Source organism: Bombus vancouverensis, chromosome 7 (genome assembly GCF_051014615.1).
Source record: "Bombus vancouverensis nearcticus chromosome 7, iyBomVanc1_principal, whole genome shotgun sequence".
NCBI lineage: Eukaryota > Metazoa > Arthropoda > Insecta > Hymenoptera > Apidae > Bombus > Bombus vancouverensis.
The window spans coordinates 13,099-301,456 of record NC_134917.1 but is presented as its reverse complement, the minus strand read 5'-3'; the positions used below and the strand labels follow the sequence as shown (position 1 = coordinate 301,456).

The 288,358-nt window shown below is 36.5% G+C and overlaps 13 protein-coding genes, 5 long non-coding RNA genes and 8 pseudogenes across 38 annotated transcripts; 13 read left to right on the top strand and 13 right to left on the bottom strand.

Annotated features, from left to right (window-relative positions):
* Window positions 1-64,877: 64,877 nt before the first annotated feature.
* Window positions 64,878-69,771, bottom strand: LOC117161896 (rRNA biogenesis protein RRP5-like; annotated as a pseudogene).
* A 7,998-nt stretch (window positions 69,772-77,769) lies between these two features.
* On the top strand, window positions 77,770-96,864 carry LOC117164579 (uncharacterized). Its single transcript, XM_076619707.1, has 6 exons — window positions 77,770-77,917; window positions 89,660-89,844; window positions 90,246-90,414; window positions 90,689-90,922; window positions 92,613-93,171; window positions 93,258-96,864. The coding sequence occupies exon 6, from the start codon at window positions 93,833-93,835 to the stop codon at window positions 96,332-96,334; it is 2,502 nt and encodes an 833-aa protein (XP_076475822.1). The 5' UTR covers window positions 77,770-77,917; window positions 89,660-89,844; window positions 90,246-90,414; window positions 90,689-90,922; window positions 92,613-93,171; window positions 93,258-93,832; the 3' UTR covers window positions 96,335-96,864.
* On the bottom strand, window positions 78,139-79,400 carry LOC143302888 (venom serine protease Bi-VSP-like). Its single transcript, XM_076619710.1, has 3 exons — window positions 79,222-79,400; window positions 78,996-79,150; window positions 78,139-78,667 (listed from the first exon to the last, which is right to left on the bottom strand). The coding sequence occupies exons 2-3, from the start codon at window positions 79,125-79,127 to the stop codon at window positions 78,512-78,514; spliced, it is 288 nt and encodes a 95-aa protein (XP_076475825.1). The 5' UTR covers window positions 79,128-79,150; window positions 79,222-79,400; the 3' UTR covers window positions 78,139-78,511.
* Window positions 96,865-96,920: 56 nt separating the features above from the next.
* Window positions 96,921-110,999, bottom strand: LOC117164577 (uncharacterized). 6 transcript variants are annotated; one of them, XR_013058746.1, is made up of 6 exons: window positions 110,916-110,999; window positions 110,069-110,164; window positions 105,896-106,102; window positions 104,655-104,803; window positions 98,746-98,996; window positions 96,921-97,561 (listed from the first exon to the last, which is right to left on the bottom strand). XR_013058746.1 is itself a non-coding variant. In XM_076619709.1 (5 exons), exons 3-5 carry the CDS (start codon window positions 105,999-106,001, stop codon window positions 97,535-97,537), a joined length of 282 nt encoding a protein of 93 aa, XP_076475824.1. In that variant the 5' UTR covers window positions 106,002-106,102; window positions 110,069-110,164; window positions 110,916-110,999; the 3' UTR covers window positions 96,921-97,534. The 6 variants fall into 6 exon arrangements, 2 of the variants coding, with proteins under 2 accessions (XP_076475824.1, XP_076475823.1); XR_013058747.1 differs by having other exon boundaries at window positions 110,069-110,161; XR_013058748.1 differs by lacking the exon at window positions 110,916-110,999 and adding an exon at window positions 110,306-110,662.
* A 12-nt stretch (window positions 111,000-111,011) lies between these two features.
* LOC143302422 (katanin p60 ATPase-containing subunit A-like 2) lies at window positions 111,012-114,788 on the top strand (annotated as a pseudogene).
* Window positions 114,789-114,851: 63 nt separating this feature from the next.
* Window positions 114,852-117,606, bottom strand: LOC117164304 (uncharacterized). Its single transcript, XR_004465643.2, has 3 exons — window positions 117,491-117,606; window positions 116,432-116,517; window positions 114,852-115,962 (listed from the first exon to the last, which is right to left on the bottom strand). It is a non-coding gene; the product is annotated as an uncharacterized LOC117164304 (long non-coding RNA).
* LOC143302962 (5S ribosomal RNA) lies at window positions 117,517-117,635 on the top strand (annotated as a pseudogene).
* Window positions 117,636-118,440: 805 nt separating this feature from the next.
* On the top strand, window positions 118,441-120,179 carry LOC143302935 (uncharacterized). Its single transcript, XR_013058802.1, has 3 exons — window positions 118,441-118,584; window positions 118,729-118,786; window positions 119,826-120,179. It is a non-coding gene; the product is annotated as an uncharacterized LOC143302935 (long non-coding RNA).
* A 14,760-nt stretch (window positions 120,180-134,939) lies between these two features.
* Window positions 134,940-139,737, bottom strand: LOC117164575 (rRNA biogenesis protein RRP5-like; annotated as a pseudogene).
* Window positions 139,738-142,752: 3,015 nt separating this feature from the next.
* LOC143302953 (venom serine protease Bi-VSP-like) lies at window positions 142,753-147,662 on the bottom strand. The gene is made up of 8 exons (XM_076620214.1): window positions 147,484-147,662; window positions 147,258-147,412; window positions 145,497-146,929; window positions 145,189-145,284; window positions 144,834-145,112; window positions 144,490-144,758; window positions 144,310-144,406; window positions 142,753-144,147 (listed from the first exon to the last, which is right to left on the bottom strand). Exons 2-3 carry the CDS (start codon window positions 147,387-147,389, stop codon window positions 146,774-146,776), a joined length of 288 nt encoding a protein of 95 aa, XP_076476329.1. The 5' UTR covers window positions 147,390-147,412; window positions 147,484-147,662; the 3' UTR covers window positions 142,753-144,147; window positions 144,310-144,406; window positions 144,490-144,758; window positions 144,834-145,112; window positions 145,189-145,284; window positions 145,497-146,773.
* LOC143302951 (venom serine protease Bi-VSP-like) lies at window positions 146,108-218,209 on the top strand. The gene is made up of 11 exons (XM_076620208.1): window positions 146,108-146,179; window positions 205,439-205,636; window positions 213,383-213,478; window positions 213,550-213,704; window positions 214,033-215,465; window positions 215,678-215,773; window positions 215,850-216,128; window positions 216,204-216,472; window positions 216,556-216,652; window positions 216,815-217,424; window positions 217,569-218,209. Exons 2-5 carry the CDS (start codon window positions 205,564-205,566, stop codon window positions 214,186-214,188), a joined length of 480 nt encoding a protein of 159 aa, XP_076476323.1. The 5' UTR covers window positions 146,108-146,179; window positions 205,439-205,563; the 3' UTR covers window positions 214,189-215,465; window positions 215,678-215,773; window positions 215,850-216,128; window positions 216,204-216,472; window positions 216,556-216,652; window positions 216,815-217,424; window positions 217,569-218,209.
* LOC143302933 (uncharacterized) lies at window positions 152,504-153,304 on the top strand. Its single transcript, XR_013058800.1, has 2 exons — window positions 152,504-153,188; window positions 153,262-153,304. It is a non-coding gene; the product is annotated as an uncharacterized LOC143302933 (long non-coding RNA).
* On the bottom strand, window positions 167,024-167,608 carry LOC143302919 (uncharacterized). Its single transcript, XM_076619988.1, has one exon. The coding sequence runs from the start codon at window positions 167,606-167,608 to the stop codon at window positions 167,024-167,026; it is 585 nt and encodes a 194-aa protein (XP_076476103.1).
* On the bottom strand, window positions 183,966-190,205 carry LOC117163792 (adrenodoxin-like protein 2, mitochondrial). Of its 5 annotated transcripts, none has more exons than XM_076620202.1 (5): window positions 190,057-190,205; window positions 189,529-189,641; window positions 189,232-189,364; window positions 188,814-188,865; window positions 183,966-184,157 (listed from the first exon to the last, which is right to left on the bottom strand). In XM_076620202.1, exons 1-5 carry the CDS (start codon window positions 190,203-190,205, stop codon window positions 183,966-183,968), a joined length of 639 nt encoding a protein of 212 aa, XP_076476317.1. The 5 variants fall into 5 exon arrangements, with proteins under 5 accessions (XP_076476317.1, XP_076476321.1, XP_076476319.1 ...); XM_076620204.1 differs by lacking the exon at window positions 183,966-184,157 and adding an exon at window positions 188,154-188,529; XM_076620205.1 differs by lacking the exon at window positions 183,966-184,157 and having other exon boundaries at window positions 188,535-188,865; window positions 189,129-189,364.
* Window positions 184,014-186,298, top strand: LOC117164295 (uncharacterized). 2 transcript variants are annotated; one of them, XM_033347249.2, is made up of 2 exons: window positions 184,014-184,143; window positions 185,207-186,298. In XM_033347249.2, exons 1-2 carry the CDS (start codon window positions 184,114-184,116, stop codon window positions 185,741-185,743), a joined length of 567 nt encoding a protein of 188 aa, XP_033203140.2. In that variant the 5' UTR covers window positions 184,014-184,113; the 3' UTR covers window positions 185,744-186,298. The 2 variants fall into 2 exon arrangements, with proteins under 2 accessions (XP_033203140.2, XP_076476322.1); XM_076620207.1 differs by lacking the exon at window positions 184,014-184,143 and adding an exon at window positions 184,503-185,065.
* LOC117163573 (survival motor neuron protein-like) lies at window positions 186,531-192,250 on the top strand. Of its 5 annotated transcripts, XM_076620210.1 has the most exons (4): window positions 186,531-187,723; window positions 189,916-189,996; window positions 191,595-191,777; window positions 191,903-192,250. In XM_076620210.1, exons 2-4 carry the CDS (start codon window positions 189,916-189,918, stop codon window positions 192,002-192,004), a joined length of 366 nt encoding a protein of 121 aa, XP_076476325.1. In that variant the 5' UTR covers window positions 186,531-187,723; the 3' UTR covers window positions 192,005-192,250. The 5 variants fall into 5 exon arrangements, with proteins under 5 accessions (XP_076476325.1, XP_076476327.1, XP_076476326.1 ...); XM_076620212.1 differs by lacking the exons at window positions 186,531-187,723; window positions 189,916-189,996 and adding an exon at window positions 190,341-190,457; XM_076620211.1 differs by lacking the exons at window positions 186,531-187,723; window positions 189,916-189,996 and adding an exon at window positions 190,915-191,385.
* LOC143302952 (omega-amidase NIT2-A-like) lies at window positions 198,562-214,910 on the bottom strand. Its single transcript, XM_076620209.1, has 5 exons — window positions 214,783-214,910; window positions 202,708-202,892; window positions 202,138-202,306; window positions 201,630-201,863; window positions 198,562-201,478 (listed from the first exon to the last, which is right to left on the bottom strand). The coding sequence occupies exons 2-4, from the start codon at window positions 202,789-202,791 to the stop codon at window positions 201,730-201,732; spliced, it is 387 nt and encodes a 128-aa protein (XP_076476324.1). The 5' UTR covers window positions 202,792-202,892; window positions 214,783-214,910; the 3' UTR covers window positions 198,562-201,478; window positions 201,630-201,729.
* Window positions 218,210-220,743: 2,534 nt separating the features above from the next.
* Window positions 220,744-226,012, top strand: LOC143302905 (rRNA biogenesis protein RRP5-like; annotated as a pseudogene).
* A 14,760-nt stretch (window positions 226,013-240,772) lies between these two features.
* On the bottom strand, window positions 240,773-242,511 carry LOC143302936 (uncharacterized). Its single transcript, XR_013058803.1, has 3 exons — window positions 242,368-242,511; window positions 242,166-242,223; window positions 240,773-241,126 (listed from the first exon to the last, which is right to left on the bottom strand). It is a non-coding gene; the product is annotated as an uncharacterized LOC143302936 (long non-coding RNA).
* Window positions 242,512-243,316: 805 nt separating this feature from the next.
* On the bottom strand, window positions 243,317-243,435 carry LOC117164308 (5S ribosomal RNA; annotated as a pseudogene).
* Window positions 243,346-246,100, top strand: LOC143302892 (uncharacterized). Its single transcript, XR_013058751.1, has 3 exons — window positions 243,346-243,461; window positions 244,435-244,520; window positions 244,990-246,100. It is a non-coding gene; the product is annotated as an uncharacterized LOC143302892 (long non-coding RNA).
* Window positions 246,101-246,163: 63 nt separating this feature from the next.
* LOC143302890 (katanin p60 ATPase-containing subunit A-like 2) lies at window positions 246,164-249,938 on the bottom strand (annotated as a pseudogene).
* A 14-nt stretch (window positions 249,939-249,952) lies between these two features.
* On the top strand, window positions 249,953-264,039 carry LOC143302382 (uncharacterized). 5 transcript variants are annotated; one of them, XM_076619715.1, is made up of 6 exons: window positions 249,953-250,036; window positions 250,791-250,883; window positions 254,857-255,063; window positions 256,156-256,304; window positions 261,962-262,212; window positions 263,399-264,039. In XM_076619715.1, exons 3-5 carry the CDS (start codon window positions 254,958-254,960, stop codon window positions 262,100-262,102), a joined length of 396 nt encoding a protein of 131 aa, XP_076475830.1. In that variant the 5' UTR covers window positions 249,953-250,036; window positions 250,791-250,883; window positions 254,857-254,957; the 3' UTR covers window positions 262,103-262,212; window positions 263,399-264,039. The 5 variants fall into 5 exon arrangements, with proteins under 5 accessions (XP_076475830.1, XP_076475829.1, XP_076475831.1 ...); XM_076619714.1 differs by having other exon boundaries at window positions 250,788-250,883; XM_033347258.2 differs by lacking the exon at window positions 249,953-250,036 and adding an exon at window positions 250,293-250,646.
* Window positions 264,040-264,095: 56 nt separating this feature from the next.
* LOC143302889 (uncharacterized) lies at window positions 264,096-270,814 on the bottom strand. 3 transcript variants are annotated; one of them, XM_076619713.1, is made up of 4 exons: window positions 270,546-270,814; window positions 270,038-270,271; window positions 267,789-268,347; window positions 264,096-267,702 (listed from the first exon to the last, which is right to left on the bottom strand). In XM_076619713.1, exon 4 carries the CDS (start codon window positions 267,125-267,127, stop codon window positions 264,626-264,628), a length of 2,502 nt encoding a protein of 833 aa, XP_076475828.1. In that variant the 5' UTR covers window positions 267,128-267,702; window positions 267,789-268,347; window positions 270,038-270,271; window positions 270,546-270,814; the 3' UTR covers window positions 264,096-264,625. The 3 variants fall into 3 exon arrangements, 2 of the variants coding, with proteins under 2 accessions (XP_076475828.1, XP_076475827.1); XM_076619712.1 differs by having other exon boundaries at window positions 264,096-268,347; XR_013058750.1 differs by lacking the exons at window positions 264,096-267,702; window positions 267,789-268,347 and adding an exon at window positions 269,530-269,886 and having other exon boundaries at window positions 270,546-270,764.
* Window positions 270,815-275,137: 4,323 nt separating this feature from the next.
* On the top strand, window positions 275,138-276,399 carry LOC143302891 (venom serine protease Bi-VSP-like). Its single transcript, XM_076619717.1, has 3 exons — window positions 275,138-275,316; window positions 275,388-275,542; window positions 275,871-276,399. The coding sequence occupies exons 2-3, from the start codon at window positions 275,411-275,413 to the stop codon at window positions 276,024-276,026; spliced, it is 288 nt and encodes a 95-aa protein (XP_076475832.1). The 5' UTR covers window positions 275,138-275,316; window positions 275,388-275,410; the 3' UTR covers window positions 276,027-276,399.
* Window positions 276,400-283,560: 7,161 nt separating this feature from the next.
* On the top strand, window positions 283,561-287,899 carry LOC117164299 (rRNA biogenesis protein RRP5-like; annotated as a pseudogene).
* The last annotated feature ends 459 nt before the right edge of the window (window positions 287,900-288,358 follow it).

The following is a 288,358-nucleotide window of genomic DNA, read 5'->3' as shown; positions in this document are numbered from 1 at the left end:
GTTATATGGGATGACGTTATAACGTAGTAGGTTATATGGTATGACGTTATAACGTATTACGTTATACGGGATGACGTTATAACGTAATAGGTTATATGGTATGACGTTATAACGTAGTATTTTAATGGTATGGCGTTATAACGTTATATGGTATGACGTTATAACGTATTACGTTATATGGTATGACGTTATAACGCATTAAGTTATATGGGACGATATTATAACCTATTACGTTATATGGGATGACGTTATTACGTATTACGTTATATGGGACGACGTTATAACGTATTACGTTATATGGGACGACGTTATAAAGTATTCCGTTATATGGGATGACGTTATAACGTAATAGATTATATGGTATGACGTTATAACGTAGTATTTTAATGGTATGGCGTTATAACTTTACATGGTATGATGTTATAACGTATTACGTTATATGGTATGACGTTATAACGTATTACGTTATATGGGACGACATTATATCGTATTACGTTATATGGGATGACGTTATTACGTATTACGTTATATGGGACGACGTTATAACGTATTACGTTATATGGAAAGACGTTATAACATATTACGTTATTCGGGATGACGTTATAACGTAATAGGTTATATGGTGAGACGTTATAACGTAGTATTTTAATGGTGTGGCGTTATAACGTTACATGGTATGACGTTATAACGTATTACGTTATATGGTATGACGTTATAACGTATTACGTTATATGGGACGACATTATACCGTATTACGATGGATGGGATGACGTTATAACGTATTACGTTACATGGGATGACGTTATTACGTATTACGTTATATGGGACGACGTTATAGCGTATTACGTTATATGGGACGACGTTATAACGTATTACGTTATACGGGATGACGTTATAACGTAATAGGTTATATGGTTTGACGTTATAACGTAGTATTTTAATGGTATGGGGTTATAAAGTTATATGGTATGACGTTATAACGTATCACGTTATATGGTATGACGTTATAACGTATTACGTTATATGGGACGACATTATACCGTATTACGATAGATGGGATGACGTTATAACGTATTACGTTACATGGGATGACGTTATAACGTATTACGTTACATGGGATGACGTTATTACGTATTACGTTATATGAGACGACGTTATAACGTATTACGTTATATGGGACGCCGTTATAACGTATTACGTTATACGGGATGTCGTTATAACGTAATAGGTTATATGGTATGACGTCATAACGTATTATTTTATATGGTATGGCGTTATAACGTTATATGGTATGACGTTATAACTTAACAGGTTATATGGGTTGATGTTATACCGTATTACGTTATATGGGATGACGTTATAACGTATTACGTTATATGGGATAACGTTATGACGTAATAGGTTATATGGTATGAGGTTATAACGTAGTATTTTAATGGGATGGGGTTATAACGTCATATGGTATGACGTTATAACTTAACAGGTTATATGGTATGAGTTTATACCGTATTACGTTATATGGGACGACGTTATAAAGTATTACGTTATATGGGATGACGTTATGACGTAATAGGTTATATGGTATGTCGTTATAACGTAATAGGTTATATGGTATGACGTCATAACGTATTATTTTATATGGTATGGCGTTATAACGTTATATGGTATGACGTTATAACGTATTACGTTATATGGGACGACATTATACCGTATTACGGTAGATGGGATGACGTTATAACGTATTACGTTACATGGGATGACGTTATTACGTATTACGTTATATGGGACGACGTTATAACGTATTACGTTATATGGGACGACGTTATAACGTATTACGTTATATGGGATGACGTTATAACGTAATAGGTTATATGTTATGACGTTATAACGTAGTATTTTAATGGCATGGGGTTATAACGTCATATGGTATGACGTTATAACTTAACAGGTTATATGGTATGAGTTTATACCGTATTACGTTATATGGGACGACGTTATAAAGTATTACGTTATATGGGATGACGTTATGACGTAATAGGTTATATGGTATGAGGTTATACCGTATTACGTTAGATGGGATGACGTTATAACGTATTACGTTATATGGGATAACGTTATAACGTACTACGTTATATGGGACGACATTATAACGTATTACGTTATATGGGATGACGTTATAACGTAATAGGTTATATGGTATGACGTTATAACGTATTACGTTATATGGGATGACGTTATAACGTAATAGGTTATATGTTATGACGTTATAACGTAGTATTTTAATGGGATGGGGTTATAACGTCATATGGTATGACGTTATAACTTAACAGGTTATATGGTATGAGGTTATACCGTATTACGTTAGATGGGATGACGTTATAACGTATTACGTTATATGGGATAACGTTATAACGTACTACGTTATATGGGACGACATTATAACGTATTACGTTATATGGGATGACGTTATAACGTAATAGGTTATATGGTATGACGTTATAACGTATTACGTTATATGGTATGACGTTATAACGCATTAAGTTATATGGGACGACATTATAACCTATTACGTTATATGGGATGACGTTATTACGTATTACGTTATATGGGACGACGTTATAACGTATTACGTTATATGGGACGACGTTATAAAGTATTACGTTATATGGGATGACGTTATAACGTAATAGATTATATGGTATGACGTTATAACGTAGTATTTTAATGGTATGGCGTTATAACTTTACATGGTATGATGTTATAACGTATTACGTTATATGGTATGACGTTATAACGTATTACGTTATATGGGACGACATTATATCGTATTACGTTATATGGGATGACGTTATTACGTATTACGTTATATGGGACGACGTTATAACGTATTACGTTATATGGAAAGACGTTATAACGTATTACGTTATACGGGATGACGTTATAACGTAATAGGTTATATGGTGTGACGTTATAACGTAGTATTTTAATGGTATGGCGTTATAACGTTATATGGTGTGACGTTATAACTTAACAGGTTATATGGTATGAGGTTATAACGTATTACGTTATATGGGATGACGTTATAACGTATTACGTTATATGGGATAACGTTATAACGTACCACGTTATATGGGACGACATTATAACGTATTACGTTATATGGGATGACGTTATAACGTAATAGGTTATATGGTATGACGTTATAACGTATTACGTTATACGGGATGACGTTATAACGTAATAGGTTATATGGTATGACGTTATAACGTAGTATTTTAATGGTATGGCGTTATAACGTTATATGGTATGACGTTATAACGTATTACGTTATATGGTATGACGTTATAACGCATTAAGTTATATGGGACGATATTATAACCTATTACGTTATATGGGATGACGTTATTACGTATTACGTTATATGGGACGACGTTATAACGTATTACGTTATATGGGACGACGTTATAAAGTATTCCGTTATATGGGATGACGTTATAACGTAATAGATTATATGGTATGACGTTATAACGTAGTATTTTAATGGTATGGCGTTATAACTTTACATGGTATGATGTTATAACGTATTACGTTATATGGTATGACGTTATAACGTATTACGTTATATGGGACGACATTATATCGTATTACGTTATATGGGATGACGTTATTACGTATTACGTTATATGGGACGACGTTATAACGTATTACGTTATATGGAAAGACGTTATAACGTATTACGTTATTCGGGATGACGTTATAACGTAATAGGTTATATGGTGAGACGTTATAACGTAGTATTTTAATGGTGTGGCGTTATAACGTTACATGGTATGACGTTATAACGTATTACGTTATATGGTATGACGTTATAACGTACTACGTTATATGGGACGACATTATAACGTATTACGTTATATGGGATGACGTTATAACGTAGTAGGTTATATGGTATGACGTTATAACGTATTACGTTATACGGGATGACGTTATAACGTAATAGGTTATATGGTATGACGTTATAACGTAGTATTTTAATGGTATGGCGTTATAACGTTATATGGTATGACGTTATAACGTATTACGTTATATGGTATGACGTTATAACGCATTAAGTTATATGGGACGATATTATAACCTATTACGTTATATGGGATGACGTTATTACGTATTACGTTATATGGGACGACGTTATAACGTATTACGTTATATGGGACGACGTTATAAAGTATTCCGTTATATGGGATGACGTTATAACGTAATAGATTATATGGTATGACGTTATAACGTAGTATTTTAATGGTATGGCGTTATAACTTTACATGGTATGATGTTATAACGTATTACGTTATATGGTATGACGTTATAACGTATTACGTTATATGGGACGACATTATATCGTATTACGTTATATGGGATGACGTTATTACGTATTACGTTATATGGGACGACGTTATAACGTATTACGTTATATGGAAAGACGTTATAACGTATTACGTTATTCGGGATGACGTTATAACGTAATAGGTTATATGGTGAGACGTTATAACGTAGTATTTTAATGGTGTGGCGTTATAACGTTACATGGTATGACGTTATAACGTATTACGTTATATGGTATGACGTTATAACGTATTACGTTATATGGGACGACATTATACCGTATTACGATGGATGGGATGACGTTATAACGTATTACGTTACATGGGATGACGTTATTACGTATTACGTTATATGGGACGACGTTATAGCGTATTACGTTATATGGGACGACGTTATAACGTATTACGTTATACGGGATGACGTTATAACGTAATAGGTTATATGGTTTGACGTTATAACGTAGTATTTTAATGGTATGGGGTTATAAAGTTATATGGTATGACGTTATAACGTATCACGTTATATGGTATGACGTTATAACGTATTACGTTATATGGGACGACATTATACCGTATTACGATAGATGGGATGACGTTATAACGTATTACGTTACATGGGATGACGTTATAACGTATTACGTTACATGGGATGACGTTATTACGTATTACGTTATATGAGACGACGTTATAACGTATTACGTTATATGGGACGCCGTTATAACGTATTACGTTATACGGGATGTCGTTATAACGTAATAGGTTATATGGTATGACGTCATAACGTATTATTTTATATGGTATGGCGTTATAACGTTATATGGTATGACGTTATAACTTAACAGGTTATATGGGTTGATGTTATACCGTATTACGTTATATGGTATGACGTTATAACGAATTACGTTATATGGTATGACGTTATAACGTATTACGTTATATGGGACGACATTATAACGTATTACGTTATACGGGATGACGTTATAACGTAACAGGTTATATGGTGTGGCGTTATAACGTAGTATTTTAATGGTATGGCGTTATAACGTTACATGGTATGACGTTATAACGTATTACGTTATATGGTATGACGTTATAACGCATTACGTTATATGGGACGACATTATACCGTATTACGTTAGATGGGATGACGTTATAACGTATTACGTTACATGGGATGACGTTATAACGTATTACGTTACATGGGATGACGTTATTACGTATTACGTTATATGGGACGACGTTATAACGTATTACGTTATATGGGACGACGCTTTAACGTATTACGTTATATGGGACACGTTATAACGTATTACGTTATATGAGATGACGTTATAACGTAATAGGTTATATGGTATGACGTTATAACGTATTACGTATTATGATATGACGTTATAACGCATTACGTTATATGGGACGACATTACAACGTATTACGTTATATGGGATGACGTTATAACGTATTACGTTATATGGGACGACATTATACCGGATTACGTTAGATGGGATGACGTTATAACGTATTACGTTACATGGGATGACGTTATTACGTATTACGTTATATGGGACGACGTTATAACGTATCACGTTATATGGGACGACGTTATAACGTATTACGTTATACGGGATGACGTTATAACGTAATAGGTTATATGGTGTGACGTTATAACGTAGTATTTTAATGGTATGGCGTTATAACGTTATATGGTATGACGTTATAACGTATTACGTTATATGGTATGACGTTATAACGCATTTCGTTATATGGGACGACATTATAACGTAGTACGTTATATGGGATTACGTTATTACGTATTACGTTATATGGGACGACGTTACAACGTATTACGTTATATGGGACGACGTTATAAAGTATTACGTTATATGGGATGACGTTATAACGTATTACGTTATATGGGACGACATTATACCGTATTACGTTAGATGGGATGACGTTATAACGTATTACGTTACATGGGATGACGTTATTACGTATTACGTTATATGGGACGACGTTATAACGTATTACGTTATATGGGACGACGTTATAACGTATTACGTTATATGGGACGACGTTATAACGTATTACGTTATACGGGATTACGTTATAACGTAATAGGTTATATGGTATGACGTTATAACGTAGTATTTTAATGGTATGGCGTTATAACGTTACATGGTATGACGTTATAACGTATTACGATATATGGTATGAAGTTATAACGTATTACGTTATATGGGACAACATTATACCGTATTACGATAGATGGGATGACGTTATAACGTATTACGTTACATGGGATGACGTTATTACGTATTACGTTATATGGGACGACGTTATAACGTATTACGTTATATGGGACGACGTTATAACGTATTACGTTATACGGGATGACGTTATAACGTAATAGGTTATATGGTATGACGTTATAACGTAGTATTTTAATGGTATGGGGTTATAACGTTATATGGTATGACGTTATAACGTATTACGTTATATGGTATGACGTTATAACGCATTACGTTATATGGGACGACATTATAACGTATTACGTTATATGGGATGACGTTATTACGTATTACGTTATATGGGACGACGTTATAACGTATTACGTTATATGGGACGACGTTATAAAGTATTACGTTATATGGGATGACGTTATTACGTACTACGTTATATGGGACGACGTGATAACGTATTACGTTATATGGGACGACGTTATAACGTATTACGTTATATGGGACGACGTTATAACGTATTACGTTATACGGGATGACGTTATAACGTAATAGGTTATATGGTATGACGTTATAACGTAGTATTTTAATGGTATGGCGTTATAACGTTACATGGTATGACGTTATAACGTATTACGTTATATGGTATGACGTTATAACGCATTACGTTATATGGGACGACATTATAACGTATTACGTTATATGGGATGACGTTATTACGTATTACGTTATATGGGACGACATTATACCGTATTACGTTAGATGGGATGACGTTATAACGTATTACGTTACATGGGATGACGTTATTACGTATTACGTTATATGGTATGACGTTATAACGTATTACGTTATATGGTACGACATTATACCGTATTACGATAGATGGGATGACGTTGTAACGTATTACGTTACATGGGATGACGTTATTACGTATTACGTTATATGGGACGACGTTATAACGTATTACGTTATATGGGACGACGTTATAACGTATTACGTTATGCGGGATGACGTTATAACGTAATAGGTTATATGGTATGACGTTATAACATAGTATTTTAATGGTATGGGGTTATAACGTTATATGGTATGACGTTATAACGTATTACGTTATATGGTATGACGTTATAACGTATTACGTTATATGGGACGACATTATACCGTATTACGGTAGATGGGATGACGTTATAACGTATTACGTTACATGGGATGACGTTATTACGTATTACGTTATATGGGACGACGTTATAACGTATTACGTTATATGGGACGACGTTATAACGTATTACGTTATATGGGATGACGTTATAACGTAATAGGTTATATGTTATGACGTTATAACGTAGTATTTTAATGGTATGGGGTTATAACGTCATATGGTATGACGTTATAACTTAACAGGTTATATGGTATGAGGTTATACCGTATTACGTTATATGGGACGACGTTATAAAGTATTACGTTATATGGGATGACGTTATGACGTAATAGGTTATATGGTATGAGGTTATACCGTATTACGTTAGATGGGATGACGTTATAACGTATTACGTTATATGGGATAACGTTATAACGTACTACGTTATATGGGACGACATTATAACGTATTACGTTATATGGGATGACGTTATAACGTAATAGGTTATATGGTATGACGTCATAACGTATTACGTTATACGGGATGACGTTATAACGTAATAGGTTATATGGGACGACGTTATAAAGTATTACGTTATATGGGATGACGTTATGACGTAATAGGTTATATGGTATGACGTTATAACGTAGTATTTTAATGGTATGGCGTTATAACGTTATATGGTATGACGTTATAACGTATTACGTTATATGGTATGACGTTATAACGCATTAACTTATATGGGACGACATTATAACCTATTACGTTATATGGGATGACGTTATTACGTATTAGGTTATATGGGACGACGTTATAACGTATTACGTTATATGGGACGACGTTATAACGTATTACGTTATATGGGACGACGTTATAACGTATTACGTTATATGGGATGACGTTATAACGTAATAGGTTATATGTTATGACGTTATAACGTAGTATTTTAATGGTATGGGGTTATAACGTCATATGGTATGACGTTATAACTTAACAGGTTATATGGTATGAGGTTATACCGTATTACGTTATATGGGACGACGTTATAAAGTATTACGTTATATGGGATGACGTTATTACGTATTACGTTATATGGGACGACGTTATAACGTATTACGTTATATGGGACGACGTTATAACGTATTACGTTATGCGGCATGACGTTATAACGTAATAGGTTATATGGTATGACGTTATAACATAGTATTTTAATGGTATGGGGTTATAACGTTATATGGTATGACGTTATAACGTATTACGTTACATGGTATGACGTTATAACGTATTACGTTATATGGGACGACATTATACCGTATTACGGTAGATGGGATGACGTTATAACGTATTACGTTACATGGGATGACGTTATTACGTATTACGTTATATGGGACGACGTTATAACGTATTACGTTATATGGGACGACGTTATAACGTATTACGTTATATGGGATGACGTTATAACGTAATAGGTTATATGTTATGACGTTATAACGTAGTATTTTAATGGTATGGGGTTATAACGTCACATGGTATGACGTTATAACTTAACAGGTTATATGGTATGAGGTTATACCGTATTACGTTATATGGGACGACGTTATAAAGTATTACGTTATATGGGATGACGTTATGACGTAATAGGTTATATGGTATGAGGTTATACCGTATTACGTTAGATGGGATGACGTTATAACGTATTACGTTATATGGGATAACGTTATAACGTACTACGTTATATGGGACGACATTATAACGTATTACGTTATATGGGATGACGTTATAACGTAATAGGTTATATGGTATGACGTCATAACGTATTACGTTATACGGGATGACGTTATAACGTAATAGGTTATATGGGACGACGTTATAAAGTATTACGTTATATGGGATGACGTTATGACGTAATAGGTTATATGGTATGACGTTATAACGTAATAGGTTATATGGTGTGACGTTATAACGTAGTATTTTAATGGTATGGCGTTATAACGTTACATGGTATGACGTTATAACGTATTACGTTATATGGTATGACGTTATAACGCATTACGTTATATGGGACGACATTATACCGTATTACGTTAGATGGGATGACGTTATAACGTATTACGTGACATGGGATGACGTTATAACGTATTACGATACATGGGATGACGTTATTACGTATTACGTTATATGGGACGACGTTATAACGTATTACGTTATATGGGATAACGTTATAACGTACTACGTTATATGGGACGACATTATAACGTATTACGTTATATGGGATGACGTTATAACGTAATAGGTTATATGGTATGACGTTATAACGTATTACGTTATACGGGATGACGTTATAACGTAATAGGATATATGGTATGACGTTATAACGTAGTATTTTAATGGTATGGCGTTATAACGTTATATGGTATGACGTTATAACGTATTACGTTATATGGTATGACGTTATAACGCATTAAGTTATATGGGACGACATTATAACCTATTACGTTATATGGGATGACGTTATTACGTATTACATTGTATGGGACGACGTTATAACGTATTACGTTATATGGGACGACGTTATAAAGTATTCCGTTATATGGGATGACGTTATAACGTAATAGATTATATGGTATGACGTTATAACGTAGTATTTTAATGGTATGGCGTTATAACTTTACATGGTATGATGTTATAACGTATTACGTTATATGGTATGACGTTATAACGTATTGCGTTGTATGGGACGACATTATATCGTATTACGATATATGGGATGACGTTATTACGTATTACGTTATATGGGACGACGTTATAACGTATTACGTTATATGAGACGACGTTATAACGTATTACGTTATATGGGACGCCGTTATAACGTATTACGTTATACGGGATGTCGTTATAACGTAATAGGTTATATGGTATGACGTCATAACGTATTATTTTATATGGTATGGCGTTATAACGTTATATGGTATGACGTTATAACTTAACAGGTTATATGGGTTGATGTTATACCGTATTACGTTATATGGTATGACGTTATAACGAATTACGTTATATGGTATGACGTTATAACGTATTACGTTATATGGGACGACATTATAACGTATTACGTTATACGGGATGACGTTATAACGTAACAGGTTATATGGTGTGGCGTTATAACGTAGTATTTTAATGGTATGGCGTTATAACGTTACATGGTATGACGTTATAACGTATTACGTTATATGGTATGACGTTATAACGCATTACGTTATATGGGACGACATTATACCGTATTACGTTAGATGGGATGACGTTATAACGTATTACGTTACATGGGATGACGTTATAACGTATTACGTTACATGGGATGACGTTATTACGTATTACGTTATATGGGACGACGTTATAACGTATTACGTTATATGGGACGACGCTTTAACGTATTACGTTATATGGGACACGTTATAACGTATTACGTTATATGAGATGACGTTATAACGTAATAGGTTATATGGTATGACGTTATAACGTATTACGTATTATGATATGACGTTATAACGCATTACGTTATATGGGACGACATTACAACGTATTACGTTATATGGGATGACGTTATAACGTATTACGTTATATGGGACGACATTATACCGGATTACGTTAGATGGGATGACGTTATAACGTATTACGTTACATGGGATGACGTTATTACGTATTACGTTATATGGGACGACGTTATAACGTATCACGTTATATGGGACGACGTTATAACGTATTACGTTATACGGGATGACGTTATAACGTAATAGGTTATATGGTGTGACGTTATAACGTAGTATTTTAATGGTATGGCGTTATAACGTTATATGGTATGACGTTATAACGTATTACGTTATATGGTATGACGTTATAACGCATTTCGTTATATGGGACGACATTATAACGTAGTACGTTATATGGGATTACGTTATTACGTATTACGTTATATGGGACGACGTTACAACGTATTACGTTATATGGGACGACGTTATAAAGTATTACGTTATATGGGATGACGTTATAACGTATTACGTTATATGGGACGACATTATACCGTATTACGTTAGATGGGATGACGTTATAACGTATTACGTTACATGGGATGACGTTATTACGTATTACGTTATATGGGACGACGTTATAACGTATTACGTTATATGGGACGACGTTATAACGTATTACGTTATATGGGACGACGTTATAACGTATTACGTAATACGGGATTACGTTATAACGTAATAGGTTATATGGTATGACGTTATAACGTAGTATTTTAATGGTATGGCGTTATAACGTTACATGGTATGACGTTATAACGTATTACGATATATGGTATGAAGTTATAACGTATTACGTTATATGGGACAACATTATACCGTATTACGATAGATGGGATGACGTTATAACGTATTACGTTACATGGGATGACGTTATTACGTATTACGTTATATGGGACGACGTTATAACGTATTACGTTATATGGGACGACGTTATAACGTATTACGTTATACGGGATGACGTTATAACGTAATAGGTTATATGGTATGACGTTATAACGTAGTATTTTAATGGTATGGGGTTATAACGTTATATGGTATGACGTTATAACGTATTACGTTATATGGTATGACGTTATAACGCATTACGTTATATGGGACGACATTATAACGTATTACGTTATATGGGATGACGTTATTACGTATTACGTTATATGGGACGACGTTATAACGTATTACGTTATATGGGACGACGTTATAAAGTATTACGTTATATGGGATGACGTTATTACGTACTACGTTATATGGGACGACGTGATAACGTATTACGTTATATGGGACGACGTTATAACGTATTACGTTATATGGGACGACGTTATAACGTATTACGTTATACGGGATGACGTTATAACGTAATAGGTTATATGGTATGACGTTATAACGTAGTATTTTAATGGTATGGCGTTATAACGTTACATGGTATGACGTTATAACGTATTACGTTATATGGTATGACGTTATAACGCATTACGTTATATGGGACGACATTATAACGTATTACGTTATATGGGATGACGTTATTACGTATTACGTTATATGGGACGACATTATACCGTATTACGTTAGATGGGATGACGTTATAACGTATTACGTTACATGGGATGACGTTATTACGTATTACGTTATATGGTATGACGTTATAACGTATTACGTTATATGGTACGACATTATACCGTATTACGATAGATGGGATGACGTTGTAACGTATTACGTTACATGGGATGACGTTATTACGTATTACGTTATATGGGACGACGTTATAACGTATTACGTTATATGGGACGACGTTATAACGTATTACGTTATGCGGGATGACGTTATAACGTAATAGGTTATATGGTATGACGTTATAACATAGTATTTTAATGGTATGGGGTTATAACGTTATATGGTATGACGTTATAACGTATTACGTTATATGGTATGACGTTATAACGTATTACGTTATATGGGACGACATTATACCGTATTACGGTAGATGGGATGACGTTATAACGTATTACGTTACATGGGATGACGTTATTACGTATTACGTTATATGGGACGACGTTATAACGTATTACGTTATATGGGACGACGTTATAACGTATTACGTTATATGGGATGACGTTATAACGTAATAGGTTATATGTTATGACGTTATAACGTAGTATTTTAATGGTATGGGGTTATAACGTCATATGGTATGACGTTATAACTTAACAGGTTATATGGTATGAGGTTATACCGTATTACGTTATATGGGACGACGTTATAAAATATTACGTTATATGGGATGACGTTATTACGTATTACGTTATATGGGACGACGTTATAACGTATTACGTTATATGGGACGACGTTATAACGTATTACGTTATGCGGGATGACGTTATAACGTAATAGGTTATATGGTATGACGTTATAACATAGTATTTTAATGGTATGGGGTTATAACGTTATATGGTATGACGTTATAACGTATTACGTTACATGGTATGACGTTATAACGTATTACGTTATATGGGACGACATTATACCGTATTACGGTAGATGGGATGACGTTATAACGTATTACGTTACATGGGATGACGTTATTACGTAATACGTTATATGGGACGACGTTATAACGTATTACGTTATATGGGACGACGTTATAACGTATTACGTTATATGGGATGACGTTATAACGTAATAGGTTATATGTTATGACGTTATAACGTAGTATTTTAATGGTATGGGGTTATAACGTCACATGGTATGACGTTATAACTTAACAGGTTATATGGTATGAGGTTATACCGTATTACGTTATATGGGACGACGTTATAAAGTATTACGTTATATGGGATGACGTTATGACGTAATAGGTTATATGGTATGAGGTTATACCGTATTACGTTAGATGGGATGACGTTATAACGTATTACGTTATATGGGATAACGTTATAACGTACTACGTTATATGGGACGACATTATAAAGTATTACGTTATATGGGATGACGTTATGACGTAATAGGTTATATGGTATGACGTTATAACGTAATAGGTTATATGGTGTGACGTTATAACGTAGTATTTTAATGGTATGGCGTTATAACGTTACATGGTATGACGTTATAACGTATTACGTTATATGGTATGACGTTATAACGCATTACGTTATATGGGACGACATTATACCGTATTACGTTAGATGGGATGACGTTATAACGTATTACGTGACATGGGATGACGTTATAACGTATTACGATACATGGGATGACGTTATTACGTATTACGTTATATGGGACGACGTTATAACGTATTACGTTATATGGGATAACGTTATAACGTACTACGTTATATGGGACGACATTATAACGTATTACGTTATATGGGATGACGTTATAACGTAATAGGTTATATGGTATGACGTTATAACGTATTACGTTATACGGGATGACGTTATAACGTAATAGGATATATGGTATGACGTTATAACGTAGTATTTTAATGGTATGGCGTTATAACGTTATATGGTATGACGTTATAACGTATTACGTTATATGGTATGACGTTATAACGCATTAAGTTATATGGGACGACATTATAACCTATTACGTTATATGGGATGACGTTATTACGTATTACATTGTATGGGACGACGTTATAACGTATTACGTTATATGGGACGACGTTATAAAGTATTCCGTTATATGGGATGACGTTATAACGTAATAGATTATATGGTATGACGTTATAACGTAGTATTTTAATGGTATGGCGTTATAACTTTACATGGTATGATGTTATAACGTATTACGTTATATGGTATGACGTTATAACGTATTGCGTTGTATGGGACGACATTATATCGTATTACGATATATGGGATGACGTTATTACGTATTACGTTATATGGGACGACGTTATAACGTATTACGTTATATGAGACGACGTTATAACGTATTACGTTATATGGGACGCCGTTATAACGTATTACGTTATACGGGATGTCGTTATAACGTAATAGGTTATATGGTATGACGTCATAACGTATTATTTTATATGGTATGGCGTTATAACGTTATATGGTATGACGTTATAACTTAACAGGTTATATGGGTTGATGTTATACCGTATTACGTTATATGGTATGACGTTATAACGAATTACGTTATATGGTATGACGTTATAACGTATTACGTTATATGGGACGACATTATAACGTATTACGTTATACGGGATGACGTTATAACGTAACAGGTTATATGGTGTGGCGTTATAACGTAGTATTTTAATGGTATGGCGTTATAACGTTACATGGTATGACGTTATAACGTATTACGTTATATGGTATGACGTTATAACGCATTACGTTATATGGGACGACATTATACCGTATTACGTTAGATGGGATGACGTTATAACGTATTACGTTACATGGGATGACGTTATAACGTATTACGTTACATGGGATGACGTTATTACGTATTACGTTATATGGGACGACGTTATAACGTATTACGTTATATGGGACGACGCTTTAACGTATTACGTTATATGGGACACGTTATAACGTATTACGTTATATGAGATGACGTTATAACGTAATAGGTTATATGGTATGACGTTATAACGTATTACGTATTATGATATGACGTTATAACGCATTACGTTATATGGGACGACATTACAACGTATTACGTTATATGGGATGACGTTATAACGTATTACGTTATATGGGACGACATTATACCGGATTACGTTAGATGGGATGACGTTATAACGTATTACGTTACATGGGATGACGTTATTACGTATTACGTTATATGGGACGACGTTATAACGTATCACGTTATATGGGACGACGTTATAACGTATTACGTTATACGGGATGACGTTATAACGTAATAGGTTATATGGTGTGACGTTATAACGTAGTATTTTAATGGTATGGCGTTATAACGTTATATGGTATGACGTTATAACGTATTACGTTATATGGTATGACGTTATAACGCATTTCGTTATATGGGACGACATTATAACGTAGTACGTTATATGGGATTACGTTATTACGTATTACGTTATATGGGACGACGTTACAACGTATTACGTTATATGGGACGACGTTATAAAGTATTACGTTATATGGGATGACGTTATAACGTATTACGTTATATGGGACGACATTATACCGTATTACGTTAGATGGGATGACGTTATAACGTATTACGTTACATGGGATGACGTTATTACGTATTACGTTATATGGGACGACGTTATAACGTATTACGTTATATGGGACGACGTTATAACGTATTACGTTATATGGGACGACGTTATAACGTATTACGTTATACGGGATTACGTTATAACGTAATAGGTTATATGGTATGACGTTATAACGTAGTATTTTAATGGTATGGCGTTATAACGTTACATGGTATGACGTTATAACGTATTACGATATATGGTATGAAGTTATAACGTATTACGTTATATGGGACAACATTATACCGTATTACGATAGATGGGATGACGTTATAACGTATTACGTTACATGGGATGACGTTATTACGTATTACGTTATATGGGACGACGTTATAACGTATTACGTTATATGGGACGACGTTATAACGTATTACGTTATACGGGATGACGTTATAACGTAATAGGTTATATGGTATGACGTTATAACGTAGTATTTTAATGGTATGGGGTTATAACGTTATATGGTATGACGTTATAACGTATTACGTTATATGGTATGACGTTATAACGCATTACGTTATATGGGACGACATTATAACGTATTACGTTATATGGGATGACGTTATTACGTATTACGTTATATGGGACGACGTTATAACGTATTACGTTATATGGGACGACGTTATAAAGTATTACGTTATATGGGATGACGTTATTACGTACTACGTTATATGGGACGACGTGATAACGTATTACGTTATATGGGACGACGTTATAACGTATTACGTTATATGGGACGACGTTATAACGTATTACGTTATACGGGATGACGTTATAACGTAATAGGTTATATGGTATGACGTTATAACGTAGTATTTTAATGGTATGGCGTTATAACGTTACATGGTATGACGTTATAACGTATTACGTTATATGGTATGACGTTATAACGCATTACGTTATATGGGACGACATTATAACGTATTACGTTATATGGGATGACGTTATTACGTATTACGTTATATGGGACGACATTATACCGTATTACGTTAGATGGGATGACGTTATAACGTATTACGTTACATGGGATGACGTTATTACGTATTACGTTATATGGTATGACGTTATAACGTATTACGTTATATGGTACGACATTATACCGTATTACGATAGATGGGATGACGTTGTAACGTATTACGTTACATGGGATGACGTTATTACGTATTACGTTATATGGGACGACGTTATAACGTATTACGTTATATGGGACGACGTTATAACGTATTACGTTATGCGGGATGACGTTATAACGTAATAGGTTATATGGTATGACGTTATAACATAGTATTTTAATGGTATGGGGTTATAACGTTATATGGTATGACGTTATAACGTATTACGTTATATGGTATGACGTTATAACGTATTACGTTATATGGGACGACATTATACCGTATTACGGTAGATGGGATGACGTTATAACGTATTACGTTACATGGGATGACGTTATTACGTATTACGTTATATGGGACGACGTTATAACGTATTACGTTATATGGGACGACGTTATAACGTATTACGTTATATGGGATGACGTTATAACGTAATAGGTTATATGTTATGACGTTATAACGTAGTATTTTAATGGTATGGGGTTATAACGTCATATGGTATGACGTTATAACTTAACAGGTTATATGGTATGAGGTTATACCGTATTACGTTATATTTGACGACGTTATAAAATATTACGTTATATGGGATGACGTTATTACGTATTACGTTATATGGGACGACGTTATAACGTATTACGTTATATGGGACGACGTTATAACGTATTACGTTATGCGGGATGACGTTATAACGTAATAGGTTATATGGTATGACGTTATAACATAGTATTTTAATGGTATGGGGTTATAACGTTATATGGTATGACGTTATAACGTATTACGTTACATGGTATGACGTTATAACGTATTACGTTATATGGGACGACATTATACCGTATTACGGTAGATGGGATGACGTTATAACGTATTACGTTACATGGGATGACGTTATTACGTAATACGTTATATGGGACGACGTTATAACGTATTACGTTATATGGGACGACGTTATAACGTATTACGTTATATGGGATGACGTTATAACGTAATAGGTTATATGTTATGACGTTATAACGTAGTATTTTAATGGTATGGGGTTATAACGTCACATGGTATGACGTTATAACTTAACAGGTTATATGGTATGAGGTTATACCGTATTACGTTATATGGGACGACGTTATAAAGTATTACGTTATATGGGATGACGTTATGACGTAATAGGTTATATGGTATGAGGTTATACCGTATTACGTTAGATGGGATGACGTTATAACGTATTACGTTATATGGGATAACGTTATAACGTACTACGTTATATGGGACGACATTATAACGTATTACGTTATATGGGATGACGTTATAACGTAATAGGTTATATGGTATGACGTCATAACGTATTACGTTATACGGGATGACGTTATAACGTAATAGGTTATATGGGACGACGTTATAAAGTATTACGTTATATGGGATGACGTTATGACGTAATAGGTTATATGGTATGACGTTATAACGTAATAGGTTATATGGTGTGACGTTATAACGTAGTATTTTAATGGTATGGCGTTATAACGTTACATGGTATGACGTTATAACGTATTACGTTATATGGTATGACGTTATAACGCATTACGTTATATGGGACGACATTATACCGTATTACGTTAGATGGGATGACGTTATAACGTATTACGTGACATGGGATGACGTTATAACGTATTACGATACATGGGATGACGTTATTACGTATTACGTTATATGGGACGACGTTATAACGTATTACGTTATATGGGATAACGTTATAACGTACTACGTTATATGGGACGACATTATAACGTATTACGTTATATGGGATGACGTTATAACGTAATAGGTTATATGGTATGACGTTATAACGTATTACGTTATACGGGATGACGTTATAACGTAATAGGATATATGGTATGACGTTATAACGTAGTATTTTAATGGTATGGCGTTATAACGTTATATGGTATGACGTTATAACGTATTACGTTATATGGTATGACGTTATAACGCATTAAGTTATATGGGACGACATTATAACCTATTACGTTATATGGGATGACGTTATTACGTATTACATTGTATGGGACGACGTTATAACGTATTACGTTATATGGGACGACGTTATAAAGTATTCCGTTATATGGGATGACGTTATAACGTAATAGATTATATGGTATGACGTTATAACGTAGTATTTTAATGGTATGGCGTTATAACTTTACATGGTATGATGTTATAACGTATTACGTTATATGGTATGACGTTATAACGTATTGCGTTGTATGGGACGACATTATATCGTATTACGATATATGGGATGACGTTATTACGTATTACGTTATATGGGACGACGTTATAACGTATTACGTTATATGGAAAGACGTTATAACGTATTACGTTATTCGGGATGACGTTATAACGTAATAGGTTATATGGTGAGACGTTATAACGTAGTATTTTAATGGTGTGGCGTTATAACGTTACATGGTATGACGTTATAACGTATTACGTTATATGGTATGACGTTATAACGTATTACGTTATATGGGACGACATTATACCGTATTACGATAGATGGGATGACGTTATAACGTATTACGTTACATGGGATGACGTTATTACGTATTACGTTATATGGGACGACGTTATAGCGTATTACGTTATATGGGACGACGTTATAACGTATTACGTTATACGGGATGACGTTATAACGTAATAGGTTATATGGTATGACGTTATAACGTAGTATTTTAATGGTATGGGGTTATAAAGTTATATGGTATGACGTTATAACGTTATAACGTAATACGTTATATGGTATGACGTTATATCGTTTTACGATATATCGGACGACGTTATAACGTATTACGTTATATGGGACGACGTTATAACCTATTACGTTATACGGGATGACGTTATAACGTAATAGGTTATATGGTATGACGTTATAACGTAGTATTTTAATGGTATGGCGTTGTAACGTTACATGGTATGACGTTATAACGCATTACGTTATATGGGACGACATTATAACGTAGTACGTTATATGGGATTACGTTATTACGTATTACGTTATGTGGGACGACGTTACAACGTATTACGTTATATGGGACGACGTTATAAAGTATTACGTTATATGGGATGACGTTATAACGTATTACGTTATATGGGACGACATTATACCGTATTACGTTAGATGGGATGACGTTATAACGTATTACGTTACATGGGATGACGTTATTACGTATTACGTTATATGGGACGACGTTATAAATATTACGTTATATGGGACGACGTTATAACCTATTACGTTATACGGAATGACGTTATAACGTAATAGGTTATATGGGACGACATTATAACGTATTACGTTATACGGGATGACGTTATAACGTAATAGGTTATATGGTGTGGCGTTATAACGTAGTATTTTAATGGTATGGCGTTATAACGTTACATGGTATGACGTTATAACGTATTACGTTATATGGTATGACGTTATAACGCATTACGATATATGGGACGACATTATACCGTATTACGTTAGATGGGATGACGTTATAACGTATTACGTGACATGGGATGACGTTATAACGTATTACGATACATGGGATGACGTTATTACGTATTACGTTATATGGGACGACGTTATAACGTATTACGTTATATGGGACGACGCTTTAACGTATTACGTTATATGGGACGACGTTATAACGTATTACGTTATATGAGATGACGTTATAACGTAATAGGTTAGATGGTATGACGTTATAACGTATTACGTATTATGGTATGACGTTATAACGCATTACGTTATATGGGACGACATTACAACGTATTACGTTATATGGGATGACGTTATAACGTATTACGTTATATGGGACGACATTATACCGGATTACGTTAGATGGGATGACGTTATAACGTATTACGTTACATGGGATGACGTTATTACGTATTACGTTATATGGGACGACGTTATAACGTATCACGTTATATGGGACGACGTTATAACGTATTACGTTATACGGGATGACGTTATAACGTAATAGGTTATATGGTGTGACGTTATAACGTAGTATTTTAATGGTATGGCGTTATAACGTTATATGGTATGACGTTATAACGTATTACGTTACATGGTATGACGTTATAACGCATTTCGTTATATGGGACGACATTATAACGTAGTACGTTATATGGGATTACGTTATTACGTATTACGTTATATGGGACGACGTTACAACGTATTACGTTATATGGGACGACGTTATAAAGTATTACGTTATATGGGATGACGTTATAACGTATTACGTTATATGGGACGACATTATACCGTATTACGTTAGATGGGATGACGTTATAACGTATTACGTTACATGGGATGACGTTATTACGTATTACGTTATATGGGACGACGTTATAACGTATTACGTTATATGGGACGACGTTATAACGTATTACGTTATATGGGACGACGTTATAACGTATTACGTTATACGGGATTACGTTATAACGTAATAGGATATATGGTATGACGTTATAACGTAGTATTTTAATGGTATGGCGTTATAACGTTATATGGTATGACGTTATAACGTATTACGTTATATGGTATGACGTTATAACGCATTAAGTTATATGGGACGACATTATAACCTATTACGTTATATGGGATGACGTTATTACGTATTACATTGTATGGGACGACGTTATAACGTATTACGTTATATGGGACGACGTTATAAAGTATTCCGTTATATGGGATGACGTTATAACGTAATAGATTATATGCTATGACGTTATAACGTAGTATTTTAATGGTATGGCGTTATAACTTTACATGGTATGATGTTATAACGTATTACGTTATATGGTATGACGTTATAACGTATTGCGTTGTATGGGACGACATTATATCGTATTACGATATATGGGATGACGTTATTACGTATTACGTTATATGGGACGACGTTATAACGTATTACGTTATATGGAAAGACGTTATAACGTATTACGTTATTCGGGATGACGTTATAACGTAATAGGTTATATGGTGAGACGTTATAACGTAGTATTTTAATGGTGTGGCGTTATAACGTTACATGGTATGACGTTATAACGTATTACGTTATATGGTATGACGTTATAACGTATTACGTTATATGGGACGACATTATACCGTATTACGATAGATGGGATGACGTTATAACGTATTACGTTACATGGGATGACGTTATTACGTATTACGTTATATGGGACGACGTTATAGCGTATTACGTTATATGGGACGACGTTATAACGTATTACGTTATACGGGATGACGTTATAACGTAATAGGTTATATGGTATGACGTTATAACGTAGTATTTTAATGGTATGGGGTTATAAAGTTATATGGTATGACGTTATAACGTTATAACGTAATACGTTATATGGTATGACGTTATATCGTTTTACGATATATCGGACGACGTTATAACGTATTACGTTATATGGGACGACGTTATAACCTATTACGTTATACGGGATGACGTTATAACGTAATAGGTTATATGGTATGACGTTATAACGTAGTATTTTAATGGTATGGCGTTGTAACGTTACATGGTATGACGTTATAACGCATTACGTTATATGGGACGACATTATAACGTAGTACGTTATATGGGATTACGTTATTACGTATTACGTTATGTGGGACGACGTTACAACGTATTACGTTATATGGGACGACGTTATAAAGTATTACGTTATATGGGATGACGTTATAACGTATTACGTTATATGGGACGACATTATACCGTATTACGTTAGATGGGATGACGTTATAACGTATTACGTTACATGGGATGACGTTATTACGTATTACGTTATATGGGACGACGTTATAAATATTACGTTATATGGGACGACGTTATAACCTATTACGTTATACGGAATGACGTTATAACGTAATAGGTTATATGGGACGACATTATAACGTATTACGTTATACGGGATGACGTTATAACGTAATAGGTTATATGGTGTGGCGTTATAACGTAGTATTTTAATGGTATGGCGTTATAACGTTACATGGTATGACGTTATAACGTATTACGTTATATGGTATGACGTTATAACGCATTACGATATATGGGACGACATTATACCGTATTACGTTAGATGGGATGACGTTATAACGTATTACGTGACATGGGATGACGTTATAACGTATTACGATACATGGGATGACGTTATTACGTATTACGTTATATGGGACGACGTTATAACGTATTACGTTATATGGGACGACGCTTTAACGTATTACGTTATATGGGACGACGTTATAACGTATTACGTTATATGAGATGACGTTATAACGTAATAGGTTAGATGGTATGACGTTATAACGTATTACGTATTATGGTATGACGTTATAACGCATTTCGTTATATGGGACGACATTACAACGTATTACGTTATATGGGATGACGTTATAACGTATTACGTTATATGGGACGACATTATACCGGATTACGTTAGATGGGATGACGTTATAACGTATTACGTTACATGGGATGACGTTATTACGTATTACGTTATATGGGACGACGTTATAACGTATCACGTTATATGGGACGACGTTATAACGTATTACGTTATACGGGATGACGTTATAACGTAATAGGTTATATGGTGTGACGTTATAACGTAGTATTTTAATGGTATGGCGTTATAACGTTATATGGTATGACGTTATAACGTATTACGTTACATGGTATGACGTTATAACGTATTTCGTTATATGGGACGACATTATAACGTAGTACGTTATATGGGATTACGTTATTACGTATTACGTTATATGGGACGACGTTACAACGTATTACGTTATATGGGACGACGTTATAAAGTATTACGTTATATGGGATGACGTTATAACGTATTACGTTATATGGGACGACATTATACCGTATTACGTTAGATGGGATGACGTTATAACGTATTACGTTACATGGGATGACGTTATTACGTATTACGTTATATGGGACGACGTTATAACGTATTACGTTATATGGGACGACGTTATAACGTATTACGTTATATGGGACGACGTTATAACGTATTACGTTATACGGGATTACGTTATAACGTAATAGGTTATATGGTATGACGTTATAACGTAGTATTTTAATGGTATGGCGTTATAACGCTACATGGTATGACGTTATAACGTATTACGATATATGGTATGACGTTATAACGTATTACGTTATATGGGACAACATTATACCGTATTACGATAGATGGGATGACGTTATAACGTATTACGTTACATGGGATGACGTTATTACGTATTACGTTATATGGTACGACGTTATAACGTATTACGTTATATGGGACGACGTTATGACGTATTACGTTATACGGGATGACGTTATAACGTAATAGGTTATATGGTATGACGTTATAACGTAGTATTTTAATGGTATGGGGTTATAACGTTATATGGTATGACGTTATAACGTATTACGTTATATGGTATGACGTTATAACGCATTACGTTATATGGGACGACATTATAACGTATTACGTTATATGGGATGACGTTATTACGTATTACGTTATATGGGACGACGTTATAACGTATTACGTTATATGGGACGACGTTATAAAGTATTACGTTATATGGGATGACGTTATTACGTACTACGTTATATGGGACGACGTGATAACGTATTACGTTATATGGGACGACGTTATAACGTATTACGTTATATGGGACGACGTTATAACGTATTACGTTATACGGGATGACGTTATAACGTAATAGGTTATATGGTATGACGTTATAACGTAGTATTTTAATGGTATGGCGTTATAACGTTACATGGTATGACGTTATAACGTATTACGTTATATGGTATGACGTTATAACGCATTACGTTATATGGGACGACATTATAACGTATTACGTTATATGGGATGACGTTATTACGTATTACGTTATATGGGACGACATTATACCGTATTACGTTAGATGGGATGACGTTATAACGTATTACGTTACATGGGATGACGTTATTACGTATTACGTTATATGGTATGACGTTATAACGTATTACGTTATATGGTACGACATTATACCGTATTACGATAGATGGGATGACGTTGTAACGTATTACGTTACATGGGATGACGTTATTACGTATTACGTTATATGGGACGACGTTATAACGTATTACGTTATATGGGACGACGTTATAACGTATTACGTTATATGGGATGACGTTATAACGTAATAGGTTATATGTTATGACGTTATAACGTAGTATTTTAATGGGATGGGGTTATAACGTCATATGGTATGACGTTATAACTTAACAGGTTATATGGTATGAGTTTATACCGTATTACGTTATATGGGACGACGTTATAAAGTATTACGTTATATGGGATGACGTTATGACGTAATAGGTTATATGGTATGAGGTTATACCGTATTACGTTAGATGGGATGACGTTATAACGTATTACGTTATATGGGATAACGTTATAACGTACTACGTTATATGGGACGACATTATAACGTATTACGTTATATGGGATGACGTTATAACGTAATAGGTTATATGGTATGACGTTATAACGTATTACGTTATACGGGATGACGTTATAACGTAATAGGTTATATGGTATGACGTTATAACGTAGTATTTTAATGGTATGGCGTTATAACGTTATATGGTATGACGTTATAACGTATTACGTTATATGGTATGACGTTATAACGCATTAAGTTATATGGGACGACATTATAACCTATTACGTTATATGGGATGACGTTATTACGTATTACGTTATATGGGACGACGTTATAACGTATTACGTTATATGGGACGACGTTATAAAGTATTACGTTATATGGGATGACGTTATAACGTAATAGATTATATGGTATGACGTTATAACGTAGTATTTTAATGGTATGGCGTTATAACTTTACATGGTATGATGTTATAACGTATTACGTTATATGGTATGACGTTATAACGTATTACGTTATATGGGACGACATTATATCGTATTACGTTATATGGGATGACGTTATTACGTATTACGTTATATGGGACGACGTTATAACGTATTACGTTATATGGAAAGACGTTATAACGTATTACGTTATACGGGATGACGTTATAACGTAATAGGTTATATGGTGTGACGTTATAACGTAGTATTTTAATGGTATGGCGTTATAACGTTATATGGTGTGACGTTATAACTTAACAGGTTATATGGTATGAGGTTATAACGTATTACGTTATATGGGATGACGTTATAACGTATTACGTTATATGGGATAACGTTATAACGTACCACGTTATATGGGACGACATTATAACGTATTACGTTATATGGGATGACGTTATAACGTAATAGGTTATATGGTATGACGTTATAACGTATTACGTTATACGGGATGACGTTATAACGTAATAGGTTATATGGTATGACGTTATAACGTAGTATTTTAATGGTATGGCGTTATAACGTTATATGGTATGACGTTATAACGTATTACGTTATATGGTATGACGTTATAACGCATTAAGTTATATGGGACGATATTATAACCTATTACGTTATATGGGATGACGTTATTACGTATTACGTTATATGGGACGACGTTATAACGTATTACGTTATATGGGACGACGTTATAAAGTATTCCGTTATATGGGATGACGTTATAACGTAATAGATTATATGGTATGACGTTATAACGTAGTATTTTAATGGTATGGCGTTATAACTTTACATGGTATGATGTTATAACGTATTACGTTATATGGTATGACGTTATAACGTATTACGTTATATGGGACGACATTATATCGTATTACGTTATATGGGATGACGTTATTACGTATTACGTTATATGGGACGACGTTATAACGTATTACGTTATATGGAAAGACGTTATAACGTATTACGTTATTCGGGATGACGTTATAACGTAATAGGTTATATGGTGAGACGTTATAACGTAGTATTTTAATGGTGTGGCGTTATAACGTTACATGGTATGACGTTATAACGTATTACGTTATATGGTATGACGTTATAACGTACTACGTTATATGGGACGACATTATAACGTATTACGTTATATGGGATGACGTTATAACGTAGTAGGTTATATGGTATGACGTTATAACGTATTACGTTATACGGGATGACGTTATAACGTAATAGGTTATATGGTATGACGTTATAACGTAGTATTTTAATGGTATGGCGTTATAACGTTATATGGTATGACGTTATAACGTATTACGTTATATGGTATGACGTTATAACGCATTAAGTTATATGGGACGATATTATAACCTATTACGTTATATGGGATGACGTTATTACGTATTACGTTATATGGGACGACGTTATAACGTATTACGTTATATGGGACGACGTTATAAAGTATTCCGTTATATGGGATGACGTTATAACGTAATAGATTATATGGTATGACGTTATAACCTAGTATTTTAATGGTATGGCGTTATAACTTTACATGGTATGATGTTATAACGTATTACGTTATATGGTATGACGTTATAACGTATTACGTTATATGGGACGACATTATATCGTATTACGTTATATGGGATGACGTTATTACGTATTACGTTATATGGGACGACGTTATAACGTATTACGTTATATGGAAAGACGTTATAACGTATTACGTTATTCGGGATGACGTTATAACGTAATAGGTTATATGGTGAGACGTTATAACGTAGTATTTTAATGGTGTGGCGTTATAACGTTACATGGTATGACGTTATAACGTATTACGTTATATGGTATGACGTTATAACGTATTACGTTATATGGGACGACATTATACCGTATTACGATGGATGGGATGACGTTATAACGTATTACGTTACATGGGATGACGTTATTACGTATTACGTTATATGGGACGACGTTATAGCGTATTACGTTATATGGGACGACGTTATAACGTATTACGTTATACGGGATGACGTTATAACGTAATAGGTTATATGGTTTGACGTTATAACGTAGTATTTTAATGGTATGGGGTTATAAAGTTATATGGTATGACGTTATAACGTATCACGTTATATGGTATGACGTTATAACGTATTACGTTATATGGGACGACATTATACCGTATTACGATAGATGGGATGACGTTATAACGTATTACGTTACATGGGATGACGTTATAACGTATTACGTTACATGGGATGACGTTATTACGTATTACGTTATATGAGACGACGTTATAACGTATTACGTTATATGGGACGCCGTTATAACGTATTACGTTATACGGGATGTCGTTATAACGTAACAGGTTATATGGTATGACGTCATAACGTATTATTTTATATGGTATGGCGTTATAACGTTATATGGTATGACGTTATAACTTAACAGGTTATATGGGTTGATGTTATACCGTATTACGTTATATGGGATGACGTTATAACGTATTACGTTATATGGGATAACGTTATGACGTAATAGGTTATATGGTATGAGGTTATAACGTAGTATTTTAATGGGATGGGGTTATAACGTCATATGGTATGACGTTATAACTTAACAGGTTATATGGTATGAGTTTATACCGTATTACGTTATATGGGACGACGTTATAAAGTATTACGTTATATGGGATGACGTTATGACGTAATAGGTTATATGGTATGAGGTTATACCGTATTACGTTAGATGGGATGACGTTATAACGTATTACGTTATATGGGATAACGTTATAACGTACTACGTTATATGGGACGACATTATAACGTATTACGTTATATGGGATGACGTTATAACGTAATAGGTTATATGGTATGTCGTTATAACGTAATAGGTTATATGGTATGACGTCATAACGTATTATTTTATATGGTATGGCGTTATAACGTTATATGGTATGACGTTATAACTTAACAGGTTATATGGGTTGATGTTATACCGTATTACGTTATATGGGATGACGTTATAACGTATTACGTTATATGGGATAACGTTATGACGTAATAGGTTATATGGTATGAGGTTATAACGTAGTATTTTAATGGTATGGGGTTATAACGTTATATGGTATGACGTTATAACGTATTACGTTATATGGTATGACGTTATAACGTATTACGTTATATGGGACGACATTATACCGTATTACGGTAGATGGGATGACGTTATAACGTATTACGTTACATGGGATGACGTTATTACGTATTACGTTATATGGGACGACGTTATAACGTATTACGTTATATGGGACGACGTTATAACGTATTACGTTATATGGGATGACGTTATAACGTAATAGGTTATATGTTATGACGTTATAACGTAGTATTTTAATGGGATGGGGTTATAACGTCATATGGTATGACGTTATAACTTAACAGGTTATATGGTATGAGTTTATACCGTATTACGTTATATGGGACGACGTTATAAAGTGTTACGTTATATGGGATGACGTTATGACGTAATAGGTTATATGGTATGAGGTTATACCGTATTACGTTAGATGGGATGACGTTATAACGTATTACGTTATATGGGATAACGTTATAACGTACTACGTTATATGGGACGACATTATAACGTATTACGTTATATGGGATGACGTTATAACGTAATAGGTTATATGGTGTGACGTTATAACGTAGTATTTTAATGGTATGGCGTTATAACGTTATATGGTGTGACGTTATAACTTAACAGGTTATATGGTATGAGTTTATACCGTATTACGTTATATGGGACGACGTTATAAAGTATTACGTTATATGGGATGACGTTATGACGTAATAGGTTATATGGTATGACGTTATAACGTATTACGTTATACGGGATGACGTTATAACGTAATAGGTTATATGGTATGACGTTATAACGTAGTATTTTAATGGTATGGCGTTATAACGTTATATGGTATGACGTTATAACGTATTACGTTATATGGTATGACGTTATAACGCATTAAGTTATATGGGACGACATTATAACCTATTACGTTATATGGGATGACGTTATTACGTATTACGTTATATGGGACGACGTTATAACGTATTACGTTATATGGGACGACGTTATAAAGTATTACGTTATATGGGATGACGTTATAACGTAATAGATTATATGGTATGACGTTATAACGTAGTATTTTAATGGTATGGCGTTATAACTTTACATGGTATGATGTTATAACGTATTACGTTATATGGTATGACGTTATAACGTATTACGTTATATGGGACGACATTATATCGTATTACGTTATATGGGATGACGTTATTACGTATTACGTTATATGGGACGACGTTATAACGTATTACGTTATATGGAAAGACGTTATAACGTATTACGTTATACGGGATGACGTTATAACGTAATAGGTTATATGGTGTGACGTTATAACGTAGTATTTTAATGGTATGGCGTTATAACGTTATATGGTGTGACGTTATAACTTAACAGGTTATATGGTATGAGGTTATAACGTATTACGTTATATGGGATGACGTTATAACGTATTACGTTATATGGGATAACGTTATAACGTACCACGTTATATGGGACGACATTATAACGTATTACGTTATATGGGATGACGTTATAACGTAATAGGTTATATGGTATGACGTTATAACGTATTACGTTATACGGGATGACGTTATAACGTAATAGGTTATATGGTATGACGTTATAACGTAGTATTTTAATGGTATGGCGTTATAACGTTATATGGTATGACGTTATAACGTATTACGTTATATGGTATGACGTTATAACGCATTAAGTTATATGGGACGATATTATAACCTATTACGTTATATGGGATGACGTTATTACGTATTACGTTATATGGGACGACGTTATAACGTATTACGTTATATGGGACGACGTTATAAAGTATTCCGTTATATGGGATGACGTTATAACGTAATAGATTATATGGTATGACGTTATAACGTAGTATTTTAATGGTATGGCGTTATAACTTTACATGGTATGATGTTATAACGTATTACGTTATATGGTATGACGTTATAACGTATTACGTTATATGGGACGACATTATATCGTATTACGTTATATGGGATGACGTTATTACGTATTACGTTATATGGGACGACGTTATAACGTATTACGTTATATGGAAAGACGTTATAACGTATTACGTTATTCGGGATGACGTTATAACGTAATAGGTTATATGGTGAGACGTTATAACGTAGTATTTTAATGGTGTGGCGTTATAACGTTACATGGTATGACGTTATAACGTATTACGTTATATGGTATGACGTTATAACGTACTACGTTATATGGGACGACATTATAACGTATTACGTTATATGGGATGACGTTATAACGTAGTAGGTTATATGGTATGACGTTATAACGTATTACGTTATACGGGATGACGTTATAACGTAATAGGTTATATGGTATGACGTTATAACGTAGTATTTTAATGGTATGGCGTTATAACGTTATATGGTATGACGTTATAACGTATTACGTTATATGGTATGACGTTATAACGCATTAAGTTATATGGGACGATATTATAACCTATTACGTTATATGGGATGACGTTATTACGTATTACGTTATATGGGACGACGTTATAACGTATTACGTTATATGGGACGACGTTATAAAGTATTCCGTTATATGGGATGACGTTATAACGTAATAGATTATATGGTATGACGTTATAACGTAGTATTTTAATGGTATGGCGTTATAACTTTACATGGTATGATGTTATAACGTATTACGTTATATGGTATGACGTTATAACGTATTACGTTATATGGGACGACATTATATCGTATTACGTTATATGGGATGACGTTATTACGTATTACGTTATATGGGACGACGTTATAACGTATTACGTTATATGGAAAGACGTTATAACGTATTACGTTATTCGGGATGACGTTATAACGTAATAGGTTATATGGTGAGACGTTATAACGTAGTATTTTAATGGTGTGGCGTTATAACGTTACATGGTATGACGTTATAACGTATTACGTTATATGGTATGACGTTATAACGTATTACGTTATATGGGACGACATTATACCGTATTACGATGGATGGGATGACGTTATAACGTATTACGTTACATGGGATGACGTTATTACGTATTACGTTATATGGGACGACGTTATAGCGTATTACGTTATATGGGACGACGTTATAACGTATTACGTTATACGGGATGACGTTATAACGTAATAGGTTATATGGTTTGACGTTATAACGTAGTATTTTAATGGTATGGGGTTATAAAGTTATATGGTATGACGTTATAACGTATCACGTTATATGGTATGACGTTATAACGTATTACGTTATATGGGACGACATTATACCGTATTACGATAGATGGGATGACGTTATAACGTATTACGTTACATGGGATGACGTTATAACGTATTACGTTACATGGGATGACGTTATTACGTATTACGTTATATGAGACGACGTTATAACGTATTACGTTATATGGGACGCCGTTATAACGTATTACGTTATACGGGATGTCGTTATAACGTAACAGGTTATATGGTATGACGTCATAACGTATTATTTTATATGGTATGGCGTTATAACGTTATATGGTATGACGTTATAACTTAACAGGTTATATGGGTTGATGTTATACCGTATTACGTTATATGGGATGACGTTATAACGTATTACGTTATATGGGATAACGTTATGACGTAATAGGTTATATGGTATGAGGTTATAACGTAGTATTTTAATGGGATGGGGTTATAACGTCATATGGTATGACGTTATAACTTAACAGGTTATATGGTATGAGTTTATACCGTATTACGTTATATGGGACGACGTTATAAAGTATTACGTTATATGGGATGACGTTATGACGTAATAGGTTATATGGTATGAGGTTATACCGTATTACGTTAGATGGGATGACGTTATAACGTATTACGTTATATGGGATAACGTTATAACGTACTACGTTATATGGGACGACATTATAACGTATTACGTTATATGGGATGACGTTATAACGTAATAGGTTATATGGTATGTCGTTATAACGTAATAGGTTATATGGTATGACGTCATAACGTATTATTTTATATGGTATGGCGTTATAACGTTATATGGTATGACGTTATAACTTAACAGGTTATATGGGTTGATGTTATACCGTATTACGTTATATGGGATGACGTTATAACGTATTACGTTATATGGGATAACGTTATGACGTAATAGGTTATATGGTATGAGGTTATAACGTAGTATTTTAATGGTATGGGGTTATAACGTTATATGGTATGACGTTATAACGTATTACGTTATATGGTATGACGTTATAACGTATTACGTTATATGGGACGACATTATACCGTATTACGGTAGATGGGATGACGTTATAACGTATTACGTTACATGGGATGACGTTATTACGTATTACGTTATATGGGACGACGTTATAACGTATTACGTTATATGGGACGACGTTATAACGTATTACGTTATATGGGATGACGTTATAACGTAATAGGTTATATGTTATGACGTTATAACGTAGTATTTTAATGGGATGGGGTTATAACGTCATATGGTATGACGTTATAACTTAACAGGTTATATGGTATGAGTTTATACCGTATTACGTTATATGGGACGACGTTATAAAGTATTACGTTATATGGGATGACGTTATGACGTAATAGGTTATATGGTATGAGGTTATACCGTATTACGTTAGATGGGATGACGTTATAACGTATTACGTTATATGGGATAACGTTATAACGTACTACGTTATATGGGACGACATTATAACGTATTACGTTATATGGGATGACGTTATAACGTAATAGGTTATATGGTGTGACGTTATAACGTAGTATTTTAATGGTATGGCGTTATAACGTTATATGGTGTGACGTTATAACTTAACAGGTTATATGGTATGAGTTTATACCGTATTACGTTATATGGGACGACGTTATAAAGTATTACGTTATATGGGATGACGTTATGACGTAATAGGTTATATGGTATGACGTTATAACGTATTACGTTATACGGGATGACGTTATAACGTAATAGGTTATATGGTATGACGTTATAACGTAGTATTTTAATGGTATGGCGTTATAACGTTATATGGTATGACGTTATAACGTATTACGTTATATGGTATGACGTTATAACGCATTAAGTTATATGGGACGACATTATAACCTATTACGTTATATGGGATGACGTTATTACGTATTACGTTATATGGGACGACGTTATAACGTATTACGTTATATGGGACGACGTTATAAAGTATTACGTTATATGGGATGACGTTATAACGTAATAGATTATATGGTATGACGTTATAACGTAGTATTTTAATGGTATGGCGTTATAACTTTACATGGTATGATGTTATAACGTATTACGTTATATGGTATGACGTTATAACGTATTACGTTATATGGGACGACATTATATCGTATTACGTTATATGGGATGACGTTATTACGTATTACGTTATATGGGACGACGTTATAACGTATTACGTTATATGGAAAGACGTTATAACGTATTACGTTATACGGGATGACGTTATAACGTAATAGGTTATATGGTGTGACGTTATAACGTAGTATTTTAATGGTATGGCGTTATAACGTTATATGGTGTGACGTTATAACTTAACAGGTTATATGGTATGAGGTTATAACGTATTACGTTATATGGGATGACGTTATAACGTATTACGTTATATGGGATAACGTTATAACGTACCACGTTATATGGGACGACATTATAACGTATTACGTTATATGGGATGACGTTATAACGTAATAGGTTATATGGTATGACGTTATAACGTATTACGTTATACGGGATGACGTTATAACGTAATAGGTTATATGGTATGACGTTATAACGTAGTATTTTAATGGTATGGCGTTATAACGTTATATGGTATGACGTTATAACGTATTACGTTATATGGTATGACGTTATAACGCATTAAGTTATATGGGACGATATTATAACCTATTACGTTATATGGGATGACGTTATTACGTATTACGTTATATGGGACGACGTTATAACGTATTACGTTATATGGGACGACGTTATAAAGTATTCCGTTATATGGGATGACGTTATAACGTAATAGATTATATGGTATGACGTTATAACGTAGTATTTTAATGGTATGGCGTTATAACTTTACATGGTATGATGTTATAACGTATTACGTTATATGGTATGACGTTATAACGTATTACGTTATATGGGACGACATTATATCGTATTACGTTATATGGGATGACGTTATTACGTATTACGTTATATGGGACGACGTTATAACGTATTACGTTATATGGAAAGACGTTATAACGTATTACGTTATTCGGGATGACGTTATAACGTAATAGGTTATATGGTGAGACGTTATAACGTAGTATTTTAATGGTGTGGCGTTATAACGTTACATGGTATGACGTTATAACGTATTACGTTATATGGTATGACGTTATAACGTACTACGTTATATGGGACGACATTATAACGTATTACGTTATATGGGATGACGTTATAACGTAGTAGGTTATATGGTATGACGTTATAACGTATTACGTTATACGGGATGACGTTATAACGTAATAGGTTATATGGTATGACGTTATAACGTAGTATTTTAATGGTATGGCGTTATAACGTTATATGGTATGACGTTATAACGTATTACGTTATATGGTATGACGTTATAACGCATTAAGTTATATGGGACGATATTATAACCTATTACGTTATATGGGATGACGTTATTACGTATTACGTTATATGGGACGACGTTATAACGTATTACGTTATATGGGACGACGTTATAAAGTATTCCGTTATATGGGATGACGTTATAACGTAATAGATTATATGGTATGACGTTATAACGTAGTATTTTAATGGTATGGCGTTATAACTTTACATGGTATGATGTTATAACGTATTACGTTATATGGTATGACGTTATAACGTATTACGTTATATGGGACGACATTATATCGTATTACGTTATATGGGATGACGTTATTACGTATTACGTTATATGGGACGACGTTATAACGTATTACGTTATATGGAAAGACGTTATAACGTATTACGTTATTCGGGATGACGTTATAACGTAATAGGTTATATGGTGAGACGTTATAACGTAGTATTTTAATGGTGTGGCGTTATAACGTTACATGGTATGACGTTATAACGTATTACGTTATATGGTATGACGTTATAACGTATTACGTTATATGGGACGACATTATACCGTATTACGATGGATGGGATGACGTTATAACGTATTACGTTACATGGGATGACGTTATTACGTATTACGTTATATGGGACGACGTTATAGCGTATTACGTTATATGGGACGACGTTATAACGTATTACGTTATACGGGATGACGTTATAACGTAATAGGTTATATGGTTTGACGTTATAACGTAGTATTTTAATGGTATGGGGTTATAAAGTTATATGGTATGACGTTATAACGTATCACGTTATATGGTATGACGTTATAACGTATTACGTTATATGGGACGACATTATACCGTATTACGATAGATGGGATGACGTTATAACGTATTACGTTACATGGGATGACGTTATAACGTATTACGTTACATGGGATGACGTTATTACGTATTACGTTATATGAGACGACGTTATAACGTATTACGTTATATGGGACGCCGTTATAACGTATTACGTTATACGGGATGTCGTTATAACGTAATAGGTTATATGGTATGACGTCATAACGTATTATTTTATATGGTATGGCGTTATAACGTTATATGGTATGACGTTATAACTTAACAGGTTATATGGGTTGATGTTATACCGTATTACGTTATATGGGATGACGTTATAACGTATTACGTTATATGGGATAACGTTATAACGTACTACGTTATATGGGACGACATTATAACGTATTATGTTATATGGGATGACGTTATAATGTAATAGGTTATGTGGTATGACGTTATAACGTATTACGTTATATGGTATATCGTTATGCCGTATTAGGTTATATGGTATGACGTTATAACGTATTACGTTATATGGGACGTCGTTATAAAGTATTACGTTATATGGGATGACGTTATGACGTAATAGGTTATATGGTATGAGGTTATACCGTATTACGTTATAGGGGACGACGTTATAAAGTATTACGTTATATGGGATGACGTTATGACGTAATAGGTTATATGGTATGAGGTTATACCGTATTACGTTATATGGGACGACGTTATAAAGTATTACGTTATATGGGATGACGTTATGACGTAATAGGTTATATGGTATGAGGTTATACCGTATTACGTTAGATGGGATGACGTTATAATGTATTACGTTATATGGGACGACGTTATAACGTATTACGTTATACGGGATGACGTTATAATGTAATAGGTTATGTGGTATGACGTTATAACGTATTACGTTATATGGGACGACGTTATAAAGTATTACGTTATATGGGATGACGTTATGACGTAATAGGTTATATGGTATGAGGTTATACCGTATTACGTTATATGGGACGACGTTATAAAGTATTACGTTATATGGGATGACGTTATGACGTAATAGGTTATATGGTATGAGGTTATACCGTATTACGTTATATGGGACGACGTTATAACGTATTACGTTATATGGGATGACGATATGACGTAATAGGTTATATGGTATGAGGTTATACCGTATTACGTTAGATGGGATGACGTTATAATGTATTACGTTATATGGGACGACGTTATAACGTATTACGTTATACGGGATGACGTTATAACGTAATAGGTTATATGGTACGACGTTATAACGTAGTATTTTATATGGTATGGTGTTATAACGTTATATGGTATGTCGTTATAACGTATTACGTTATATGGTATGACGTTATAACGCATTACGTTATATGGGACTGCATTATAACGTATTACGTTATATGGGATGACGTTATTACGTATTACGTTATATGGGACGACGTTATAACGTATTACATTATATGGGTCGACGTTATAACGTATTACGTTATACTGGATGACGTTATAACGTAATAGGTTATATGGTATGACGTTATAAAGTAGTATTTTAATGGTATGGCGTTATAACGTTATATGGTATGACGTTATAACGTATTACGTTATATGGTATGACGCTATAACGTATTACGTTATGTGGGACGACATTATAACATATTACGTTATATGGGATGACGTTACTACGTATTACGTTATATGGGACGACGTTATAACGTATTACGTTATATGGGACGACGTTATAAAGTATTACGTTATATGGGATGACGTTATGACGTAATAGGTTATATGGTATGAGGTTATACCGTATTACGTTAGATGGTATGACGTTATAACGTATTACGTTATATGGTATGACGCTATAACGTATTACGTTATATGGGACGACATTATAACATATTACGTTATATGGGATGACGTTACTACGTATTACGTTATATGGGACGACGTTATAACGTATTACGTAATATGGGACGACGTTATAACGTATTACGTTATACGGGATGACGTTATAACGTAATAGGTTATATGGTACGACGTTATAACGTAGTATTTTATATGGTATGGCGTTATAACGTCATATGGTATGACGTTATAACTTAACAGGTTATATGGTATGAGGTTATACCGTATTACGTTATATGGGACGACGTTAGAAAGTATTACGTTATATGGGATGACGTTATGACGTAATAGGTTATATGGTATGAGGTTATACCGTATTACGTTAGATGGGATGACGTTATAACGTATTACGTTATATGGGACGACGTTATAACGTATTACGTTATATGGGACGACGTTATAACGTATTACGTTATACGGGATGACGTTATAACGTAATAGGTTATATGGGACGACGTTATAAAGTATTACGTTATATGGGATAACGTTATAACGTATTACGATAGATGGGACGACGTTATAAAGTATTACGTTATATGGGATGACGTTATGACGTAATAGGTTATATGGTATGAGGTTATACCGTATTACGTTAGATGGGATGACGTTATAACGTATTACGTTATATGGGACGACGTTATAACGTATTACGTTATATGGGATGACGTTATGACGTAATAGGTTATATGGTATGACGTTATAACGTAGTATTTTAATGGTATGGCGTTATAACGTTATATGGTATGACGTATAACGTATTACGTTATATGGTATGACGTTATAACGCATTCCGTTATATGGGACGACATTATAACGTATTACGTTATATGGGATGACGTTATTACGTATTACGTTATATGGGACGACGTTATAACGTATTACGTTATATGGGACGACGTTATAACGTATTACGTTATACGGGATTACGTTATAACGTAATAGGTTATATGGTATGACGTTATATCGTAGTATTTTAATGGTATGGCGTTATAACGTTATATGGTATGACGTTATAACGTATTACGTTATATGGGACGACGTTATAACCTATTACGTTATATGGGACGACGTTATAAAGCATTACGTTATATGGGATAACGTTATAACGTATTACGATAGATGGGACGACGTTATAAAGTATTACGTTATATGTGATGACGTTATGACGTAATAGGTTATATGGTATGAGGTTATACCGTATTACGTTAGATGGGATGACGTTATAACGTATTACGTTACATGGGATGACGTTATTACGTATTACGTTATATGGGACGACGTTATAACGTATTACGTTATATGGGACGACGTTGTAACGTATTACGTTATACGGGATTACGTAATAACGTAATAGGTTATATGGTATGACGTTATAACGTAGTATTTTAATGGTATGGCGTTATAACGTTATATGGTAATCGTTATAACTTAACAGGTTATATGGGTTGATGTTATACCGTATTACGTTATATGGGATGACGTTATAACGTATTACGTTACATGGGATGACGTTATTACGTATTACGTTATATGGGACGACATTATACCATATTACGTTAGATGGGATGACGTTATAACGTATTACGTTATATGCTAAAACGTTATAACGTATTACGTTATATGTTATGACGTTATAACATATTACGTTATATGGGATGACGTTATTACGTATTACGTTATATGGGACGACGTTATAACGTATTACGTTATATGGGACGCCGTTATAACGTATTACGTTATACGGGATGACGTTATAACGTAATAGGTTATATGGTATGACGTTATAACGTATTATTTTATATGGTATGGCGTTATAACGTTATATGGTATGACGTTATAACTTAACAGGTTATATGGGTTGATGTTATACCGTATTACGTTATATGGGATAACGTTATAACGTACTACGTTATATGGGACGACATTATAACGTATTATGTTATATGGGATGACGTTATAATGTAATAGGTTATATGGTATGACGTTATAACGTATTACGTTATATGGTATATCGTTATGCCGTATTAGGTTATATGGTATGACGTTATAACGTATTACGTTATATGGGACGACGTTATAAAGTATTACGTTATATGGGATGACGTTATGACGTAATAGGTTATATGGTATGAGGTTATACCGTATTACGTTATATGGGACGACGTTATAAAGTATTACGTTATATGGGATGACGTTATGACGTAATAGGTTATATGGTATGAGGTTATACCGTATTACGTTATATGGGACGACGTTATAAAGTATTACGTTATATGGGATGACGATATGACGTAATAGGTTATATGGTATGAGGTTATACCGTATTACGTTAGATGGGATGACGTTATAATATATTACGTTATATGGGACGACGTTATAACGTATTACGTTATACGGGATGACGTTATAACGTAATAGGTTATATGGTATGACGTTATAAAGTAGTATTTTAATGGTATGGCGTTATAACGTTATATGGTATGACGTTATAACGTATTACGTTATATGGTATGACGCTATAACGTATTACGTTATATGGGACGACATTATAACATATTACGTTATATGGGATGACGTTACTACGTATTACGTTATATGGGACGACGTTATAACGTATTACGTTATATGGGACGACGTTATAAAGTATTACGTTATATGGGATGACGTTATGACGTAATAGGTTATATGGTATGAGGTTATACCGTATTACGTTAGATGGTATGACGTTATAACGTATTACGTTATATGGTATGACGCTATAACGTATTACGTTATATGGGACGACATTATAACATATTACGTTATATGGGATGACGTTACTACGTATTACGTTATATGGGACGACGTTATAACGTATTACGTTATATGGGACGACGTTATAAAGTATTACGTTATACGGGATGACGTTATAACGTAATAGGTTATATGGTACGACGTTATAACGTAGTATTTTATATGGTATGGCGTTATAACGTCATATGGTATGACGTTATAACTTAACAGGTTATATGGTATGAGGTTATACCGTATTACGTTATATGGGACGACGTTAGAAAGTATTACGTTATATGGGATGACGTTATGACGTAATAGGTTATATGGTATGAGGTTATACCGTATTACGTTAGATGGGATGACGTTATAACGTATTACGTTATATGGGACGACGTTATAACGTATTACGTTATATGGGACGACGTTATAACGTATTACGTTATACGGGATGACGTTATAACGTATTACGTTACATGGGATGACGTTATTACGTATTACGTTATATGGGACGACGTTATAACCTATTACGTTATATGGGACGACGTTATAAAGCATTACGTTATATGGGATAACGTTATAACGTATTACGATAGATGGTACGACGTTATAAAGTATTACGTTATATGTGATGACGTTATGACGTAATAGGTTATATGGTATGAGGTTATACCGTATTACGTTAGATGGGATGACGTTATAACGTATTACGTTACATGGGATGACGTTATTACGTATTACTTTATATGGGACGACGTTATAACGTATTACGTTATATGGGACGACGTTATAACGTATTACGTTATACGGGATGACGTTATGACGTAATAGGTTATATGGTATGACGTTGTAACGTAGTATTTTAATGGTATGGCGCTATAACGTTATATGGTATGACGTTATAACGTATTACGTTATATGGGACGACATTATACCATATTACGTTAGATGGGATGACGTTATAACGTATTACGTTATATACTAAAACGTTATAACGTATTACGTTATATGTTATGACGTTATAACATATTACGTTATATGGGTTGACGTTATTACGTATTACGTTATATGGGACGACGTTATAACGTATTACGTTATATGGGACGACGTTATAAAGTATTACGTTATATGGGATAACGTTATAACGTATTACGATAGATGGGACGACGTTATAACGTGTTACGTTATACGGGATGACGTTATAACGTATTACGTTATAAGGGATGACGTTATAACGTATTACGTTATATGGTATGACGTTATATCGTTTTACGATATATCGGACGACGCTTTAACGTATTATGTTATATGGGATGTCGTTATAAAGCATTACGTTATACGGGATGACGTTATAACGTAATTGGTTATATGGTATGACGTTATAACGTAGTATTTTATATGGTATGGCGTTATAACGTCATATGGTATGACGTTATAACTTAACAGGTTATATGGTATGAGGTTATACCGTATTACGTTATATGGGACGACGTTAGAAAGTATTACGTTATATGGGATGACGTTATGACGTAATAGGTTATATGGTATGAGGTTATACCGTATTACGTCAGATGGGATGACGTTATAACGTATTACGTTACATGGGATGACGTTATAACGCATTCCGTTATATGGGACGACGTTATAACGTATTACGTTATATGGGACGACGTTATAACGTATTACGTTATACGGGACGACGTTATAACGTAATAGGTTATATGGGACGATGTTATAACGTATTACGTTATACGGGATTACGTTATAACGTAATAGGTTATATGGTATGACGTTATAACGTAGTATTTTAATGGTATGGCGTTATAACGTTATATGGTAATCGTTATAACGTATTACGTTATATGGGACGACATTATACCATATTACGTTAGATGGGATGACGTTATAACGTATTACGTTATATGCTAAAACGTTATAACGTATTACGTTATATGTTATGACGTTATAACATATTACGTTATATGGGATGACGTTATTACGTATTACGTTATATGGGACGACGTTATAATGTATTACGTTATATGGGACGACGTTATAAAGTATTACGTTATATGGGATAACGTTATAACGTATTACGTTATATGGGACGACGTTATAACGTATTACGTTACATGGGATGACGTTATTACGTATTACGTTATATGGGACGACGTTATAACCTATTACGTTATATGGGACGACGTTATAAAGCATTACGTTATATGGGATAACGTTATAACGTATTACGATAGATGGTACGACGTTATAAAGTATTACGTTATATGTGATGACGTTATGACGTAATAGGTTATATGGTATGAGGTTATACCGTATTACGTTAGATGGGATGACGTTATAACGTATTACGTTACATGGGATGACGTTATTACGTATTACTTTATATGGGACGACGTTATAACGTATTACGTTATATGGGACGACGTTATAACGTATTACGTTATACGGGATGACGTTATGACGTAATAGGTTATATGGTATGACGTTATAACGTAGTATTTTAATGGTATGGCGCTATAACGTTATATGGTATGACGTTATAACGTATTACGTTATATGGGACGACATTATACCATATTACGTTAGATGGGATGACGTTATAACGTATTACGTTATATACTAAAACGTTATAACGTATTACGTTATATGTTATGACGTTATAACATATTACGTTATATGGGATGACGTTATTACGTATTACGTTATATGGGACGACGTTATAACGTATTACGTTATATGGGACGACGTTAGAAAGTATTACGTTATATGGGATGACGTTATGACGTAATAGGTTATATGGTATGAGGTTATACCGTATTACGTCAGATGGGATAACGTTATAACGTATTACGTTACATGGGATGACGTTATAACGCATTCCGTTATATGGGACGACGTTATAACGTATTACGTTATACGGGACGACGTTATAACGTAATAGGTTATATGGGACGATGTTATAACGTATTACGTTATACGGGATTACGTTATAACGTAATAGGTTATATGGTATGACGTTATAACGTAGTATTTTAATGGTATGGCGTTATAACGTTATATGGTAATCGTTATAACGTATTACGTTATATGGGACGACATTATACCATATTACGTTAGATGGGATGACGTTATAACGTATTACGTTATATGCTAAAACGTTATAACGTATTACGTTATATGTTATGACGTTATAACATATTACGTTATATGGGATGACGTTATTACGTATTACGTTATATGGGACGACGTTATAACGTATTACGTTATATGGGACGACGTTATAAAGTATTACGTTATATGGGATAACGTTATAACGTATTACGATAGATGGGACGACGTTATAACGTGTTACGTTATACGGGGTGACGTTATAACGTAATAGGTTATATGGTATGACGTTATAACGTAGTATTTTATATGGTATGGCGTTAAAACGTTATATGGTATGACGTTATAACGTAATAGGTGATATGGTATGAGGTTGTACCGTATTACGTTATATGGGATGACGTTATAACGTATTACGTTATATGGGATAACGTTATAACGTATTGCGTTATATGGGACGACATTATAACGTATTACGTTATATGGGATGACGTTATAACGTAATAGGTTATATGGTATGACGTTATAACGTATTACGTTATATGGTATATCGTTATGCCGTTTTAGGTTATATGGTATGACGTTATAACGTATTACGTTATATGGTATGACGTTATAAAGTAATATTTTATATGGTATGGCGTTATAACGTTACATGGGATGACGTTATAACGTAATAGGTTATGTGGTATGACGTTATGCCGTATTACGTTATATGGTATGACGTTATAACGTTATAACGTAATACGTTATATGGTATGACGTTATATCGTTTTACGATATATCGGACGACGTTATAACGTATTATGTTATATGGGATGTCGTTATAACGTATTACGTTATAAGGGATGACGTTAAAACGTATTACGTTATATGGTATGACGTTATAACGTTTTAAGATATATGGGACGACGTTATAACGTATTAGGTTATATGGTATAACGTTATATGTTATAACGTAATAACGCAATACGTTATATGGAATGACGTTATAACGTATTACGCTATATCGTATGACGTTATAACGTATTACGTTATATGGGATGAAGTTATAACGTTCTAGGTTATATGGTATGAGGTTATACCGTATTACGTTAGATGGGATGACGTTATAACGTATTACGTTATATGGGATGACGTTATAACGTAATAGGTTATATGGTATGACGTTATAACGTATTACGTAATATGGTATATCGTTATGCCGTATTAGGTTATATGGTATGACGTTATAACGTATTACGTTATATGGTATGACGTTATAACGTAATATTTTATACGGTATGGCGTTGTAACGTTACATGGTATGACATTATAACGTAATAGGTTATATGGTATGACGTTATACCCTATTAAGTTATATGGGATGACGTTATAACGTAATAGGTTATATGGTATAAGGTTATACCGTGTTACGTTATATGGGATGACGTTATAACGTAATAGGTTATATGGTATGACGACATAACGTAATACTTTATATGGTATGGCGTTATGACGTTATATGGTATGACGTTATAACGTAATAGGTTATATGGTATGAGGTTATACCGTATTACGTTAGATGGGATGACGTTATTACGTATTACGTTATATGGGACGACGTTATAACGTATTACGTTATATGGAACGACGTTATAACGTATTACGTTATACGGGATGACGTTATAACGTAATATTTTATATGGTATGGCGTTGTAACGTTACATGGTATGACGTTATAACGTAATAGGTTATATGGTATGACGTTATACCCTATTAAGTTATATGGGATGACGTTATAACGTAATAGGTTATATGGTATAACGTTATAACGTATTGCGTCATATGGTATGACGTTATAATGTATTACGTTATATGGGATCACGTTATAACGTAATAGGTTATATGGTATGACGATATAACGTAATACTTTATATGGTATGGCGTTATGACGTTATATGGTATGACGTTATAACGTAATACGTGATATGGTATGAGGTTATACCGTATTACGCTATATGGTATGACGTTATAACGTAGTATTTTATATGGTGTGGCGTAATAACGTTATATGGTATGACGTTATAACGTAATAGGTGATATGGTATGAGGTTATACCGTATTACGTTAGATGGGATGACGTTATAACGTATTACGTTATACGGGATGACGTTATAACGTAATAGGTGATATGGTATAAGGTTATACCGTATTACGTTATATGGTATGGCGTTATAACGTAATGGGTTATATGGTATGAGGTTATACCGTATTACGTTATATGGGATGACGTTATAACGTATTACGTTATATGGGATGACGTTATAAAGTATTACGTTATATGGGATGACGTTATGACGTAATAGGTTATATGGTATGAGGTTATACCGTATTACGTTAGATGGGATGACGTTATAACGTAATAGGTTATATGGTATGAGGTTATACCGCATTACGTTAAATGGGATGACGTTATTACGTATTACGTTATATGGGCGACGTTATAACGTATTACGTTATATGGGACGACGTTATAACGTATTACGTTATACGGGATGACGTTATAACGTAATAGGTTATATGGTATGACGTTATAACGTATTACGTTATATGGTATGACGTTATAACGTAATATTTTATATGGTATGGCGTTGTAACGTTACATGGTATGACGTTATAACGTAATAGGTTATATGGTATGACGTTATACCCTATTAAGTTATATGGGATGACGTTATAACGTAATAGGTTATATGGTATGAGGTTATACTGTATTACGTTATATGGGATGACGTTATAACGTATTACGTTATATGGGACGACGTTATAACGTATTACGTTATATCGGACGACGTTATAAAGTAGTACGTTACATGGGATGACGTTATGACGTAATAGGTTATATGGTATGAGGTTATACCGTATTACGTTATATGGGATAACGTTATAACGTATTACGATAGATGGGACGACGTTATAACGTGTTACGTTATACGGGATGACGTTATAACGTAATAGGTTATACGGTATGACGTTATAACGTAGTATTTTATATGGTATGGCGTTATAACGTTATATGGTATGACGTTATAACGTAATAGGTGATATGGTATGAGGTTATACCGTATTACGTTATATGGTATGACGTTAAAACGTAGTATTTTATATGGTGTGGCGTTATAACGTTATATGGTATGACGTTATAACGTAATAGGTGATATGGTATGAGGTTATACCGTATTACGTTATATGGGATGACGTTATAACGTATTACGTTATACGGGATGACGTTATAACGTAATAGGTTATATGGTATGACGTTATAACGTAGTATTTCATATGGTATGGCGTTATTACGTTATATGGTATGGCGTTATAACGTAATGGGTTATATGGTATGAGGTTATACCGTATTACGTTAGATGGGATGACGTTATAACGTAATAGGTTATATGGTATGAGGTTATACCGTATTACGTTAAATGGGATGACGTTATTACGTATTACGTTATATGGGCGACGTTATAACGTATTACGTTATATGGGACGACGTTATAACGTATTACGTTATACGGGATGACGTTATAACGTAATAGGTTATATGGTATGACGTTATAACGTATTACGTTATATGGTATGACGTTATAACGTAATATTTTATATGGTATGGCGTTGTAACGTTACATGGTATGACGTTATAACGTAATAGGTTATATCGTATGACGTTATACCCTATTAAGTTATATGGGATGACGTTATAACGTAATAGGTTATATGGTATAACGTTATAACGTATTGCGTCATATGGTATGACGTTATAATGTATTACGTTATATGGGATCACGTTATAACGTAATAGGTTATATGGTATGACGATATAACGTAATACTTTATATGGTATGGCGTTATGACGTTATATGGTATGACGTTATAACGTAATAGGTGATATGGTATGTGGTTATACCGTATTACGTTATATGGTATGACGTTATAACGTAGTATTTTATATGGTGTGGCGTTATAACGTTATATGGTATGACGTTATAACGTAATAGGTGATATGGTATGAGGTTATACCGTATTACGTTATATGGGATGACGTTATAACGTATTACGTTATACGGGATGACGTTATAACGTAATAGGTTATATGGTATGGCGTTATAACGTAATGGGTTATATGGTATGAGGTTATACCGTATTACGTTATATGGGATGACGTTATAACGTATTACGTTATATGGGATGACGTTATAAAGTATTACGTTATATGGGATGACGTTATGACGTAATAGGTTATATGGTATGAGGTTATACCGTATTACGTTAGATGGGATGACGTTATAACGTAATAGGTTATATGGTATGAGGTTATACCGTATTACGTTAAATGGGATGACGTTATTACGTATTACGTTATATGGGCGACGTTATAACGTATTACGTTATATGGGACGACGTTATAACGTATTACGTTATACGGGATGACGTTATAACGTAATAGGTTATATGGTATGACGTTATAACGTATTACGTTATATGGTATGACGTTATAACGTAATATTTTATATGGTATGGCGTTGTAACGTTACATGGTATGACGTTATAACGTAATAGGTTATATCGTATGACGTTATACCCTATTAAGTTATATGGGATGACGTTATAACGTAATAGGTTATATGGTATAACGTTATAACGTATTGCGTCATATGGTATGACGTTATAATGTATTACGTTATATGGGATCACGTTATAACGTAATAGGTTATATGGTATGACGATATAACGTAATACTTTATATGGTATGGCGTTATGACGTTATATGGTATGACGTTATAACGTAATAGGTGATATGGTATGAGGTTATACCGTATTACGTTATATGGTATGACGTTATAACGTAGTATTTTATATGGTGTGGCGTTATAACGTTATATGGTATGACGTTATAACGTAATAGGTGATATGGTATGAGGTTATACCGTATTACGTTATATGGGATGACGTTATAACGTATTACGTTATACGGGATGACGTTATAACGTAATAGGTTATATGGTATGACGTTATAACGTAGTATTTCATATGGTATGGCGTTATTACGTTATATGGTATGGCGTTATAACGTAATGGGTTATATGGTATGAGGTTATACCGTATTACGTTATATGGGATGACGTTATAACGTATTACGTTATATGGGATGACGTTATAAAGTATTACGTTATATGGGATGACGTTATGACGTAATAGGTTATATGGTATGAGGTTATACCGTATTACGTTAGATGGGATGACGTTATAACGTAATAGGTTATATGGTATGAGGTTATACCGTATTACGTTAAATGGGATGACGTTATTACGTATTACGTTATATGGGCGACGTTATAACGTATTACGTTATATGGGACGACGTTATAACGTATTACGTTATACGGGATGACGTTATAACGTAATAGGTTATATGGTATGACGTTATAACGTATTACGTTATATGGTATGACGTTATAACGTAATATTTTATATGGTATGGCGTTGTAACGTTACATGGTATGACGTTATAACGTAATAGGTTATATGGTATGACGTTATACCCTATTAAGTTATATGGGATGACGTTATAACGTAATAGGTTATATGGTATGAGGTTATACTGTATTACGTTATATGGGATGACGTTATAACGTATTACGTTATATGGTATACCGTTATAACGTATTAGGTTATATGGTATAACGTTATAACGTATTGCGTCATATGGTACGACGTTATAATGTATTACGTTATATGGGACCACGTTATAACGTAATAGGTTATATGGTATGACGATATAACGTAATACTTTATATGGTATGGCGTTATGACGTTATATGGTATGACGTTATAACGTAATAGGTTATATGGGATGAGGTTATACCGTATTATGTTATATGGTATGACGTTATAAAGTAATATTTTATATGGTATGGCGATATGACGTTACATGGTATGACGTTATAACGTAATAGGTTATATGGTATGACGTTATAACGTATTAGGTTATATGTTATGAGGTTATACCGTATTACGTTTGATGGGATGACGTTATAACGTATTACGTTATATGGGATGACGTTATAAAGTATTACGTTGCATGGGATGACGTTATGACGTAATAGGTTATATGGTATGAGGTTATACCGTATTACGTTAGATGGGATGACGTTATAACGTATTACGTTATACGGGATGACGTTATAACGTAATAGGTTATATGGTATGACGTTATAACGTAGTATTTCATATGGTATGGCGTTATTACGTTATATGGTATGGCGTTATAACGTAATGGGTTATATGGTATGAGGTTATACCGTATTACGTTATATGGGATGACGTTATAACGTATTACGTTACATGGGATGACGTTATTACGTATTACGTTATATGGGACGACGTTATAACGTATTACGTTATATGGGACGACGTTATAACGTATTACGTTATACGGGATGACGTTATAACGTAATAGGTTATATGGGACGACGTTATAAAGTATTACGTTATATGGGATGACGTTGTGACGTAATAGGTTATATGGTATGACGTTGTAACGTAGTATTTTAATGGTATGGCGTTATAACGTTATATGGTATGACGTATAACGTATTACGTTATATGGTATGACGTTATAACGCATTCCGTTATATGGGACGACATTATAACGTATTACGGTATATGGGATTACGTTATTACGTATTACGTTATATGGGACGACGTTATAACGTATTACGTTATATGGGACGACGTTATAACGTATTACGTTATACGGGATTACGTTATAACGTATTACGTTATATGGGACGACGTTATAACGTATTACGTTATACGGGATTACGTTATAACGTAATAGGTTATATGGTATGACGTTATAACGTAGTATTTTAATGGTATGGCGTTATAACGTTATATGGTATGACGTTATAACGTATTACGTTATATGGGACGACATTATACCATATTACGTTAGATGGGATGACGTTATAACGTATTACGTTATATGCTAAAACGTTATAACGTATCACGTTATATGTTATGACGTTATAACATATTACGTTATATGGGATGACGTTATTACGTATTACGTTATATGGGACGACGTTATAACGTATTACGTTATATGGGACGACGTTATAAAGTATTACGTTATATGGGATAACGTTATAACGTATTACGATAGATGGGACGACGTTATAACCTGTTACGTTATACGGGATGACGTTATAACGTAATAGGTTATATGGTATGACGTTATAACGTAGTATTTTATATGGTATGGCGTTAAAACGTTATATGGTATGACGTTATAACGTAATAGGTGATATGGTATGAGGTTATACCGTATTACGTTATATGGGACGACGTTATAACGTATTACGTTATATGGGACGACGTTATAAAGTATTACGTTATATGGGATAACGTTATAACGTATTACGATAGATGGGACGACGTTATAACGTATTACGTTATATGGGACGACATTATAACGTATTACGTTATATGGGATGACGTTATGACGTAATAGGTTATATGGTATGACGTTATAACGTATTACGTTATATGGTATATCGTTACGCCGTTTTAGGTTATATGGTATGACGTTATAACGTATTACGTTATATGGTATGACGTTATAAAGTAATATTTTATATGGTATGGCGTTATAACGTTACATGGGATGACGTTATAACGTAATAGGTTATGTGGTATGACGTTATGCCGTATTACGTTATATGGTATGACGTTATAACGTTATAACGTAATACGTTATATGGTATGACGTTATATCGTTCTACGATATATCGGACGACGTTATAACGTATTATGTTATATGGGATGTCGTTATAACGTATTACGTTATAAGGGATGACGTTATAACGTATTACGTTATATGGGACGACGTTATAACGTATTACGTTATATGGGATGACGTTGTTATGTATTACGTTATATGGGACGACGTTATAACGTATTACGTTATATGGGACGACGTTATAACGTATTACGTTATACGGGATGACGTTATAACGTAATAAGTTATATGGTATGACGTTATAACGTAGTATTTTATATGGTATGGCGTTGTAACGTTACATGGTATGACGTTATAACGTAATAGGTTATATGGTATGACGTTATACCCTATTAAGTTATATGGGATGACGTTATAACGTAATAGGTTATATGGTATAACGTTATAACGTATTGCGTCATATGGTATGACGTTATAATGTATTACGTTATATGGGATCACGTTATAACGTAATAGGTTATATGTTATGACGATATAACGTAATACTTTATATGGTATGGCGTTATGACGTTATATGGTATGACGTTATAACGTAATACGTGATATGGTATGAGGTTATACCGTATTACGTTATATGGTATGACGTTATAACGTAGTATTTTATATGGTGTGGCGTAATAACGTTATATGGTATGACGTTATAACGTAATAGGTGATATGGTATGAGGTTATACCGTATTACGTTAGATGGGATGACGTTATAACGTATTACGTTATACGGGATGACGTTATAACGTAATAGGTGATATGGTATAAGGTTATACCGTATTACGTTATATGGTATGGCGTTATAACGTAATGGGTTATATGGTATGAGGTTATACCGTATTACGTTATATGGGATGACGTTATAACGTATTACGTTATATGGGATGACGTTATAAAGTATTACGTTATATGGGATGACGTTATGACGTAATAGGTTATATGGTATGAGGTTATACCGTATTACGTTAGATGGGATGACGTTATAACGTAATAGGTTATATGGTATGAGGTTATACCGCATTACGTTAAATGGGATGACGTTATTACGTATTACGTTATATGGGCGACGTTATAACGTATTACGTTATATGGGACGACGTTATAACGTATTACGTTATACGGGATGACGTTATAACGTAATAGGTTATATGGTATGACGTTATAACGTATTACGTTATATGGTATGACGTTATAACGTAATATTTTATATGGTATGGCGTTGTAACGTTACATGGTATGACGTTATAACGTAATAGGTTATATGGTATGACGTTATACCCTATTAAGTTATATGGGATGACGTTATAACGTAATAGGTTATATGGTATGAGGTTATACTGTATTACGTTATATGGGATGACGTTATAACGTATTACGTTATATGGGACGACGTTATAACGTATTACGTTATATCGGACGACGTTATAAAGTAGTACGTTACATGGGATGACGTTATGACGTAATAGGTTATATGGTATGAGGTTATACCGTATTACGTTATATGGGATAACGTTATAACGTATTACGATAGATGGGACGACGTTATAACGTGTTACGTTATACGGGATGACATTATAACGTAATAGGTTATACGGTATGACGTTATAACGTAGTATTTTATATGGTATGGCGTTATAACGTTATATGGTATGACGTTATAACGTAATAGGTGATATGGTATGAGGTTATACCGTATTACGTTATATGGTATGACGTTAAAACGTAGTATTTTATATGGTGTGGCGTTATAACGTTATATGGTATGACGTTATAACGTAATAGGTGATATGGTATGAGGTTATACCGTATTACGTTATATGGGATGACGTTATAACGTATTACGTTATACGGGATGACGTTATAACGTAATAGGTTATATGGTATGACGTTATAACGTAGTATTTCATATGGTATGGCGTTATTACGTTATATGGTATGGCGTTATAACGTAATGGGTTATATGGTATGAGGTTATACCGTATTACGTTATATGGGATGACGTTATAACGTATTACGTTATATGGGATGACGTTATAAAGTATTACGTTATATGGGATGACGTTATGACGTAATAGGTTATATGGTATGAGGTTATACCGTATTACGTTACATGGGATGACGTTATAACGTAATAGGTTATATGGTATGAGGTTATACCGTATTACGTTAAATGGGATGACATTATTACGTATTACGTTATATGGGCGACGTTATAACGTATTACGTTATATGGGACGACGTTATAACGTATTACGTTATACGGGATGACGTTATAACGTAATAGGTTATATGGTATGACGTTATAACGTATTACGTTATATGGTATGACGTTATAACGTAATATTTTATATGGTATGGCGTTGTAACGTTACATGGTATGACGTTATAACGTAATAGGTTATATCGTATGACGTTATACCCTATTAAGTTATATGGGATGACGTTATAACGTAATAGGTTATATGGTATAACGTTATAACGTATTGCGTCATATGGTATGACGTTATAATGTATTACGTTATATGGGATCACGTTATAACGTAATAGGTTATATGGTATGACGATATAACGTAATACTTTACATGGTATGGCGTTATGACGTTATATGGTATGACGTTATAACGTAATAGGTGATATGGTATGTGGTTATACCGTATTACGTTATATGGTATGACGTTATAACGTAGTATTTTATATGGTGTGGCGTTATAACGTTATATGGTATGACGTTATAACGTAATAGGTGATATGGTATGAGGTTATACCGTATTACGTTATATGGGATGACGTTATAACGTATTACGTTATACGGGATGACGTTATAACGTAATAGGTTATATGGTATGGCGTTATAACGTAATGGGTTATATGGTATGAGGTTATACCGTATTACGTTATATGGGATGACGTTATAACGTATTACGTTATATGGGATGACGTTATAAAGTATTACGTTATATGGGATGACGTTATGACGTAATAGGTTATATGGTATGAGGTTATACCGTATTACGTTAGATGGGATGACGTTATAACGTAATAGGTTATATGGTATGAGGTTATACCGTATTACGTTAAATGGGATGACGTTATTACGTATTACGTTATATGGGCGACGTTATAACGTATTACGTTATATGGGACGACGTTATAACGTATTACGTTATACGGGATGACGTTATAACGTAATAGGTTATATGGTATGACGTTATAACGTATTACGTTATATGGTATGACGTTATAACGCATTAAGTTATATGGGACGATATTATAACCTATTACGTTATATGGGATGACGTTATTACGTATTACGTTATATGGGACGACGTTATAACGTATTACGTTATATGGGACGACGTTATAAAGTATTCCGTTATATGGGATGACGTTATAACGTAGTATTTTATATGGTGTGGCGTTATAACGTTATATGGTATGACGTTATAACGTAATAGGTGATATGGTATGAGGTTATACCGTATTACGTTATATGGGATGACGTTATAACGTATTACGTTATACGGGATGACGTTATAACGTAATAGGTTATATGGTATGGCGTTATAACGTAATGGGTTATATAGTATGAGGTTATACCGTATTACGTTATATGGGATGACGTTATAACGTATTACGTTATATGGGATGACGTTATAAAGTATTACGTTATATGGGATGACGTTATGACGTAATAGGTTATATGGTATGAGGTTATACCGTATTACGTTAGATGGGATGACGTTATAACGTAATAGGTTATATGGTATGAGGTTATACCGTATTACGTTAAATGGGATGACGTTATTACGTATTACGTTATATGGGCGACGTTATAACGTATTACGTTATATGGGACGACGTTATAACGTATTACGTTATACGGGATGACGTTATAACGTAATAGGTTATATGGTATGACGTTATAACGTATTACGTTATATGGTATGACGTTATAACGTAATATTTTATATGGTATGGCGTTGTAACGTTACATGGTATGACGTTATAACGTAATAGGTTATATCGTATGACGTTATACCCTATTAAGCTATATGGGATGACGTTATAACGTAATAGGTTATATGGTATAACGTTATAACGTATTGCGTCATATGGTATGACGTTATAATGTATTACGTTATATGGGATCACGTTATAACGTAATAGGTTATATGGTATGACGATATAACGTAATACTTTATATGGTATGGCGTTATGACGTTATATGGTATGACGTTATAACGTAATAGGTGATATGGTATGAGGTTATACCGTATTACGTTATATGGTATGACGTTATAACGTAGTATTTTATATGGTGTGGCGTTATAACGTTATATGGTATGACGTTATAACGTAATAGGTGATATGGTATGAGGTTATACCGTATTACGTTATATGGGGTGACGTTATAACGTATTACGTTATACGGGATGACGTTATAACGTAATAGGTTATATGGTATGACGTTATAACGTAGTATTTCATATGGTATGGCGTTATTACGTTATATGGTATGGCGTTATAACGTAATGGGTTATATGGTATGAGGTTATACCGTATTACGTTATATGGGATGACGTTATAACGTATTACGTTATATGGGATGACGTTATAAAGTATTACGTTATATGGGATGACGTTATGACGTAATAGGTTATATGGTATGAGGTTATACCGTATTACGTTAGATGGGATGACGTTATAACGTAATAGGTTATATGGTATGAGGTTATACCGTATTACGTTAAATGGGATGACGTTATTACGTATTACGTTATATGGGCGACGTTATAACGTATTACGTTATATGGGACGACGTTATAACGTATTACGTTATACGGGATGACGTTATAACGTAATAGGTTATATGGTATGACGTTATAACGTATTACGTTATATGGTATGACGTTATAACGTAATATTTTATATGGTATGGCGTTGTAACGTTACATGGTATGACGTTATAACGTAATAGGTTATATGGTATGACGTTATACCCTATTAAGTTATATGGGATGACGTTATAACGTAATAGGTTATATGGTATGAGGTTATACTGTATTACGTTATATGGGATGACGTTATAACGTATTACGTTATATGGTATACCGTTATAACGTATTAGGTTATATGGTATAACGTTATAACGTATTGCGTCATATGGTACGACGTTATAATGTATTACGTTATATGGGATCACGTTATAACGTAATAGGTTATATGGTATGACGATATAACGTAATACTTTATATGGTATGGCGTTATGACGTTATATGGTATGACGTTATAACGTAATAGGTTATATGGGATGAGGTTATACCGTATTATGTTATATGGTATGACGTTATAAAGTAATATTTTATATGGTATGGCGATATGACGTTACATGGTATGACGTTATAACGTAATAGGTTATATGGTATGACGTTATAACGTATTAGGTTATATGTTATGAGGTTATACCGTATTACGTTTGATGGGATGACGTTATAACGTATTACGTTATATGGGATGGCGTTATAACGTATTACGTTATATGGGACGACGTTATAACGTATTACGTTATATGGGACGACGTTATAAAGTAGTACGTTACATGGGATGACGTTATGACGTAATAGGTTATATGGTATGAGGTTATACCGTATTACGTTAGATGGGATGACGTTATAACGTATTACGTTATACGGGATGACGTTATAACGTAATAGGTTATATGGTATGACGTTATAACGTAGTATTTCATATGGTATGGCGTTATTACGTTATATGGTATGGCGTTATAACGTAATGGGTTATATGGTATGAGGTTATACCGTATTACGTTATATGGGATGACGTTATAACGTATTACGTTACATGGGATGACGTTATTACGTATTACGTTATATGGGACGACGTTATAACGTATTACGTTATATGGGACGACGTTATAACGTATTACGTTATACGGGATGACGTTATAACGTAATAGGTTATATGGGACGATGTTATAAAGTATTACGTTATATGGGATGACGTTATGACGTAATAGGTTATATGGTATGACGTTGTAACGTAGTATTTTAATGGTATGGCGTTATAACGTTATATGGTATGACGTATAACGTATTACGTTATGTGGTATGACGTTATAACGCATTCCGTTATATGGGACGACATTATAACGTATTACGGTATATGGGATTACGTTATTACGTATTACGTTATATGGGACGACGTTATAACGTATTACGTTATATGGGACGACGTTATAACGTATTACGTTATACGGGATTACGTTATAACGTATTACGTTATATGGGACGACGTTATAACGTATTACGTTATACGGGATTACGTTATAACGTAATAGGTTATATGGTATGACGTTATAACGTAGTATTTTAATGGTATGGCGTTATAACGTTATATGGTATGACGTTATAACGTATTACGTTATATGGGACGACATTATACCATATTACGTTAGATGGGATGACGTTATAACGTATTACGTTATATGCTAAAACGTTATAACGTATTACGTTATATGTTATGACGTTATAACATATTACGTTATATGGGATGACGTTATTACGTATTACGTTATATGGGACGACGTTATAACGTATTACGTTATATGGGACGACGTTATAAAGTATTACGTTATATGGGATAACGTTATAACGTATTACGATAGATGGGACGACGTTATAACCTGTTACGTTATACGGGATGACGTTATAACGTAATAGGTTATATGGTATGACGTTATAACGTAGTATTTTATATGGTATGGCGTTAAAACGTTATATGGTATGACGTTATAACGTAATAGGTGATATGGTATGAGGTTATACCGTATTACGTTATATGGGACGACGTTATAACGTATTACGTTATATGGGACGACGTTATAAAGTATTACGTTATATGGGATAACGTTATAACGTATTACGATAGATGGGACGACGTTATAACGTATTACGTTATATGGGACGACATTATAACGTATTACGTCATATGGGATGACGTTATAACGTAATAGGTTATATGGTATGACGTTATAACGTATTACGTTATATGGTATATCGTTATGCCGTTTTAGGTTATATGGTATGACGTTATAACGTATTACGTTATATGGTATGACGTTATAAAGTAATATTTTATATGGTATGGCGTTATAACGTTACATGGGATGACGTTATAACGTAATAGGTTATGTGGTATGACGTTATGCCGTATTACGTTATATGGTATGACGTTATAACGTTATAACGTAATACGTTATATGGTATGACGTTATATCGTTCTACGATATATCGGACGACGTTATAACGTATTATGTTATATGGGATGTCGTTATAACGTATTACGTTATAAGGGATGACGTTATAACGTATTACGTTATATGGGACGACGTTATAACGTATTACGTTATATGGGATGACGTTGTTATGTATTACGTTATATGGGACGACGTTATAACGTATTACGTTATATGGGACGACGTTATAACGTATTACGTTATACGGGATGACGTTATAACGTAATAAGTTATATGGTATGACGTTATAACGTAGTATTTTACATGGTATGGCGTTATTACATTATATGGTATGACGTTATAACGTAATAGGTGATATGGTATGAGGTTATACCGTATTACGTTATATGGGACGACGTTATAACGTATTACGTTATATGGGACGACGTTATAAAGTATTACGTTATATGGGATAACGTTATAACGTATTACGATAGATGGGACGACGTTATAACGTATTACGTTATATGGGACGACATTATAACGTATTACGTTATATGGGATGACGTTATAACGTAATAGGTTATATGGTATGACGTTATAACGTATTACGTTATATGGTATATCGTTATGCCGTTTTAGGTTATATGGTATGACGTTATAACGTATTACGTTATATGGTATGACGTTATAAAGTAATATTATATATGGTATGGCGTTATAACGTTACATGGGATGACGTTATAACGTAATAGGTTATGTGGTATGACGTTATGCCGTATTACGTTGTATGGTATGACGTTATAGCGTTATAACGTAATACGTTATATGGTATGACGTTATATCGTTCTACGATATATCGGACGACGTTATAACGTATTATGTTATATGGGATGTCGTTATAACGTATTACGTTATAAGGGATGACGTTATAACGTATTACGTTATATGGGACGACGTTATAACGTATTACGTTATATGGGACGACGTTATAACGTATTACGTTATACGGGATGACGTTATAACGTTTTACGTTATATGCGATGACGTTATAACGTAATAGGTTATATGGTATGACGTTATAACGAATTACGTAATATGGTATATCGTTATGCCGTATTAGGTTATATGGTATGACGTTATAACGTATTACGTTATATGGTATGACGTTATAACGTAATAGGTTATATGGTATGACGTTATAACGAATTACGTAATATGGTATATCGTTATGCCGTATTAGGTTATATGGTATGACGTTATAACGTATTACGTTATATGGTATGACGTTATAACGTAATATTTTATATGGTATGGCGTTGTAACGTTACATGGTATGACGTTATAACGTAATAGGTTATATGGTATGACGTTATACCCTATTAAGTTATATGGTATGACGTTATAACGTAATAGGTTATATGGTATGAGGTTATACCGTATTACGTTATATGGGATGACTTTATAATGTATTACGTTATATGGGATAGCGTTATAACGTATTACGTTATATGGGACGACATTATAACGTTTTACGTTATATGCGATGACGTTATAACGTAATAGGTTATATGGTATGACGTTATAACGAATTACGTAATATGGTATATCGTTATGCCGTATTAGGTTATATGGTATGACGTTATAACGTATTACGTTATATGGTATGACGTTATAACGTAATATTTTATATGGTATGGCGTTGTAACGTTACATGGTATGACGTTATAACGTAATAGGTTATATGGTATGACGTTATACCCTATTAAGTTATATGGGATGACGTTATAACGTAATAGGTTATATGGTATGAGGTTATACTGTGTTACGTTATACGGGATGACGTTATAACGTATTACGTTATATGGTATACCGTTATAACGTATTAGGTTATATGGTATAACGTTATAACGTATTGCGTCATATGGTATGACGTTATAATGTATTACGTTATATGGGATCACGTTATAACGTAATAGGTTATATGGTATGACGACATAACGTAATACTTTATATGGTATGGCGTTATGACGTTATATGGTATGACGTTATAACGTAATAGGTTATATGGCATGAGGTTATACCGTATTACGTTATATGGTTTGACGTTATAAAGTAATATTTTATATGGTATGGCGATATGACGTTACATGGTATGACGTTATAACGTAATAGGTTACATGGTATGACGTTATAACGTATTAGGTTATATGGTATGAGGTTATACCGTATTACGTTATATGGGATGACGTTATAACGTATTACGTTATATGGGATGACGTTATAACGTATTACGTTATATGGGACGACGTTATAACGTATTACGTTATATGGGACGACGTTATAAAGTAGTACGTTACATGGGATGACGTTATGACGTAATAGGTTATAAGGTATGAGGTTATACCGTATTACGTTAGATGGGATGACGTTATAACGTATTACGTTATATGGTATGACGTTATTACGTATTACGTTATATGGGACGACGTTATAACGTATTACGTTATATGGAACGACGTTATAACGTATTACGTTATACGGGATGACGTTATAACGTAATAGGTTATATGGTATGACGTTATAACGTAGTATTTTATTGGTATGGCGTTATAACGTTATATGGTATGACGTTATAACGTATTACGTTATATGGTATGACGTTATAACGTATTACGTTATATGAGACGACATTATACCATATTACGTTAGATGGGATGACGTTATAACGTATTACGTTATATGCTAAAACGTTATAACGTATTACGTTATATGTTATGACGTTATAACGTATTACGTTATATGGGATGACGTTATTACGTATTACGTTATATGGGACGACGTTATAACGTATTACGTTATATGGGACGACGTTATAAAGTATTACGTTATATGGGATAACGTTATAACGTATTACGATAGATGGGACGACGTTATAACGTGTTACGTTATACGGGATGACGTTATAACGTAATAGGTTATACGGTATGACTTTATAACGTAGTATTTTATATGGTATGGCGTTATAACGTTATATGGTATGACGTTATAACGTAATAGGTGATATGGTATGAGGTTATACCGTATTACGTTATATGGTATGACGTTATAACGTAGTATTTTATATGGTATGGCGTTATAACGTTATATGGTATGACGTTATAACGTAATAGGTGATATGGTATGAGGTTATACCGTATTACGTTATATGGGATGACGTTATAACGTATTACGTTATATGGGACGACGTTATAAAGTAGTACGTTACATGGGATGACGTTATGACGTAATAGGTTATATGGTATGAGGTTATACCGTATTACGTTAGATGGTATGACGTTATAACGTAATATTTTATATGGTATGGCGTTGTAACGTTACATGGTATGACGTTATAACGTAATAGGTTATATGGTATGACGTTATACCCTATTAAGTTATATGGGATGACGTTATAACGTAATAGGTTATATGGTATGAGGTTATACTGTATTACGTTATATGGGATGACGTTATAACGTATTACGTTATATGGTATACCGTTATAACGTATTAGGTTATATGGTATAACGTTATAACGTATTGCGTCATATGGTATGACGTTATAATGTATTACGTTATATGGGATCACGTTATAACGTAATAGGTTATATGGTATGACGATATAACGTAATACTTTATATGGTATGGCGTTATGACGTTATATGGTATGACGTTATAACGTAATAGGTTATATGGGATGAGGTTATACCGTATTATGTTATATGGTATGACGTTATAAAGTAATATTTTATATGGTACGGCGATATGACGTTACATGGTATGACGTTATAACGTAATAGGTTATATGGTATGACGTTATAACGTATTAGGTTATATGTTATGAGGTTATACCGTATTACGTTATATGGGATGACGTTATAACGTATTACGTTATATGGGATGACGTTATAACGTATTACGTTATATGGGACGACGTTATAACGTATTACGTTATATGGGACGACGTTATAAAGTAGTACGTTACATGGGATGACGTTATGACGTAATAGGTTATATGGTATGAGGTTATACCTTATTACGTTAGATGGGATGACGTTATAACGTATTACGTTATACGGGATGACGTTATAACGTAATAGGTTATATGGTATGACGTTATAACGTAGTATTTCATATGGTATGGCGTTATTACGTTATATGGTATGGCGTTATAACGTAATGGGTTATATGGTATGAGGTTATACCGTATTACGTTATATGGGATGACGTTATAACGTATTACGTTATATGGGATGACGTTATAACGTATTACGTTATATAGGATGACGTTATAACGTATTACGTTATATGGGATGAGGTTTTATTGCATAGCTTCTCTGTGCTGCTGTAAAGTATTGGTTTGTTTCTGTATTCAATTATTATGGGCGTATGGTCGGAGGTAAGCTCGAGGCTGGGTGCTATGTTTAGTTTATTTGCGTTTAGTCCCTTTGTAACTGCAAAGTCTAGCAGGTCAGGTATTTTGCTCAGGTCTGTCGGCCAGTATGTCGGTCTTCCTGTGGATAATATATTGAGGTTATTGTTTCTAATGTATTTTTCTAAGGTTCTACCTCGAGGTGTAGTGATTCTTCATCCCCATAGTGTGTGCTTTGAATTGTAGTCTCCCGCTGCAATATACTTGTCACCTAAGTGTCGAAAGTACTCTTCCCACATTTGCGTTGTAGTTTTGTGTCGCGGCGGTACGTATACTGCTGACAACTGCAGTTGGTTGCTGTTAGTCTGTACGGTAACGGTGGTTGCTTGTATATGTTCCTTACTGACCTGACTGTGTAGGTGATGTTTAATGTTTTTTATTACTACTGCCATCCCTCCGTGTGCTTTCCCTGGAGGATGCTTGGTGTCGCATATGGTGTAGTGCGGTATTTTTATATAGCTTTTCATTGTGAGGTGTGTTTCTGAAACGAGTAGTATATCGATGTTGTTGCTATACAGGAATGTTTTAGTTTCTAGGGCCCTTTGTTGTAGGCCGTTAGAGTTCCAGGTTGCTATTTTAAGCGTGTCTATTTTTATTTTTTGCTCATCACGTTAGTAAGTAATTGTAACATGTCTGTTATCTGCTGTGTTTGCTGTCTGAGGAGTTCGTTTTGTTCGCTTATCATTTTTGTGAGTATTTCGGTGTCTTTTATGGAATGTTTTATTAACTCTTTGATTTCTGTAGCGTCGTTGCTGTGGTTGTTCTATTCTTGATTATCTAGGGGTGACGACCGGTTGACTATTTGCGCGTAGCTTCGGTTTTTGACGGTATTGGTGTTAGTGTGGTTATTGTTCATTACATGCTGTGTATTTGGTGCTGACATAGATTCTGTGTTGTCTTGTTGCGTGTGGAAATTGTTGTGTGTCCTGTTTCGAATCGGCGGGAAGAGTTTGCTTTGTAGTTGTTTTCTGACTACGCAGCCTTTGTAGCTGGCTTGTGTTCGCCGGGCTTCTGTTGCAGTAGTTTTTTGTGTGTCCGTATTGTTGACACCGCATGCGTTGTGGTATATCTTTTCTATGTCTGGGTGGCTCGACTGTGATTATTGTGTTTGAGATTTTTTTAATTTCAAATTTTTCTTTGTTGTTGCTTTTCGGTTCTAACTCTATTAGGAATAGCGATAGTGGTTGCTTAGTGTCAAATCTGGCTAAATTGTTGATCGTTCTTACCTGGTGTCCGATCTTGGCCAATTCCTCGCATATTTTGTTTGTATTTGTTTCGGACTGTAGACCTCTGATTACTGCTTTGCAGCTCTTGTCGGATTTGGGTTGGTAAGTGTGATACCCAGCGTTTTCTTCCTTTAGCGCTTTAGTTACTTTTCTGTAGGTTTCTGGGGTATTAGTTTGTACTTTTACCTGGTCCAGTTTGAGCTGTTTGATAGTGCAGTTTTCTTTTCCTGCCGTGCTGTTTAGCAGATCAATGAGGAGGTCTATTATTTTTGCGTCTATGTAGATTGGTGGTGGCTTGGGAGTGTGTGTTCTTGGTTTTTCTGTAGGGTCTGTGTCCATCTCTTCTGTCAGTGAGCTGAAGGAGTTTTGTGTAGGAATTTCTTGTAGCCATTGTTGACTTTCTGTTTCTGTGGTCCTCCTATCGTTTGTGTTTGTGTTTATTTTTCTTTTTTTGCTGGGAGTTACAGTTCTCCAACTTTCGTTATGTTGTGGTAGGTCCTTGTTAGTATTGCTCTTTACGTCGTCTTCTTGTATTATTTCCATTTCTATTTCTTTTGTATTTGCGCAGTCCTGTACTTCTCTTGTTTTAATTGGGCTCTGTTGGTCTACTGCCCTGCTTATAGTGTATGTTTCTCCTTTGTTTAGTATTCTTATTGATGGTACTTTTTCCATCCTCGATTGGTTCTGTTGCTCTACTCTTGTCGCACAATGTCTGAGGCACTATGTTTCACGTACGCATAGCTCGACTGCTCGGGCAGAACTCGTTCTTCAAAATTGATGAACTTTTTAAAGAGGATCTTTACCTTTCTAGGCGGTAATGCCTGAACAACTGCTCTCTCTAGAACTTTCCTGTAAATACAAATTATTAGAAGATAAATTCTGTATGAAATTAAAAAGACAAAATATAGTTGAAAAAATATTTTTACCTTGCTATATCAGTATCATTAGATTTAACTAGAGAATCAACATAACAAGACCATATATCCACCTGTTTCGGATAAGAACTTAGAATTTGCTCAAACAGAGTTACTGCTCTCTCTTTATTTCTGTAGTGTACATACGTTCAGATGCTGGCAAAGATTGGAATGCTCTCTGCATAATATGCCTCGATTTGTCCCTCAAACCCATTTTTAGCAACCCTTCTCCACAATTAAATCACATCTCGGGAATACAGTTAAATTTTCCAATCATGGTATTAATTGTTTTCTCTAGTTCCATCTGCCTGCTAGCCTCGACATGAACAGTCAACATGTGACTGTATACTTTCAGTGAATCGTTAGACTTCACTGCCTCTTGAAAAACATCATTCAGTGCTTTAGGAAATCCGAATTTAGACTCCAAATTCAACCAAGCCTTCCAAACGTTTAATTTTTCCTTCTGTTCCCTGAAATTAATCGTTTTCACCGCTCTTCTTGCAACTGCTCTTGCTTTCTCGATTTCTGTTGTTTGTAAATGATATTCCATATACTGTAACCATACTATTGAACTGTCTAGACTAGCTAAAACTAATCTGTCGAACTGATGTACAGAATTTGGTAACTGGTTATTGGCGAGTGCTTCTTCTCTTTGACGTATTTCACGTTTCTCCTGTCTTTTTTGTTCTCGACGTTCAGCGGCACATAATTTCTTATTTCTCAGATTTGGTTTTTCTTCTACTTCATCTTCACTATCGCAAGATGACTCTTTATCCTGAAGGAGAGTTGAGTCAGCATATTTCAAATCTTCTTCGGAAGCTTTGGTATCTTCCAGTTTAATCTTTTCTTCTCCTGTTTGTTCAACACACATTCTCTTTGAATATTCCTTTTCTAAATCTTTCTCTGGTTTTTCTCTGTTTCGTTTCCCTTTGTTTTTCATGTTTCGTCTTCCCGTAACTTTTCAATTTTTATTTTTTTGGCGAGTGCCACGTACTCTTGATTTTGCTTCTTTCTTTTTAAGTTATTATTATCATCCGATTTCTCTCTCACACAACACTTCTTTTCAAATGCAGATTTTATGACGCTGAGAGGCATAATATCGGATTTTTTGAAATTTAATGAGGTGTAACATTTAATTTTAGAATGAATAGTATAAGGTGTTAGATCTGGCAGTAAACTATTTATGTGACGACGTACAGGTATCGCAGCTAAAGTTCCGTTGCCAATACCTTGAAGGAGCATCAGGATAAACCAATTTGTCACCATTAAGATTCTACCACGTAGCAATTTACCGTCAGGAAATTGTATTTGCTTATTTTGTTTGGCACTTATTTTGGCACTTATGCATTATTAACGATAACGTGGTCGATTGGACAAGCTCGTGTACGTAATTTTTCCATATAATCGTCCCAGAAATTTTGTCCCCTATTTTTTTATTCTCAGAGTAATGATTCTTAGACACTATACCTAGCAAGTTATTCTGCAATTGAACAACCAACCAATCAGGCGTAATTTTTTCAATCTCTCCAGTAACTCTCTGCCCTAATTTGACAGATGCAATGGGTCTGTTTTTGTAATATGAATTCCTTGAAAGTTCTACTAATTTATTAAAATACAGGATTAATGGATTCAATGCTGCCACTATTCTACTTTTAGGATTAGATGGACCATCGTATATTTTCTTTAGCGGTAATGTTAGTCTTAATTGTTGTTCTTTCCTGTTAATAGAAAATATTTTTGCCAATAAAATTTGGTTTGTGTGCAGTAGATTAAAATTACTAACGTTACTATGGGACACATATCCAAATGGCGTATATTCTGCAACTGGAAAAATAAGTCTTATACCAGTCTTATACCCATATCCTTGATCGTACAAGGTATACAGTCTCCTATTTTCAGTTTTTCAAAATTCCTGTACCTTCCTTGAGTTGCAAAAGTCCTAGTTAAAATTAAATTAGGTACTGTAGCAAATAGAAGAGCTGAAAGTGTATGACCAGGAACATATTTTGATGCTAGTAGAGCTGCAATCTCCATACAAGGTGACATGTGACCATCTAGTAAAAATCCTGTACTAACAGTTTGTCCTTTATATCTACTGACTCTTAAATATAATCCCTGAGCGGATGATTCTATTATTGTGCCCTCTACTTCTTCACCAATATCGAATGTTGCTTCTTCAACTTTTATGTCTTGATTAGCCACATTTAGAACTACTTTTCCCGAATCTGTGTTCACTGTTTGAATTTTTACCAAAATTGTTTGTCCAGCTGAATAGTTTCAATTTACGTTAGATGTTTCCAGCTCGAGGGCAGTATGTGGAATCCAACCTTTGACATCCCCGAAAAACTTTACCAATATTCCACGCTTATGTATTTGAACGATAGTTGCGTGGTGTTTCGAGTCAATTTTCGCGTCTTGTATGTTTCCTAAAATGGGCAAGTCACTCGTTATTAAAGACCTTTTCAAAGTGAGATATACTTTTTTCGGCCTATATAAAGGAACAAGACTCTTGCTTCTACTTCTTTGTCGACTTTCAGCTTTTGTAAGGGACTTAGATCTTCGTCAGATATATGATCTGGTGGAATTTGAACATTAAATTTACCAAGTTGTACATTAACGAAATCATTCAGTTTATCAATATTTGTAATCTTTACATTTACCACGTCGCCAGGTTTAAATGTTATATAGTAAATGACAACGTACATATTTTATAAACTGGCACATACAATCGTTTAGTGTAATGGTCGGGGTATCTACGTGTACTCTCTAAGTCACAAGTTAAGTAATTGCGAAGGCATATTAAGTTGAGTTATAAGTTTCAATTCCAACGAAGTAAGAACCTAATCCTTCTCATTCGCGCAAGCGAGAGAGCGGGAATCAAAGACTAATGTAAAATAATGCCTAGCATAATGCTAATGCCTAGCATAATGCTAATACCACGTACCATATAGTTGCTGAAACTTTTATGCTTCATACATAGACATAAACATAAATTGTTTCAATATAAATATTAATAATAAATATTAATTGAATGAATATAGATAACAATGACCACTATAGGTTTCATATATGAAGTATTAGACCGAACGAGGTATGAAATATACAAGATATAGTACTCCTTATAACATTTATAATAAAACAATCGTCTGCTCAGATTTAATTTTTTCAATTTATAAAAATATGAATTTACACAAACACTCGCACTTTACTTATCATTACTTCCACAACAACGTTCTCTTTCTAAAGTTCAGATTTTCGTAACTGCAGATAAACGTGACACCCACATAGGCACGCATCATTTTTTTGTATTCTGCTACAATAGCACTTGCTACAGTTCTGCTCGTAAAGAAATCTGACAGGCGTGTAATAGACAAAAAATCATTTATCAATAAGAGGAAGCAGTCGCGAGCGAGTCAGTTATAATTCGAGTTTCACGAGTTATTAACGGTAATTAACGGAGTTATACGAGTTATCGAGTCATATGCGAGCAATCATACACTGTTTTTACGAATACGTTTGTACGAGCGTCTCTCGACAGTACTTATATTTGTCGGAGATGAAAGAACACCGGAGCTTTTGGAATTTTGGATAATCCCGCAACATTATAACCTAGAGTCTACTATAGCTGTAATTAAACAATTGTAGTTGTTCAATCCGATTGTAATTGTTCGAGATTAGTGATAGTGAGCTTTGGCTCGAGGCGACAGTCCGTCGCCTAACGTAGTCGCGGCCAAGGGATGAACGCTTTGTCTAACAAAGGTATGGAGTAATTCTATAGCCCTCCTTAAAAGAAATATTTGTGACGGCACGCGACGGTAAACATTCCAACGGTCTCTGTCCTGTAGCTCATCACACGCAGAGCCTATTCTCCGAGTAAGATTATTGCCAGATGTCGATGCGTCTCCGCAGTACATGTTCGGCTAGCCTGAAGGCCCGTTATAAATCTTAAGATTTAGTCAACTAAAGTCCTTCAAACAGACAAACAGTCTTTGTCCCACCTACGGGAAAATAGGGGAGACCTATTTTTCAACGAGCGGCGTCTCCCACTAGCAACTTTCCCTCGAGGGCGGCTAGCATCTTTTTCTAACCACCGATATGGAGATTGACCAATTAGCAGCAACGCCAATTTCCCTTACTTTCTGAACGAAGGCTTTTCTCGACGAACCCGATGATCTCGTGTCCTTAGACACACCCCATTATAGTTTTCCTCTGTGGCATCATCAGGACGGGAAAGTCATTCTCGCTCGCGATTTCATCGATGAAAAGAGTAACCCTTTACGACCAGTGAATATTACGCGTCCAACTTAGATTTTGTGAGCACGTTCATCTATCATCCCGTCGACCGCGGTGTCACGTAAAGTCGGTACTTGTGTGGTAGTAAGAAGGCTGAGTCGTAACCCAACTACTTATTTTCCTTTATAAAACTTTATTATAAATGTTCACACTTACAAAATAATACCGACCTGGAGAAAAGGGGTTATATGAGTACAGCAACTAGAAGAAGAACAAGAACTGCCCGAGCTGGGTGAAGTCTCGGTTTATATACGTTTTGGTTTTAGGATGTTGAGGGGCTAGGTGTAGGTTATGATGTAGAAAGTGTCCGAAGGTCAGGAGTCCATGTCCTATCTCTGATGTGGACTGAGGTGCATCACAGTCTTGGTGTATGTTATGATGATAAGGTGGTGATGTATCCAAAAGTGTCCAAAGGTCGGGGGTCCATATCCTATCTCTGATGTGGACTAAGGTGCGTCACAGTCTTGGTGTATGCTATGATGATAAGGTGGTGATGTGTCCAAAAGTGTTCGAGAGTCGGCCGTCGATGTATTATCACTGATGTAGGTTGAGATGTGATTGATGTCACAGCGGAATCGTTATTGAACCTAGGATCATTGTCATTAGTTTCTCGAGTACCTAACTACCACGGTTACTTGTCCGGTTCTATAATAATCGTATTTGCACTTGTCAATGTCTTCTCTATTGCATAACGACAACGTGTAACCCAAACGAAGATTCGTTTCACGCCCCTAACCCTAATTCTAATGTAAACCCGACATATATATATATATATATATAATTAATTAAAAAGGGGGAAATATAATTCTGTAATATCGTAGAATAGCTTTGATTGAAGATCGGCTGAAATTAGAAAACACCGTGTACGTCGTCTTTTTGTAGTTTGTTTACATCCAAGAGCGCCTAGTAACAGTGACGCGAGAAAAGATAAACAGCGTCAAAACAGAAGTACGGTTTCATATTTCAAGGAGTGGCAATCGAGAGGCCAGAGCATGTGAGCCAGAAAGTGTGTGCGTGTGCGTGTGCGTGTGCGTGTGTGTGTGTGTGTGTGTGTGTGAGAGGACGAGAGCAAGAGCGAGCACGACCGAGCAGGAATGCATTGGCGAGGGTCAGAGTTGATCGAGACGTCGAAGCATAGAGTCGTTAGAATTGTCGAGTGTTAGAGTTGCTAGTGAGAGAGAGAGAGAGAGAGAGAGAGAGAGAGAGAGAGAGAGAGAGTTACCAAATATAAAAAATACGAGCGTTGCATTTAGTTTTCCTGTTAATCAAACATCGTTTCTCTGTCTAACTAATATCTGTATTTTCAATCCATTATTAATAAATTATAATTAATCGGACAAAATTACACCTTTAATATATTCCGATATTACATTACCGTGATGTAATATTTATCATGCTTATTTTGTACGTAAAACGAATCGTTGGAATATTCCCGAAGCTAACGAAGCAATTCCCAAAAGTTAAACCGAAGAAATTAACGCGAATAGTTAAGTGAAATGTTTCCATTAACTTGCTGACCAACCGGCAAATAAAAAATCATAAAAATTGTTTCAATGTGTTGAGGTCACGCATAACTTCTTTTTTCATTGACGATTACCAAACAGGTAAAATTTCGAAATTGTACGAAGGCCACGTGACCAGATCGTATTGGAATTTGAAGTGCATGGAAAAAGACAACTCGAAGTACAAACCTTGAGCTGTACTACTCGAAGTACAAACGTGAACTAATGGATGCAGAAAAGCAATTAACGCCAAACATCCGAACAGCATCTTGGAGCCCGTCATTGTTCTGAAATAAAAGAAGTGACGAATTAAAAAGACGCAGGACTAATAATAATAAAGGAAACTTAGTTCGTATTATAAATTGAATTTACATCAGAAAAGAAGCACGATCAAGCGAAACAGATCGTAGAAATGACAAATATCATCGATATACGTTTCAGTGTAATTTCACTTTTGAAAATTATTTAGTTTAATACGATCGTATTCATCGCTCTGAAACTTTCATTGTGCTGCAATTTGTGCTGCGTCTTTTTAATTTCCCTATCTTTCTGTGTTTTCGGAAAAATTACTTGAAACATTAAGAATTGCTTGCCTTATTTTATTTTCGATTAGTTAGGATTTGATTATTCCAGGTAAGCTTTATTATTTATAACAGGTTTTATCACTTGTTTATTATTTAGGAGTTTGTTATTTTAGGATTAGTACCTTTTAGGATTTCTTATCCTTCGAGTTTCTGTTTCAGATATCTAGGTCTATTTCAAGATGTTTTATTACATTAGGATTATTTATTCGATTAAGATAATTTAAGAGTTTCACAATGTACAAAGAAATAATCGCGTGAAATTTAGATTTATGCTTTAAACGTATTAAACACGCGGTAATTTCAATGTCTATAGCCTCGAACGTGTTCTGATTAGTTGTGTCATTGTCTGTGACATTGAAATCACAAAAATCCATTGCAAGTGTGCTGTCATGCAATGTGGATGTAATTGGGTTTTTTGGGTATTTCCTGTATCATCTGATTTGTACAGTACTATTTTAACGCAAGGACAGGAAAGTTATTATATATTTCCCGTCCATTATTTGAATCGTTGTGAAGTGTAACGAATTATATTCGATTCGAGGAGATGTTAATGAATTACCCATTTCATATGTAATTACATGGAAATAAAAATCATTGCAAAAATAATTGATCTAATGACAACGGAATTTCCAATATTTTTTTGTTTCGTCACGTCTTTTTCATAATATATCTTTTATAGGTACGTGATTTATTAATCGTTCGAATGGAAATAATTATTCGTGTAATATTCAAATGATTCTAGCCATAAAATAAATTAAAACGATACCTGTCAATGATATGCAATCTGCGTATGACGTCAACCTCGATCTATGCTTATACAAGAAATTTTATCAATCAATGACTAGATATACAATAATCAAATATTATAAAATTTCCTGAAAACCTTTAGGTGTTAATATTAAGGTGTTAATATCTTTAATATTTGCAAGTTATTGTTTAGCGCTAATTAGTTAGAATGTAACAAGTGGTGTACCAGAATTGAGATAATTAAGCCACACGAACAATCTTATTTAGATCTTTTTAATTTTTTAATTCTCTTTTGCTCCAATACTTTGTAAAATTAATCTTCATTAGCTACTACACATCATAGAATAACAAGAGATAATTTTTCTTATATAACGTTTCATTCATAAAATCTATCATTAAGGTATATCTTCATAAAAATATCATTCCATACTAACGGTATATTTGGTGTCATACGAGATAACAGTTACCAGTGATGACATATGTAACTTTATAAAGATATCTCGTTTTATTATATATTAAAAGAATGTACTCATTGCTGCTATATTTCAGATGAAAAAAAGGAGGCAACGATTTTACAGTAAAATCGTTCGTTTACAACTGATTCATTTACATTTCATGATAATACTGTGCATTCTGAATATGCTATGATTTGGTTTAAAATAATAAATAGTCCATTCTTGCATACTATTGTTCCAGCTTTACTTGTATTTTCGATATTGATATAAATAGAAAGACAATTAATGTCGTTCGAGTCTATTTTCGGATCATTTATATTACGTTTAATCCATATAGTTATTATATGAGACATAGTATCGTAAAATTTGGAAGAATAAAACGTTCGTACAGGATGTACATTTTATAAGAACTCCAACAAATCTGCGTGTGCACCTAAAATACAAACCGATAGTGATTGTTCATAAGTTTATATACATTATCTAATGTCAATCGAAGGTATCAATTCTTTTTCTCCATAAGAGTACTTTTTCACTTATATGTGTTCAAAAATACTTGTGTTCAACCGTGAAGCATATGTCACCTACAACGAAAAAGAGTTTTCCTATACTTAATATTTCCTTTATATACCCATGAAAGTCTATTCTTCGCGTAGTATGAAATTATGAATAAATCTGGAATATTGTTCAATCTGAAAAGAAAAATAACTTATTGACATCATTCATTGATACGAGATTCAGAATGTTTGTTTTGTCTTGCAGAAAAAGAAGGCAGCCCTTTCTTTTAATGTGAAATAGAAAGCGAAAATTTGAAAACAGATTTTTTGGAAATTTACTTGCAAATATCGTTTTCAATATCGTGATTTTCTTCCCAATGGTACTGTACTTTCAAATTTTCCAGTATCCCTCTAAAAACAAAAAGTCGAACCTCGTTATTATTAACATAGGCATTACAAGGAAGAGAAGTATTAGAAAGCAGCTCCTTTTTATTATGGATTTCTTTATAATCATGTAAATAAGAAATTCCGGAAATTTTTTCCTCAAGAATTTAATTCTTGTGTTTTGATTGATAATTATTACACTGCATACTAACTTTTCGCATACTGTTCGCGTCTAACAATTTCCTAATAATAACTACTTCAAAATTACATATGTTCTTGCACGAATTCAAAAGTACGTATGATACAATTACAATTGATTCTAAAATAATAATTATTTAAAGATATTAAGATACTAATTAAACGTTTCACTATATTTCAAAATCTGGAACAACAAATTTTTATTTATAAAAAATGAAACTGTGTTTATATATTCTTTGTCATGATGCTACTTCTTATTACCATGTCGACATTTTTTAAAATTCATTTTGTTATCTCTACGCAATATGAAAATTCATATACTGCTTAATATTTTTTACATATTATCCATCCACCGCATGATATCTCCTGAAAAATCAAAATATTAATGTTATATTATTACAATGCTTCTTAAATTTCAATTTTTGACAAATTTGAAATCCAATATATTTTGCACAATTGTTATTTATCAAAAAATTCTAAGTTAGTAACTTTCTTTTCAAATGGCAAATAACATATACTTTGACTTACCTGTAAGTTTTTGTTCCTAATCATCATTTCCTCTTATAGAACATCATTATTGATCTTATAATTACTACCGGTGTCATAGATATTGTAGTGGCTACAACTGAATTAATAGAAAATGATAAATAACTGTGTATAACACTAACACATAACTGTGTATAACAATGACACATAACTTTTACTTACATATCAGTCGATAAGGGATTACTGTGATATCCTGTTGATGTTTCTTAAGGCACTTGATTAGGTGTGATACGGTATCATTCCTTATGGTATACTGTAGATAAGTATTTTAGAAAATAACAAGAATAAATCTAAATTATTCAGAGGTTCCAGTTTCGGCTTAGACATAAATACAGGACCATTTGCAAAGAAGAAAGGGTGCGTTTCTACAGCCTCGTTATAGTAACCATGAATACCAATCTCTGAATTACTGGTTACTAAACATAAATATCCTATAAAATTTAATATATTTCTTTAATTTTTAATACATACATGAGTTAGTAGTTCTAAATTATGAATCATCCTACCTGTGATATTACACTTTTCCTTATAATATCATCACTCAAGTGAACAACATTAAGATCATGTAAACCATGTCATCCTATCTTACTGTGAAGATACTTAGTTATGTTATCTAACATTATAAAAATATCATCAAATTCAAGTCCTTTTATTCACATCACATGGCCACGACGATCTGGTTCTTCGTTATATAATGTTCTAAAATTTGTCGTATATATAGGATGTACAAACCCTGATATCAAGGTATCAGTTCTTCCTTCCCAAGGGACAGTTTCATTAAAATTCTGATAGAATTAAAAATTAATTATTAATATTCTAACAATCATATATGTTAAATACATTATAGTCAACGATATATACCTGAGCGAATGTAGGGGTGATTCCTTGATAATTATAAATGTCATCAGCCCACATCATTGTGCCACTTCTTTGTACTCCAGCCTCTCGATTAACAGCCTAAACAAACATACAAAATTTTATAGAAGCTGCACAAAATATAGTATATATGCGCAATATTGAAGCGTTCAAGGGGATATAAAGGTAATGTACATCACATACACGTGTACTCTCATGCAACAAAATACAATTAGATTTAATAGTATAAACTCTTTTAATCATCATAATAGATTGGAAATTTAAGTGTCTTACGAGGGTGAGTAAAAAGTTACCCGCTCTGTCGGTGTAGAATTTATTTTAAGCAATTGTCAAAAAAGACATACATCATTTTTTGACATAATCACTCAATTTCTGTATACACTTTGTCCATTTGCTGAAGGACCTTCGTATTTTCTCGTTAAAAAATGTTTTGGGCTGAGCTGCAAACCACGAATGCATCGTCGTCTTCACCTTTTCATCAGCTTTTTCGGCATCCATCTCGCACAAACTTTTTAAAACCCAAATCTGTCGTGCACTATTGCATAAGCAAAGCCGTGGCTGATTTGCAAATGATTTGCCACATTATCCAGTGTCACTCGTCTATTCCATAGATAGCACGTTCAATGTTGTCATCGTGGATGTGGACGGGCGTCCAGCTGTTTTTTCATAACACTTGTGCGATCTTCTTTGAACTTTTGTGCCCATTCAAACACACTTCCTGACAAAACACTTTCTCCATAATGTGCATTAAATCTTTGATAAATATAGGCATCAAACATAACCTCCGACCACAAGAAACGAATCACAGCATCCTGCACAAACGAATTGACGTAACACAATGAAACCTACGCAGCAGCACTGAACAGATATAGACGTCATACGAAGAGTGCAGATGGATCAATATGGTCGACAGAAGTTTTAACTATCTGGAGTGCGGATAAATTTTTACCGAGAGTCGTATAGGAATCTATAATCTGTAAGTACACCTTTGGCTGAATGGAAATTTCTCTTACATATAGTCAAAAATGCAGAAACAGTGTATTGAATTGGAAAGTGATAAAAAATAAGTGAAGTTTCGAGGTTGCATGTGATTGCATGAATATACAGGACGTTTTTAGCGAATAAAAAATAATTTTGAAAGACACGAGACTTATCTTGTATTTTATGTACTCTCTGTGTCCGAATTTCCAGAAGCTCTCTATCTTATGAAGTGTTTTAGATTAGCCGGAAAATTTTGTATGTACATACAAGAAGTATACGATCTAAGTGGAATATTCCATTATTCTCTTGATACAACAGAAACGAAATTTACAGAACTTCTCAGAAAGTTGGTTTATTATTACCAAATTAATAGAATTAATATACGTTTATCATCTTTACATACCTAAGTCGTGGAGGTTTATCGTGCGTAAAAAATTAGTGTCGTTTCAAAGTTACATTTCGTACATTTTAAGCCTATAATTTGTAACGTACAAAACAATGTAAATTTGAGCTGTTTCTTATCTCCACAATAAGAAAATCCAACTTTACGTTTTTTACACAATGATATTTATGGAACAGTAATATCATATTATTCCATCGCTTGGAGAATGAAGTCAAGGTACGATGTGACCCTAGTGTAAACGCTGGGATAGCCAGCTGTGCCGCACTTATAAGCGTAAGACACAATACCTATTAAATACGAGGTTAATTCATGTTGTATCAGCAGTGGTCCGCCGCGGTCAGCCTGAAAGGATCGTTAAATTTTTAATCAAAGATACTGAAATATATCGATCGAATTGTATTGAAATTATACTTATATACAGTAATAATCTTCTATTGATTTGTGTATAGAAATACTCCAATTTATAATGTACATGTTATATGTATTTTGAACAAAACTAAGATTAGAAGGAAATTAGACTAAATACCATAATGAGGTGTGAGAAGTGGGCAAAACTATTAAATTGTGTTTATCTATTATTTCTAATGTTTAAGACGTCGATTTGATGTTAATTCAAATTGACGTGTCTTCAGATACCGTATAGTTTGTAGTAACTCTGTAACTTAATTACCGTACAAGAATCCTCTCCACCTTGAGCATGTTCGGCGCATATTATACCATCAGTGATATCAGGTGCATTAGGAAATTTGGAATAAGCTATTTTGCATTCGGCGTTCTTAATCACTGGCATTTGTACTTCCATTAATGCATTACGTCGTGGTCGTCCTACGAAGAAAATAAGAAAGATATTTAAGACTGGAACTGTTTAATTTTATTATAAAATTGATATCACTTACTATATCTTAATGCTCCCCATCCAGCAACAAGGGGGTTATAGCCGACGAAGTTGCTCTTTCGTAGGGGCTCTTTCGTACAAATGGGATATACGTACCCTGAAAAATAAAAGAATAAATGAAAATGCAGGAAACGAATGACCAAAAGTATGAGAAAGAATTGTACACGCTTTATGACACAATATATGTGTACAGTAAGAAATTTCAGGATATGATACTTCAGTAATACTCAATAGCATATATATATATATATATATATATATATATGTCGGGTTTACACTAGAACTAGGGCTAGGGGCGCGAAACGAATCCTCGCCTGGGCCACACGCCGCCGCCATGCAACGGAGAAGACATTGACTAGTGCAAATACGACTATCACAGAACCGGACAAGCAACCGCGGTAGTTAGGTGCTCGAGAAACCAATGACAATGATCCTAGGTTCAACAACGAATCCGCGGTCGACGGGATGACAGATGAACGCACTCACAAAATCCAAGTCGGACGCGCAACATTCACTGGTCGCAAAGAGTCACCCCCTTCACCAATGAGATCGCGAGAAAGAATGTCTTTCCCGTCCCGATCATGCCACAGAGGAAAACTATAATGGGGTGTGTCTAAGGACACGAGATCATCGGATTCGTCGAGAAAAGCCTTCGTTCAGAAAGTAAGGGAAATTGGCGTTGCTAATTGGTCAATCTCCATATCGGTGGTTAGAAAAAGATGCTAGCCGCCCTCGAGGGAAAGTTGCTAGTGGAAGACGCCGCTCGTTGAAAAATATGTCACCCCTATCTTCCCGTAGTTGGGACAAAGACTGTTTGTCTGTTTGAAGGACTTTAGTTAACTAAACCTTAAGATTTATAACGGGCCCTCGAGCTAGCCGAACATGTACTGCGGAGACGTATCGACATCTGGCAATCATCTTACTCGAAGAATAGGGTCTGCGTGTGGCGAGCCACAGGACAGAAACCGTTGGAATGTTTACTGTCGCGTGTCGCCACGAATATTTCTTTTAAGGAGAGCTATAGAATTACTCCATGCCTTTGTTAGACAAAGCGTTCATCCCGTGACCGCGGCTACGTTCGGCGACTGACTGTCGCCTCGAGCCCAAGCTCATTATCACGACTCTCGACCAATTACAATCGGGTTGAATAACTACAATTGTTCAATTACAGCTATAGTAGACTCTAGGTTACAATGTTGCGGGATTATCCAAAATTCCAAAGGCTCCGGTGTTCTTTCATCTCCGACACGGCCTTCCTGACTATCACACGTCCTCGTGTGTAACTAAAATATCGTGTTTTCTTACATTAGATTCAACTGACATTATTTACGATTTAACTAAATGTCCAAGCAAGTCAAGGATCCAGTGCAATAACAAAGTTTCGTTCGGAGGTTTGACAACAGAAAAATAAAAGAGAATAGGAATTTGTAATGTTATAATTTGTATTCAAAGTGTTAGGTGCGTTCTGTGAGTCGCCAGTCAGACCGTAATGACACAACAGATCATTTTCGATTTCGTACACTGGTGAACCTCAGTTTGTTGGATCATATTGCCACGTTGGGTGCATTACACCCAGAAAGCACATAAACCCACTCAACGGGTTACAACCAAAAGCACATCAACCCACTCAACGGGTTACAACCAAAAGCACATCAACCCACTCAACGGGTTACAACAAAAAGCACATCAACCCACTCAACGGGTTACAACAAAAAGCACATCAACCCACTCAACGGGTTACAACAGAAAGCACATCAACCCACTCAACGGGTTACAACAAAAAGCACGTAAACCCACTCAACGGTTTACAACAAAAAGCACGTAAACCCACTCAACGGTTTACAACAAAAAGCACATAATCCCACTCAACGGTTTACAACAAAAAGCACGTAAACCCACTCAACGGTTGACAACAAAAAGCATATAAAACCACTCGGTGTATTACTATGACCACAACGCAGTGTTAATGATCCTCTGAGGTCAGTGTACTTGCATCGTTATTATCACCGCCGTTGTCATCACCGCAGACGTCTAACTCAGCAGGGACGCAACCTTCTGGCATTTTTCTCAGTCTGTCGTGTCTGTCCTTATATGATCGTTTGCCGTCTAAGGTTTTTAGGGTATATCTATCTCCTTCCAAAGTCTCTGCTATTACGAATGGACCCCTGAATTTCGGATCTAACTTCGTCTGGTTTCTTTCCTCGTTTTTGCGTAATACGAAATCGCCAAGGTTGAACCTAACTATTTTAGCTTTGTTTTCGTGGAACCTATCCTTATCGTATTTGGCGCTTGCTTCTATATTCTTTATCGCCTGCTGTCTTATATGGGAGATATTTACTTCTCTTTCTTCGATATTGTCGGGTAGGGATAAGCCGTAGGGTCTCGCTGTTTTACCGATTAGTAGTTCCAACGGGCTTGACTTAGTCACGCGGTTGGTGGTACAATTTAAGGCCAGTTGTATTTCCCCGATCGCGTCTTGCCAGGACCGCCAGTTGGTTTCTATTGTTGTGAACATGTTTTTTTTTTAGCGTACTCATAATACGCCCTACCTGTCCGTTGGCCCTACTAGCTCCGGTCGCAATTAAATGGAGTTTAATGTATTTATCTTGACAAAAGTCTCGAAATTCTTTGCCCGTAAAACATCTTCCCTGATCCGCTATTATCCGGCAGGGACTGCCGAATAAAAATATAGTACTTAAGTGCTTTAACGGTACTAAGGAAATCTACTTTACGAGTATGATGCAGATATGCGAATTTAGTGAAGACGTCGACCAAAACAATGACATACTCTTTCGAACCACTTTTACCGCTTAGTTTGCCCGTTATGTCCACGTGAACTGTATGCCAAGGTATGCTGGTCTTAGGTATAGGATGTAATTCAGCTTGTATTTTACCTGAACTGGCCTTCGAAACTTGACAAGCGTGACAGTTCTCTACGAATTGGCGAACATACTCCGCCATTCCTTCGAACCAGTAACACTCGCACAGTTTCTCAAGCGTTTTATCCCAACCTAAGTGCATAATTGACTGTTGCACATGGTTAATAACAGATCATCTAAAACCTCTGGGGACAATGGACAAGCAGAGAGTTCTGCCTTTTCTCTGTATTTTACGATGAAGGGTACCGGACCGTAACTCATACGTATTCGCGACGTCTTCCGCGAGCTCTTCATTCTGTAATTTATTGACGATCCCAGAAATTTGGGAGTCGCGACGTTATTCCACTAATAGCTAGTCTTCGGAGATTTCGGTCAGATTGATTTCCTTCTCTATGACTTCGTTGATCGTAAGGTGATCCAAGTCTACGGGATTTCGCGAGACAAAATTTACGTGGGCCATTCGTTTACCTTCCCGGTACAGAATGTCAAAAGTAAAAGTTTGTAAGTAAGCCCACCACCTGTAAACCCTGTCATTTAAATTTACCTTACTACTGGATGCCTTCAAAGGATTACAATCGGAGACGACAAGAAATTCTCGTCCGTGGAGATAATGACGGAAATGCTTGACGGCGTTCACAACTCCTAACGTTTCTAGTTCGTAAGAATGATACCTAGATTCCGCAGGGCTACTTCTTATACTGTAATATTCTATTACTCTATTTTTACCTTCACTCTTGTGCATTAAAATAACCTCATATCCATCCGAACTAGCGTCGATACGAAGTTCTATGGGGTAGTTCGGGTCAAATACCATTAACACCGGCGCGTCGGTCAGGGCGGAAATTACCTTTTGCCTTATTTTTCCATGCCTATCTGTCCAAGTCATGTTTTTATTATCGGAAGTAAGCGCATACAAGGGTTTCATTACCCGTGAAAATTTAGGGACGAATTTTCGGAAATAAAGGGCTAAACCTATGAACTGCCTGAGCTGTGTGACGGTCGTTGACGCAGGTAAAGAACTCAAGGCGTGCATTTTACCCGGATTGGGACGAACTTCTCCGTCGTAAATTACATATTCCAAATAGAGTACCGATGCCTTTAGAAAAGAACATTTTGAAAAGTTAAAGGAGAATCCGGCTTTTACAAGGGTATCTAGTACGGTGTGCAATACTTTTAGAGCTTGATCTATCGAGTCGGCAATAATTAGGACATCATCCAAATAGACGACAACGTACGAATGGCACGTTGGCTGTTATACGTGTTTTCAAAGGAATCTCAAGAACGATCTCTCGTTTCGTTTGTTCGCAACATCGAAATCAGCAGCCGCTGCTGAATACAATGAAGGAAAGTGTAGTACAGATCACTCCGACCAAATGATTTCTTATGTCACCACAATTAAAAAGGGTCAAATGCTACAGAAGACTTGGCACGCGACTACTCCTGAGGGTTTCCGTAGTAAACGCTTTGATGGTTTACAAAATTGTAGCAAGGAAGAACATAAATATTAGAATATTTAGACAAGTATGAGTTGCAAAATTATTAGGGTTGTCCGAAGATATAAGAATCCCCATTTTCGACGGAGTCAGCATAGTATCGCCGTCCCGAAAATGACTTCCGGAAGAAACATTAAACGCGCACGCACTTATGTTATGCAAATAAAGGACATCGAATGGATCGAACAAAGGCACAAAAGAATTCGAAGAAAACAACAACTTATTATCCAAATTGTTCATCGAGGGTAATCAATGCTGTATACTTCCTAGAATTAGGATGAATAGGGGTTTGGAGAAACCCACCGGCCATGTCCAGAATAATAAAATCTCGCTTTTGCAATCTCGCGACTCGATCCGCAATGAGGGGTAAAGGATACCGATTCGCGACCGTATATTTATTTAGTTCTCGAAAATCTGTCTATCATCTATCTGAACCATTGTTCGTCTTCACGAGTAACACGGGGCTCGCGAACGGTGAATTACTAGGCTTTATGATTTTTGGCTGTAATTAAGTCGCTTGTTCTATCACGTACTACTCTGCGCTCGCGAAGTCTATTAGGACTCCTTGTACGGCGATGTTAGGATCAATTAATTGTACTTCTAACTGTCCTGTATTTTTTGTACGAGTACGTAGGGAACCCGTAACGGATGAATCTCTGAATTTTCGAAAAGAAAGATTAATCGACTTTTATCACTACCACGTACCTCATTGTCAACTTCATTGACATCGATCTCGTTTTCAGCGGTTTTATTACGGGCATGAATTATTTTTGTTTTACACATAGCGAGGCTAGTTTGTGTAATATTACGTCAAGATCTTGGCTTAAAATTTGACGAGCAATCGCGATATCGTATTTTTAAATAACTATCAGCCAGGACATGAAAAATTTATCTCTAACCACTAACACCTGCAACGGGCAAGATTTGAGCGATACGTTTAGTACCAATATCTCTTATTCCTCGCATTACTACTATATCAATCGTTCTTTTGCCAGAAATTCTCAAGACTACGGATTCTTTAATTAGCGAACACTCGGCTCCGAAATCGGGGTAAAATGGAAACGACTCACCCGGATGGCTTGATGTACCAGTTAGCGCCTCCACTACGTAGAAGTCAATTCGACACTCGGCATTGAAATTATATTCAGGGCACTGCTTTGTAAAGGATCTTTCTCCATAATCAGATTGGTAGCTGCGCACCAGGCAGCGGAGTCGAAAAATTGTTAGGTTCCACACTCGATTTTTGCACTAGCGACGGAATTGACTCGCGCACGATGGTCGTAAGCTCTTGCACTGTTATAACCGGCACTGATCCCACTTCTGATGTCGGGTTTACACTAGAACTAGGGCTAGGGGCGCGAAACGAATCCTCGCCTGGGCCACACGCCGCCGCCATGCAACGGAGAAGACATTGACTAGTGCAAATACGACTATCACAGAACCGGACAAGCAACCGCGGTAGTTAGGTGCTCGAGAAACCAATGACAATGATCCTAGGTTCAACAACGAATCCGCGGTCGACGGGATGACAGATGAACGCACTCACAAAATCCAAGTCGGACGCGCAACATTCACTGGTCGCAAAGAGTCACCCCCTTCACCAATGAGATCGCGAGAAAGAATGTCTTTCCCGTCCCGATCATGCCACAGAGGAAAACTATAATGGGGTGTGTCTAAGGACACGAGATCATCGGATTCGTCGAGAAAAGCCTTCGTTCAGAAAGTAAGGGAAATTGGCGTTGCTAATTGGTCAATCTCCATATCGGTGGTTAGAAAAAGATGCTAGCCGCCCTCGAGGGAAAGTTGCTAGTGGAAGACGCCGCTCGTTGAAAAATATGTCACCCCTATCTTCCCGTAGTTGGGACAAAGACTGTTTGTCTGTTTGAAGGACTTTAGTTAACTAAACCTTAAGATTTATAACGGGCCCTCGAGCTAGCCGAACATGTACTGCGGAGACGTATCGACATCTGGCAATCATCTTACTCGAAGAATAGGGTCTGCGTGTGGCGAGCCACAGGACAGAAACCGTTGGAATGTTTACTGTCGCGTGTCGCCACGAATATTTCTTTTAAGGAGAGCTATAGAATTACTCCATGCCTTTGTTAGACAAAGCGTTCATCCCGTGACCGCGGCTACGTTCGGCGACTGACTGTCGCCTCGAGCCCAAGCTCATTATCACGACTCTCGACCAATTACAATCGGGTTGAATAACTACAATTGTTCAATTACAGCTATAGTAGACTCTAGGTTACAATGTTGCGGGATTATCCAAAATTCCAAAGGCTCCGGTGTTCTTTCATCTCCGACATATATACATATATATATGTCGGATCATCACTGGGAATGGGGTTGTGGGCGTCAAATGAATCTTCTCGAGGATTAGCCATTGATACAGTACACACAGGCGTAGTTTATTGCAATGATAGAATTATTACAGTCTTAACAGTTGATCACAGCGGTTCGGCACTCGCGACGCTAGTGACGATGTTCTCGGGCTCAATAACGAATCTGCGGCCAACGGGATGACGACAGAACGTTCACACAAAGTCTAAGTCTGAAAATAATCACTGATCGCGAAGGCGTTACTCCTTGATCGATGAGATCGCGAGCGAGAATGCCTTTCCTGTCCCGATGATGCCACAGAGGAAAACTATAATGGGGTGTGTCTAAGGACACGAGATCATCGGATTCGTCGAGAAAAGCCTTCGTTCAGAAAGTAAGGGAAATTGGCGTTGCTGCTAATTGGTCAATCTCTATATCGGTGGTTAGATAAGGATGTTAGCCGCCCTCGAGGGAAAGTTGCTAGTGGGAGACGCCGTTCGTTAAAAAATATGTCTCCCCTATCTTCCCGTAGCTGGGGCAAAGACTGTTTGTCTGTTTGAAGGACTTTAGTTAACTAAACCTTAAGATTTATTACGGGCCCTTGGGCTAGCCGAACATGTACTGCGGAGACGCATCGACATCTGGCAATCATCTTACTCGAAGAATAGGGTCTGCGTGTGGCGAGCCACGGGACAGAAACCGTTGGAATGTTTACTGTCGCGTGTCGCCACGAATATTTCTTTTAAGGAGAGCTATAGAATTACTCCATACCTTGTTAGGCAAGACGTTCATCCCGTGACCGCGGCTACGTTCGGCGACTGACTGTCGCCTCGAGCCCAAGCTCATTATCACAATTCTCGAATAATTACAATCGGGTTGAATAACTACAATTGTTTGATTACAGCTATAGTAGACTCTAGGTTACAATGTTGCGGGGTTATCCAAAATTCCAAAGGCTCCTGTGCTCTTTTCATCTCCGACATATATATTTGAGGACTTACTCGAAAATGGCACCTCCTCCACCAATCTAAGAATGGCAATATTATGATTGTGTATGTTTTCTATTCCATCCATATGTGCACAATGTGCTGCGGTCAAAACATGCCTAGCCGTTATCAGGGAACCTCCGTACTTCCATAGTGGTTTGTCTGGGTTTCGGGGATTACGAAAACTTAATGCAGCGATCCATGGCCAAGCGCCTAAAATGCAATAGTCATAGTTGTGAATATACATAATTTTTTCTCACATAACGAGTAACAACGATTATTAGCTATTTGATATTCGATCATACAGCAGACGATAAGTACATACGTACAAATACTCTGAAATAGAGATTTGATAAAGACAGAAATTAAATTTTTATTCCAGTGGAATACAAATTATTAAATAATTCTATATAATTTCTATTTGAACTATACTGAACTATAAAGTTCAAACGTGTAATTTCTGCCCTAACAGTTTTTGATCTCTATCCATATTATTACTCCTATATCAATTTTTTATTTCAAGCAAAAAGATACTCTTCCTAACATGAAGTAAAAGAAAGAAATAATTCAAGTTAATAAGTAAAGTTACTACCGATAAAATCATAGCATTATTATTTAGTCTAATTGAAATGTACATTGATGTGCTGTTTAATGCCTTTAAAGTTCATTCTTTGCAGTAAATGGCTTATTATTAATCGGAAAGAAAGACATAAAACGTGCCTTCTTGATTGTCCGGTGTGGTACGTACATTCTGGATCAAACAATTTTAAAACATTTATACAGTTCAAAGATGCGTAAGAAAGCGACACCGATTACTCAACTTTCGAAGTAAAAAGCCGATCAAGTCCACCGGATTGCCCTACAGACACGTATTAATCCGTAAGAGTTAGTCAACATGTTGATAATAATTATCTAAAGAAACTTTTCACGTGAAAATATAAAATTTTAATTGATTAGATATTGTGTTAGCCATACTTAAGAAAGAAAATGAAAATGAATGAAATGAAAGAAAAGGACTACCTTCAACCTCATTTTTTAAATAAACACTTTGTCAGTTTTGCGGTAAATAAATTCTTAGGAATTCAGGACAGTTTTTAGTGAATCATTTTGTTTCGACCGTTCGCGGAGAGACGCGATCGCGGGATAGCACGTCAACGAGAGTTGTAAGTTCCCGTTACGATTAAATAATCGACGCCACGAACTGATCGATCCCCTTATTTCGATTATGATAATAAGGGTAGTTCAATGAAATTCCACAGAATTAACACAAATAAATTAATGTTTATTTCAACAACTTATTAACTAGAAAGATATAAATGGAACAAAAAAAATGTAACTGCGTTTTGGTTGATAAGTAATGCGCGACATACCACATGTGTTGACGGTTCGACTTCTCGAAAAGTTCTGAACGCCTTTCGATTTTTTTCGTTTTTTCTGGAAGGCGACCCCCACTACGTTCGGATCACGCCACATTCTTTTACTGCGAGGTAAAATACGGGCCACGAGTCGACGTTTCTGGAAGTCGCCCTGCTTAATGAACCACGCGCTTGCCACTACAATGTTTGTTTGCCGGGCAGACGCGACGATCCGTCTGCGACATTATAGTGGCGCTATCGATAGTTAAGAATATGACCTATGGTAAGCCGCATGGCGTAACATTCTCCCCCCGTTGAGAGGGTACCGATCAAACTAGCGAGGTGTGGTTGAAGTTCCCATCTTATTTCGTCTCGGTGGCTATTTGTTCGGGTTTCTCGAGATCGGGTTGAATTGGCAGTGGGACAAGCCTTTTGACGCCCCGATCCAAAATGCTCTTTGCCGTCTGAACTGTAGCTGTCCGGATGACACCATCGGCGCCTGGATGAACCTTGATAACTCGGCCCAGAGGCCAATGCATGGAGGGAACGTTGTCCTCTCTGAGGATGACGATTGTGCCCTTTTGGATGCTGTGTCCACCCTTGCTCCATTTATTGCGGTTGGTTAGCTCGTTCAAATACTCCTTATGCCAGCGGTTCCAAAAATGTTGTTTAAGCTGTTGGATATGCTGCCATTTGGAGAGTCGGTTCGATGGAATGTCTCTGAAATCTCGATCACGTAAGCACATTAATGAATCGCCAATGAGGAAATGTCCGGGAGTGAGGGCTAGGAGATCATTTGGATCGGTGGAGATAGGAGTTAGCGGGCGGGAATTGAGGACTGCTTCTATTTCTATGATAAGAGTATTACGGTGTTAAGCTCATATGTTTCTGTTTCTCCACTCGCGCTGCGCCATAATATCCTTTGATATTTCCGATCCTCTGGTCGTACGAGGAATTGCCGATACATTTTCTCGATGTCGCCAGTGAGTACGTACTGATGAGCGCGGAATCTAATTAATATACAAAATAAATTGTGAATTGATTCGAGAATATAGGATTTCCCCATTTTCATGATTATCGTGATTTTTGTATAAATATATTTTTTAAGATACTAATAATTGGGTACTTATACTAGCAAAGTCGTTGAGTAACAAGCCACTGATGCTAACACAAATAGCATTGTCGTAATTAAATATTTCTAAATATTCATTTTTCATTTTGAACCTGTAGAAACAATTTATTATATATACTATTAGCTAAGAAATTGCATATTTAATTAAGTCGAAATATAAAACTTGGTTATTTTGATAATTTAGAAAATAAAAAACTGACAAACATTTCAATTTAATTTATGGTTGGAACAAAAGACAGTTATTTTTCATTAATTGAAATATTGCAATGCAGAGTACTTTCCTAAATACGGCGAGAGTATTCCTGATGGTGAAACGAGCGTTGCTTCATCGAACGCAGCTAAAGAAAACAACATCTATGTAGTTGGTGGTACGATGCCTGAAATAGAGGGCGATAAATTGTACAATACCTGTACTATTTGGGGTCCCGATGGAACTTTGATAGCAAGACACCGAAAGGTAAGTAATATATTCCTTTATGGCTTTGAATTTGAAAATATCGGGGTGAAGAAAGTGACTCTATCTAGGAATAATTTAGGAATATACATATGTACATACGTATACTATAACCAATTCTATAATTTACGGTTTATAAAATACGTTATGATACGGGAAACGCCCATTTTTGTTGTAATGTGTTTGTTGTTGTATAAATTTTTCACATACTTAAAATATTATTATACTTATTTTTTCTCCTTTTTAAACATTATTAAATGATAAGATTTTTTAATAAAAGAAAGTGATAAAAACGCTGTCAGTTATTAAATAAAAAATAATTAAAGTTTAGGAGTTGGTAACTTTGATATTAAATTACAAAAGTTGCAGCAATATAATTAGCGACCACATTTTTATGTTATTAGGTACATCTATTCGACATCGACATTCCTAATAAGATTACTTTTCGAGAGAGTGATTCACTCAGTCCTGGTAACTCCCTAACGACGTTCGATGTGAAGGGCTGCAAAATAGGTATTGGCATTTGCTATGATATTAGATTCGAGGAAATGGCACGCATTTATCGGAACAAAGGTACAGTAACTTAATCGATCAATACTTAACTAGCAAAAAATTAAATATCTTTCTTAAATATATTCTATATAAAATTAATATAATCTGTAACTCTGTATAAAAAGAAGCTTAATTTAAAAAACCAGTATATTTGCTGAAAATGAAACAAATAAAAGAATTAAAAGCACAATAAGAGGACTGTCCTCGCATATTCAGAAATGATGGAATGTGAACCGTGCAACTACGAAGTTAATTGGTATTCGGTGGCTTCATATTTCCTGCTTCTCTGGGTTAGGTTGCCAAATGCTGATATATCCAGCGGCATTCAATATGACCACTGGACCACTGCACTGGTCATTACTTCAGCGTTTCAGAGCGAATGATAATCAATTATACGTTGCCTGCATATCACCGGCTCGTGTTCCTTAAGCAAGTTACGTCGCATGGGGACATACACAGTTGACCAATCCCTGAGGAAAGATTCTTTACGATTTGGAAACTCAAGAGAATATGGCAGTCACCGATATCGGTAATTTACAGCTTAAAATTAAAAGCGAGAGATCCATGATGTAATTAATTTTTAGTCTCGTTAATTTATCGATTTAGCCATCTTCCTTTGTATTTGTTGAATTTATTAGTAAGCATTACTTATTATTTCGTATGTTTCCTTTTTCTATCAGATCTAAAAGTTGTTGAGGAAGTAAGGGCTCGGATACCTACATTTTCTCAGAGACGTACAGATTTGTACGACACTGTCTGTAAGAAGGAGTAACTCTACACTAAAACAGAAAATGTTTTTTTATAATATTTCTACTACGATATCCTTTTTTTTGTGAATTATTACTAATTTCTTATCATTTGTACTAAATGAATGACTCAATTAAGAAAACTAAAACGTTATAAATAATAATCTGTATATCTTGTGTATCAACATGTAATTGGATATTATAATAATATAGGAATGCTATAATAATATAGGATAATAATATAGGAGAATAATAATATAGAAAAAAATACATGCTTTTAAACACCTTTAATATCGATCACATAAATTGTTATAATTCACAATGATTACGCATACATAAAAGACCCCTTGATAGTAAAATTTACGATCAAAAGGAAATTGCGTATCGTTTAACAACACTTCTTATATATAAACATCAATTCGAAGTTATCAGCTTGGAGAAATTGGTCGATTAATACCTGTAGATTGTCTGTCTCGATGAAAGAATTAAAGAGAGCAAAAACATGATAATGCCGCTAATATAATATTCCTTCTTTCTTGTATCTGTCTGCCTCTCAGGTCGTTTTACTAATTACAATAAGTAATTTCGACTTCTTTGCGCTCTCTTTTAACGCATTCGAGACCGAAAGAAATTCATATCAGTCAGTAGGCAAGGGTATAATATACATATTTTATATATAACTTATGTAGTAATGTATATATCATGTTAATTTCATATTTTTTTCAATATAGAATTATTATATATATATATCTGTACATAATACATTATAGAATAACATAGTATATAATTTTATATTTTAAAAATATGAGGCATACTATTTAAGATTGTCATCGATTTAAAATCAAAGTATGAAAAGGATACCCTGGAGAGAGTAAAACACAGAATCATTCCAACTAAACATTCAGATCGTACCGACACCTAGGTATCGTTTTACAATTAAATCTCCGTCTCGAATGGATTAAAATGAAATACATACTTGCAGCTTCAACATCTTCAATATCGAGGAGATTCAAACTTTACAAATAAAAGCGGCCTGTTCCCCTTTCCACGACAGACTCTCATACCATATCCGCTCTTATCCAGGCTTTTACTTGAAACCAGCAATGCGTTCATTTACAATTTAAATTTACCCGGACCATCTACTGAATCGTCAGCCTTTTATAAATATATAATGAACCCAGAACATGTGCCTGTGCCCCTGGTATCGATGTTCGGCTTGTGATGTTCGTACCGGAACCTTCGCACAATTTCAATTTGTCACGCGTGAACATCGATTCTTCCAAGGGTCACAGCTTTATGCGGCTAAATCCTTTAGAACGATTAAAATGATACTAATGATATGGTATTTTTTACAAAGATTTAACATATCCATAAAATAGGAAGTTTCGTGCTCTCCTATTTTATATTAATTATAAATTAATAAGTTTTATATGTGTTATTTATAGATCTAATAAATTTTGTATTGGTTTACAGCAGGTGCTCCGGGTATAAACAGACGACAAACGAACAAATAGAAATTCAAACTATTGTCGTTGTTTAACTCGCATGGGACTATAAGCTCGAATTGGACTTAAACGTTACGATCGTCGAGAATAATTACTATGTGTACCCTGTACGACGGGCAGAGAATCTTAAGTTATTAACGGCAATTCCTTTGTGCATAATTCAGGTTTATTAACAACCTGTAATGGATAATCATCGATGAACTCTTTTTGAATAAAGTTCACATTTATAAAGCAAACACTATAAAATACGACAGGACAATTGTAATCGATAAATGACATTTTATTAGGATATTATAAGAAGCTAAGATATCGAGGTACATTAAAATTGAGTCCGCTGCAACCCTCATGACATTTAAAATCCTACGCGTATATTGAGTAAAGTTGTTATATTAAATATAATCATATTAAATACAAGCTCGTCCGCTGGATTCCCAAATTATTTGGTTAAATACTTTGAATACGAGAATACCGAGTGTTAACAGTAGTAAATCCTCTATATGGTATGTCTACTTTGCTATCTTGAATAGGTAAATAACATTTCACTTTAACGCATTTAACCAATATTAACATTTAACATTTAACCAATATTATACGCATATGCACATAATTGTAGTATCGTGGACGAAAGGCCTGGGAAATATCGGACGAACTATGAACAGTGTCGCGAGAGCCGGGGCGCCGTCGGGCCCATCAATGTGTCATCGGTCTTTTCAAGTGCATAGTTTCGTGGAAAAGACCTACGTGACCCTGGCCACGAGCGTCTGCAGAACACGTGTGCGGTGGGCCTAGGAAAAGGGCAATGGAATGCGACAACAGTCAGTCGAGAAACAGAGCGCGAGTCGAAAAGCACAGAGTGCGAGTCGAGGAGCCGAGTGCGAGTTGAGCGGAGACGGAGGTTGCGAGTGGCGTTGCCGAGAGAGTGTGGATTGCGCTGTGTTCTGTACGTTTGGTATGAATAGTTCAAGTTAAGCCACAATCGTCTCTTCTGTCTGATTAACATCTCTATTGTCCACGTTTTGTAAACATATTACATCACGATATTACATATTTTTGGGGGCTCAGCCGGGATTGGACAAGACAGAAAACGAAACGGTTTAACAGAGCTATTCGAGCTAGTTGTGAATTTACCGGTACGCGGTGCGGTAAAAGACGATATCGTTGACTGTTTAAGTTTGTGCAGTGTGAAAAATGGCAAACGTCGAGGACGAACGATTGTCGGGTGAAGAGGGTTCGACGCTGGAGGAGCTGAGGAATAAGCTCGCGCGAATGAACCTCCCTATATCGGGTGCGAGGTCAGTGCTGATTGCAAGGCTGAATCGGGCGTGTAGGGCTGGACAATCGTATCGTAAGGGATCGACGGGCGGTGAAGAGCTAACCGGTCAACGAGATTTAGAAAGTGTACAGAGAGCTGAGCGTGATTGCAACGAAGATGAGGATGTTGAGAAAATGAATACGAAGGAGTTGAAGGAGCGCCTCGCTAGTTTGGGTTTAAAAACGACGGGAAGAAAAGTAGAATTACGCGCACGGCTACGAGCGGCCATGGATGGTAACGACATATCGTCGGAAGAGGAAAGCGACGACGAAAGTGAGGATGAAGATGACAAGAAAAACGCAAGAGAATACAAGAGAGATACGCGAAGGGTGTATCAGGACCGTGACGAATGTTGTCGAAGGGCATGTGTTGGTTCGACACTGAGTTTTAGAGACGTCGAAGATGCATTAGAGTCGTTTAGTGGCAACAGAGGTGAAAATGTCGAACGATGGTTCGAGTCGTTCGAGGAAGTCGCTGATACGTGCATGTGGTCGGATGGGCAGAAGGCAGTCTATGCAAGGAAGCTGCTGAAGGGATCAGCGAAAATATTTGCGAGCTTCGAGTGTCATGCCAGGACTTGGCATGAGTTGAAGAGGGGGCTAGTGAAAGAATTTTCGAGGAAAGTCAACAGTAGGCAAGTTCATCAGAAACTTGAAGAAACAAAAAAGGAGAGTGATGAAGCATGTCTGGCTTACATGTACCGTATGCTCGAAATAGCCAGCCATGTGGACATGGAGGAGGAAGCAAAGGTGGAATACATAGTGGATGGAATAATAGACGACGAGAACAATAAGGCTGTATTGTACGGCGCTACGTCAATCAAAGAGTTGAGGAAGAGGTTAGTAATGTACGAAGAGCAGAAGAGTCGCAGAGCAAAGTCGATTGTGAAGTCGGCTAAAACCCAGAAGAACGGGAAGCCCAGTCAATCTGTGGATGCAATGAAGAAAAGAAGATGCTTCATTTGCGGTAGTGAGGATCATCTAAGTGTTAAGTGTCCGGAGAGGGGAGAAGGTGTTAGGTGTTTCAAGTGCAGCGGATTTGGACATATTGCAGCGAGGTGTACGGCACAACCGAAAGAGACTTGCGTAGTGTCAAGATCCGAAAAGGGGAAGTATGTGAAGGAAGTGGCGATAGATGATTGTAGGTTTGTGGCATTAGTGGATACAGGTAGTAACCTTACGTTCCTACGAGCGGATGAGTATGTGAGGTTAGGATCACCACCTCTGGGAAACTGCAAACTTAAGTTTGATGGTTTTGGTTCCGCTGGCAATAGTACCTGGGGCGAGTTTACAAGGGTAATGACGGTCGACGGGTACGACTTTACTGTCACCCTGCATGTTGTCTCGAATAAGGTAATGACAAGACACAGTCTACTCTTAGGTACCGACTTTTTAGACCAGGTAGAGTTGCGAGTCAAACGGGGCGAGGTGACATTTTTACGACTCGACGATCAGACCGACGGTCACGAGGACGCGCCGGATGTACTGAGGGTAAACGCGGTAGAACAGACCGACGAAACAGACCTGACACACGTACGGGAACCGCATTATCGTGAAGCGATTCGCGATATCGTTAGGGGGTATAGGCCGGAGAAGAAGCGAGACGTCGGAATAACCGAAAAAGTAGTTTTGAAAAGCGACAAGCCGATAGCGCGAAGACCGCGAAGACTGGCGCCGTCGGAAAGAAAGGAAGAAGATGATTTGATGGAAGCGTGGACAAACGAGGGTGTCATCAAATCGTCAGACTCGGAGTATGCGAGTCCGATAGGTGTAGTTAGAAAGAAAGATTTGTGTGTGCGTGTGGCTGGATGGGCCTTGTTACTAGGCGAGATTAAGTATCAGGTGTGTCATCGGCCGGGGAAAAGTATGCAGCATGTAGATGCTCCGAGTAGGAACCCCCTGCCGAGCACTATGTATGTAACGGAGAGTGAAGACGGGCTGATTGCACGGTTGAGAAGGGCACAGAACAAGGACACTGAAGTCCGTAGGATTTTGGACGCCGCAACGTGCAGTCAGGCCGATGGGCAGGTAGTAAGAAACAATATTTTGTATAAGGAGTGTGAGGACGATGTGCTAATAGTAGTATCGAAGGCGATGCGGGCTCAGGTAGTCAGGCAAGCGCACGAGCGTGGGCATTTCGAGGTTACCAAAACAGAAGCTATGGTCAAGAAGGACTTCTGGTTCAAGGGGTTACGCGAAAAGGTCGAACACGTGGTGTCCAACTGCCTTGACTGTAGCCTAACCCAACGAAACATAGGTAAGCTAGAAGGGAGCCTGCGAAATTACAAGAAAAGAAGAAAGCGTGCGAAGCAGTACCGAAGGAAGGACCCGCACACACCTCGATTTTATGAAACCTTGGGTCCTAAATGCCGAAAGTGACGCATCTGATGACAGCGAGATAGAAGGCAACATCTGAGGGCAGATGTTATTGCAGGATGGCCGAATGTAGTATCGTGGACGAAAGGCCTGGGAAATATCGGACGAACTATGAACAGTGTCGCGAGAGCCGGGGCGCCGTCGGGCCCATCAATGTGTCATCGGTCTTTTCAAGTGCATAGTTTCGTGGAAAAGACCTACGTGACCCTGGCCACGAGCGTCTGCAGAACACGTGTGCGGTGGGCCTAGGAAAAGGGCAATGGAATGCGACAACAGTCAGTCGAGAAACAGAGCGCGAGTCGAAAAGCACAGAGTGCGAGTCGAGGAGCCGAGTGCGAGTTGAGCGGAGACGGAGGTTGCGAGTGGCGTTGTCGAGAGAGTGTGGATTGCGCTGTGTTCTGTACGTTTGGTATGAATAGTTCAAGTTAAGCCACAATCGTCTCTTCTGTCTGATTAACATCTCTATTGTCCACGTTTTGTAAACATATTACATCACGATATTACATAATGTTACTGTTACATATAATGATATATACGTAGATATACACGTTAATTAAATCCTCTATATGGTATTTTTATATCAGTATCGTAAACATTGTAAACCGGAAATCTTTTATTACACACGTACATATACAGTCAATATTATTGTTACATATAGTGATACATACGTTGATCCACACATTAATTAAATCCTCTATATAGTATTTTTACTTTGCTATCTTGAATAGATAAATAATCTCGAATATAGACATACAGGTACAGTTACGTTGATATACACCTTTGTACAATGTGTCAAAAAATTTGAACCGCGGTGTCGATTGGTCATGACCTGCACTACTGCTCGAAGGGATGAGTAGGAAGTCTCCTACCATCGTGGTGGATAGATGACTGTGTGCGTGAGGAAAACATAGCTTGTTTTATTAGAGGGCTATTCGGATTTTCCTAATGGGTGCATACCCGCTTTCTCCGTGTTTTAAGTGCGACTAATAAACCCAAGGACCTCTCTAAAAACCGACTGTGTTTCGAGAATATTTTTAAGCTTTAGAAATTCTTCAAGACAAACGGATTGAAGACACATGGCGAAACAATACAGGGAAGTGAAAGTTATGGTGGGTCCTTAGGTTTATTGAGGGTCGAAGTGACGTTACGCAGGCTGGTTGTTGTCCGGTGGCGCGAGCTGGCGCGGGCTGGCGTGCAGATGTTTTAGGCGGCGTAACAACAAGGAAGATCCTAGAAAATGAGAAGGGTGGATTAGAAGAACGAAGAAAACTCGAAGAAGATACAAAAGAAGAAACTACAGAGACAGAAGTCAATTCAAAAGGTATATTAAATAATAAGTGCGATTTACTTGATACCGAAAGAGCTATTGAAATTAATGATACGGTTCAAGATATTAAATTTACTGAAGGTAGAAGCCGCACTCAAAATGATATGGAAGATGTAGTAGAAGATTCACAAGAATTATCTAGTAAAAGTAAGTTATCAGAAATAAGGATTGCACTTAACAAAATTGAATATACAAAAACTATTTTACGGAATAAAAAGAATTCATTAGAAAGAGAAAGAGGAGTAAGGGAAAAGAAGAAAATGTACAGACAGAAATTATTTCAAAAAATATATCAGATGATAAATGTGATTTGCTTTAGAAAAAAAAAAAAAAAATATTATCCACAAACTACATTAGGAATTTATCTATTTTAGTGAGGAGAAAGAGAAAGGATAGAGGAGTTGATCAATAGACTGTGGATTTTGAAGCGTTTATGAAAAACTTACAATTTTAATAAAATATTCAATGTAAAGTCTTTGTTATAATATTCAGATAGATAGATGAAAAAAATACTGAATTTGCATAATTACTCATGGCTTATTGATCAATCATGCGACTCGTTCAGAGGTAACTCGAGTTGTAAAGGCGACAATTTATTAAAAATGGTATATCTGACGTACGATGCATTTGCTCATGTTAAACTATTTAAATATGTATAAAAATCACGCGAAAAAAAAATCTACTGAAAATAATGTTGAACTAGTTAATAATAATAAATCATATAGTGAAACACAAACCTTAAATCAAGATTTTAAGTTCAAAAAAAAAAAAAGAAAGAAGAAGAAAGAAGTTGATAAAATGACAGCAATAAAATGACCAAAAATTGAATTACGATCCCGAGCATCAACTCGCTGATCTTCAAGTAGAATGTTCCGACAAAGACAGGACGACACAAGAGTTCGAGAAGCACATAGAGGACATGAAGGAGGAAGTGCAAAAATTAGAATTGCAACTCGACGAGTTACAAAAAAAAGAAAAACACACACGCACGTAAAAAGAGTTCAATCTTTTGGAATACAAATGGAAGAACTAACAATAAAATTAGAAGAAATAACACAGAAGAAATAAGTCACCAATATGAAATTACCTGATGGCTGATGTTGATCGTTGACGTTTATAATGATTGAATTTCGTCCACGGCGCCATCTGGATCCTTGTTGAAAAATTAATATAGCCGCAACAGCACCATTGAGCTCATCACGTTTGTTGGTGAGTCGAGGAGCTGGAGGATTTCTCATCCTCAAGGACATAAATTTCACCGGTTCCGGTAATGTTTTTTACATGGTCCAAGCATTCGAAATCACAGCATCGCTTTCCAAGACGAAATTTCCTGCATGGCTGTAATAAACAGAAATCGATCAATTGTACAGATCAATCGTCACTCGACTGCTCGAGAATTCAGGTCATCCAGAGAATAGAATAGAGACGTGGAAAAATGTAGTGCGATCATCGCAGTGGGAGGAAATAGGGGGATAGGGACCAAATGAATGAACGAGATGTTAAGGACAACTGACGACAAGTTCTTCTTTTGTCGAGAATTGCATGTTTGTGAATGGTTTGTGGGTGGTTAGGTGGAGAGAATTGAAGAGTTTGGAGGTGACTGGAAGAGTGTTTTGGGCAAGGTAGATTGCAGAATGGTTGCGGTAGCATTGTGTTAATTATGGGTTTGTACATGTAATCTTTGTATGTATCACTACATAGAACCTAACGTATATTTTTAATAATACATCAGAGTTTTAGTTATTTCATAGCTATGAATTTTATACTCTATAATCTTGACGTTTTATTTCACAGAAGCGTTTGAATATCCATAAAAATTAAATGAACCAATGTATTCATTATCTTATAGAGAAGATATATTATTTTTAATTATGTTCCAATTATTTATCATGATCCTGATTTCCTTATTCTGAAAATTTGAAAGGAAGTTTTGTAGTTTGATACTTTCAGCGACAAAGGGTCAATATTGCTTTAGTATATTTCGTCACATATACATGTATATCTATATATCCACCGAAAATGCGCTCTTGTAGACAAACGCTCGATTCGCGTCATAGCTTTTAAAGCTTGTCGCATCTCAATCAGTTGGAAAAAGTTTTTCCTGTAGCATATTTTATTTTTACGAACCAACAAGGTCTTTGTTTATTTCCTTCTTTTTTTTGCTCTAATTCCCCCATTGTTTTTTCAAGGATAGTATTTCAGAGCCATTAGTCAAGTTCATTGTAACAATAAACGTACGTTTCGGAAATATTTTGTGCTGTGAAACAGAATACACTAAAGTTTGAAGGTCACATCGATTTTCGAAAGTTTATAAATGGAGGTGTATGACAGTATCACCAGCTGTTGCTGTCCCCAAGCGCCAAAATACGTTCTGACTACTATTTTATGTATCTCACAGAAGTATGTCTTCATTCATCATCTCCCATGCCATCCACCAACGTGTTCTTAACATGTTATCTCCTAGTAAAATATTGATGTTGAGTCAGATATCCAACTGAATAATCTTTTCGGTGTCTACTATAAGACATTTAAAACCAAGGCTCGTACACACGTGTGCTTATGCGTCAGATGTAATACTTAACAGGAAACCTGCTTATATTAATATTAAATTTATGTATAGTAGGATGTTCGACCTTTGTAAAAATGAAATTATAATACATACAGTTTCACCGTGGAAAAGTGAATCTTTCTAGCATGTCCACGCAAATGCAGGGTAGGGGAGGACTGTGCATGCACCAAACAACTTTACGTTCGTAATTTTTCACACAAATGTACAACTGTAGGGAAAAAAATTATCTCTGATTTTTCGGATGTTAGGAATCGACAATATCGCATAACGGAATGCTGTGTTCTACGTATTCTATTTTTGTTACGAAAGTGGTACAAACGAAGTCCACATAAGAATAGTACAACAAAATCGGTTGAGGTTAGGTTATCGTGCAGATATCGCGGCTTTTGCATTGCAAATCACGCAACTGCCAGTCTCGTCGTTCCTTGTAAACGAAAGAAAGGTATTGTAATCGGTCGGAATTAACATAAAACTCGTCGCATGCGACCATATGGCCTGAATGGTGAATAAACGAGAGTAGAGCGCGAGCTATGTGATTCTAACCGTTTAGGCGGAAACTAATGATTGTAACCAGAGCCGAGATATATGCCAATATTACTTTGCTCGACAAAGCGTATAAGATGAGGAGAGAATCGCGATAAGGTAGAACAAGAGACAGATATTCTCTACGTAAAGCAAGTCTGTCAACTAGATTGAAATCCTATAGCTATAACTACAGTGAATCCATATTCTGGCGAATTGTCTTTTCACAAATGAAGCTTCTGAAGAACGGAATTGATACAATAACTACTGTTCATTCATAACTACTGTTGTAAGAGTCTATATATTTGTCTATCTATATCTATATATATATCGATCTATATATATTTGTCAGAATGTCATTTTATCAAAAAACCCATCCTCTGTAATCATAGTTTATTGATTATTATAATCATTATTAATTTAACATTTTTGTGTACATACAAAATTTAAATTATACCTCGCTTGAGAACAAAAATTCTATTTATTTTCCTAACATGTACTAATAATTATTGATCAAACTAGAAAAAGCTGGAGGAGATTACATAGGAAGATTACTTAGCATCTTATATTCCTATATTTATGTATAGTAAAATGGCTTGTATCCATTTTCATGAATTATAACTGACATTTCAAAGCATTCATGTAGATATGTAACTCTCGTTAATTAATAATTTAACAATGCGTCATGAAACGTATCATTTTCGTTTCTTCCTTTGTTTCGTTATACACAGGAACGAATTTGTAAATAAAGATGTATAATCAACGATAACATATGACAGCGAGTATAATAACTGTCAGCAAAGGAAGAGGTCGGTAAAATGATTGTGGTTCAGTGTATCGGTAAATAAGCTTTGTCAGACGTTGCCGGGGGACTCGGTGTCGGTGAAACCGCGTCGATGAAATGATTGTCAGTAATTTAAAGATAACCCAATTTATTGATCTGTCTCCCTTTCATGGCGTTGTACGTCTCTCTATAAAACATATTCTACCTCGGAGGGCTGAAAAATTTAACTTGGTCTCACTGGACTGGACTGTAAGTAAGAAAATTGAAATGCAAAATCCACGTGTGAGCGCAACGGTTTAGATGGAAAGTTCGATAGGACAATTATATATATTAGCCTGAAAGAAAGCTCGTGGCTTCGCACGCAACACGTAATTTCCCTCGCTGAAATAATCCTATTACAACGATACGATTTAAAATTTTCCTTAACAGACCTCGCAATGTAATTCTTCATCTACAATTTTTTATTCGGCCTGAAACAAGAGACTTTCGAAGCCTTATAGAGTCTCGCGAATCTAAAAGTCAGGTTTCAACGTATTTTCGCGTCTTATTCTATAATACTGAAGACATTAAAGGTGTTAACGATTATTGTCTCACGATGTACGTACATCAAACGAGTACTTACGTAAGAGACGAATGGAAATGGAAACAGCCGAGAATAATTGAAGATAATTTGAATACGTTCCAGGCTATAATACAATTTCTCGTGAACCGTAATTGATTCGCAGAAGGGAATTGCTGCTTCTCACGACTAGCAAAGTGTTTCGCAAAAAAAAAAAAAAAAAAAAAAGTAAAGAAAAATGGTATCGGAAGGATAGAAAAAAAGCGGTGGCCTACATCAAGCAATCTTCATGCCGATAATGCATTTATTATTCAGTTCGTTCATTTTCTATCGCGTAACAGACACTGGGATAACTGACAGAACGAGCGTATAAATCTTGCATCTCTCGACCTGACTTCTCCCGATGGAAAAATATTTACTGGTCTGGAATCGTGCATCGCTAATTGGTAAAAAAGTAATAAGCAAGAAAGCAATTATACTACCGGATTGGTATTTCTATTTTATTGGAGATTAATTAACCTGAGTAAACCAACAAAAACTTATCGAAAATCAATCGAAATTAAATCACCTTTTCAAACAGGCTATAAATAGCCAACTAATATTTGCAGTAATAAACTTCACTTTCGAATAAAGTATACGCTCTATAAATTGTAAATTGATAATTTCGTTATTATATCATTTTTCTTAATCTAAACTGAATTCAGTGAAAAGAGCTTTCAATTGAATTACACACTTCATTAGTTTATGAATTATATTCGTTACCATACGTACAAAAGAAGGTTGACTGGTTTAAAAATTCAAAGGGTAGAACCTCCAAGCTCACGATTGGAAACAGATTCAGTTCAATGGTTTAATTTGCCATTTAATTGAATTCTCTGGCAATTTCAGCGAACTGTGGGCTTTAGAAGTGTCCAGCATTCAAAGGTAAGACCTCCTCCATCTTTCTCTTTCTTTCAGTTCCAACCTCAAGTAATTGACCTGTTAATTCGACGCTATATTTACATGCTCGCAAGGGATTCAGACGACTTCATTGCGTTAAATTCGCAATTTAGCAAACACGAATGTCTCAATCAATTTGTAGTTCGAAACAAATAAAAGATAATCAATTTGTCGATGCATTTGATCGTTATGTTCATTTAGCATTTTTATAATAAAAGCGTAGAACACATGTACATACACATAATATTCCATGAAATGATTTATACAGACTATGAGTCTCGTTTTATCATATTATAAAAGAATGAATTTTTCCCAATAAATGTAACTTCATACAAAATCTCGTTTAAAAAATTCAGTTTTTATTCTCATCAAATTAATTTAATATCGGAATATGTCATTTTAGTCGTTATAAAAATTTTATGTCAAAAAGCGTTCGCAGATACATATATAAATAAATGTCCAATCCTATGCATTTATTTAAGCTGAAATCTGAACTTAAATATTTATTAACAATATTCTGACGAATATGTAATGAAAGATAAAAGCAGCTTTATTTTTTTTATAGGATGGCTCATGTTTTTTATTCATTTTATGTTTTTCGTTGTCAGCGCGTAACTACCTATCAGCCGCATGAATGCCAGGTTTTACTACTCAGAAGCGAAGAAGCGAAGAAGCGAAGAAGCAAATATACGTTACCTTGCATGGAAAAACGTTAGATACATATAAAAGTCATAACGTAGCTATTTACACATGGGGAATATTTATTTTTGTATGAAATATTTTTGCTTCTGAATTCTCATTATAAATGTACGTCCATTTCCTACGTTAAAGTACGTCTCTGCTTTGAAAACCTTCATTTAAATATAACGGTTAACAAAATATTATTAGAGAAATATTAAAACGAGACGCTAAAAGAACATTTTAATAAAGTACAAATGATTATTTGTTCTTTGTTAAATTACACTGCTGTAACTCTAATTTTATTAAATTCAAAATGAATCATTTATAAACTGAACCGGAATATAAAATTTTATTCCGCAAAAATCATAAAGTTGAAAGTTAGGAACGAATAACAAATGAATAACCTAGTTTCATTGAAAGGCACGTGTACGCCAATCCGCGTAATAACTTTGACACTCCAATTATTATAAAATATGTATCCTTAAGGGATTTTTTTGCGCGAATGCAAAATACTTTTCATACGTGCAACTGAATAAATGGGGCGTGATTTTCAATATTTCCTTTTGTAGAATTTATAACAAAGTAACTTTTTCACAAATGTTTTCGCTAACATTTTTACAACGTAAATGTCTTCTTTTGTAATTAATAATTTCAACATTTCTCTGAACAGTTTCGTTGCGATAAAAAAAATATACAAAGCTTATGACGTGCTTGTTTAAAAATATTTATACGGAACAAGACTTTGAATTTGTCAGACCAATCGTTCTAACGAACGAATAAATTAAACGACTCGTAACAAAGAATTATTCCTGTCCATGTTTCTCTTTGTAAAAGTAATTCAAGGCAAGTTAGATGAATCGCTGTGTACCCTATTCGCATTAACGGTGTGCTTTAGTTTCTCTCTGGTTGTGTTAAGTGTTTAAGTAATGAGCATATACTCACTACGGGCGGGTTGCATACGATCGATATGCACCACTTCAGCCTCGAATTGTAGCAGACGCAGAAACTGCAAACCGAAGGCCCCGGCTCAAACGTAAGATCATGTCGAATGGTTTCTCCTTCAAAGTCAGCACAGCGGTTGTTTGTAGCATCTGAAAACGATTCTCAGCTTGAATATCTTTGCCATTCGACGGTCGTACGCGCAGTTACGTTAACCGTTTCAACGCCACTCAGCGTGATCATGCTGTACGCATAGTGTGGTGAACTGTGTCGCGATGTTTGGTTACGATTGTCAATTCACAGCGCGCTCGGTTCCGAACGTAGCTTGTCGCTAGTCTATCAGAGTTTCCTCTCGTAATTACTTTTCTTTCAAATAATCGTAAACCAAATAAAGAAAAAACTAATGTATAAATTACCTCTTGAATTGGAAAACCAATTACAGAACGTCACACAAACAAAAGGTAAAGCACGAATATTTGGCAACCTTTTGACTCTTTAGTGTAACGTTTCTGATATAGCTGATGAAGTGAAGCGTGAACGCGTTGAAAGGTATGTTTCGACAAAAAAAAAGAGCAGTGCAATCGAGTTGATCGGCACTTCTCGTAAATAAATAAACGAAGCGCTATTGCGCTTCATGGTACAATCCGATACGGATTTTTAAAACATCCCTGATACTGAAACGGCTAATAGCGTTACGAAAACGATCGTGCCAGGAAATTTTTGATCAACGGATCCGCATTGCGGCTGCCACGATGCTTCTACGTAGCATTGATGCTTTATCGATGAAGCACGATTGAAATTGGATATTCGATTTCTTACTGGGGAGAGAGTTTTCATATCGTGTTTACTGTTTCACTTCGCAAGTGTGCTTTACAGTATACGTTAGAACTTGAAATCGAGCTATTTGAGTTAAAGTCGCTTGTAGCTTGAAATGACGTTTAAAGGATATAAGAATAATAGAAGGCTAAAATTCAAAAGTGTATATATACATTACTAATATATAATGGCTATAATATATAATATAATAAATAATAATGCCTATATATCGACTAATTTATCAATTAATTAAATCCGTGTATATCAAGTTTTCTATAATTTAGTACTTTCGTGTAACTACAGAAATTTGATGCAATATAAAACTTGATTAAAACAGCGATTCATTAGGAAACGAGAATAATGATGCAAATATTTTTTGTAGCCATTATATAGGATTTCGATCGCATAATTAATCAGTATCAACTTACCAGTCTTTAACGGAAGAACGAAAAGAAGGGCAGGCGGTACGCAGACCGCAATCATGATCATTTTCAAGTAGAATCTCAAACTGCCGTACATTTTTGAAAACTTCATTAGTCGTAAGGGATCAAAGGATGATGTCCGCGCTGCGGAAAATAGATGAGAAGCGGCTATTTCAACAACCACCGTGTAGGTACTGCACTAGCCAGAAGTATCTGCGACAGAAATCAGAATACACTCGTTTTCGCATGGTTGGATCAATTTCGCGTGGGACTAACCTGATTGAACCTAACGCGGGATAATTGCTCAACTCACGACCTTAACCAGCCCGCTTGATTCTCTGTAAATGCTTGAAATTGACGCTTGGATTCTTTCCAGATTAACTAGCTTTGCCCTCCCCCCCCCCTCCCGTTATCTATTTTCTTAGATCGACTTAAACTGCCGCAACATATTATCTTTCTTCTTTTCTTTTCTTTTCTTTTCTTTTCTTTTCTTTTCTTTTGATCTTTTAAAGCCCTAAATCGCTGGCTATTATATTTTGTACACTCAATTACTCTGTAAGTCATAAGTACATATGTTTTACAACGTTATTTGTCATATTTCAGTTAAACCCCAGAAAAGCCAGAAATATATTTGCAGCGTGTTTTAACGCGTCCCTGGCAAAGATCTCAAAAACGAGTTGCGACACAATTTAAAGCGACAAATAGCACCGCGTATCTCGTTGTGGTAACACACGGTTCGCCAGCTTTTTAAAAGCGCTCTCCGTTTGCTTTTTCCTCTCTTCCCTGTCTCTTCGTTTTTTCTTAACGAGCAAAACCATTTTCGCGAGGACGAGAGTACGGAAATGACGTACTGGCAATTTTGTTTTGCGATAATACAAGCAGCTCGGTTTCAGTGAATTAAACTTGGCCCCAAGCTTCTACTTATCCCTACCTTCCTTTCCTTTATTTTCCCTTCTATATCGGTTTTGCGGTTTTCCACATTTCCATCACAATAAACCATGTTTTTTCTCGATTTTACATGTTAGTCAATGATTCGCGGCAAAAGCGTCGACTGTAAAGATATTTGTAGTTGCAATAGCAACAAGTATGTTTTCTCAAATAGAAAATATTGGGAGCGTACACGCTGGCAAAACAATTCATGAATAGCTCGTCCTCTGCTTGTTATTTGTTTCGATACTGTTAGCAAACAAATTCATGAAACATACTGGTATAGCGTAAAATGAACATAAAAGTTTTGCGTACACTTGAGAGCTGAACTTTGGCTGTTATACGTATATTATATATATACGCACACAGTTATGTATATGTATATATATATATATATATATATATATATATAGAAAATTCCTTAGAACTTTGAGCTTAATAACATATTAAAATCATTAACATTAAGGAGGTGAACTTTACTTACCAATTACCAAAGTTTCTTCCGCCAAATAATACATAAAAATTGAAAAAGATAATGTAACTAGTTTTAACTTTTTTTTGTGTTATAATTTGAATCACTCGATTTATCCGACTGAGGATGGTCGATCGCAATCTCAATTTATACATATTCTCATCGCATGAAATAGATCACATGAGGGATTTTCAAAAGTCGATGGAATATTAATGGCGATTAATTATTTACAGGTGTATTCTGTGCGGCTAAAGCAGACACCTAATGAATTATTGAGTACCAGGAATGTTAGCGGTAAACAGGATTGCGGCTATGAATGATTCTCTAATGTGTATATTAGAGATGAATTTGATAATTTATCCTCATAATATGCAATCCGCTTTTAAGTGTAAATCATAATTAACAATTTCTGTTTGATCAAATATGAAGAGTGGATAAATCGATACGCTTAAATCAATATTAGAATTTCTTAACATTTTTATCAAATATTTTAGCACTGTAGAAGCATCGTAGTAGAGAAATATTAGGTTGTTCCAAAAGTTTCTTTCGTTTTATAAGAAAGTAATAGATGTACAACATTTTTCGTTTTATATTATTTTATTGAATTACGTGTGATCCACCTTTTTCCAATTTAATATAAAATAATATAGAATAACATAACTGTCATTTCTTTATAAAACGAAAGAAACTTGGGACAACCTAATAGGAATTTACTTTTATTATCCATTATAAAAATGGATTGTTAATCCTCTAGGAGATACGAACAATATAATTGCAATTAATAAGGAACAAGCTAGCATAACTTAAACCAGCTTTTGCAGAAAGCTATTAGCTGAAGATGTTTATTAAACAATGACAACATGAATTTTCTTAAGTACCCCATTTGGTACTTAATCTACTTCGTAAGTACTGTGTGTCCTAGCCTTCAAAGGATGCAATTTTAACCAGAATGTTTCACATTACCTACCCGTATTGTTTCCTTGTAATATAATTTATATTTACATTATCTACGTTACGTTACATTCTACGCGTTAATGTAATGTGATTTTTATTTCTAATCGAAGTTATTTAAAATTTGTAGTATCTCAATAAAAAATTAACAGCCTGCAAAAACTTCACAGAAGCATTAGTATCTTCGAAACTATTGAATTCAAATGGCTAATATTCTTTAACAATATGCACTCGACGACCTTTATCGAGAGAAGTATGTGACGTAATAGTTAAACTTTCAATTCATATACATATATCGTTTATGAAAAAGTAGTCATTCTGCTTTTGTGATCTGTGACACACTATAAATTCTCATAAGCTAACTAACGCGTAATCTTCTGTAACGTATTAATATAATATAGGTATGTATATCTCGACTTTGAGCAACCAATTGGTGATAAATAAGCTTTAGTACATACTCCTTACACGTAACAAGAGACCAGTTAACATCTCTGCTCTTAAAAGAAAAACGAAAGAAACTCTGAAAAGCTGCAGGGTTCAGGTCGAATAACACCAGCTCAGATAAATGACCCTCTAACTTACCTTTGTCCTCATCGACGTCAGTGATTTTAAAGCTAGTTATAAAGTGCACTTCTCAGCCAGCGTCCACGGCAGTCAATATTATTTAACGGGTCCTAACGCGATGTAAAAAGGGAAAAAGGAGGAAAGAAGGAACAGGGAAGCAAAGAGAAGAAACGAATTTTTCATTTTCTCGAAACTGGATCAAGTTTCAGGCTGCTCGCCAAAGGGTCTGTAGCTAACGAGACAAGATTAGACAAACCACGCTTTAAAATTTCCACAGAACTATAATAATCCTCGAAATCAATACGATTCGTCGATCCATCGCCTGGTTAAAAAATGAGACAGGATGAAGCTCACTAGTCGGTCTTTGAACTTTCAATAGTGCTTACGGCTCGTATACTCTAGTTTGAATGCTACAATGTAAGCCAAGTCAGCTGTAACTAGCGTTCGCGTGATTGTCGCTATCTATTATTCACGCGTTACACGTTCACCAGACAAACGCGTCTACCGGTTGACATTGTTTTCTGTCCTGAGTTTCAAAGCAATTATGTTGCTTCGTGTAATCAGATCTCGCCAAACTAACGATAAGTTCTTGTTTGATCTTACACAGTTACTAAAACTATACAAGTTAAACCAATCTAGCCTAAACAAGTAATGTCGTTATATATTCTTTTTTAAATCTATATATTGTTTAATAAACCGTGGTTAGGATATAGTAGCTGACAAAAATATTCGGACAAATATATTTGTAGAAACATTTTAGGAGTGTATTATGCATAGTGGCACCATTTAATACTGTACTGTGACTATCATGGTCGTGTTGGTATTATTCGAAACTAATCTGAAAATCTGTGTGGAATTTGTAAGATATTTAGTACGAGTACTGTGCATTACTGATATGTACACAACCGAGACGAGATAACGAAGGTACTGCTCTCCATCGTTCATCGCTACGCGTTGCTAGTAGCAACGTATAATGCATATATATCTCGCAAAGACCATAAAAGTACCCAATGGAACCACGTTTAATATTTGATAATAATGTCCCATTACAGTTTCGTCATTTTCAATTGATTAAACACGACCCTCTCTTTAAAAATTAGAAGATAAAATACGTAATACAAATCTACTCGAAATCTTTTAAACCTTACGGACGACTACTTATGGTCTTTAAAAGCAGCAGGGATTAGCAGAATATTAACTGCGGATTTTTCTCGAGAGGCTCGTAAGGATGAACAGCGACGAGTATCTAGAAGCTATGTACTCACCTGGTCAAGGAGACTCCAACACCAAGGACGTTGGAAGTTTCGAGAAGCGATGATGGAAACTGAAGTAGCACGTCAGGTCAACTCCGGCGAAAACTGCTAAAGAAAGAAAAATCCAACTAATTTGTTTCCAACAATAAAATGAAATTAATTTGTTTCACAAATTATTAACTGGATATTATTCAAAAATTATTCAAAATTCGCTTGATTGATTCACGGCCCGGGACATTTGGGTCATACCATTTTGGTAATGGACGAAAATGGCAGAAGGAAGAACGACCGTTTTTTTCATATTTCTCTTTCCCCGGGAAACGATGGAATGCCCGAGCACCTTGTTTCATTTCTTCTCGACATCAATTTCAATCTTTTTAAACGAAATATAATCTGAACGATGAAAAGTTCATTCAAATAATGCTCCGCGCCAGACACTCACGAAAATTAAGAAGAAACACGGAAAATTCGCGAATAAAACGGATTTCTTTGTCCCAGTGAGATAATAAATCTCGTACACGTATTGGTTTTTAAAATCAATATATCCACCAATGTGCACTCGTTTAACAAGGGTGATGGAACGTGCCAAAAATCTGTCAAGAGGGTCTTGGCAACGGAAGTGTCGAAAATGTCACAATTATGAATGAAAAATTCGAATAGTTGCTGATTTTACAGTCGAAACCGATAAAGAACTCCAGATATTCCCCCAATTAATTTACAATAAATTCGCGAAAATGATCGATTGCTGGCGTCATTGTATTCTAGAAAGATCGTAAAACGATAAGAATTTATTGAAAAAACTTATATTCGATGATAACACTTCTAATAAGAGTACTAAGAGGAGCGATTCTGTACTCACCTTTCTGCCTCGAAGTACCGAACGCAATTAACCGTCCGCCCAGGATGGAACCGTTCGGAGCTTTTGTAAGTCACTGCACGGCCGCTGCCTAGGGTGGAAATGTAATAGATATAAGTACAGAGCGCGTGAGCGAACTAAAAACGCGATAGAGAAGTAGAGAGAGGATGTTCCGTCCTTGTCTAATGACGCGCACTTGTACAGGAAATATGTAACAGCGGTATACGAGCAGCGTCAGTGTCCACTAGTGTGCATGCCTGATTAAACATGGACAGGAAGTATCTATACATGGTGTTCTCTTTCTATTTCCATGTTGCATCCATCTTTCTATATCCATGTTGCATTAGGAGGAGAGTCGTATTTCGGAACGTCATCGGAACATATTATACCTTGTATGTGATTATTTGGAACACAATGGGTGAGTATATTATAATTAAAATATATTCCTAGTTCCAATTCTTTTGAATAGTGTCAGTGACCAATCGAAATAGAAATCAGTGGACATCATGGAAAGAGAAGGCGAAACCAAATTTGAAAATTCGACATCGGTAATTCAGTAGTTAAGAATAACTCAATCGATTATGTAGATTAACTAGTTATAAACAAATATATGAAGTATAAATTCAAATTATTCTTATCCATCTAAAAATTGGAAATTAAAAAGCAGAAGACAAGAAATTATCTTCGAGGATTTATATAGTAAATACATTCTTTTGCCTGTCTTACCTAGAGATAAAACAGTTGTTTGATGGTTATCTTATAGTGTTCAGTCATTGCGAAAAATATTTTTAATTAGTTAAAAACTATAATTAATTAAAAACTACATTTTTTTATGTATATAGACGTTAGCGATGTATTATTCCGGGAAGCTCGTCTATCTCCCGAACATCGGGTTTGCGACAACATCGATTTGGAAATTATCGTTGCAGAGTATGAAAATTATTACAAGATGAAATTTCAAAAATATCCCATATTGTGTAAGAAAATAACTGGAAGGGAAATGACGAGGGAAGTGACAAATGCAAGCAAAACGTAAGAATTTAAATTATTTAACGATATTAAACGGTATTCAACGTATTCAACGTATCGTATTCAACGTATCGTATTACAATATGATCCAGTGTTTGTAGAAGTATTGAGACAAAAGCCAAATCTGTTAGTAAACAAGCGAGAAGTGAGCCTGTGAAAGAGACGAATCTACAGCAGAAGATAACTGATGATAATGCGAATCATATTAATCTCGCAATGACAGTGACGTCAATATTCCCCAATGAGAGTGATGGACGTTCATCAGAAGAGCTATTTAACGTCCCAATGGAACAATCCATGCAATCGAAGATATTGAAATGCATTGCAAAGCTTTATTCAGATAATCCGGAATTACGAAAAATTGCTGAGGACATCTCATGCGTAAGTTATTTTCGATTAATATACGTATCGTAAAGCTTTTAAACGATAAAATTCCCGTCGATGAACCGTCCAACGTATATCGACAATGACGTGATTTCAGTAACGCTTCAAATATCAAATTACGTAACACTTACTTAATATAGAGAAGACGCCATTTTATCTTTGTATCGTCACAGGAGATCATAGTAAACAAATTAAATGTACATTGGGATGACGTTATAGGCCTAGAGGAATGTAAAACCGCTGTTAAGGAGGCCGTTGTGTATCCCCTTAAGTATCATATCTTTTTTGATGGCCCGTTTTCCCCCTGGAAAGGTATTTTGCTGTACGGCCCACCTGGTACAGGTAAGATACTCGTATTCTTTTCATTTCTGTACGTGTTTACAAGAAATATACAAAACAGGGAAAACGAAGTTAGCGAAGGCAGTCGCGACACAATGCCATTGCACCTTTTTTTAACATAACTGCCAGCTCATTAACATAACTGTCAGCAAATGGAGAGGCGATTCCGAGAAGTATATACGTGTAAGTTGCTTTGTCTATGTAAGTTTCTTTGTTCCTTTGTCTATGAAGGAGAGATTCTAGGTATAAAAAGATTTGATTTTATTTTTCGTCATTTATATATAAATAGAATAGTTGTTTGGAAAACGAAATGATATCATATTCGTGATGAGGCAATGAATTTAAGGAATTTCGAATATAATATTTAATGAATAATACATTTGTTAAACTGAACAGGTTTTATTTGAACTTGCCTATAGTCATTCGCCTACAATTATTTTTATCGACGAGATTGACTGGATCGCCACAAATAAAGGAGACTGTATATTGTCTGAACCTGCAAAGAGATTCAGGTCAGAACTTCTTTCTAGATTGGATGGATTAGTGTCTAATGAGAATTCTAATGTAGTTCTTCTGGCTACAACTAATTCCCCTTGGTACGTATATCACGTTATTTCAATGTTTTCTAAGTAGAAAATATCGTAATATTTCTCCAAATTCCAAATATGTTATTGTGTTGTTTGAAGTATTCCTTCATTATTATTAGTATAATAGAACGATAATATTTATTGTAAATATGTTATTAGGGGCATTGATGCAGCTTTACTCAGGCGTCTCGAAAAGCAAATATACGTATCATTACCCAATGAAGTTGCTCGACTTGGTATATTCAAATTATACCTTAGCAACCACTTATTAGAAAATACAGATATTGTAAACCACATAGTAAAATGTACTGAAAGATATTCTTGTGCAGATATAAAATTGCTTTGTAAGCAAGCGTGGCTACTAGAAATAAGCCCGATATGGAGGAGACTTGAAAAGAAAGAAACACCTGTTACCACTTTGAAATATGAATTAAAAAGTTATGAAATATTAGCAAAATTGTTTAAAAAAATGTCACCTACAGTTATGCAAATGGATAAATATGATACGTGGAACAAATAAATACGCAATCGTAAGGACAGATATTGAAAAATATAAATAAATGGATTATCGTTCGAGAAATTTTTATTACCATCATATGATATTGCTCCATATCATGAAATATATACATGCCGTAATAGGAATACTATCATCAAATCTCTTCAAATGAGGGAGTGGCAAATGACGATGCGTATTGACAAGATTGCTCGATGAAGATCAATTACGTACTGTGTCCGCGGATTCCAAAAAATGAGTCCCTAAGTAGATGGAAAAAGGAGAGGAAACAGATAGATCACAAAGAGCTACTTATTGTAAGGGAAGAAATCTAAAACTCCAAATAAAGAACAAAAAGGAACAAGCTGCTTATGACGCTATCGTTCCTGGTCTTCCGTGTTCGGTCTCAATTACTCTTGCAGTATATTGTAGCAGATTGTGTAGTATATTTGAGCATATTGTATTATATTTTGATGCGTACTATCTCTTCGATCACTTGTTTTCACCATTAAGACAAAAGAATAAAATGCTGATTGAAGATGCTTATCGTGACCTCAACTTAAGAAAGGAAATACTTCTTTTGATGTATATTCGAAACTGGAACATGTATCAACCTCGATGATGACCTTCATTGTTAGATTGAACTTTAGGTTTAAAAATTTGTATTTCAAAATGTGGTAGGAAGAGGATAAAACAAATTGTTAGTAATACTGAAAATTACATTTATTTTTACTGAAATCACTGAAATTAATACTAAGATCAGTGAAATTATTATTTTTCTAAAAATATTCAAGCCTTGAACTTTTTTTTCGTGGGGAGATCCTCATGGACACTGTCGGGGTAGTGTCGGACTTACCGACTAAAACCCCACGATAGTGTCACACAGTATAGAAAGCACGATATAAAAACCCCCCAAAATAAGCGCTCGAATCAATCTGTTAAAATATTTTGACGCAGTCTCTTTTAATACTTTGAATCATTCTGTAACATTTTGTACCGTTACTCTGTTAGATCTGCATAATAAACTCTATTATCATATATAAAGGTAAATTTCTTCACCTTGGCCTACTTGACGCTTAATAAAGGTGCACCGGGACCTCTTTCGAAATTCAAGCCTTGAACTGCTCCGAATATTCATCGGATCTGAGTATTGGATACAGAAAATATCTGGGTAAATTTAGTCAAAAAATGTTTTCGCAGAAGGGAGTCAGTTTCAAACAGTAAGTTAACTTGAGAGAATTAAATTACAAAGTTCTGGCAGAATAACATAATTTTGCATAAAAATAATAAAAAAATGAATACGTCGAAACATTTTACAAAAAAGCAAAGCACGAAGTGTTATAAAAAGTGAACGAAAAGTGAAGTGAAGTGAGTTTATTCGTTTTACAACATATTTTATATAACATGCTCTATCAGTTTGTTACCTCAAATTTGCCTTTTATTTAAATTTTCTTACATAATTTTCATAATATATTCATAAAGTAATATTGAATATATAGTACAATTCTATAGACCTACTACGAGAAACAGATCTTAAAAACAACAACACTAGTAAAGTAGAAGCGTTCTTCAAGCCTAAATCCAAATATGATACAGTGCTGAAAAAGTAGGATTACTATATCATAACAAGCAAAATGTATCTTCATAATCTATGTGCTACTAGCGATTTTCCACATGTTCAACGAGATATGCAGTACAGAGGACGTATAAATGTGTTTCTTTATTTTTGTTGAGTCACAAATCAGAATATTGAGTATGTTATTTTCCCGCGGATTGTAAAATCATAAATTGTTAAAGTGTCACGGCTCATTTTATTATCGTAACATCTGTTCAAAATTTGTCAATGCGACCTGGAGATTACGGTAGTGAATATGCAACAATCGAATGCCCCAGCGAGAAGGGCTCGGTCATTATATTTATTCTTATCGTGAGTTCGATAACAAAATATCGAGTTTAACAGTCGTATACAGAGCTCGATCATTCTGGATTATAGCCTCTACGTCTACGATTCCTTTTTGCTTTTGGCATTTCATCTACATTGTAATAACAGTTTTGACAAATGATACGGTCGAAGATATTTTAATAAGCGTGTTGGAGTAATTGGTAACAGTAAGTGAGTAATTATCCATACACCTCCGGGTGATAGGCTGGAAGTTCTCCATCCCAAGGACCGTAGAGTTCCTCTCCTTGTTCTTGTTCATAAAAAACGATGCCCGTACTGTATATAATAGGAAAAGTTTTCATTATTAACGTGTTGCTTTTGTTTGTTGTGTTTGGTCCGCCTGTTTGAATGCTCGTCACTATCTATTGCGAGCGCGTTAATTTTAATTTATTTATATGTATTGACCATGGCATTCCTTTTACTTCGATTTCAATATTATGGTACTTGAAAATATTGGGAACTTTATGAGGTTCTGTATATCCGTTTGAGATTTCCCTCTACTAAGTTCTTTCATTAAATGTAACAAATCTACCATTTTGAAATTTTGTTTATTGATCCGTCTGTTGTAATATTCCTTAGATTTTATTTTCGATTTTATCAGTGAGGTGGTAGGACGTGTACGGTGCCAAAGAAATACTCCGCGGATTGATTTAACAATGAGTTTATTAATTATACGTGGAAGACCTGATAGTTTTACCAGCACGCGTTACCTGGGCCGTACTGGTATTGTTCTTCGCATACTCACCGTTTACTCGACTTCACTGATCAGTTGTATCTCTCTGCGTCTCTCTAGCCTTTCCTCGTTGCCATTCATATAGGATACCGAGGTGCCTGAAACAGAATGTTTTCTTCTGGGGTAGGGAATCAGTTTCCTTTATCGAAAGCACTTGCGCTTTATTGTAAATCATAGGGTCTATTCTTTGACGACGTCCTGACCTCGGACGTCACATTTCACAGGCCAGCACGTGCGCTTCAGCCCTGGAACTTTCTTTATGGCCATGAACCGCTACAGTAGGAATTTTAAGGGAGCACTTGGTCAATAGATCCTGTATGGTCAGGACATATTTGTTTCCTTTTTGTGTTCTCGATGATGTAACCTAGACGTCCAGTAATAATTTTCTTCCCTTTGTCATCTTTCAATATCCCCGCTACGCACGTGTTCGTAACCGTCTGCTATTTTGGTTATATACGCCTTCTTCCGATTATTTTACGGAAGGACCAAAGGGATATCGGTGGGCCATTAGGCCTATTGAAGTTTCCCGACACTTTCGGCCCGTCGGCACCTACGCTTTATCGCGACACTGTATGTGTTTCGTCGGCCTTTCGTAAACAGTGTTCCGGCGATGCTATAATATGTATCAAAGAAACCGTTGGAGAGAGAATTGTTCTTTGCGCTACAGATCTTCGAAAAAGCGTACATCGAAAAAGCGTAATCTCATACATTTTTATTAGAAATTAAAAATTTCTCGTCTCGTAACTTGATAGATTGATCGTGGGAAAATTAACGGATCGACTCAAAATGTGTGTTACTTATCACGTAGTCTCGATATTCTACGACAATTAATGGACGAATGTAACATTTAAACACAATAACGATTTCGTCAAATTCCATCGGCATCAGTTCTACCCCATCAACACCTTTGGTAGCCGAAGTTATGCACAAGTAACTAACTAAACACCACCCTAAAACAACCAAAATCAAAACAACAACAATAACGACGCTGCAGTCAACAAAAATATGTGAGCAAAATGCAGTACTCAGACAACAAACACAACAAATTACAGTCATGCTACAACTACTTACAAACATGTTAAGTAAAAAATAGAAATGCCAACGCCCTGGCCGCGCTGAGTGCACTCGTTCCCGTCAGGTCACGAAAGTTAAGTAGCGCCGGACACGGAGAGTACTTGGATGGGTGATCGCCTGGGAACTCCGTGTGGCGTTGGCGAAGCGCGCTAGGCCCGCCGCGCCCCTCGGTGAGGTTCAGGCTTGGTGCGCTCACGTCCACCAGCAATTCACCACTTAATAAACATATCAATCACCGCTAAAAGCACTAACGATCGCAAACTAGTTCATCACTACCGGCATCAAGACCTCCTTCGCATGACGTTAGACCATCCTCGAATTAACCCTATCTCTTGAAGTAAGTACCTCCTTATATATCAATAGTTAACCATTAAATAAATTAAATCAGTAAGTAAGCAACCCACTTAATATCACAACCTCTTAAAGTAAGTACATCCCTTATAATACTATAGACAAAAACCAAACTCCATACTTTTATATCACTAGTCAATTATTAAAACATAATAACTATACCTAATACATAGTCACCTATTATAGTAAAATAGCCTAATATATAATAAATCTCATAGTACCATATTAATAGTACATTAATAAATAAAATATATATTATATGATAATGAGGTCCACTTACTAAATGATCATTCAAATCTACTTTCAGATATCGAAAAATCTCGCTCACCTAGCACTACGCCAGCCAAGGCTTACCTCTCAAGTAAGAATAAGTACGTAAAGCAACTAAGTACATCCTGCATACATGCTTACAACGAAGTAATAATTAATAATACACACAAACATTGATAGATATATGGAAAGTTAAAGCCTTATTCTCTAGTCAATTATTAATAACACAATTTAATCGTACAACTCTAAAATCAAAAGTCGATTATAATAACAGTATCCTAATAAATAAGTAAAAATACTCTACACTCCATAATACCTACTCAATGTCAATTAATATAATAATATAATTAAAATAAACTCCTCTTCGCAGGATAATTCTTCATTCTACTTTCTAAGATCAGCTCCTTCTTTGCTCCTCAACACATTCATCACCCAATTCTCTGCCTCGTAGGAGCACGCACTTATTAGAAGTAAGTACATCATTCCTAGTACATCTATTTGAGTAGACAAAATAAATATAAAGCATAAAGCGTAACATAACAATCACATAGTCAAAATCAAACAAGAGAATATAATAATCCTCTTAACAAAACTAACTCGAGGCCTGCTTACAGGCATCAAAACCTCCTTCGCTAGACACATGCCATCATCAATTTATCACTATCACTCAAAGTAAGTACCTCATATACATAAATACATAAAATATAAATTTATTGTCATTATATAGTAAGTAGAATCAAACATATATGTCGGAGATGAAAGGACACCGGAGCCTTCCCTCTGGAACTTCGGGAAAATCCGTAAAATTGTAATTAAAGTTTACAGTCGTAATTAAACAATCTGCTGTCATCCTGCCCAATTGTACTTGTTTGCGATTTGTGATAATAAACTTGGGCTCAAGGCGACCACCAGTCGCCGAACGTAGCCGCGGTCAACGGGACGGGCGCTTCGCCTAACAAAGGTGTGGAGTTATAGTATGACCCTCGTTAAAAGAAATACCAATAGAGGTACGTAGAGTGACAGTAAAACATTCCAACGGTTCCTTCGGACAATGAATACCTGATGTTGAGGCACGTACACAGCACAAATCCAGTTAGCCCGAGGACCCGCTACAAAACCTGGGTTTTTCCGGCAATTAAGATTTTCCAAACGGACAGACAGTCTTTGTCCCAAACTGACCAATTGACAGCGACGTCAATTTCCCTTACTTTCGGAACGAGGGCTATCCTCGACAAATCCGATGGTCTCGTGTCCTTAGACACACCCCATCATAGTTTTCCTCTGTGGCATCATTGAAACGAAAATTCATTCTTTCCTGAGATCCCACCGACGAAGGGAGCAGCGCCTGACGATCAGTGAGTTTGAGTTAGAGCAAGTATATCTTTCATCCCGTTGACCGTGGATTCGTCATCGGACCTAAGACCAACGTCACTAACATCACAAGTGCCCAACCACCGCTGTTGATTGTCGAATCGGTAATGTCCATACTCGTAGCATCAGGCCGTATCTTCGTTATCACACAACGATGGCCAACTCCAAGGGAGGTCTATCAAACGCCCACAACCCTGTTCCTGACTGTTCTCCGACATATAAAAACTAAATATAAACTAACTCTCTCTACAAATCAAGTAACAATGGTCCATTATTAAAATGAGCATAGATATCCTAGCGAGATCCACTTCATGAATAATAATTCAAAGTCAATTTTTAGATATCAAAAACCTCGTTCCCTAAACACTACGCAAGCCAAGACTTACCTCTCAAGTAAGTACATTAGTAAAAGCAAGTAAGTAACTCCTTCATATATGCTTACAACCAAGTAATAATTAATAAAACACATAAACATTGATAGATATATGGAGAGTTAAAAACCTCCTTCTGTAGTCGATATTAGTAAACAATTAATCGTATAAACTCTATAGTCAATTACAATAAACTATCTGCTGTTAAATAGGTAAAAAATGCTAAACTTCATCGTACCTGCACAATGTTTATTGCCATAATAATAATATTACTATTATAAAATTAATATAACTTTAATATAATTTAATATAAAACTCCACTTCTCAGGATATCCTGTTCTACCTCCTAAAATCGAAACCTTCTTCACACATCACCGCACTTCGCCCAAGTCTTACCTCGTAGGGGTACACACCTATTAAGAGTAAGTACATCCTTTCCTATTGACATGTCGAGTCACGATTCGAGTCCGGGCTCGAGTCGCTATCACGGTGAGGACTTGGGGTAGGTAATGATTCTTCACTGAAGCTATCCATCTTCTTAGACCACGGAAGTGACTTTTATTGACACAAACAAAAAGGTTACAGAGTTGACGCAAACTGACGATGATCACACACTTGCAACACTAGTGACAATGGTCTTAGGTTCACTAACAAATACGCAGCCAACGGGATGGTAGGTGTACGTACTCTATGTCAGATTCTTTGGTGATATTCACTGACCGTAAGGTGTCAACCTTTTCGTCGATGAGATCGCAAGCGAGAGAGTGAGTTTCCGTCCCGATGATGCCACAAAGAAGAACTATAACGGGGTGTGTCTAAGGACACGAGATCATCGGATTCGTCGAGAAAAGCCTTCGTTCAGAAAGTAAGGAAAATTGGCATTGCTGCTAATTGGTCAATCTCCCTATCGGTGGTTAGAAAAAGATGCTAGCCGCCCTCGAGGGAAAGTTGCTAGTGGGAGACGCCGCTCGTTGAAAAATAGGTCTCCTCTATTTTCCCGTAGTTGGGACAAAGACTGTTTGTCTGTTTGAAGGACTTTAGTTAGCTAAATCTTAAGATTTGTAACGGGCCCTCAGGCTAGCTGAACATGTACTGCGGAGACGCATCGACATCTGGCAATCATCTTACTCGAAGAATAGGGTCTGCGTGTGGCGAGTTACGGGACAGAGACCGTTGGAATGTTTATTGCCGTGTGTTATAACTATTTCACTTTTAAAGAGAGCTATACAATTACTCCATGTCTTTGTTAGACAAAGCGTTCATCCCGTGACCGCGGCTACGTTCGGCGACTAGCTGTCGCCTCGAGCACAAGCTCACTATCATAACTCTCAAACAATTACAATCGGATTGAATAACTACAATTGTTTAATTCCAGCTATAGTAGACTCTAGGTTACAATGTTGCGAGATTATCCAAAATTCCAAAGGCTCCGGTGTTCTTTCATCTCCGACATATATTACACTCCGAAGACCTCGATAACCCTCTTGTACGCACGCTTGTTGTCAACCGACCCCACCAGATTCTTCTAACAGCTTCGAATCGTCTTTGTCTCAACTGATACCTGGACGCCCTCTGACGCTTACACACACATTCACATGTACAGTGTAAATGTATCATCTACCTAACAGTAGTAAAATTTATTGTACGAATCCAAAATAGTGAGGGTTCAGAGTGCTATAATAAAAAAGATATCGAGCGCTAATTTGGAAAGGTTTTTATGCTGAGGTTTTAGTCCCCCTGTAGGGATTATCCCCGAGTGTATATCAGAGACGGCTATTCCGTTACTATCTGGTTATTGTATCGATAGCTGTGGCATGCAGTATGTTTTGTCCACCCTATTACTGCTTCTCAACATGTGACATTACTGAGCGTGTGACACTAGCGCATCCGATACCAGGCGGGCCCGTCAGCCTCGCGGTAGACGCATCCGATTACGCCATAGGAGCAGTACTACAACAACGCGTAAACGACAAATGGCAGTCGTTAAGATTTGTTACAAAATCCTTGACCTCCGCGCAGCGAAAAAATATAGAGCATATGACCGCAAACTTCTTGCTCTGTACACCGCAGTTAAACGTTTTAGAAACCCCTCATGTGCGCGTTCAATCAATATCTACACAAATGTTCACCGCGACAATTTCGCCATCTTGACTACATTGGACAGTTCACGACCGACATCTGATACATTAAAGGTTTGGACAATAATGTAGCCGACGCTCTATCTCGCATCGAAGCGATAGGGAAATCTGTGGACCATAAAACTCTCGCCGCAGCGCAAGAAAACGACACCGAGCTGCGCAACATCATCAAGTCCGATACATCCGCATTACAATTAAGGAAGATACGTTTTCCTGATTACGACGTATCAGGCGATATTGTACGACCGTTTGTATTGAAACCCTTGCGGCACAGCGTATATAATTCGCTCCAGGGACTTTCCCATCCTGGGATACGCGCCACGCAAAACCTGGAGACGACGCATTTCGTCCGACCGTCAATAAACAAAATGGTCGAAACTGGTCACGACAATGCCTGGCAGCCTATGGTCCACGTACCGTCATTCCGGTCCTCAATAAACCTAAGGACCCACCATAAACCTTAACTTTTTAATTTAACTGTTAGCACATGTTTTCAAGTTAATGTGCTTATCCGGAAGGATTTTCTAATCCTATAAGTGTTTCGGTTTATGGCTGGTCCTTAGACAAGTCGTCAGGTTTATTAGACGCTATTAAAAATTACGGAGAGAGCGGGTAGTCACCTAATGGGAAAAACGAATGTTTGTCTAACGACAAAGCTGGTTTTTCCCATGAACAAGGTCACCCATGAGCCACGTTGGTAGGAGGCTTCTTCCTCATACCTTTATGCATTAACGTGGGTTATAATCAAGCCGCATCGCGGACCGTTACCCTCACTTTTCATAACGAAAAGTGTGAACAACGAATCCCCTTCCTTCGTTCAAAAAATACCTACAAACCGAGCTTTCCTCCGTAATTACATGAGAGCGGAAGTTCAGTTAACTCTCCATTCTAACATACCCAACATCTCAAGACTTCGTCGACGACAACATATCTACCAGGACGCGAGCTCTGTCTTTAGATCAATCATCGTCTCTACACTGATTCTCTCATCTAAGAGCAATCCATTTATTCTTCACTTACCTCTTACGCATCGGCGTTATTATCTTGTGTAAAGTTGTTGGAAATACATACTTTATAACCCTGTTAATCGCAGCGTTATACAACCTCAACCACCCCTATTATCTCAATGGAAATCAGGGGATCGATCTGTTCGCGGCATCGATTATTACAATCGTAACGGGAATTTACGACTTCCATTGACGCATTTCCTAGCAAAAGCGTCTCCCCACGACTGGTCGAAAATACAGTATGCTTGTGCGAATTTCAACAAAATTGCAATGGGTTACAGTGGATTACAAAGAGGGAGGGAAGTGCAATGAATTATTACGATAAATTGTAAGGGGTGTGAAGTGGGATGAGGTGATAGGAGAATTGGTGTGAGTGGAATAGTATTAAGTGAATATCAGGGTGTATGATACATGGCTCCATCAAGCGGCGGTATTAGGCGGGGGGGGGGGCGGTGTATCGCTCACACCAATTCCCGGGCCCCTTTCAATCGCAGCCGGGGCGGTCATCGTGGAGGTTTTAGTCGGCTGGAGTCCGGCACTACCACGCCGCTTTTCCCCAGAAGCGACCTGGTGTCAGTGCGGATTTCCTCCACGTTAATAAAAAAAAAAGGGTGTATATTACAAGGGAGTCGACGTGGATTATGATCGAGTGAGTGAGTTGCAATATGTTTGGGTATAATTAAATGGTAATATCTTCGCTGAACAAAAATAAATGGAATAATTGGAGGATCTAATGTTAAATGTGAGAGAAACAAGAAGTATAATGCTCGATAATCGTGGCGTGATGAGTCATAGATGAACAATATCAAAGAATATAAGGCAATAAATTATTGAATTATTGAATTAAAATATGAAGAGGAGTTGGTAAAGTCGAGTATCTATAAAAAAATGCAATTACGAATCTCAATTTAAATGATAAAACTTTAAAAGGAAATAAAATTAGAATTGAATTAGGAGAAGCCAGAGTTCAATAAAATATAATAAAGAGTGGTAATATAATGAAGGAGTATTACGTAGAATACTACATAATATAATTGAAGAACTATATAAATATAAAGTTTTAAGAAGAAATTTATTTTCAACCTTAAGTAATTTAAATACAATAGCTTAGGATAAATATGTTTGGAACTATAATGACTCATCAGATAAAGTCAGTTCATAATGGAAAACAGTGAAAGAATTAGAGAGTGGAATTAGAAAGAAAGGAATTAATAGGAAACAGTAGATAATTTAAAAAGTAATAAATTAATGTATATAACGTATTAGTAAATGTTTAATATGCGTGAGTACGTTGTTGTAGATAATTCGAAAGGACGTTGGTTGTTCGCATTTATTGATGAGTTATTATAGCTTCATAACTACAAATTAATTAATTAATTAATTACAAACTATTAAATTAATGGTTAAGAATGGAAAGATTAAAAACGCCTTTAATAACAATAACTCATCACGCTAAGTCTGTTTATCGTGTTTTGTTTTTGTTTTAGTCGTTATTTATTTTACTTTTAATTGAATAACGAGAATGGTTTTGTATTAATTTTCAACGCAACAGTATTTAATATTGGCTTCGAGATGATAATTAATATAATAGATTTAAATGGTGTAAGATTATGAAGTATGATAGAGAATGCAATTGCACACGATGGAACACAATAATACACTAACACTGCCCTTTGGGTGGCTTCGACACGATTAATACCTGCTGGATTGGCACATGAATATTAGTAGATCGATGAATTGAAGAAGATACATGTGGGTGGTAGCATTGGGGCAAGGTGAGGTTTTCTTGTCACTAGGGTCAACTGTGAGTTGATGGGATAGGGGAAATGCAAATGCAAATGCTTATATGCAATGGAGTGTAGGAAGTAGGGCTCACATAATAATTTGAACGACGTGATGAGACGCGCACGTGTCATACGGTTGCCAATAGGTAAGCGGGCCCCTTCTTTAGGGGCTTTATGATACATTAAGGAGTGGTGCCATCTACATGTATGAAGTGAAGTATTATTCAATATGAAATGGTATGTGTCAATCTGGCTAAGTGGGCCACCTGGTGGCAATGGTTAATTAGGAAAGCTTAGTAACATGTACCGAGGGACATCTATGCAGGAGGGCTCGATGTATGCTGTTACAGTGGAAACCTCATGTACCTCCGAATTAAAAAGGGTTTATCCTCCGATGAGCAAGAAAAATCATAATTATTGGCGGAGTGAACAGTCGATGAAGTTAAGAAAGGAGGTGATGACGACGAGAAGAAGAGCTAGAGAGCAATGGCGAGAGGAACTGGAGACGCGGCACAGTGGATTTAGGAGTTGCGGAAAAAGAAGAGGCAGATGAGGAAACTGATTCGAACCAACAAGGAGAAGGGTTGAAAGGAGTTCTGTGCCTCGTTGGGCAGGGATCCATAGCGAAGGGCGTACAGGGCTATCATGACGTAGCTTTTCTTAACGAGACCGAGGGGAAATATAAGTAGAACCCACGGGAGTATTAGTGTCAGCGAGGGCTTGATCACGAAGGAAGCGCTACTGGATGCCGGAGCTGAGATGAACCGGAATAAAGCGGTTGGTGTAGATGGCATACCAGGAACGGTGGTAAAAGAAATTGAAGGTTGCAAAATTACGTGTTGAACAGTGTTATCAACTGAGCACGAAGAAATTCGTTTTTCTTGAAAATGAAGCTTTATATGGAAAGATCTTATTCCACATTTTTCTCTTATTTTTGCACGTCGAATAACTTCCCTCTGCTTAATCGGTAACTAACCAAATTTACATGTTTCAAACAGATTTCCAAGATCAATTTTCTCGAAAACAAAGCCTGTTATTCTTTATATCTTTCTTGTTTTTCTTCGTACAAAACTGTTTTTCGTTTGTTCCTATTACTTGACCGGATCTTATGTTTCACATATTCTAACATACTCTATTCATATAAAAATTCGTAGTATAATAATCGTTACTTTCGATATTAAAATCATTATTAAATATTCGTTTAATTAATCTTAAAATTGTGATACAATCATAAAAAGCTACCAAAAGAATGATGTCTAGATTTTACAAGCATGCCACAAAATATATATGTCGGAGATGAAAGGACACCGGGGCCTTCCTTTGGAATTCATCGGAAAACCCTCAATATTTTAGCCTCTATAACTTAACTCGATTACAATTGTTCGAGATTTGTGATAATGAGCTTGGGCTCGTGGCGACAACCAGTCGCCGAACGTAGCAGCGGTCAAGGGATGAACGCTTTGCTTGACAAAAGTATGAGGTAATAGTATAGTTCTCCTTAAAAAGAAATAGTTGTAGCGGTACTCGACAGTAAATATTCCAACGGTTTCTGTCCCGTGGCTCGCCACACGCAGACCCTATTCTCCGGGTGCGACGATTACCAGACGTCGATGCATCTACACAGTACATGTTCAGCTAGCTTGAGGACCTGTTATAAATCTTAAGATTTAGTTAACTAGTTAAGTTCTTCAAACAGACAACCAGTCTTTATCCTAACAGTCCCTAAATCTCTAACACCTACTGCGGGAAGATACGGGAAATCTGTTTTCCTCAAGGACGACGCTTCCCGCTAGCAACTTTCTCTCGAGGGCGGTTAGCATCCTTCTTCAACCATCAACATAGAAATTAACCAATTAACAGCGACGTTCATTTCCCTCACTTTCCTAAGGAAAACTTTCCTTAACGAATCCGATTATCTCGTACCCTTAGTCACACCTCCGCAGCGTCATCGTCACAGAAGGACAGTTCCTCTACGTTCCTTGAGTAGTCATCATCTTAATTTATATCGCGCACTTTGCTCAATCGCCACCTTAACTCATCGTCTATCAGTTGTAACCGAGAATTGCGAATCGTCAAGTGTAATCGCGAGTTCTACGCAAAGTGTCGAAAGAGAGAATTGTTAATAAATATACTGTTTAAATATCTCCGAGTGTTTTTTTTTTTTTTGGCATCTATTACGTCCTACACACTTCAAATTCACAAGACATGATCCGTTAATTTCGTGATTTCCTGTGTCTTCTACGTGACACTATCTTCCATTATTGTGTGGAAGAGAAATCGGATGATATTAATAACTTAAAAAGAAAGAAACAAAATCAAGAGAACATGGTAGTCGCCAAAAGAATAACAATTGAAAAGTTACAAGAAGTACCAAAGATAAAAAACGAAACAGAGAAAAACGAACGTGTGTTGAACGAACAGGAGAAGAAAAGATTAAACTGAAATATACCAAACCTTCCAAACAAGATTTGAGATATGCGCTTAACAATGTTAATAATGGTGACGATAACGAGCGGAAGCCAAGGATATTTGCGTATGGATTTTACTGGGATAACAACCCTGATTTAACTCTCCTCCAGCCTAAAGAGTCATCTAGCGATTGTGAAGAAAAGCCAAAACTGAGAAATAAGAAATTAAGTGCCGCTGAACGTTGAGAACAGAAAACACAGAAGGAACGTGAAGTTCGTCAAAGAGAAGAAGCGCTCGTCAATAACCAGTTATCAAATTCTGTAGATCAGTTCGACAGATTAGTTTTAGCTGATCCAGACAGTTCAATAGTATGGCTACAGTATACGGCATACCGTTTACAAGCAACAGAAATAGAGAAAGTAAGAACAGTCGCGACAAGAGCGGTGTAAACGACTAATTTCAGGGAACAGAAGGAAAAATTAAACGTTTGGAAGGCTTAGTTGAATTTAGAATCGAAATTTGGAATTCCTGACTCATTAAATGATGTTTCTCAAGAGGCAGTGAGGTCTAACGGTTCACTGAAAATATACAGTCACATGTTGGCTGTTCGTGTCGTGGCTGGCAGGCAGATGGAATTAGAAAAAACAATTAATACCATGATTGGGAAGTTTAAACATATTCCCGAGACATGATTTAATAGTGGAGAAGGATTATTAAAAATCGAGGCACATTATGCAGAGAGCATTGCAATCTTTGCCAGTATCCGAACGTAACAAGTACTTTCTCCAGGACACCCCCAAAATTTCATTTATGAAGTAAGCACACTATGAAATTAGAAATATCAACCCTTTTTGGTTATTATTATCGCACAACTTGTCTTTTACATAGTATTTCTTTTCGAAAGCAAATCTTACCATGCAAATAGGCGCAATAATCTATTCTGTGGAACTTAATGAAATATATCGTTTTATTTTAGAATGAACAGTATAAGACAGATCTATCTTCAAAATTCTTCAACAGTCTCTGATTTTTTTGCTTCACAAGCTGCAGGCAACTGATCCTAAACCAGATGGAGGAATCAGCTACACCGGGGCAATAAGCAACGAGGCAACCCACGCGCGACTACATCACGAATCAAGAACATTATATCCAGAGATGAATAAACCATAGACCTATGGTACGATCCATATTTTTATGTCCATAGTCTATGACTACATTTATGAAGAAGTAGACGGTGACCGCGCGGATTTTGATTTAGCTTCTCAATTTTGGCTACTAACTATTAAAAATTTGTAGTTCGTCCAAAAATTCAAATCGTGTCTCTCTTCAAATTGATCGATGATACACTTCATACAGAGCATCACATAAATGAATCGGTAGAGATCTCGAGTCGAAACAATATAAATCTACATTATTTAATGTCTTCGTGATGCAGCATGGATTACCTCAAAAAATATGTTTAAGAAGATAGACGCAAAACATAATAACCACGAACGGGAAGTACAAAAACGAAGACTTCTTGGACAAGGGTATTTACCTGGGTACCTACAAAACCAAATTGTACAATTTCAGGCACAATTCAAATGTCGCCGAGACCTCTGAAGAAGTCAATAGCGCGGACGTGGTTGTAACGATCGATTAGCTAAAACTACTGCTGCACAATGGAGCAGTTGCGTCCCAAACGTACTAAAAGATTTTTGATTAGACATATTCCTGTTTTTGTCATTACAGAATAATCAATAAAAAGGACGCACTTGAGATCAGAGAAATTGTAAATATGTCAATTTATTATTACTTTTTTCATTTTTATCTGTATCAATATTAATAGTATTTTGTATATGTGGTAGAAAACTTTACATAACTGGACTGTTTTAGGTATTGTGTAATTAAGGTTGTATTTTCAATCAATCGCGGGGAGACGTAATCGCGCGGAAACACATCAGCGGGAGTCGTAAATTCCCGTTACGATTATAATAATCGACGTCGCGAATAGATCGATCTCCTGATTTCCGTTAAGATAATAGAGGTGGTTGAGGTGATATAGCGCTGCGATTAACAGGATTATAAACTATATATTTTCAACAAATTGATACAACGAACTTACGCCGTTGCGTATGATATATGTCGTAGACGACGATTTGGCGTATGAAGATGCGATACACATGCACAGTATTCTTTGGTAATACAGCAAGGCCCTTACAGTTGAGTTTCTTGTTGTAGTTGACGTAGCAATAGAGGAGACTGATGTTCCGATCTCATGCAATTACGGAGGAAAGCTCGGTGTGGGTGTGTTTTCTTGAACGAAGAAAGCGGATTCGTTTCTCACACTTTTCGTTAATAAGGTGAGAGTAACGATATGTGATGCCTATTGGTTTCAGTCATGTTAATGAGTGGTGAGAGGAGAAGGAAACCTCCTACCAACCTTGCTAGGGGGTGTCATTGTTTACAAAAAATCCGGAAAAAGCCGGATTTTCCGTTAGATAAATATCCACTTTTTCCGTTAGGTCACTGCCCGCAGTCTCCGTAATTTTTAAGAGCGCCTAATAAGCCTAAGGACCTTTCCAATAACCCTCTATAAACCGAAAACCTTTCTAGGCTTAAAAAGTCCTCCAGGACAAAAGGATTAACTTAAAACATGTGTTAAAATAATGACGTTAAAAAGTTAAAGTTTTATGGTGGGGCCTTAGATTTATTGAGGGCCTGTTTAATGGTGCTTGGGTTTTGACGGTCCGACAATGAAGGACGTCGCACGGATCATCTTGCGCCACGTAACATAGGTTTTGCTCACGTGATGTAATGAAATATGTGTCAAAATGTTTTATTATTTTTAATCATTTTGTACACTGCTTCTCTACATATTCTACAGCCAATTTTTACAATTTGTCCAGTAGGACATTTGGTAAAATATTATAGCGGTATACTAATATAACATGTGGGTGGCTACCCCCAGCGGGGTACCATTATCGTGTTTGTTAGGTTATGTCCTTGTGAGATCTGTTAGGTCTTCTGTTAGGTCTAGGTGAGATCTTCTTTTTATGCTTGATGTGTCGACCGTTTCCGCTGCCAGCCGGTTTGGGTGCGTTGTATTTGTTTGGGTATTCTTTCTCTGTACCTTCTTGCACTTCTGTTAATCTCCTCCTTGACCATTGGTATTCCCAGGTCTTTCCGAATGTTCTCGTTTCTAACGTACCATGGCGCGTTTACTATTGTTCTGAGTATTTTAGATTGCGTTGCCTCTATTTTGGTTATATGGCTCATTGCTGCTGTTCCCCATAGTGCTATTCCGTACGTCCAGATTGATTTTATGATCATTTTATATATTTTTAGTTTGTTTTCTATGCTTAGTTTGGATTTTCGACTTGTTAGCCAGTACATTTGTCTCCTTGCCATCTGTATTTTGTCTGTTGTTGCTTTAATATGCTGTTTCCATGTGAGTCGTGTATCTAAGTGGAGTCTTAAGTATTTGACTTGCCTTGTTTGTATTATGTGTGTGCCATTTAGTACAATGTTTGGTGGTTTCTGTTTTCGCAGTGTGAATGTAATATGGTTGCATTTATCGGGGTTTGCTTTAATTTGTTTTGCTTGAAGCCACTTTTCTATTTTTGCGATATGTTCTTGTAGTAATTTGACTGCTGTTTCTGGGTTAGTGTGCCTGACTAGTACAGCTGTGTCGTCCGTGAGTGTCAGTATTTTGCTATTGGTAGTTGTTGGTATGTTTTGTGTATAGTATTGATCCTAAGACGCTTCCTCGCGGAACCCCTGCCTTTATGTCTTTAACTTCAGAGTATGTGTCCTTGATTTTTATTACGAAGGTTCTGCTGCTTAAGTAAGATTTTATCAATTGGTATATTTGCTCCGGAAATTGTTTCCTGATTGTTTGTAGTAGGCTTTCGTGGTTTATTTTGTCAAATGCTTTATCTATGTCCATAGAGAGGGCTGTACAGTATTGTTTGTTTTCTAATGCTAGTATTATTTCTTTAATGAGCCTGTGCATTTGCTCTATAGTGGAGTGTATGTTTCTGAATCGAAATTGGTGATCTGGTATTAATTTTTCCTTCTATATTATTGGTTTTATGCGGTTGCATATTATTTCCTCTGGTATTTTGGAAAACACAGGAAGTAATGATATTGGTCTGTAAGATGCAGTTTGGTGTGGTTCTTTGCCTGGTTTAGGTAACATTATGTCCTGTGCTAGTTTCCACAGTTTAGGAAAGTATTGGATTCTTAGTATTTGACTTGCCTTGTTTGTATTATGTGTGTGCCATTTAGTACAATGTTTGGTGGTTTCTGTTTTCGCAGTGTGAATGTAATATGGTTGCATTTATCGGGGTTTGCTTTAATTTGTTTTGCTTGAAGCCACTTTTCTATTTTTGCGATATGTTCTTGTAGTAGTGTAACTGCTGTTGCAGGGTTAGTGTGCCTGACTAGTACAGCTGTGTCATCCGCGAATGTCAGTATTTTGCTATTGTTAGTTGTTGGTATGTTGGCCGTGTATGATGTGTATAAAATTGGTCCTAGGACGCTTCCTTGCCGAACTCCTGCCTTGATTTCTTTAACTTCAGAGTATGTGTCTTTGATTTTTACTATGAAGCTTCTTAAGTATGATTTGATTAATTGGTATCTCTGCTCCGGGAACTGTTTCCTGATTGATTGAAGTAGGCTAGTGTGGTTTATTTTATCGAATGCTTTTTCGATATCCATAAAGAGTGCCGTGCAGCATTGTTTCGTTTCCAGCGCCTGTAAGATTTCATTGACGAGTCTGTGCGCTGGTTCTATTGTGGAGTGTTTGTTTCTGAATCCGAATTGGTGATCCGGTATTAGTTGATTCTTCTCTATTATGGGGTTTATCCCCAAATAGTAAACTATTTTCTCTAGTATCTTAGAGAACATCGGAAGTAGTGAGATTGGTCGGTAGGGTTTGATTTCGTGTGGGTCCTTGCCTGGTTTGGGTATCATTATGATTTGTGCCAGTTTCCAAGTTTTTGAAAAGTATTGTATTCTTAGTATTGCGTTAACTATTATTGTGATTTGTCTTATTGCTTTTGGCGGAAGGTTTTTTAAGATTTTGCCGTTAATTAGGTCGATTCCTGGTGCTTAATTATTTTTTGTTTTCTCAATTATGTTTCTGATTTCTTGTGCTGTTGCTTTGGGTATGGTGTAGTGATTGTCAGTTGGTGTACTAGTAGTTAGCGCGTCCTCGTCCGTATGGCTATTGTGGTTGCTGTTGTTGATGTTGTGTGGGGTGAATGTGTTGCATAGGTGGTTGGAAAATTCTTCAGCTTGCTCTTCGTTGCTTCTTGCCCATTCTTCTGGTTGCTGGTACCAGTTTTATTGTCTTCTTTATTTTTTTTGTGGCTTTCCATAGGGAGTAGTTGTAGTTCTCGTGAGCAGATAGTGACTCGATGAACTTTGTGAACTCGTTGTTATTGTGCTCTTTTATTTTGTCTTTTATTTCTTTTGTGAGTTTGTTTAGGTGTTTTTTGTTTTCTTTTGTTCTTTGTTTTTGCCATTTTGCTTTCGCTTTTCTTTTTTCTCTAATTTTTTCGAGGATGTCTAGTGGAACTGTTTTTGTTTGTCTGTTGGTTGTTTCAGGTATAGTGGTTGCCCTTGCTGCTTCTTGGATAGTTTCTGTGAATGTTGTTACTGCTTGATCGATGTGTTCAGGTGTTTTCAGTGGGATGTTGCAGCTGATTTTGCTCTCTATTATTTCTTTGAATATTTGCCATTTGGTGGTTTTATTGCATAGCTTCTCTGTGCTGCTGTAAAGTATTGCTTTGTTTCTGTATTCAATTATTATGGGCGTATGGTCGGAGGTAAGCTCGAGGCTGGGTGCTATGTTTAGTTTATTTGCGTTTAGTCCCTTTGTAACTGCAAAGTCTAGCAGGTCAGGTATTTTGCTCAGGTCTGTCGGCCAGTATGTCGGTCTTCCTGTGGATAATATATTGAGGTTATTGTTTCTAATGTATTTTTCCAAGGTTCTACCTCGAGGTGTAGTGATTCTTGATCCCCATAGTGTGTGCTTTGAATTGTAGTCTCCCGCTGCAATATACTTGTCACCTAAGTGTCGAAAGTACTCTTCCCACATTTGCGTTGTAGTTTTGTGTCGCGGCGGTACGTATACTGCTGACAACTGCAGTTGGTTGCTGTTAGTCTGTACGGTAACGGTGGTTGCTTGTATATGTTCCTTACTGACCTGACTGTGTAGGTGATGTTTAATGTTTTTTATTACTACTGCCATCCCTCCGTGTGCTTTCCCTGGAGGATGCTTGGTGTCGCATATGGTGTAGTGCGGTATTTTTATATAGCTTTTCATTGTGAGGTGTGTTTCTGAAACGAGTAGTATATCGATGTTGTTGCTATACAGGAATGTTTTAGTTTCTAGGGCCCTTTGTTGTAGGCCGTTAGAGTTCCAGGTTGCTATTTTAAGCGTGTCTATTTTTATTTTTTGCTCATCACGTTAGTAAGTAATTGTAACATGTCTGTTATCTGCTGTGTTTGCTGTCTGAGGAGTTCGTTTTGTTCGCTTATCATTTTTGTGAGTATTTCGGTGTTTTTTATGGAATGTTTTATTAACTCTTTGATTTCTGTAGCGTCGTTGCTGTGGTTGTTCTATTCTTGATTATCTAGGGGTGACGACCGGTTGACTATTTGCGCGTAGCTTCGGTTTTTGACGGTATTGGTGTTAGTGTGGTTATTGTTCATTACATGCTGTGTATTTGGTGCTGACATAGATTCTGTGTTGTCTTGTTGCGTGTGGAAATTGTTGTGTGTCCTGTTTCGAATCGGCGGGAAGAGTTTGCTTTGTAGTTGTTTTCTGACTACGCAGCCTTTGTAGCTGGCTTGTGTTCGCCGGGCTTCTGTTGCAGTAGTTTTTTGTGTGTCCGTATTGTTGACACCGCATGCATTGTGGTATATCTTTTCTATGTCTGGGTGGCTCGACTGTGATTATTGTGTTTGAGATTTTTTTAATTTCAAATTTTTCTTTGTTGTTGCTTTTCGGTTCTAACTCTATTAGGAATAGCGGTAGTGGTTGCTTAGTGTCAAATCTGGCTAAATTGTTGATCGTTCTTACCTGGTGTCCGATCTTGGCCAATTCCTCGCATATTTTGTTTGTATTTGTTTTGGAGTGTAGACCTCTGATTACTGCTTTGCAGCTCTTGTCGGATTTGGGTTGGCAAGTGTGATACCCAGCGTTTTCTTCCTTTAGCGCTTTAGTTACTTTTCTGTAGGTTTCTGGGGTATTAGTCTGTACTTTTACCTGGTCCAGTTTGAGCTGTTTGATAGTGCAGTTTTCTTTTCCTGCCGTGCTGTTTAGCAGATCAATGAGGGGGTCTATTATTTTTGCGTCTATGTAGATTGGTGGTGGCTTGGGAGTGAGTGTTCTTGGTTTTTCTGTAGGGTCTGTGTCCATCTCTTCTGTCAGTGAGCTGAAGGAGTTTTGTGTAGGAATTTCTTGTAGCCATTGTTGACTTTCTGTTTCTGTGGTCCTCCTATCGTTTGTGTTTGTGTTTATTTTTCTTTTTTTGCTGGGAGTTACAGTTCTCCAACTTTCGTTATGTTGTGGTAGATCCTTGTTAGTATTGCTCTTTACGTCGTCTTCTTGTATTATTTCCATTTCTATTTCTTTTGTATTTGCGCAGTCCTGTACTTCTCTTGTTGTTTTAATTGGGCTCTGTTGGTCTACTGCCCTGCTTATAGTGTATGTTTCTCCTTTGTTTAGTATTCTTATTGATGGTACTTTTTCCATCCTCGATTGGTTCTGTTGCTCTACTCTTGTCGCACAATGTCGGAGGCACTATGTTTTACGTACGCATAGCTCGACTGCTCGGGCAGAACTCGTTCTTCAAAATTGATGAACTTTTTAAAGAGGATCTTTACCTTTCTAGGCGGTAATGCCTGAACAACTGCTCTCTCTAGAACTTTCCTGTAAATACAAATTATTAGAAGATAAATTCTGTATGAAATTAAAAAGACAAAATATAGTTGAAAAAATATTTTTACCTTGCTATATCAGTATCATTAGATTTAACTAGAGAATCAACATAACAAGACCATATATCCACCTGTTTCGGATAAGAACTTAGAATTTGCTCAAACAGAGTTACTGCTCTCTCTTTATTTCTGTAGTGTACATACGTTCAGATGCTGGCAAAGATTGGAATGCTCTCTGCATAATATGCCTCGATTTGTCCCTCAAACCCATTTTTAGCAACCCTTCTCCACAATTAAATCACATCTCGGGAATACAGTTAAATTTTCCAATCATGGTATTAATTGTTTTCTCTAGTTCCATCTGCCTGCTAGCCTCGACATGAACAGTCAACATGTGACTGTATACTTTCAGTGAATCGTTAGACTTCACTGCCTCTTGAAAAACATCATTCAGTGCTTTAGGAAATCCGAATTTAGACTCCAAATTCAACCAAGCCTTCCAAACGTTTAATTTTTCCTTCTGTTCCCTGAAATTAATCGTTTTCACCGCTCTTCTTGCAACTGCTCTTGCTTTCTCGATTTCTGTTGTTTGTAAATGATATTCCATATACTGTAACCATACTATTGAACTGTCTAGACTAGCTAAAACTAATCTGTCGAACTGATGTACAGAATTTGGTAACTGGTTATTGGCGAGTGCTTCTTCTCTTTGACGTATTTCACGTTTCTCCTGTCTTTTTTGTTCTCGACGTTCAGCGGCACATAATTTCTTATTTCTCAGATTTGGTTTTTCTTCTACTTCATCTTCACTATCGCAAGATGACTCTTTATCCTGAAGGAGAGTTGAGTCAGCATATTTCAAATCTTCTTCGGAAGCTTTGGTATCTTCCAGTTTAATCTTTTCTTCTCCTGTTTGTTCAACACACATTCTCTTTGAATATTCCTTTTCTAAATCTTTCTCTGGTTTTTCTCTGTTTCGTTTCCCTTTGTTTTTCATGTTTCGTCTTCCCGTAACTTTTCAATTTTTATTTTTTTGGCGAGTGCCACGTACTCTTGATTTTGCTTCTTTCTTTTTAAGTTATTATTATCATCCGATTTCTCTCTCACACAACACTTCTTTTCAAATGCAGATTTTATGACGCTGAGAGGCATAATATCGGATTTTTTGAAATTTAATGAGGTGTAACATTTAATTTTAGAATGAATAGTATAAGGTGTTAGATCTGGCAGTAAACTATTTATGTGACGACGTACAGGTATCGCAGCTAAAGTTCCGTTGCCAATACCTTGAAGGAGCATCAGGATAAACCAATTTGTCACCATTAAGATTCTACCACGTAGCAATTTACCGTCAGGAAATTGTATTTGCTTATTTTGTTTGGCACTTATTTTGGCACTTATGCATTATTAACGATAACGTGGTCGATTGGACAAGCTCGTGTACGTAATTTTTCCATATAATCGTCCCAGAAATTTTGTCCCCTATTTTTTTATTCTCAGAGTAATGATTCTTAGACACTATACCTAGCAAGTTATTCTGCAATTGAACAACCAACCAATCAGGCGTAATTTTTTCAATCTCTCCAGTAACTCTCTGCCCTAATTTGACAGATGCAATGGGTCTGTTTTTGTAATATGAATTCCTTGAAAGTTCTACTAATTTATTAAAATACAGGATCAATGGATTCAATGTATATTTTCTTTAGCGGTAATGTTAGTCTTAATTGTTGTTCTTTCCTGTTAATAGAAAATATTTTTGCCAATAAAATTTGGTTTGTGTGCAGTAGATTAAAATTACTAACGTTACTATGGGACACATATCCAAATGGCGTATATTCTGCAACTGGAAAAATAAGTCTTATACCAGTCTTATACCCATATCCTTGATCGTACAAGGTATACAGTCTCCTATTTTCAGTTTTTCAACATTCCTGTACCTTCCTTGAGTTGCAAAAGTCCTAGTTAAAATTAAATTAGGTACTGTAGCAAATAGAAGAGCTGAAAGTGTATGACCAGGAACATATTTTGATGCTAGTAGAGCTGCAATCTCCATACAAGGTGACATGTGACCATCTAGTAAAAATCCTGTACTAACAGTTTGTCCTTTATATCTACTGACTCTTAAATATAATCCCTGAGCGGATGATTCTATTATTGTGCCCTCTACTTCTTCACCAATATCGAATGTTGCTTCTTCAACTTTTATGTCTTGATTAGCCACATTTAGAACTACTTTTCCCGAATCTGTGTTCACTGTTTGAATTTTTACCAAAATTGTTTGTCCAGCTGAATAGTTTCAATTTACGTTAGATGTTTCCAGCTCGAGGGCAGTATGTGGAATCCAACCTTTGACATCCCCGAAAAACTTTACCAATATTCCACGCTTATGTATTTGAACGATAGTTGCGTGGTGTTTCGAGTCAATTTTCGCGTCTTGTATGTTTCCTAAAATGGGCAAGTCACTCGTTATTAAAGACCTTTTCAAAGTGAGATGTACTTTTTTCGGCCTATATAAAGGAACAAGACTCTTGCTTCTACTTCTTTGTCGACTTTCAGCTTTTGTAAGGGACTTAGATCTTCGTCAGATATATGATCTGGTGGAATTTGAACATTAAATTTACCAAGTTGTACATTAACGAAATCATTCAGTTTATCAATATTTGTAATCTTTACATTTACCACGTCGCCAGGTTTAAATGTTATATAGTAAATGACAACGTACATATTTTATAAACTGGCACATACAATCGTTTAGTGTAATGGTCGGGGTATCTATGTGTACTCTCTAAGTCACAAGTTAAGTAATTGCGAAGGCATATTAAGTTGAGTTATAAGTTTCAATTCCAACGAAGTAAGAACCTAATCCTTCTCATTCGCGCAAGCGAGAGAGCGGGAATCAAAGACTAATGTAAAATAATGCCTAGCATAATGCTAATACCACGTACCATATAGTTGCTGAAACTTTTATGCTTCATACATAGACATAAACATAAATTGTTTCAATATAAATATTAATAATAAATATTAATTGAATGAATATAGATAACAATGACCACTATAGGTTTCATATATGAAGTATTAGACCGAACGAGGTATGAAATATACAAGATATAGTACTCCTTATAACATTTATAATAAAACAATCGTCTGCTCAGATTTAATTTTTTCAATTTATAAAAATATGAATTTACACAAACACTCGCACTTTACTTATCATTACTTCCACAACAACGTTCTCTTTCTAAAGTTCAGATTTTCGTAACTGCAGATAAACGTGACACCCACATAGGCACGCATCATTTTTTTGTATTCCGCTACAATAGCACTTGCTACAGTTCTGCTCGTAAAGAAATCTGACAGGCGTGTAATAGACAAAAAATCATTTATCAATAAGAGGAAGCAGTCGCGAGCGAGTCAGTTATAATTCGAGTTTCACGAGTTATTAACGGTAATTAACGGAGTTATACGAGTTATCGAGTCATATGCGAGCAATCATACACTGTTTTTACGAATACGTTTGTACGAGCGTCTCTCGACAGTACTTATATTTGTCGGAGATGAAAGAACACCGGAGCTTTTGGAATTTTGGATAATCCCGCAACATTATAACCTAGAGTCTACTATAGCTGTAATTAAACAATTGTAGTTGTTCAATCCGATTGTAATTGTTCGAGATTAGTGATAGTGAGCTTTGGCTCGAGGCGACAGTCCGTCGCCTAACGTAGTCGCGGCCAAGGGATGAACGCTTTGTCTAACAAAGGTATGGAGTAATTCTATAGCCCTCCTTAAAAGAAATATTTGTGACGGCACGCGACGGTAAACATTCCAACGGTCTCTGTCCTGTAGCTCATCACACGCAGAGCCTATTCTCCGAGTAAGATTATTGCCAGATGTCGATGCGTCTCCGCAGTACATGTTCGGCTAGCCTGAAGGCCCGTTATAAATCTTAAGATTTAGTCAACTAAAGTCCTTCAAACAGACAAACAGTCTTTGTCCCACCTACGGGAAAATAGGGGAGACCTATTTTTCAACGAGCGGCGTCTCCCACTAGCAACTTTCCCTCGAGGGCGGCTAGCATCTTTTTCTAACCACCGATATGGAGATTGACCAATTAGCAGCAACGCCAATTTCCCTTACTTTCTGAACGAAGGCTTTTCTCGACGAATCCGATGATCTCGTGTCCTTAGACACACCCCATTATAGTTTTCCTCTGTGGCATCATCAGGACGGGAAAGGCATTCTCGCTCGCGATTTCATCGATGAAAAGAGTAACCCTTTACGACCAGTGAATATTACGCGTCCAACTTAGATTTTGTGAGCACGTTCATCTATCATCCCGTCGACCGCGGTGTCACGTAAAGTCGGTACTTGTGTGGTAGTAAGAAGGCTGAGTCGTAACCCAACTACTTATTTTCCTTTATAAAACTTTATTATAAATGTTCACACTTACAAAATAATACCGACCTGGAGAAAAGGGGTTATATGAGTACAGCAACTAGAAGAAGAACAAGAACTGCCCGAGCTGGGTGAAGTCTCGGTTTATATACGTTTTGGTTTTAGGATGTTGAGGGGCTAGGTGTAGGTTATGATGTAGAAAGTGTCCGAAGGTCAGGAGTCCATGTCCTATCTCTGATGTGGACTGAGGTGCATCACAGTCTTGGTGTATGTTATGATGATAAGGTGGTGATGTATCCAAAAGTGTCCAAAGGTCGGGGGTCCATATCCTATCTCTGATGTGGACTAAGGTGCGTCACAGTCTTGGTGTATGCTATGATGATAAGGTGGTGATGTGTCCAAAAGTGTTCGAGAGTCGGCCGTCGATGTATTATCACTGATGTAGGTTGAGATGTGATTGATGTCACAGCGGAATCGTTATTGAACCTAGGATCATTGTCATTAGTTTCTCGAGTACCTAACTACCACGGTTACTTGTCCGGTTCTATAATAATCGTATTTGCACTTGTCAATGTCTTCTCTATTGCATAACGACAACGTGTAACCCAAACGAAGATTCGTTTCACGCCCCTAACCCTAATTCTAATGTAAACCCGACATATATATATATATATATATAATTAATTAAAAAGGGGGAAATATAATTCTGTAATATCGTAGAATAGCTTTGATTGAAGATCGGCTGAAATTAGAAAACACCGTGTACGTCGTCTTTTTGTAGTTTGTTTACATCCAAGAGCGCCTAGTAACAGTGACGCGAGAAAAGATAAACAGCGTCAAAACAGAAGTACGGTTTCATATTTCAAGGAGTGGCAATCGAGAGGCCAGAGCATGTGAGCCAGAAAGTGTGTGTGCGTGTGCGTGTGCGTGTGCGTGTGTGTGTGTGTGTGTGTGTGAGAGGACGAGAGCAAGAGCGAGCACGACCGAGCAGGAATGCATTGGCGAGGGTCAGAGTTGATCGAGACGTCGAAGCATAGAGTCGTTAGAATTGTCGAGTGTTAGAGTTGCTAGTGAGAGAGAGAGAGAGAGAGAGAGAGAGAGAGAGAGAGAGAGTTACCAAATATAAAAAATACGAGCGTTGCATTTAGTTTTCCTGTTAATCAAACATCGTTTCTCTGTCTAACTAATATCTGTATTTTCAATCCATTATTAATAAATTATAATTAATCGGACAAAATTACACCTTTAATATATTCCGATATTACATTACCGTGATGTAATATTTATCATGCTTATTTTGTACGTAAAACGAATCGTTGGAATATTCCCGAAGCTAACGAAGCAATTCCCAAAAGTTAAACCGAAGAAATTAACGCGAATAGTTAAGTGAAATGTTTCCATTAACTTGCTGACCAACCGGCAAATAAAAAATCATAAAAATTGTTTCAATGTGTTGAGGTCACGCATAACTTCTTTTTTCATTGACGATTACCAAACAGGTAAAATTTCGAAATTGTACGAAGGCCACGTGACCAGATCGTATTGGAATTTGAAGTGCATGGAAAAAGACAACTCGAAGTACAAACCTTGAGCTGTACTACTCGAAGTACAAACGTGAACTAATGGATGCAGAAAAGCAATTAACGCCAAACATCCGAACAGCATCTTGGAGCCCGTCATTGTTCTGAAATAAAAGAAGTGACGAATTAAAAAGACGCAGGACTAATAATAATAAAGGAAACTTAGTTCGTATTATAAATTGAATTTACATCAGAAAAGAAGCACGATCAAGCGAAACAGATCGTAGAAATGACAAATATCATCGATATACGTTTCAGTGTAATTTCACTTTTGAAAATTATTTAGTTTAATACGATCGTATTCATCGCTCTGAAACTTTCATTGTGCTGCAATTTGTGCTGCGTCTTTTTAATTTCTCTATCTTTCTGTGTTTTCGGAAAAATTACTTGAAACATTAAGAATTGCTTGCCTTATTTTATTTTCGATTAGTTAGGATTTGATTATTCCAGGTAAGCTTTATTATTTATAACAGGTTTTATCACTTGTTTATTATTTAGGAGTTTGTTATTTTAGGATTAGTACCTTTTAGGATTTCTTATCCTTCGAGTTTCTGTTTCAGATATCTAGGTCTATTTCAAGATGTTTTATTACATTAGGATTATTTATTCGATTAAGATAATTTAAGAGTTTCACAATGTACAAAGAAATAATCGCGTGAAATTTAGATTTATGCTTTAAACGTATTAAACACGCGGTAATTTCAATGTCTATAGCCTCGAACGTGTTCTGATTAGTTGTGTCATTGTCTGTGACATTGAAATCACAAAAATCCATTGCAAGTGTGCTGTCATGCAATGTGGATGTAATTGGGTTTTTTGGGTATTTCCTGTATCATCTGATTTGTACAATACTATTTTAACGCAAGGACAGGAAAGTTATTATATATTTCCCGTCCATTATTTGAATCGTTGTGAAGTGTAACGAATTATATTCGATTCGAGGAGATGTTAATGAATTACCCATTTCATATGTAATTACATGGAAATAAAAATCATTGCAAAAATAATTGATCTAATGACAACGGAATTTCCAATATTTTTTTGTTTCGTCACGTCTTTTTCATAATATATCTTTTATAGGTACGTGATTTATTAATCGTTCGAATGGAAATAATTATTCGTATAATATTCAAATGATTCTAGCCATAAAATAAATTAAAACGATACCTGTCAATGATATGCAATCTGCGTATGACGTCAACCTCGATCTATGCTTATACAAGAAATTTTATCAATCAATGACTAGATATACAATAATCAAATATTATAAAATTTCCTGAAAACCTTTAGGTGTTAATATTAAGGTGTTAATATCTTTAATATTTGCAAGTTATTGTTTAGCGCTAATTAGTTAGAATGTAACAAGTGGTGTACCAGAATTGAGATAATTAAGCCACACGAACAATCTTATTTAGATCTTTTTAATTTTTTAATTCTCTTTTGCTCTAATACTTCGTAAAATTAATCTTCATTAGCTACTACACTTCATAGAATAACAAGAGATAATTTTTCTTATATAACGTTTCATTCATAAAATCTATCATTAAAGTATATCTTCATAAAAATATCATTCCATACTAACGGTATATTTGGTGTCATACGAGATAACAGTTACCAGTGATGACATATGTAACTTTATAAAGATATCTCGTTTTATTATATATTAAAAGAATGTACTCATTGCTGCTATATTTCAGATGAAAAAAAGGAGGCAACGATTTTACAGTAAAATCGTTCGTTTACAACTGATTCATTTACATTTCATGATAATACTGTGCATTCTGAATATGCTATGATTTGGTTTAAAATAATAAATAGTCCATTCTTGCATACTATTGTTCCAGCTTTACTTGTATTTTCGATATTGATATAAATAGAAAGACAATTAATGTCGTTCGAGTCTATTTTCGGATCATTTATATTACGTTTAATCCATATAGTTATTATATGAGACATAGTATCGTAAAATTTGGAAGAATAAAACGTTCGTACAGGATGTACATTTTATAAGAACTCCAACAAATCTGCGTGTGCACCTAAAATACAAACCGATAGTGATTGTTCATAAGTTTATATACATTATCTAATGTCAATCGAAGGTATCAATTCTTTTTCTCCATAAGAGTACTTTTTCACTTATATGTGTTCAAAAATACTTGTGTTCAACCGTGAAGCATATGTCACCTACAACGAAAAAGAGTTTTCCTATACTTAATATTTCCTTTATATACCCATGAAAGTCTATTCTTCGCGTAGTATGAAATTATGAATAAATCTGGAATATTGTTCAATCTGAAAAGAAAAATAACTTATTGACATCATTCATTGATACGAGATTCAGAATGTTTGTTTTGTCTTGCAGAGAAAGAAGGCAGCCCTTTCTTTTAATGTGAAATAGAAAGCGAAAATTTGAAAACAGATTTTTTGGAAATTTACTTGCAAATATCGTTTTCAATATCGTGATTTTCTTCCCAATGGTACTGTACTTTCAAATTTTCCAGTATCCCTCTAAAAACAAAAAGTCGAACCTCGTTATTATTAACGTAGGCATTACAAGGAAGAGAAGTATTAGAAAGCAGCTCCTTTTTATTATGGATTTCTTTATAATCATCTAAATAAGAAATTCCGGAAATTTTTTCCTCAAGAATTTAATTCTTGTGTTTTGATTGATAATTATTACACTGCATACTAACTTTTCGCATACTGTTCGCGTCTAACAATTTCCTAATAATAACTACTTCAAAATTACATATGTTCTTGCACGAATTCAAAAGTACGTATGATACAATTACAATTGATTCTAAAATAATAATTATTTAAAGATATTAAGATACTAATTGAACGTTTCACTATATTTCAAAATCTGGAACAACAAATTTTTATTTATAAAAAATGAAACTGTCTTTATATATTCTTTGTCATGATGCTATATCTTATTTCTTATGTCGACATTTTTTAAAATTCATTTTGTTATCTCTACGCAATATGAAAATTCATATACTGCTTAATATTTTTTACATATTATCCATCCACCGCATGATATCTCCTGAAAAATCAAAATATTAATGTTATATTATTACAATGCTTCTTAAATTTCAATTTTTGACAAATTTGAAATCCAATATATTTTGCACAATTGTTATTTATCAAAAAATTCTAAGTTAGTAACTTTCTTTTCAAATGGCAAATAACATATACTTTGACTTACCTGTAAGTTTTTGTTCCTAATCATCATTTCCTCTTATAGAACATCATTATTGATCTTATAATTACTACCGGTGTCATAGATATTGTAGTGGCTACAACTGAATTAATAGAAAATGATAAATAACTGTGTATAACACTAACACATAACTGTGTATAACAATGACACATAACTTTTACTTACATATCAGTCGATAAGGGATTACTGTGATATCCTGTTGATGTTTCTTAAGGCACTTGATTAGGTGTGATACGGTATCATTCCTTATGGTATACTGTAGATAAGTATTTTAGAAAATAACAAGAATAAATCTAAATTATTCAGAGGTTCCAGTTTCGGCTTAGACATAAATACAGGACCATTTGCAAAGAAGAAAGGGTGCGTTTCTACAGCCTCGTTATAGTAACCATGAATACCAATCTCTGAATTACTGGTTACTAAACATAAATATCCTATAAAATTTAATATATTTCTTTAATTTTTAATACATACATGAGTTAGTAGTTCTAAATTATGAATCATCCTACCTGTGATATTACACTTTTCCTTATAATATCATCACTCAAGTGAACAACATTAAGATCATGTAAACCATGTCATCCTATCTTACTGTGAAGATACTTAGTTATGTTATCTAACATTATAAAAATATCATCAAATTCAAGTCCTTTTATTCACATCACATGGCCACGACGATCTGGTTCTTCGTTATATAATGTTCTAAAATTTGTCGTATATATAGGATGTACAAACCCTGATATCAAGGTATCAGTTCTTCCTTCCCAAGGGACAGTTTCATTAAAATTCTGATAGAATTAAAAATTAATTATTAATATTCTAACAATCATATATGTTAAATACATTATAGTCAACGATATATACCTGAGCGAATGTAGGGGTGATTCCTTGATAATTATAAATGTCATCAGCCCACATCATTGTGCCACTTCTTTGTACTCCAGCCTCTCGATTAACAGCCTAAACAAACATACAAAATTTTATAGAAGCTGCACAAAATATAGTATATATGCGCAATATTGAAGCGTTCAAGGGGATATAAAGGTAATGTACATCACATACACGTGTACTCTCATGCAACAAAATACAATTAGATTTAATAGTATAAACTCTTTTATTCATCATAATAGATTGGAAATTTAAGTGTCTTACGAGGGTGAGTAAAAAGTTACCCTCTCTGTCGGTGTAGAATTTATTTTAAGCAATTGTCAAAAAAGACATACATCATTTTTTGACATAATCACTCAATTTCTGTATACACTTTGTCCATTTGCTGAAGGACCTTCATATTTTCTCGTTAAAAAATGTTTTGGGCTGAGCTGCAAACCACGAATGCATCGTCGTCTTCACCTTTTCATCAGCTTTTTCGGCATCCATCTCGCACAAACTTTTTAAAACCCAAATCTGTCGTGCACTATTGCATAAGCAGAGCCGTGGCTGATTTGCAAATGATTTGCCACATTATCCAGTGTCACTCGTCTATTCCATAGATAGCACGTTCAATGTTGTCATCGTGGATGTGGACGGGCGTCCAGCTGTTTTTTCATAACACTTGTGCGATATTCTTTGAACTTTTGTGCCCATTCAAACACACTTCATGACAAAACACTTTCTCCATAATGTGCATTAAATCTTTGATAAATATAGGCATTAAACATAACCTCAGACCACAAGAAACGAATCACAGCATCCTGCACAAACGAATTGACGTAACACAATGAAACCTACGCAGCAGCACTGAACAGATATAGACGTCATACGAAGAGTGCAGATGGATCAATATGGTCGACAGAAGTTTTAACTATCTGGAGTGCGGATAAATTTTTACCGAGAGTCGTATAGGAATCTATAATCTGTAAGTACACCTTTGGCTGAATGGAAATTTCTCTTACATATAGTCAAAAATGCAGAAACAGTGTATTGAATTGGAAAGTGATAAAAAATAAGTGAAGTTTCGAGGTTGCATGTGATTGCATGAATATACAGGACGTTTTTAGCGAATAAAAAATAATTTTGAAAGACACGAGACTTATCTTGTATTTTATGTACTCTCTGTGTCCGAATTTCCAGAAGCTCTCTATCTTATGAAGTGTTTTAGATTAGCCGGAAAATTTTGTATGTACATACAAGAAGTATACGATCTAAGTGGAATATTCCATTATTCTCTTGATACAACAGAAACGAAATTTACAGAACTTCTCAGAAAGTTGGTTTATTATTACCAAATTAATAGAATTAATATACGTTTATCATCTTTACATACCTAAGTCGTGGAGGTTTATCGTGCGTAAAAAATTAGTGTCGTTTCAAAGTTACATTTCGTACATTTTAAGCCTATAATTTGTAACGTACAAAACAATGTAAATTTGAGCTGTTTCTTATCTCCACAATAAGAAAATCCAACTTTACGTTTTTTACACAATGATATTTATGGAACAGTAATATCATATTATTCCATCGCTTGGAGAATGAAGTCAAGGTACGATGTGACCCTAGTGTAAACGCTGGGATAGCCAGCTGTGCCGCACTTATAAGCGTAAGACACAATACCTATTAAATACGAGGTTAATTCATGTTGTATCAGCAGTGGTCCGCCGCGGTCAGCCTGAAAGGATCGTTAAATTTTTAATCAAAGATACTGAAATATATCGATCGAATTGTATTGAAATTATACTTATATACAGTAATAATCTTCTATTGATTTGTGTATAGAAATACTCCAATTTATAATGTACATGTTATATGTATTTTGAACAAAACTAAGATTAGAAGGAAATTAGACTAAATACCATAATGAGGTGTGAGAAGTGGGCAAAACTATTAAATTGTGTTTATCTATTATTTCTAATGTTTAAGACGTCGATTTGATGTTAATTCAAATTGACGTGTCTTCAGATACCGTATAGTTTGTAGTAACTCTGTAACTTAATTACCGTACAAGAATCCTCTCCACCTTGAGCATGTTCGGCGCATATTATACCATCAGTGATATCAGGTGCATTAGGAAATTTGGAATAAGCTATTTTGCATTCGGCGTTCTTAATCACTGGCATTTGTACTTCCATTAATGCATTACGTCGTGGTCGTCCTACGAAGAAAATAAGAAAGATATTTAAGACTGGAACTGTTTAATTTTATTATAAAATTGATATCACTTACTATATCTTAATGCTCCCCATCCAGCAACAAGGGGGTTATAGCCGACGAAGTTGCTCTTTCGTAGGGGCTCTTTCGTACAAATGGGATATACGTACCCTGAAAAATAAAAGAATAAATGAAAATGCAGGAAACGAATGACCAAAAGTATGAGAAAGAATTGTACACGCTTTATGACACAATATATGTGTACAGTAAGAAATTTCAGGATATGATACTTCAGTAATACTCAATAGCATATATATATATATATATATATATTTGAGGACTTACTCGAAAATGGCACCTCCTCCACCAATCTAAGAATGGCAATATTATGATTGTGTATGTTTTCTATTCCATCCATATGTGCACAATGTGCTGCGGTCAAAACATGCCTAGCCGTTATCAGGGAACCTCCGTACTTCCATAGTGGTTTGTCTGGGTTTCGGGGATTACGAAAACTTAATGCAGCGATCCATGGCCAAGCGCCTAAAATGCAATAGTCATAGTTGTGAATATACATAATTTTTTCTCACATAACGAGTAACAACGATTATTAGCTATTCGATATTCGATCATACAGCAGACGATAAGTACATACGTACAAATACTCTGAAATAGAGATTTGATAAAGACAGAAATTAAATTTTTATTCCAGTGGAATACAAATTATTAAATAATTCTATATAATTTCTATTTGAACTATACTGAACTATAAAGTTCAAACGTGTAATTTCTGCCCTAACAGTTTTTGATCTCTATCCATATTATTACTCCTATATCAATTTTTTATTTCAAGCAAAAAGATACTCTTCCTAACATGAAGTAAAAGAAAGAAATAATTCAAGTTAATAAGTAAAGTTACTACCGATAAAATCATAGCATTATTATTTAGTCTAATTGAAATGTACATTGATGTGCTGTTTAATGCCTTTAAAGTTCATTCTTTGCAGTAAATGGCTTATTATTAATCGGAAAGAAAGACATAAAACGTGCCTTCTTGATTGTCCGGTGTGGTACGTACATTCTGGATCAAACAATTTTAAAACATTTATACAGTTCAAAGATGCGTAAGAAAGCGACACCGATTACTCAACTTTCGAAGTAAAAAGCCGATCAAGTCCACCGGATTGCCCTACAGACACGTATTAATCCGTAAGAGTTAGTCAACATGTTGATAATAATTATCTAAAGAAACTTTTCACGTGAAAATATAAAATTTTAATTGATTAGATATTGTGTTAGCCATACTTAAGAAAGAAAATGAAAATGAATGAAATGAAAGAAAAGGACTACCTTCAACCTCATTTTTTAAATAAACACTTTGTCAGTTTTGCGGTAAATAAATTCTTAGGAATTCAGGACAGTTTTTAGTGAATCATTTTGTTTCGACCGTTCGCGGAGAGACGCGATCGCGGGATAGCACGTCAACGAGAGTTGTAAGTTCCCGTTACGATTAAATAATCGACGCCACGAACTGATCGATCCCCTTATTTCGATTATGATAATAAGGGTAGTTCAATGAAATTCCACAGAATTAACACAAATAAATTAATGTTTATTTCAACAACTTATTAACTAGAAAGATATAAATGGAACAAAAAAAATGTAACTGCGTTTTGGTTGATAAGTAATGCGCGACATACCACATGTGTTGACGGTTCGACTTCTCGAAAAGTTCTGAACGCCTTTCGATTTTTTTCGTTTTTTCTGGAAGGCGACCCCCACTACGTTCGGATCACGCCACATTCTTTTACTGCGAGGTAAAATACGGGCCACGAGTCGACGTTTCTGGAAGTCGCCCTGCTTAATGAACCACGCGCTTGCCACTACAATGTTTGTTTGCCGGGCAGACGCGACGATCCGTCTGCGACATTATAGTGGCGCTATCGATAGTTAAGAATATGACCTATGGTAAGCCGCATGGCGTAACATTCTCCCCCCGTTGAGAGGGTACCGATCAAACTAGCGAGGTGTGGTTGAAGTTCCCATCTTATTTCGTCTCGGTGGCTAGTTGTTCGGGTTTCTCGAGATCGGGTTGAATTGGCAGTGGGACAAGCCTTTTGACGCCCCGATCCAAAATGCTCTTTGCCGTCTGAACTGTAGCTGTCCGGATGACACCATCGGCGCCTGGATGAACCTTGATAACTCGGCCCAGAGGCCAATGCATGGAGGGAACGTTGTCCTCTCTGAGGATGACGATTGTGCCCTTTTGGATGCTGTGTCCACCCTTGCTCCATTTATTGCGGTTGGTTAGCTCGTTCAAATACTCCTTATGCCAGCGGTTCCAAAAATGTTGTTTAAGCTGTTGGATATGCTGCCATTTGGAGAGTCGGTTCGATGGAATGTCTCTGAAATCTCGATCACGCAAGCACATTAATGAATCGCCAATGAGGAAATGTCCGGGAGTGAGGGCTAGGAGATCATTTGGATCGGTGGAGATAGGAGTTAGCGGGCGGGAATTGAGGACTGCTTCTATTTCTATGATAAGAGTATTACGGTGTTAAGCTCATATGTTTCTGTTTCTCCACTCGCGCTGCGCCATAATATCCTTTGATATTTCCGATCCTCTGGTCGTACGAGGAATTGCCGATACATTTTCTCGATGTCGCCAGTGAGTACGTACTGATGAGCGCGGAATCTAATTAATATACAAAATAAATCTTCCTGTAACTTGGGTCCTGTGTAAAGTGTATCGTTTCCGGTTCCGGCAGTGCTTGGTGCCGATCCGTCGAAAACTACACGGAGTTTGGTGGTTTGACTCGATGCTTTGGTCACGCCATGATGGGGTAAATAGTATCCGTTGTCGTCGGAGTGGTTGACATTGACCTTCGTCATGTGTCCCAATGCCAGGTATTCCTGTATTACCGTTCGATATTCTGATTCGAAGCGTTTGTCGTGCTGGAATCGGCGATTGAGTGAGGCGAGTCGTTTAATTGCCAGCGTTTTAGAGGATCCGAGTGACTGAAGCTGATCATTGAAAGGTAGAGCGACGATGTATCGTCCTTCGCTGGTGCGTCGGGTGTGGGCTTGGAAGTGTTCTTCGCATCGTCGATCTGCCCTCTGAGATATGTTTAATTGAGGGTCCTTCATCGATTTCCCAAAACCGCGAGGGGTCTGCTTGTAAAGTCGTCGTGGATGTGTGAAATATGTTTGTCGCGGTTTGGGAAGTTGGACTCCCCAACTATAATTATTTTACTACAGAATCCTCAAAAACATGATGTATGTATATATATATCCTGAAATATTATCAGTCTATTGTCAAGTTATAGAACATTATGGAAATTGCCAATTAAAGTCATAAAAAACAAAAAATAAGGAAGATCGTTAAAATATGTGATTTTCCAATCAAGATATAGAATTTATTCGAGTAATACAGATTACGGTAGAGATGGTGACGGTAACAATGAGTGGACTGATTCTTCGTGCGAAAACAAATTGGAAGCGCAGAGCGATGTATTGTTTCAGCGAATATCGATTTTAAAGCACGGTTTTAAAGTACGTGTGCGTTTGACTAGGTGTGTTAATTAATATTGCTGTCTGATTTTCGATATGTAAATACAATATCTACATATCTTTAAACTTATGATAATTGAACTAACAATTTTTTTAAATTTAAATTAAACATGATAATTGAACTAACAATTTTTTTAAATTTAAATTAATATTTATCCTTTTAAATGCAACAATTTTTTTTAATAATAACTTCACGCGTAAGTCAGCTGCGCACATATTTGATCGTTCTTTAAAGCTTGAATCTCTGCGAAGAGAAAAAATCTTTCAACCAACAAGAACTGGTTCTATCCATTTCCTTCCAGATAAATCTCTCTATCTAAAATCCTTATTTCCGTATTTCCTTGAAAAGGTTAAAGTCGTTTTGTATAAAATCCAATGTAGAGAAGAAGGAAGATCCGCAAAAGATTCTTTCAGCTTTCCCTATGTTTGAGCTCGAATCAAAGCAATCCTATTCCCAATAGGGTGACTATGCGTTTAACTTCTCATAGAATCTCTCTGATTCCGTGTGATACCTTCGGTGTTTTTGAAGTATGTAATTGATGTCGTAACGTCGACGCTTTGCAGTGCGAATTCAATTTTGAGTTGCAATTTCCCTGTTTGCGTGGCAAAAGCATAAAATCGATAGCGCACGTTTCGATAAACACGTTTTCTTTGCTGATGGCGCACTGTAAATATAAATATTTGAATAAATATCGCGAATTTCATGTTGCTAAAAGATTTATACTATTTATTCGTAGATAACTGTTGGATATGTTTAAGTTGAAACCACTGCATTAGGTCTTTTTTCTTGTTTAAAATTATTTGTATTGGTAAATTGATTGAAAGTTCTAACATGTAATTTGTTCCTCTTTTATAAATAGTTTACAGAGGATAAAGCGTGGGTAACTCACGACTGTCGCGATCATGACACTATACATACCTATGTATAGCACGTATACTAAGCTAACTCAAATAGCAAGTCAGAGAAATGGAAACTTAGGAAAATCTAAAAGAAGATAAAACGTTCGAGCCTTGACAGGAATATAAGAAGCTAAGTAATCTTCCTAAGTAATCTCCTCCAGCTTTTTCTATTTTGATCAATAATTATTAGTACATGTTAGGAAAACAAATAGAATTTTTGTTCTCAAGCGAGGTATAATTTAAATTTTGTATGTACACAAAAGTGTTAAATATCTGTAATAAACATGGTACAATCAATTTTTTTACATAAAATTATATTGTATAGGCTATTGTTATTTAAACATTTTAAATTGGATGAAGGAAAAAAATGACGCAAATAAAACGTAGAACATTTTAATTAAAGAGACTAATATAGAGATTTATCTACTTAACTGTGATTAAATCATCTCCACTTAACGCTCTACCTCTCCTATTAATTATGCTTCGTTAAACTATGATTACAGAGGATGGGTTTTTTGATAAAATGACATTCTGACAAATATATATAGATCGATATATATAGATATAGATAGACAAATATATAGATTCTTACAACAGTAGTTATGAATGAACAGTAGTTATGGTATCAATTCCGTTCTTCAGAAGCTTCATTTGTGAAAAGACAATTCGCCAGAATATGGATTCACTGTAGTTATAGCTATAGGATTTCAATCTAGTTGACAGACTTGCTTTACGTAGAGAATATCTGTCTCTTGTTCTACCTTATCGCGATTCTCTCCTCATCTTATACGCTTTGTCGAGCAAAGTAATATTGGCATATATCTCGGCTCTGGTTACAATCATTAGTTTCCGCCTAAACGGTTAGAATCACATAGCTCGCGCTCTACTCTCGTTTATTCACCATTCAGGCCATATGGTCGCATGCGACGAGTTTTATGTTAATTCCGACCGATTACAATACCTTTCTTTCGTTTACAAGGAACGACGAGACTGGCAGTTGCGTGATTTGCAATGCAAAAGCCGCGATATCTGCACGATAACCTAACCTCAACCGATTTTGTTGTACTATTCTTATGTGGACTTCGTTTGTACCACTTTCGTAACAAAAATAGAATACGTAGAACACAGCATTCCGTTATGCGATATTGTCGATTCCTAACATCCGAAAAATCAGAGATAATTTTTTTCCCTACAGTTGTACATTTGTGTGAAAAATTACGAACGTAAAGTTGTTTGGTGCATGCACAGTCCTCCCCTACCCTGCATTTGCGTGGACATGCTAGAAAGATTCACTTTTCCACGGTGAAACTGTATGTATTATAATTTCATTTTTACAAAGGTCGAACATCCTACTATACATAAATTTAATATTAATATAAGCAGGTTTCCTGTTAAGTATTACATCTGACGTATAAGCACACGTGTGTACGAGCCTTGGTTTTAAATGTCTTATAGTAGACACCGAAAAGATTATTCAGTTGGATATCTGACTCAACATCAATATTTTACTAGGAGATAACATGTTAAGAACACGTTGGTGGATGGCATGGGAGATGATGAATGAAGACATACTTCTGTGAGATACATAAAATAGTAGTCAGAACGTATTTTGGCGCTTGGGGACAGCAACAGCTGGTGATACTGTCATACACCTCCATTTATAAACTTTCGAAAATCGATGTGACCTTCAAACTTTAGTGTATTGTGTTTCACAGCACAAAATGTTTCCGAAACGTACGTTTATTGTTACAATGAACTTGACTAATGGCTCTGAAATACTATCCTTGAAAAAACAATGGGGGAATTGGAGCAAAAAAAGGAAGGAAATAAACAAAGACCTTGTTGGTTCCTAAAAATAAAATATGCTACAGGAAAAACTTTTTCCAACTGATTGAGATGCGACCAGCTTTAAAAGCTATGACGCGAATCGAGCGTTTGTCTACAAGAGCGCATTTTCAGTGGATATATATGTCGGAATGACATTGGGGATAGGCTTGTCGGTGTTTGAGGAGTCTTCATTGAAGGTAGCCATCGTTGCGGTGTAACGAAGATACGATTTATTGACACAGGTATGAATAACACAGGTTTGACAATCTACCACGGCGGTGAGACGTCCGCGGCACTAGTGACAGTGGTCTCCGGTTCAGTAACGAATCCGCGGCCAACGGGATGACAGATGGGCGTTCTCGCTGAATCTAAGTCTGACTCGTAAAAATAATTGCTGAGCGTAAAGACGTTACTCTTTGGTCGACGGGAGCGCGTAAAAGAATGCCCGTCCCGCCCCGATGATGCCACAGATGATAACTATAATGGGGTGTGTCTAAGGACACGAGATCATCGGATTCGTCGAGGAAAGCCTTCGTTTAGGAAGTAAGGGAAATTGACGTTGCTGCTAATTGGTCAATCTCCATATCGGTGGTTAGAAAAAGATGCTAGCCGCCCTCGAGGGAAAGTTGCTAGTGGGAGACGCCGCTCGTTGAAAAATATGTCTCCCCTATCTTCCCGTAGTTGGGACAAAGACTGTTTGTCTGTTTGAAGGACTTTAGTTAACTAAACCTTAAGATTTATAACGGGCCCTCGGGCTAGCCGAACATGTACTGTGGAGACGCATCGACATCTGGCAATCATCTTACTCGAAGAATAGGCTCTGCGTGTGGCGAGCCACGGGACAGAAACCGTTGGAATGTTTACTGTCGCGTGTCGCCACGAATATTTCTTTTAAGGAGAGCTATAGAATTACTCCATACCTTTGTTAGGCAAAGCGTTCATCCCTTGACCGCGGCTACGTTGGGCGACAGACTGTCACCTCGAGCCAAAGCTCACCGTCACTAATCTCGAACAATTACAATCGGATTGAATAACTACAATAGTTTAGTTACAGTTATAGTAGACTTTAGATTGCAATGTTGCGGGGCTATCCCAAGGTTCCGGTGTCCTTTCATCTCCGACAAATATTTAACTATATATATTAACTATATATTTTCCCTAGGAACAGTAAGATTTTAACGATACAACTTTATCAAGAGATCTTAATGTCATAAACGGTATCGAAACTTCGTAATTAATATTGTTAAGGAAGAAAATATTGGTAATCTCCTCGAACGACGAGCGCTTGATATTCACAATTAGAACTCGATAACTTAGCTTCTTATAATATCCCAATAAAATGTTATTTATCGATTACAATTGTCCTGTCGTATTTTATTGTGTTTGCTTTATAAATGTGAACTTTATTCAAAAAGAGTTCATCGATATAACGGTATTGAAGAGAACTACTCGAGAAACTATATCTAGCCCTTGGATGGAGGGATTGCTTGCTTCTTACAATCGAATAATTGGAGTGTAACTAGAAACACGAACGGTAGTTTAGCAATGGAGAAGAACTTTAGAACGACAGCAATTTTCTTCTTGTTTCTTTGAGAAAGGCACCGTTCATTTTATGTTTGCGAGAATGGGGTTGTTGGACGAATTTGATTAAAAAGGAAAGATCTTTAACAAATATTCTTCCCATTGATACATTCCTATATTTTTGATTTAATTATTTGAAAATGCAATTTTGCATATACCTATGTGCTATTATATACTATAATCGCAGGCGTTGTTTAAAATGATGTACTATTGAAACAAGGCAAAGTATCGTCGAATTCTTCTAGATTCAATTTCTCAAAAGAATGGCTCTATTGATTAACCAAACATAGTTCCCATAAGCATATACGTACTTCTCAGAAAAGATAGTTATATCTAGATCAATATTACTCCCCACAGTGACCTATATGTCAAAGAAAAAAAAGACACATCAAGTATTAAATCATACTACTATTACGTCCACTATCTCTACAAATCCTCCACTCTTGGAAAAGTTTATCTTATTCAAACGTAACGTAACTCAAATTAAATCTTTTCCATCATCATAAATACGAAACATTTATAAAATTATCATCTTCGATTATTTACTCAACATCTAGCTAACAAAATCTTCTCCATCGCCGTACCCCTTAATCCTGACCGCGTACAATTAACGTATGAATAGTTAATTTATTGAAATTTAAACGACCATTTTACGCTACTTGTACTCGAATGATTTTAGGATCTTGCTGTATCTCTTGCACAGTGTTATATTGACAGGCGAGAAACATAGAAACGTAACTTCCGATCCACTGATTTACCCTAAACAGACGATGATAGGTTATACGGTGGACGCAATACAGAAGCGTTTCCGATGCAATTCGAAGGTGCGTTGTTACAATGGAGTTCATCGATCCATAATGACTATTTTCCCGCCAACTACAGCCTGTAATAACGGAATAGCCAATAAAGTATATCCTGTCGATTTAATCGTTACCCTCACGGTGCACCGCGCGCACGGAGATCGGATCGGTGATTTTCACGTGATGTTTCGCAAATCGTGAGGCGCTCGCGTGATTCGCGCGTTTTAAGCGTTCCCGCTCTTCCCGTCCGATAGAAAGAGAAAGGGAACAGGGGTGGAAGGAAGAGGGAAGATACGTGATGCGGGTTCAACCTGCCGCGGGAACCTTTAAAGAAGGTCGGTGCAACGGGAGAGATGTAATTTTAATAAGTTGGAGAACAAGTCATTGTAAAAGATGGATATTCAGATGTTGGAGCGTCAGAAAGACAAAATTCGCTACGGAGAAAAGTAAACAAAAATATATATATAGGGAAGAAGCGACAAAGATTAAAGATCGTTAAGAATTACAGGTAATTTAATGATAAAAGGGAGAAAGAATTGTGTAAAAATTCTACTGGGAAAGAAAAGAAAGATTAAGCCTCCAACGAGAAAGACGTGCTCAGAAGCGAGTCCCGCGTAGCGCCATGTAGAGGAGCAGGAAGAAGCGCAGTCTTCCTCAGGCATTCCAGCGTCGAGTAATTCTGAAGCATATCCTGACGGGGCAACCGTCGTCAGCGGGCTTCAGGCACCAGCACAATGACTACTAGGCGAGCTCGGGCTCGTTGCACGGCGGCCACCACCACCACCATCATTCTGGTCACCAACAGGATCAACAGCAACACCATCATTACAACCAAAACAGCAACGTTCGTGGAACGACAGGGGGCAGCCAAGGACGGGGAGTCGACGTTTACGACTCGGTGGTCCATCAAAGAGCCAACGTGCATCAGGCTGCCACCACGCCATCTTCCACTCACAGACACCCTTTGAATCATTCTCAGTTGAGCGTGAACAATCTTTCTCAACGATTGAATCACTCGCACGCTCTTAATCTGTCCACGTTGTCCACGTCGAAGCATTCTGTGAACAGCGTCAGTCCTGTTGCCGGTGGGAATGACAATAACAATAATAATAATCTGTCGACTACATTGGGAGTGATATCCCAGGCGCCGCTGCACCAGGACAGCAGACCTAAAGCGAATGGAGGCTTTGATATCTCGAGACTGTCCAGATTACCCAGTCAGGCGACACCTTCGCCTGCACCTGCTCTTCAGGGTACGACTACCGGGGGACAGTTAACCGGTCCCGGTTCCACGGCGTACCCCTTGAACGCTTCCTGGTCGTCGTCCCTGTCAAGGAATCACAAGGACCACGAGGTTGGCGCGAAAGAGACGTTGACCAGTTTGGGTTTATTGTGTCTAGTGTCGTTGTTACTGGCGCTACTCTCGTTGATCTTCTTGCTGAAGATCTCACCGTTAACGGTGACGCCGAGTAGCCTGATCAGCCCGGAAGAGTATACGATTGTCTACGAGGTGACGTTAGCGCTGTGCGCACTCGCCCTCTCCCTAAACCTCTGCTGTCTCCTCATGTGCGCTATACAGTTCCTCTTCACTGTGAAACTCGTCAAGACTTCGTATCAAGGACATTGGTGAGTTGAGTTTTCGTTTTATGCCACGCTGGGTAAATCTGTGATTTATAACGCTTTAAATACCTTTGTACATAATCCGTACTTTACTTAACCCGAAGGTCGAACAAGGTGTGAAAAATATATACGTTTAAAGTTTGTATCCTTAAGATACTGTTATCTTTGAAAATCCGGAAGTCAAACAAAATACACAAAGAGAAACTTCTAAAAGTGCAAATAAACGTTGAGATACAAATATCCTTTAATCCGAACTATACATATGATGGAAAGAGGACTCTCATAGTCATCGACATTTTCCCTCCTAAATGTCAACAGCATCCATATTTACATTGTTGCTGTTGTACATGTAACTTTTCAAACTTACTTAGGTATTGATAAAGAAAAGAAAAATAAGCATTTTCCTGGTAGCTGGGAATTCGCGGGATTCGCGGTCGAACGATGATTACCATTAATTTCTATAATCTGGCGACGCTATCCTCAATCATTATCCTTGTGCCGGAATATAAGTTCTCATTCGTCCATGCGTGGCCTATCTGTGTGCGTCTGGAACAAACGCAGTGTCCCGTATCCCGTGCGATATATCAGAGGCCTGTCTAGTGTTTCTTCTCACGCGGCCTGGAGGACGAAACGCAAAAATTCACATCCTGTACTTGACGTGCAAGCGTTCACCGACCACGTGTCCCGTTTTTACTGATCAAACACGTGTCTGCAATCACAATACGATACTGTGTGGTGAGATGTATCCGTAAATGCGTATGTTTCGTGACGCGAACCTTGAAAATGAAAATTACACTTTCGTTTATTCCTCGAGCGTCGTGCACGCAGGAAATCGTATAATAATTTTATTAGTAAGATTTTTTTTATATAGACTACGCTATATTAATTTGTGACCAAGCTGAAAGATCGTGACACACCCTTTGTGTAGAAATTGCAATATTCTCCGTTTTACCTAGTAATTCTCCCAGCAAATTCAGCACGCACGTTCGCGAAAAATATTATCGAATAGACACAGTGCAGTGCAGATCAAGTTACAAAGGGAATATAGATATGCTCGCCTCCCGTGACACGCAACTCGAAAGCGAAAATAAGGCTCGTTAAAGACGATACATACTCCTCGAGATGGGATCTGTGGTTTCTGCTCGGAAGTTCCCTTATCGTTGGTCAATCGGATTTCTTTTTTATCTTTTTCGTTGCCGACCGAGACAAAGTAAGCATCGCCGACTCTAATTACTAGCGAATGGAAACGCGCGTTAAGTTATGCAGATTGGCCGAAATCGTCGGCCAAATCACTGTGTGTTACGTCGCGTAACACTCTACCTAGCCGAGGCCACACACCGCGGGCAAGATGGCAACCAGATGTCTTCGGATACTCACTGCGTACCCTCAACAGTCTCAAGTACCTTCCATAAATCTCATAGATTTCCTAGTAAAGGTCCTTCAAACCAAACAAACGTCTGTTTCCGAAGAATTTCCAAAGACTATTGTCTACCACGGCGTGACAAGGGAAAATTAGTTTTTCTCACGTACGCTGCAACTTTCCTCCCACTAACCACTTTCTCTCGAGGGCGGTTAAGACCCTTCGTGTGACCAATTAACAACGAAGCCTATTCCCTCACTCTCCTAACTAAAATCGTCACCAACAAATCCGATGGTCCCGTGCGCTAGACACACCCATCCTTAGCTTTCCTCCGAGACAGCATCGTCTCCCAAGACAGTACTGATTTTACATCCTTCGAACGGTCAACATCCTGCAACCGGGTATACACACCCATAGATCAGTCACTCACTCATCTCGTACATACGCACCACCGTACATACGTACATACGTACATACTGTCTTCGTTGTAAGTTGTTGGAATAAACGGTGAAATATAACTTACTCTGCTGTGTCATATTCATTTAACCACCTCTGTTATCTTAACCGAAACAGGGGAACGACTACTTCGCGGCGTCGATTCACCGAATCGTAGCGAGAATTTACGCCTCTCGCGACCGCGTCTCTCCGTGAACGGTCGTAACACTGTGATTACCCTCAACGGACACGCCGTTTTAAGTTTTCTCTTCGGTTCTTTAATTCCGTCCTTTTTCTTTCGCTCAGTTTTTTGGCCAGTGGCGGGTCTTTTATCGCGTGGCGAGTTTGATTCGCGTGGGAAAATGTCGTGTGCTCTTCGGCAGATAGAAAGATCATTGTTTCTTAAAGCATCCAGACGTTGTGCGTGATTGGCATATTAAAGTTTCTTGCGAATGTTACCGTGTGACCATGTCTCCCTTGTGACCGTAATTGTGCGACGATGTTTTCCTGCAAATATTACCATCTAACAAGTTTTTCCAACGAATATTACTGTTCGATCAGGTTTTACTCGAATCTTGTTCTTCCCTTGATAGGGTCCTTTCCTTATATAGAGTGTCCCAGGATTTCGCAGTCAAATCTATGCCACTATATTCCACTGACTATTTTAATGTACCAAACTACGAAGATGCGGCTGATATTGTGCGTGTTGCGTTATTCCACAACTAGGCTTGATTGGCAGGCCGTTGGAACGAGATTTGTTCAAGCTGTTCGAAATGTTGGAGAACGAGCCGTTAACATTGTAATGTATGCAACTACAGAGACGTATCGTAACTTTTGTTTCGAGAACAAATAACAGAGAAGAAGAGAATAATGAAGGTTGGACACGGACGAAATTAGCTGTCGATCTTGAAACTCGTGCACTGCGATTTCAGATAATCAAATTAGCATAGAATGAGATTTGGGAACGGGCAGAGTATATTCCGGAGTTTGGATATATATATATTTAGATCAAAGATTGGTTCTTTGCGAGAAACGTTTTTAAGCAACATATGAAATTCTTCGTCTATTTATAGTATATTTCATTTTACTATAGTGGGAGCAGTATTCTATAAATCGGTTTATAAGAGTGCGAATTTATTATCTTAAGGCTAGCCTTGCTAAACCCGGTCAAATGACCGGTTTCAAAATTTAATTTGAAATTGTGCGTTCGTCGTTGTTTCTTTTCTTCCTCCAACTTTATGTAAATTCTTATATTATCCGACTAATCAATTTCTCAATTTTTGTTAACGTAAGAATCTACATAAAGTTAGAAGAAGAGAAGAAACAACAATGACTGTACAATTCTAAATTAAATGTTGAAACACGGCCTTTTGACCAGGCCTGGTAGAGTTAGTGTTAAATCATGCTTTGTAATTATTTATTTTGGCTGGTGGTAAGCAACGGTAACGCAAACACTGATCGAAGTAGACAGGTGTTCGTTAGATAGGTATTCAGGCCCCAGAATTTCCAGGTCACCGATTGGGGCCCCTGTTGTAAATTTCTGGTGATTCGCCCAACTATTGGTTAACTAAGAGTAAAGAGAAGAGGACAGTTTACATCTGAGCTACTGCTTCGATTAACCACATCTGGCAGAATGGCCTTTAGGGAAGAAAGTGTACCGTTTTCTGTGGTCGACCATCCTTTGTTTTCTTTTCTGAACAATAGATCTAGCTTGGACATTGATAACTAGCGGTTTATCGATCGTTCGATGACACAGGACACAGCCATTCTTTATGCTACGTTATCACCACGACTAACTTTTACAGCTGTCTGCCAAGTTAATATTACCGGTTGTGTCACACTATCGCAGTGTGCCCAGAAGAGATAACCGGAGGACGATTAAAATTGCAACGTCACCGGACGCTTCTCGTTTGCCTTCTTTCTCTCTTTTCCTCGTCCTTTCGTTCAACGGTTGTTTCCCCTGCTTTGCTTCCGGGGCTTCCAGACAATTCAAGATTCTGCTGAATTGGAATGCTCGATTTTCTCCTAGAGAGCTGTTTAGCTAGAAGGAATAGTCCGAGTGTCGACGGGTATGCGAAGAACTATCTTCTTGTGCTCTTAACCACTTAACTACGTTCGACGTGTTTATTCGTTATTGCTTGATTTTACCTGCTCACCCCATAGAGGCATTTTTGAAATTAAACTTTAAAAAGTTAAAAATTAATTGTTTCCAAAATGTTTTCAAATACTCCGAAGATCGTTGGATATTTTCGTGTTAAAATTATTAACAAAGTAAAATGTACACAGCTGTATCCGTATTATTAATAATTAATTATCCTACGATATTTTCCGGGTTACTCGCGCTCCTGAAAAATTTCTACCATAGACCTCCCCCATATGTAAGGAAATAAACTTCGCAGTTAACAAATTAATTGTTTCCAAAATGTTTTCAAATACCCCGAAGATCACTGGATATTTTCGTGTTAAAATTACAAAGTAAAATATGCACAGCTGTATCCGTATTATTAATAATGGAGGCTGACTCCTACGATATTTTTCTACCATAAAAATGTCTACCATAGACCTCCCCCAAATGTAAGGAACTGCGGCATAAGTTCCCTAATAAACAATAGGAATTTCTGTTGTAAACTACAAATTACAAATTACGAAACCTTCCGCTCTAAATTAACTAAAGATCACCAACAATTCTCCTTCGTTCTGAAACTAATTCTCCGACAATGGTGTTCCCTATGAATGAGTCAACTGGCAACGAAAGACCAAAAGCAAAAGGGTTCTCGGTCAGTGTCTCTGGTGCACGCCAGCTAGGAAGCCTCAGCCGAAGGTCGTCCGGCTGAAGATAACTGCGAAGTCTGCAAAGTGGCATTGTTAGCGAAGGAGAAGGAGCCCTGGGGTGTGCAGACGTGCTCCGAAAGAAGCACGAACTTTAATGGTGGGTCCCAGTAGTAGACGGCCGTTCCTCTTCGCTTGCTCATTGTCACTCGAAGCTCGGTGCCCGTCCCTCCTTCCGTACCACGCTACCGAGTCTGAGACGCGAGGATGAAAGAAAAAAAAGCCGAAGTATGACACAGGTCCAACGACGACACCAACGACGACACCAACGACGGCGACGACGATCACAGAGACACGAGAAGAATGAAAGACAAGCGGCGCTGCTAAGTGCCGGCTCATTACTTAAATGGTCCGTGATAAGGGATCTCTGGTGCTGCTGGCGCGAACACGCTGAACAACAAACTTTTCGAATAAAGCCACTTTTGGACAAAGTAGTTGCTGGCTCACGAAGTTTTCTTCTTTCGTTGTTAGATGGCGCGATCCTAAAGTAGGCGCGCATTTTTCTTCGCGATCTCACGTTTCGATCGCGGATTTCGACTTATTGGGGAAACAGGTTAATTGGATTATTACTGGAGAGACGTGGAAGGATGAACGTTTTCATCGTTTCGTTCAATGACGGGTGAAACGCGTGAAAAGAGTTCGTAAGGTTTAAGCTAGGTGAGAAAATACAGCTTTGAATTTCCTATAAATGAGAGTTTAACAACGACGTGTCAAACACGACGCATGGAGCATTTGTACTAAATTTCTTATTAAATCTTGTTAATTCACTAGCTAAAAAACCAACTATTACATCGAACATGATACGACCAATAAAAATAAAGAAATCGATACGAAGAATACGAAACGTAGATTCTTATGAATATGTGCGTTTCTTTAGGTGTATCGCTCCTCCAAACGACAATTCGCCGAAACACACATTAACTTTAACCAATGTATGAGAAATCGTCTCTAGCGCGTTTTTATGCCAAGATGAACGCTACTGTGACCCCGAACGAACCGTGAAACTGAACGATTCGATCTGTCATTGAAAACGCCCATCGGTCGCGAAAGTCTTGTTCGTTTTTCATCGACAGCCCGGTTTAACGTTACACGCGTGTCTGGTTTCTGTTCACGGGCGGTTCTTCGTGCGTCAGAGCGTCCGAGCATACGCGTGCACCCGTTCGTCTTTCCACCAGAAAGAGAGAAGAGGGCTTCTCTGTCGTGGCTGTTGGCATTCCACGCCTTCGAATCCGGCATTTCAAATTTTTTCACCGACACAGGGCACTACGGAACGGGAATAAATTTGGCGGGCCGTGACTGCGCCTTAATATTCCAACAAGCAGACAGAAAAATAGAGAAAGAAACGGGCACTCTCGTGTCTCAATGCTTGTAATTTATTTTTCGATTAATTCCCAATCACCAGCCGATAATTTTGATGTTTCCAGCTGATGATAAATCGAAAAAGTGAATAGAGGACTTCCAGTAGAATTTGCGTGATTCATTCTTGGCGTTGATTGGCGTGAATTGTTCGTCAAGACGTTATTTTTCCAAGGGTATAAAAATCTGTCAGTTAGGTGGAAACTATCAATTTGTATACAAAAGATACGATCGTATTTGAAGATTGTATCGTAGTCATCTGATTTATCGTGCAAATTTTGCACGTGACACTCTATATTAAGTTTGTTGTAGCATTAATTAATCACAGAATGTTACAAGAAAACAAATTTGGTTTGGCAAATATAATAGCCGATGTTATGTAGATATGTGTGGCGGATCGGTATCAATAGGACGCCGACAGGTCGAGCCGCGGGTACCAACCGCCAACACTAGAGGGCTACGACGACAACGAGTCTGTCTGTCTAACTCGCTAGCGGTCGAATATACGAGCGATGATATAAATACCGCATCTAGCGAAACTCACTCTACGTCTAAGGCAGGGACTACCGGGCATAGCCTTACTGACGAGTCCACCGGTAGTCCCGGGACGAAACGCTCTCTCTCTCTCTTTTCTTCCGTCACATATGTAATGTTCGAATTTGTAAACTATTAACTTTTTCGACAAGGAGGTATAAGGAACAAGTTAAAGTAGACGTCATGTTATGAATCATCTGCGAGATATGAAAGACTTCTTTTATGAGGGATCAACACCTCGTGAAGTCAGATTTTATTTATAACATACTTTACAATTTTGATTTATTTGTTTGAGGTGGTATGTCGTGATAGGGTCGGAAGGAAAACTCAGATTTCTTGAACGATAAATGTTTATTCACTCTAATGTCAATAAGTACACTTGATACAGGATTCGCGATTGTATTCGGTTCGCGAATGCGCGGTTATAAGATAGAGCTTGGAGCGTCATGGCGTATAAATACGTATGGTGATGTTTCGAGCTCGCGGAACACGAAGGTTTTCTTCTCGCCCTGTCGCGTAATCGGGTGAGGACTGATTTTCTCTATTCGCTCCTTTAAACGGTTCGCGAATTCCGAGTTGGCCTGTTGCTTCGTTGGTACGAAGAATTCTGTCGGCAATCGTATGCCAGTACCGTAAACCATTTCGACTACCGTTGCGTTCAGGTCCTCCTTGATAGCGGTTTTTATGCCTAATAAAACAATTGGTAGGACTTATACCCAGTTGCTCGTATTGTGACATTTTATTGCTGCTTTTAATTGTCGATGTAGACGCTCTACCATTCCGTTGGATGCGGGGTGATAGGCTGTTGTGCGTAAATGCTTAATGCCGAGCAACCGGCATAGTTCATTGAATAGGTTTGATTCGGACTGGCGTCCTTGATCAGTCGTTATTTTTGAAGGTACGCCGAAACGAGCTATCTATGTAGAGAGGAGGGCCGAGGCAACGGTTGTCGCTATATTGTGAAGTTTCTGCCTTCTAAGGCGTGTCGAAAATGTTTGACTGCGGTGTATATCGCGAGTAGTTCGCGATCGTACGCGCTATATTTTTGCTGAGCGGGGGTCAAAGATTTCGTTGCGAATCCTAGCGGTTGTAATTGGTTATTCGCGCGTTGTTGTAATACTGGTATCGGATGCGCCAGCATCGTGGCATCCACGAGTGCACGTTGCGATTCGCGAAAGCTGTTTTCCTACTGCTCCGACCACTCGATGGGCGCGTTGCCCTTTTTCGCGCCTTTTAACAGGTCGTTGAGCGGCTTAAGTGTTTTTGCGGCCCCCGGTATGAAACGTCGGTAGAAGTTTATCATACCGAGGTACCTACGTAGTTGCTTGGCGTTCGCGGGCTTCGACAATTTTACAATCGCTTCGACATTTTCGGGCGGCGGCTTAATTCCGTCGGGGTTTACCGAGTATCCGAGGAATGTGATTTCGTGCACGCCGAATTCGCATTTCGTGGGGTTTATCACAACGCCGTAATTATTGAGACGGTTGAGCAAGATTTTCAGATGTTCGCGATGTTGGTTTTTGTCGTCCGAGGCTATGAGAAAATCATCGATGTACGCGTAGACGATATCGAGCCCGCGTATGATTTCGTCGACGAACCGCTGACATGTTCCGAAGTCCAAATATCATATTTGTTGTTTCGAGAAGTCCGGTAGGCGTTGTTATCGCGATTTTTTCAATGTCCTCGGACGCAATCGGAATTTGGTGGTAAGCGCGGACTAGATCGATTTTTGAAAAGATTCGCTTACCATGCAGATGTTGCGCGAAGTCTTCGATATGTGGCGGTGAGTATCTGTCGGGTACGGTGCGGGCGTTCAACGCACGGTAGTCGCCACATGGTCGCAGGTTTCCGTCCTTTTTCGGCACTACGTGCAGGGGTGATGCCCACGGGCTTTTCGGTGGTCGCATCACGCCTTGCTCGATCATGTGTTCGAATTCCGCTTTTACCTCTTTAAGTCGATCAGGTGCAAGCCGACGCGGTTTGCTGTAGACTGGTGGACCAGGTGTAGTTTCGATGTGGTGTAGCATACCGTGTCGAATTCTCTCTTTTCCGAAGATCGGTGGGCGGGTGAGGTCCGGGAATTCTGCCAGGAGTTGGTGGTATGGTGATTCGCCGATGACGGTCTTGTCGGACGCTTCGTCTGTTGTGGCGGTGTATCCCCTTGATGACGTCTGTGTTATCGTATCCATAAGCCTTTTGTTTCGCGGGTCCACGAGCAACCCGTAGTGGCTTAGAAAATCCATGCCGATGATGGGTGTTTTGACGTCGGCTACGGTAAAATCCCACTTAAATGCTCTGCGTAGGGACAGGTTTAGGTAGGGACAGGTTCGCCGCGAACAGCTCGTACTTGCTTCTGTTCACGTGTCCGTGTAGCTTGTTGCGCGGGTATACGCAAACATCTGCGCCGGTGTCGATGAGGTAGGAGATCCGCGAGTTCTTGTCCGTTATGAATATGCGGCGAGATGCCAAACCGTCGTCGTTTGCCGCTTTTACGGACGGCTGGTCCGGTTTCCCGAGTTCCAGGAGCAAGGGGGTGTGCACTTTCTCGCGCTTTCTCGGAACTGTGTGTGATAGTAACACAGCCCGTCTTGCCGCAGCGTATCGCGAGGGCGCGAACGGCGGCGGGATCGTGTACGCGAGCGTAATTGTACTCGTGCCCTACGGTGTTCATTGCTTCTTTGCTCGGCTACTAGCGCTCGCATCTCGCGCATATGAGCGTCCATTCGCGCTACCCGCTCGGTGACCAAGTTGGCGAAGGCTGCCATGGCGTCGCCTATTCCGCTATTCTGGCCAGGTGGGAGGGTTATCGCAGGCAGTCGGCGATCTGCCCTGATTCCAGGGTGGCTTCGTAAATGTTATCGGCAATTTGTATGCGGGAGTCCGGATCGTTGTTCTGTACAGAGGCTAGGATGCTCCGTATGCGCTGTGGAAGTCGACCTTCCCAGACGGTGAAAATGACATCGTCTGCTAACGAATTGGTGGCTAGGCTTTTGAGATCACGGTAAAACTGAGAGGGCTTCCTGTCCCCCATTTGCTCGTTCTCGATTACCTGTCGGAGTCTCTTGGCGTACGACTCTCCCAATCGCTTGATGAGCTCCTTTTTGACGTACTCGTAACGCTCTGTCGCCGGTGCGGCGTCGAATACGTCTCGAATTAATCTCGCGTGCGACTTGTCGAGATTCGCGATGACGACCTGGTATTGTTCTTGGTCACTAGTGATCCGGGCAGTTTCGAACTGCACTTCCAGCATCTTGAACCACAAGTCGACGTCGTCAGACCAGAACGGTGGCACGCGGAGAATGGCGCTAATCGAGTCTGCGTTGTCCCCGCCGGCCTTCGTACGTGCGGAGTGGGCGTTATTGGTCATTTCGAACTGATTTAGATTCATTGTGTTACGTTTCACGAGCACTCGGGGATAATCACGTCGGGGTCACCAATTTGAGGTGGTATGTCGTGATAGGGTCGGAAGGAAAACTCAGATTTCTTGAACGATAAATGTTTATTCACTCTAATGTCAATGAGTACACTTGATGCAGGATTCGCGATTGTATTCGGTTCGCGAATGCGCGGTTATAAGATAGAGCTTGGATAGCTACGATTCGAGATACGCTGCGAGTGCGGACAATGATTGCACGAGATGTCGAGAGCTTAGATAATTATTCGGCTCGAACCGTGTAAGTATAACGATCGTGATATACTGCGGTAACTCGCGGTAGTAGACTGACATTTTTGTCGCGATGCTGCTGCGGAGGAAGACTCGTTGGGATGTGTCTAAGGATGCGAAGGCATCGGATTCGTTGAGAAAAGCTTTGGTTCGGAAAGTGAGGGAAATGTACGTTAATGTTTATTGGCTAATTCGTGTTGGTCGTTGGAAAAGGATGCTAGCTGCCCTTGAGAGGGTGTTGCTAGCGGGCAGCGTCGTACGTGAGAGATAGCAGATTTCTCGTGTGTCCCCGTGGTAGGTGGTCGACTTCGAGACTGATAAACAAAGACTGTTTGTCTCTTTGGAGGACCTTAGCTAAAATAAATCCTAAGATTTATAGCGGTCCTTAGGCTAGCTGGGAATATTCGATACGAATGTATCGACATCTGGCAATCATCTTGTCCGCAGGTATAGGGTCTTTGTGTCGTGCGTCACGCGACGTAAACTGTTGGGAAGTTTACTGTCAAGTGCCGCCACATGTTCAAGGAAAATGTATCTGCAGCCGGTTATAGCGGTATTTACGTTACGGATGATCTATGGGAAGATTCACACGAACAAACCTTTATGGACTAACCAAATTTATTTTGTTATTAAAAGCGATCTACAGAACCGATCGACGACTGGTGTTCAATTTAAAAATTGCTTCTCTATAAAAGCAAGAAATCTAATTTACATCGTGTTCTTCATCTGTCGCCTCCATATACATCCTGGTGGCAATAAAATTCTGAATTTACGAGAAATCCGTATTTCGACTTAAGCTTATCGATGTTACCGACTGGACAAAGCCTTCGAGAGTTTAAATTAACCGATCGACCCTTCGTTGAAAGGACGAGCAAGGGCCAGGAAACTATCGCGGGAACGCTCGTAAAAGCGCGCAATGGTTCGGCGTGGTAACCTAGGAAGAGGAACAGGTGCGACTGAATCGTAACGGTTGTCGTGGCCCCTTTTAAACGATCCGTGGCCACCCTTCAGTTTCGGCGTCATTAACCCTTCCCTTCTTTCTTCCTGGTTCACTTAGAAACGAAGAAAATTCCGGAGGTAGTTTGCTCTTAGCAGCTGCCATTTTTTTTTCTTTGTTTAGTCGACACGAAGCATTTTGGAGAATTTCTGTGATTGCTTCGCGAAGGTACAGAGAATAAGAAAAAGCGCTCTTTGTTCGTTGACGACTTTCTGTCAATTAGAAATAAGAGTAAACGGCATAACAGTTTTCTTCTTTGCCACTGTATACGTAATTTTTGTTAGACTTTAACAACTCTTATTTTTCGTGAGCAAATACTGTCGAGTGGTTATACACTGTATATGTGAAGCTTCGTTTTCTTCGCGCGAAATATCCATGTTGTTCTTTCTATACTTGTGTTCATATATCATGACGTTCAGCCTACACGTGCCCGAGAATGTAATGTGACAGATAATTGGGTTCGAGCTGTAAATCTTTCATTTGCAGCATGACGCGAATCTAACAATACTTCTTTCCTTGTTCAGATCATGAATATTTTTGTCGCGTGCAGGTAGAATCATATGTCTAGAGTATCCACGGGTTTCGTGTTTACTTATTTCTTTAACTAACTTCGGTTTTAACCAACTTCCTATTAACCAGCAAATTAATCAAATACTTTCAGAATCAATGACAAGAATATACCGAAAAGTGTCGAAAGAATTTTAAAGGTACAATCATTTTCCTAAAAGTTATCTTGAGACGTATTGTATCGTTAGTCTCATAGAGTTAACCACTTTTCTCTAGAATAATACTCGAACACAGCTGTAGCTTTCTATAAATTTCCTCGATATTCGATTGAATTTCCCGAGATCGTTTCCAATGACGAGATCGCAGCAGTTGTTACGAAGAATATCGGAAGAGCGAAGAACGCGTATGTGTATCTGATCCATCATTCACAATAGTCTCTACGGTCCATGCGTATGATCCATCATCTGCGTAACCGTTTTACAATCCTCACCGTGGAAATGCCGATCCGCGATGCTATTCTCGCGCGCACTCGACCGCTTAAGAGTGTCGTGTAAAATTAAGGTAAAAAGTAAGGAACTTGTTAATTTCCGACAAGGAGATAAAGTTCTTTTTATTTTTTACTCAATTTATACAATTTTTTCGGTTCGCGATGATACACTTTCGATATTTGGATTAGTTAAGAATTTTTTTATTAGACTGACTGGATGATTTTGAAGGGAGCATTTATATTCTTCCATTCGTTGGAGTGGGAGAAGGTTTTGTTTATACTTAGTGTAAAATTCGGAGAACGGCTGGAGTGATCGAATGCCACTCAGGCGGCTGAGAACGGATGCTGACCGGACGGTCACACGCGATAAGGCGTTCGGAATTTCGGTTTGTTATATACAGCTGCTCGAATTTTGTCTGTGACATTCCCCCCTTCTTAGATTGAACTTGATCCCTCAAGCTTTCTTCAGAAGACTTTTGTGGAATCGGACTTGACGTGGCTTGAAAATTACAGCTGATTCCTCCTCTTCATCTGAGTGGTATGTGTTGGTTGGAATATAGATGTTGGGTGTTGAGCCCAGGGTGAGTGGTACTGGTGGGGCTGTCGCATTTTGGCTGTTGATTACAGTTTCATTTCGACAGCAAAATAAATTGATACATAATTTGTTCGGTATACATTTCCTGATGCATTTGAATACCCCTATTTTGTTTAATCCACATATACCTAGTATGCCTAATGCTATGTACCCTAATATCTGGAGCGTGGTTAGTCCCCAATACTGTATATTTTTAATTCTGTGTTCGAAATTAAGAGTTTCTATCTCGTCGCCTATTTTATCGATCGTTGTTTTATAGCCTTGTAAATTATCTATTATTTTCGGTGCTCGCTCGAGTTTATCTAATAGATGAGTGAAACTGTCGTTTGTTTTGAGCGCTAGGGTTTTTGTTTTGATTTCGTATTTGACTTCGTTTGTTGTTTCGCCCTTACGCGTGTGTTCGTCTTTGTAGAATATATCGCAAGAAGTGTTGGCTCTTATGATGGAAGGCTTGTCAAGTTTTTGTAAGGTATGTTTCGTTTGGCAAATTGTGTCTATTTCTATCGGATTTGCTGGTATCGCAATGTAACAGTTGCTAGTTTTGAGCGGTATAAAGCTAATGTCTTCAATCTTAAGTACAGTTATTTGACAATGTTCAATGTGTGGTTTGAAATTTATTATTTCGCTGCGACAATCGGTTCTTGAATTTCTGTCATGGATTGGTAGTGTTTGTTTGCATATAGTGGTTCCGGCTCGATTTTTACAAAGTTTGTTGAAATACTCGATATCAGCGTTTATAAATGAAAGACCTGAAGTTAAATATATCTGATGTTCGACTACTGGAGCCAAAAATACTCCATTTCTTTTACTCGGGATAGGATATACTTGTAATATGTTCCATTCTGTGTTAGAGACTAAAGGTACTATGATTTTGAAAAATATTTTGTCATCTATTGTGAAGATTTTAAGATCACTGATGTCGAGTATGAATTGAAAATGTTCGGTTTTGGCAGAAATCGCGGTGTTGTACATCTGGCTACCTATTGCCTTGACGTAATTTTCTATGAATTCATTGGGGTCAAGTATTTGTGGACTAATTATTCCTTGTTTGCCTAATATCATGACGTTAAGTATTTCATCTAATTGGAAGTGTAAAGTTTGCATCGCGGTGTGGACTTTCATGATCATCTTAAGCATAGATCTATCGATATTTGCCTGCTGTTGTAATTTTAATATATCACTATATGATCTCTCTAAGTGGTTTAGGTTTTCTGAGTTTACAATTTTTCTAATAAGTGCTGTTTGATTAGCTATTATGGTCTTGATTTTATTATTATCATCGAATAGTTTGTCCATATTTTTGTTTATGAGCGTAAGATCATCATCGTCGAGAGTCCCGAACAGACTTTTCGATACGGAACCTATGATGTTAAGCAAACCTCGTGTGCTCCGGGTATGTGTTAACGCTTTCAAGTGTTTTGCGAGTTGTTTTAGGTTATTGATGCGATTTTGTAATCCGCCTAACTCTTCGACGTATTGTTTGCTGATTGCACGTGAGTCTATTGTTAATTTATATGATTCTATTGCGCTTATCTGTTCGTATATGTCGCTAGTGTCTAATCCTACTATTACATTGGCAGTGTCGCTGTATAAATATCCTTTTCCTATGTTTTCTACGAATACAGAGTTTCCTTCTAATGGTGTAATATTTATTTGCGCGGATACTATTCCGGCAAAGAGGAGCGTCGACCTGGAAAGTAAGGTTTTAAACGATTACCGTGTATCTTTTTGTCTTGAATCAGATAGTACGGAGTACATACTTTATCAATCGTGTACGGTCCTAACCATTCCACATCAAGTTTATGCTTTTTATGATCGTTATGTATTAAAACGGAGTCTCCTTCTTTGAAAACTGATTGAGGTTTTATAATTTTACGTTTTTGATCGCGCTGATATCGCTGTTTACTTTTGATCAATGTTTCGCGAGCGTGTCGGAATCTAGAGTCCCATTCCTTTTTGCGGAACGTGACTTCGTCTGCCTATGTGCGTTGGGGATTCTTGGATATTGTGGAGGGAAGATTGGCTTGGTGTCCGAATGTGAGTTCGAATGGCGTGTAACCAGTAGAGTCGTGTATCATTGTGTTATATGCAAGGCATACAAAGTTAAGTTGATCGTCCCATTCTTCATCCGAATTTCGCTGTATCGATTTTAACATGTCCGTTATTACTGCGTGTGTCCGTTCTAACGATCCGTTACTTTGTGGGTGGAAGGATGTCGTTTTGATATGTTTGATTTTGAACGCGTCTTCGTACTGTTGCATTAAACTAGATATAAAATTCTGTCCGCGGTCAGTTAATATCTTTTTTGGAGCGGAAAAGATGTAAATGTAATGATTCAAGAGTGCGTTCCAAATTGTTTCCGTTTGCTGAGTTTTTAGTGGTACGAGTATTAAGTATTTTGTCAATTCGTCATGTATGGATAGAATGTACAGATTGCCTTTTTTCGTCTTTTTCAGTGGGCCTAATAAGTCCATAGCAATTTTATCGTTTGGTTCGAGGGGTGTGTCGGTGATACAAGGTTCTTCGCGCGGTCTGATACGTGTAGTTTTAGATGTTTGGCAGGTGTCGCATGATTCTATATGTTGTTGTATGCGTTTCATCAAATCTGGTACTCTGTGCCGTTCACGAATGCGGTCGTATGTCTTTTGTATACCGGGGTGTCCTACTAAATCGTGATTTTCTTTCAATAATTCGTCTATTTCTTCGTCGCTATATGTTTGAATTGGTTCCCATGCAAAATTTAATTCTTTTACGGTGTCGTTCAGGAATAGTAAAATTTGTTTGATCGCGTTCTTTTCGGTCTCTGTGAAACTGTCGTCGCCTATACCTATCTTTTCGTTTATATGAATAATTTCGTTTAATTTAGTTAACCATTCGATTCTGTCGTAATTTCCTAGCTCTGTTTTGGATAATTGATAGAAAGATTTACGGTTCGGAGTCATTTTGAGAATTTTGGGTAACGCGTCGGTAGATTTTTCCCAATCGTGATATTTTTTATCGAGTTCTATGTTCAAATTTTCGCGTCGTCTGGTCAGAACATGTATTCTAGATAGTGCGTCGGCTGCAGTATTATCCTTTCCTTTCGTGTATTCTATGTCGTATTCGTATTCTTCTAGTTTTAATCGCCATCTCATCAAGCGTGATGAGGGGTCTTTGCAATTCTGTAACCATTTTAGTGCTTGGTGATCGGTTCGGATGAGGAATTTCCGTCCTAACAGATATTGTCGGAGGCGTTTCACGGCCCATACTATTGCTAAAAGTTCTTTTTCTGTAGTGGAATAATTTCGTTCCGGTGGGTTTAGAGTTCGCGAGATATAACAACATGGATGTCCGTCCTGTGATAAGATTGCACCTATACCTTCGTTACTGGCGTCAGTCGTTAATGTGAATGGTTTCGCAAAGTCTGGGAATTTTAGTACGGGTGATGAACAGAGTTTGTCTTTTAATGTCTGGAATGCTTCCTGGGTTTTATCTGTCCAATGAAATGGTGTCTCCTTTTTTGTAAGTTCGGTCAATGGTTTCGCGATCTTAGAAAAGTTTCTGATGAACTTACGGTAATAACCTGCTAGTCCTAAGAACGATTTGATGTCTGTGGGATTACGTGGCTGTTTGAAATTGCTAACGGCTTCTAATTTTTTGGGATTTGGCTTTACACCTTCGGCGGTTACTATATGTCCAAGATATTCTAATTCTGGTTTGAGAAATTCGCATTTGTCCGGCTGTATTTTGAGTCCGAGTTCGCGTAGGCGTTGCAATATTATCGCGAGGTTGCTATTGTGCTCTTCAATCGACTGTCCGAATATTATAATGTCGTCTAAATATACGAAGCAATGTTTATTTATGAGTCCTCTTAGCGCGGTATCCATCATGCGTTGAAATGTTGCAGGTGCATTCTTTAAACCGAATGGCATCCTATTGTAATGATAGTGTCCTTGTGGTGTGGAGAATGCTGTGTACTTTTTAGAGTCTATGTCCATTGGGATTTGGTGGAATCCGGAGGATAAATCGAGGGCTGAGAAGAATTTTGCGTTGCCTAGTTGAGATAGTATGTCGTCTATGTCAGGTAATGGATATGCGTCCTGGTCAGTTAGTTCGTTTATTTTTCTGAAGTCTATTACAATTCGCCATTTCTGTTTCCCTGAGGCGTCTGCCTTTTTTGGTACTACCCAGACTGGTGAATTGTAAGGAGAATCAGATGGTTCTATAATGTTCTTTTGTAGCATTTCGTCCATTTGTCGTTTGATTTCTTCTTTATGGCATTCAGGCGGTCGGTAAGATTTTGTGTTAATGATTTTATTTTCTTTTAACGTTATTGTGTGTTTAGCAAGATTAGTGCATGGTAATAAGTCGGTCTCTAGATTGAATACGTCAAGGTAGAACAGCAATATCTTTTCGATTGGTTCACGGAGGGTTTTCTCTATATGCGAAAGTCTAACTAAATCTTTAAACGTGGAGACTTGATCATACGTATTTGAATTTTCGATAAAATTAGTCATTTTGGCTGGGCACTCACCACCATTGATAAAGCATATCGTTGTCGGTTTTCCTTCCAGGTAGACTGTTTTTGACACTGCTTGTTTTGGAGGTACGTCGTTTTCCTGTTGCAATAAAAGTATATTATTGTCAAGTTTTAATTGTTGATTCGAGAGTTCAAATTTGAATTTAGATAGGGCTGGCAAACCGAGTATGCCGTCTTCTATAATTGGAAAGTTGTCTTCTACCACAAAAAATTCTAGAGTTTTGCCAAATAGTTTTATCAAAGCGTGTTCGTTGGTTTTAAATTTAGAGTGTCCCATCGAGAATTTCCGTTCTTTTGTTATTCTTGGTCGTAATACGCATCTTCGCTTGAGTATATTAATTCCTGCTCCGCTGTCAATGAGGAATTTATGTCGCTGTCCGTCGGATCGTAAAAGTACTGTGGGTAGTCTTCCTGTTGTGGCGTTAATTCGTAGGTCTGGTCTATTGGTTTCTCTATTTCTTCCTTGTGTGTCTCGAGATTGTGGACTGCTGGTGGTCTCGGAAATTGGCTGGGTGTTCGAAAATTTTTACATTGACTGGAGACATGTCCGATCTGGTTGCATTTGAAGCATTTTAATTGTGTCCTTTGGGCAAGTGGTATTTGTTCGGTTTGTCGGAAGCTTCTTGGCATTGGATTGGGTGTTGGAGTTGGTTTTTTAGTCATCAGATTAGGATTATTGGTTGTTAGTCGTTGCTGCTCAGGGAGTCGTAATCGTTCTATTGGTTTTGGTCGTCGATTTCGATCTTCCCTGAAGAATCGCTCGATGTCGGTGGCTTTCTTTTCGGCTTCAAGGATATTGTATGGTGGATTGACGAGTAGTAATTGTCCTATTTCGCCTTTCAGGCCTCGGATAAAATCGATCACGGAGTCTTTTAAAATCCTGTCGTTCATAGCTCGTCTAGTAATTTCGTCACGGTATTCGTTCGTTATACTGTATTGTAACTTATTGAGTGCTCTGCGGAACCTGATGATATAACTTTGCACACTTTCGTCGTGACGCTGTCTCGTTTCGCGTAGCTGGTCTTGATGTTCTCTAACAGAGTCTTGGGTGGCTACGTTTCGTCTTAGGGCATCGTACAGGTGTCCGTATTCGTATATCGGTATATTGCAGATGGTCATTGCGGCTTTACCCGTGATTTTCCCGATTTTGATCATTTTTAATAGTAGCGTGGGTTCGCTACACATGGCTCGTAATTCGCGAACTTCGCGTATGAATTCTTCTACTCCGATATTGTCTTCGCCGTTTAATTGCGGAATACATACTATCGCGTCTTTGGCCCGTAAGCTCGGAGAGGCGAATTGCGGTGGACGGTCTTCGTAAGAGGGATGGTTGTCTTCTTCTGTTCGAATTGGAACGCATGGTGGGGAAGTTCTATCTCTCGCGGCAACAGATTCGTCCATAGTAATAAGGGAGCCTAGTTCTGTAGTAGCGTCGCGTCCTATTTTTATTTTGGAGATATTTTTGCCTAATAGTTCTATTTCCGCTGCACGCTTCTTATTTTCACTGTCGGCCGTCCGTTGTGTCTCTTCTACACGTTGCGCAAGAATTTCAATTTGTTTTTGTATCACGTCGAGTATGGCACGAATCGAATTGTCCGTACCTCCGTTTGTAGAAACGGTTTCAATAGTTTCGACTTTGTCTTTTCGTGATGTGGGCATGATTCTAATTGAGCTTATTGATTCTGAACTACTGTTGCTATTTGAATTCGAAGCGCTTGAGAAACTGGGTTTTCTCACACGGTATCGTGAAAATGAATCCAGATTTTTCAGCTTACCGTAGTAGCTATGACCGTTGAGGAGTATCAGGGATGTTTCCTCTCTGGTTGGTTCTAGATTCCGAATCTTATTCGTAGGCTTGCTCTGCGCTGGCCGTAGTCCTCTCGTCTAGTTTCACCGTAGTGGAACGTTGAAAGTTGCTGCAGGGCTTCGTAGTAGCAAAGATTCGCACTGGGTCCGTTAATCCTTCGATCTTCAATGATGCGCGTACGCCGAAATCGTAATTTCGTTTGCACTGAAGTGAATAGATCCTGGCACGGATCGCTAAAAATGTCGTGTAAAATTAAGGTAAAAAATAAGGAACTTGTTAATTTCCGACAAGGAGATAAAGTTCTTTTTATTTTTTACTCAATTTATACAATTTTTTCGGTTCGCGATGATACACTTTCGATACTTGGATTAGTTAAGAATTTTTTTATTAGACTGACTGGATGATTTTGAAGGGAGCATTTATATTCTTCCATTCGTTGGAGTGGGAGAAGGTTTTGTTTATACTTAGTGTAAAATTCGGAGAACGGCTGGAGTGATCGAATGCCACTCAGGCGGCTGAGAACGGATGCTGACCGGACGGTCTCACGCGATAAGGCGTTCGGAATTTCGGTTTGTTATATACAGCTGCTCGAATTTCGTCTGTGACAAGAGCATCGTCCAGAGACGTTTTCATCATACACAAATAACTTTGTTTTTCTTGTTGCAGTCGGAAGCGTGGAGAATTCGATGTTTCTGGCTGATCTGTTGTTTTATCATTTGCGCGGAATTTTTTCGCGGTTAGAAGAAAGATGAGATTAATATCTTTGTGGTATTTTGATACTTATCGATCTGCCGATAATGTTGGTGCTGGTAGGGGAAAGCGTGGTTGAGAAGAAGCGCGCTTTTTCGATAAATTATGAATTATGGCTAACGGTAATTCACGCAATTTACGTAATCTAGATGGAACAGACGCTTTTCAAGATCGCTTGTCGACTCATTTATGTTTATAATTTTCAGGAGAAGAAAATCTAAACCTTGAATATATTCAATTCGAATATGTACTGTAGCCTAAATTCGGGTCTTTTTTCGGCTTTCAACGATATCGATTTTGTCTCGATTGACTTCCTGCCGGTTTACGTGCTTTTATTCTTCCTCCTTCTTCTTCTTCCGGTGTCCAATGATTCCTTTGAAAATCGACGCGGTTCGTACCGAAGCGTACGCTTCCGATGCGGAAAGTACGCGATCGAAGCGCGTGGCTTCTGACCGGAAGCGTAGCCTTGCAAACGCGATTAGATTGCATTAGCTACGAGACTGAAATTAAATCTCGAGTCGGAATTGTATTTAATTTTCTTCGGGAAGTTCAATGCCGGAATCGAAAATTAGACGATTGAATAGGGATTCCTAGTTGATTTTAGACGTCCCTCTTCCTGTAACTCCCACCGAACTTGCATTGGGCGTTGTTCGTAGGCTTGTCGTGCGGCAAACCGTTTCGCAAGAGCTTATTTGCATTTCCTCTAACTGCGGTTCGCATAAGACGCGTCAAAGGAATATTGACTACTATCTATTAGGTCAGATTTTTTCACTATTTTCTGCTTCTCGTAGGATTGTAATGTTACAGTACCGGTAACACGAAGCTTGATCTACGGCAAATAATAAAATATCTTTGAGATTAAAAAATATAAAGATTTGAAAATTAGGACATTTGAAAGTTTGTACTTACTCGACTGAATTGCTATTAAGTGACGTTTAAAAATTTTAATCACAAGGTTGAAAGTAATATAGTTAGTAATTCTAACGAACACCTATCCTCAGATAGATTGGTATACACACGCGAGTCGACCGTATTCTCCGGAAATGAAAACAACTACATCCCTGGAACCTGGAACACGTGATTTTCCGCATATCCATTAAAGCAACATCGGTCAGTGACTCGTCTACGGTGCAGTCGCTAGACTCAATTAATGACCACGTTCTGGTCGTAAATATAGAAAAGGCAACGAGATATTTTAGTTTCTTGGCTAACTGGGCTGAGGTTGGGTCAATGTTTCTGTGGATTTCATTTACCTCTTCCGGCCTCCTTATATTTTCTGAATTCTTACAATTTCCGAGATACCAGTTCATAGCAAATTGATTCTTATTATGGCGTAGGATATAGTAAATCTTATTGTCTAAAAATACAGGAAAAGATTTCATTTTAGATGATTATTTCATTAAAAGATTATTATTTTTTTAACATTTTATTCAAGCGTTTCTTAAGACATTTGTTCAAAGAGATGTCAGGTTATAAAAAATTGAATCAACCTTCCCAAAGCTCCTTAACCTCTTGTTATTTTTGATAAATCAATAGCATTACGCAATATATACCGTGTGATTTCCCTAGACGATCTAGTAGCACTCTTCTTTACAACCTTCTTTCAAAACGAGAAACAAGAAGAGGATTTACCAAATATCATTGTCATCGAAGCGCAGAGACGCTCCGGTGATTCTTATCTCCATTCATCTCTCCGAGTGAAACTATTTGACGTCGCCTTGAATAGACTCAGACAGTTTTGTCGGGGGTCCGTGTCGTCGCCTGTAGCCAGCTCGCACGATCGTGAATGGAAAGACTCGTATAAAATCAAAGGGCCGACAGACTCTTCCTGCTTAGACGAGATCAATAAGATCTCGTTCAATAGAGAAGTTACCTTCTCGACCGCCGGCGCCGTATTACCCTTCAAAGTCACCGGAAAGTCATACAAGCCAACCGATGCAGCCTAACCTTTATCCACAGATAAAATAGGTTTCTCTTATTCCATCTGAATTTCTAAAGAAACCAAGACTTGATTTCAGTCTGGTTAAAAGCTTCGCTCGATTAAAGCTGTTTTTCAAGCAATAACCTACTTTGTGAATTTCATGCACGCGAATCCAAGTATGTATGCGGCAGAAATGAAGCTTTCGTGCATGTCTAATTGTAAGTTGATGCGAAACAATGCGCATGCGCCGAAATCCCACCACTTTGCGGACCTACATTGTGCCTTTTACTAAGACGCCTTGTTTGTTTACTCTTCTCGAGCTAATTCTTCACTATTATTATCTACATTATTTTCACTGGCTAACAACTGGTTGGTCTGCAATTGACTAACCAATACAAATTTTTCGTTACGTGCATATATTCGAAAGAATTCGAAATTAAATTATCATGTATTACGGGCAGTTACGATAGAGTGACACAAAGCAATCTGTGTTTGAATGCCTCCACTCGTGGACAATATCGATATAACCTAAATGCGATAAATCGCGAACGTTTGATTCGACTCATGGGAAATTTACGCGTTTTTGAATCGTTCCGAGTCGCACGCGAAATGCAGGTCAGAGAACCGTCTAATATTTATTGTTGAGATCGTGGGCTTGATCTTAATGGCGCGGCGGCACGCGATTCTTTACCAACTATGCTCCTTCACTCCAGCTCTCGACCTTCTTCCCTATTCAACTAGCTCGAGCAGTGAAATTGACTCTGCATGCCTGTGATTTTGACAGGGAATGGGAGTCGAGTTCGTAGTGAATGCACATTGTGTATACGTGTTTTAGGTGGTTTGTGTGAGTTTGTTGCGGAGATTCGAGACATTTATTTAACCTCTTTATCATATTCGAGCCTGTGCGATATAACCATATCTTAAATGTAATAAGTTTTATTTTTTATTGCAAAGTTCTTGAAATATATAATGCACACAATAAGTGTATAATATTTTATATATATAAATTATATTTAAGAAGTTTGGGATAGTTTAAAGATGAAATAAATTGCTTTTTAAGTTTAATCTCTTACTTTCGACGAAATCAAGTTTCTCTGGAATTTGGTGGAGTTTAAGATTTGATATCGGTGTCGTAGGAGTTATGTGACACTTTAAGGTGGAATAAATCTAGCGAGGAGTTTAAGGTGCGGCAAAGGAGCGTGGAATGTTGCAATAGAAATTTATTGCAGTGTTAGTGCATTGGTAGATTGATCAAATTTACGTGCAGCGTGGGTAACCAATGGTAAATATTTTGCAATGTGTATAATTTCTCAGTAATCTGAGGCTTATAAAATCTATTGACAACTAATGGAAATTGTTGATTTAACAGATCAATTTTAAATTCCTCGTTAATCTAAATTTTCTTAATCCTATTTACAGCTAAACCTTACGACGAAAAATTAACGAAGTGGAATAAAAATGGCATTGTGATTCTTCTCGTCGTGTATTGGTGTCACATCAAATTTAAGAGACAGTTTTACTTGCGGATGCTGCGTGTTACGTTGGTGAAGTCGACGAAAGCGTAAAATAGGAGCTCGTCCGAAATACACTAAAGCGGAAGGTTAAATTTAACGCAAAAGGCCGAGAAATTAGTTTAGAACTCGAAGTTTCATTGGTACGACGCTCTTGAAACGCATTCAAAGAGGTCGGCGACCTCGAAAGGGGATGAACGCAACTGTTTCGTGGGAATTTCTTATTGTGGCTTATTTGGATGAAGCTGCTTTAAAATCAGCGCTGGATTCGTCTGTATTTTGCCCGGAAATCATAAAATGTTTAGGCCAGACGACTCCATGTACAGAAAATGTTATGTCCACTTTTTACGTCCGTAGAATTCAACTCTTTATTACTATGCACTTCTTCTCCAAAAAAATATCGCGTTTCAATATTAAAAAAGTTTCAATAATATACTATCCATTAGAAGAATGATAACATGATAACCTTACAAATTATTAGTATTAACAAATTATTATTGTATAGAAATGCCAACTATTGCTTCGGTAAAACAAACAAAGGAATTTTACAGGTAAATTTTACAAATTACAAGTCATCTTATAACGCAAAATACGACGTGTAAAATTGTCTCAATTTATTAACAGTATTAATAAATTATTATGATAAAAGATGCAGGAATCTTAGCCTCATGAGAAATTAGAGATGAAAATGAGTGGGAAAAGATTAATCACTGGTCCTCCTAAAAAGATGCAGTCCCATGGATGGATGGTTGTGCGAGTATTAAAGCAGCGCAAAACCGTTCCCCGAATTCTCATCCCGGACGTCGTACGACCAAAGACAAAAACAACTCACTCGAGGGCATTGCGGAGAGACATTCATCGAGGACACAATAGTATTATTCCAGGAAGTGCTAGTTCTTCCTAGATTCCGGTTACAATGTTCTTAACGCGTGGAAATTAATCTTAACCAGGAAACATCTATAACGGCATGTATTTTCTGCCGTGATTGTAAATCTGTTTGGAACATGCGGTTTGTCCGTTAATCTATGCGCTGTTGTTCAATTGAGTCAATATTATTTGTTGGTAGATTAATGTGTGCAAGAGCGCTCTATCCATTATTGACCAATTCGAGCACGTATTGGTAAATTTCACACCGGCAATTACGGTGAAATCGTTCGTGGTCGCTGGAAATTAGCAGTATCGTTTGCGGTCGTGAGCTGATTCACACTGCGTGAGCGGGGAATTATGTGAAGCAGCTTTGCTTTGTCGTTTCATGCATTTAATAGGTTTACGGCGGTGGACAGAGTTTGTAAAAAATGAAGACAAGGTAGAAAAAGATTAGTTTTCATTTTTTACTATTAGATTATTTTCAAAGTGATCTTTTCAGTGAAATATGATTGACAAAAAATAAGATCTATAATTGAATCATTATAGAAAATAGAATAATATTGATAATAAAGAAATAAAAATCAATTATAGAATAACATATAATAATAATAATAATAATAATAACAATAATGTGGATAGACTTTATGTTTACTTTTATATGTATAATGATACTGTTTGATCCTTGAATTAAAGTTAAGATTAACGTTGCGATTATGATTATCCTTTGTCTGACTAAATATATTTGAAGTATCAATTACAGTAGAATTTTTGAAAGATTCTTGGCTGTTAAACAAAAAACTGGTTCCTTTATATTTCGCTCAATTATCATAGAATCGTGAAACTGACTTTCACTTCAAATTTTGTCTGTTTCAGGAGTAACAAGTACCTGCAAAAATCATCCATCAGCCGGATATGTGCTGTCGGAGGGTTTTTCATTAGCATTCCCGTCTTTCTAACTGGTAAGAACCAATTCCTTCAATTCTGTCAACTTTAACCTTTTGAAAGATACTAGTACATAAGTTATACGTTTAATTTTTCTTGAATTCAGGCATGAATCTAAAAGATACTGTGAACTATCTCTGAGTGTATGAAATCAGTTTAGAAATCCAATGGAAATAAAGTTAATTTTAACGCCGAATAGTCATTATTTTTCTTAGAAAAATAAAAAATGATCGTCTTTTAGGGAAGTTTTAACAGATTAATTTATAAAGAGCTGAAACAGAATATTCATGTCATGCATGAATACGGCTGGTGGATGGATCGAGATCTAATCTAAAGTTTACGTTGTGTCATGCTAGTTTACACAGCTATCATTCGCTCGATCAATCGTTAAGCTGTTGAACTCGATTCAAGACGGACATTTTGACTCTGTTCAGAAGAAAACTGCGTTTTAATAAATTTGACGGAATAGAAATTATGATAGACTACAATGTTTTTTTAATTATATCATAAAATTTATTTATTTTTTTTAATGTCATGTTAGAAACTTCAAATACTGTCCAAAACTTCGAACGTAATCGTTTTAGAAATTTGTAAATTACTTAACGACCAAAAATATTGAATTCTCTATTGTCTGAAGATAGATTCTCTATAATTTAAGTAATTTATTCGTCGAGAATTGATATATAAAGACTTAAATAATAAATTAATTGAAAAATAATTTGCGACTAGTATTGAAAATTTCAATGAAAAGCATATGTATATAGTTTACGCTTCGAGAATTATATGTATTGAGAATATGTATTTGCGCTGATTCTTTGTCCCGCTTGTTATGGCATACGTGTTATAATGATCCTCTAACAATGCTTTCAGGTATGATATTGTATACATTCATCCAGTTTCATTCGACGCCGGTGTCACGTAAAATGGATACTTGGGTTGCGAGAGAAAAGAAAGCTGAGTCGTAGCCCAACTATTAATTCTCTTTTATCGAACTTTATTATGACTTTGGCACTTACAGTAGAATAACGTTGAACAGAGAAAGGGGTGTTGTACAAGAACAGCAACTAGAACGAGAACTCCCCGGGCTGGGTGAAGTCTCGGCTTATATACACCCTGGCTTGGGGATGTTGGGGAGTTTGGTGTGGATTCCAAGGAGTCCGAAAGTCGGGGTTGGGGCCTTATCTCTGATGGGGACTAAGATGCGTCGCGGCGTTGGCGTCCAACAGTCGGGAGTCGATGTCTTTTCTCTGAGAGGTAATTGGTGTCACACCGGCAATCGTTACGTCGGTTTTCATAGGCCTTGGCATCGTGTTTTGTGGATGCGCAATGGTCCATAACGTCTTCGTGTGGCAGAGGGTAAGAACATATCGCTATTAAAAAAGAAAACGAACACGTTCAAACACGTCTAAATCATCTTTTATGTGTATTTTACCCGGAAATCATTTTATCGTGAAATTTTGTTTTTCAGAGTTACCATAATTTATCTGGTAGAGTTCATAAAAATTTTTCTGAAATCAATTGCAAGCTTTTAGGAAACCAGGATTTTTCACATTTTTAAGAAGCGTTATAATTATATTGCTGATCTTTATACGTTCGTGCGAAATTGAAAAGTACGCAAATGGCGCAAAATGCATAAAATGCGCTAAAATATACGTATATAAGAAAACAAATCTCGATGAAAATTTTATTTCTTTGATTATGTTCGTAAAACTACAAACTTGTATAAAAATACGCATTCTAGTTATAAGTGTTAAAACATTCGATCTAGTCCTTATCACATTCATGAAAACCTCCATTTAACCATTCGTTGTATCAACAAACATTCATATGCAAAACTTACCACCTACCACATCCTCCGCGTATTAATATAATCCCCTTTTATAAATTATACACTTTAGAATGGACTGGTTGGGTCAGAGTCATATAAGCTTACAAGTTCTCGAGGAGTTCTACCGAAGTTACATTTACGTTTGCATAATTTCACCGAAAAAGATACTCTGTAGAATGACAGGTTCGTTTGTTTATGTGATCCGCGATCGCAACTATTTCAAGGGGATTTTATAAATAACCATACACACGATATTCAGTGTATTTTCGTATTCTCGTTTATTTTTGGGAGATTTGTAAAACTGTTGAACAAAATAATTGAGTAACGATTATATTTGCTGAGAAAAAGTCTTTTTCTCTGTACCCCTCCTTCTACTTCAAGCATGTAGTATTGACAATAAGATTGACAATGGCTGAAAGTAATCCAAAAGAGTTTTCACCATGGTTATCGGTAACGAAAAAGATTTGAATCATCTTTAATACTTATTCGTAACTAGAATCATTTCAACTAAAATGTAAATTCTTATATTATAACTTTTTTAATTTGTTATGGCCCCTGACTACAACCTAACCTATCATTCTTATTTCGTAGGAGAAGACGAATGCCGTGAAGGCGTTAGCGCGCGAACAGTGCGAAGCGGCGGTACAGCTGCAGCGTCAGCAGCAGCTGCAACAGCACCAGAACCAGCCCCAGCTACAACAGCAACAACAACTACGTGGCCCGTTAACCATCCACCATGCTGGCTGCCCAACGAAAGTCGGGCCCGTGACGAACCAACTAAATACCAGCCACGCAACGCACGGCCGAGCTGCACAGTACCAACATTATCATCACCATCATCATCATCGACACGTGTCAATGTCTCCACCGCCCTTGTTGCTCTCATCGCCAGCTCCGATCGCGGCGACGCACAATCATCTGAACGTGAGCGGACACAGAAACGTGGTTACGCCACCGGATATACCAGCAGATAGATCGCCACCGAGTCCTGGAAATAAGCTAAATAGATCGCAGCATTTGCCACGGGAAGCAACCGGCAGCGTCAATCCTGGTCTTCCGGCTGCCACATTGGATCTAAGTAGCGCAGCAACCACCAATAGTCCGCATGAATTGTCCACGTTAGTTTAGAAATTTGGTCCGAACATTATATCTTCACATAGGATTGGAGATTAATAGTTGATAGTTAATTTACACATCGATCTTTTTATTTGTAAATTGGGTCGTGGTTTAGAGTTGGTTTGTAAAAATTCGGTCCTAATTGTTAAATGATGAATATTGATTAAGAATAATAGGCATTGATGTACCAATCTTTTTTTAACTTATATACTTGAGCACACGCATTGGAGATTTCACTTTTATTCAGTGAAACAGCAACTTCATTACTCGCTTATTCAATACGGCAATTGCATATATTTCATGGACATTTTAACAATGTTTTGAATAATTTCTAACGGTACAATTGTGATGAAGTGAAAAAAATCGTGATAAGAAACAGAGAGAAAAGTTGCTCGTTAATGAATATTGACCAGAAATAAAGTAATTTCTAAAGAATATCCCGAAGACGTCGTAGATATTACGAAAGGAATGATTAATTTATACCCGCCTGTATCTTGCCATTACCATACTATTATTATTATTATTAATATTGTTAGTAGTACTTGATTACATTATTATTAATATTAATATTATTGCCTTATTATTATTAATGTTATGGAACCTCTAGTCCTAGGTTACTTTCGCTGCCACGAAAGGATAAGATTTTCGAATTTTTTACTATTACGTGTAATTCAAGTTTTCCTGTTGCGCATGCGCAGTAGAAAGAAAGTTAGCGGAACTCAAATCTCGAACTATAGAGAGTTGAAAAGTAGTAAAAGTAAAAAAGCACGAATAACATTTGTATTTGTGCTGGATTAAGTTTGATAACTGAAAATTGAGTTTGATGATAACATTTTTTTCGTATTCGCTTTGGTAAATATTAGTTTTATTTAAAATTGAACAAAGCATTTTATGTTTTTCAAATACGGTACATAATCGTAATATCGAATTTTGTAAACTGATAGTAAGAAACTCTATAATTCGAGACTGGAACTTTGATCAAGTTCACATTGAACGTAAACTGACTTAATTTTGTTATTTAAGCGTGTATACTATACGTGTTTGTTCCTTCTTCTCTTGTGCGCAGGCTATAGCTTAATTACTTCCAATAAACGCAGTTATATCGAATCAATGACCGATACAAATTTAGATATTAGGATTATTTAAACAAGAGATTAAAAACTAAAAAGTATTGTTTTTATACTGCATATGTACATATGCAATATGAACGACAGTTTGTGTAATAATATGTACCCCTCTTCTTAGTTTACTTTTGTATATTTTGCGACATTTGATATTAATTTTATGAGGAACGTACTTACACTTTATCTTTGTAATTAAATGTGAAATGAAAGAAAAGAAATGACATGAGAAAAGGAAATTCGATGTATGAGTATATACGAATTGACGGAATTAAAATTTAACGCTATATTTAAATAGAAAACGTGAAATATCTTGTCATCTTAAAATAACTTGATCATTCCTATTCTTTTACATAAAAACACTTTTCGACTGTAACTTAAGAAACATGTCTGCTAACGTGAAACGTGCCAGAAAAAATTAACAACTTCCATTAAATTGGCAAATTTCTCATTAATATCGTAAAACTCGCGTTTACAAAGATCAGATCAGTGTACATAATATACAAAACAAATGCAGAATATATAAATATAGCACATACGTTCTGAATTATATTCGAATTGGGCAGGGTAACCAAGTGAAAATATGTAAATTTCACGATGTGTAATGTACACTTTATCGAATTTGTAAGTAGTGTAGAAATAGAATATTTTACACGTAACAAAATATACAAACGACAATACACAAGTTAAATTATTTGTTAGATCCATGTATAACAAGCATAGTACAAAAGTGTTTTAGCTTTATGTACTGGTAATTATGAGAAATACCAACTTAATAGATGTATTTGGTATGTACCTAGTTAAGAAAACAATAAATTATTCTGAACAGATAAAGCGTTTAGTAGCTTGTGAAGTATGAATTTTCGAAAACGTAAGTATTTTATATCTAAGTAGTTAAGAAACGCGAGCAAGGGAAATCAAACAAAGGAACAAAGTTTTTTTGTTTAAAAATATTTAATTTGTTGTTCTATTATCCGAGGTTAGAAGCGATAATGTACAAAATCTGAATAAATAAGATTCTTCAATATTATTGAATTTTAATTCTAGGGTAAAGTAATATATCCGCATATTTTATTTATATACAATATGTATAAATAATGATGTGATTTGACTAATTTTGTTGAAAGAATATTTGTACTTTTTACGTAAAACTTCAGTCTTTTACAAACTTTCTTGTAATTAATAAACCAGTAAACACAATATTAATAAAATCTATTAAAATTATAAACAAACTCATAAGTTTTAATTTTAGTCCTTAAAGGTTGAAATATTTTGCTCCAATGTCGAGACATTTGTTTTAATCCAAAACATTACTATACTGAATCGATAATGTTGCATGTGCCACGAAAATGATGATAGTGTCAGATAACTTGTTGTGAAACGAAAAAGCATTGCATGTACATTTCTGTTGTTTTGTTGACCATGAGTTTGATGATCTTTTAAACTTGCCCATAGCTAAGAAATCAAACAGTATATCTAAACGAAATTAATTTCAAATTATTTTTTAGGTTCTAAGCTTTTATCTAATCTTTCAGAAGTTGCAAAATTTATTCCACAAGAGTCTTTTTTATCATAACCAAGTACACATCTTAAAACCATTTAAGTCTTCCTTAGTAATTTCTTCTTATCTTTAATAGTAACGAAAATAATTTAGATGAACGTTTTAAAATTGACACCCTGTATATTAAAAATAAAAGATATATTTTCTTCATAATTGGATAGGCTTTTTACAATGGCAATGTACAAATATCAAAATTGCAATTATACTATAACATATGTATATATATAAGCTTCACATTTAAACACAAGATTCTTTATTATATTTTTTTAATACCAATATTTTAATAATTATAACAAGGGTTTTTTAACAAGAGATGTACAACATTGTATACAAATTTTCAAAAACCTATAGATAATTTCAGTTATGCTCTTGCATCATTAATTGTTGATGGAACTCTTACCTCAATTCCATCTAGTTCCTTAGACATTACTATTTGACAGCCTAGCCGTGACCTGAAATTAAATATTATATAACTGAATATGTCAATAAATATATTTATTGCTATACAAATTAATACTAATACACAATAAGATTTCTATTTATCCATTTGAAAATCAACATTGTAAATATGCTAATTCCAACATAGATTTGTAATGATTATAGGGTCATAAATAAAAAACTATGAAAATTTATTATAATTTCAGTTTCGTAGTATTCAGAAATAGCGATTTGAAATTCTACATTGAGATGCAGATTTCGAAATACCCAATACTACCTGTTTTTACATAAATTTAAATAGAAAAATTCACTTTATAAAATATTAAAAGGTAATAGAATTAATAATGTGAATGATTTGATACTGATTATTATGAACTAACGTATCTGTTAATTCATATGCTAAATCCAACATGTCTAATTCTTCATCTGTTGGTTTGTCAGGAAGTGCATCATAAACTTCTTTCGAAAATATTAAATGGCACGTACTACAAGTTAATGTTCCTTCACAAGCACCTATATCAATTATATTTTAAGATTACAACATACTTATATAATAAAGTATCAAAAGTTAAAAATAATAAGAATATTAAACTTGATAAAAATGAAAATTTTCAAATATTTTCTACCTCAAAATTATTTATTTTAAATTAAGTAAATTACGCTTCTTTAAAACATACCATATCCATCTAAATCAAATTCATCATTTACTACTATGTCTAATATAGTATCTCCAACTTTCCCTTTTGCTTTGATTCTCTCTCCACTTGCTTTAACAAACGTTATATTTACTCTGAAAATAATATTTATGAAAGATAAAAATTATCTCAATATAATTATTTTCTTTATTTTTTGTGTTTCTTCAATTAATCTTCTCTTAATTATACCTTAATTATATGTATCACTTATGATAATAGAAATAATTTAAAAATAAGATATACTTGTCTTAATAATACATAAATAAAATTCGTATATCATATATTTATAACAGTGTTATATTTTTAGTTGTTCACTGTCAATGTTGTTCTTATTAATACTATTCTATTAATACTATGTTATTTTTCTAGATGTTATACTCCTACAAAGAGAAAAATTTCTTAGACATTATTATTAGCATTATTATTTTGACACCAATTTTATATTGGAAGGTAAGTACTGAAATTCTATTAAAAAAAGAAGGAAAGCACAAGAAAATTTGTATCACTTACTCTTGTTTTTCTGAAAGTGGTTGCGTGGTCGATATTCCTCTTGTTGCCTGCAAAAAGGGCAACGTTGTGTTGCTTGTATATTTTGAATAATTTGATGCAATACCGAGAATTGATCTCGAAAATTTTTGTAATTGATTTACTAACGCCATTCCACTGTCATAAATATCATGAGTATGGGACACCCTGACCGAACACCAGATAAGTATTGCGGAAAATATCAATTGTAGATCAATTGTACTTTGTACAAAAACTTTCACGGCATTCTTCGGCTGCTATACTGGGACGTTCCTTTACTGTGATAGGTTATAAAACGATTCCTAACACAAGTGACGTATCCCTACCGGACACGTGCTCTTCGGGCCACACGTTTTATGATACAAGACCAGCAAAATGATCAATGTGTAATTTTACATATCTTACATTTTTTCCAAATGAAATATTGTTTTTATTAAACGTTTAAAACCTCAGGCAACATTTATTTCATCTGATTTCAGTTTTACAAATATATATCTATAATACATATCTGTATAAATTATGGTCTGGTTATATCAAACAGGGACCGACACTCGCTAGGGAAAACTGCCCAAAAATTGAATCGTAAAAACCAATATGAAAGACAACAAATTTCTCGTTCTGCGGAACAAATAGAAATGAGCAGAGTATCTTTATCTTTATCTGAGACATTCAAAGCGTATCACGCATACGCTAAACCTGAAGAAAACTTTCTTGTCTTCCATGTTCATTTTTCCCTTTCCATTTCCGAACGGTTTCTTCTATATTTATTTATATGTTCGTGATTGATGCTATTGACAACATACAACTAAGGGGAAATACGAATAGTAATAGATAGATGTATAATTCATTATGCAATTTTATAGAATTAAATCTTATTTATCTTCAGATATAAAAACTATATTTACCAGCTGAAACACTAACGCATATGCAGTATAATATAATCTACTTAACAATCTCGTTTTAGTTATAATATGTGATTAATTCTTTTGCTATTTCGCTATAAACAGTTTCTTGTGCATACAATATTTTTTTATAGTATTCTAATATATTGTTAGATATTGTAAAGAAAGTAAAATACAGTTATTGAAGTTTGGGAACATTCAATGTTAACCTTGCTTCAAAAAATAACCTTTCGAATGAATGGGGAATAGATTTTTAGTATTATAGTTGGTATAATGTCATCATTGTTTACAATGTGTTAGAGTTAAAGAAATGAGACAAATTAATATTTCAGAAGCAAATTCAATATTTAAATGATGTTATTTTAAAATGGCAGATGATATGAATGTTCTTTTTATACGAGGAAATGGAAACGTATGTATGGTAATGGAAACGTATGTATGGTAATGGAAACGTAATGGTTTTAACATTATTTTAGTACAAGATTTTAGCAAAATAGTAATTAACAGTATCCACTACCTTTTAGTCAATTTTTGAAAAATGACATATATGATAATTTGCAATAGTTTGATAATAAAATACTTGTATCAATATTAATAACGTATAATTTGCTATCTCAAAAGGATACAGACACAGCCAATGATAATGTTTGGGATGATAGTGCATTAATAGAAGCATATGATAAAGCAATAAATTTAGCAAAAGAAGAAGTTATCAAGCGAATGGGAATGGATGTTGGAAATTCTCAACCGAAAGAAAACCCACAAAATCTTAAGCAGCCTAAACACGCAAGTAAATTACACAAGGTTGTGATTTTGATAGAATATTACAAATTTGATACAGAATATTATTAAATATATTGATTAAGAAGCAAATTATTTTATTTTGCTATTTACTTATATTTATTTGTATACACATCTTTTCTCTATAGAAATGGATCATAGGAGCACCTTATCGTGCAATATACTCAGAGGATGGAGAAATTTATGAAGCTATAATATCAAAAATTTACGAAAACAATGGCACGTGTTGAAGTGGTTACCACTTCTAAGAAAACTCTACATCTGGTCTTTTTTAGTTTTCTCAAGCACTGAAGCCATCGACAGCGTGTAGACAAAAGACTGCGACGAAGTCAGGCCATAAACAGTAGACAGGCGACGTTGGCTTCGGGGTTTTTCAGTTATTAGGTAACACAGCTAGCGTGCGGATCTGGACCAGCTCAAATTGTATTTTTACTTATTACACTTCTATTTAAATATATTTTCTACCTTACAATTTATCCACGTGTTTTCTCTGTTTACACACCGAATAACCTCAACAGGTTATGGGCCCAGGGCTGTAAATTGCAAGGTAGCAACGTGAAATGAATAAATTGTTAAAGTGTTGTGCTTAGTAAAATAAGGGATAGTGCTAAAATGGAATCAGCAAGTGCGAAGGTCGAGATGTTACGCGGCGAAGAAAATTGGCTCCAGTGGCGTTTTGTTATGCGTACACTTTTGGAGGAAGACGACGACCTGATCAACGTGTGTGAAGGGAATTTGTGTCATCCAGGTAACAGCGCGGAGAAAGAAATCGCTCGTGGAAGATTTTTGAAAGCAGATCGATTAGCGAGAAAATTAATCGTGACCTCAGTAGGAAAGAAACCGTTGGATCTTCTTTTATGTTGCACGACAGCACATGAAATGTGAAAAAAGCTGAATACAGTATATGACATGAAGTCGGATGAGAATTTAAATATGGTCCAGAAGCAGTTCTTCGATTTTAAATGGGAAGAATCTGAAAATGTCTCTTACAACCTATCAAAGTTGGAACTCATAGCGGCGAAGATGAAAGTCCTTGGGAGTGAAATTGGCGAGAAAATGCTGATAACACGCATTTTATCGGTGTTACCAAACAAATTCGATCATTTTCACAGTGCGTGGGATTCCGTAGAAGAAGAAAAGAAGACCTTAGACAGGCTTAGTACCAGGCTGATGACGGAAGAAATTAGATGGAAGAAAGACGACCAGGAAACATCGGTGGCACTGGTAACGAAAGGTAATAATTATAAAAGGGAACAGCAGAAGCAGTCAAGTAAACGCGAATACGAGAAACAAGGACCAAGTTGCTTTAACTGTGGAAAAGTTGGCCATCTAAAGAAGGATTGCTTTAGATGCTTTATATGCAAAAGGAAAGGCCACACCAGCAAAAACTGTTTTAAAAATAACAAAAGAAGCAACAGTAGAGACAACCAGGAACCTAGAAACCAAAATCGGGATCACAGCGGAATTGGTCTATTAGGAAGTACCTCAGCGATACAAACGGCAAACCCTGATGTTTGGATAATCGACTCAGGAGCTACGGATCACATGACAGGACGACGGGAATGGTTCAGCGTTTTCGAAGAATTCGATAACACGGTGAAGATAGAGATCGGCGATGGTACGTTCATGGATGCGTGCGGCAAAGGAAAAATCAGAGTAGACTTTTGTGGACGGCAAATGGGTAACATGTACAATGAACGATGTTCTATACGTACCAGGTATGAAAAGAAATCTGTTTTCGATTAGATCTGTCGCAAGAAGGGACATAGATTTTTGTATTTCAAAGGAAGGGACCAATTGCATATTTTTACAAAATCAGAAAATAATAGCAAGAGGTTCTGTTATCGGAAATTTGTATAAAGTAGATATGCGAGTTATCATACCGTCAGTTTGTAATTTTAGCAATAGAGCGGAGTCAAACGCGGACACATTGCAGTTATGGCACGAACGGCTATGTCATCAGAACATCAGACATGTTAAAGAATTCTTAAAGAATTCAAATATGAAAGTTGTAGAGGATAATAACTTTTTCTGTGAAGGTTGCGCGTACGGGAAACAGCATAGATCGAGTTTTCACGAGAAAATCAATCGGGCGAATAAACCTCGCGAAATTATTTATACGGATGTATGTGGACCTATGGAAGTCGAGTCATTAGGCAAGAAACTGTATTTTCTGACATTTAAAGATGATTTTTCAAAATTCACAAAGATTTACTTCTTACGACGTAAGTCAGAAGTAATTGAAAAACTAAAAACCTTTTGCCTAGAAGTTGAAAATCAATTTAAGGATAAAATTAAAGAAATTCATAGTGATGGAGGGAAAGAATTCCAAAATAAAGAAGTCAAAGAATTTTTAAGAAGTCAGGGAATTAGGCACACGATTAACGTCCCATACACTCCTGAACAGAATGGTGTCGCAGAAAGGGAAAATAGAACAATAGTAGAGGCAGGTCGGTCGATGCTATATTCGAAACCAAATCTACCGCTGTTCTTATGGGCCGAAGCCATGAACACAGCAGTACATGTCATAAATAAGACGGGGCCGACAAGACATGATAAGAAAACACCATATGAACTGTGGTACGGGAAACCGCCGAATTTAGAAAAGTTTAGGGTTTTCGGTACTGAGTGCTTTGCTCACATACCTGCGGAGAAAAGGACAAAACTTGACAAAAAGGCTAACAAAGGATATTTGGTAGGCTATTTAGATGACGGACGAGGGTATCGAGTGTACGTGCCAACAGTAAAAAATGTAATATTAAGCCGTGACGTAATATTTAAGCCTGAACTAGAAAATGCGAAATTCGTAAAATTAAGTTTACCGAAAATTGTCGAGCGCGAAGATGTGAGTGCGCAGAGCGATGGAGCATGTACGTATGAAAGTGCAGAGAGTGAACATGAAAAACAACCTCATGGAACTAGCGACAATGTGAGACAATTGAGAGATAGAGATAAGATCAAACGAACCGATTTTTATGGTAACCCAGTAACGTACGTAGCGGAAAAATTACCGGTGGATTTTAACGAAGCGATGAGATCCGAAAAGAAAGAGTTATGGGAAACAGCTATGAATGATGAAATGAAATCGCACCATGAAAATAAGACGTGGATACTTGTAGAAAAACCTAAAGATCAGAAGGTACTTAGCAATAGGTGGGTTTTAACGATAAAGCTAAATCCGGACAACTCGGAACGATACAAAGCGCGACTTGTAATAAAAGGGTGTTCACAGAAAGAAGGCATAGATTATAAGGAAACATATAGTCCCGTTGCTCGGTTTGGCACAATTAGATTAATGCTCAGTATTGCAGCCAAAAATAATTTACACCTCGGACAGTTCGACATTAAAACCGCATTCTTATATGGAAGTCTGAAAGAAGATATTTATATGAAACAACCTAAAGGTTATGATGATGGTACAAATCGGGTTTGTAAATTGCTAAAAAGCCTATATGGCTTAAAGCAGTCTCCAAGATGTTGGACGGAACGTTTCACAAAATTTATCTCGAACTTAAAATTTTATCAGAGTAACGCAGATCCTTGTTTTTATATTTATACAGAAGACGACAAATTAATGTTGATGACCATATACGTAGACGATGGACTGGTAGCAGCTTCAGACGAATCTTTAATTGATAAATTCTTCGATGATTTAAATAAAGAATCCAAAATTACGAGTTCGAAAGAAGTAAAGAGCTTTCTTGGACTTGAAATTAATAGATTAGAAGATGGTTCAATATTCATTCATCAGAGTAGGTATATCGAAAACATATTGGAAAAATTTAATATGAATGAGACAAACAGTGTTTCTACACCTATCGAGACTAATTGGAACGAAAGCAACATAGGCGATAATGATTGTAACGCACCATACAGAGAAGCCGTAGGGAACTTAATGTTTTTACAAACCGTAAGTAGGCCAGATATTAGTTTTGCAATAAATATAGCGGCGAGACACTTAGAGAATCCAAACCAGTATCAATGGAAATTAGTCAAACGAATTTTGCGCTACATAAAAGGGACCGCAGACATGGGACTCTTATATACAAAAGCAGGCAGTCTCGAAACCTTTAGCGACGCTGACTATGCAGGCGACAAAGAAACAAGAAAGTCGACATCAGGCGTTGTATGTAAGTATGCGAATGCGGCCATCACATGGCAATGTAAGCGACAACAATGTATAGCTCTATCTACGACCGAAGCTGAATATGTCAGTGCAGCCTCAGGAGCGAAAGAAATTATGTGGCTAAAGAAAATATTTCTTGAATGTAAATTAGAGATCCTTAAGTATATGCTATGTGTAGACAATACTAGTGCCGTGAAATTAATTAAGAATCCAGAATTCCATCAAAGAAGTAAGCATATTGACGTAAGATATCATTTCTTGCGAGATTTATACAATAGAGGCGAAATTGATATAACGTATGTAACAAGCGAAGAGCAATTGGCAGATATATGTACAAAGGCGTTGCCAAAACCGAGATTTGAATATTTAAGGAAAAAGTTAGGTTTGAAAAGTAAAAAAGATATTAAGAGGTAATTGTTTGTAAACATGTAGAGTTTTTAGGGAGGGTGTCGAAGTGATTATTACTTCTCAAAAAAAAAAAAAAAGAGGAAAAACTCTACATGATCTGTTTAGTCTTCTAGTTTTTTTTTTGTGTAATAAATTAATTTGTATGGAAAAGAGAAAGGCGGCTGGCAAATGTACTTGAGAAGGCATTGACAAATTAATTTTCAGATATTTACGACAAGAGTTAGAAAATATTAAGAGATAATTTGTAAATTTGAGATAATTGTTTGTAGGGATGTAGAGTTTTAGGGAGGGTGTTGAAGTGGTTACCACTTTTAAGAAAACTCTACATCTGGTCTTTTTTAGTTTTCTCAAGCACTGAAGCCATCGACAGCGTGTAGACAAAAGACTGCGACGAAGTCAGGCCATAAACAGTAGACAGGCGACGTTGGCTTCGGGGTTTTTCAGTTATTAGGTAACACAGCTAGCGTGCGGATCTGGACCAGCTCAAATTGTATTTTTACTTATTACACTTCTATTTAAATATATTTTCTACCTTACAATTTATCCACGTGTTTTCTCTGTTTACACACCGAATAACCTCAACAGCACGTGTGTTGTAAAATTTGTAGGTAATACCTTTAGCATGATGGTTATGTCAATTAAGAAATGTACTAAAAATACATATATATATGAAGTAAAGGCTTTCGCATAGTCTATCACAGTGTCATTCAGCAGGTCCTTAACTGGGCAGGAGTACCTGTCAATGTCTATGGGGAGACCCGTGGGATATAGGGTCATGAACCATAAACATGCATGTTACTTATTGTTCATTATTAGCTGCGTGGAATATAATTCTCCTCATTAGACGAGTGATTATTACTACATATATCAAGGCAAACATTTATACATATACATTTATGCACGGGAAATTCTAATACATTGCCTGTAAGGACAGTAACTGAATGGCACTCAGTCATTCTATTAAATGACAAAAATTTCTTTTACTCTGTGTTTAGGCTATGGTAATACAGAGAAAGTCGAGTTGAGTTCTCTTTTAGAATCAGAAGGTTTGCAAAGTCAAATAGCACAACAAAAGAAAGCTTTGGAAGAGAAATTCAATGAAGAGAACGATGAGACTTGTGAGACTAATTTTTCTACAAATGTAAATTCGAAAAAATATAATGTAGAAAAAATGGATTGTGACTCTGAAGAAGCAAATGCGTATAAACATCACTTCATACCGGGACCATCTTTCAATTCGATGACTGATATAATGCCACCTGCACCTCCTTTACCACCACAATTAATGGCCAAGTAAGTACAATTTAAAAATTCTAATGGAATGCTGAATACTTCTAATATTAATAAGTAATTTGGAATAAGTTTAACATTTTATTTGGAAAAAAAATACGAAATTTTAATAAAATGTACTAGATTACCAGATAATGATACAGACGCACTTTCAAGTATGTTGATGTCATGGTATATTAGTGGTTACATGGTATATTACACAGGTAATTATTTCATATAAGTATTTTATTGTATATTAAATTTTCAATGGACTATGTTATTTCTTTTGTAGGTTATTATCATGGTTTGAAACAAGCAAGAAACAATCAAGAGAACAGGAAGAACTGTTGATTATATCAATTTTTTCAATAACAATATAACAATAATATAAGATATAATAAAATATAAAACTCATTGTATTTATTTACTTCAATTATTTGAAATAAAGAACAGCTTTATTTTCATATAAGACTTTAAGACTTTTTTAAAAATAATTACTAAGATAAGAAAACATAAAAAACATATTTTTGATAAAATACACTCACATATATATGTCGGGTTATCATTAGGATTTAAGGCTCGTAATGATCCTTCGTTTGAATTAGCCATTGTTTTACGAAACGGGGGAATATATTTACGCGAATAAACAAGATTTTACAGAATATTATGAATAATGAGTTTAATAAATAATAAGATTAACAAACGATAAGTTTAACTAATAATTAGATTAAAGATTAATAAGTTTAACGAACAATAAGAGGAACGAATAATTAGCCATTGTTTTACGAAACAGAATATATTTACGCGAATAAAAAAGATTTTACGAAATATTATGAATAATGAGTTTAATAAATAATAAAATTAACAAATGATAAGTTTAACTAATAATTAGATTAAAGATTAATAAGTTTAACGAACAATAAGAGGAACGAATAATATGTCTTACGAATAATGAATTTAACGTATAATGAGATTAACGATTGATAGGTTTCACGAATAATGAATTTAATTAACGCTATTAACAATGTTCCGGGGTTCAAACGAATCCACGGTCAACGGGATAACTCTTTACTATGTGTAGAATAATTTTAAACACAAAATACAATTGCTGAGACACTCGGTAAATTGCTCGATGTATCACTTTCCAAGGCGATCACACGAATGAATATCTGATGAAAATCTTTTTCGCTATACGACTGCATTTGTTTGTTATATGCTCGCTGGAAACATCGAGAAGGTTCCAATCGTTGTTGCTAGGCAAATTCTGTCAAAAGTTTGTTGTATACTCTTTGGAAACATCGAGAAAGATTCAAACGCCGTTACTAGGCAGTTTCTGTCTGGAGATTGATTCCTAATACAACGTGTGTCCCATTATATCGACATCTCTAAAGTACAATTCTATGTGATTTCTAGGGAGAACAATACAACCGATCCACACCTTCGTCAGGCAAAACGTTTATCCCGTGACCGTGGCTACGTTCAGCGACCAGTTGTCACCTCGAACCCACTTTCGCTTTTCACAAATGTCAAACAATTACAGATGACAATTACTTAATTACAGTTATGATAAGATCTGGGCTAAAGCATTAAAAGGCTTCCTCAAAATTGCATAGGGAAGGCTCCGGTTTTCATTTCATCTCCGACATATATAATACAAGGATATAATACAACCGAACATTTTAAACTTAGCCTATAGCGCGTGCGCGCACACACACGCACACACATGACACACATGACACACATGCGCGCACGCACATGCGAATGATTTCTCGAACGATAATCCATTTATTTATATTTTTCAATATCTGTCCTTACGATTGCGTATTTATTTGTTCCACGTATCATATTTATCTATTTGCATAACTGTAGGTGACATTTTTTTTAACAATTTTGCTAATATTTCATAACTTTTTAATTCATATTTCAAAGTGGTAACAGGTGTTTCTTTCTTTTCAAGTCTCCTCCATATCGGGCTTATTTCTAGTAGCCACGCTTGCTTACAAAACAATTTTATATCTGCACAAGAATATCTTTCAGTACATTTTACTATGTGGTTTACAATATCTGTATTTTCTAATAAGTGGTTGCTAAGGTATAATTTGAATATACCAAGTCGAGCAACTTCATTGGGTAATGATACGTATATTTGCTTTTCGAGACGCCTGAGTAAAGCTGCATCAATGCCCCTAATAACATATTTACAATAAATATTATCGTTCTATTATACTAATAATAATGAAGGAATACTTCAAACAACACAATAACATATTTGGAATTTGGAGAAATATTACGATATTTTGGTAGATATTACGATAGGTTGGTTTAACTTGTATAGTTTTAATAACTGTGTAAGATCAAACAAGAACCTATCGTTAGTTTGGCGAGATTTGATTACACGAAGCAACATAATTGCTTTGAAACTCAGGACAGAAAACAATGTCAACCGGTAGACGCGTTTGTCTGGTGAACGTGTAACGCGTGAATAATAGATAGCGACAATCACGCGAACGCTAGTTACAGCTGACTTGGCTTACATTGTAGCATTCAAACTAGAGTATACGAGCCGTAAGCGCTATTGAAAGTTCAAAGGCCGACTAGTGAGCTTCATCCTATCTCATTTTTTAATCAGGCGATGGATCGACGAATCGTATTGATTTCGAGGATTATTATAGTTCTGTGGGAATTTTAAAGCGTGGTTTGTCTAATCTTGTCTCGTTAGCTACAGACTCTTTGGCGAGCAGCCTGAAACCGTTCCTTCTTTCCTCCTTTTTCCCTTTTTACATCGCTTTGTTTTACATCGCAATTTACATTTATTTGTAAAGTTTGAATCTCCTCGATATTGAAGATGTTGAAGCTGCAAGTATGTGTTTCATTTTAATCCATTCGAGACCGAGATTTAATTGTAAAACGATACCTAGGTGTCGGTACGATCTGAATGTTTAGTTGGAATGATTCTGTGTTTTACTCTCTCCAGGGTATCCTTTTCATACTTTGATTTTAAATCGATGACAATCTTAAATAGTATGCCTCATATTTTTAAAATATAAAATTATATACTATGTTATTCTATAATGTATTATGTACAGATATATATATATAATAATTCTATATTGAAAAAAATATGAAATTAACATGATATATACATTACTACATAAGTTATATATAAAATATGTATATTATACCCTTGCCTACTGACTGATATGAATTTCTTTCGGTCTCGAATGCGTTAAAAGAGAGCGCAAAGAAGTCGAAATTACTTATTGTAATTAGTAAAACGACCTGAGAGGCAGACAGATACAAGAAAGAAGGAATATTATATTAGCGGCATTATCATGTTTTTGCTCTCTTTAATTCTTTCATCGAGACAGACAATCTACAGGTATTAATCGACCAATTTCTCCAAGCTGATAACTTCGAATTGATGTTTATATATAAGAAGTGTCGTTAAACGATACGTAATTGCCTTTTGATCGTAAATTTTACTATCAAGGGGTCTTTTATGTATGCGTAATCATTGTGAATTATAACAATTTATGTGATCGATATTAAAGGTGTTTAAAAGCATGTATTTTTTTCTATATTATTATTCTCCTATATTATTATCCTATATTATTATAGCATTCCTATATTATTATAATATCCAATTACATGTTGATACACAAGATATACAGATTATTATTTATAACGTTTTAGTTTTCTTAATTGAGTCATTCATTTAGTACAAATGATAAGAAATTAGTAATAATTCACAAAAAAAGGATATCGTAGTAGAAATATTATAAAAAAACATTTTCTGTTTTAGTGTAGAGTTACTCCTTCTTACAGACAGTGTCGTACAAATCTGTACGTCTCTGAGAAAATGTAGGTATCCGAGCCCTTACTTCCTCAACAACTTTTAGATCTGATAGAAAAAAGAAACATACGAAATAATAAGTAATGCTTACTAATAAATTCAACAAATACAAAGGAAGATGGCTAAATCGATAAATTAACGAGACTAAAAATTAATTACATCATGGATCTCTCGCTTTTAATTTTAAGCTGTAAATTACCGATATCGGTGACTGTCATATTCTCTTGAGTTTCCAAATCGTAAAGAATCTTTCCTCAGGGATTGGTCAACTGTGTATGTCCCCATGCGACGTAACTTGCTTAAGGAACACGAGCCGGTGATATGCAGGCAACGTATAATTGATTATCATTTGCTCTGGAACGCTGAAGTAATGACGAGTGCAGTGGTCCAGTGGTCATATTGAATGCCGCTGGATATATCAGCATTTGGCAACCTAACCCAGAGAAGCAGGAAATATGAAGCCACCGAATACCAATTAACTTCGTAGTTGCACGGTTCACATTCCATCATTTCTGAATATGCGAGGACAGTCCTCTTATTGTGCTTTTAATTCTTTTATTTGTTTCATTTTCAGCAAATATACTGGTTTTTTAAATTAAGCTTCTTTTTATACAGAGTTACAGATTATATTAATTTTATATAGAATATATTTAAGAAAGATATTTAATTTTTTGCTAGTTAAGTATTGATCGATTAAGTTACTGTACCTTTGTTCCGATAAATGCGTGCCATTTCCTCGAATCTAATATCATAGCAAATGCCAATACCTATTTTGCAGCCCTTCACATCGAACGTCGTTAGGGAGTTACCAGGACTGAGTGAATCACTCTCTCGAAAAGTAATCTTATTAGGAATGTCGATGTCGAATAGATGTACCTAATAACATAAAAATGTGGTCGCTAATTATATTGCTGCAACTTTTGTAATTTAATATCAAAGTTACCAACTCCTAAACTTTAATTATTTTTTATTTAATAACTGACAGCGTTTTTATCACTTTCTTTTATTAAAAAATCTTATCATTTAATAATGTTTAAAAAGGAGAAAAAATAAGTATAATAATATTTTAAGTATGTGAAAAATTTATACAACAACAAACACATTACAACAAAAATGGGCGTTTCCCGTATCATAACGTATTTTATAAACCGTAAATTATAGAATTGGTTATAGTATACGTATGTACATATGTATATTCCTAAATTATTCCTAGATAGAGTCACTTTCTTCACCCCGATATTTTCAAATTCAAAGCCATAAAGGAATATATTACTTACCTTTCGGTGTCTTGCTATCAAAGTTCCATCGGGACCCCAAATAGTACAGGTATTGTACAATTTATCGCCCTCTATTTCAGGCATCGTACCACCAACTACATAGATGTTGTTTTCTTTAGCTGCGTTCGATGAAGCAACGCTCGTTTCACCATCAGGAATACTCTCGCCGTATTTAGGAAAGTACTCTGCATTGCAATATTTCAATTAATGAAAAATAACTGTCTTTTGTCCCAACCATAAATTAAATTGAAATGTTTGTCAGTTTTTTATTTTCTAAATTATCAAAATAACCAAGTTTTATATTTCGACTTAATTAAATATGCAATTTCTTAGCTAATAGTATATATAATAAATTGTTTCTACAGGTTCAAAATGAAAAATGAATATTTAGAAATATTTAATTACGACAATGCTATTTGTGTTAGCATCAGTGGCTTGTTACTCAACGACTTTGCTAGTATAAGTACCCAATTATTAGTATCTTAAAAAATATATTTATACAAAAATCACGATAATCATGAAAATGGGGAAATCCTATATTCTCGAATCAATTCACAATTTATTTTGTATATTAATTAGATTCCGCGCTCATCAGTACGTACTCACTGGCGACATCGAGAAAATGTATCGGCAATTCCTCGTACGACCAGAGGATCGGAAATATCAAAGGATATTATGGCGCAGCGCGAGTGGAGAAACAGAAACATATGAGCTTAACACCGTAATACTCTTATCATAGAAATAGAAGCAGTCCTCAATTCCCGCCCGCTAACTCCTATCTCCACCGATCCAAATGATCTCCTAGCCCTCACTCCCGGACATTTCCTCATTGGCGATTCATTAATGTGCTTGCGTGATCGAGATTTCAGAGACATTCCATCGAACCGACTCTCCAAATGGCAGCATATCCAACAGCTTAAACAACATTTTTGGAACCGCTGGCATAAGGAGTATTTGAACGAGCTAACCAACCGCAATAAATGGAGCAAGGGTGGACACAGCATCCAAAAGGGCACAATCGTCATCCTCAGAGAGGACAACGTTCCCTCCATGCATTGGCCTCTGGGCCGAGTTATCAAGGTTCATCCAGGCGCCGATGGTGTCATCCGGACAGCTACAGTTCAGACGGCAAAGAGCATTTTGGATCGGGGCGTCAAAAGGCTTGTCCCACTGCCAATTCAACCCGATCTCGAGAAACCCGAACAACTAGCCACCGAGACGAAATAAGATGGGAACTTCAACCACACCTCGCTAGTTTGATCGGTACCCTCTCAACGGGGGGAGAATGTTACGCCATGCGGCTTACCATAGGTCATATTCTTAACTATCGATAGCGCCACTATAATGTCGCAGACGGATCGTCGCGTCTGCCCGGCAAACAAACATTGTAGTGGCAAGCGCGTGGTTCATTAAGCAGGGCGACTTCCAGAAACGTCGACTCGTGGCCCGTATTTTACCTCGCAGTAAAAGAATGTGGCGTGATCCGAACGTAGTGGGGGTCGCCTTCCAGAAAAAACGAAAAAAATCGAAAGGCGTTCAGAACTTTTCGAGAAGTCGAACCGTCAACACATGTGGTATGTCGCGCATTACTTATCAACCAAAACGCAGTTACATTTTTTTTGTTCCATTTATATCTTTCTAGTTAATAAGTTGTTGAAATAAACATTAATTTATTTGTGTTAATTCTGTGGAATTTCATTGAACTACCCTTATTATCATAATCGAAATAAGGGGATCGATCAGTTCGTGGCGTCGATTATTTAATCGTAACGGGAACTTACAACTCTCGTTGACGTGCTATCCCGCGATCGCGTCTCTCCGCGAACGGTCGAAACAAAATGATTCACTAAAAACTGTCCTGAATTCCTAAGAATTTATTTACCGCAAAACTGACAAAGTGTTTATTTAAAAAATGAGGTTGAAGGTAGTCCTTTTCTTTCATTTCATTCATTTTCATTTTCTTTCTTAAGTATGGCTAACACAATATCTAATCAATTAAAATTTTATATTTTCACGTGAAAAGTTTCTTTAGATAATTATTATCAACATGTTGACTAACTCTTACGGATTAATACGTGTCTGTAGGGCAATCCGGTGGACTTGATCGGCTTTTTACTTCGAAAGTTGAGTAATCGGTGTCGCTTTCTTACGCATCTTTGAACTGTATAAATGTTTTAAAATTGTTTGATCCAGAATGTACGTACCACACCGGACAATCAAGAAGGCACGTTTTATGTCTTTCTTTCCGATTAATAATAAGCCATTTACTGCAAAGAATGAACTTTAAAGGCATTAAACAGCACATCAATGTACATTTCAATTAGACTAAATAATAATGCTATGATTTTATCGGTAGTAACTTTACTTATTAACTTGAATTATTTCTTTCTTTTACTTCATGTTAGGAAGAGTATCTTTTTGCTTGAAATAAAAAATTGATATAGGAGTAATAATATGGATAGAGATCAAAAACTGTTAGGGCAGAAATTACACGTTTGAACTTTATAGTTCAGTATAGTTCAAATAGAAATTATATAGAATTATTTAATAATTTGTATTCCACTGGAATAAAAATTTAATTTCTGTCTTTATCAAATCTCTATTTCAGAGTATTTGTACGTATGTACTTATCGTCTGCTGTATGATCGAATATCGAATAGGTAATAATCGTTGTTACTCGTTATGTGAGAAAAAATTATGTATATTCACAACTATGACTATTGCATTTTAGGCGCTTGGCCATGGATCGCTGCATTAAGTTTTCGTAATCCCCGAAACCCAGACAAACCACTATGGAAGTACGGAGGTTCCCTGATAACGGCTAGGCATGTTTTGACCGCAGCACATTGTGCACATATGGATGGAATAGAAAACATACACAATCATAATATTGCCATTCTTAGATTGGTGGAGGAGGTGCCATTTTCGAGTAAGTCCTCAAATATATATGTCGGAGATGAAAAGAGCACAGGAGCCTTTGGAATTTTGGATAACCCCGCAACATTGTAACCTAGAGTCTACTATAGCTGTAATCAAACAATTGTAGTTATTCAACCCGATTGTAATTATTCGAGAATTGTGATAATGAGCTTGGGCTCGAGGCGACAGTCAGTCGCCGAACGTAGCCGCGGTCACGGGATGAACGTTTTGCCTAACAAGGTATGGAGTAATTCTATAGCTCTCCTTAAAAGAAATATTCGTGGCGACACGCGACAGTAAACATTCCAACGGTTTCTGTCCCGTGGCTCGCCACACGCAGACCCTATTCTTCGAGTAAGATGATTGCCAGATGTCGATGCGTCTCCGCAGTACATGTTCGGCTAGCCCGAGGGCCCGTAATAAATCTTAAGGTTTAGTTAACTAAAGTCCTTCAAACAGACAAACAGTCTTTGTCCCAGCTACGGGAAGATAGGGGAGACATATTTTTTAACGAACGGCGTCTCCCACTAGCAACTTTCCCTCGAGGGCGGCTAACATCCTTATCTAACCATCGATATAGAGATTGACCAATTAGCAGCAACGCCAATTTCCCTTACTTTCTGAACGAAGGCTTTTCTCGACGAATCCGATGATCTCGTGTCCTTAGACACACCCCATTATAGTTTTCCTCTGTGGCATCATCGGGACAGGAAAGGCATTCTCGCTCGCGATCTCATCGATCAAGGAGTAACGCCTTCGCGATCAGTGATTATTTTCAGACTTAGACTTTGTGTGAACGTTCTGTCGTCATCCCGTTGGCCGCAGATTCGTTATTGAGCCCGAGAACATCGTCACTAGCGTCGCGAGTGCCGAACCGCTGTGATCAACTGTTAAGACTGTAATAATTCTATCATTGCAATAAACTACGCCTGTGTGTACTGTATCAATGGCTAATCCTCGAGAAGATTCATTTGACGCCCACAACCCCATTCCCAGTAATGATCCGACATATATATATGTATATATATATATATGTCGGAGATGAAAGGAAAGCCGAAGCCCTTCCTTGGAAATTTTGGGAACATCCTCTAGTACCTTGGCCTAGATTTTATTATAGTTGTAATTGTTTAAGATTTGTAATAAGCGAGATTGGGTTCGAGGTGACAATCGGTCGCTGAACGTAGCCACGGTCACGGGATGGATGTTTTATCTAACGGAGGTCTGGAGTGGTTGTATGTGTTTTCCGAAAAGTGTGGTTGTGGCGGCATGCGGCCTCGAGAGCGGGCCGAGCCACGTGTGATGTTGCCTCGGAGGTGCCGATGCAATGGGACATACATTGTATTTAGTAACCAAAACTCCAGGCAGAAACTGCCTAGCAACGGCGTTTGGAACTCTCTCGATGCTTCCAACGAGTGTGCCTAGCAACGGCGTTTGGAACCTTCTCGATGCTTCCAAACGGGGATAGAAAACAAAATGCAATCGTACAGGGAGAAAAATCTCCACGAGGCTGGCATTCTTGCGATTGCCTTGGAGAGTGATACATCGAGCGTTTTCGAGGATCGCATTTGCGTCTAAGTTAGTTTCGCTTAGTAAGGAGTTATCCCGGTGACCGTGGATTCGTTTGAACTCAAACATTGCTAATAGTATTATTTAATTTAATTATTCGTAGATCGTATTATTCATTAGGCTTAGTGTTTGTTAGACTTATTATTAGTTGTACTTATTATTTGTTAAGCTTAGTGATAGACCTGTATATACGTGTAAATAAAATCTCGGCTTTGTGAAACGATGGCTAGTCCACATGAAGAGTCGTCGCGCGCCCAAAATTCGAATCCTGATCCGACATCAGAAGTGGGATTAGAACCGTTTAAAGTGCTACAAGAGCAAATGGTCCTTATGCGCGAGTTAATTCAGACGCTAGCGCACAAACCGGGGGAGCAACGACCGAGTACGGAATCTAAGGATGCAACGTTACCGCGTTTTGACCCCGAAGGCGCGGGCGCCGATCCATCCGCGTGGTGCTCTCATGCTGATCTGATTTTGAAAGACCACCCGATGCAAGATAGTGCGTTACTTTCCGCTCTAAATCGCGCCCTAAGGGGTTCTGCTGCGCATTGGCTTTCACAAATGGTGCACGGTGGAAAGCTTACCTGGCCAACGTTTAAGGAACAATTTCTTTCGCGTTTTGGTGGCAGAGAGACAGCCGCTTCGGCGTTAATAAGGATATCCAGAGTACGACCGTCGGAGACTGAATCCCCGGGAGCGTACGATAGTCGCCTCCGCTCCATGCTGCAGATGAAGTTGCAAGATCTAACGATGCCCGAAGTGATCAATGCCCTCGCCCTTTATATACTGAGTTCACAAGATCGACGCTTTCGGCGACTAACGCTCGCGAATAATATCAGGACGGAGGACCAATTTCATGATGAAATGAGGATTCTCCCTTACAACGATCAGCCGACATTTTCGCCAAGAAATTCACTAACGGAACCTGAAGCTAAACGAAGCAGGCTATCAGTTCCTCGGATTAAGTGCTACCGCTGTGGTGCTCACGGACATAGGAGAACGGAGTGTCGCCTGCAAACACAAACGGGGAAGGAGCAGGATATTCGAAACCCGAAGGAAAAACGACCAGCCGCATCGTCGAAGGTGACCTGCTTCAAATGCCACGAGGAGGGACATATCGCGCCTAATTGCCCATCATCGCGGAAAAGAAACTACGATTCCATTGACGAACGCCGGATCGACTCCTGTGTAGTAGAAGCTCCGGCTGGTAGATTAAGCCATCTGGGTGAGTCGTATCCATTTTACTTTGATTCTGGGGCCGAGTGTTCGTTAATCAAAGAGTCCCTAGCCTCGAAATTTTCGGGCAAAAGAATAACCGATGTGGTAGTGATGCGGGGGATCGGGAATACTTGTATTAAGAGTACACTTCAGATTTTGTCCACTGTTCGTATTAACGATCTTACATTGGAGATAGTTTTTCATGTCCTTGCTGACGATTACCTAAAATACGACATCATGATTGGTCGCGAGATTTTGAGCCAGGGATTCGACGTAAATATCGCGCAAGATAGCCTCGTTATTTGTAAAACAAAGGTCGTTAACGCTTGTGGTAAAGTCGCAGAAGATGCGGTCAACATTAACGAGGTTGACACTGATGTGATCGGTAACTATAAAGATCGATTAATCTCTGTTCTCGAAAAATTCAAAGAATCATTCATTACGGGTTTCCCGCGTACTCGCGTCAGTACGGGCCAGTTGGAAATACGGCTAATCGATCCCAACGTCACCGTGCAGAGAAGCCCTTACAGGCTTAGCGTGGAAGAGCGAAGAATAGTACGCGAGAGGATAGACGAGTTAATTAAAGCACAAATTGTAAAACCTAGTAATTCGCCGTTCGCGAGCCCTATAATACTCGTGAAGAAGAAGGACGGCTCAGACAGATTGTGCGTAGACTTTCGAGCGCTGAATAAAAATACGGTCGCGGATCGGTATCCCTTACCCCTTATTGCTGACCAAATCGCGAGATTGCAGAGTGCGAGATACTTCATTAGCCTGGACATGGCTAGCGGATTTCACCAGATCCCCATTCACCCTAACTCGACGGAATATACTGCGTTCGTTACCCCCGACGGTCAATACGAATACGTGACGATGCCGTTTGGGTTGAAAAATGCACCAGCCGTTTTCCAGAGAGCCATTTTCAAGGCCTTAGGCGACCTCGCTTATTCGTATGTCGTTGTTTATTTGGACGACGTTCTAATAATCGCCGACTCAATAGATCAAGCTCTAGAAAGGTTGCACACTGTACTAAACACTCTCGTAAACGCCGGATTTTCTTTCAATTTCGCTAAATGTTCTTTTCTGAAGACGTCGGTACTTTATTTGGGATATGTAATTCGTAACGGAGAAGTTCGTCCAAACCCGGGAAAAATACAAGCTTTGAATTCTTTACCTGCACCGTCGACCGTCACACAGCTTAGGCAGTTTATAGGTTTGGCCTCTTACTTCCGAAAATTTATTCCTAAATTTTCGCAAGTGATGAAACCCTTGTACGCACTCACTTCTAGTAACAAGCACATAACTTGGACGGACAGGCACGAAAAGATAAGACAACAGATAATTTCCGTTCTGACCGACGCGCCGGTGTTAATGATATTTGATCCCAATCGTCCCATAGAGCTACATACCGACGCTAGTTCGGAGGGGTATGGAGCTATTTTAATGCATAGAGTCGAAAAGGAAAACAGAGTCATCGAATATTATAGTAAAAGGACCAGTCCCGCGGAATCTAGGTATCATTCGTACGAACTGGAGACACTAGCAGTAGTAAGCGCCGTTAAGCATTTCCGACACTACTTACATGGACGGAAATTCTTAGTAGTTACGGACTGTAATTCTTTGAAAGCCTCCAGCAACAAAGTAAACTTAAACGACCGGGTTTATAGGTGGTGGGCTTATTTGCAAACATTCGATTTTGACATCATGTATCGAGAGGGTAAACGAATGGCCCACGTAGATTTCTTTTCGCGAAACCCCGTAGACTTGAATCGCCGTATGATAGACAAGGTCGCAGAGAAAGAGATTAATCTGGCCGAGATCTCCGAAGACTGGCTATTAGCGGAACAACGTCGCGATCCGCAAATCTCCGAAATCGTTAATAAATTACAGAACGAAGAGCTCGCGGAAGATATCGCGAATACCTACGAACTGCGATCCGGTACACTTTACCGTAAAATACAACGAAAGGGCAGAACCCTTTGCTTACCCATTGTTCCGAGAGGTTTTAGATGGTCCGTCATCAACCATGTGCATCAGTCAATTATGCACTTAGGATGGGATAAAACGCTCGAGAAGCTCTATGAGTATTATTGGTTCGAGGGAATGGCGAAGTATGTTCGCAAGTTTGTCGAGAACTGCCATGCTTGTAGAGTTTCGAAGGCTAGTTCAGGTAAAATACAGGCTGAACTGCATCCTATACCTAAGACCGGCATACCGTGGCATACGGTGCATATGGACATAACGGGCAAGCTGAGTGGCAAGAATGACTCGAAAGAGTATGTCGTCGTCTTGATCGATGCCTTTACGAAATTCGTGCACTTATATCACACACGCAAATTGGATTCGCTCAGCGTTATCAAGGCACTTAAGTCCGCCGTGTTTTTGTTCGGTAGTCCCTGTCGAATAATAGCAGATCAGGGTAGATGTTTCACGGGCCGGGAGTTTCAAGAATTCTGTGCAAGCAAACAAATCAAAGTTCATTTGATCGCGACCGGTGCAAGTAGGGCCAATGGGCAAGTAGAGCGTGTTATGAGCACGTTAAAAAATATGTTCACAACGGTGGAAACGACCGGGCGTTCGTGGCAAGACGCGATCGGGGAGATGCAATTGGCTTTGAATTGCACCATCAACCGCGTAACCAAATCGAGTCCTTTAGAGTTATTGATTGGTAGAGCAGCAAGACCGTATGACTTATTACTACCTGATAACATCGAGGAAAAAGAAATAGATATCTCCAGTGTAAGACAACAGGCAATAAAAGAGATGGAAACTAGTGCTAGGTATGACAAAGAGAGATTCGATAAAACCAAAGCTAAAGTAGTTAGGTTTAATCCTGGTGATTTGGTACTACGCCAAAATGAAGAAAGGAACCAGACAAAATTGGATCCAAAATTCAGGGGTCCGTTTGTGATATCGGAGGTCCTGGGAGGAGACCGATATACCTTGAAAACACTGGATGGGAAAAGGTCATACAAGTACAGTCATGACAGGTTAAGGAAAATGCCGGATAGTCGCATTCCTGCGGAGTTGGATGTCTGTTGTGATGACGAGAACAGTGACCATGGCGATGTGAGTACCCCGATCCCAGAGGATCGTAGAATTATATGAGCCCAGGTGCGGCCATGGGACGGAGTTCAGTGCGGTCAGGCACTGGGAGTGACGATGTCACGAAGCTGGGAGCCGGTTTAGTACCGACAGCGACGATGTCACGAAGCTGGGAGCCGGTTTAGTACCGACAGCGACGATGTCACGAAGCTGGGAGCCGGTTTAGTACCGACAGCGACGATGTCACGAAGCTGGGAGCCGGTTTAGTACCGACAGCGACGATGTCACGAAGCTGGGAGCCGGTTTAGTACCGACAGCGACAATGCCACGAGGTTGGAGCTGGTTTAGTACCGACAGCGACGATGTCACGAAGCTGGGAGCCGGTTTAGTACCGACAGCGACGATGTCACGAAGCTGGGAGCCGGTTTAGTACCGACAGCGACGATGTCACGAAGCTGGGAGCCGGTTTAGTACCGACAGCGACAATGCCACGAGGTTGGAGCTGGTTTAGTACCGATAGCGACGATGTCACGAGGTTGGAGCTGGTCTAGTACCGACAGCGACAATGTCACGGATTTGGAGCTGGTCTAGTACCGACAGCGACGATGTCACGAAGCTGGAGCTGGTCTAGTACCGACAGTGACAATGTCACGAGGCTGGAGGCGGTCTAGTGTTGACAGCGATCGTGTTACGAAGCTGGTTATGTAACGAACTTTGAGAGTATGTGCGATTCGAAGGATGAGACCCATTTGGGTGTGAAATCGAGAATGGTCCGTCATGTCATTACGACCCGACTGAAAGCACGCAGAATGCAACTGGCACTTTGAATGCTAATCACAATGACACTAATCTTGTTTCCTTTTGTTTTGTTAACGAAGGTACACCCGAGGACGTGTGATAGTCAGGATGGCCGTGTCGGAGATGAAAGGAAAGCCGAAGCCCTTCCTTGGAAATTTTGGGAACATCCTCTAGTACCTTGGCCTAGATTTTATTATAGTTGTAATTGTTTAAGATTTGTAATAAGCGAGATTGGGTTCGAGGTGACAATCGGTCGCTGAACGTAGCCACGGTCACGGGATGGATGTTTTATCTAACGGAGGTCTGGAGTGGTTGTATGTGTTTTCCGAGAAGTGTGGTTGTGGCGGCATGCGGCCTCGAGAGCGGGCCGAGCCACGTGTGATGTTGCCTCGGAGGTGCCGATGCAATGGGACATACATTGTATTTAGTAACCAAAACTCCAGGCAGAAACTGCCTAGCAACGGCGTTTGGAACTCTCTCGATGCTTCCAACGAGTGTGCCTAGCAACGGCGTTTGGAACCTTCTCGATGCTTCCAAACGGGGATAGAAAACAAAATGCAATCGTACAGGGAGAAAAATCTCCACGAGGCTGGCATTCTTGCGATTGCCTTGGAGAGTGATACATCGAGCGTTTTCGAGGATCGCATTTGCGTCTAAGTTAGTTTCGCTTAGTAAGGAGTTATCCCGGTGACCGTGGATTCGTTTGAACTCAAACATTGCTAATAGTATTATTTAATTTAATTATTCGTAGATCGTATTATTCATTAGGCTTAGTGTTTGTTAGACTTATTATTAGTTGTACTTATTATTTGTTAAGCTTAGTGATAGACCTGTATATACGTGTAAATAAAATCTCGGCTTTGTGAAACGATGGCTAGTCCACATGAAGAGTCGCGCGCCCAAAATTCGAATCCTGATCCGACATATATATATATATATATATATATATATATATATATATATATATATATATATATATATATATATATATGCTATTGAGTATTACTGAAGTATCATATCCTGAAATTTCTTACTGTACACATATATTGTGTCATAAAGCGTGTACAATTCTTTCTCATACTTTTGGTCATTCGTTTCCTGCATTTTCATTTATTTTTTTATTTTTCAGGGTATGTATATCCCATTTGTACGAAAGAGCCCCTACGAAAGAGCAACTTCGTCGGCTATAACCCCCTTGTTGCTGGATGGGGAGCATTAAGATATAGTAAGTGATATCAATTTTATAATAAAATTAAACAGTTCCAGTCTTAAATATCTTTCTTATTTTCTTCGTAGGACGACCACGACGTAATGCATTAATGGAAGTACAAATGCCAGTGATTAAGAACGCCGAATGCAAAATAGCTTATTCCAAATTTCCTAATGCACCTGATATCACTGATGGTATAATATGCGCCGAACATGCTCAAGGTGGAGAGGATTCTTGTACGGTAATTAAGTTACAGAGTTACTACAAACTATACGGTATCTGAAGACACGTCAATTTGAATTAACATCAAATCGACGTCTTAAACATTAGAAATAATAGATAAACACAATTTAATAGTTTTGCCCACTTCTCACACCTCATTATGGTATTTAGTCTAATTTCCTTCTAATCTTAGTTTTGTTCAAAATACATATAACATGTACATTATAAATTGGAGTATTTCTATACACAAATCAATAGAAGATTATTACTGTATATAAGTATAATTTCAATACAATTCGATCGATATATTTCAGTATCTTTGATTAAAAATTTAACGATCCTTTCAGGCTGACCGCGGCGGACCACTGCTGATACAACATGAATTAACCTCGTATTTAATAGGTATTGTGTCTTACGCTTATAAGTGCGGCACAGCTGGCTATCCCAGCGTTTACACTAGGGTCACATCGTACCTTGACTTCATTCTCCAAGCGATGGAATAATATGATATTACTGTTCCATAAATATCATTGTGTAAAAAACGTAAAGTTGGATTTTCTTATTGTGGAGATAAGAAACAGCTCAAATTTACATTGTTTTGTACGTTACAAATTATAGGCTTAAAATGTACGAAATGTAACTTTGAAACGACACTAATTTTTTACGCACGATAAACCTCCACGACTTAGGTATGTAAAGATGATAAACGTATATTAATTCTATTAATTTGGTAATAATAAACCAACTTTCTGAGAAGTTCTGTAAATTTCGTTTCTGTTGTATCAAGAGAATAATGGAATATTCCACTTAGATCGTATACTTCTTGTATGTACATACAAAATTTTCCGGCTAATCTAAAACACTTCATAAGATAGAGAGCTTCTGGAAATTCGGACACAGAGAGTACATAAAATACAAGATAAGTCTCGTGTCTTTCAAAATTATTTTTTATTCGCTAAAAACGTCCTGTATATTCATGCAATCACATGCAACCTCGAAACTTCACTTATTTTTTATCACTTTCCAATTCAATACACTGTTTCTGCATTTTTGACTATATGTAAGAGAAATTTCCATTCAGCCAAAGGTGTACTTACAGATTATAGATTCCTATACGACTCTCGGTAAAAATTTATCCGCACTCCAGATAGTTAAAACTTCTGTCGACCATATTGATCCATCTGCACTCTTCGTATGACGTCTATATCTGTTCAGTGCTGCTGCGTAGGTTTCATTGTGTTACGTCAATTCGTTTGTGCAGGATGCTGTGATTCGTTTCTTGTGGTCTGAGGTTATGTTTAATGCCTATATTTATCAAAGATTTAATGCACATTATGGAGAAAGTGTTTTGTCATGAAGTGTGTTTGAATGGGCACAAAAGTTCAAAGAATATCGCACAAGTGTTATGAAAAAACAGCTGGACGCCCGTCCACATCCACGATGACAACATTGAACGTGCTATCTACGGAATAGACGAGTGACACTGGATAATGTGGCAAATCATTTGCAAATCAGCCACGGCTCTGCTTATGCAATAGTGCACGACAGATTTGGGTTTTAAAAAGTTTGTGCGAGATGGATGCCGAAAAAGCTGATGAAAAGGTGAAGACGACGATGCATTCGTGGTTTGCAGCTCAGCCCAAAACATTTTTTAACGAGAAAATATGAAGGTCCTTCAGCAAATGGACAAAGTGTATACAGAAATTGAGTGATTATGTCAAAAAATGATGTATGTCTTTTTTGACAATTGCTTAAAATAAATTCTACACCGACAGAGAGGGTAACTTTTTACTCACCCTCGTAAGACACTTAAATTTCCAATCTATTATGATGAATAAAAGAGTTTATACTATTAAATCTAATTGTATTTTGTTGCATGAGAGTACACGTGTATGTGATGTACATTACCTTTATATCCCCTTGAACGCTTCAATATTGCGCATATATACTATATTTTGTGCAGCTTCTATAAAATTTTGTATGTTTGTTTAGGCTGTTAATCGAGAGGCTGGAGTACAAAGAAGTGGCACAATGATGTGGGCTGATGACATTTATAATTATCAAGGAATCACCCCTACATTCGCTCAGGTATATATCGTTGACTATAATGTATTTAACATATATGATTGTTAGAATATTAATAATTAATTTTTAATTCTATCAGAATTTTAATGAAACTGTCCCTTGGGAAGGAAGAACTGATACCTTGATATCAGGGTTTGTACATCCTATATATACGACAAATTTTAGAACATTATATAACGAAGAACCAGATCGTCGTGGCCATGTGATGTGAATAAAAGGACTTGAATTTGATGATATTTTTATAATGTTAGATAACATAACTAAGTATCTTCACAGTAAGATAGGATGACATGGTTTACATGATCTTAATGTTGTTCACTTGAGTGATGATATTATAAGGAAAAGTGTAATATCACAGGTAGGATGATTCATAATTTAGAACTACTAACTCATGTATGTATTAAAAATTAAAGAAATATATTAAATTTTATAGGATATTTATGTTTAGTAACCAGTAATTCAGAGATTGGTATTCATGGTTACTATAACGAGGCTGTAGAAACGCACCCTTTCTTCTTTGCAAATGGTCCTGTATTTATGTCTAAGCCGAAACTGGAACCTCTGAATAATTTAGATTTATTCTTGTTATTTTCTAAAATACTTATCTACAGTATACCATAAGGAATGATACCGTATCACACCTAATCAAGTGCCTTAAGAAACATCAACAGGATATCACAGTAATCCCTTATCGACTGATATGTAAGTAAAAGTTATGTGTCATTGTTATACACAGTTATGTGTTAGTGTTATACACAGTTATTTATCATTTTCTATTAATTCAGTTGTAGCCACTACAATATCTATGACACCGGTAGTAATTATAAGATCAATAATGATGTTCTATAAGAGGAAATGATGATTAGGAACAAAAACTTACAGGTAAGTCAAAGTATATGTTATTTGCCATTTGAAAAGAAAGTTACTAACTTAGAATTTTTTGATAAATAACAATTGTGCAAAATATATTGGATTTCAAATTTGTCAAAAATTGAAATTTAAGAAGCATTGTAATAATATAACATTAATATTTTGATTTTTCAGGAGATATCATGCGGTGGATGGATAATATGTAAAAAATATTAAGCAGTATATGAATTTTCATATTGCGTAGAGATAACAAAATGAATTTTAAAAAATGTCGACATAAGAAATAAGATATAGCATCATGACAAAGAATATATAAAGACAGTTTCATTTTTTATAAATAAAAATTTGTTGTTCCAGATTTTGAAATATAGTGAAACGTTCAATTAGTATCTTAATATCTTTAAATAATTATTATTTTAGAATCAATTGTAATTGTATCATACGTACTTTTGAATTCGTGCAAGAACATATGTAATTTTGAAGTAGTTATTATTAGGAAATTGTTAGACGCGAACAGTATGCGAAAAGTTAGTATGCAGTGTAATAATTATCAATCAAAACACAAGAATTAAATTCTTGAGGAAAAAATTTCCGGAATTTCTTATTTAGATGATTATAAAGAAATCCATAATAAAAAGGAGCTGCTTTCTAATACTTCTCTTCCTTGTAATGCCTACGTTAATAATAACGAGGTTCGACTTTTTGTTTTTAGAGGGATACTGGAAAATTTGAAAGTACAGTACCATTGGGAAGAAAATCACGATATTGAAAACGATATTTGCAAGTAAATTTCCAAAAAATCTGTTTTCAAATTTTCGCTTTCTATTTCACATTAAAAGAAAGGGCTGCCTTCTTTCTCTGCAAGACAAAACAAACATTCTGAATCTCGTATCAATGAATGATGTCAATAAGTTATTTTTCTTTTCAGATTGAACAATATTCCAGATTTATTCATAATTTCATACTACGCGAAGAATAGACTTTCATGGGTATATAAAGGAAATATTAAGTATAGGAAAACTCTTTTTCGTTGTAGGTGACATATGCTTCACGGTTGAACACAAGTATTTTTGAACACATATAAGTGAAAAAGTACTCTTATGGAGAAAAAGAATTGATACCTTCGATTGACATTAGATAATGTATATAAACTTATGAACAATCACTATCGGTTTGTATTTTAGGTGCACACGCAGATTTGTTGGAGTTCTTATAAAATGTACATCCTGTACGAACGTTTTATTCTTCCAAATTTTACGATACTATGTCTCATATAATAACTATATGGATTAAACGTAATATAAATGATCCGAAAATAGACTCGAACGACATTAATTGTCTTTCTATTTATATCAATATCGAAAATACAAGTAAAGCTGGAACAATAGTATGCAAGAATGGACTATTTATTATTTTAAACCAAATCATAGCATATTCAGAATGCACAGTATTATCATGAAATGTAAATGAATCAGTTGTAAACGAACGATTTTACTGTAAAATCGTTGCCTCCTTTTTTTCATCTGAAATATAGCAGCAATGAGTACATTCTTTTAATATATAATAAAACGAGATATCTTTATAAAGTTACATATGTCATCACTGGTAACTGTTATCTCGTATGACACCAAATATACCGTTAGTATGGAATGATATTTTTATGAAGATGTACTTTAATGATAGATTTTATGAATGAAACGTTATATAAGAAAAATTATCTCTTGTTATTCTATGAAGTGTAGTAGCTAATGAAGATTAATTTTACGAAGTATTAGAGCAAAAGAGAATTAAAAAATTAAAAAGATCTAAATAAGATTGTTCGTGTGGCTTAATTATCTCAATTCTGGTACACCACTTGTTACATTCTAACTAATTAGCGCTAAACAATAACTTGCAAATATTAAAGATATTAACACCTTAATATTAACACCTAAAGGTTTTCAGGAAATTTTATAATATTTGATTATTGTATATCTAGTCATTGATTGATAAAATTTCTTGTATAAGCATAGATCGAGGTTGACGTCATACGCAGATTGCATATCATTGACAGGTATCGTTTTAATTTATTTTATGGCTAGAATCATTTGAATATTATACGAATAATTATTTCCATTCGAACGATTAATAAATCACGTACCTATAAAAGATATATTATGAAAAAGACGTGACGAAACAAAAAAATATTGGAAATTCCGTTGTCATTAGATCAATTATTTTTGCAATGATTTTTATTTCCATGTAATTACATATGAAATGGGTAATTCATTAACATCTCCTCGAATCGAATATAATTCGTTACACTTCACAACGATTCAAATAATGGACGGGAAATATATAATAACTTTCCTGTCCTTGCGTTAAAATAGTATTGTACAAATCAGATGATACAGGAAATACCCAAAAAACCCAATTACATCCACATTGCATGACAGCACACTTGCAATGGATTTTTGTGATTTCAATGTCACAGACAATGACACAACTAATCAGAACACGTTCGAGGCTATAGACATTGAAATTACCGCGTGTTTAATACGTTTAAAGCATAAATCTAAATTTCACGCGATTATTTCTTTGTACATTGTGAAACTCTTAAATTATCTTAATCGAATAAATAATCCTAATGTAATAAAACATCTTGAAATAGACCTAGATATCTGAAACAGAAACTCGAAGGATAAGAAATCCTAAAAGGTACTAATCCTAAAATAACAAACTCCTAAATAATAAACAAGTGATAAAACCTGTTATAAATAATAAAGCTTACCTGGAATAATCAAATCCTAACTAATCGAAAATAAAATAAGGCAAGCAATTCTTAATGTTTCAAGTAATTTTTCCGAAAACACAGAAAGATAGAGAAATTAAAAAGACGCAGCACAAATTGCAGCACAATGAAAGTTTCAGAGCGATGAATACGATCGTATTAAACTAAATAATTTTCAAAAGTGAAATTACACTGAAACGTATATCGATGATATTTGTCATTTCTACGATCTGTTTCGCTTGATCGTGCTTCTTTTCTGATGTAAATTCAATTTATAATACGAACTAAGTTTCCTTTATTATTATTAGTCCTGCGTCTTTTTAATTCGTCACTTCTTTTATTTCAGAACAATGACGGGCTCCAAGATGCTGTTCGGATGTTTGGCGTTAATTGCTTTTCTGCATCCATTAGTTCACGTTTGTACTTCGAGTAGTACAGCTCAAGGTTTGTACTTCGAGTTGTCTTTTTCCATGCACTTCAAATTCCAATACGATCTGGTCACGTGGCCTTCGTACAATTTCGAAATTTTACCTGTTTGGTAATCGTCAATGAAAAAAGAAGTTATGCGTGACCTCAACACATTGAAACAATTTTTATGATTTTTTATTTGCCGGTTGGTCAGCAAGTTAATGGAAACATTTCACTTAACTATTCGCGTTAATTTCTTCGGTTTAACTTTTGGGAATTGCTTCGTTAGCTTCGGGAATATTCCAACGATTCGTTTTACGTACAAAATAAGCATGATAAATATTACATCACGGTAATGTAATATCGGAATATATTAAAGGTGTAATTTTGTCCGATTAATTATAATTTATTAATAATGGATTGAAAATACAGATATTAGTTAGACAGAGAAACGATGTTTGATTAACAGGAAAACTAAATGCAACGCTCGTATTTTTTATATTTGGTAACTCACTCTCTCTCTCTCTCTCTCTCTCTCACTAGCAACTCTAACACTCGACAATTCTAACGACTCTATGCTTCGACGTCTCGATCAACTCTGACCCTCGCCAATGCATTCCTGCTCGGTCGTGCTCGCTCTTGCTCTCGTCCTCTCACACACACACACACACGCACACACGCACACGCACACGCACACGCACACACTTTCTGGCTCACATGCTCTGGCCTCTCGATTGCCACTCCTTGAAATATGAAACCGTACTTCTGTTTTGACGCTGTTTATCTTTTCTCGCGTCACTGTTACTAGGCGCTCTTGGATGTAAACAAACTACAAAAAGACGACGTACACGGTGTTTTCTAATTTCAGCCGATCTTCAATCAAAGCTATTCTACGATATTACAGAATTATATTTCCCCCTTTTTAATTAATTATATATATATATATATATATATGTCGGGTTTACATTAGAATTAGGGTTAGGGGCGTGAAACGAATCTTCGTTTGGGTTACACGTTGTCGTTATGCAATAGAGAAGACATTGACAAGTGCAAATACGATTATTATAGAACCGGACAAGTAACCGTGGTAGTTAGGTACTCGAGAAACTAATGACAATGATCCTAGGTTCAATAACGATTCCGCTGTGACATCAATCACATCTCAACCTACATCAGTGATAATACATCGACGGCCGACTCTCGAACACTTTTGGACACATCACCACCTTATCATCATAGCATACACCAAGACTGTGACGCACCTTAGTCCACATCAGAGATAGGATATGGACCCCCGACCTTTGGACACTTTTGGATACATCACCACCTTATCATCATAACATACACCAAGACTGTGATGCACCTCAGTCCACATCAGAGATAGGACATGGACTCCTGACCTTCGGACACTTTCTACATCATAACCTACACCTAGCCCCTCAACATCCTAAAACCAAAACGTATATAAACCGAGACTTCACCCAGCTCGGGCAGTTCTTGTTCTTCTTCTAGTTGCTGTACTCATATAACCCCTTTTCTCCAGGTCGGTATTATTTTGTAAGTGTGAACATTTATAATAAAGTTTTATAAAGGAAAATAAGTAGTTGGGTTACGACTCAGCCTTCTTACTACCACACAAGTACCGACTTTACGTGACACCGCGGTCGACGGGATGATAGATGAACGTGCTCACAAAATCTAAGTTGGACGCGTAATATTCACTGGTCGTAAAGGGTTACTCTTTTCATCGATGAAATCGCGAGCGAGAATGCCTTTCCCGTCCTGATGATGCCACAGAGGAAAACTATAATGGGGTGTGTCTAAGGACACGAGATCATCGGATTCGTCGAGAAAAGCCTTCGTTCAGAAAGTAAGGGAAATTGGCGTTGCTGCTAATTGGTCAATCTCCATATCGGTGGTTAGAAAAAGATGCTAGCCGCCCTCGAGGGAAAGTTGCTAGTGGGAGACGCCGCTCGTTGAAAAATAGGTCTCCCCTATTTTCCCGTAGGTGGGACAAAGACTGTTTGTCTGTTTGAAGGACTTTAGTTGACTAAATCTTAAGATTTATAACGGGCCTTCAGGCTAGCCGAACATGTACTGCGGAGACGCATCGACATCTGGCAATAATCTTACTCGGAGAATAGGCTCTGCGTGTGATGAGCTACAGGACAGAGACCGTTGGAATGTTTACCGTCGCGTGCCGTCACAAATATTTCTTTTAAGGAGGGCTATAGAATTACTCCATACCTTTGTTAGACAAAGCGTTCATCCCTTGGCCGCGACTACGTTAGGCGACGGACTGTCGCCTCGAGCCAAAGCTCACTATCACTAATCTCGAACAATTACAATCGGATTGAACAACTACAATTGTTTAATTACAGCTATAGTAGACTCTAGGTTATAATGTTGCGGGATTATCCAAAATTCCAAAAGCTCCGGTGTTCTTTCATCTCCGACAAATATAAGTACTGTCGAGAGACGCTCGTACAAACGTATTCGTAAAAACAGTGTATGATTGCTCGCATATGACTCGATAACTCGTATAACTCCGTTAATTACCGTTAATAACTCGTGAAACTCGAATTATAACTGACTCGCTCGCGACTGCTTCCTCTTATTGATAAATGATTTTTTGTCTATTACACGCCTGTCAGATTTCTTTACGAGCAGAACTGTAGCAAGTGCTATTGTAGCGGAATACAAAAAAATGATGCGTGCCTATGTGGGTGTCACGTTTATCTGCAGTTACGAAAATCTGAACTTTAGAAAGAGAACGTTGTTGTGGAAGTAATGATAAGTAAAGTGCGAGTGTTTGTGTAAATTCATATTTTTATAAATTGAAAAAATTAAATCTGAGCAGACGATTGTTTTATTATAAATGTTATAAGGAGTACTATATCTTGTATATTTCATACCTCGTTCGGTCTAATACTTCATATATGAAACCTATAGTGGTCATTGTTATCTATATTCATTCAATTAATATTTATTATTAATATTTATATTGAAACAATTTATGTTTATGTCTATGTATGAAGCATAAAAGTTTCAGCAACTATATGGTACGTGGTATTAGCATTATGCTAGGCATTATTTTACATTAGTCTTTGATTCCCGCTCTCTCGCTTGCGCGAATGAGAAGGATTAGGTTCTTACTTCGTTGGAATTGAAACTTATAACTCAACTTAATATGCCTTCGCAATTACTTAACTTGTGACTTAGAGAGTACACATAGATACCCCGACCATTACACTAAACGATTGTATGTGCCAGTTTATAAAATATGTACGTTGTCATTTACTATATAACATTTAAACCTGGCGACGTGGTAAATGTAAAGATTACAAATATTGATAAACTGAATGATTTCGTTAATGTACAACTTGGTAAATTTAATGTTCAAATTCCACCAGATCATATATCTGACGAAGATCTAAGTCCCTTACAAAAGCTGAAAGTCGACAAAGAAGTAGAAGCAAGAGTCTTGTTCCTTTATATAGGCCGAAAAAAGTACATCTCACTTTGAAAAGGTCTTTAATAACGAGTGACTTGCCCATTTTAGGAAACATACAAGACGCGAAAATTGACTCGAAACACCACGCAACTATCGTTCAAATACATAAGCGTGGAATATTGGTAAAGTTTTTCGGGGATGTCAAAGGTTGGATTCCACATACTGCCCTCGAGCTGGAAACATCTAACGTAAATTGAAACTATTCAGCTGGACAAACAATTTTGGTAAAAATTCAAACAGTGAACACAGATTCGGGAAAAGTAGTTCTAAATGTGGCTAATCAAGACATAAAAGTTGAAGAAGCAACATTCGATATTGGTGAAGAAGTAGAGGGCACAATAATAGAATCATCCGCTCAGGGATTATATTTAAGAGTCAGTAGATATAAAGGACAAACTGTTAGTACAGGATTTTTACTAGATGGTCACATGTCACCTTGTATGGAGATTGCAGCTCTACTAGCATCAAAATATGTTCCTGGTCATACACTTTCAGCTCTTCTATTTGCTACAGTACCTAATTTAATTTTAACTAGGACTTTTGCAACTCAAGGAAGGTACAGGAATGTTGAAAAACTGAAAATAGGAGACTGTATACCTTGTACGATCAAGGATATGGGTATAAGACTGGTATAAGACTTATTTTTCCAGTTGCAGAATATACGCCATTTGGATATGTGTCCCATAGTAACGTTAGTAATTTTAATCTACTGCACACAAACCAAATTTTATTGGCAAAAATATTTTCTATTAACAGGAAAGAACAACAATTAAGACTAACATTACCGCTAAAGAAAATATACATTGAATCCATTGATCCTGTATTTTAATAAATTAGTAGAACTTTCAAGGAATTCATATTACAAAAACAGACCCATTGCATCTGTCAAATTAGGGCAGAGAGTTACTGGAGAGATTGAAAAAATTACGCCTGATTGGTTGGTTGTTCAATTGCAGAATAACTTGCTAGGTATAGTGTCTAAGAATCATTACTCTGAGAATAAAAAAATAGGGGACAAAATTTCTGGGACGATTATATGGAAAAATTACGTACACGAGCTTGTCCAATCGACCACGTTATCGTTAATAATGCATAAGTGCCAAAATAAGTGCCAAACAAAATAAGCAAATACAATTTCCTGACGGTAAATTGCTACGTGGTAGAATCTTAATGGTGACAAATTGGTTTATCCTGATGCTCCTTCAAGGTATTGGCAACGGAACTTTAGCTGCGATACCTGTACGTCGTCACATAAATAGTTTACTGCCAGATCTAACACCTTATACTATTCATTCTAAAATTAAATGTTACACCTCATTAAATTTCAAAAAATCCGATATTATGCCTCTCAGCGTCATAAAATCTGCATTTGAAAAGAAGTGTTGTGTGAGAGAGAAATCGGATGATAATAATAACTTAAAAAGAAAGAAGCAAAATCAAGAGTACGTGGCACTCGCCAAAAAAATAAAAATTGAAAAGTTACGGGAAGACGAAACATGAAAAACAAAGGGAAACGAAACAGAGAAAAACCAGAGAAAGATTTAGAAAAGGAATATTCAAAGAGAATGTGTGTTGAACAAACAGGAGAAGAAAAGATTAAACTGGAAGATACCATAGCTTCCGAAGAAGATTTGAAATATGCTGACTCAACTCTCCTTCAGGATAAAGAGTCATCTTGCGATAGTGAAGATGAAGTAGAAGAAAAACCAAATCTGAGAAATAAGAAATTATGTGCCGCTGAACGTCGAGAACAAAAAAGACAGGAGAAACGTGAAATACGTCAAAGAGAAGAAGCACTCGCCAATAACCAGTTACCAAATTCTGTACATCAGTTCGACAGATTAGTTTTAGCTAGTCTAGACAGTTCAATAGTATGGTTACAGTATATGGAATATCATTTACAAACAACAGAAATCGAGAAAGCAAGAGCAGTTGCAAGAAGAGCGGTGAAAACGATTAATTTCAGGGAACAGAAGGAAAAATTAAACGTTTGGAAGGCTTGGTTGAATTTGGAGTCTAAATTCGGATTTCCTAAAGCACTGAATGATGTTTTTCAAGAGGCAGTGAAGTCTAACGATTCACTGAAAGTATACAGTCACATGTTGACTGTTCATGTCGAGGCTAGCAGGCAGATGGAACTAGAGAAAACAATTAATACCATGATTGGAAAATTTAACTGTATTCCCGAGATGTGATTTAATTGTGGAGAAGGGTTGCTAAAAATGGGTTTGAGGGACAAATCGAGGCATATTATGCAGAGAGCATTCCAATCTTTGCCAGCATCTGAACGTATGTACACTACAGAAATAAAGAGAGAGCAGTAACTCTGTTTGAGCAAATTCTAAGTTCTTATCCGAAACAGGTGGATATATGGTCTTGTTATGTTGATTCTCTAGTTAAATCTAATGATACTGATATAGCAAGGTAAAAATATTTTTTCAACTATATTTTGTCTTTTTAATTTCATACAGAATTTATCTTCTAATAATTTGTATTTACAGGAAAGTTCTAGAGAGAGCAGTTGTTCAGGCATTACCGCCTAGAAAGGTAAAGATCCTCTTTAAAAAGTTCATCAATTTTGAAGAACGAGTTCTGCCCGAGCAGTCGAGCTATGCGTACGTAAAACATAGTGCCTCCGACATTGTGCGACAAGAGTAGAGCAACAGAACCAATCGAGGATGGAAAAAGTACCATCAATAAGAATACTAAACAAAGGAGAAACATACACTATAAGCAGGGCAGTAGACCAACAGAGCCCAATTAAAACAACAAGAGAAGTACAGGACTGCGCAAATACAAAAGAAATAGAAATGGAAATAATACAAGAAGACGACGTAAAGAGCAATACTAACAAGGATCTACCACAACATAACGAAAGTTGGAGAACTGTAACTCCCAGCAAAAAAAGAAAAATAAACACAAACACAAACGATAGGAGGACCACAGAAACAGAAAGTCAACAATGGCTACAAGAAATTCCTACACAAAACTCCTTCAGCTCACTGACAGAAGAGATGGACACAGACCCTACAGAAAAACCAAGAACACTCACTCCCAAGCCACCACCAATCTACATAGACGCAAAAATAATAGACCCCCTCATTGATCTGCTAAACAGCACGGCAGGAAAAGAAAACTGCACTATCAAACAGCTCAAACTGGACCAGGTAAAAGTACAGACTAATACCCCAGAAACCTACAGAAAAGTAACTAAAGCGCTAAAGGAAGAAAACGCTGGGTATCACACTTGCCAACCCAAATCCGACAAGAGCTGCAAAGCAGTAATCAGAGGTCTACACTCCAAAACAAATACAAACAAAATATGCGAGGAATTGGCCAAGATCGGACACCAGGTAAGAACGATCAACAATTTAGCCAGATTTGACACTAAGCAACCACTACCGCTATTCCTAATAGAGTTAGAACCGAAAAGCAACAACAAAGAAAAATTTGAAATTAAAAAAATCTCAAACACAATAATCACAGTCGAGCCACCCAGACATAGAAAAGATATACCACAATGCATGCGGTGTCAACAATACGGACACACAAAAAACTACTGCAACAGAAGCCCGGCGAACACAAGCCAGCTACAAAGGCTGCGTAGTCAGAAAACAACTACAAAGCAAACTCTTCCCGCCGATTCGAAACAGGACACACAACAATTTCCACACGCAACAAGACAACACAGAATCTATGTCAGCACCAAATACACAGCATGTAATGAACAATAACCACACTAACACCAATACCGTCAAAAACCGAAGCTACGCGCAAATAGTCAACCGGTCGTCACCCCTAGATAATCAAGAATAGAACAACCACAGCAACGACGCTACAGAAATCAAAGAGTTAATAAAACATTCCATAAAAAACACCGAAATACTCACAAAAATGATAAGCGAACAAAACGAACTCCTCAGACAGCAAACACAGCAGATAACAGACATGTTACAATTACTTACTAACGTGATGAGCAAAAAATAAAAATAGACACGCTTAAAATAGCAACCTGGAACTCTAACGGCCTACAACAAAGGGCCCTAGAAACTAAAACATTCCTGTATAGCAACAACATCGATATACTACTCGTTTCAGAAACACACCTCACAATGAAAAGCTATATAAAAATACCGCACTACACCATATGCGACACCAAGCATCCTCCAGGGAAAGCACACGGAGGGATGGCAGTAGTAATAAAAAACATTAAACATCACCTACACAGTCAGGTCAGTAAGGAACATATACAAGCAACCACCGTTACCGTACAGACTAACAGCAACCAACTGCAGTTGTCAGCAGTATACGTACCGCCGCGACACAAAACTACAACGCAAATGTGGGAAGAGTACTTTCGACACTTAGGTGACAAGTATATTGCAGCGGGAGACTACAATTCAAAGCACACACTATGGGGATCAAGAATCACTACACCTCGAGGTAGAACCTTGGAAAAATACATTAGAAACAATAACCTCAATATATTATCCACAGGAAGACCGACATACTGGCCGACAGACCTGAGCAAAATACCTGACCTGCTAGACTTTGCAGTTACAAAGGGACTAAACGCAAATAAACTAAACATAGCACCCAGCCTCGAGCTTACCTCCGACCATACGCCCATAATAATTGAATACAGAAACAAAGCAATACTTTACAGCAGCACAGAGAAGCTATGCAATAAAACCACCAAATGGCAAATATTCAAAGAAATAATAGAGAGCAAAATCAGCTGCAACATCCCACTGAAAACACCTGAACACATCGATCAAGCAGTAACAACATTCACAGAAACTATCCAAGAAGCAGCAAGGGCAACCACTATACCTGAAACAACCAACAGACAAACAAAAACAGTTCCACTAGACATCCTCGAAAAAATTAGAGAAAAAAGAAAAGCGAAAGCAAAATGGCAAAAACAAAGAACAAAAGAAAACAAAAAACACCTAAACAAACTCACAAAAGAAATAAAAGACAAAATAAAAGAGCACAATAACAACGAGTTCACAAAGTTCATCGAGTCACTATCTGCTCACGAGAACTACAACTACTCCCTATGGAAAGCCACAAAAAAAATAAAGAAGACAATAAAACTGGTACCAGCAACCAGAAGAATGGGCAAGAAGCAACGAAGAGCAAGCTGAAGAATTTTCCAACCACCTATGCAACACATTCACCCCACACAACATCAACAACAGCAACCACAATAGCCATACGGACGAGGACGCGCTAACTACTAGTACACCAACTGACAATCACTACACCATACCCAAAGCAACAGCACAAGAAATCAGAAACATAATTGAGAAAACAAAAAATAATTAAGCACCAGGAATCGACCTAATTAACGGCAAAATCTTAAAAAACCTTCCGCCAAAAGCAATAAGACAAATCACAATAATAGTTAACGCAATACTAAGAATACAATACTTTTCAAAAACTTGGAAACTGGCACAAATCATAATGATACCCAAACCAGGCAAGGACCCACACGAAATCAAACCCTACCGACCAATCTCACTACTTCCGATGTTCTCTAAGATACTAGAGAAAATAGTTTACTATTTGGGGATAAACCCCATAATAGAGAAGAATCAACTAATACCGGATCACCAATTCGGATTCAGAAACAAACACTCCACAATAGAACCAGCGCACAGACTCGTCAATGAAATCTTACAGGCGCTGGAAACGAAACAATGCTGCACGGCACTCTTTATGGATATCGAAAAAGCATTCGATAAAATAAACCACACTAGCCTACTTCAATCAATCAGGAAACAGTTCCCGGAGCAGAGATACCAATTAATCAAATCATACTTAAGAAGCTTCATAGTAAAAATCAAAGACACATACTCTGAAGTTAAAGAAATCAAGGCAGGAGTTCGGCAAGGAAGCGTCCTAGGACCAATTTTATACACATCATACACGGCCAACATACCAACAACTAACAATAGCAAAATACTGACATTCGCGGATGACACAGCTGTACTAGTCAGGCACACTAACCCTGCAACAGCAGTTACACTACTACAAGAACATATCGCAAAAATAGAAAAGTGGCTTCAAGCAAAACAAATTAAAGCAAACCCCGATAAATGCAACCATATTACATTCACACTGCGAAAACAGAAACCACCAAACATTGTACTAAATGGCACACACATAATACAAACAAGGCAAGTCAAATACTAAGAATCCAATACTTTCCTAAACTGTGGAAACTAGCACAGGACATAATGTTACCTAAACCAGGCAAAGAACCACACCAAACTGCATCTTACAGACCAATATCATTACTTCCTGTGTTTTCCAAAATACCAGAGGAAATAATATGCAACCGCATAAAACCAATAATATAGAAGGAAAAATTAATACCAGATCACCAATTTCGATTCAGAAACATACACTCCACTATAGAGCAAATGCACAGGCTCATTAAAGAAATAATACTAGCATTAGAAAACAAACAATACTGTACAGCCCTCTCTATGGACATAGATAAAGCATTTGACAAAATAAACCACGAAAGCCTACTACAAACAATCAGGAAACAATTTCCGGAGCAAATATACCAATTGATAAAATCTTACTTAAGCAGCAGAACCTTCGTAATAAAAATCAAGGACACATACTCTGAAGTTAAAGACATAAAGGCAGGGGTTCCGCGAGGAAGCGTCTTAGGATCAATACTATACACAAAACATACCAACAACTACCAATAGCAAAATACTGACACTCACGGACGACACAGCTGTACTAGTCAGGCACACTAACCCAGAAACAGCAGTCAAATTACTACAAGAACATATCGCAAAAATAGAAAAGTGGCTTCAAGCAAAACAAATTAAAGCAAACCCCGATAAATGCAACCATATTACATTCACACTGCGAAAACAGAAACCACCAAACATTGTACTAAATGGCACACACATAATACAAACAAGGCAAGTCAAATACTTAAGACTCCACTTAGATACACGACTCACATGGAAACAGCATATTAAAGCAACAACAGACAAAATACAGATGGCAAGGAGACAAATGTACTGGCTAACAAGTCGAAAATCCAAACTAAGCATAGAAAACAAACTAAAAATATATAAAATGATCATAAAATCAATCTGGACGTACGGAATAGCACTATGGGGAACAGCAGCAATGAGCCATATAACCAAAATAGAGGCAACGCAATCTAAAATACTCAGAACAATAGTAAACGCGCCATGGTACGTTAGAAACGAGAACATTCGGAAAGACCTGGGAATACCAATGGTCAAGGAGGAGATTAACAGAAGTGCAAGAAGGTACAGAGAAAGAATACCCAAACAAATACAACGCACCCAAACCGGCTGGCAGCGGAAACGGTCGACACATCAAGCATAAAAAGAAGATCTCACCTAGACCTAACAGAAGACCTAACAGATCTCACAAGGACATAACCTAACAAACACGATAATGGTACCCCGCTGGGGGTAGCCACCCACATGTTATATTAGTATACCGCTATAATATTTTACCAAATGTCCTACTGGACAAATTGTAAAAATTGGCTGTAGAATATGTAGAGAAGCAGTGTACAAAATGATTAAAAATAATAAAACATTTTGACACATATTTCATTACATCACGTGAGCAAAACCTATGTTACGTGGCGCAAGATGATCCGTGCGACGTCCTTCATTGTCGGACCGTCAAAACCCAAGCACCATTAAACAGGCCCTCAATAAATCTAAGGCCCCACCATAAAACTTTAACTTTTTAACGTCATTATTTTAACACATGTTTTAAGTTAATCCTTTTGTCCTGGAGGACTTTTTAAGCCTAGAAAGGTTTTCGGTTTATAGAGGGTTATTGGAAAGGTCCTTAGGCTTATTAGGCGCTCTTAAAAATTACGGAGACTGCGGGCAGTGACCTAACGGAAAAAGTGGATATTTATCTAACGGAAAATCCGGCTTTTTCCGGATTTTTTGTAAACAATGACACCCCCTAGCAAGGTTGGTAGGAGGTTTCCTTCTCCTCTCACCACTCATTAACATGACTGAAACCAATAGGCATCACATATCGTTACTCTCACCTTATTAACGAAAAGTGTGAGAAACGAATCCGCTTTCTTCGTTCAAGAAAACACACCCACACCGAGCTTTCCTCCGTAATTGCATGAGATCGGAACATCAGTCTCCTCTATTGCTACGTCAACTACAACAAGAAACTCAACTGTAAGGGCCTTGCTGTATTACCAAAGAATACTGTGCATGTGTATCGCATCTTCATACGCCAAATCGTCGTCTACGACATATATCATACGCAACGGCGTAAGTTCGTTGTATCAATTTGTTGAAAATATATAGTTTATAATCCTGTTAATCGCAGCGCTATATCACCTCAACCACCTCTATTATCTTAACGGAAATCAGGAGATCGATCTATTCGCGACGTCGATTATTATAATCGTAACGGGAATTTACGACTCCCGCTGATGTGTTTCCGCGCGATTACGTCTCCCCGCGATTGATTGAAAATACAACCTTAATTACACAATACCTAAAACAGTCCAGTTATGTAAAGTTTTCTACCACATATACAAAATACTATTAATATTGATACAGATAAAAATGAAAAAAGTAATAATAAATTGACATATTTACAATTTCTCTGATCTCAAGTGCGTCCTTTTTATTGATTATTCTGTAATGACAAAAACAGGAATATGTCTAATCAAAAATCTTTTAGTACGTTTGGGACGCAACTGCTCCATTGTGCAGCAGTAGTTTTAGCTAATCGATCGTTACAACCACGTCCGCGCTATTGACTTCTTCAGAGGTCTCGGCGACATTTGAATTGTGCCTGAAATTGTACAATTTGGTTTTGTAGGTACCCAGGTAAATACCCTTGTCCAAGAAGTCTTCGTTTTTGTACTTCCCGTTCGTGGTTATTATGTTTTGCGTCTATCTTCTTAAACATATTTTTTGAGGTAATCCATGCTGCATCACGAAGACATTAAATAATGTAGATTTATATTGTTTCGACTCGAGATCTCTACCGATTCATTTATGTGATGCTCTGTATGAAGTGTATCATCGATCAATTTGAAGAGAGACACGATTTGAATTTTTGGACGAACTACAAATTTTTAATAGTTAGTAGCCAAAATTGAGAAGCTAAATCAAAATCCGCGCGGTCACCGTCTACTTCTTCATAAATGTAGTCATAGACTATGGACATAAAAATATGGATCGTACCATAGGTCTATGGTTTATTCATCTCTGGATATAATGTTCTTGATTCGTGATGTAGTCGCGCGTGGGTTGCCTCGTTGCTTATTGCCCCGGTGTAGCTGATTCCTCCATCTGGTTTAGGATCAGTTGCCTGCAGCTTGTGAAGCAAAAAAATCAGAGACTGTTGAAGAATTTTGAAGATAGATCTGTCTTATACTGTTCATTCTAAAATAAAACGATATATTTCATTAAGTTCCACAGAATAGATTATTGCGCCTATTTGCATGGTAAGATTTGCTTTCGAAAAGAAATACTATGTAAAAGACAAGTTGTGCGATAATAATAACCAAAAAGGGTTGATATTTCTAATTTCATAGTGTGCTTACTTCATAAATGAAATTTTGGGGGTGTCCTGGAGAAAGTACTTGTTACGTTCGGATACTGGCAAAGATTGCAATGCTCTCTGCATAATGTGCCTCGATTTTTAATAATCCTTCTCCACTATTAAATCATGTCTCGGGAATATGTTTAAACTTCCCAATCATGGTATTAATTGTTTTTTCTAATTCCATCTGCCTGCCAGCCACGACACGAACAGCCAACATGTGACTGTATATTTTCAGTGAACCGTTAGACCTCACTGCCTCTTGAGAAACATCATTTAATGAGTCAGGAATTCCAAATTTCGATTCTAAATTCAACTAAGCCTTCCAAACGTTTAATTTTTCCTTCTGTTCCCTGAAATTAGTCGTTTACACCGCTCTTGTCGCGACTGTTCTTACTTTCTCTATTTCTGTTGCTTGTAAACGGTATGCCGTATACTGTAGCCATACTATTGAACTGTCTGGATCAGCTAAAACTAATCTGTCGAACTGATCTACAGAATTTGATAACTGGTTATTGACGAGCGCTTCTTCTCTTTGACGAACTTCACGTTCCTTCTGTGTTTTCTGTTCTCAACGTTCAGCGGCACTTAATTTCTTATTTCTCAGTTTTGGCTTTTCTTCACAATCGCTAGATGACTCTTTAGGCTGGAGGAGAGTTAAATCAGGGTTGTTATCCCAGTAAAATCCATACGCAAATATCCTTGGCTTCCGCTCGTTATCGTCACCATTATTAACATTGTTAAGCGCATATCTCAAATCTTGTTTGGAAGGTTTGGTATATTTCAGTTTAATCTTTTCTTCTCCTGTTCGTTCAACACACGTTCGTTTTTCTCTGTTTCGTTTTTTATCTTTGGTACTTCTTGTAACTTTTCAATTGTTATTCTTTTGGCGACTACCATGTTCTCTTGATTTTGTTTCTTTCTTTTTAAGTTATTAATATCATCCGATTTCTCTTCCACACAATAATGGAAGATAGTGTCACGTAGAAGACACAGGAAATCACGAAATTAACGGATCATGTCTTGTGAATTTGAAGTGTGTAGGACGTAATAGATGCCAAAAAAAAAAAAAACACTCGGAGATATTTAAACAGTATATTTATTAACAATTCTCTCTTTCGACACTTTGCGTAGAACTCGCGATTACACTTGACGATTCGCAATTCTCGGTTACAACTGATAGACGATGAGTTAAGGTGGCGATTGAGCAAAGTGCGCGATATAAATTAAGATGATGACTACTCAAGGAACGTAGAGGAACTGTCCTTCTGTGACGATGACGCTGCGGAGGTGTGACTAAGGGTACGAGATAATCGGATTCGTTAAGGAAAGTTTTCCTTAGGAAAGTGAGGGAAATGAACGTCGCTGTTAATTGGTTAATTTCTATGTTGATGGTTGAAGAAGGATGCTAACCGCCCTCGAGAGAAAGTTGCTAGCGGGAAGCGTCGTCCTTGAGGAAAACAGATTTCCCGTATCTTCCCGCAGTAGGTGTTAGAGATTTAGGGACTGTTAGGATAAAGACTGGTTGTCTGTTTGAAGAACTTAACTAGTTAACTAAATCTTAAGATTTATAACAGGTCCTCAAGCTAGCTGAACATGTACTGTGTAGATGCATCGACGTCTGGTAATCGTCGCACCCGGAGAATAGGGTCTGCGTGTGGCGAGCCACGGGACAGAAACCGTTGGAATATTTACTGTCGAGTACCGCTACAACTATTTCTTTTTAAGGAGAACTATACTATTACCTCATACTTTTGTCAAGCAAAGCGTTCATCCCTTGACCGCTGCTACGTTCGGCGACTGGTTGTCGCCACGAGCCCAAGCTCATTATCACAAATCTCGAACAATTGTAATCGAGTTAAGTTATAGAGGCTAAAATATTGAGGGTTTTCCGATGAATTCCAAAGGAAGGCCCCGGTGTCCTTTCATCTCCGACATATATATTTTGTGGCATGCTTGTAAAATCTAGACATCATTCTTTTGGTAGCTTTTTATGATTGTATCACAATTTTAAGATTAATTAAACGAATATTTAATAATGATTTTAATATCGAAAGTAACGATTATTATACTACGAATTTTTATATGAATAGAGTATGTTAGAATATGTGAAACATAAGATCCGGTCAAGTAATAGGAACAAACGAAAAACAGTTTTGTACGAAGAAAAACAAGAAAGATATAAAGAATAACAGGCTTTGTTTTCGAGAAAATTGATCTTGGAAATCTGTTTGAAACATGTAAATTTGGTTAGTTACCGATTAAGCAGAGGGAAGTTATTCGACGTGCAAAAATAAGAGAAAAATGTGGAATAAGATCTTTCCATATAAAGCTTCATTTTCAAGAAAAACGAATTTCTTCGTGCTCAGTTGATAACACTGTTCAACACGTAATTTTGCAACCTTCAATTTCTTTTACCACCGTTCCTGGTATGCCATCTACACCAACCGCTTTATTCCGGTTCATCTCAGCTCCGGCATCCAGTAGCGCTTCCTTCGTGATCAAGCCCTCGCTGACACTAATACTCCCGTGGGTTCTACTTATATTTCCCCTCGGTCTCGTTAAGAAAAGCTACGTCATGATAGCCCTGTACGCCCTTCGCTATGGATCCCTGCCCAACGAGGCACAGAACTCCTTTCAACCCTTCTCCTTGTTGGTTCGAATCAGTTTCCTCATCTGCCTCTTCTTTTTCCGCAACTCCTAAATCCACTGTGCCGCGTCTCCAGTTCCTCTCGCCATTGCTCTCTAGCTCTTCTTCTCGTCGTCATCACCTCCTTTCTTAACTTCATCGACTGTTCACTCCGCCAATAATTATGATTTTTCTTGCTCATCGGAGGATAAACCCTTTTTAATTCGGAGGTACATGAGGTTTCCACTGTAACAGCATACATCGAGCCCTCCTGCATAGATGTCCCTCGGTACATGTTACTAAGCTTTCCTAATTAACCATTGCCACCAGGTGGCCCACTTAGCCAGATTGACACATACCATTTCATATTGAATAATACTTCACTTCATACATGTAGATGGCACCACTCCTTAATGTATCATAAAGCCCCTAAAGAAGGGGCCCGCTTACCTATTGGCAACCGTATGACACGTGCGCGTCTCATCACGTCGTTCAAATTATTATGTGAGCCCTACTTCCTACACTCCATTGCATATAAGCATTTGCATTTGCATTTCCCCTATCCCATCAACTCACAGTTGACCCTAGTGACAAGAAAACCTCACCTTGCCCCAATGCTACCACCCACATGTATCTTCTTCAATTCATCGATCTACTAATATTCATGTGCCAATCCAGCAGGTATTAATCGTGTCGAAGCCACCCAAAGGGCAGTGTTAGTGTATTATTGTGTTCCATCGTGTGCAATTGCATTCTCTATCATACTTCATAATCTTACACCATTTAAATCTATTATATTAATTATCATCTCGAAGCCAATATTAAATACTGTTGCGTTGAAAATTAATACAAAACCATTCTCGTTATTCAATTAAAAGTAAAATAAATAACGACTAAAACAAAAACAAAACACGATAAACAGACTTAGCGTGATGAGTTATTGTTATTAAAGGCGTTTTTAATCTTTCCATTCTTAACCATTAATTTAATAGTTTGTAATTAATTAATTAATTAATTTGTAGTTATGAAGCTATAATAACTCATCAATAAATGCGAACAACCAACGTCCTTTCGAATTATCTACAACAACGTACTCACGCATATTAAACATTTACTAATACGTTATATACATTAATTTATTACTTTTTAAATTATCTACTGTTTCCTATTAATTCCTTTCTTTCTAATTCCACTCTCTAATTCTTTCACTGTTTTCCATTATGAACTGACTTTATCTGATGAGTCATTATAGTTCCAAACATATTTATCCTAAGCTATTGTATTTAAATTACTTAAGGTTGAAAATAAATTTCTTCTTAAAACTTTATATTTATATAGTTCTTCAATTATATTATGTAGTATTCTACGTAATACTCCTTCATTATATTACCACTCTTTATTATATTTTATTGAACTCTGGCTTCTCCTAATTCAATTCTAATTTTATTTCCTTTTAAAGTTTTATCATTTAAATTGAGATTCGTAATTGCATTTTTTTATAGATACTCGACTTTACCAACTCCTCTTCATATTTTAATTCAATAATTCAATAATTTATTGCCTTATATTCTTTGATATTGTTCATCTATGACTCATCACGCCACGATTATCGAGCATTATACTTCTTGTTTCTCTCACATTTAACATTAGATCCTCCAATTATTCCATTTATTTTTGTTCAGCGAAGATATTACCATTTAATTATACCCAAACATATTGCAACTCACTCACTCGATCATAATCCACGTCGACTCCCTTGTAATATACACCCTTTTTTTTTTATTAACGTGGAGGAAATCCGCACTGACACCAGGTCGCTTCTGGGGAAAAGCGGCGTGGTAGTGCCGGACTCCAGCCGACTAAAACCTCCACGATGACCGCCCCGGCTGCGATTGAAAGGGGCCCGGGAATTGGTGTGAGCGATACACCGCCCCCCCCCCCGCCTAATACCGCCGCTTGATGGAGCCATGTATCATACACCCTGATATTCACTTAATACTATTCCACTCACACCAATTCTCCTATCACCTCATCCCACTTCACACCCCTTACAATTTATCGTAATAATTCATTGCACTTCCCTCCCTCTTTGTAATCCACTGTAACCCATTGCAATTTTGTTGAAATTCGCACAAGCATACTGTATTTTCGACCAGTCGTGGGGAGACGCTTTTGCTAGGAAATGCGTCAATGGAAGTCGTAAATTCCCGTTACGATTGTAATAATCGATGCCGCGAACAGATCGATCCCCTGATTTCCATTGAGATAATAGGGGTGGTTGAGGTTGTATAACGCTGCGATTAACAGGGTTATAAAGTATGTATTTCCAACAACTTTACACAAGATAATAACGCCGATGCGTAAGAGGTAAGTGAAGAATAAATGGATTGCTCTTAGATGAGAGAATCAGTGTAGAGACGATGATTGATCTAAAGACAGAGCTCGCGTCCTGGTAGATATGTTGTCGTCGACGAAGTCTTGAGATGTTGGGTATGTTAGAATGGAGAGTTAACTGAACTTCCGCTCTCATGTAATTACGGAGGAAAGCTCGGTTTGTAGGTATTTTTTGAACGAAGGAAGGGGATTCGTTGTTCACACTTTTCGTTATGAAAAGTGAGGGTAACGGTCCGCGATGCGGCTTGATTATAACCCACGTTAATGCATAAAGGTATGAGGAAGAAGCCTCCTACCAACGTGGCTCATGGGTGACCTTGTTCATGGGAAAAACCAGCTTTGTCGTTAGACAAACATTCGTTTTTCCCATTAGGTGACTACCCGCTCTCTCCGTAATTTTTAATAGCGTCTAATAAACCTGACGACTTGTCTAAGGACCAGCCATAAACCGAAACACTTATAGGATTAGAAAATCCTTCCGGATAAGCACATTAACTTGAAAACATGTGCTAACAGTTAAATTAAAAAGTTAAGGTTTATGGTGGGTCCTTAGGTTTATTGAGGACCGGAATGACGGTACGTGGACCATAGGCTGCCAGGCATTGTCGTGACCAGTTTCGACCATTTTGTTTATTGACGGTCGGACGAAATGCGTCGTCTCCAGGTTTTGCGTGGCGCGTATCCCAGGATGGGAAAGTCCCTGGAGCGAATTATATACGCTGTGCCGCAAGGGTTTCAATACAAACGGTCGTACAATATCGCCTGATACGTCGTAATCAGGAAAACGTATCTTCCTTAATTGTAATGCGGATGTATCGGACTTGATGATGTTGCGCAGCTCGGTGTCGTTTTCTTGCGCTGCGGCGAGAGTTTTATGGTCCACAGATTTCCCTATCGCTTCGATGCGAGATAGAGCGTCGGCTACATTATTGTCCAAACCTTTAATGTATCAGATGTCGGTCGTGAACTGTCCAATGTAGTCAAGATGGCGAAATTGTCGCGGTGAACATTTGTGTAGATATTGATTGAACGCGCACATGAGGGGTTTCTAAAACGTTTAACTGCGGTGTACAGAGCAAGAAGTTTGCGGTCATATGCTCTATATTTTTTCGCTGCGCGGAGGTCAAGGATTTTGTAACAAATCTTAACGACTGCCATTTGTCGTTTACGCGTTGTTGTAGTACTGCTCCTATGGCGTAATCGGATGCGTCTACCGCGAGGCTGACGGGCCCGCCTGGTATCGGATGCGCTAGTGTCACACGCTCAGTAATGTCACATGTTGAGAAGCAGTAATAGGGTGGACAAAACATACTGCATGCCACAGCTATCGATACAATAACCAGATAGTAACGGAATAGCCGTCTCTGATATACACTCGGGGATAATCCCTACAGGGGGACTAAAACCTCAGCATAAAAACCTTTCCAAATTAGCGCTCGATATCTTTTTTATTATAGCACTCTGAACCCTCACTATTTTGGATTCGTACAATAAATTTTACTACTGTTAGGTAGATGATACATTTACACTGTACATGTGAATGTGTGTGTAAGCGTCAGAGGGCGTCCAGGTATCAGTTGAGACAAAGACGATTCGAAGCTGTTAGAAGAATCTGGTGGGGTCGGTTGACAACAAGCGTGCGTACAAGAGGGTTATCGAGGTCTTCGGAGTGTAATATATGTCGGAGATGAAAGAACACCGGAGCCTTTGGAATTTTGGATAATCTCGCAACATTGTAACCTAGAGTCTACTATAGCTGGAATTAAACAATTGTAGTTATTCAATCCGATTGTAATTGTTTGAGAGTTATGATAGTGAGCTTGTGCTCGAGGCGACAGCTAGTCGCCGAACGTAGCCGCGGTCACGGGATGAACGCTTTGTCTAACAAAGACATGGAGTAATTGTATAGCTCTCTTTAAAAGTGAAATAGTTATAACACACGGCAATAAACATTCCAACGGTCTCTGTCCCGTAACTCGCCACACGCAGACCCTATTCTTCGAGTAAGATGATTGCCAGATGTCGATGCGTCTCCGCAGTACATGTTCAGCTAGCCTGAGGGCCCGTTACAAATCTTAAGATTTAGCTAACTAAAGTCCTTCAAACAGACAAACAGTCTTTGTCCCAACTACGGGAAAATAGAGGAGACCTATTTTTCAACGAGCGGCGTCTCCCACTAGCAACTTTCCCTCGAGGGCGGCTAGCATCTTTTTCTAACCACCGATAGGGAGATTGACCAATTAGCAGCAATGCCAATTTTCCTTACTTTCTGAACGAAGGCTTTTCTCGACGAATCCGATGATCTCGTGTCCTTAGACACACCCCGTTATAGTTCTTCTTTGTGGCATCATCGGGACGGAAACTCACTCTCTCGCTTGCGATCTCATCGACGAAAAGGTTGACACCTTACGGTCAGTGAATATCACCAAAGAATCTGACATAGAGTACGTACACCTACCATCCCGTTGGCTGCGTATTTGTTAGTGAACCTAAGACCATTGTCACTAGTGTTGCAAGTGTGTGATCATCGTCAGTTTGCGTCAACTCTGTAACCTTTTTGTTTGTGTCAATAAAAGTCACTTCCGTGGTCTAAGAAGATGGATAGCTTCAGTGAAGAATCATTACCTACCCCAAGTCCTCACCGTGATAGCGACTCGAGCCCGGACTCGAATCGTGACTCGACATGTCAATAGGAAAGGATGTACTTACTCTTAATAGGTGTGTACCCCTACGAGGTAAGACTTGGGCGAAGTGCGGTGATGTGTGAAGAAGGTTTCGATTTTAGGAGGTAGAACAGGATATCCTGAGAAGTGGAGTTTTATATTAAATTATATTAAAGTTATATTAATTTTATAATAGTAATATTATTATTATGGCAATAAACATTGTGCAGGTACGATGAAGTTTAGCATTTTTTACCTATTTAACAGCAGATAGTTTATTGTAATTGACTATAGAGTTTATACGATTAATTGTTTACTAATATCGACTACAGAAGGAGGTTTTTAACTCTCCATATATCTATCAATGTTTATGTGTTTTATTAATTATTACTTGGTTGTAAGCATATATGAAGGAGTTACTTACTTGCTTTTACTAATGTACTTACTTGAGAGGTAAGTCTTGGCTTGCGTAGTGTTTAGGGAACGAGGTTTTTGATATCTAAAAATTGACTTTGAATTATTATTCATGAAGTGGATCTCGCTAGGATATCTATGCTCATTTTAATAATGGACCATTGTTACTTGATTTGTAGAGAGAGTTAGTTTATATTTAGTTTTTATATGTCGGAGAACAGTCAGGAACAGGGTTGTGGGCGTTTGATAGACCTCCCTTGGAGTTGGCCATCGTTGTGTGATAACGAAGATACGGCCTGATGCTACGAGTATGGACATTACCGATTCGACAATCAACAGCGGTGGTTGGGCACTTGTGATGTTAGTGACGTTGGTCTTAGGTCCGATGACGAATCCACGGTCAACGGGATGAAAGATATACTTGCTCTAACTCAAACTCACTGATCGTCAGGCGCTGCTCCCTTCGTCGGTGGGATCTCAGGAAAGAATGAATTTTCGTTTCAATGATGCCACAGAGGAAAACTATGATGGGGTGTGTCTAAGGACACGAGACCATCGGATTTGTCGAGGATAGCCCTCGTTCCGAAAGTAAGGGAAATTGACGTCGCTGTCAATTGGTCAGTTTGGGACAAAGACTGTCTGTCCGTTTGGAAAATCTTAATTGCCGGAAAAACCCAGGTTTTGTAGCGGGTCCTCGGGCTAACTGGATTTGTGCTGTGTACGTGCCTCAACATCAGGTATTCATTGTCCGAAGGAACCGTTGGAATGTTTTACTGTCACTCTACGTACCTCTATTGGTATTTCTTTTAACGAGGGTCATACTATAACTCCACACCTTTGTTAGGCGAAGCGCCCGTCCCGTTGACCGCGGCTACGTTCGGCGACTGGTGGTCGCCTTGAGCCCAAGTTTATTATCACAAATCGCAAACAAGTACAATTGGGCAGGATGACAGCAGATTGTTTAATTACGACTGTAAACTTTAATTACAATTTTACGGATTTTCCCGAAGTTCCAGAGGGAAGGCTCCGGTGTCCTTTCATCTCCGACATATATGTTTGATTCTACTTACTATATAATGACAATAAATTTATATTTTATGTATTTATGTATATGAGGTACTTACTTTGAGTGATAGTGATAAATTGATGATGGCATGTGTCTAGCGAAGGAGGTTTTGATGCCTGTAAGCAGGCCTCGAGTTAGTTTTGTTAAGAGGATTATTATATTCTCTTGTTTGATTTTGACTATGTGATTGTTATGTTACGCTTTATGCTTTATATTTATTTTGTCTACTCAAATAGATGTACTAGGAATGATGTACTTACTTCTAATAAGTGCGTGCTCCTACGAGGCAGAGAATTGGGTGATGAATGTGTTGAGGAGCAAAGAAGGAGCTGATCTTAGAAAGTAGAATGAAGAATTATCCTGCGAAGAGGAGTTTATTTTAATTATATTATTATATTAATTGACATTGAGTAGGTATTATGGAGTGTAGAGTATTTTTACTTATTTATTAGGATACTGTTATTATAATCGACTTTTGATTTTAGAGTTGTACGATTAAATTGTGTTATTAATAATTGACTAGAGAATAAGGCTTTAACTTTCCATATATCTATCAATGTTTGTGTGTATTATTAATTATTACTTCGTTGTAAGCATGTATGCAGGATGTACTTAGTTGCTTTACGTACTTATTCTTACTTGAGAGGTAAGCCTTGGCTGGCGTAGTGCTAGGTGAGCGAGATTTTTCGATATCTGAAAGTAGATTTGAATGATCATTTAGTAAGTGGACCTCATTATCATATAATATATATTTTATTTATTAATGTACTATTAATATGGTACTATGAGATTTATTATATATTAGGCTATTTTACTATAATAGGTGACTATGTATTAGGTATAGTTATTATGTTTTAATAATTGACTAGTGATATAAAAGTATGGAGTTTGGTTTTTGTCTATAGTATTATAAGGGATGTACTTACTTTAAGAGGTTGTGATATTAAGTGGGTTGCTTACTTACTGATTTAATTTATTTAATGGTTAACTATTGATATATAAGGAGGTACTTACTTCAAGAGATAGGGTTAATTCGAGGATGGTCTAACGTCATGCGAAGGAGGTCTTGATGCCGGTAGTGATGAACTAGTTTGCGATCGTTAGTGCTTTTAGCGGTGATTGATATGTTTATTAAGTGGTGAATTGCTGGTGGACGTGAGCGCACCAAGCCTGAACCTCACCGAGGGGCGCGGCGGGCCTAGCGCGCTTCGCCAACGCCACACGGAGTTCCCAGGCGATCACCCATCCAAGTACTCTCCGTGTCCGGCGCTACTTAACTTTCGTGACCTGACGGGAACGAGTGCACTCAGCGCGGCCAGGGCGTTGGCATTTCTATTTTTTACTTAACATGTTTGTAAGTAGTTGTAGCATGACTGTAATTTGTTGTGTTTGTTGTCTGAGTACTGCATTTTGCTCACATATTTTTGTTGACTGCAGCGTCGTTATTGTTGTTGTTTTGATTTTGGTTGTTTTAGGGTGGTGTTTAGTTAGTTACTTGTGCATAACTTCGGCTACCAAAGGTGTTGATGGGGTAGAACTGATGCCGATGGAATTTGACGAAATCGTTATTGTGTTTAAATGTTACATTCGTCCATTAATTGTCGTAGAATATCGAGACTACGTGATAAGTAACACACATTTTGAGTCGATCCGTTAATTTTCCCACGATCAATCTATCAAGTTACGAGACGAGAAATTTTTAATTTCTAATAAAAATGTATGAGATTACGCTTTTTCGATGTACGCTTTTTCGAAGATCTGTAGCGCAAAGAACAATTCTCTCTCCAACGGTTTCTTTGATACATATTATAGCATCGCCGGAACACTGTTTACGAAAGGCCGACGAAACACATACAGTGTCGCGATAAAGCGTAGGTGCCGACGGGCCGAAAGTGTCGGGAAACTTCAATAGGCCTAATGGCCCACCGATATCCCTTTGGTCCTTCCGTAAAATAATCGGAAGAAGGCGTATATAACCAAAATAGCAGACGGTTACGAACACGTGCGTAGCGGGGATATTGAAAGATGACAAAGGGAAGAAAATTATTACTGGACGTCTAGGTTACATCATCGAGAACACAAAAAGGAAACAAATATGTCCTGACCATACAGGATCTATTGACCAAGTGCTCCCTTAAAATTCCTACTGTAGCGGTTCATGGCCATAAAGAAAGTTCCAGGGCTGAAGCGCACGTGCTGGCCTGTGAAATGTGACGTCCGAGGTCAGGACGTCGTCAAAGAATAGACCCTATGATTTACAATAAAGCGCAAGTGCTTTCGATAAAGGAAACTGATTCCCTACCCCAGAAGAAAACATTCTGTTTCAGGCACCTCGGTATCCTATATGAATGGCAACGAGGAAAGGCTAGAGAGACGCAGAGAGATACAACTGATCAGTGAAGTCGAGTAAACGGTGAGTATGCGAAGAACAATACCAGTACGGCCCAGGTAACGCGTGCTGGTAAAACTATCAGGTCTTCCACGTATAATTAATAAACTCATTGTTAAATCAATCCGCGGAGTATTTCTTTGGCACCGTACACGTCCTACCACCTCACTGATAAAATCGAAAATAAAATCTAAGGAATATTACAACAGACGGATCAATAAACAAAATTTCAAAATGGTAGATTTGTTACATTTAATGAAAGAACTTAGTAGAGGGAAATCTCAAACGGATATACAGAACCTCATAAAGTTCCCAATATTTTCAAGTACCATAATATTGAAATCGAAGTAAAAGGAATGCCATGGTCAATACATATAAATAAATTAAAATTAACGCGCTCGCAATAGATAGTGACGAGCATTCAAACAGGCGGACCAAACACAACAAACAAAAGCAACACGTTAATAATGAAAACTTTTCCTATTATATACAGTACGGGCATCGTTTTTTATGAACAAGAACAAGGAGAGGAACTCTACGGTCCTTGGGATGGAGAACTTCCAGCCTATCACCCGGAGGTGTATGGATAATTACTCACTTACTGTTACCAATTACTCCAACACGCTTATTAAAATATCTTCGACCGTATCATTTGTCAAAACTGTTATTACAATGTAGATGAAATGCCAAAAGCAAAAAGGAATCGTAGACGTAGAGGCTATAATCCAGAATGATCGAGCTCTGTATACGACTGTTAAACTCGATATTTTGTTATCGAACTCACGATAAGAATAAATATAATGACCGAGCCCTTCTCGCTGGGGCATTCGATTGTTGCATATTCACTACCGTAATCTCCAGGTCGCATTGACAAATTTTGAACAGATGTTACGATAATAAAATGAGCCGTGACACTTTAACAATTTATGATTTTACAATCCGCGGGAAAATAACATACTCAATATTCTGATTTGTGACTCAACAAAAATAAAGAAACACATTTATACGTCCTCTGTACTGCATATCTCGTTGAACATGTGGAAAATCGCTAGTAGCACATAGATTATGAAGATACATTTTGCTTGTTATGATATAGTAATCCTACTTTTTCAGCACTGTATCATATTTGGATTTAGGCTTGAAGAACGCTTCTACTTTACTAGTGTTGTTGTTTTTAAGATCTGTTTCTCGTAGTAGGTCTATAGAATTGTACTATATATTCAATATTACTTTATGAATATATTATGAAAATTATGTAAGAAAATTTAAATAAAAGGCAAATTTGAGGTAACAAACTGATAGAGCATGTTATATAAAATATGTTGTAAAACGAATAAACTCACTTCACTTCACTTTTCGTTCACTTTTTATAACACTTCGTGCTTTGCTTTTTTGTAAAATGTTTCGACGTATTCATTTTTTTATTATTTTTATGCAAAATTATGTTATTCTGCCAGAACTTTGTAATTTAATTCTCTCAAGTTAACTTACTGTTTGAAACTGACTCCCTTCTGCGAAAACATTTTTTGACTAAATTTACCCAGATATTTTCTGTATCCAATACTCAGATCCGATGAATATTCGGAGCAGTTCAAGGCTTGAATTTCGAAAGAGGTCCCGGTGCACCTTTATTAAGCGTCAAGTAGGCCAAGGTGAAGAAATTTACCTTTATATATGATAATAGAGTTTATTATGCAGATCTAACAGAGTAACGGTACAAAATGTTACAGAATGATTCAAAGTATTAAAAGAGACTGCGTCAAAATATTTTAACAGATTGATTCGAGCGCTTATTTTGGGGGGTTTTTATATCGTGCTTTCTATACTGTGTGACACTATCGTGGGGTTTTAGTCGGTAAGTCCGACACTACCCCGACAGTGTCCATGAGGATCTCCCCACGAAAAAAAAGTTCAAGGCTTGAATATTTTTAGAAAAATAATAATTTCACTGATCTTAGTATTAATTTCAGTGATTTCAGTAAAAATAAATGTAATTTTCAGTATTACTAACAATTTGTTTTATCCTCTTCCTACCACATTTTGAAATACAAATTTTTAAACCTAAAGTTCAATCTAACAATGAAGGTCATCATCGAGGTTGATACATGTTCCAGTTTCGAATATACATCAAAAGAAGTATTTCCTTTCTTAAGTTGAGGTCACGATAAGCATCTTCAATCAGCATTTTATTCTTTTGTCTTAATGGTGAAAACAAGTGATCGAAGAGATAGTACGCATCAAAATATAATACAATATGCTCAAATATACTACACAATCTGCTACAATATACTGCAAGAGTAATTGAGACCGAACACGGAAGACCAGGAACGATAGCGTCATAAGCAGCTTGTTCCTTTTTGTTCTTTATTTGGAGTTTTAGATTTCTTCCCTTACAATAAGTAGCTCTTTGTGATCTATCTGTTTCCTCTCCTTTTTCCATCTACTTAGGGACTCATTTTTTGGAATCCGCGGACACAGTACGTAATTGATCTTCATCGAGCAATCTTGTCAATACGCATCGTCATTTGCCACTCCCTCATTTGAAGAGATTTGATGATAGTATTCCTATTACGGCATGTATATATTTCATGATATGGAGCAATATCATATGATGGTAATAAAAATTTCTCGAACGATAATCCATTTATTTATATTTTTCAATATCTGTCCTTACGATTGCGTATTTATTTGTTCCACGTATCATATTTATCCATTTGCATAACTGTAGGTGACATTTTTTTAAACAATTTTGCTAATATTTCATAACTTTTTAATTCATATTTCAAAGTGGTAACAGGTGTTTCTTTCTTTTCAAGTCTCCTCCATATCGGGCTTATTTCTAGTAGCCACGCTTGCTTACAAAGCAATTTTATATCTGCACAAGAATATCTTTCAGTACATTTTACTATGTGGTTTACAATATCTGTATTTTCTAATAAGTGGTTGCTAAGGTATAATTTGAATATACCAAGTCGAGCAACTTCATTGGGTAATGATACGTATATTTGCTTTTCGAGACGCCTGAGTAAAGCTGCATCAATGCCCCTAATAACATATTTACAATAAATATTATCGTTCTATTATACTAATAATAATGAAGGAATACTTCAAACAACACAATAACATATTTGGAATTTGGAGAAATATTACGATATTTTCTACTTAGAAAACATTGAAATAACGTGATATACGTACCAAGGGGAATTAGTTGTAGCCAGAAGAACTACATTAGAATTCTCATTAGACACTAATCCATCCAATCTAGAAAGAAGTTCTGACCTGAATCTCTTTGCAGGTTCAGACAATATACAGTCTCCTTTATTTGTGGCGATCCAGTCAATCTCGTCGATAAAAATAATTGTAGGCGAATGACTATAGGCAAGTTCAAATAAAACCTGTTCAGTTTAACAAATGTATTATTCATTAAATATTATATTCGAAATTCCTTAAATTCATTGCCTCATCACGAATATGATATCATTTCGTTTTCCAAACAACTATTCTATTTATATATAAATGACGAAAAATAAAATCAAATCTTTTTATACCTAGAATCTCTCCTTCATAGACAAAGGAACAAAGAAACTTACATAGACAAAGCAACTTACACGTATATACTTCTCGGAATCGCCTCTCCATTTGCTGACAGTTATGTTAATGAGCTGGCAGTTATGTTAAAAAAAGGTGCAATGGCATTGTGTCGCGACTGCCTTCGCTAACTTCGTTTTCCCTGTTTTGTATATTTCTTGTAAACACGTACAGAAATGAAAAGAATACGAGTATCTTACCTGTACCAGGTGGGCCGTACAGCAAAATACCTTTCCAGGGGGAAAACGGGCCATCAAAAAAGATATGATACTTAAGGGGATACACAACGGCCTCCTTAACAGCGGTTTTACATTCCTCTAGGCCTATAACGTCATCCCAATGTACATTTAATTTGTTTACTATGATCTCCTGTGACGATACAAAGATAAAATGGCGTCTTCTCTATATTAAGTAAGTGTTACGTAATTTGATATTTGAAGCGTTACTGAAATCACGTCATTGTCGATATACGTTGGACGGTTCATCGACGGGAATTTTATCGTTTAAAAGCTTTACGATACGTATATTAATCGAAAATAACTTACGCATGAGATGTCCTCAGCAATTTTTCGTAATTCCGGATTATCTGAATAAAGCTTTGCAATGCATTTCAATATCTTCGATTGCATGGATTGTTCCATTGGGACGTTAAATAGCTCTTCTGATGAACGTCCATCACTCTCATTGGGGAATATTGACGTCACTGTCATTGCGAGATTAATATGATTCGCATTATCATCAGTTATCTTCTGCTGTAGATTCGTCTCTTTCACAGGCTCACTTCTCGCTTGTTTACTAACAGATTTGGCTTTTGTCTCAATACTTCTACAAACACTGGATCATATTGTAATACGATACGTTGAATACGATACGTTGAATACGTTGAATACCGTTTAATATCGTTAAATAATTTAAATTCTTACGTTTTGCTTGCATTTGTCACTTCCCTCGTCATTTCCCTTCCAGTTATTTTCTTACACAATATGGGATATTTTTGAAATTTCATCTTGTAATAATTTTCATACTCTGCAACGATAATTTCCAAATCGATGTTGTCGCAAACCCGATGTTCGGGAGATAGACGAGCTTCCCGGAATAATACATCGCTAACGTCTATATACATAAAAAAATGTAGTTTTTAATTAATTATAGTTTTTAACTAATTAAAAATATTTTTCGCAATGACTGAACACTATAAGATAACCATCAAACAACTGTTTTATCTCTAGGTAAGACAGGCAAAAGAATGTATTTACTATATAAATCCTCGAAGATAATTTCTTGTCTTCTGCTTTTTAATTTCCAATTTTTAGATGGATAAGAATAATTTGAATTTATACTTCATATATTTGTTTATAACTAGTTAATCTACATAATCGATTGAGTTATTCTTAACTACTGAATTACCGATGTCGAATTTTCAAATTTGGTTTCGCCTTCTCTTTCCATGATGTCCACTGATTTCTATTTCGATTGGTCACTGACACTATTCAAAAGAATTGGAACTAGGAATATATTTTAATTATAATATACTCACCCATTGTGTTCCAAATAATCACATACAAGGTATAATATGTTCCGATGACGTTCCGAAATACGACTCTCCTCCTAATGCAACATGGATATAGAAAGATGGATGCAACATGGAAATAGAAAGAGAACACCATGTATAGATACTTCCTGTCCATGTTTAATCAGGCATGCACACTAGTGGACACTGACGCTGCTCGTATACCGCTGTTACATATTTCCTGTACAAGTGCGCGTCATTAGACAAGGACGGAACATCCTCTCTCTACTTCTCTATCGCGTTTTTAGTTCGCTCACGCGCTCTGTACTTATATCTATTACATTTCCACCCTAGGCAGCGGCCGTGCAGTGACTTACAAAAGCTCCGAACGGTTCCATCCTGGGCGGACGGTTAATTGCGTTCGGTACTTCGAGGCAGAAAGGTGAGTACAGAATCGCTCCTCTTAGTACTCTTATTAGAAGTGTTATCATCGAATATAAGTTTTTTCAATAAATTCTTATCGTTTTACGATCTTTCTAGAATACAATGACGCCAGCAATCGATCATTTTCGCGAATTTATTGTAAATTAATTGGGGGAATATCTGGAGTTCTTTATCGGTTTCGACTGTAAAATCAGCAACTATTCGAATTTTTCATTCATAATTGTGACATTTTCGACACTTCCGTTGCCAAGACCCTCTTGACAGATTTTTGGCACGTTCCATCACCCTTGTTAAACGAGTGCACATTGGTGGATATATTGATTTTAAAAACCAATACGTGTACGAGATTTATTATCTCACTGGGACAAAGAAATCCGTTTTATTCGCGAATTTTCCGTGTTTCTTCTTAATTTTCGTGAGTGTCTGGCGCGGAGCATTATTTGAATGAACTTTTCATCGTTCAGATTATATTTCGTTTAAAAAGATTGAAATTGATGTCGAGAAGAAATGAAACAAGGTGCTCGGGCATTCCATCGTTTCCCGGGGAAAGAGAAATATGAAAAAAACGGTCGTTCTTCCTTCTGCCATTTTCGTCCATTACCAAAATGGTATGACCCAAATGTCCCGGGCCGTGAATCAATCAAGCGAATTTTGAATAATTTTTGAATAATATCCAGTTAATAATTTGTGAAACAAATTAATTTCATTTTATTGTTGGAAACAAATTAGTTGGATTTTTCTTTCTTTAGCAGTTTTCGCCGGAGTTGACCTGACGTGCTACTTCAGTTTCCATCATCGCTTCTCGAAACTTCCAACGTCCTTGGTGTTGGAGTCTCCTTGACCAGGTGAGTACATAGCTTCTAGATACTCGTCGCTGTTCATCCTTACGAGCCTCTCGAGAAAAATCCGCAGTTAATATTCTGCTAATCCCTGCTGCTTTTAAAGACCATAAGTAGTCGTCCGTAAGGTTTAAAAGATTTCGAGTAGATTTGTATTACGTATTTTATCTTCTAATTTTTAAAGAGAGGGTCGTGTTTAATCAATTGAAAATGACGAAACTGTAATGGGACATTATTATCAAATATTAAACGTGGTTCCATTGGGTACTTTTATGGTCTTTGCGAGATATATATGCATTATACGTTGCTACTAGCAACGCGTAGCGATGAACGATGGAGAGCAGTACCTTCGTTATCTCGTCTCGGTTGTGTACATATCAGTAATGCACAGTACTCGTACTAAATATCTTACAAATTCCACACAGATTTTCAGATTAGTTTCGAATAATACCAACACGACCATGATAGTCACAGTACAGTATTAAATGGTGCCACTATGCATAATACACTCCTAAAATGTTTCTACAAATATATTTGTCCGAATATTTTTGTCAGCTACTATATCCTAACCACGGTTTATTAAACAATATATAGATTTAAAAAAGAATATATAACGACATTACTTGTTTAGGCTAGATTGGTTTAACTTGTATAGTTTTAGTAACTGTGTAAGATCAAACAAGAACTTATCGTTAGTTTGGCGAGATCTGATTACACGAAGCAACATAATTGCTTTGAAACTCAGGACAGAAAACAATGTCAACCGGTAGACGCGTTTGTCTGGTGAACGTGTAACGCGTGAATAATAGATAGCGACAATCACGCGAACGCTAGTTACAGCTGACTTGGCTTACATTGTAGCATTCAAACTAGAGTATACGAGCCGTAAGCACTATTGAAAGTTCAAAGACCGACTAGTGAGCTTCATCCTGTCTCATTTTTTAACCAGGCGATGGATCGACGAATCGTATTGATTTCGAGGATTATTATAGTTCTGTGGAAATTTTAAAGCGTGGTTTGTCTAATCTTGTCTCGTTAGCTACAGACCCTTTGGCGAGCAGCCTGAAACTTGATCCAGTTTCGAGAAAATGAAAAATTCGTTTCTTCTCTTTGCTTCCCTGTTCCTTCTTTCCTCCTTTTTCCCTTTTTACATCGCGTTAGGACCCGTTAAATAATATTGACTGCCGTGGACGCTGGCTGAGAAGTGCACTTTATAACTAGCTTTAAAATCACTGACGTCGATGAGGACAAAGGTAAGTTAGAGGGTCATTTATCTGAGCTGGTGTTATTCGACCTGAACCCTGCAGCTTTTCAGAGTTTCTTTCGTTTTTCTTTTAAGAGCAGAGATGTTAACTGGTCTCTTGTTACGTGTAAGGAGTATGTACTAAAGCTTATTTATCACCAATTGGTTGCTCAAAGTCGAGATATACATACCTATATTATATTAATACGTTACAGAAGATTACGCGTTAGTTAGCTTATGAGAATTTATAGTGTGTCACAGATCACAAAAGCAGAATGACTACTTTTTCATAAACGATATATGTATATGAATTGAAAGTTTAACTATTACGTCACATACTTCTCTCGATAAAGGTCGTCGAGTGCATATTGTTAAAGAATATTAGCCATTTGAATTCAATAGTTTCGAAGATACTAATGCTTCTGTGAAGTTTTTGCAGGCTGTTAATTTTTTATTGAGATACTACAAATTTTAAATAACTTCGATTAGAAATAAAAATCACATTACATTAACGCGTAGAATGTAACGTAACGTAGATAATGTAAATATAAATTATATTACAAGGAAACAATACGGGTAGGTAATGTGAAACATTCTGGTTAAAATTGCATCCTTTGAAGGCTAGGACACACAGTACTTACGAAGTAGATTAAGTACCAAATGGGGTACTTAAGAAAATTCATGTTGTCATTGTTTAATAAACATCTTCAGCTAATAGCTTTCTGCAAAAGCTGGTTTAAGTTATGCTAGCTTGTTCCTTATTAATTGCAATTATATTGTTCGTATCTCCTAGAGGATTAACAATCCATTTTTATAATGGATAATAAAAGTAAATTCCTATTAGGTTGTCCCAAGTTTCTTTCGTTTTATAAAGAAATGACAGTTATGTTATTCTATATTATTTTATATTAAATTGGAAAAAGGTGGATCACACGTAATTCAATAAAATAATATAAAACGAAAAATGTTGTACATCTATTACTTTCTTATAAAACGAAAGAAACTTTTGGAACAACCTAATATTTCTCTACTACGATGCTTCTACAGTGCTAAAATATTTGATAAAAATGTTAAGAAATTCTAATATTGATTTAAGCGTATCGATTTATCCACTCTTCATATTTGATCAAACAGAAATTGTTAATTATGATTTACACTTAAAAGCGGATTGCATATTATGAGGATAAATTATCAAATTCATCTCTAATATACACATTAGAGAATCATTCATAGCCGCAATCCTGTTTACCGCTAACATTCCTGGTACTCAATAATTCATTAGGTGTCTGCTTTAGCCGCACAGAATACACCTGTAAATAATTAATCGCCATTAATATTCCATCGACTTTTGAAAATCCCTCATGTGATCTATTTCATGCGATGAGAATATGTATAAATTGAGATTGCGATCGACCATCCTCAGTCGGATAAATCGAGTGATTCAAATTATAACACAAAAAAAAGTTAAAACTAGTTACATTATCTTTTTCAATTTTTATGTATTATTTGGCGGAAGAAACTTTGGTAATTGGTAAGTAAAGTTCACCTCCTTAATGTTAATGATTTTAATATGTTATTAAGCTCAAAGTTCTAAGGAATTTTCTATATATATATATATATATATATATATATATATACATATACATAACTGTGTGCGTATATATATAATATACGTATAACAGCCAAAGTTCAGCTCTCAAGTGTACGCAAAACTTTTATGTTCATTTTACGCTATACCAGTATGTTTCATGAATTTGTTTGCTAACAGTATCGAAACAAATAACAAGCAGAGGACGAGCTATTCATGAATTGTTTTGCCAGCGTGTACGCTCCCAATATTTTCTATTTGAGAAAACATACTTGTTGCTATTGCAACTACAAATATCTTTACAGTCGACGCTTTTGCCGCGAATCATTGACTAACATGTAAAATCGAGAAAAAACATGGTTTATTGTGATGGAAATGTGGAAAACCGCAAAACCGATATAGAAGGGAAAATAAAGGAAAGGAAGGTAGGGATAAGTAGAAGCTTGGGGCCAAGTTTAATTCACTGAAACCGAGCTGCTTGTATTATCGCAAAACAAAATTGCCAGTACGTCATTTCCGTACTCTCGTCCTCGCGAAAATGGTTTTGCTCGTTAAGAAAAAACGAAGAGACAGGGAAGAGAGGAAAAAGCAAACGGAGAGCGCTTTTAAAAAGCTGGCGAACCGTGTGTTACCACAACGAGATACGCGGTGCTATTTGTCGCTTTAAATTGTGTCGCAACTCGTTTTTGAGATCTTTGCCAGGGACGCGTTAAAACACGCTGCAAATATATTTCTGGCTTTTCTGGGGTTTAACTGAAATATGACAAATAACGTTGTAAAACATATGTACTTATGACTTACAGAGTAATTGAGTGTACAAAATATAATAGCCAGCGATTTAGGGCTTTAAAAGATCAAAAGAAAAGAAAAGAAAAGAAAAGAAAAGAAAAGAAAAGAAAAGAAGAAAGATAATATGTTGCGGCAGTTTAAGTCGATCTAAGAAAATAGATAACGGGAGGGGGGGGGGAGGGCAAAGCTAGTTAATCTGGAAAGAATCCAAGCGTCAATTTCAAGCATTTACAGAGAATCAAGCGGGCTGGTTAAGGTCGTGAGTTGAGCAATTATCCCGCGTTAGGTTCAATCAGGTTAGTCCCACGCGAAATTGATCCAACCATGCGAAAACGAGTGTATTCTGATTTCTGTCGCAGATACTTCTGGCTAGTGCAGTACCTACACGGTGGTTGTTGAAATAGCCGCTTCTCATCTATTTTCCGCAGCGCGGACATCATCCTTTGATCCCTTACGACTAATGAAGTTTTCAAAAATGTACGGCAGTTTGAGATTCTACTTGAAAATGATCATGATTGCGGTCTGCGTACCGCCTGCCCTTCTTTTCGTTCTTCCGTTAAAGACTGGTAAGTTGATACTGATTAATTATGCGATCGAAATCCTATATAATGGCTACAAAAAATATTTGCATCATTATTCTCGTTTCCTAATGAATCGCTGTTTTAATCAAGTTTTATATTGCATCAAATTTCTGTAGTTACACGAAAGTACTAAATTATAGAAAACTTGATATACACGGATTTAATTAATTGATAAATTAGTCGATATATAGGCATTATTATTTATTATATTATATATTATAGCCATTATATATTAGTAATGTATATATACACTTTTGAATTTTAGCCTTCTATTATTCTTATATCCTTTAAACGTCATTTCAAGCTACAAGCGACTTTAACTCAAATAGCTCGATTTCAAGTTCTAACGTATACTGTAAAGCACACTTGCGAAGTGAAACAGTAAACACGATATGAAAACTCTCTCCCCAGTAAGAAATCGAATATCCAATTTCAATCGTGCTTCATCGATAAAGCATCAATGCTACGTAGAAGCATCGTGGCAGCCGCAATGCGGATCCGTTGATCAAAAATTTCCTGGCACGATCGTTTTCGTAACGCTATTAGCCGTTTCAGTATCAGGGATGTTTTAAAAATCCGTATCGGATTGTACCATGAAGCGCAATAGCGCTTCGTTTATTTATTTACGAGAAGTGCCGATCAACTCGATTGCACTGCTCTTTTTTTTTGTCGAAACATACCTTTCAACGCGTTCACGCTTCACTTCATCAGCTATATCAGAAACGTTACACTAAAGAGTCAAAAGGTTGCCAAATATTCGTGCTTTACCTTTTGTTTGTGTGACGTTCTGTAATTGGTTTTCCAATTCAAGAGGTAATTTATACATTAGTTTTTTCTTTATTTGGTTTACGATTATTTGAAAGAAAAGTAATTACGAGAGGAAACTCTGATAGACTAGCGACAAGCTACGTTCGGAACCGAGCGCGCTGTGAATTGACAATCGTAACCAAACATCGCGACACAGTTCACCACACTATGCGTACAGCATGATCACGCTGAGTGGCGTTGAAACGGTTAACGTAACTGCGCGTACGACCGTCGAATGGCAAAGATATTCAAGCTGAGAATCGTTTTCAGATGCTACAAACAACCGCTGTGCTGACTTTGAAGGAGAAACCATTCGACATGATCTTACGTTTGAGCCGGGGCCTTCGGTTTGCAGTTTCTGCGTCTGCTACAATTCGAGGCTGAAGTGGTGCATATCGATCGTATGCAACCCGCCCGTAGTGAGTATATGCTCATTACTTAAACACTTAACACAACCAGAGAGAAACTAAAGCACACCGTTAATGCGAATAGGGTACACAGCGATTCATCTAACTTGCCTTGAATTACTTTTACAAAGAGAAACATGGACAGGAATAATTCTTTGTTACGAGTCGTTTAATTTATTCGTTCGTTAGAACGATTGGTCTGACAAATTCAAAGTCTTGTTCCGTATAAATATTTTGAAACAAGCACGTCATAAGCTTTGTATATTTTTTTTATCGCAACGAAACTGTTCAGAGAAATGTTGAAATTATTAATTACAAAAGAAGACATTTACGTTGTAAAAATGTTAGCGAAAACATTTGTGAAAAAGTTACTTTGTTATAAATTCTACAAAAGGAAATATTGAAAATCACGCCCCATTTATTCAGTTGCACGTATGAAAAGTATTTTGCATTCGCGCAAAAAAATCCCTTAAGGATACATATTTTATAATAATTGGAGTGTCAAAGTTATTACGCGGATTGGCGTACACGTGCCTTTTAATGAAACTAGGTTATTCATTTGTTATTCGTTCCTAACTTTCAACTTTATGATTTTTGCGGAATAAAATTTTATATTCCGGTTCAGTTTATAAATGATTCATTTTGAATTTAATAAAATTAGAGTTACAGCAGTGTAATTTAACAAAGAACAAATAATCATTTGTACTTTATTAAAATGTTCTTTTAGCGTCTCGTTTTAATATTTCTCTAATAATATTTTGTTAACCGTTATATTTAAATGAAGGTTTTCAAAGCAGAGACGTACTTTAACGTAGGAAATGGACGTACATTTATAATGAGAATTCAGAAGCAAAAATATTTCATACAAAAATAAATATTCCCCATGTGTAAATAGCTACGTTATGACTTTTATATGTATCTAACGTTTTTCCATGCAAGGTAACGTATATTTGCTTCTTCGCTTCTTCGCTTCTTCGCTTCTGAGTAGTAAAACCTGGCATTCATGCGGCTGATAGGTAGTTACGCGCTGACAACGAAAAACATAAAATGAATAAAAAACATGAGCCATCCTATAAAAAAAATAAAGCTGCTTTTATCTTTCATTACATATTCGTCAGAATATTGTTAATAAATATTTAAGTTCAGATTTCAGCTTAAATAAATGCATAGGATTGGACATTTATTTATATATGTATCTGCGAACGCTTTTTGACATAAAATTTTTATAACGACTAAAATGACATATTCCGATATTAAATTAATTTGATGAGAATAAAAACTGAATTTTTTAAACGAGATTTTGTATGAAGTTACATTTATTGGGAAAAATTCATTCTTTTATAATATGATAAAACGAGACTCATAGTCTGTATAAATCATTTCATGGAATATTATGTGTATGTACATGTGTTCTACGCTTTTATTATAAAAATGCTAAATGAACATAACGATCAAATGCATCGACAAATTGATTATCTTTTATTTGTTTCGAACTACAAATTGATTGAGACATTCGTGTTTGCTAAATTGCGAATTTAACGCAATGAAGTCGTCTGAATCCCTTGCGAGCATGTAAATATAGCGTCGAATTAACAGGTCAATTACTTGAGGTTGGAACTGAAAGAAAGAGAAAGATGGAGGAGGTCTTACCTTTGAATGCTGGACACTTCTAAAGCCCACAGTTCGCTGAAATTGCCAGAGAATTCAATTAAATGGCAAATTAAACCATTGAACTGAATCTGTTTCCAATCGTGAGCTTGGAGGTTCTACCCTTTGAATTTTTAAACCAGTCAACCTTCTTTTGTACGTATGGTAACGAATATAATTCATAAACTAATGAAGTGTGTAATTCAATTGAAAGCTCTTTTCACTGAATTCAGTTTAGATTAAGAAAAATGATATAATAACGAAATTATCAATTTACAATTTATAGAGCGTATACTTTATTCGAAAGTGAAGTTTATTACTGCAAATATTAGTTGGCTATTTATAGCCTGTTTGAAAAGGTGATTTAATTTCGATTGATTTTCGATAAGTTTTTGTTGGTTTACTCAGGTTAATTAATCTCCAATAAAATAGAAATACCAATCCGGTAGTATAATTGCTTTCTTGCTTATTACTTTTTTACCAATTAGCGATGCACGATTCCAGACCAGTAAATATTTTTCCATCGGGAGAAGTCAGGTCGAGAGATGCAAGATTTATACGCTCGTTCTGTCAGTTATCCCAGTGTCTGTTACGCGATAGAAAATGAACGAACTGAATAATAAATGCATTATCGGCATGAAGATTGCTTGATGTAGGCCACCGCTTTTTTTCTATCCTTCCGATACCATTTTTCTTTACTTTTTTTTTTTTTTTTTTTTTGCGAAACACTTTGCTAGTCGTGAGAAGCAGCAATTCCCTTCTGCGAATCAATTACGGTTCACGAGAAATTGTATTATAGCCTGGAACGTATTCAAATTATCTTCAATTATTCTCGGCTGTTTCCATTTCCATTCGTCTCTTACGTAAGTACTCGTTTGATGTACGTACATCGTGAGACAATAATCGTTAACACCTTTAATGTCTTCAGTATTATAGAATAAGACGCGAAAATACGTTGAAACCTGACTTTTAGATTCGCGAGACTCTATAAGGCTTCGAAAGTCTCTTGTTTCAGGCCGAATAAAAAATTGTAGATGAAGAATTACATTGCGAGGTCTGTTAAGGAAAATTTTAAATCGTATCGTTGTAATAGGATTATTTCAGCGAGGGAAATTACGTGTTGCGTGCGAAGCCACGAGCTTTCTTTCAGGCTAATATATATAATTGTCCTATCGAACTTTCCATCTAAACCGTTGCGCTCACACGTGGATTTTGCATTTCAATTTTCTTACTTACAGTCCAGTCCAGTGAGACCAAGTTAAATTTTTCAGCCCTCCGAGGTAGAATATGTTTTATAGAGAGACGTACAACGCCATGAAAGGGAGACAGATCAATAAATTGGGTTATCTTTAAATTACTGACAATCATTTCATCGACGCGGTTTCACCGACACCGAGTCCCCCGGCAACGTCTGACAAAGCTTATTTACCGATACACTGAACCACAATCATTTTACCGACCTCTTCCTTTGCTGACAGTTATTATACTCGCTGTCATATGTTATCGTTGATTATACATCTTTATTTACAAATTCGTTCCTGTGTATAACGAAACAAAGGAAGAAACGAAAATGATACGTTTCATGACGCATTGTTAAATTATTAATTAACGAGAGTTACATATCTACATGAATGCTTTGAAATGTCAGTTATAATTCATGAAAATGGATACAAGCCATTTTACTATACATAAATATAGGAATATAAGATGCTAAGTAATCTTCCTATGTAATCTCCTCCAGCTTTTTCTAGTTTGATCAATAATTATTAGTACATGTTAGGAAAATAAATAGAATTTTTGTTCTCAAGCGAGGTATAATTTAAATTTTGTATGTACACAAAAATGTTAAATTAATAATGATTATAATAATCAATAAACTATGATTACAGAGGATGGGTTTTTTGATAAAATGACATTCTGACAAATATATATAGATCGATATATATATAGATATAGATAGACAAATATATAGACTCTTACAACAGTAGTTATGAATGAACAGTAGTTATTGTATCAATTCCGTTCTTCAGAAGCTTCATTTGTGAAAAGACAATTCGCCAGAATATGGATTCACTGTAGTTATAGCTATAGGATTTCAATCTAGTTGACAGACTTGCTTTACGTAGAGAATATCTGTCTCTTGTTCTACCTTATCGCGATTCTCTCCTCATCTTATACGCTTTGTCGAGCAAAGTAATATTGGCATATATCTCGGCTCTGGTTACAATCATTAGTTTCCGCCTAAACGGTTAGAATCACATAGCTCGCGCTCTACTCTCGTTTATTCACCATTCAGGCCATATGGTCGCATGCGACGAGTTTTATGTTAATTCCGACCGATTACAATACCTTTCTTTCGTTTACAAGGAACGACGAGACTGGCAGTTGCGTGATTTGCAATGCAAAAGCCGCGATATCTGCACGATAACCTAACCTCAACCGATTTTGTTGTACTATTCTTATGTGGACTTCGTTTGTACCACTTTCGTAACAAAAATAGAATACGTAGAACACAGCATTCCGTTATGCGATATTGTCGATTCCTAACATCCGAAAAATCAGAGATAATTTTTTTCCCTACAGTTGTACATTTGTGTGAAAAATTACGAACGTAAAGTTGTTTGGTGCATGCACAGTCCTCCCCTACCCTGCATTTGCGTGGACATGCTAGAAAGATTCACTTTTCCACGGTGAAACTGTATGTATTATAATTTCATTTTTACAAAGGTCGAACATCCTACTATACATAAATTTAATATTAATATAAGCAGGTTTCCTGTTAAGTATTACATCTGACGTATAAGCACACGTGTGTACGAGCCTTGGTTTTAAATGTCTTATAGTAGACACCGAAAAGATTATTCAGTTGGATATCTGACTCAACATCAATATTTTACTAGGAGATAACATGTTAAGAACACGTTGGTGGATGGCATGGGAGATGATGAATGAAGACATACTTCTGTGAGATACATAAAATAGTAGTCAGAACGTATTTTGGCGCTTGGGGACAGCAACAGCTGGTGATACTGTCATACACCTCCATTTATAAACTTTCGAAAATCGATGTGACCTTCAAACTTTAGTGTATTCTGTTTCACAGCACAAAATATTTCCGAAACGTACGTTTATTGTTACAATGAACTTGACTAATGGCTCTGAAATACTATCCTTGAAAAAACAATGGGGGAATTAGAGCAAAAAAAAGAAGGAAATAAACAAAGACCTTGTTGGTTCGTAAAAATAAAATATGCTACAGGAAAAACTTTTTCCAACTGATTGAGATGCGACAAGCTTTAAAAGCTATGACGCGAATCGAGCGTTTGTCTACAAGAGCGCATTTTCGGTGGATATATAGATATACATGTATATGTGACGAAATATACTAAAGCAATATTGACCCTTTGTCGCTGAAAGTATCAAACTACAAAACTTCCTTTCAAATTTTCAGAATAAGGAAATCAGGATCATGATAAATAATTGGAACATAATTAAAAATAATATATCTTCTCTATAAGATAATGAATACATTGGTTCATTTAATTTTTATGGATATTCAAACGCTTCTGTGAAATAAAACGTCAAGATTATAGAGTATAAAATTCATAGCTATGAAATAACTAAAACTCTGATGTATTATTAAAAATATACGTTAGGTTCTATGTAGTGATACATACAAAGATTACATGTACAAACCCATAATTAACACAATGCTACCGCAACCATTCTGCAATCTACCTTGCCCAAAACACTCTTCCAGTCACCTCCAAACTCTTCAATTCTCTCCACCTAACCACCCACAAACCATTCACAAACATGCAATTCTCGACAAAAGAAGAACTTGTCGTCAGTTGTCCTTAACATCTCGTTCATTCATTTGGTCCCTATCCCCCTATTTCCTCCCACTGCGATGATCGCACTACATTTTTCCACGTCTCTATTCTATTCTCTGGATGACCTGAATTCTCGAGCAGTCGAGTGACGATTGATCTGTACAATTGATCGATTTCTGTTTATTACAGCCATGCAGGAAATTTCGTCTTGGAAAGCGATGTTGTGATTTCGAATGCTTGGACCATGTAAAAAACATTACCGGAACCGGTGAAATTTATGTCCTTGAGGATGAGAAATCCTCCAGCTCCTCGACTCACCAACAAACGTGATGAGCTCAATGGTGCTGTTGCGGCTATATTAATTTTTCAACAAGGATCCAGATGGCGCCGTGGACGAAATTCAATCATTATAAACGTCAACGATCAACATCAGCCATCAGGTAATTTCATATTGGTGACTTATTTCTTCTGTGTTATTTCTTCTAATTTTATTGTTAGTTCTTCCATTTGTATTCCAAAAGATTGAACTCTTTTTACGTGCGTGTGTGTTTTTCTTTTTTTTGTAACTCGTCGAGTTGCAATTCTAATTTTTGCACTTCCTCCTTCATGTCCTCTATGTGCTTCTCGAACTCTTGTGTCGTCCTGTCTTTGTCGGAACATTCTACTTGAAGATCAGCGAGTTGATGCTCGGGATCGTAATTCAATTTTTGGTCATTTTATTGCTGTCATTTTATCAACTTCTTTCTTCTTCTTTCTTTTTTTTTTTTTTTGAACTTAAAATCTTGATTTAAGGTTTGTGTTTCACTATATGATTTATTATTATTCACTAGTTCAACATTATTTTCAGTAGATTTTTTTTTCGCGTGATTTTTATACATATTTAAATAGTTTAACATGAGCAAATGCATCGTACGTCAGATATACCATTTTTAATAAATTGTCGCCTTTACAACTCGAGTTACCTCTGAACGAGTCGCATGATTGATCAATAAGCCATGAGTAATTATGCAAATTCAGTATTTTTTTCATCTATCTATCTGAATATTATAACAAAGACTTTACATTGAATATTTTATTAAAATTGTAAGTTTTTCATAAACGCTTCAAAATCCACAGTCTATTGATCAACTCCTCTATCCTTTCTCTTTCTCCTCACTAAAATAGATAAATTCCTAATGTAGTTTGTGGATAATATTTTTTTTTTTTTTTTCTAAAGCAAATCACATTTATCATCTGATATATTTTTTGAAATAATTTCTGTCTGTACATTTTCTTCTTTTCCCTTACTCCTCTTTCTCTTTCTAATGAATTCTTTTTATTCCGTAAAATAGTTTTTGTATATTCAATTTTGTTAAGTGCAATCCTTATTTCTGATAACTTACTTTTACTAGATAATTCTTGTGAATCTTCTACTACATCTTCCATATCATTTTGAGTGCGGCTTCTACCTTCAGTAAATTTAATATCTTGAACCGTATCATTAATTTCAATAGCTCTTTCGGTATCAAGTAAATCGCACTTATTATTTAATATACCTTTTGAATTGACTTCTGTCTCTGTAGTTTCTTCTTTTGTATCTTCTTCGAGTTTTCTTCGTTCTTCTAATCCACCCTTCTCATTTTCTAGGATCTTCCTTGTTGTTACGCCGCCTAAAACATCTGCACGCCAGCCCGCGCCAGCTCGCGCCACCGGACAACAACCAGCCTGCGTAACGTCACTTCGACCCTCAATAAACCTAAGGACCCACCATAACTTTCACTTCCCTGTATTGTTTCGCCATGTGTCTTCAATCCGTTTGTCTTGAAGAATTTCTAAAGCTTAAAAATATTCTCGAAACACAGTCGGTTTTTAGAGAGGTCCTTGGGTTTATTAGTCGCACTTAAAACACGGAGAAAGCGGGTATGCACCCATTAGGAAAATCCGAATAGCCCTCTAATAAAACAAGCTATGTTTTCCTCACGCACACAGTCATCTATCCACCACGATGGTAGGAGACTTCCTACTCATCCCTTCGAGCAGTAGTGCAGGTCATGACCAATCGACACCGCGGTTCAAATTTTTTGACACATTGTACAAAGGTGTATATCAACGTAACTGTACCTGTATGTCTATATTCGAGATTATTTATCTATTCAAGATAGCAAAGTAAAAATACTATATAGAGGATTTAATTAATGTGTGGATCAACGTATGTATCACTATATGTAACAATAATATTGACTGTATATGTACGTGTGTAATAAAAGATTTCCGGTTTACAATGTTTACGATACTGATATAAAAATACCATATAGAGGATTTAATTAACGTGTATATCTACGTATATATCATTATATGTAACAGTAACATTATGTAATATCGTGATGTAATATGTTTACAAAACGTGGACAATAGAGATGTTAATCAGACAGAAGAGACGATTGTGGCTTAACTTGAACTATTCATACCAAACGTACAGAACACAGCGCAATCCACACTCTCTCGACAACGCCACTCGCAACCTCCGTCTCCGCTCAACTCGCACTCGGCTCCTCGACTCGCACTCTGTGCTTTTCGACTCGCGCTCTGTTTCTCGACTGACTGTTGTCGCATTCCATTGCCCTTTTCCTAGGCCCACCGCACACGTGTTCTGCAGACGCTCGTGGCCAGGGTCACGTAGGTCTTTTCCACGAAACTATGCACTTGAAAAGACCGATGACACATTGATGGGCCCGACGGCGCCCCGGCTCTCGCGACACTGTTCATAGTTCGTCCGATATTTCCCAGGCCTTTCGTCCACGATACTACATTCGGCCATCCTGCAATAACATCTGCCCTCAGATGTTGCCTTCTATCTCGCTGTCATCAGATGCGTCACTTTCGGCATTTAGGACCCAAGGTTTCATAAAATCGAGGTGTGTGCGGGTCCTTCCTTCGGTACTGCTTCGCACGCTTTCTTCTTTTCTTGTAATTTCGCAGGCTCCCTTCTAGCTTACCTATGTTTCGTTGGGTTAGGCTACAGTCAAGGCAGTTGGACACCACGTGTTCGACCTTTTCGCGTAACCCCTTGAACCAGAAGTCCTTCTTGACCATAGCTTCTGTTTTGGTAACCTCGAAATGCCCACGCTCGTGCGCTTGCCTGACTACCTGAGCCCGCATCGCCTTCGATACTACTATTAGCACATCGTCCTCACACTCCTTATACAAAATATTGTTTCTTACTACCTGCCCATCGGCCTGACTGCACGTTGCGGCGTCCAAAATCCTACGGACTTCAGTGTCCTTGTTCTGTGCCCTTCTCAACCGTGCAATCAGCCCGTCTTCACTCTCCGTTACATACATAGTGCTCGGCAGGGGGTTCCTACTCGGAGCATCTACATGCTGCATACTTTTCCCCGGCCGATGGCACACCTGATACTTAATCTCGCCTAGTAACAAGGCCCATCCAGCCACACGCACACACAAATCTTTCTTTCTAACTACACCTATCGGACTCGCATACTCCGAGTCTGACGATTTGATGACACCCTCGTTTGTCCACGCTTCCATCAAATCATCTTCTTCCTTTCTTTCCGACGGCGCCAGTCTTCGCGGTCTTCGCGCTATCGGCTTGTCGCTTTTCAAAACTACTTTTTCGGTTATTCCGACGTCTCGCTTCTTCTCCGGCCTATACCCCCTAACGATACCGCGAATCGCTTCACGATAATGCGGTTCCCTTACGTGTGTCAGGTCTGTTTCGTCGGTCTGTTCTACCGCGTTTACCCTCAGTACATCCGGCGCGTCCTCGTGACCGTCGGTCTGATCGTCGAGTCGTAAAAATGTCACCTCGCCCCGTTTGACTCGCAACTCTACCTGGTCTAAAAAGTCGGTACCTAAGAGTAGACTGTGTCTTGTCATTACCTTATTCGAGACAACATGCAGGGTGACAGTAAAGTCGTACCCGTCGACCGTCATTACCCTTGTAAACTCGCCCCAGGTACTATTGCCAGCGGAACCAAAACCATCAAACTTAAGTTTGCAGTTTCCCAGAGGTGGTGATCCTAACCTCACATACTCATCCGCTCGTAGGAACGTAAGGTTACTACCTGTATCCACTAATGCCACAAACCTACAATCATCTATCGCCACTTCCTTCACATACTTCCCCTTTTCGGATCTTGACACTACGCAAGTCTCTTTCGGTTGTGCCGTACACCTCGCTGCAATATGTCCAAATCCGCTGCACTTGAAACACCTAACACCTTCTCCCCTCTCCGGACACTTAACACTTAGATGATCCTCACTACCGCAAATGAAGCATCTTCTTTTCTTCATTGCATCCACAGATTGACTGGGCTTCCCGTTCTTCTGGGTTTTAGCCGACTTCACAATCGACTTTGCTCTGCGACTCTTCTGCTCTTCGTACATTACTAACCTCTTCCTCAACTCTTTGATTGACGTAGCGCCGTACAATACAGCCTTATTGTTCTCGTCGTCTATTATTCCATCCACTATGTATTCCACCTTTGCTTCCTCCTCCATGTCCACATGGCTGGCTATTTCGAGCATACGGTACATGTAAGCCAGACATGCTTCATCACTCTCCTTTTTTGTTTCTTCAAGTTTCTGATGAACTTGCCTACTGTTGACTTTCCTCGAAAATTCTTTCACTAGCCCCCTCTTCAACTCATGCCAAGTCCTGGCATGACACTCGAAGCTCGCAAATATTTTCGCTGATCCCTTCAGCAGCTTCCTTGCATAGACTGCCTTCTGCCCATCCGACCACATGCACGTATCAGCGACTTCCTCGAACGACTCGAACCATCGTTCGACATTTTCACCTCTGTTGCCACTAAACGACTCTAATGCATCTTCGACGTCTCTAAAACTCAGTGTCGAACCAACACATGCCCTTCGACAACATTCGTCACGGTCCTGATACACCCTTCGCGTATCTCTCTTGTATTCTCTTGCGTTTTTCTTGTCATCTTCATCCTCACTTTCGTCGTCGCTTTCCTCTTCCGACGATATGTCGTTACCATCCATGGCCGCTCGTAGCCGTGCGCGTAATTCTACTTTTCTTCCCGTCGTTTTTAAACCCAAACTAGCGAGGCGCTCCTTCAACTCCTTCGTATTCATTTTCTCAACATCCTCATCTTCGTTGCAATCACGCTCAGCTCTCTGTACACTTTCTAAATCTCGTTGACCGGTTAGCTCTTCACCGCCCGTCGATCCCTTACGATACGATTGTCCAGCCCTACACGCCCGATTCAGCCTTGCAATCAGCACTGACCTCGCACCCGATATAGGGAGGTTCATTCGCGCGAGCTTATTCCTCAGCTCCTCCAGCGTCGAACCCTCTTCACCCGACAATCGTTCGTCCTCGACGTTTGCCATTTTTCACACTGCACAAACTTAAACAGTCAACGATATCGTCTTTTACCGCACCGCGTACCGGTAAATTCACAACTAGCTCGAATAGCTCTGTTAAACCGTTTCGTTTTCTGTCTTGTCCAATCCCGGCTGAGCCCCCAAAAATATGTAATATCGTGATGTAATATGTTTACAAAACGTGGACAATAGAGATGTTAATCAGACAGAAGAGACGATTGTGGCTTAACTTGAACTATTCATACCAAACGTACAGAACACAGCGCAATCCACACTCTCTCGGCAACGCCACTCGCAACCTCCGTCTCCGCTCAACTCGCACTCGGCTCCTCGACTCGCACTCTGTGCTTTTCGACTCGCGCTCTGTTTCTCGACTGACTGTTGTCGCATTCCATTGCCCTTTTCCTAGGCCCACCGCACACGTGTTCTGCAGACGCTCGTGGCCAGGGTCACGTAGGTCTTTTCCACGAAACTATGCACTTGAAAAGACCGATGACACATTGATGGGCCCGACGGCGCCCCGGCTCTCGCGACACTGTTCATAGTTCGTCCGATATTTCCCAGGCCTTTCGTCCACGATACTACAATTATGTGCATATGCGTATAATATTGGTTAAATGTTAAATGTTAATATTGGTTAAATGCGTTAAAGTGAAATGTTATTTACCTATTCAAGATAGCAAAGTAGACATACCATATAGAGGATTTACTACTGTTAACACTCGGTATTCTCGTATTCAAAGTATTTAACCAAATAATTTGGGAATCCAGCGGACGAGCTTGTATTTAATATGATTATATTTAATATAACAACTTTACTCAATATACGCGTAGGATTTTAAATGTCATGAGGGTTGCAGCGGACTCAATTTTAATGTACCTCGATATCTTAGCTTCTTATAATATCCTAATAAAATGTCATTTATCGATTACAATTGTCCTGTCGTATTTTATAGTGTTTGCTTTATAAATGTGAACTTTATTCAAAAAGAGTTCATCGATGATTATCCATTACAGGTTGTTAATAAACCTGAATTATGCACAAAGGAATTGCCGTTAATAACTTAAGATTCTCTGCCCGTCGTACAGGGTACACATAGTAATTATTCTCGACGATCGTAACGTTTAAGTCCAATTCGAGCTTATAGTCCCATGCGAGTTAAACAACGACAATAGTTTGAATTTCTATTTGTTCGTTTGTCGTCTGTTTATACCCGGAGCACCTGCTGTAAACCAATACAAAATTTATTAGATCTATAAATAACACATATAAAACTTATTAATTTATAATTAATATAAAATAGGAGAGCACGAAACTTCCTATTTTATGGATATGTTAAATCTTTGTAAAAAATACCATATCATTAGTATCATTTTAATCGTTCTAAAGGATTTAGCCGCATAAAGCTGTGACCCTTGGAAGAATCGATGTTCACGCGTGACAAATTGAAATTGTGCGAAGGTTCCGGTACGAACATCACAAGCCGAACATCGATACCAGGGGCACAGGCACATGTTCTGGGTTCATTATATATTTATAAAAGGCTGACGATTCAGTAGATGGTCCGGGTAAATTTAAATTGTAAATGAACGCATTGCTGGTTTCAAGTAAAAGCCTGGATAAGAGCGGATATGGTATGAGAGTCTGTCGTGGAAAGGGGAACAGGCCGCTTTTATTTGTAAAGTTTGAATCTCCTCGATATTGAAGATGTTGAAGCTGCAAGTATGTATTTCATTTTAATCCATTCGAGACCGAGATTTAATTGTAAAACGATACCTAGGTGTCGATACGATCTGAATGTTTAGTTGGAATGATTCTGTGTTTTACTCTCTCCAGGGTATCCTTTTCATACTTTGATTTTAAATCGATGACAATCTTAAATAGTATGCCTCATATTTTTAAAATATAAAATTATATACTATGTTATTCTATAATGTATTATGTACAGATATATATATATAATAATTCTATATTGAAAAAAATATGAAATTAACATGATATATACATTACTACATAAGTTATATATAAAATATGTATATTATACCCTTGCCTACTGACTGATATGAATTTCTTTCGGTCTCGAATGCGTTAAAAGAGAGCGCAAAGAAGTCGAAATTACTTATTGTAATTAGTAAAACGACCTGAGAGGCAGACAGATACAAGAAAGAAGGAATATTATATTAGCGGCATTATCATGTTTTTGCTCTCTTTAATTCTTTCATCGAGACAGACAATCTACAGGTATTAATCGACCAATTTCTCCAAGCTGATAACTTCGAATTGATGTTTATATATAAGAAGTGTTGTTAAACGATACGCAATTTCCTTTTGATCGTAAATTTTACTATCAAGGGGTCTTTTATGTATGCGTAATCATTGTGAATTATAACAATTTATGTGATCGATATTAAAGGTGTTTAAAAGCATGTATTTTTTTCTATATTATTATTCTCCTATATTATTATCCTATATTATTATAGCATTCCTATATTATTATAATATCCAATTACATGTTGATACACAAGATATACAGATTATTATTTATAACGTTTTAGTTTTCTTAATTGAGTCATTCATTTAGTACAAATGATAAGAAATTAGTAATAATTCACAAAAAAAAGGATATCGTAGTAGAAATATTATAAAAAAACATTTTCTGTTTTAGTGTAGAGTTACTCCTTCTTACAGACAGTGTCGTACAAATCTGTACGTCTCTGAGAAAATGTAGGTATCCGAGCCCTTACTTCCTCAACAACTTTTAGATCTGATAGAAAAAGGAAACATACGAAATAATAAGTAATGCTTACTAATAAATTCAACAAATACAAAGGAAGATGGCTAAATCGATAAATTAACGAGACTAAAAATTAATTACATCATGGATCTCTCGCTTTTAATTTTAAGCTGTAAATTACCGATATCGGTGACTGCCATATTCTCTTGAGTTTCCAAATCGTAAAGAATCTTTCCTCAGGGATTGGTCAACTGTGTATGTCCCGATGCGACGTAACTTGCTTAAGGAACACGAGCCGGTGATATGCAGGCAACGTATAATTGATTATCATTCGCTCTGAAACGCTGAAGTAATGACCAGTGCAGTGGTCCAGTGGTCATATTGAATGCCGCTGGATATATCAGCATTTGGCAACCTAACCCAGAGAAGCAGGAAATATGAAGCCACCGAATACCAATTAACTTCGTAGTTGCACGGTTCACATTCCATCATTTCTGAATATGCGAGGACAGTCCTCTTATTGTGCTTTTAATTCTTTTATTTGTTTCATTTTCAGCAAATATACTGGTTTTTTAAATTAAGCTTCTTTTTATACAGAGTTACAGATTATATTAATTTTATATAGAATATATTTAAGAAAGATATTTAATTTTTTGCTAGTTAAGTATTGATCGATTAAGTTACTGTACCTTTGTTCCGATAAATGCGTGCCATTTCCTCGAATCTAATATCATAGCAAATGCCAATACCTATTTTGCAGCCCTTCACATCGAACGTCGTTAGGGAGTTACCAGGACTGAGTGAATCACTCTCTCGAAAAGTAATCTTATTAGGAATGTCGATGTCGAATAGATGTACCTAATAACATAAAAATGTGGTCGCTAATTATATTGCTGCAACTTTTGTAATTTAATATCAAAGTTACCAACTCCTAAACTTTAATTATTTTTTATTTAATAACTGACAGCGTTTTTATCACTTTCTTTTATTAAAAAATCTTATCATTTAATAATGTTTAAAAAGGAGAAAAAATAAGTATAATAATATTTTAAGTATGTGAAAAATTTATACAACAACAAACACATTACAACAAAAATGGGCGTTTCCCGTATCATAACGTATTTTATAAACCGTAAATTATAGAATTGGTTATAGTATACGTATGTACATATGTATATTCCTAAATTATTCCTAGATAGAGTCACTTTCTTCACCCCGATATTTTCAAATTCAAAGCCATAAAGGAATATATTACTTACCTTTCGGTGTCTTGCTATCAAAGTTCCATCGGGACCCCAAATAGTACAGGTATTGTACAATTTATCGCCCTCTATTTCAGGCATCGTACCACCAACTACATAGATGTTGTTTTCTTTAGCTGCGTTCGATGAAGCAACGCTCGTTTCACCATCAGGAATACTCTCGCCGTATTTAGGAAAGTACTCTGCATTGCAATATTTCAATTAATGAAAAATAACTGTCTTTTGTTCCAACCATAAATTAAATTGAAATGTTTGTCAGTTTTTTATTTTCTAAATTATCAAAATAACCAAGTTTTATATTTCGACTTAATTAAATATGCAATTTCTTAGCTAATAGTATATATAATAAATTGTTTCTACAGGTTCAAAATGAAAAATGAATATTTAGAAATATTTAATTACGACAATGCTATTTGTGTTAGCATCAGTGGCTTGTTACTCAACGACTTTGCTAGTATAAGTACCCAATTATTAGTATCTTAAAAAATATATTTATACAAAAATCACGATAATCATGAAAATGGGGAAATCCTATATTCTCGAATCAATTCACAATTTATTTTGTATATTAATTAGATTCCGCGCTCATCAGTACGTACTCACTGGCGACATCGAGAAAATGTATCGGCAATTCCTCGTACGACCAGAGGATCGGAAATATCAAAGGATATTATGGCGCAGCGCGAGTGGAGAAACAGAAACATATGAGCTTAACACCGTAATACTCTTATCATAGAAATAGAAGCAGTCCTCAATTCCCGCCCGCTAACTCCTATCTCCACCGATCCAAATGATCTCCTAGCCCTCACTCCCGGACATTTCCTCATTGGCGATTCATTAATGTGCTTACGTGATCGAGATTTCAGAGACATTCCATCGAACCGACTCTCCAAATGGCAGCATATCCAACAGCTTAAACAACATTTTTGGAACCGCTGGCATAAGGAGTATTTGAACGAGCTAACCAACCGCAATAAATGGAGCAAGGGTGGACACAGCATCCAAAAGGGCACAATCGTCATCCTCAGAGAGGACAACGTTCCCTCCATGCATTGGCCTCTGGGCCGAGTTATCAAGGTTCATCCAGGCGCCGATGGTGTCATCCGGACAGCTACAGTTCAGACGGCAAAGAGCATTTTGGATCGGGGCGTCAAAAGGCTTGTCCCACTGCCAATTCAACCCGATCTCGAGAAACCCGAACAAATAGCCACCGAGACGAAATAAGATGGGAACTTCAACCACACCTCGCTAGTTTGATCGGTACCCTCTCAACGGGGGGAGAATGTTACGCCATGCGGCTTACCATAGGTCATATTCTTAACTATCGATAGCGCCACTATAATGTCGCAGACGGATCGTCGCGTCTGCCCGGCAAACAAACATTGTAGTGGCAAGCGCGTGGTTCATTAAGCAGGGCGACTTCCAGAAACGTCGACTCGTGGCCCGTATTTTACCTCGCAGTAAAAGAATGTGGCGTGATCCGAACGTAGTGGGGGTCGCCTTCCAGAAAAAACGAAAAAAATCGAAAGGCGTTCAGAACTTTTCGAGAAGTCGAACCGTCAACACATGTGGTATGTCGCGCATTACTTATCAACCAAAACGCAGTTACATTTTTTTTGTTCCATTTATATCTTTCTAGTTAATAAGTTGTTGAAATAAACATTAATTTATTTGTGTTAATTCTGTGGAATTTCATTGAACTACCCTTATTATCATAATCGAAATAAGGGGATCGATCAGTTCGTGGCGTCGATTATTTAATCGTAACGGGAACTTACAACTCTCGTTGACGTGCTATCCCGCGATCGCGTCTCTCCGCGAACGGTCGAAACAAAATGATTCACTAAAAACTGTCCTGAATTCCTAAGAATTTATTTACCGCAAAACTGACAAAGTGTTTATTTAAAAAATGAGGTTGAAGGTAGTCCTTTTCTTTCATTTCATTCATTTTCATTTTCTTTCTTAAGTATGGCTAACACAATATCTAATCAATTAAAATTTTATATTTTCACGTGAAAAGTTTCTTTAGATAATTATTATCAACATGTTGACTAACTCTTACGGATTAATACGTGTCTGTAGGGCAATCCGGTGGACTTGATCGGCTTTTTACTTCGAAAGTTGAGTAATCGGTGTCGCTTTCTTACGCATCTTTGAACTGTATAAATGTTTTAAAATTGTTTGATCCAGAATGTACGTACCACACCGGACAATCAAGAAGGCACGTTTTATGTCTTTCTTTCCGATTAATAATAAGCCATTTACTGCAAAGAATGAACTTTAAAGGCATTAAACAGCACATCAATGTACATTTCAATTAGACTAAATAATAATGCTATGATTTTATCGGTAGTAACTTTACTTATTAACTTGAATTATTTCTTTCTTTTACTTCATGTTAGGAAGAGTATCTTTTTGCTTGAAATAAAAAATTGATATAGGAGTAATAATATAGATAGAGATCAAAAACTGTTAGGGCAGAAATTACACGTTTGAACTTTATAGTTCAGTATAGTTCAAATAGAAATTATATAGAATTATTTAATAATTTGTATTCCACTGGAATAAAAATTTAATTTCTGTCTTTATCAAATCTCTATTTCAGAGTATTTGTACGTATGTACTTATCGTCTGCTGTATGATCGAATATCGAATAGGTAATAATCGTTGTTACTCGTTATGTGAGAAAAAATTATGTATATTCACAACTATGACTATTGCATTTTAGGCGCTTGGCCATGGATCGCTGCATTAAGTTTTCGTAATCCCCGAAACCCAGACAAACCACTATGGAAGTACGGAGGTTCCCTGATAACGGCTAGGCATGTTTTGACCGCAGCACATTGTGCACATATGGATGGAATAGAAAACATACACAATCATAATATTGCCATTCTTAGATTGGTGGAGGAGGTGCCATTTTCGAGTAAGTCCTCAAATATATATGTCGGAGATGAAAAGAGCACAGGAGCCTTTGGAATTTTGGATAACCCCGCAACATTGTAACCTAGAGTCTACTATAGCTGTAATCAAACAATTGTAGTTATTCAACCCGATTGTAATTATTCGAGAATTGTGATAATGAGCTTGGGCTCGAGGCGACAGTCAGTCGCCGAACGTAGCCGCGGTCACGGGATGAACGTCTTGCCTAACAAGGTATGGAGTAATTCTATAGCTCTCCTTAAAAGAAATATTCGTGGCGACACGCGACAGTAAACATTCCAACGGTTTCTGTCCCGTGGCTCGCCACACGCAGACCCTATTCTTCGAGTAAGATGATTGCCAGATGTCGATGCGTCTCCGCAGTACATGTTCGGCTAGCCCAAGGGCCCGTAATAAATCTTAAGGTTTAGTTAACTAAAGTCCTTCAAACAGACAAACAGTCTTTGCCCCAGCTACGGGAAGATAGGGGAGACATATTTTTTAACGAACGGCGTCTCCCACTAGCAACTTTCCCTCGAGGGCGGCTAACATCCTTATCTAACCACCGATATAGAGATTGACCAATTAGCAGCAACGCCAATTTCCCTTACTTTCTGAACGAAGGCTTTTCTCGACGAATCCGATGATCTCGTGTCCTTAGACACACCCCATTATAGTTTTCCTCTGTGGCATCATCGGGACAGGAAAGGTATTCTCGCTCGCGATCTCATCGATCAAGGAGTAACGCCTTCGCGATCAGTGATTATTTTCAGACTTAGACTTTGTGTGAACGTTCTGTCGTCATCCCGTTGGCCGCAGATTCGTTATTGAGCCCGAGAACATCGTCACTAGCGTCGCGAGTGCCGAACCGCTGTGATCAACTGTTAAGACTGTAATAATTCTATCATTGCAATAAACTACGCCTGTGTGTACTGTATCAATGGCTAATCCTCGAGAAGATTCATTTGACGCCCACAACCCCATTCCCAGTGATGATCCGACATATATATATGTATATATATATATATATATATATATATATGCTATTGAGTATTACTGAAGTATCATATCCTGAAATTTCTTACTGTACACATATATTGTGTCATAAAGCGTGTACAATTCTTTCTCATACTTTTGGTCATTCGTTTCCTGCATTTTCATTTATTCTTTTATTTTTCAGGGTACGTATATCCCATTTGTACGAAAGAGCCCCTACGAAAGAGCAACTTCGTCGGCTATAACCCCCTTGTTGCTGGATGGGGAGCATTAAGATATAGTAAGTGATATCAATTTTATAATAAAATTAAACAGTTCCAGTCTTAAATATCTTTCTTATTTTCTTCGTAGGACGACCACGACGTAATGCATTAATGGAAGTACAAATGCCAGTGATTAAGAACGCCGAATGCAAAATAGCTTATTCCAAATTTCCTAATGCACCTGATATCACTGATGGTATAATATGCGCCGAACATGCTCAAGGTGGAGAGGATTCTTGTACGGTAATTAAGTTACAGAGTTACTACAAACTATACGGTATCTGAAGACACGTCAATTTGAATTAACATCAAATCGACGTCTTAAACATTAGAAATAATAGATAAACACAATTTAATAGTTTTGCCCACTTCTCACACCTCATTATGGTATTTAGTCTAATTTCCTTCTAATCTTAGTTTTGTTCAAAATACATATAACATGTACATTATAAATTGGAGTATTTCTATACACAAATCAATAGAAGATTATTACTGTATATAAGTATAATTTCAATACAATTCGATCGATATATTTCAGTATCTTTGATTAAAAATTTAACGATCCTTTCAGGCTGACCGCGGCGGACCACTGCTGATACAACATGAATTAACCTCGTATTTAATAGGTATTGTGTCTTACGCTTATAAGTGCGGCACAGCTGGCTATCCCAGCGTTTACACTAGGGTCACATCGTACCTTGACTTCATTCTCCAAGCGATGGAATAATATGATATTACTGTTCCATAAATATCATTGTGTAAAAAACGTAAAGTTGGATTTTCTTATTGTGGAGATAAGAAACAGCTCAAATTTACATTGTTTTGTACGTTACAAATTATAGGCTTAAAATGTACGAAATGTAACTTTGAAACGACACTAATTTTTTACGCACGATAAACCTCCACGACTTAGGTATGTAAAGATGATAAACGTATATTAATTCTATTAATTTGGTAATAATAAACCAACTTTCTGAGAAGTTCTGTAAATTTCGTTTCTGTTGTATCAAGAGAATAATGGAATATTCCACTTAGATCGTATACTTCTTGTATGTACATACAAAATTTTCCGGCTAATCTAAAACACTTCATAAGATAGAGAGCTTCTGGAAATTCGGACACAGAGAGTACATAAAATACAAGATAAGTCTCGTGTCTTTCAAAATTATTTTTTATTCGCTAAAAACGTCCTGTATATTCATGCAATCACATGCAACCTCGAAACTTCACTTATTTTTTATCACTTTCCAATTCAATACACTGTTTCTGCATTTTTGACTATATGTAAGAGAAATTTCCATTCAGCCAAAGGTGTACTTACAGATTATAGATTCCTATACGACTCTCGGTAAAAATTTATCCGCACTCCAGATAGTTAAAACTTCTGTCGACCATATTGATCCATCTGCACTCTTCGTATGACGTCTATATCTGTTCAGTGCTGCTGCGTAGGTTTCATTGTGTTACGTCAATTCGTTTGTGCAGGATGCTGTGATTCGTTTCTTGTGGTCGGAGGTTATGTTTGATGCCTATATTTATCAAAGATTTAATGCACATTATGGAGAAAGTGTTTTGTCAGGAAGTGTGTTTGAATGGGCACAAAAGTTCAAAGAAGATCGCACAAGTGTTATGAAAAAACAGCTGGACGCCCGTCCACATCCACGATGACAACATTGAACGTGCTATCTATGGAATAGACGAGTGACACTGGATAATGTGGCAAATCATTTGCAAATCAGCCACGGCTTTGCTTATGCAATAGTGCACGACAGATTTGGGTTTTAAAAAGTTTGTGCGAGATGGATGCCGAAAAAGCTGATGAAAAGGTGAAGACGACGATGCATTCGTGGTTTGCAGCTCAGCCCAAAACATTTTTTAACGAGAAAATACGAAGGTCCTTCAGCAAATGGACAAAGTGTATACAGAAATTGAGTGATTATGTCAAAAAATGATGTATGTCTTTTTTGACAATTGCTTAAAATAAATTCTACACCGACAGAGCGGGTAACTTTTTACTCACCCTCGTAAGACACTTAAATTTCCAATCTATTATGATGATTAAAAGAGTTTATACTATTAAATCTAATTGTATTTTGTTGCATGAGAGTACACGTGTATGTGATGTACATTACCTTTATATCCCCTTGAACGCTTCAATATTGCGCATATATACTATATTTTGTGCAGCTTCTATAAAATTTTGTATGTTTGTTTAGGCTGTTAATCGAGAGGCTGGAGTACAAAGAAGTGGCACAATGATGTGGGCTGATGACATTTATAATTATCAAGGAATCACCCCTACATTCGCTCAGGTATATATCGTTGACTATAATGTATTTAACATATATGATTGTTAGAATATTAATAATTAATTTTTAATTCTATCAGAATTTTAATGAAACTGTCCCTTGGGAAGGAAGAACTGATACCTTGATATCAGGGTTTGTACATCCTATATATACGACAAATTTTAGAACATTATATAACGAAGAACCAGATCGTCGTGGCCATGTGATGTGAATAAAAGGACTTGAATTTGATGATATTTTTATAATGTTAGATAACATAACTAAGTATCTTCACAGTAAGATAGGATGACATGGTTTACATGATCTTAATGTTGTTCACTTGAGTGATGATATTATAAGGAAAAGTGTAATATCACAGGTAGGATGATTCATAATTTAGAACTACTAACTCATGTATGTATTAAAAATTAAAGAAATATATTAAATTTTATAGGATATTTATGTTTAGTAACCAGTAATTCAGAGATTGGTATTCATGGTTACTATAACGAGGCTGTAGAAACGCACCCTTTCTTCTTTGCAAATGGTCCTGTATTTATGTCTAAGCCGAAACTGGAACCTCTGAATAATTTAGATTTATTCTTGTTATTTTCTAAAATACTTATCTACAGTATACCATAAGGAATGATACCGTATCACACCTAATCAAGTGCCTTAAGAAACATCAACAGGATATCACAGTAATCCCTTATCGACTGATATGTAAGTAAAAGTTATGTGTCATTGTTATACACAGTTATGTGTTAGTGTTATACACAGTTATTTATCATTTTCTATTAATTCAGTTGTAGCCACTACAATATCTATGACACCGGTAGTAATTATAAGATCAATAATGATGTTCTATAAGAGGAAATGATGATTAGGAACAAAAACTTACAGGTAAGTCAAAGTATATGTTATTTGCCATTTGAAAAGAAAGTTACTAACTTAGAATTTTTTGATAAATAACAATTGTGCAAAATATATTGGATTTCAAATTTGTCAAAAATTGAAATTTAAGAAGCATTGTAATAATATAACATTAATATTTTGATTTTTCAGGAGATATCATGCGGTGGATGGATAATATGTAAAAAATATTAAGCAGTATATGAATTTTCATATTGCGTAGAGATAACAAAATGAATTTTAAAAAATGTCGACATGGTAATAAGAAGTAGCATCATGACAAAGAATATATAAACACAGTTTCATTTTTTATAAATAAAAATTTGTTGTTCCAGATTTTGAAATATAGTGAAACGTTTAATTAGTATCTTAATATCTTTAAATAATTATTATTTTAGAATCAATTGTAATTGTATCATACGTACTTTTGAATTCGTGCAAGAACATATGTAATTTTGAAGTAGTTATTATTAGGAAATTGTTAGACGCGAACAGTATGCGAAAAGTTAGTATGCAGTGTAATAATTATCAATCAAAACACAAGAATTAAATTCTTGAGGAAAAAATTTCCGGAATTTCTTATTTACATGATTATAAAGAAATCCATAATAAAAAGGAGCTGCTTTCTAATACTTCTCTTCCTTGTAATGCCTATGTTAATAATAACGAGGTTCGACTTTTTGTTTTTAGAGGGATACTGGAAAATTTGAAAGTACAGTACCATTGGGAAGAAAATCACGATATTGAAAACGATATTTGCAAGTAAATTTCCAAAAAATCTGTTTTCAAATTTTCGCTTTCTATTTCACATTAAAAGAAAGGGCTGCCTTCTTTTTCTGCAAGACAAAACAAACATTCTGAATCTCGTATCAATGAATGATGTCAATAAGTTATTTTTCTTTTCAGATTGAACAATATTCCAGATTTATTCATAATTTCATACTACGCGAAGAATAGACTTTCATGGGTATATAAAGGAAATATTAAGTATAGGAAAACTCTTTTTCGTTGTAGGTGACATATGCTTCACGGTTGAACACAAGTATTTTTGAACACATATAAGTGAAAAAGTACTCTTATGGAGAAAAAGAATTGATACCTTCGATTGACATTAGATAATGTATATAAACTTATGAACAATCACTATCGGTTTGTATTTTAGGTGCACACGCAGATTTGTTGGAGTTCTTATAAAATGTACATCCTGTACGAACGTTTTATTCTTCCAAATTTTACGATACTATGTCTCATATAATAACTATATGGATTAAACGTAATATAAATGATCCGAAAATAGACTCGAACGACATTAATTGTCTTTCTATTTATATCAATATCGAAAATACAAGTAAAGCTGGAACAATAGTATGCAAGAATGGACTATTTATTATTTTAAACCAAATCATAGCATATTCAGAATGCACAGTATTATCATGAAATGTAAATGAATCAGTTGTAAACGAACGATTTTACTGTAAAATCGTTGCCTCCTTTTTTTCATCTGAAATATAGCAGCAATGAGTACATTCTTTTAATATATAATAAAACGAGATATCTTTATAAAGTTACATATGTCATCACTGGTAACTGTTATCTCGTATGACACCAAATATACCGTTAGTATGGAATGATATTTTTATGAAGATATACCTTAATGATAGATTTTATGAATGAAACGTTATATAAGAAAAATTATCTCTTGTTATTCTATGATGTGTAGTAGCTAATGAAGATTAATTTTACAAAGTATTGGAGCAAAAGAGAATTAAAAAATTAAAAAGATCTAAATAAGATTGTTCGTGTGGCTTAATTATCTCAATTCTGGTACACCACTTGTTACATTCTAACTAATTAGCGCTAAACAATAACTTGCAAATATTAAAGATATTAACACCTTAATATTAACACCTAAAGGTTTTCAGGAAATTTTATAATATTTGATTATTGTATATCTAGTCATTGATTGATAAAATTTCTTGTATAAGCATAGATCGAGGTTGACGTCATACGCAGATTGCATATCATTGACAGGTATCGTTTTAATTTATTTTATGGCTAGAATCATTTGAATATTACACGAATAATTATTTCCATTCGAACGATTAATAAATCACGTACCTATAAAAGATATATTATGAAAAAGACGTGACGAAACAAAAAAATATTGGAAATTCCGTTGTCATTAGATCAATTATTTTTGCAATGATTTTTATTTCCATGTAATTACATATGAAATGGGTAATTCATTAACATCTCCTCGAATCGAATATAATTCGTTACACTTCACAACGATTCAAATAATGGACGGGAAATATATAATAACTTTCCTGTCCTTGCGTTAAAATAGTACTGTACAAATCAGATGATACAGGAAATACCCAAAAAACCCAATTACATCCACATTGCATGACAGCACACTTGCAATGGATTTTTGTGATTTCAATGTCACAGACAATGACACAACTAATCAGAACACGTTCGAGGCTATAGACATTGAAATTACCGCGTGTTTAATACGTTTAAAGCATAAATCTAAATTTCACGCGATTATTTCTTTGTACATTGTGAAACTCTTAAATTATCTTAATCGAATAAATAATCCTAATGTAATAAAACATCTTGAAATAGACCTAGATATCTGAAACAGAAACTCGAAGGATAAGAAATCCTAAAAGGTACTAATCCTAAAATAACAAACTCCTAAATAATAAACAAGTGATAAAACCTGTTATAAATAATAAAGCTTACCTGGAATAATCAAATCCTAACTAATCGAAAATAAAATAAGGCAAGCAATTCTTAATGTTTCAAGTAATTTTTCCGAAAACACAGAAAGATAGGGAAATTAAAAAGACGCAGCACAAATTGCAGCACAATGAAAGTTTCAGAGCGATGAATACGATCGTATTAAACTAAATAATTTTCAAAAGTGAAATTACACTGAAACGTATATCGATGATATTTGTCATTTCTACGATCTGTTTCGCTTGATCGTGCTTCTTTTCTGATGTAAATTCAATTTATAATACGAACTAAGTTTCCTTTATTATTATTAGTCCTGCGTCTTTTTAATTCGTCACTTCTTTTATTTCAGAACAATGACGGGCTCCAAGATGCTGTTCGGATGTTTGGCGTTAATTGCTTTTCTGCATCCATTAGTTCACGTTTGTACTTCGAGTAGTACAGCTCAAGGTTTGTACTTCGAGTTGTCTTTTTCCATGCACTTCAAATTCCAATACGATCTGGTCACGTGGCCTTCGTACAATTTCGAAATTTTACCTGTTTGGTAATCGTCAATGAAAAAAGAAGTTATGCGTGACCTCAACACATTGAAACAATTTTTATGATTTTTTATTTGCCGGTTGGTCAGCAAGTTAATGGAAACATTTCACTTAACTATTCGCGTTAATTTCTTCGGTTTAACTTTTGGGAATTGCTTCGTTAGCTTCGGGAATATTCCAACGATTCGTTTTACGTACAAAATAAGCATGATAAATATTACATCACGGTAATGTAATATCGGAATATATTAAAGGTGTAATTTTGTCCAATTAATTATAATTTATTAATAATGGATTGAAAATACAGATATTAGTTAGACAGAGAAACGATGTTTGATTAACAGGAAAACTAAATGCAACGCTCGTATTTTTTATATTTGGTAACTCTCTCTCTCTCTCTCTCTCTCTCTCTCACTAGCAACTCTAACACTCGACAATTCTAACGACTCTATGCTTCGACGTCTCGATCAACTCTGACCCTCGCCAATGCATTCCTGCTCGGTCGTGCTCGCTCTTGCTCTCGTCCTCTCACACACACACACACACACACACGCACACGCACACGCACACGCACACGCACACGCACACGCACACGCACACACTTTCTGGCTCACATGCTCTGGCCTCTCGATTGCCACTCCTTGAAATATGAAACCGTACTTCTGTTTTGACGCTGTTTATCTTTTCTCGCGTCACTGTTACTAGGCGCTCTTGGATGTAAACAAACTACAAAAAGACGACGTACACGGTGTTTTCTAATTTCAGCCGATCTTCAATCAAAGCTATTCTACGATATTACAGAATTATATTTCCCCCTTTTTAATTAATTATATATATATATATATATATATATATATATATATATATATATATATATATGTCGGGTTTACATTAGAATTAGGGTTAGGGGCGTGAAACGAATCTTCGTTTGGGTTACACGTTGTCGTTATGCAATAGAGAAGACATTGACAAGTGCAAATACGATTATTATAGAACCGGACAAGTAACCGTGGTAGTTAGGTACTCGAGAAACTAATGACAATGATCCTAGGTTCAATAACGATTCCGCTGTGACATCAATCACATCTCAACCTACATCAGTGATAATACATCGACGGCCGACTCTCGAACACTTTTGGACACATCACCACCTTATCATCATAGCATACACCAAGACTGTGACGCACCTTAGTCCACATCAGAGATAGGATATGGACCCCCGACCTTTGGACACTTTTGGATACATCACCACCTTATCATCATAACATACACCAAGACTGTGATGCACCTCAGTCCACATCAGAGATAGGACATGGACTCCTGACCTTCGGACACTTTCTACATCATAACCTACACCTAGCCCCTCAACATCCTAAAACCAAAACGTATATAAACCGAGACTTCACCCAGCTCGGGCAGTTCTTGTTCTTCTTCTAGTTGCTGTACTCATATAACCCCTTTTCTCCAGGTCGGTATTATTTTGTAAGTGTGAACATTTATAATAAAGTTTTATAAAGGAAAATAAGTAGTTGGGTTACGACTCAGCCTTCTTACTACCACACAAGTACCGACTTTACGTGACACCGCGGTCGACGGGATGATAGATGAACGTGCTCACAAAATCTAAGTTGGACGCGTAATATTCACTGGTCGTAAAGGGTTACTCTTTTCATCGATGAAATCGCGAGCGAGAATGACTTTCCCGTCCTGATGATGCCACAGAGGAAAACTATAATGGGGTGTGTCTAAGGACACGAGATCATCGGGTTCGTCGAGAAAAGCCTTCGTTCAGAAAGTAAGGGAAATTGGCGTTGCTGCTAATTGGTCAATCTCCATATCGGTGGTTAGAAAAAGATGCTAGCCGCCCTCGAGGGAAAGTTGCTAGTGGGAGACGCCGCTCGTTGAAAAATAGGTCTCCCCTATTTTCCCGTAGGTGGGACAAAGACTGTTTGTCTGTTTGAAGGACTTTAGTTGACTAAATCTTAAGATTTATAACGGGCCTTCAGGCTAGCCGAACATGTACTGCGGAGACGCATCGACATCTGGCAATAATCTTACTCGGAGAATAGGCTCTGCGTGTGATGAGCTACAGGACAGAGACCGTTGGAATGTTTACCGTCGCGTGCCGTCACAAATATTTCTTTTAAGGAGGGCTATAGAATTACTCCATACCTTTGTTAGACAAAGCGTTCATCCCTTGGCCGCGACTACGTTAGGCGACGGACTGTCGCCTCGAGCCAAAGCTCACTATCACTAATCTCGAACAATTACAATCGGATTGAACAACTACAATTGTTTAATTACAGCTATAGTAGACTCTAGGTTATAATGTTGCGGGATTATCCAAAATTCCAAAAGCTCCGGTGTTCTTTCATCTCCGACAAATATAAGTACTGTCGAGAGACGCTCGTACAAACGTATTCGTAAAAACAGTGTATGATTGCTCGCATATGACTCGATAACTCGTATAACTCCGTTAATTACCGTTAATAACTCGTGAAACTCGAATTATAACTGACTCGCTCGCGACTGCTTCCTCTTATTGATAAATGATTTTTTGTCTATTACACGCCTGTCAGATTTCTTTACGAGCAGAACTGTAGCAAGTGCTATTGTAGCAGAATACAAAAAAATGATGCGTGCCTATGTGGGTGTCACGTTTATCTGCAGTTACGAAAATCTGAACTTTAGAAAGAGAACGTTGTTGTGGAAGTAATGATAAGTAAAGTGCGAGTGTTTGTGTAAATTCATATTTTTATAAATTGAAAAAATTAAATCTGAGCAGACGATTGTTTTATTATAAATGTTATAAGGAGTACTATATCTTGTATATTTCATACCTCGTTCGGTCTAATACTTCATATATGAAACCTATAGTGGTCATTGTTATCTATATTCATTCAATTAATATTTATTATTAATATTTATATTGAAACAATTTATGTTTATGTCTATGTATGAAGCATAAAAGTTTCAGCAACTATATGGTACGTGGTATTAGCATTATGCTAGGCATTATTTTACATTAGTCTTTGATTCCCGCTCTCTCGCTTGCGCGAATGAGAAGGATTAGGTTCTTACTTCGTTGGAATTGAAACTTATAACTCAACTTAATATGCCTTCGCAATTACTTAACTTGTGACTTAGAGAGTACACATAGATACCCCGACCATTACACTAAACGATTGTATGTGCCAGTTTATAAAATATGTACGTTGTCATTTACTATATAACATTTAAACCTGGCGACGTGGTAAATGTAAAGATTACAAATATTGATAAACTGAATGATTTCGTTAATGTACAACTTGGTAAATTTAATGTTCAAATTCCACCAGATCATATATCTGACGAAGATCTAAGTCCCTTACAAAAGCTGAAAGTCGACAAAGAAGTAGAAGCAAGAGTCTTGTTCCTTTATATAGGCCGAAAAAAGTACATCTCACTTTGAAAAGGTCTTTAATAACGAGTGACTTGCCCATTTTAGGAAACATACAAGACGCGAAAATTGACTCGAAACACCACGCAACTATCGTTCAAATACATAAGCGTGGAATATTGGTAAAGTTTTTCGGGGATGTCAAAGGTTGGATTCCACATACTGCCCTCGAGCTGGAAACATCTAACGTAAATTGAAACTATTCAGCTGGACAAACAATTTTGGTAAAAATTCAAACAGTGAACACAGATTCGGGAAAAGTAGTTCTAAATGTGGCTAATCAAGACATAAAAGTTGAAGAAGCAACATTCGATATTGGTGAAGAAGTAGAGGGCACAATAATAGAATCATCCGCTCAGGGATTATATTTAAGAGTCAGTAGATATAAAGGACAAACTGTTAGTACAGGATTTTTACTAGATGGTCACATGTCACCTTGTATGGAGATTGCAGCTCTACTAGCATCAAAATATGTTCCTGGTCATACACTTTCAGCTCTTCTATTTGCTACAGTACCTAATTTAATTTTAACTAGGACTTTTGCAACTCAAGGAAGGTACAGGAATGTTGAAAAACTGAAAATAGGAGACTGTATACCTTGTACGATCAAGGATATGGGTATAAGACTGGTATAAGACTTATTTTTCCAGTTGCAGAATATACGCCATTTGGATATGTGTCCCATAGTAACGTTAGTAATTTTAATCTACTGCACACAAACCAAATTTTATTGGCAAAAATATTTTCTATTAACAGGAAAGAACAACAATTAAGACTAACATTACCGCTAAAGAAAATATACATTGAATCCATTGATCCTGTATTTTAATAAATTAGTAGAACTTTCAAGGAATTCATATTACAAAAACAGACCCATTGCATCTGTCAAATTAGGGCAGAGAGTTACTGGAGAGATTGAAAAAATTACGCCTGATTGGTTGGTTGTTCAATTGCAGAATAACTTGCTAGGTATAGTGTCTAAGAATCATTACTCTGAGAATAAAAAAATAGGGGACAAAATTTCTGGGACGATTATATGGAAAAATTACGTACACGAGCTTGTCCAATCGACCACGTTATCGTTAATAATGCATAAGTGCCAAAATAAGTGCCAAACAAAATAAGCAAATACAATTTCCTGACGGTAAATTGCTACGTGGTAGAATCTTAATGGTGACAAATTGGTTTATCCTGATGCTCCTTCAAGGTATTGGCAACGGAACTTTAGCTGCGATACCTGTACGTCGTCACATAAATAGTTTACTGCCAGATCTAACACCTTATACTATTCATTCTAAAATTAAATGTTACACCTCATTAAATTTCAAAAAATCCGATATTATGCCTCTCAGCGTCATAAAATCTGCATTTGAAAAGAAGTGTTGTGTGAGAGAGAAATCGGATGATAATAATAACTTAAAAAGAAAGAAGCAAAATCAAGAGTACGTGGCACTCGCCAAAAAAATAAAAATTGAAAAGTTACGGGAAGACGAAACATGAAAAACAAAGGGAAACGAAACAGAGAAAAACCAGAGAAAGATTTAGAAAAGGAATATTCAAAGAGAATGTGTGTTGAACAAACAGGAGAAGAAAAGATTAAACTGGAAGATACCAAAGCTTCCGAAGAAGATTTGAAATATGCTGACTCAACTCTCCTTCAGGATAAAGAGTCATCTTGCGATAGTGAAGATGAAGTAGAAGAAAAACCAAATCTGAGAAATAAGAAATTATGTGCCGCTGAACGTCGAGAACAAAAAAGACAGGAGAAACGTGAAATACGTCAAAGAGAAGAAGCACTCGCCAATAACCAGTTACCAAATTCTGTACATCAGTTCGACAGATTAGTTTTAGCTAGTCTAGACAGTTCAATAGTATGGTTACAGTATATGGAATATCATTTACAAACAACAGAAATCGAGAAAGCAAGAGCAGTTGCAAGAAGAGCGGTGAAAACGATTAATTTCAGGGAACAGAAGGAAAAATTAAACGTTTGGAAGGCTTGGTTGAATTTGGAGTCTAAATTCGGATTTCCTAAAGCACTGAATGATGTTTTTCAAGAGGCAGTGAAGTCTAACGATTCACTGAAAGTATACAGTCACATGTTGACTGTTCATGTCGAGGCTAGCAGGCAGATGGAACTAGAGAAAACAATTAATACCATGATTGGAAAATTTAACTGTATTCCCGAGATGTGATTTAATTGTGGAGAAGGGTTGCTAAAAATGGGTTTGAGGGACAAATCGAGGCATATTATGCAGAGAGCATTCCAATCTTTGCCAGCATCTGAACGTATGTACACTACAGAAATAAAGAGAGAGCAGTAACTCTGTTTGAGCAAATTCTAAGTTCTTATCCGAAACAGGTGGATATATGGTCTTGTTATGTTGATTCTCTAGTTAAATCTAATGATACTGATATAGCAAGGTAAAAATATTTTTTCAACTATATTTTGTCTTTTTAATTTCATACAGAATTTATCTTCTAATAATTTGTATTTACAGGAAAGTTCTAGAGAGAGCAGTTGTTCAGGCATTACCGCCTAGAAAGGTAAAGATCCTCTTTAAAAAGTTCATCAATTTTGAAGAACGAGTTCTGCCCGAGCAGTCGAGCTATGCGTACGTAAAACATAGTGCCTCCGACATTGTGCGACAAGAGTAGAGCAACAGAACCAATCGAGGATGGAAAAAGTACCATCAATAAGAATACTAAACAAAGGAGAAACATACACTATAAGCAGGGCAGTAGACCAACAGAGCCCAATTAAAACAACAAGAGAAGTACAGGACTGCGCAAATACAAAAGAAATAGAAATGGAAATAATACAAGAAGACGACGTAAAGAGCAATACTAACAAGGATCTACCACAACATAACGAAAGTTGGAGAACTGTAACTCCCAGCAAAAAAAGAAAAATAAACACAAACACAAACGATAGGAGGACCACAGAAACAGAAAGTCAACAATGGCTACAAGAAATTCCTACACAAAACTCCTTCAGCTCACTGACAGAAGAGATGGACACAGACCCTACAGAAAAACCAAGAACACTCACTCCCAAGCCACCACCAATCTACATAGACGCAAAAATAATAGACCCCCTCATTGATCTGCTAAACAGCACGGCAGGAAAAGAAAACTG

What these genes read in the sequence shown, in the direction of transcription:
- LOC117163792 (XM_076620202.1), bottom strand. Translation starts at nt 190,205, where the DNA reads ATGGCGTTAGTAAATCAATTACAAAAATTTTCGAGATCAATTCTCGGT. An exon ending in CCACTTTCAGAAAAACAAGA is followed by an intron (nt 189,642 to 190,056) that starts GTAAGTGATACA and finishes TATTATTTTCAG; the next exon opens with AGTAAATATAACGTTTGTTA. An exon ending in ATTTGATTTAGATGGATATG is followed by an intron (nt 189,365 to 189,528) that starts GTATGTTTTAAA and finishes TAATTGATATAG; the next exon opens with GTGCTTGTGAAGGAACATTA.
- LOC143302889 (XM_076619712.1), bottom strand. Translation starts at nt 267,127, where the DNA reads ATGGCAAACGTCGAGGACGAACGATTGTCGGGTGAAGAGGGTTCGACG.
- LOC143302953 (XM_076620214.1), bottom strand. Translation starts at nt 147,389, where the DNA reads ATGGAAGTACAAATGCCAGTGATTAAGAACGCCGAATGCAAAATAGCT. An exon ending in GTGGAGAGGATTCTTGTACG is followed by an intron (nt 146,930 to 147,257) that starts GTAATTAAGTTA and finishes CGATCCTTTCAG; the next exon opens with GCTGACCGCGGCGGACCACT.
- LOC143302888 (XM_076619710.1), bottom strand. Translation starts at nt 79,127, where the DNA reads ATGGAAGTACAAATGCCAGTGATTAAGAACGCCGAATGCAAAATAGCT. An exon ending in GTGGAGAGGATTCTTGTACG is followed by an intron (nt 78,668 to 78,995) that starts GTAATTAAGTTA and finishes CGATCCTTTCAG; the next exon opens with GCTGACCGCGGCGGACCACT.
- LOC117164577 (XM_076619708.1), bottom strand. Translation starts at nt 106,001, where the DNA reads ATGAAGTTTTCAAAAATGTACGGCAGTTTGAGATTCTACTTGAAAATG. An exon ending in CGTTCTTCCGTTAAAGACTG is followed by an intron (nt 104,804 to 105,895) that starts GTAAGTTGATAC and finishes AATCGTTTTCAG; the next exon opens with ATGCTACAAACAACCGCTGT. An exon ending in TCGTATGCAACCCGCCCGTA is followed by an intron (nt 98,997 to 104,654) that starts GTGAGTATATGC and finishes TGTTTATTACAG; the next exon opens with CCATGCAGGAAATTTCGTCT.
- LOC143302952 (XM_076620209.1), bottom strand. Translation starts at nt 202,791, where the DNA reads ATGCCTGAAATAGAGGGCGATAAATTGTACAATACCTGTACTATTTGG. An exon ending in TGATAGCAAGACACCGAAAG is followed by an intron (nt 202,307 to 202,707) that starts GTAAGTAATATA and finishes TTATGTTATTAG; the next exon opens with GTACATCTATTCGACATCGA. An exon ending in ACGCATTTATCGGAACAAAG is followed by an intron (nt 201,864 to 202,137) that starts GTACAGTAACTT and finishes TCTCTGGGTTAG; the next exon opens with GTTGCCAAATGCTGATATAT.
- LOC143302382 (XM_076619715.1), top strand. Translation starts at nt 254,958, where the DNA reads ATGAAGTTTTCAAAAATGTACGGCAGTTTGAGATTCTACTTGAAAATG. An exon ending in CGTTCTTCCGTTAAAGACTG is followed by an intron (nt 255,064 to 256,155) that starts GTAAGTTGATAC and finishes AATCGTTTTCAG; the next exon opens with ATGCTACAAACAACCGCTGT. An exon ending in TCGTATGCAACCCGCCCGTA is followed by an intron (nt 256,305 to 261,961) that starts GTGAGTATATGC and finishes TGTTTATTACAG; the next exon opens with CCATGCAGGAAATTTCGTCT.
- LOC143302951 (XM_076620208.1), top strand. Translation starts at nt 205,564, where the DNA reads ATGGATGGAATAGAAAACATACACAATCATAATATTGCCATTCTTAGA. An exon ending in GGAGGAGGTGCCATTTTCGA is followed by an intron (nt 205,637 to 213,382) that starts GTAAGTCCTCAA and finishes TTTATTTTTCAG; the next exon opens with GGTATGTATATCCCATTTGT. An exon ending in GTGGAGAGGATTCTTGTACG is followed by an intron (nt 213,705 to 214,032) that starts GTAATTAAGTTA and finishes CGATCCTTTCAG; the next exon opens with GCTGACCGCGGCGGACCACT.
- LOC117164579 (XM_076619707.1), top strand. Translation starts at nt 93,833, where the DNA reads ATGGCAAACGTCGAGGACGAACGATTGTCGGGTGAAGAGGGTTCGACG.
- LOC143302891 (XM_076619717.1), top strand. Translation starts at nt 275,411, where the DNA reads ATGGAAGTACAAATGCCAGTGATTAAGAACGCCGAATGCAAAATAGCT. An exon ending in GTGGAGAGGATTCTTGTACG is followed by an intron (nt 275,543 to 275,870) that starts GTAATTAAGTTA and finishes CGATCCTTTCAG; the next exon opens with GCTGACCGCGGCGGACCACT.
- LOC117164295 (XM_076620207.1), top strand. Translation starts at nt 185,024, where the DNA reads ATGGCTGAAAGTAATCCAAAAGAGTTTTCACCATGGTTATCG. An exon ending in AGTTTTCACCATGGTTATCG is followed by an intron (nt 185,066 to 185,206) that starts GTAACGAAAAAG and finishes CTTATTTCGTAG; the next exon opens with GAGAAGACGAATGCCGTGAA.
- LOC143302919 (XM_076619988.1), bottom strand. Translation starts at nt 167,608, where the DNA reads ATGAATCTAAATCAGTTCGAAATGACCAATAACGCCCACTCCGCACGT.
- LOC117163573 (XM_076620210.1), top strand. Translation starts at nt 189,916, where the DNA reads ATGTTATACTCCTACAAAGAGAAAAATTTCTTAGACATTATTATTAGC. An exon ending in CACCAATTTTATATTGGAAG is followed by an intron (nt 189,997 to 191,594) that starts GTAAGTACTGAA and finishes CTATCTCAAAAG; the next exon opens with GATACAGACACAGCCAATGA. An exon ending in ACGCAAGTAAATTACACAAG is followed by an intron (nt 191,778 to 191,902) that starts GTTGTGATTTTG and finishes TTTTCTCTATAG; the next exon opens with AAATGGATCATAGGAGCACC.